General features: G+C 36.7%; 29 protein-coding genes and 3 non-coding genes across 81 annotated transcripts; 18 read left to right on the top strand and 14 right to left on the bottom strand.

Annotated features, from left to right (window-relative positions):
• The first annotated feature begins 4,073 nt into the window (after positions 1–4,073).
• On the top strand, positions 4,074–5,981 carry LOC116767921 (uncharacterized). Its single transcript, XM_032658464.2, has 3 exons — positions 4,074–4,232; positions 4,469–4,557; positions 4,644–5,981. The coding sequence occupies exons 2-3, from the start codon at positions 4,504–4,506 to the stop codon at positions 5,640–5,642; spliced, it is 1,053 nt and encodes a 350-aa protein (XP_032514355.1). The 5' UTR covers positions 4,074–4,232; positions 4,469–4,503; the 3' UTR covers positions 5,643–5,981.
• Positions 5,982–6,573: 592 nt separating this feature from the next.
• LOC116779836 (casein kinase II subunit beta) lies at positions 6,574–10,565 on the top strand. Of its 3 annotated transcripts, none has more exons than XM_032674333.2 (8): positions 6,574–6,714; positions 6,939–7,014; positions 7,085–7,187; positions 7,428–7,527; positions 8,192–8,283; positions 8,669–8,858; positions 9,194–9,291; positions 10,369–10,565. In XM_032674333.2, the coding sequence occupies exons 2-8, from the start codon at positions 6,943–6,945 to the stop codon at positions 10,398–10,400; spliced, it is 687 nt and encodes a 228-aa protein (XP_032530224.1). In that variant the 5' UTR covers positions 6,574–6,714; positions 6,939–6,942; the 3' UTR covers positions 10,401–10,565. The 3 variants fall into 3 exon arrangements, with proteins under 3 accessions (XP_032530224.1, XP_032530232.1, XP_061383065.1); XM_032674341.2 differs by having other exon boundaries at positions 6,636–6,704; XM_061527081.1 differs by lacking the exon at positions 6,574–6,714 and adding an exon at positions 6,757–6,834.
• Positions 10,312–11,824, bottom strand: LOC116779827 (uncharacterized). The gene is made up of 2 exons (XM_032674322.2): positions 11,665–11,824; positions 10,312–11,584 (listed from the first exon to the last, which is right to left on the bottom strand). The coding sequence occupies exons 1-2, from the start codon at positions 11,686–11,688 to the stop codon at positions 10,613–10,615; spliced, it is 996 nt and encodes a 331-aa protein (XP_032530213.2). The 5' UTR covers positions 11,689–11,824; the 3' UTR covers positions 10,312–10,612.
• A 631-nt stretch (positions 11,825–12,455) lies between these two features.
• On the top strand, positions 12,456–20,878 carry LOC116768885 (nonsense-mediated mRNA decay factor SMG7-like). The gene is made up of 18 exons (XM_032659758.2): positions 12,456–12,622; positions 12,860–12,959; positions 13,196–13,321; positions 13,435–13,553; positions 13,752–13,968; positions 14,344–14,471; positions 15,295–15,459; positions 15,777–15,870; positions 16,039–16,222; positions 16,447–16,581; positions 17,135–17,276; positions 17,353–17,496; positions 17,817–17,989; positions 18,294–18,379; positions 18,593–18,715; positions 18,815–20,089; positions 20,330–20,413; positions 20,492–20,878. The coding sequence occupies exons 1-18, from the start codon at positions 12,591–12,593 to the stop codon at positions 20,573–20,575; spliced, it is 3,411 nt and encodes a 1,136-aa protein (XP_032515649.2). The 5' UTR covers positions 12,456–12,590; the 3' UTR covers positions 20,576–20,878.
• An 864-nt stretch (positions 20,879–21,742) lies between these two features.
• LOC116768893 (multivesicular body subunit 12A) lies at positions 21,743–29,475 on the bottom strand. 2 transcript variants are annotated; one of them, XM_061527078.1, is made up of 7 exons: positions 29,220–29,475; positions 27,533–27,912; positions 23,479–23,695; positions 23,241–23,363; positions 23,079–23,135; positions 22,419–22,770; positions 21,743–22,337 (listed from the first exon to the last, which is right to left on the bottom strand). In XM_061527078.1, the coding sequence occupies exons 2-7, from the start codon at positions 27,741–27,743 to the stop codon at positions 22,251–22,253; spliced, it is 1,047 nt and encodes a 348-aa protein (XP_061383062.1). In that variant the 5' UTR covers positions 27,744–27,912; positions 29,220–29,475; the 3' UTR covers positions 21,743–22,250. The 2 variants fall into 2 exon arrangements, with proteins under 2 accessions (XP_061383062.1, XP_061383063.1); XM_061527079.1 differs by lacking the exon at positions 23,079–23,135 and having other exon boundaries at positions 29,220–29,474.
• Positions 29,476–29,791: 316 nt separating this feature from the next.
• Positions 29,792–32,197, bottom strand: LOC116767199 (uncharacterized). Its single transcript, XM_032657451.2, has 8 exons — positions 31,964–32,197; positions 31,462–31,791; positions 31,149–31,313; positions 30,980–31,068; positions 30,658–30,777; positions 30,473–30,574; positions 30,331–30,400; positions 29,792–30,256 (listed from the first exon to the last, which is right to left on the bottom strand). Exons 1-8 carry the CDS (start codon positions 32,084–32,086, stop codon positions 30,086–30,088), a joined length of 1,170 nt encoding a protein of 389 aa, XP_032513342.1. The 5' UTR covers positions 32,087–32,197; the 3' UTR covers positions 29,792–30,085.
• Positions 32,198–32,421: 224 nt separating this feature from the next.
• Positions 32,422–34,954, top strand: LOC116767273 (iron-sulfur protein NUBPL). The gene is made up of 5 exons (XM_032657559.2): positions 32,422–32,616; positions 32,709–32,880; positions 32,984–33,149; positions 33,534–33,718; positions 33,985–34,954. The coding sequence occupies exons 1-5, from the start codon at positions 32,557–32,559 to the stop codon at positions 34,353–34,355; spliced, it is 954 nt and encodes a 317-aa protein (XP_032513450.2). The 5' UTR covers positions 32,422–32,556; the 3' UTR covers positions 34,356–34,954.
• LOC116767358 (surfeit locus protein 4 homolog) lies at positions 34,595–40,514 on the bottom strand. The gene is made up of 6 exons (XM_032657680.2): positions 40,358–40,514; positions 39,521–39,682; positions 37,868–37,969; positions 36,924–37,154; positions 36,333–36,512; positions 34,595–35,744 (listed from the first exon to the last, which is right to left on the bottom strand). Exons 1-6 carry the CDS (start codon positions 40,406–40,408, stop codon positions 35,658–35,660), a joined length of 813 nt encoding a protein of 270 aa, XP_032513571.1. The 5' UTR covers positions 40,409–40,514; the 3' UTR covers positions 34,595–35,657.
• Positions 40,515–40,853: 339 nt separating this feature from the next.
• LOC116767443 (ubiquitin-like protein 5) lies at positions 40,854–41,832 on the top strand. 3 transcript variants are annotated; one of them, XM_032657800.2, is made up of 3 exons: positions 40,854–40,972; positions 41,096–41,315; positions 41,722–41,832. In XM_032657800.2, exons 2-3 carry the CDS (start codon positions 41,138–41,140, stop codon positions 41,763–41,765), a joined length of 222 nt encoding a protein of 73 aa, XP_032513691.1. In that variant the 5' UTR covers positions 40,854–40,972; positions 41,096–41,137; the 3' UTR covers positions 41,766–41,832. The 3 variants fall into 3 exon arrangements, with proteins under 3 accessions (XP_032513691.1, XP_032513771.1, XP_032513852.1); XM_032657880.2 differs by having other exon boundaries at positions 40,902–40,972; positions 41,135–41,315; XM_032657961.2 differs by having other exon boundaries at positions 40,951–41,054; positions 41,135–41,315.
• A 1,070-nt stretch (positions 41,833–42,902) lies between these two features.
• Positions 42,903–45,055, top strand: LOC116768049 (pre-mRNA-splicing factor 38B). 4 transcript variants are annotated; one of them, XM_032658676.2, is made up of 7 exons: positions 42,903–43,084; positions 43,153–43,281; positions 43,413–43,537; positions 43,738–43,873; positions 44,111–44,324; positions 44,396–44,435; positions 44,511–44,650. In XM_032658676.2, the coding sequence occupies exons 1-6, from the start codon at positions 43,069–43,071 to the stop codon at positions 44,409–44,411; spliced, it is 636 nt and encodes a 211-aa protein (XP_032514567.1). In that variant the 5' UTR covers positions 42,903–43,068; the 3' UTR covers positions 44,412–44,435; positions 44,511–44,650. The 4 variants fall into 4 exon arrangements, 3 of the variants coding, with proteins under 3 accessions (XP_032514567.1, XP_061383054.1, XP_032514560.2); XM_032658669.2 differs by lacking the exon at positions 44,396–44,435 and adding an exon at positions 44,762–45,055 and having other exon boundaries at positions 42,904–43,084; positions 44,511–44,687; XR_009753557.1 differs by having other exon boundaries at positions 44,111–44,435; positions 44,511–44,620.
• Positions 45,056–45,375: 320 nt separating this feature from the next.
• Positions 45,376–47,815, bottom strand: LOC116766261 (glycine--tRNA ligase). The gene has a single exon (XM_032656068.2). The coding sequence runs from the start codon at positions 47,721–47,723 to the stop codon at positions 45,522–45,524; it is 2,202 nt and encodes a 733-aa protein (XP_032511959.2). The 5' UTR covers positions 47,724–47,815; the 3' UTR covers positions 45,376–45,521.
• Positions 47,816–48,216: 401 nt separating this feature from the next.
• On the top strand, positions 48,217–52,859 carry LOC116779410 (homeobox protein extradenticle). Of its 12 annotated transcripts, none has more exons than XM_061527086.1 (8): positions 48,218–48,734; positions 48,809–48,967; positions 49,872–50,050; positions 50,138–50,238; positions 50,591–50,741; positions 50,948–51,044; positions 51,169–51,237; positions 51,401–52,859. In XM_061527086.1, exons 1-8 carry the CDS (start codon positions 48,476–48,478, stop codon positions 51,580–51,582), a joined length of 1,197 nt encoding a protein of 398 aa, XP_061383070.1. In that variant the 5' UTR covers positions 48,218–48,475; the 3' UTR covers positions 51,583–52,859. The 12 variants fall into 12 exon arrangements, with proteins under 12 accessions (XP_061383072.1, XP_061383070.1, XP_032529642.2 ...); XM_032673684.2 differs by lacking the exon at positions 50,591–50,741 and adding an exon at positions 50,409–50,559 and having other exon boundaries at positions 48,225–48,734; positions 51,404–52,859; XM_032673692.2 differs by lacking the exon at positions 50,591–50,741 and adding an exon at positions 50,409–50,559 and having other exon boundaries at positions 48,226–48,734; positions 48,809–48,961.
• A 241-nt stretch (positions 52,860–53,100) lies between these two features.
• On the top strand, positions 53,101–56,249 carry LOC116779466 (sulfiredoxin-1). Of its 4 annotated transcripts, none has more exons than XM_032673762.2 (3): positions 53,101–53,234; positions 53,724–53,854; positions 55,913–56,249. In XM_032673762.2, the coding sequence occupies exons 1-3, from the start codon at positions 53,183–53,185 to the stop codon at positions 56,120–56,122; spliced, it is 393 nt and encodes a 130-aa protein (XP_032529653.1). In that variant the 5' UTR covers positions 53,101–53,182; the 3' UTR covers positions 56,123–56,249. The 4 variants fall into 4 exon arrangements, with proteins under 4 accessions (XP_032529653.1, XP_061383038.1, XP_032529662.1 ...); XM_061527054.1 differs by having other exon boundaries at positions 53,145–53,234; positions 53,653–53,854; XM_032673771.2 differs by having other exon boundaries at positions 53,148–53,234; positions 53,710–53,854.
• Positions 56,242–69,855, bottom strand: LOC116779486 (protein vav). Of its 3 annotated transcripts, none has more exons than XM_061527051.1 (16): positions 69,479–69,855; positions 66,932–67,107; positions 66,701–66,760; positions 66,472–66,637; positions 64,564–64,734; positions 64,242–64,457; positions 63,984–64,103; positions 63,684–63,800; positions 63,441–63,611; positions 62,095–62,297; positions 61,896–62,013; positions 61,242–61,384; positions 60,781–60,906; positions 60,228–60,377; positions 59,928–60,096; positions 56,242–59,463 (listed from the first exon to the last, which is right to left on the bottom strand). In XM_061527051.1, exons 1-16 carry the CDS (start codon positions 69,695–69,697, stop codon positions 59,389–59,391), a joined length of 2,400 nt encoding a protein of 799 aa, XP_061383035.1. In that variant the 5' UTR covers positions 69,698–69,855; the 3' UTR covers positions 56,242–59,388. The 3 variants fall into 3 exon arrangements, with proteins under 3 accessions (XP_061383035.1, XP_061383036.1, XP_061383037.1); XM_061527052.1 differs by lacking the exon at positions 66,472–66,637 and adding an exon at positions 65,108–65,246; XM_061527053.1 differs by lacking the exon at positions 69,479–69,855 and adding an exon at positions 65,108–65,246 and having other exon boundaries at positions 66,932–67,067.
• A 351-nt stretch (positions 69,856–70,206) lies between these two features.
• LOC116772877 (spectrin alpha chain) lies at positions 70,207–89,062 on the top strand. Of its 4 annotated transcripts, XM_032665218.2 has the most exons (43): positions 70,207–70,346; positions 72,276–72,367; positions 73,642–73,815; positions 73,965–74,231; positions 74,338–74,526; positions 74,602–74,961; positions 75,050–75,217; positions 75,290–75,529; positions 75,605–75,793; positions 75,879–75,987; positions 76,101–76,280; positions 76,521–76,705; positions 76,820–76,972; positions 77,102–77,261; positions 77,409–77,614; positions 78,007–78,234; positions 78,322–78,456; positions 80,428–80,562; positions 80,911–81,036; positions 81,109–81,300; positions 81,389–81,578; positions 81,693–81,903; positions 82,156–82,273; positions 82,395–82,439; positions 83,126–83,274; positions 83,504–83,699; positions 83,863–84,008; positions 84,146–84,248; positions 84,359–84,508; positions 84,695–84,832; positions 84,906–85,023; positions 85,138–85,333; positions 85,407–85,724; positions 85,801–86,005; positions 86,149–86,580; positions 86,656–86,769; positions 86,856–87,003; positions 87,121–87,235; positions 87,384–87,407; positions 87,940–88,052; positions 88,193–88,513; positions 88,610–88,779; positions 88,876–89,062. In XM_032665218.2, exons 2-43 carry the CDS (start codon positions 72,293–72,295, stop codon positions 89,002–89,004), a joined length of 7,320 nt encoding a protein of 2,439 aa, XP_032521109.1. In that variant the 5' UTR covers positions 70,207–70,346; positions 72,276–72,292; the 3' UTR covers positions 89,005–89,062. The 4 variants fall into 4 exon arrangements, with proteins under 4 accessions (XP_032521109.1, XP_032521268.1, XP_032521191.1 ...); XM_032665377.2 differs by lacking the exon at positions 82,395–82,439; XM_032665300.2 differs by lacking the exon at positions 87,384–87,407.
• A 110-nt stretch (positions 89,063–89,172) lies between these two features.
• On the bottom strand, positions 89,173–93,067 carry LOC116773140 (dual specificity protein kinase Ttk-like). The gene is made up of 6 exons (XM_032665574.2): positions 92,076–93,067; positions 91,847–91,992; positions 91,255–91,415; positions 90,982–91,184; positions 90,333–90,480; positions 89,173–90,213 (listed from the first exon to the last, which is right to left on the bottom strand). The coding sequence occupies exons 1-6, from the start codon at positions 92,961–92,963 to the stop codon at positions 90,017–90,019; spliced, it is 1,743 nt and encodes a 580-aa protein (XP_032521465.2). The 5' UTR covers positions 92,964–93,067; the 3' UTR covers positions 89,173–90,016.
• Positions 93,068–94,605: 1,538 nt separating this feature from the next.
• On the bottom strand, positions 94,606–104,140 carry LOC116779389 (histone-lysine N-methyltransferase EHMT1). 2 transcript variants are annotated; one of them, XM_032673651.2, is made up of 19 exons: positions 102,938–104,140; positions 101,594–101,752; positions 101,249–101,332; positions 101,105–101,182; positions 100,826–100,956; positions 100,284–100,486; positions 99,905–100,107; positions 99,523–99,731; positions 98,817–98,987; positions 98,020–98,273; positions 97,463–97,623; positions 97,185–97,346; positions 96,985–97,048; positions 96,786–96,919; positions 96,578–96,719; positions 96,213–96,368; positions 95,845–96,078; positions 95,260–95,444; positions 94,606–94,823 (listed from the first exon to the last, which is right to left on the bottom strand). In XM_032673651.2, exons 1-19 carry the CDS (start codon positions 103,711–103,713, stop codon positions 94,715–94,717), a joined length of 3,615 nt encoding a protein of 1,204 aa, XP_032529542.2. In that variant the 5' UTR covers positions 103,714–104,140; the 3' UTR covers positions 94,606–94,714. The 2 variants fall into 2 exon arrangements, with proteins under 2 accessions (XP_032529542.2, XP_032529551.2); XM_032673660.2 differs by lacking the exon at positions 101,594–101,752 and having other exon boundaries at positions 102,938–104,139.
• A 606-nt stretch (positions 104,141–104,746) lies between these two features.
• LOC116766617 (delta-aminolevulinic acid dehydratase) lies at positions 104,747–108,369 on the top strand. Its single transcript, XM_061527123.1, has 8 exons — positions 104,747–105,215; positions 105,798–105,945; positions 106,097–106,316; positions 106,390–106,478; positions 106,777–106,920; positions 107,168–107,284; positions 107,462–107,555; positions 108,132–108,369. Exons 1-8 carry the CDS (start codon positions 105,088–105,090, stop codon positions 108,191–108,193), a joined length of 1,002 nt encoding a protein of 333 aa, XP_061383107.1. The 5' UTR covers positions 104,747–105,087; the 3' UTR covers positions 108,194–108,369.
• Positions 108,370–109,178: 809 nt separating this feature from the next.
• LOC116766574 (endoplasmic reticulum chaperone BiP) lies at positions 109,179–112,667 on the top strand. Its single transcript, XM_032656480.2, has 3 exons — positions 109,179–109,332; positions 109,876–110,019; positions 110,343–112,667. The coding sequence occupies exons 2-3, from the start codon at positions 109,889–109,891 to the stop codon at positions 112,189–112,191; spliced, it is 1,980 nt and encodes a 659-aa protein (XP_032512371.1). The 5' UTR covers positions 109,179–109,332; positions 109,876–109,888; the 3' UTR covers positions 112,192–112,667.
• On the bottom strand, positions 112,656–116,613 carry LOC116766600 (adenylate kinase 8-like). Of its 11 annotated transcripts, none has more exons than XR_009753552.1 (11): positions 116,466–116,613; positions 115,876–116,011; positions 115,725–115,810; positions 115,551–115,656; positions 115,066–115,250; positions 114,549–114,762; positions 114,298–114,422; positions 114,140–114,231; positions 113,486–113,611; positions 112,928–113,015; positions 112,656–112,793 (listed from the first exon to the last, which is right to left on the bottom strand). XR_009753552.1 is itself a non-coding variant. In XM_061527020.1 (11 exons), exons 1-11 carry the CDS (start codon positions 116,556–116,558, stop codon positions 112,678–112,680), a joined length of 1,404 nt encoding a protein of 467 aa, XP_061383004.1. In that variant the 5' UTR covers positions 116,559–116,613; the 3' UTR covers positions 112,656–112,677. The 11 variants fall into 11 exon arrangements, 6 of the variants coding, with proteins under 6 accessions (XP_061383004.1, XP_061383005.1, XP_061383002.1 ...); XR_009753553.1 differs by having other exon boundaries at positions 113,486–113,596; XM_061527020.1 differs by having other exon boundaries at positions 113,486–113,648.
• A 589-nt stretch (positions 116,614–117,202) lies between these two features.
• On the top strand, positions 117,203–122,893 carry LOC116766589 (folylpolyglutamate synthase, mitochondrial). Its single transcript, XM_032656505.2, has 8 exons — positions 117,203–117,337; positions 117,558–117,638; positions 117,805–117,912; positions 118,102–118,281; positions 118,375–118,511; positions 118,587–118,767; positions 118,986–119,344; positions 122,461–122,893. The coding sequence occupies exons 1-8, from the start codon at positions 117,254–117,256 to the stop codon at positions 122,828–122,830; spliced, it is 1,500 nt and encodes a 499-aa protein (XP_032512396.2). The 5' UTR covers positions 117,203–117,253; the 3' UTR covers positions 122,831–122,893.
• Positions 120,166–122,282, bottom strand: LOC116766583 (putative RNA polymerase II subunit B1 CTD phosphatase RPAP2). Its single transcript, XM_032656491.2, has one exon. The coding sequence runs from the start codon at positions 122,122–122,124 to the stop codon at positions 120,382–120,384; it is 1,743 nt and encodes a 580-aa protein (XP_032512382.2). The 5' UTR covers positions 122,125–122,282; the 3' UTR covers positions 120,166–120,381.
• Positions 122,894–123,246: 353 nt separating the features above from the next.
• Positions 123,247–131,277, top strand: LOC116766643 (uncharacterized). 2 transcript variants are annotated; one of them, XM_061527024.1, is made up of 7 exons: positions 123,247–123,552; positions 126,195–126,340; positions 126,665–126,771; positions 128,758–128,847; positions 128,996–129,123; positions 129,561–129,656; positions 130,503–131,277. In XM_061527024.1, exons 2-7 carry the CDS (start codon positions 126,203–126,205, stop codon positions 130,976–130,978), a joined length of 1,035 nt encoding a protein of 344 aa, XP_061383008.1. In that variant the 5' UTR covers positions 123,247–123,552; positions 126,195–126,202; the 3' UTR covers positions 130,979–131,277. The 2 variants fall into 2 exon arrangements, with proteins under 2 accessions (XP_061383008.1, XP_032512453.2); XM_032656562.2 differs by having other exon boundaries at positions 123,251–123,552; positions 126,686–126,771.
• Positions 131,278–131,317: 40 nt separating this feature from the next.
• LOC116765486 (nucleolar complex protein 4 homolog A) lies at positions 131,318–138,390 on the bottom strand. The gene is made up of 10 exons (XM_032654941.2): positions 138,233–138,390; positions 138,035–138,143; positions 137,594–137,796; positions 136,162–136,292; positions 135,858–135,994; positions 135,550–135,747; positions 134,193–134,364; positions 133,631–133,797; positions 133,311–133,492; positions 131,318–132,984 (listed from the first exon to the last, which is right to left on the bottom strand). Exons 1-10 carry the CDS (start codon positions 138,353–138,355, stop codon positions 132,865–132,867), a joined length of 1,542 nt encoding a protein of 513 aa, XP_032510832.1. The 5' UTR covers positions 138,356–138,390; the 3' UTR covers positions 131,318–132,864.
• Positions 138,391–138,629: 239 nt separating this feature from the next.
• Positions 138,630–146,620, top strand: LOC116765522 (116 kDa U5 small nuclear ribonucleoprotein component). Its single transcript, XM_032655001.2, has 16 exons — positions 138,630–138,914; positions 139,463–139,692; positions 139,793–140,044; positions 140,161–140,418; positions 140,591–140,826; positions 141,131–141,264; positions 141,557–141,743; positions 142,945–143,085; positions 143,428–143,640; positions 143,946–144,081; positions 144,477–144,675; positions 145,166–145,308; positions 145,554–145,690; positions 145,862–145,982; positions 146,070–146,262; positions 146,442–146,620. The coding sequence occupies exons 1-16, from the start codon at positions 138,724–138,726 to the stop codon at positions 146,593–146,595; spliced, it is 2,925 nt and encodes a 974-aa protein (XP_032510892.2). The 5' UTR covers positions 138,630–138,723; the 3' UTR covers positions 146,596–146,620.
• Positions 146,621–147,953: 1,333 nt separating this feature from the next.
• LOC116765237 (tRNA N(3)-methylcytidine methyltransferase METTL6) lies at positions 147,954–165,142 on the top strand. 10 transcript variants are annotated; one of them, XM_061527153.1, is made up of 16 exons: positions 147,954–148,809; positions 148,889–149,052; positions 149,271–149,322; positions 149,643–149,678; positions 149,954–149,998; positions 150,183–150,235; positions 150,426–150,494; positions 150,685–150,966; positions 151,151–151,214; positions 151,410–151,461; positions 151,653–151,704; positions 151,896–151,947; positions 152,139–152,190; positions 152,379–153,291; positions 153,469–159,619; positions 162,421–165,142. In XM_061527153.1, exons 1-3 carry the CDS (start codon positions 148,145–148,147, stop codon positions 149,291–149,293), a joined length of 852 nt encoding a protein of 283 aa, XP_061383137.1. In that variant the 5' UTR covers positions 147,954–148,144; the 3' UTR covers positions 149,294–149,322; positions 149,643–149,678; positions 149,954–149,998; positions 150,183–150,235; positions 150,426–150,494; positions 150,685–150,966; positions 151,151–151,214; positions 151,410–151,461; positions 151,653–151,704; positions 151,896–151,947; positions 152,139–152,190; positions 152,379–153,291; positions 153,469–159,619; positions 162,421–165,142. The 10 variants fall into 10 exon arrangements, with proteins under 10 accessions (XP_061383137.1, XP_061383133.1, XP_061383136.1 ...); XM_061527149.1 differs by lacking the exons at positions 153,469–159,619; positions 162,421–165,142 and having other exon boundaries at positions 149,271–149,314; positions 152,379–153,431; XM_061527152.1 differs by lacking the exons at positions 153,469–159,619; positions 162,421–165,142 and having other exon boundaries at positions 152,379–153,431.
• On the top strand, positions 149,811–149,891 carry LOC116770740 (small nucleolar RNA snR60/Z15/Z230/Z193/J17). The gene has a single exon (XR_004353555.1). It is a non-coding gene; the product is annotated as a small nucleolar RNA snR60/Z15/Z230/Z193/J17 (small nucleolar RNA).
• LOC116770734 (small nucleolar RNA snR60/Z15/Z230/Z193/J17) lies at positions 150,035–150,119 on the top strand. The gene has a single exon (XR_004353554.1). It is a non-coding gene; the product is annotated as a small nucleolar RNA snR60/Z15/Z230/Z193/J17 (small nucleolar RNA).
• On the top strand, positions 150,275–150,361 carry LOC116770726 (small nucleolar RNA snR60/Z15/Z230/Z193/J17). Its single transcript, XR_004353551.2, has one exon. It is a non-coding gene; the product is annotated as a small nucleolar RNA snR60/Z15/Z230/Z193/J17 (small nucleolar RNA).
• Positions 159,284–162,395, bottom strand: LOC133320110 (piggyBac transposable element-derived protein 2-like). 2 transcript variants are annotated; one of them, XM_061527147.1, is made up of 3 exons: positions 160,047–162,103; positions 159,624–159,643; positions 159,284–159,400 (listed from the first exon to the last, which is right to left on the bottom strand). In XM_061527147.1, exons 1-2 carry the CDS (start codon positions 162,013–162,015, stop codon positions 159,630–159,632), a joined length of 1,983 nt encoding a protein of 660 aa, XP_061383131.1. In that variant the 5' UTR covers positions 162,016–162,103; the 3' UTR covers positions 159,284–159,400; positions 159,624–159,629. The 2 variants fall into 2 exon arrangements, with proteins under 2 accessions (XP_061383131.1, XP_061383130.1); XM_061527146.1 differs by lacking the exons at positions 159,284–159,400; positions 159,624–159,643 and adding an exon at positions 162,215–162,395 and having other exon boundaries at positions 159,895–161,877.
• Positions 165,143–167,376: 2,234 nt separating the features above from the next.
• LOC133320112 (uncharacterized) lies at positions 167,377–168,366 on the bottom strand. Its single transcript, XM_061527159.1, has one exon. The coding sequence runs from the start codon at positions 168,049–168,051 to the stop codon at positions 167,455–167,457; it is 597 nt and encodes a 198-aa protein (XP_061383143.1). The 5' UTR covers positions 168,052–168,366; the 3' UTR covers positions 167,377–167,454.
• A 21,977-nt stretch (positions 168,367–190,343) lies between these two features.
• Positions 190,344–193,220, bottom strand: LOC116771966 (piggyBac transposable element-derived protein 3-like). Its single transcript, XM_061527055.1, has 2 exons — positions 192,638–193,220; positions 190,344–192,300 (listed from the first exon to the last, which is right to left on the bottom strand). The coding sequence occupies exons 1-2, from the start codon at positions 192,671–192,673 to the stop codon at positions 190,384–190,386; spliced, it is 1,953 nt and encodes a 650-aa protein (XP_061383039.1). The 5' UTR covers positions 192,674–193,220; the 3' UTR covers positions 190,344–190,383.
• Between the last annotated feature and the right edge of the window lie 52,689 nt (positions 193,221–245,909).

Below are 245,909 nucleotides of genomic sequence, written 5' to 3'. Positions count from 1 at the left end.
CAAAAAGAACCTTAAATATTGACAAAATTGACAGACACTTATTTAAATAACAAGCTTTTAGCAAACACATCTACTACATGGAAATTTCCGTATCAGTTAACAGAGTGAATTAGACAATTACTAAACAGAATACTATTTTTAAATGTTCCACTGCTGCCAACAGTTTTACATTCATAAAACTCATAAAGTCGTCCATACAAGTTATCGAGGTCATAACCGCATAAACGCGGGCGTTGTATTATCTTTCAAAACAGTAGTCGCTGTCGTAAAAAATATATTTTTTTAGTAATAATATTGGTAAAAGTTAAAATAACATCGTTTCATACTATTTACATTTTAAAAAATATTAACGTTTAGCTGAGAGTCGTATGTATTAATATTAATAACAAATTTTTACAAGTTACAATGTAACTAAATGTATCAAAGCGTGGTTTTGTTTTTTGAAACAACGATTCAAGCAACATTTTAAGCCAGCTCGTAAATATTGTAGTTATTGCAAATTAAAAATTCTTTAAAATAAAGCGAGTGAGGGAAATAAAAACGATTTATACATTTCAGATTAACTATAAGGAAATGCTTATTATAAAAGAAAAAAATGTAGAGTAGAAAAATCCAAGTATTGATTAAATTTTTTAATAATGTATATGAATACTGTATACTGAATACGTAAACAATAAAAACTGAGAACAATATGAATGTCACTCACTTTTCAAAACATGCAATTACACTGGAAAACTTGCACGATCGAGAGGGAATCAAACTCTTCCAGATATTTATTTTCGATTGTTTTACCCGCATTTTACTGAAACCACTAACGGCAACAAACATTTTTTAATAAATTCTTAACAACACAAGCGATTTATAGAACTTGGAGTCCAGCGCCACATTTATAAGTCAACGGACGAAAAACAGGAACATTATTTTGCTTTTAATGCAATGCTCAAGATCTATTTTACACAAAGTCTCATCGTTTTTCTTGAATGTCTTAGACGTCACAAGTTGTTACACCCTGCTAGTTTAAAGACACTATCTTATGAGACGAAACCTCTCAGCATTCCATGGATTCACCGTGCGTGTGCCGGGTCCATCGCGTTGCAGGGAGAAGAGCTTTAGTAGTGCCTGGGACTTGCGCCCCAGGTGTAGGTTTAAGGGGCCCCTATCTCAGGCGCGTTAAACGCTCACCTCCACTGTCCAAGTTCCTCTCTCTACCTAACCACATTTGAAACGAACCTACTAGGGCTACCTTCGACTACTTCGTTATTTCTTTTTATTCAAGAGCGTAAGAACTACCAAAAGATTAATCGCTTCATGTATGATTTCTAAAATCCTATAATAATGACGCGAGTATTGATCGCTACCCAGGAGTACCCAACATCCCAACAGAGAGTGCTTAGCAGTTCCAACTGCCTCCTCGCAGATGTAGCAAGTTTTTTCGTTACCTTTACCCCATCTTACTAAAGTACTCTGATCTGGGAGAGTCATCTGGACCGCATCGAGATAAAAAATTTGCAGTGCTGGCGACCAATCATAAATTAAAGTGCGCCATTTTAGTGCTAGTGCTGAGCTCATCGTATCGATCTTATATTTAAAATTCTCGTCTTGCCGAATAAAAGTCTTTAATATATCAGTATCTTTGGCCTTCCTACTCTGTTACTTTGTGCCCCTATCATAAACTGTTTATGGAATCGAGGTCTTGATTTAAACTCTAGTACATCTTTGTCTTTTGGGAGCCATGTGACGAGTTCATCATGGGATATTCCCAGGATATGTCGCTTGGAAACTCTTAGATGTTTATAGAGCTCCGACGGCCTTTTTGGATTCATCCCAAAATCAATGGGATCCCTGAATAACTCTGAGGAATCAGCCGATATCTCGAGTCCGAGCCACAACTTCAACACCTTATGACGTCCTTGCATCTAACTTCGACAAAAGGGTTTTATTAAAATCATAGATGAGGAAAGGCCAATTTAAACGTGAAGTTAGGTAATTGTAGTAGATCCAAGCTTTCCTTACGTTATTGATCTGTTGGATATCTTCCTTGTTAAGATCGTTTAAAAAGCTATCTACAATTCCTTCTAAGAATGGAGTACGACCTATGTTATCTATCTCACGACCGAGAATTTTAAAATAAGCATTTTCCGTAACCGAAGCAACACATTGACCGCCTAACGATAATCCCGGATCGTATGAGGTATATTTTGTATTTCGCCTACCGAGACACAGACAGTGACATTTATTTGCTTTTGTCCTCAATCCATCCGTCCACTCACAGAATTTATACACTTCATCCAATAGAACTTGACAGTGTTTGGGGTTATGTGTCAGTACAGATCGTCAGAGAAGACTAAGATGTATTCTGTGTGTTTGTTAATTATTGAACTAGAACCGATACTCTAATTTTTCTCGTTGCTTATCTACTAGAATTCTAATTAAAATATTAAATATTATTCGAGACAAACAACAGCCCTGAAATAGTCCTACATTGTTACTCAAAGTTTTTGAAACGCCTTCTTTAGTTAGTATAGAAAACTTTAATTTTTAGTAATATGACGCGATCGTACTAGTTGATCATCATCATGATCAACTAGTGTTGGAAAGTTATACCATTTTAGCGCGATAAGCATTAATTCATCTTGTATCAACCCGAACGCATTCTTTAAGTCTATCCAACAAACGGTAATTTGTCTTTTTTTATGTAAAAGCTGGCAAACGAGCAGACGGCCTACTTAATGGGCAGTAGCCACCGTCGCCCATGGACATCCGCAAAATAGTTGCGGATGCGTTGCCAACCTTAGTTGTCGAGGAAAAGGGAGGTGTTGGGAATAAGGAATGACAGGAAAAGGTGGTAGCAGGGAAAGGGCAATTGGCTCTCTCACTCATCGGACGAAACGCAGTCATTAATGACTACTCCAAGCCGATTTTCTGTGAGAGGGTGGTACTTCCCCGGTCGAGCCAGCCTATGTTTGAGCTGTAGTTATTTGACCACAGCTAGGCTCTCTCTTTAGCCTCTCTAGTCTCTTAAGCATCTCGCATTTTCTAGCATCTTTTAAGCTCTCTGACAATAAAGGTTGTGCTCTTGGCATCCAGAAATCCTAGGTAAAACACCCTTTTGGTGGTTTGGCCTAAAATACGAGTTGTTAAGCATGAATCGCGTCATTTTCATTTGCAGAACCGAGAAAAAGATTAGATATGGTTATTGTTAAGGCTGTCGGCCTAATATCTTTCGGATCCGGAACTCAAATTTTTTTTGGGAATGAGGACATATGTAATGTATATTTATAAGATTTTTATGTATTACAAATCACTATCCAGTGGCTTGAAAAGTAAAAGATTTTTAGGACTTTTATTGATGTCGAAACGCGATCGCTTTTAAACACTTACGCTACATTAGAATCATCGTGAAAATTTAAGTGAGTTCGATGTATCCTTTAAAAATATTTCTAAAAAGGAGTTAACATCCCTCTTTTAGCTCTAACAGATAGATTTATCAAATGTCCTTTTAACGTTATATATCGTAGAATGCCACGTAAACGTTTACTTTAACTTTAAGATGTCCAAGCAGTTCTAAAGATCTCTTAATTACTTTTTATTTGGGCAGTAACTTATATCCAATTCAATTTAATCAAATTATAAAAATAATCCTCGGCCGTGGCAACAAAATTAGATAACACAGCAAAATTGGATAATCTTTTTCCAGAAATATGCCCTTATAAACCCCAACCCCTTAATATTATAGTATTTTTATTTAATAGACTATATTATCCTGATTTATTAGATAGTAGCAAATTATTTTTTATTTATGAAGCAACATCTCAAGTCTATAATTTTATAGCAATGTTTATTAATGTAACATCTTTATTAAAATAAAGAATAAAAATACAGCTTCAAGAAAAAACACTTCAAATTTAATTCGTGTGTTGTCATAACTTTACTGAAACCAAAAATATTTGTTTTGTTTATTTACTTTAACTTTTCAAAAAACATTTGTGGTAATCGGAATTGTAAATTAATTACTACAAGAACCCAAAGCCTATATTTCAAAATCCTAGATCCTATATGGAAACATCTGTAAAATTTTCGTCTAGATTTTAATGTCAGTATTGATAGTGATAATTGTATTTTGTAGTTTTAGTATTTAAGAAATTTGTCAATTTGCCTAAATAGCCAATTAATTTACCCGTTCTTCTCTCATACCATGCAAAATCTATAAATTTTGTGGAAGCTGAAATTTCGTAAGTTTCACATATATAGTAATTTTTAAGCCGGTTTTTTATTTATAGTACTTCGTTATAACGTATATATATTTTGTTCTGTACTTTCACATCAATATTTAAGATATATAAATAAGTATATTTCATTCCGGATCCAGAATAAACATGACGCAATAATATACTGATTCATCATTTCATGAGTAATAAATTTCAACAATTTTCATATAATAACAATATATTATAACGATTATCCACAGGAAAAATAGTGGCCAGCGTGTGTAGATCTGGCATCATGAATACTGATGTATCTACATCTCATGATAGGAACTTCAATGATCCAATTCCGGTATGATAAATAAGTTCATTATGTTTTATTATTGTGATGCTATAATATGCTATAGTCTTATTGTAATATATTCAATCTCATTACAGTTTCAATATGATTCTATTTCCCCACTCAATGAATGTCAAACAAAAGAAGCTAAAAGATTATGCATTTTTGATATGGCTTACAAAAGTAACGGCCAGAAGTATGACATAGGAGGAACTTTCGCAGGTGATACGCCGGAGCTTCATTTCTATTACACAATCACCACCAAGTTATACCACTGCTATATTATAAATCTCTTTGTATTTTACCGTTCTGTGGGGGCATTTGTACTTGGTATCAGTAATAGTACTAAGTTTAGCACTCAAGATATAAATACCTCAGATGCTAGTGACTACATATTCTTACCTCAAGAACTGAAATGGAAAACATTTCGATCTATCGTCCCCAATGAGAGCCATCACATAAAATCCTACTGCTTTTCTAGAAATGATCTTGAAATCATTGCCGATAAGGGTTTATGCATTCCTATTGCAATAGATACAAATCCACTATGTCTTTTGGATATTGGAGCTGTCCAGCTGATAAAATCAAACCACAATTTGTCTGAGTTGCTCCAGAAAGATAAAAATTTTACAATGATAAGCATAAGTGGAAGAAAATACGAAATAAATAAGATTGTGCTACTGGCCCATAGTCCTGTGTTAAGAGAAATTGTTAGGAATACAAATTCTAATACATTGATGCTTGATATTGACGACAGCAAGATGGAGATTCTATTGGAATATCTGTATACGGGCACCATCCATGACATCGTGCCACAGAAACATGACTCCATATTTGGTGTAGCCGAACAATTCCAACTAGATAACCTTAAGATACTCCAGAACGTGATCTGTGAGCAGATGAATATTAATAATGCTATTGATTTGCTTGTATTATCAGAAAAACATAACCTGTTCAACCTCAGGAGGGAGGTGTTTACATTTATAAAAGAAAATCCAGCGGTTCTGGACAGTGAATCCTGGAAGAACTTGAAAGATTTAGATCTCACTAAGAAAATATTCAAAGAACTGGCATTGAGTCAAAAAATGCAAATGTAAACTAAACTAAGTCTTTTTTATGTAAATGTAACTATTTTTATTTTGTTATCTTGTTTTCTGTTTACTTTTGTGATACTATTTTATAAATTTTGTAATGGCATAGCCACATATTCTAAATTAATTTTAAGAGCATATATTTGTTGTTATGCCAATCATACTATTAAGTCACTTTTGTAACTGAGTTATTATTCCTTAGGGAAATGTTGAATTCACTGATGTTCTTATAAATATAAAATGAGAAAATCATTCAACATTTTTCTTCTATATATATCTCAACTCAATATGCATAACATTTACATTAAGATATTATATACCCAAATAAAACAAAAAAAAAACTTTTATAATCACTTTTATTTTTTAATAAATCCTGTCACATATACCTTCATATCGATATATATAGAGCTGCGATAAAAAAAAACTAAGAGTCTTGTTATTCTGTCCGCTAATCGGCATAAAAATATGTAAGCAATATAAAAAGAGATTATGTATTACAATATAAGTGTAGATGTATTACTCAGTGTAGGTAGATCACATTCAATATATTATTGTTGATTATGTTATGTGACTCATGCTTTCCAACAAAATAATGTTAAAGAAAAATATTTATATATATTTTCCTAACCATTATTTAAGGTTGTTATTTAATTAGTGAAGAATTTGATAAAATTGTTTGCTTACTTAGATATATAAATTTTAGAAATTTTATTTTATTTATGTACTTGTAAATAAGAAATACCAATAATGTAACAGTTTAATAATATCCCTTCTGTGGTTTTGATAACTGAGTATGAAGATAATCTACATAAAAAATAATAATTAATAGTATGAAATTAAATTTGTAAGATGTTTCAATTAATAATTTAAAAAAATATATACTTGAAATACAGTGTTAGCTAAAAAAAAATTAATAAATTTTATTAAAAAACACTGGATAGAAAACAAAATTTTTACACTTTCGCGCTCTTTCAACCATAGACAATTTATATTCACATTCACAACAAATTGGTTTTTTCTCCCCTCATCCCGAGGTAGATATCGTCCCGTCAAGCGTGGCTAATCAAGGTACGAAAAGGTGAGGTTTCTAATTATTTTATTCTCGTATTTACCACGACCTTTTCTTGTCTTTTCCAAAAAAATAAATTGATACAGTTTTATTACACGGAAATTTATAACAATAATGTGGAAAACATAGGCGAGTGCTTTTAAAATAAGACCGACAGTTTCTGCTTGGCGTTGGATAGTTTATGTCAAATAATTCTTGAAAGTTGTAATATTACTCAGCCTTTAATGTTTTAGAAAAATGAGCAGTTCGGAGGAGGTATCATGGATTTCATGGTTCTGTGGTTTACGGGGGAACGAGTATTTCTGCGAGGTTTGTAATGGAAATAATATTATAAATAGTATTTGCTTATTACTTGTGATATTGATCCAATGTGTTTTAGGTGGATGAAGATTACATAAATGATAAATTTAACTTGACGGGTTTAAATGAGCAAGTCCCACACTACAGACAAGCACTTGATATGGTCCTAGACTTAGAGCCTGGTAAGTTGTAATGAACTAATACATTGGTATATAACTTCTACAAAATGCTTTATCATAAGGTTTTGTGATGAGAGTCACTTACTTATATGTTTGCCGAACTTATTTTAAACAAATATTAATTAAATCACCACAACATTAAAAGGTATATATTCTGTAACAAACCTATTTACTTCAATGATTCACTGCTTGTTTGCTGTTTCTCCTCAAAATAACAATAGTATAACTATATTTTTTTTGTAGATGATGACCTCGACGACAATCCAAACCAATCAGACTTAGTAGAGCAAGCCGCGGAAGTGCTCTATGGCTTAATTCATGCTCGGTATATTTTAACAAACAGGTGAGCTTTCATGATTACTTCACAGTAAATTTATATCCGTAAAATGACAATGCCAAATTAATTTAGAATTTATTAACTTAATATGCTACAATTTAATGATAATATTTAGATGTTAGCATGTACTTAGGTGCGAAATAGGTTACTTGTGATACACCAAAAACTTAAGAGTATGGTTTAAAGTTACATAAACACTTGTAATTAATTTCATACTGTCAATAATGACTGTATCACTAACTCACTTTAATCAGGAGACGGTATATTAAGAACATTCTGGAGGTTGCTCTCTAAGCACATTGCTGTACTGATTACAACAGTTAAAATATTGAATTATATATTTGTTTGTCAATTTATTAGGTATTGTTTTATGTTAAGTTGTTATATTTCTAGTTTTTCATTATATCTATTTTTTTTAAATAATTGATAAATAGTTTATCGGATTAAATCTATGTAGTGACTGCTTTGTGTATGTATAAATAAATGACATTAATTGCTTGATGTAATAATCGGCTTGTTAGAACTCCCTCCTGGTTAAGATTTGTGACTTTTCATTCCATAATAATTAATAATTACTGTGTGTTTCTTTGATTATAAAATCATTATTTGTATATATGTGTATGGAAATATTAATTTTTTATGTTTCAACATCAAATGTTTGTGTTGACAGAGGTATTGGACAGATGGTCGAGAAGTTCCAAAGCGGTGACTTTGGTCATTGCCCGCGTGTTTACTGCGAGTGTCAAGCCACACTTCCGATAGGTATGTCTGGTTGGCTAAAACAGTGCTTGAAATTTATACTTTAGTTGATATATTTCATGTTCAAAAGAAAATATGTTTTCTAACTTTTAAACTAAAATATCCCAATGTTATATTAATCATAAACGATTTCCTCTGTACATGATTGCTTTATATTAAAAGCTTGAAGGTTACATACTAGTGTACACGTCATTAATTCCTAAACAGCATATGTCATCTGTTGTACTAAGAATACCAAGGGATTAAAATAAAACGATTATATTTATAGAGCCTTAACAAAAATTCACAAATTTATATGCCATATAAAAAAATCTCAACTGTGGTTCAATTTTCTTAACTAACCAAAATTTTGTTGTTTTTATAATATAAACGTTCAATACAATAACAGGTCTCTCTGATGTTCCGGGCGAGGCGATGGTGAAGCTCTACTGTCCTCGCTGTATGGACGTGTACACGCCCAAGTCCTCGCGCCACCACCACACGGACGGAGCCTTCTTCGGCACCGGTTTCCCTCACATGTTGTTCATGGTGCACCCGGAGACCAGGCCCAAGCGCCCCGCATCACAGTTTGTGCCTAGGTAGTTATTATGACTTAATACTAACGAAGGACACAAATACTATACGTTCAAGGAATAAATTTGTCACTACTTGGATAATATGCTCTTATAACAAAAATTATTGCTTTTTCCCCCATTGACATAATCTATAGAGATATTTCCCAACCGAGTAACAATATCCTAAGTCTACCATATATTGTAATCTTGTTTTGTGTTCCGAGTATGTCTTTCCTTTAAATAATTTCTAGATATATGAATATAACAACATTAATTTTCATTGAAAGTAATTCATGACCACAGATATAATATAATAATGTTAACATATCAACAATATGAAGTAAGAACCTGTGTTCCAGATTGTACGGATTCAAGATCCATCCAATGGCTTACCAGCTCCAACAGCAGGCCGCGGTGAACTTCAAAGCTCCGCTCCGCTTGGTGTCGTTCAATAACGGTAAACGTTAGGAGCGAGCCAGCGACACTCTTTGGTACAGATTCCTCCGGCGAGATGCTGTTGAATCTAATGCGTCCTTTGTAAATCATTTGGCAACCAATCGGCTCGGAGAATCTGTATCAAACAATCACCTTAAGGACTTTGCATTCTTGGTGTGGCGGGATATAAGTTTTATAAACGGTCGCTGACAGTTGAATTGTTAACATTGAAGGGTGTCAACGCGTCCCATATACATCTATTGAGTTCTCACATAACACATTTCCCATCGCTAACCTGTAGCTGTCACCTGGACGAGGCCACGCCCCGTGGCCAGTATCCGACGTAGATTATATATCATTTGCTATTCCTATTGTCACTTAGACTAGTTGAACGTTGTATGGATCAGTTCGTTTGATGTATCTGTTAAAGTTTACATAGAAAAATGTTTAATGGCGACCTTTAATGAGCCAGCATAAGTTACATCTTATATTTATACAGTTAGAGTAAAAATAGGGTCTTGTAAGTTTTTATTTTTATATCCGATTTATAGCAATTTGATCGTTTTACAGTAGCGCGTTTGTTCCGATGAGATACCTTTGGTTATTGTATGGATACCAGTAATTACAAATAAATATTATGACAACTTTTGGCCTTTTTCTTGCTTATCCTGCATGTGAACCACTTATCTTTTCCTTTTGCTGTACGCGATGAGGTGTTGTTTTAAGTTATCGATGTTACATTACTATGAAGGATATCAGATGAGCTGTTTGTTAGCGCTAGTATTAGAGACAGTTGAATAAACTTCAGTAGTTTTGTGTTCACGTCAACTTATACCTATTCCTGTACTGTTAATCGCATCAGAGTAACATGTAATGTTTGCTACACAACACGGCTAACTCATTCCTATGACAGTTTAACATCACATTGTTTGTACAAAGTATTAAAAGCACAGTATTAACTGCTTGTTGAAAAAAATGTTTAGTCATGTTAAAAACTATAAAAACGACTAGTGTATAAAGGCTGGTGTACATTAAAAGTACCTTGTATATTTTAAATGTATTTATTTATTAAATAAATGTAATGTTTTGTTTGCTGCAGAGACGAAGACATCGAGTAACATTCCAAAATGATTGTAGACCATCTCCACCTCCAGCTCATCGTGAGAAGAACTCCACAGCTTGCGACCCGAGCATGCCCATATATATTATTTATCTAGAGTTAAACATAATCCTTACTATTTAAATAAATGTTGTGTTTTAAATTCAATAAAGTTTATTTTTACGTTTTCTGTACAACATTTTTTTTTTCTTTTAAACATATGACTGTTTCCTCAGAGTAACATTCATATCAAAAGGAATTCGCAGATCTCTTTGACTAGTTCTACATTGTTCAATTCATCCAAGACGTCGGAGTTAACCAATATTTTATTCATTTTGATATATTTCATTGCGGCCAGTTTGACTGCTTCCGAGTTGTGCAGATCTGCCAAGGATAGAGTTTCAATAACATTATCATCATTGATCTGAAATATTAATGCACTCTCTGCTAATTCTTTCAACCCTTGTAGATCGTATTGATTGCACAGTATGAAGATATTAAAGAAGTTGCATTCCAACAAATTCTCTATTGTTCCGGTGTACATAAATTCAATGATATCCTTAAGGTCATCTTTATTAATATCGACCATCTTAACATAGCCATTCAGGCTCTCGGCGGTTTCATCTTTCAACATAGCCCTAAAAACTTCACTATTCGCACAAAGTAGGCTTCGATGTACATTAAATTTGTATCCATCTGCCGATTCAATGATAAAATCAGAGCCAACTGGATCATGCAACAGATATTTATAGTTGTGGTTTTCTTTCATAGTCTCAGCGAGTGCACTGAGAGGCTTATCTGTACTAAATGAAACTGGTATATACAATTTCTTTCCTTTCAATATATCAACATCGACTTCGGTAAAACTATAAGTTGTGACATATCCTTGCGTGTTAATGCCATTAAATGGGAATTTTTCAAGTTTAGATGGTAAGAATGCTGCATTTTGCTTTGGTGCACAAATTATGTCACTAGTGCAGCTAACAGAGACAATAAATGAACAAGTCTGGCGCTTGGTAACGTATAAATGAAAAAGGAATAGCTTTCCTACAATTTCAGTTTTGTATACAAACCAAAAATCCGGGACGTCATTAATATATGTTCCTCCCACATCATAACAGTTAGGTCTGTAAAATTTCTGATATAGTTCTTCTATGCAAAGGTACTTGGCTTCATGTGTCTGACAAATTTTGTGTCCAAATATTATTTCTTTGTCCTTAAAAAAAAGAAAAAGTAGTTGTTATGTTACGCTACATAGAAAAATTATTTTAAATTATCACATTATTTATTATTTACCGCCAATTTGAAGAATTTCCTCATTTTTACCTCGAAGTATTAACTATGTATTGGTAAGACATTCAATACCTGCTCTGTATTGATTTTCGTTTAGTGCACTTGCAATCCTGTTTAAAATTAACAAGTGCATTTGTCAATTATTATGACACTGAACTAAGAAGATGAATCACTTTGATAAATAATGATGAAATAATTCTTCAAATTTAAAATAAGCCTAAATAAAAATATTTGAACAGCCACTATATATTAATATTAGTTAATTAACTATATTTTCGTCCTAAATATCCACTATATGTAGACAAAATGTATCGTGTAGTCATAGCTCAATAAGCCCATCAGTAAAATATGTAAATTGTTTCCCTTTACATAGTATCATTTATATTTTTTTCAGATTATAAAAATATTAATTTTTTTCAAATAAATATATTACTTTGTCATATACATGATTTTGCGTTCAGCACAATCATTGTATAAATCATTAAAGTACATTTATAATTTCAAAAAGTAAACTAATAATGATGGAATGGACTTAAAAACTATGTGAGTATACATAGTTTTTATGCTTATAACTGTCCGCTAATGGATAGCAGTATATACTTATAAATTCATATTTAATTTAAAAGTGTTCCATTCTAATAAACACCTTTTGTATGAAAATCTTATTAAAATTAAATAAATTTTAATTTAAAGGTTTATTAAAATTATTACATATAATTAAATTTTTATTTATATCGATAATGAGAATTTACTTCTTGTGTGACGTTGATGATAACACGACAATTAATATTTGACGTTTGACAAGTATTTCATTTGACTGTATGGATATCGCTAATGTTTAGATTTTTTTTATAATTTCTTTATTTTAGTCGGTTTCCTGTTTTGTACTGATGATATGACAATAATTGAGGCTATACGCCTCTATAAAAATGGTTTTAAATGCCGCTGTGCAGTTATTAAGGTAAGTAAGAAATATTTTTCTCGTACTATCTGTCATTTTTATTTTATAATAATTAACTTTGCAGTCACCAATTTCATTATTTCCGCGAGTTATTTTAGGTTGGAATGAAATTTTCTGACTTATGTTGTTTTTTTTTAAACTTCGCAATTATCCATAACATATTGAAGTAATATTATTATGAATCCTATTTTAATGATTTTACACTAATTTTCGTATTGTATACTTCTATATTTACAGAGAGGCAGAGGAATTGAAACAGAAGATTTTAAAATTCAATAGTTGCATTTCTATGCTTCAGGATAGAAGTTTATGGGTAACACAGCAACAGTTACAGAAGGTGTGTCAAATTTACTTTCAAAATATTATTGTAAACCGTTATGGTTGCTATATTTATGCTATATGCTATAGTCTTAAAATTTATATTCTAAATATTATATTCACATATAAATAAATAGGTATTAAAACTAAGTGTATGTTTGTACTTTGAATGGCATAATATTGTATTTTGATTATGTTGTGGAAAAAAAAATGAATGAAAGTATGAAAAATTAACTCATTCATTCTTGCCTGCAGGTGTACCAGAAAGTTTTGGTACTGGATCTTGATTATGCTCTAGAGAAGAAAGTGGAACAAGATCTATGGAATGTTGGGTTCAAGCAGCAGATTGAGGCTTTGCAGGCCATTTCCAAAGATAGAAAGGTGCTTTATATATAGATATTTACTACAGAGGAAGACATATTCATGATAGATTAAAATTACCATAATTACCATAAACATTTTCTTATGTAGATTTATTATTTTTCTTTGTGCAGAGTGTCCTCAGAAGTGAAGCTCAAGGTATGCTGTCATGGGTGCTGCAGGCTGCCGCCGGGTTCTACCTATGCCTCTTGCATCAAATCTGCACAACATTTAAACTAGATCTACCATTTAGGTGACTTTTTCATTTGATGATAGTCTGCTTTAAAACACAATTGTCAAGAACTTTGTTACTATTAATATTTATTCCTATTATTTTTGTTTAATATTTAAATTCTAGTTTATTGTATAAGAGTGCGTACAAGTGTGTGTGCATTCAGAAAATCGATAAAATTCTTAATTGTGATTTAAATACATAATATTCACGTTGTAGACGTAGGGCGTCCCTTCTTGGCTCGGTTGAAGGGTGGGAGGCCGGTGGGTGTCCAGAACCCGTTCGAGCCGGTGCTGGAGCTGCCCGGTATGCATGCCAGCACTGTCTCGTACACCTCGGGGACCTCGCCCGTTACAGACACCAGCTGAAAGTCGCACACACCTTTTACAGGCATGCCCTAGCGGTGTCTGTGCATTCAGGGCAGCCATACAATCAGGTGATGATCGCTGACATTATTGTTAGATATCTTTATTGGTATATTGAATACTGTTATGTATTAGTTATATTTGCTCGGTATTGTTAAAATAATAATATGATGTCAAGTGTAATGTAGGTAGATTAGTTTATTTGTATTTGTCCCTGTCAGTCAGTTTGCTAGTTAGCACAATACAGACATGACGAATTTAATATAGTTTCATTGAATACTACAAATACAGAACAACTTTATTATAAAATCAATCATTTAAGTGTCCTCTTTACCTGACCTGATTATTTAGTATTTGGATATAGAAAAGATTTAAACAACATATTTATTAACAGTCAATGATTTATTGTTTTTTTTTTATTATTATTCTTGTATAATCTGTTTCAGTTGGCGCTGGTCGCTTGGCGTCGTGGCCGCCGTCTGGCCGCCCTCTACTGGCACGTCCGGTCGCTGCTGGTCCGAGCACCCTTCCCTCCCGCCCCCGCGAACCTCACCCGGACCCTGGCGGCCGCGGGGTAAATAGAAACCAATCTATTTAATAATATTCACCTGCCTTCATATTCCAGATAATTTCTGTAATTGCTTTACCCAATTTAAGGAAACTTTGACTCTCTGATAGATACCCGATGTAGTAACTAATAACAAGTAACTGAGGCAACTTTTATTTGTGAATTTTACATTTATATTTATTGAAATAAACAATGATGAAGAACATAACGATATAGGTTAAAATTGAATAGCTATTTACCAATTTTCTACTACCATCTACTAAGGCCATATTCATTAATTAGGCTATGGACGCTCCTTGAGAGTAATAGTTGAGTTTAGTCCACACCAGTAAATTTTTCCCTAACAAAATATCGATAAGCTCCTTACATTTGCATCGGGTACTTGAACAGTCTGAAACAAATCTTGATATTTATAAAATATATTTGTTCCATATAATATGTGGATCAAAGTAAATGTATTTCTTATAGGTTTTCTCCAACAAGTGGTCAGTGGTCGCTTCGCATACTCCATTAAATGCTACTAATATTATAAATGCGGATATTTTTTAGTCTTTCACACAGAATATTGAACGGATTCCAATTTAATTTAACAGTAATGCAGCTGAGACAATAAGATTTGGCCTCAAATTTATTACATTATGTCTGGTCATATTTTGTATGACGTCACGTGACACAGACTATAGATGTCACCGTCAGTTTTATTCGTTGCTTAAAAACAATAATTGACGGTTAAAACAGTAGCAAATGTAGTTAATTTATTAAATCTACAAAAGGTCTACATATATAATGTTTTTTTTTTTATTAGAGACACTGTGCAAAAATGTTTCAGTCGTGACGTCAAGGAGACGCCGCTGCCCGTGCTGCCGGGGCTGTCCGGTGTGGAGGGGCACGCCACCAGCGCACCTTCAAAGGCAACTGTAACTGAAAAACTCGACTCGCACTCCTATGTGAATGAACTAGTACGAGCACTCCACTACCTGCACAGCTTGGAACAGTAAGTCAACAGTTAAGCTGTTCTTTAATAAACGTTCTCATATGAGATCACGCTTCCAACTTCCAACACATATATGTTTAATGTTTTATATACATATATCAGGTGTCTTCAAAAATTTTTGGGATATATTTACTAGTGTCTTTGTAATAGAGTATCAAACACTTGCGTGTCGACTGAACAGCCACTGATACAATGCCAATATTTCATATAACAGAATTTGAAAAAACTAATGTTCTATACAACGACTGACTTCATATGTTCCTTGACGTAATGTCGAGGTTATCGATACAAAATGTTAATTGGTATGTCTCCCTCAGCCTCGACACGGCCGAAGAGCTGGTTGGGAAGCTGAACTCGTCCCTGACACACCTCGTGGCCACTGACAGCTTCGATTCCATGACTCTGGTTAAGGTGAGCAAGAGACACCTACGTCACACATGAAACTTGGCAGATTATATATAAATAATTTGTATTGTACGTCATACGAAAATAATTGATTATTAAGTATTGAAAAAAATGGAGGTGAATAATTTTATTTAAAAACTTATAAACCAAAAAATATAATGTCTGTATCGCTAGATGGCGTGCGTCACAATCTGGCTGGTTCACTCCAGTACGGAGGACCTTTCGGTGGAGCCGTCGTCCATGAGCGAGTCGGAAGGTCGGGCCGCAGTGCTGGCGTGCTCGCTGGCCGCTCACAGCGTGCTGGCACTGCTGCTGGCAGCACACACTGGGGACACGCCCAACAAGGGCTTGCCGGCATGTACGTTACACAGATTTTTACCTCTGTTGTAGACCAGATGTTTTGTATATTTTTATACTAATGTAAGGAACGAGATCCATTTATTGTTGACAACTCCTTGTCACTGTTTATTTAATAGCAACCTATTTAAGAAATTCTTAGACCAGAGATTGCTATAAGAATCCATCAGAGTGTCTTAAAGCTTGACCTTGGTCCCTATTTAATATGTATGTATTTGTTCCCAGTGCGTGTGTGGCTTCAGTGGTCGTGGTGTCGGCCCGCGGCGCTCCGGTCGCATGCTTGGGGCTCCAGACCTCACATGTGGGCAGCGCTCGCACACGCACTCAACAACATGGGAGACGCCCTCGAAGACCCCGCCTGTGAGGATACTGACATATTCAATTGTTATTGTTTGTTTTTTTATATGCATTTCATATAAAAATTATACTGGTTTTAAAGTTCAGCATTACTTCTATTAATGTCTTACGAAGTGGCCGAAGCCAGTATTTATAGTTTTCAAATACAAGTTGATACTTCAATGTTGCCATTACGATATTACAATAGGTCAGTATTACGATTGTTTGTACTCAGTCATTTAATAATTGTAAGGATTATAGTACACTATAATTAGTACGGCACAGATGGAGACACTGGTAACATTAGTATCCGATCAATGATTGTGCTAAAATGGGGTTTGTCTTTTGTATAAAACTCAGTAAAATCTCAGAATATACTGGTTTTGGTAATAGCTCTCCGATCCAAGAGCTCTAGAGACGATATATAACCTCCTTAGCTTACAAAATAACTTGTGGTCAAAGTGGTCCCTACATTTTGTATGAACAAGTTGTAAACGTACACACCCCCTTATACAGACACACACATAAGGTAATGATGGATTGAATAAGATCTCATGAAACCTGGTTTTATATGTAGATGAGACCCTCCCTCTGCCGGAGGATGAAGAGTTACACGGCTTCTTACCGCTGGAGGAGGCTTTGAAGGGACTCAAGTTTCCAAACCACTGCGGCTGGGACTCCAACAAACTGCCTCAAGAGGAACCCGAAGAAGACACGGCGTATGAGAGAGACAGACGATATGTTTACTTTAGGTTCAAAATAGTGTAAGCGATTGATGGGGTTTATTACTATCAGGTCCAGTGTATCAGCGTCGTGGGGGTCGTCGTACCTGGCGCTGGTCAGCGACACCGAGCTGCAGGCCCGCGTGAGGACGGCGCGGCTGAGACGACTCGGGGAGAAACTGGCGGAGCAGCACCCGGGACTACTCACCTGCGATACGTGAGTTGTCATGGACCATATTAGTAGCGAGGGGACGCGCACGGATGCTTAGGACTTGATCCGTTTGTAATCAAATGTGACGGCTATTGAAGTGAAACTTCTTAATAGGACTTCCAACAAGGTTGCGTTGAACATTCAACGCTCCCGGGGAGGGGGAGTAGACAAAGATGGAGCGAGAGTAAATGGGTCGATGGTGAATTGTAAGCAATGTTTATAAAGATTGTCTTAAAGAAATAATATGAGTTCAATTAAAATTGTAAATGTAAATTACAAGTCAATGTAACTTTGTTATTTATGACTCGGTATATTTTAATTTTCAGTGACGAAGACGGAGTGATGACATTTTCCACGAGCGAGTCTAGTAAGGAGCAGCTGTCCTTGGTGTTGGCGACCCTGACCCCGCCCTCCGCCCCGCCCACAGAGCCTAAGACCCCACCTCCGGCACCCCCACCACCACCACTCATCATATCAGAGGCTGACTTTCGAGAGAAAGGTAAAACTTAACAATCTCGTTAATTTATCACCCACTTTTATTATAAATACAGAATCTAGGGCTTGAATTACGGATACTTGTTTTTAAAACATGTGAAAAATACTGAAAGCAAGATATCAGAAATCAGAATAACTAAGGGTTTGATAAGAAAGTTGATTATTTAATATAATAGTTCCTAAAATGTTTTCTATTCTCTCTGGAAAGGCGGCCGACATCCGCACGACGCCCGGTGCCATGTTTAACTATGCGGACAAAATTATTATAATCGAAGTGTATGTTCATATTAAGAAAATATTATCCACAGTACGAGAAAAACGCGCTGGCATTCTCAAGCCGCAGGGGTCGCTGGAGCGCGCGAGGGAGGAGAGACGAGCCGCGCCCGCCGCTGAGGTGACTTGTGACGTGTTGCGAGATAAATAATATCATCATAGAGAAGAAATTCACGCATTAAGAGAAATACAAGACTAAAAAATAGAGAGAAAACAATACACAAGACAGGAATAACCTGCTTACATATAATAATTGGAAATATCTCATAGTTATTAATCGTTTAACGCGTTTATGGAATTATTGAGTTGTATAAAAATCGTACGCATTCTATAGGATCAGGACGGCGAGGAGTGTGAGGAGGGAAGTAAGAACGAGGACAAGAAGGAGGCTCGCAAACCACGAGTCAACATCGCCATGGCGGCCATCATGAGGAAACAGGAGGAGAGCAACAAACAGGTGCGGCACACCTACAGGGTTACAGCAACAATTGGAGCATGTGCTGCAGCTACGTTATAAATATGGAAGAAATATATTTTGAAACCATTTTTTTTTTAGGTTAAATTTGTAACTCCACCCCCCACGCCGGAGACCACAGATGAAGCGAGCGAGAGTTCGTCGAAGGACGAGAAAACCAAAGTCATTCAACCGAAGGCCATTAAATCATTAGCAAATTTACCGGTGGGAAGAAAAACGGGGGGAATTCTCTCGTTGAAAGATAAGTCGGCCGGATATCCGCATCTCCAGAATACGGAAACGGAAACGAAGAAACCGGAACAGGAGAAGATGAACGAAGAGAAGTCTGCCCAAAACAGTTCCGTCTCGCAGAGTTACCATCAACGCGATCAAGGTACCAACTGGCCGACGATGCCGGCGCCCTACGGTGACAATAATAAGATGAACTTCCAAAAGAATTACGGAATACAAAACAGCGGGATAAGTTACAACCCCAACTACCAACCTCCCCCCAACACTCAGGGGATACGACTACCTGTTGTCAACCCCAAGGAGATCGACGTCAGGACGGCGGCGCTTCAGAAACAGAACTCTCGCCAGGAAATATTCCAGGAGGCCAACAAATTCAATCACGGATACCAAATATCGGGGGACAAAAAGAATTTCCTCAACGACCTGCCGCCGAGATTCGCGAATCAGTACCGCTACTGGCAGAGTCCGCAGGAAAACCAGTTCAACGACAACAAGTTCCGGGACGACAGCAACAAACTCACCGCGCCCTTCACGGCACAACCTCCGAGACAAAATTGGCCGAACCAGAGTGAAAACTTCCAACAGGGGATTCCCTGGTGGAAACCTGATACCCGCACCAATTTCAATCAGCCTAACTTCTCCACCACACCCATGAATGTACCAAACTTCTATTCTCAAATGTCCGGGAACGTGCCTAATATTTATCCAAATTTACAATACAGCCAGATGCAAGGACAGAATATTGGCCAAAACATGCCAACCGTGGGCCAGAATTTGGCAAATATAGGACGAAATAAACAGGATAGTTTGGCGCCGTCGTTCGGTCAGTCGGCCGTCGGTCAGCCGCAGCTCCAGACCCTGGCGAGCATGGTGTCGTCTCCCGGCTACGGCTCGGCCTTGAACAGCTTCACCCCCTACCCGGCGGCCGTCAGCTACGACTCTTCCTTGTATCCTCAGTTCAACAAACTCGGCTACCAGCCCCTGCAGCTGAACAAACAGAACTTCCAAGGGAAGGAGTCGGAGCCCGGAGTCAGCTTCGGCAGCAACGTGCTGGACGTACAGCATATGAATTATAACGAACCGTTCGTCGCCGACGGAGCCAACGACGCCTCGGAAGACGCGGCGGTGAGTCAGAGACCCCTCGAAGTGTCTCACTATTACTGATAAATACATAAATTAAACCTAAGGTTCCACAGTAGAAATTCTCAATAAATCAAAATTTTGACACATATAATTTAATTTTGGTAGATCATAGCCTGGGGGAGCATAAAGTACAAAATAACCACCAGCAGAGTGTGTGACTGACTGACTGACTGACCACAGCTGTCTCAAGCTCTAGCCTAATATAAGTGTCGTATGTATCAGGGCGCTCAGTCGGAGGCCGGCGTCTCCAACACATACTCGCTGTTCCGACAAGACGCGCACGCCTGGCCGCCCTCCACACATCAGGTACTTTATATTCGTTAAACGAGTTCTCAAGCTTGTATCCAAACAATCTACTAACTGTGCCCTTCCCCCGGCCTCCAGTCGCTGTGGTCGGGGCCGGGCGGGTCTCCGCTGGAGCGTCTCCTCGAGCAACAGAAGCAGATGAAGCCGCCGTCGACGCACTGATCGCCGCCTCGCTCCGAGTGCGTCATAAAATCCTCTGTGCTATTGTATTATATTTCCGTGACGTCACGGACCCTGCGCATTAATTTAATTGATGTCCGCGACTGTCCGAGATCACAAACTTTCTACTCAACCAAACATTAATGGTCGCTCGTCAGACGCTAGGTTCGGAGTCCAAGCCGCCTGCCGACGATTCTTCCCGATGTATCTGTTAAGTACAACTCTTGTTTGTATATAGTGAGCGTGGCCGAGCGCTCGCGGCTTGCGATCTTCGCTCGAAATTCGTAATTAAAGTTTTAATAAATGTTGGTTTGTTTTCTCGTTCGCTTTCCTTCAAATTAAAATAAAACTACACAAGAATGTCAATAATTTATTTCTTGGTTATTCTCAAAACGGAGTCAGTACATGGTCTAGTGGTAAAGGCGTGTTCACTGGCGTTATTGCATTAAAATAATATTTACACAAGTCGTAATAACTATTATTAAAAATGAGTCCCGACAATAATTACATTTGCCTTTAATATCATTTTCGTCGACATAATAAAAAGGGTTTTAAAAAAAGCCCCGCGAAATAAAAACGTCTTCTTCAAATAAAAATAATAAATTATTCCGAGGGCATCGCGGGTGTGTGCCACAGTTATAAAAGTTACAACTAAACATACTCAGTAGGTCGACAAGGACTCGACGATAGAACCACTGGTGATATTAATACTATCCTAGCGATAAAATAATATTTTGCCTAGTTACATACAGTAGAAGGTACATTCAGATTAACAAAACGATAAAAATACGTATAACATGTCGATAAGGTACGGCGACGAACAGCACGCGTCGAGCGGGCGTAAACAGGCGAGATCTGTGTTACAGTGTGGAAAAAAATATCGGAACGAAGCGGGCGGCGAACAGAGAACGAACAACGTATAAATACTAATTCACTAACAACCGTGTTATTAATTGGCCGCTTATGTTGACTAGGCACGCAACCTGCGCACGCGCATCGGTAACGGGTCATTCGCTTGTACAAAACTATATTGGCACTATGGAAGTCGGCAACACCGCTAACGAGCGGGTGACGCGTCGCCAGGACACGTCTCACAGAGAACGGAACGTATCCGCACTGTTCCTTATTAAAAATAATAAACAAAACGTGTCTTAACTGCATCGTTCATGGCAAGCACTCTTAATTGTAGATACTTTATTGGGCCTCCGCTGCGGCCCACGAGCGAATCGCGGTCGTTGAACGTACTACTTAATATTACATAATTAATCTCAGCCCGTGAGTTGCATGTACCGCTCCCCCTCCGCACTCCCCCACCTCTCTCCGTCTCTCTGTATATACCCTTGTTCCCTTCATTGTACATCAGTCTTAGTCCGCGCCCCGTCATCACAACTCCTCCACGATATGTTCCCGAACCTTTCTATATTAACATTAACTATTAGCGGGCTGTCGCTCCAGCCGTCCCCGCGTTACGCTATCAGTGTATAGACTATTCGATCACGAACCATATAGTACTTGTATATTAAAATAATAAAAACAGAACCTAAAACAACTTTGTGCCGCGAGCGGCAGTCTCCGACGACGAGTCGTTTGTGCATCGTAGTCCTGACAGTGGGTTTATATATATTGCGTAATGATATAGACGCCGTAAGCGGCGAGTGGGGGGGAGCGCGTGACGTCATCACGTCTGTCGCTCCACCGTGAAGCTGTAAGAGTAGTCACGATCGAGCTCGAAGCGCGTCCTCTGCTTGATCTCCGGCAGCTGGTTCTGGATTCAACGAACATTCAGCGTGCGTTAATTAAGCTATAGCGATATGTAACAATAAATTAGTACTGTATTCATCCTCACCAAGGTATCGCTGGGCAAGCCGCGTAATTTGGGGTTCAGTACGAATGGAACGCCCTCCATGCCGTTGTAGCCGCCCAGGGTGTGATAGTTGGGGGTCTTGGGGAGAGGCGCGGGACCCTTTCTTCGGCCGGCGCCGGCTGGAGACGCGGGCGTAGGGCTTCCCTGAGGGACTGGGGACTTCGCCGAGGGCGGGCGAGGGGCCGGTCGGACAGGCTTCACGTTGTACGATGGACTTAACGCCTCGTAGTCGTGATCGGATGTGAACTCGTCCGAGGGAGACTTCAAATTCAAGTTATTGATGTCGGACACGAGGGGAGCCAGCTTGGGGGGTCGCTCGGGTGCAGCTCGCAGTCTGTCAACAACAAATAATAAATAAATCTAACCGAACTGTAAAGTAATCGTTTGAAGAGTTCAAACACAAAATAAAATTTGAAACACACACTTTAAGAATGTCTTTAACACAACTCAGCAAGCTCTCCAAAGCCCCGACCTGTCCCCTCCCTAACTCCAACACGTTTGAGCAATTAAAGCGAAGTGTCTTCCATGTTTGTTTATATGGGTAAGACCTTCATACAAAACGACCGAACAATTGTTTGTTAAAAGTCAATTAATTTTCAAAACCATGCTTTCCAAAAGATTGAATATAATTAGAGCCAGTACCCGGTGCAGCCGCGCCAGCGTTGTTTGAAATGTTCGTAAAATTTAACCGACAACGAACTGAAAAAGTGTTCATAATAAACTATTATTCAATATGTTTTGTTTGGGGAAGTTTTAAATGTGAAGTATGGCCAATGTACGTGTACGCTATGTTCCCAAGGTCACCTTCTGACTGCTTCTGGCGTCACATTAGACACGACGTTCTCGTAGTCAGCGGGCGCGTGTGTGGGGGAAACGTCCGCGCTGCCGCCGCTCACCTTGTAGCAGACCACTTTGCCGTTGATCTCACTGAAAAAGACAATCAACTAATTCAAAAATAACGACTTAACGTAGCAAGTTAGGAAAACTAAACACTAATATACTTTCACGATCATAAAAGTGTTCGTTGTGTATGTGTACACACCCAGCTAGCACGAATCCTCTCGGCGCACTTCTCATCTTGGAGCAGACGATGACGTCAGTGACGAGGGCGGCCGTGGCTGCGGGGGCGGCGGCCGGGGCTCGGGACACGTGCGTGCACAGCCGCCGCTTGCCGAGCCTCCCCGCCACGCTGTAACCCGCCGGTGTGGCCTCTCGCTCCCCCAGCACTAGCACCCCGTCCATCACGTACCCCGGAACTCCTGACACGATAAAAGATCCATATAAAATATACATTTTAATAATTATACAACAGACATATGTTAAGAGTCCACATTATAGGTATAACAATAATGGTATTCATTATTAAATAAAATTCCATCTATGTATCGCATGTCGCATTACACGCGACGAGCAGTGGGTTACATTTAAACGTGCATGGCAGAACAAGAGGCCAATATGGCGTCACTAATGGCTCGCGTCAGTTTAATATGTATTCATTATAAAATATATTCCATAATCTAACATTTTCATTTATTAAAATAATAAAATTCTTACGAAACTGAAAAAAAAATTCTTTCATCTAGATTTCATAAGAGCAAACCATACTTTCTTGAACAAGGACAAGATAAATTTGTCGCTTATAAGTCTTTTCAATCTTATTGTGGAATTAAATCACTCTACTGTTACAATATCCGAGACACCTGAAGGTCAGCACGGACGTAACAACAGATCCAATAAATATTTTGTTATTCTCAATATATAATAGATTGTTTTTATCTTGTATTTGTATAGCAACATTGAGCACGCATTCCACTTGCAAATAGTTATAACAAAGAGACTGTATACGGCCATCAGTTTCGATAACTAAGGAAATATATTATTTGGAAGAGAAAAAGCCTAAAAAATAAAAAGACAATACATTACTTAGTTTGAACATCGGATGTTCAGCTCTAAATCGACCATTAGCTAGTCCTCTTAGAACAGTTAGTCTCTGTTTATCACTAATTAGACACTGAACACAAATCTTTTGTCCGTGTGAAATCAACCGTGACATTTAATTTCCTTAACAAATCTATTTATTGCCATCAAACAAGTAACTGGTTGTAACGCTGATTTAATATTAAAAATTTGTGATGTAAAATAAAACATTCCTTGTTTATACTGAGCTGGTACGTCGTGTATTCGATCCTGAAAATCTTCTTTGAATAAAGTCTTATATTCTTTACGACAAAAAAGATGTTATATGATATAAAAAAATAAGCTCATCGCAGACATTTCCCTTCAAACACGATTAAATTAACATAGACGGCTCCCGACTCATTTGATCATTTTAAATTTATACTTCGAATGGTCGGGTTCGAGTTTTTATAACTTACAGCTCCCACTTCTATACTATTCTTTTAATGAGGACTTTCAGATCTTATTTCTTTCATCGGTCGTTGAAAAGGCTACATAGGTTCTAAACATACATTTTTAATTCTAGTTGAATCAATAAATTCAAATGTAATATAAAAAAAATCATATATAAAAGAGGCACAGATGATAAAAATATTACAGAAAATAACTATAATCTGTCTCAAGAACTAGAGTTTAAGCTCGCCTACTTGTGAATAAATCAAAGAACTTGGCGCTTGTTACGTCTATACGTTGTTCATAGCCATTAGCCATTAGCTTATTATAAATTATGTTTTTAAGACACGTGAATGTCCACATTTACCTTTGCCTCTATGATATGTCACATAGATAAATCGTATTTTAAAAGATCGACCGAGCTATTAGAAGTAATTTTATGTAGAGAGTAAAAAAAATTAGTAATATTTTCAAAATTTCTCTTCTTTTTTTATTATCTATTGATAACTAATAAGATATCGTAAAAATATACATTCTTTTCAACCAAATTCCTATTAACCCACTTCATAAAGGAGGTAATTTTTTTTTACATTATTTTAATAGATATAATATGCTCTCAGTTGTTTATACTAATTGTGTGTAATATCATTCTATTGGTATAACGTTATCAAGGGAGATTAATATTCTGTATTTTCTAGGAAAATCCTATTACAAAATATATATATGATTATTGTAAATGTATCGAAAGGAAAAATACTTTTATCGGTTAACAAGTATATTACGTTAAATATTTTTATTACGAGATCATATAATCTTAAAAATTATTGCTTAAACAAACGGCATAAACCACACCACAGCGGCAGGAGCGTATAACTAGTTTTAATACTTTACATTAAGAATAAGAAACAATAATAAAGTCTCCGTGCCGATGTAATTTGCCCTCCCTTTTAATAAAAGTTCCCGCCTCTGATTGCGTCATTCACTTTCGTTAAAAGACACATTAAGGAGCCCTGATCAAACAGCACACAGACATCCAGACAGATAAACTGGTCGAGTTAAAATAACAAGAGAATTATATAACACTACAAATGTGGGAACCTAATAATGCTTTTTACGAGATTACAGTCACAATAGGAGTCTAGACTCCAGGGCGATTGTTGAAGTAATGGATAATTACGTACAATATAATCCCAAGCTTGACAATGGTCTTAGTTTAAATTCATCACGTCAAAGTAATCTTATGTGACTAGCTTTTGCCCATTGTTCCGTCAGGGAGTAAGTTGATTATAGCTGTAGTTATCTTCTACATACCACTAACAGACTTAATTAAAACCTAATCAGAGAATCGGTCATTCAAGGTTAACGAACGGGCAAACAGGGTTACTTGGACATTTATAATATTAGTATGCTTTACCTGCTAGTACGATTTGCATCAACAAACTCTGTATCAAAGACGGTACAAAATAATCCTCCTATGCACACTGGAAAAGTCTTTGAAAACATTGTAATAAAATCGAGTTTTATATTTAAGTAACGTTTATATAAATTACCTATAAAATACAGTACATATACCGTAATAGTTCAATGTCTACGTATCGTGTTACGTGCACCCTCGGCGTGCACGTAACTCCGGAGTCCGGCATTATATTTCATGGGGTGATTTAGTTACCTAATTATTGTAATGGATATTTTAATGTCCATTTCCCACTAACATAATTATAATTATGACATTAATTAATTAAAAAAAATACGTTTTTTTCTCTATAAGAATTCATAGCAGATTTAATCGAGGTAGTTGTATAAACAAACAAATGGCCCACTCATAGCGACATTGTTGATTGTGTACTAACACTAAGATATAGTTATATGATGTTGTGAATAATTAAATTTATTGTACTTCTTAAAAACTCAAACAGGAAGAAAATAAGTTAAGTATAGATCCGCTTTTATGTATAATGACTACAAAAAAATTGCTCTTCACAAAAATCATTAACAAAGTAAGCTCAATTACTTTGTTTTAACTTGATAAAGGGAAGGAAACAATAACAGACGATTTTATTCGATAAAATTCCATGTATTTTTTACATGGTAAATAAGTATTCATTAGTTCAATGAAATATAAAAGACTGTCAATTTATTAGTCAGTCGTATGATGAATATTGTAGGGACCCGTGAGTCATTAGTGACACGTTTACAAACCGCCATAATTTTAAATCATAATATTATTATAATATTAGCACGTGTTGTGTGATAAAGTATAGTATTGATATACAAATTGTGGTCCGAATCTACTCTGAGAGTTATTATGAGGATGTGAGCGTCACAATGAAGACTTCCCGCGTGCTTAATACAGACAACAAATTGTTTGAGAGCATGTTGAAGTTAATGCGTTAATACGTCACAGATTATAGATTTTACGGTCGCGAGATATGAACACGGTTATCTTGGCTTAATTAATATTGTTGATATATCCTGATATAGAAACTAAATAACAAGTTATTGGATATTCAAAAACTTTCGTTTCCCGTTACTTATATTATTTACTATAGTGAGCAAATGTATATATAATATATAGCATATGGAAAAACATAAAACTAATAACGAATTTAAAAAAAAAAACGTGAATCATTGCATTGGATCTTCGACAGTTGAATAAAAATATTATTTCAACATATTTTTCTATTAACTTCATCACAACTCAGGCTGTAGGTATTAATTATTAGAGACGTGAAATTACGTAAACTAACCCTCTGATTTAGACAAGCAAATGTAATGGCTGGGTTTCTTGCCGAAGAGACCAGCCTGTCTAAGAAGACCCGCGTCAGCATCCTCGTCATAGGTCCGACTGACGGCCCAATAACCAGCAGGACACTTGGCTAGACTCTCCACGATCTGCAGAGACAGAAGAGGCCGCTCGTCCGGAAGTGCACCACCCAGCGACGTCAAAACCTTCGACATCTTCACTCACATAATCACTTAAGACTCTATCACTTTCACTGTTGTCACTCGTTGAAAGAAGCTCAGTAAGTGAACCGAAACATAAGTAGATTAAGACTAAGACCGCTCAAGCCATATGCTTGTTATGTCACAGAGCTTTTGTTTCAATAATTCCTTGATGCTAATTCTCCTGTAACAAACATTATTATTTGAACAGAATTACATATCTGGATATTGTTTGTAAAATTATTGTAAAAAAAAATATCATTAAACAACAGAAAAGGGTGGTAAAATTACATAGTATGTTATGACAGATTAGATTGGGGGTTCCAAAACTTATTTCCTCGGCTGCACACTTTGGGAATAAATTTTTATTTAGATCCTCAATTTTTTCACCTACTGAAATACCACTACAACTCATTACAGATAAATGAAATTACAAATCACCCCCACAGGCCTCTACACAATGTCCCCATTTCTTGAATCTCTTATCTCCCCTTTAGCCCCACAGCGCCCACAAGGAGGCATTATCAGTCTTTTTCTATGAAACATAATAACGCATTATGTTTATGGGAATATTATGTACAAGATAATATTTATGTATGGAATTTTCATATAGTAGTTAGTTAAAATGATACAAGTAAAGCCTCTTGTGATGTAAAGAGGCCCTCTGAACTTAAGGATGTCTCAAAAGTTACCTATTGTTGGTAACACTGTCTATACCCTGCTGGAAACTTATTACATTCTATATTTAATATGGTTTTTTAATTCATATTGTTAAAGAATAGTACAATATTGTATGTGTACAAATAAAACTCAAAAGATTTGCAGTTTTTTTTTTTATTTTACTTACATGTAATTCTAAATTGAGATTTATTTTTTAATAAAATAAGTGTATTGAAATCTAAAATGATTCTAATTGTAGTAGATATTGATTAATTATACAGTCGTAAATACTCTTGTTCCTTTTACAGAAAGTGGAACAAAAGGTATTTTTAGTGTAAGCAGTAACAGTTATGTCTATAAAGTGGGTTGTGCAATTAGCATCCACACAATAAGATTGGAATTCAAAAGTTTTGTATACCTGTTGCGAATATTCTAAGATTTTTAAATCAAGCAAATCTGTTTACAAATTTAAAAACTGTTATTTCAAAATAGCTTGTGTTGTACCCATATTTAAACTTGTTTTTAGTCCGTAACAGTTTTAGAAGTAAAAATAATAAATACGAAATGATTGGCAAAATATCGAGATAAATTCTTAAAAAATCATGGAGAATTGAACTTGAAGCTTATCTTTAAAGAAGAAATCTAGCAGCTAGGATAAAATTATAGTATTTGTTACGACACAAATGACCGACTTGGCAAAAGTCCATAGCGTTATGTACTTCACGATGTATCCCTACAGCCAGTGTTAATTAAAACAATTGTTGATCTTTAAATTTATCAAGAACATTGACCCCGTAATGCATTCACAATGAATGTTAAGATAAAACTTACCGTAGTCTGTAGTCATGACATCAAATACATAATAACAAAACACTCGTAGACAATAGTTTCATTACATTTTAATTGTCATGTGAATTATAAATAATCAGTATTAGTTTTCTTAATAGAAAATATTAACAGACTCTCTTATCAGCGGTAAAGGAGAAATAAATAAATTTTGACATAAAACGTATCGTCCACGGTTATAACAAATAATTACTAGATTGGCACATCTATTCACAAGTCAGAAGTACACTGACTACAGATTAAAAATGTAAGTCAAACAATTGTCGATTTTGATAAATGTTGCCATAACATAACCATTTTCAATTTAAAAAGTAAAGAAATTAAATATATAAAATACTTTGTTACATTACTATACAGAGGTTGAAATTAATTTTTGTGTATGAGGAATTTTATAAATCTAAGCACTTTTCATCTAGTTTAATATTCTCAAACAATCTCTTATTGTAATTAAAAAATAAATAGTAATTGTTAGATCCTTTTGAATGCTTCTTTTTTGTGTTTCCTGTATTAATTATGAACACAGGAAAAAAAATTAAAAGGCAAATTAAACAAAATAATATGTCATAACTTTTATTGTATCCAAGTACATAACATGTCTATAAACTACAAGGCATTTTTACAATTATCAAAATTAACTTTACAAGCTGTAAATCATAATAGTGATCATCGACAACCATCTATATTTTTGGCTAATCATAACATGAATTGCATAGCTTCGATGGAAATATTGTTAAATAAATATAAAAAGAAAAAAACTTTAATATCAATATGACTGGTTTTAAAATAACTGAACCGCATTAGCATCATAATATCACATGGTACCTAACATGGTATGTGTTGCAATTCTAAATTCATTCTAGTACTTTATAAAATGGTGTGCATTCATTTGTGTCAGATGAAGATAAGAAAGGTGTCAAATCTGATAGGTAATTTCTAGGGATTAGACCAATAAGAAGAGCAATTTTAGCTGCAATTGGAGCCTTCTCCTCATCATCTATTATCCTGTCCTGATCTGGCATCACCTAAAATTAATAAATTATCAATCAATTAATTATTGATAAGCAACATTCGAAATTTTTATAACGTAATTACTTGCCTTATCTGCCACATGCTTCTGGATAAGTCCATCTGTGCCAACATAGAAGGTTGAAAATCCATCATACCACCTTAAAAAATTAAGAAATTAATATTATTAATATACCATAACTTTTTGAGCAATCATATAAATAGTTACTTACATTTCTTGATCTTGAAAAACCTCTTTCAGGTTCCACAACTTGTACTTCCAGAACATAAAGAATACTTTGAGACCAGATATTCCCTTGATTCTCCATCTCATACTGAAATTGTTAGACGGTCAAATGATCACTATGTCATAGAAAATAAGGTTCAATAAAAATGTATGTATTGATGAAGTATTTACCGTACTGAAGAATCTTCTGGGTGTGCTGTTATTTTTAATACTTCAAAATTAACATATGCAAATTTTATATGAGCCACTGTGCGGAGGAGCGCCACTTGTTTCACATAGTGAAATAAACCTCTGGGAAGAAGAGTAAAGAAAATGATTTAGATGACAGGAACATAAACTCTAATACAAAAATTTTATTATATAACATAATTTAACTAGGTATATATATAAATTCAAAAACTCTACATCCACTGAATGTTTCTTACAATTTTTGTAAGCATTCATTAGCTAATTATAGTGTAAATTCATCTTTCCCTTTAATATATCTACTTACACTGTAGTCACCCCTCTGATGTTATTAACAAAAATAAGATTTGGATGGTAGATAGAATAGTCCAGGGGCTTGACAAACAGCTGTGGCATCTGAAAGTATATGACAAAACAAATAAAAACTCAACTCAAACTTTACAGTTGATGAGAAATAGAAGTGAAAATTTACTTACTGTTTTCGAAAGTGAATGAAAGACTTTCATCAATTGTTCTTCACTGGGCTTTCCATCAATAGTTTTCTCCTCTGTAGGAGGTGTCGCCTGAGACGCCACTGTTGGCCCACTACAGAATGCAATGGCATCCCTCTCAAAGTCCGATAAACATGTTGGCTCTATATCCTGTAATTAATGACAATTCAAACTATAAATAAACATATAAATTAATCTAAGAAAATATAATGGTGAGTTTATTTAAAATGCCACATTAAATATTTGTATACATCTGTATGTTTGATGCAATTATGACTATAATCAACTTGTTACTTACCGCATGACATTTGGAAAAATCAACATCATTCATGCTAATGGAAGGCCTCTCATTTAAGTTATACAATGTTCTCTGTTCAACATAATCATCACTGGTGAGGCCCAATGTCTTCATACCATCTGAGTAGTAGTTGAAATAATGTTCTATATTATCATTATTTTCCCTTCCATCTGTACTGTCTATGAAGGTTAGTTTTGACTTTTCGTTCGAGTTTCGAGTTAGGTAACTATTGACAATTGTAACCTCTTGGACGTGAATATCATCAATAAAGTTTTCCGACGAATATTTCGGTGCTAGTTGACAACTAGATATGCGTCTGCTACTGAGAAACTGAAAATGTTTGATTGATTAACGGAGATTAGTAATATTGCGAGAACCAATCGTAGGATATAACTATAATTGAAAATAATAATCATAACCTCTTAAAGTTATCCCCATAATGTTAAAATTTTAATAAACATAGCCGTAACGACATATTAATTCTAGTTGGGAGAATACTCACGTCTTCTAGAAATTGTGTTCGTTCGGGTATTTTTCGGGTTAGGCGATTTGAATGTTTCGTTGATGTTACGATGCCATTTATAGGCAAAATCTTATGTGAAAATGTGCGCAAACAAATGGCCATTTTTACACAAATACAAATTTCCTTCTATCAACAGAAACCAACATACAAATTCGAAATTTTTGCACTATTAGAACATATAATAATATCACTCACACCGCACATGACAGTTGCGTTTTGTTATCAATTATTATAATTTTTTTCGCATCAGCTTAGGCAGTTACACGTGAAAATATAAAAAGTAAGTCATATATTTCAATGTTATTAATATATCACTTTAGTTAAGATAATTTTTAATTTTATATATATCATAAAAAAGTACTCGTAGTCACTATAGTACCGCCTAAATCTAAGTAAAATATTGGTATCGTAGCAGTCTGTCACATTTGACAAATATCAGCTGTTATTGTATTTCAGGAAAGAAGATCATCGAAGTAGTTGTTTAATTATTAAGAGAATTAAGTGCACCAATTAGATCGATTTTATTACAAATTAAAGTATACTGAGTATTAAAAGCCGATTTTTAATATATCATGAATATTCAGCGTGTTATATCGAGAGTGCACGGTCTTTTTCTTTCACATTTTAATGTGGTTTGTGTATATTTTTTCTTAATGCCTATTATAATGATATTTAACGAATTTTTTTCTCACATATTGATTTTGTGTACATAAATCTTTTATAGAATCAACCCAGCTGCTTTGCACTTAGACATTACAGCAGTAAAAGTGATATTAATGAGCACAGAGCAAAAGTTATGGCCAAAGGACTACCAGAAAAAAAGCCTCTTCCAGGAGTTAAGAGTATAATTCTTGTGGCTTCTGGGAAGGGGGGAGTGGGAAAGACTACAACTGCTGGTATGCATAAAGAGATATTGTTTTGTCATACACAAATCAATGTTTCTTTTTGACGTCATATAGAAATGAAATAATTTATACAGAATCTGCAATCTATTTGTAGTGAATCTCGCATGTGCTATGAAAGTAATTGAGCCAGACAAAGAAATAGGTCTGTTGGATGCGGATGTATTTGGGCCATCAGTTCCGCTAATGATGAACATAACTGGAGAGCCCATGTTAAATGATGAGAACCTTATTGAACCACTGTTAAATTACGGTGTTAAATGGTATGTTCATTGATTTTTAATATATATGTTACAAAATTACTTCCAAAAAGTTAACAGATAAGTTTATTCTCTTCCCTTATTAAAGACACTAGATTTTTTTTATAAAATTGATGTTATGGATATAATAGAAAGGAAACATGTTTTTAATATAAATATAATATCTAATTACAATACATACTGTAATATATAATTATATATCTTTTGTCTTTTATATTTTGCAACCAACTCTATACAACTGTCATAACAACACAATGATCAGGAGAAATCTCATCTTGTTTGAACTCTTGTAGCCTTAAGAAGTCTATCACAGCTAAATAAGTAACGATATAAGGTAGGCTATGTATTACTATGAGAATTAAATCCAAAAATTTTGACTATTTAAAGCATGTCGATGGGGTTGCTAGTGTCTGGTGAAAACGCGGTGGTTTGGCGCGGGTTGATGGTGATGCAGGCGTTGGAGCGCCTCACTCGACACGTGGCGTGGGGTCCACTCGACTGTCTCGTGGTGGACACGCCGCCCGGAACCGGAGATACTCATCTATCGCTCGCCCAGAACCTCCCCATCGATGGTATGAAATTTATACTTCCACTGAATACAACAATATTAATATTGAAACCGATTTCTCATAACTAAATAATTCTACTAACTGTGATTTGAAATCATATAGTAAGAAAGTTTTTCACATTTTTTTGTTGTAATATCAAGTTCAATACGAAAGATTAAAACTAATTTTATAATTCTACATCAAAAATCTTTGGAAAGGTGTTATCGTTTTATTTTAGTAGTTAATAATATAAAATTCGCCTATATAATATTTTTTTTCTATTATTCCAGGTGCTTTGGTAGTCACTACTCCGCAATCTGCAGCGCTGCAGGTGACGAAGAGAGGCGTGAACATGTTCGAAAAACTTAAAATACCAATCGTCGGTCTGGTAGAAAACATGTCGCACGCCATGTGCAGCAAGTGCGGGACCAAAAATTTTGTGTTCGGAAACGAAACTAAGCAATCGGCGGATCAAATGGGACTTGAAATTATTGAGAGCTTTGAAGTTGACGCGAATATGTCTGAATGTATAAACAGCGGTAAACCGGCCATATACGCCCTAGCAGACAGCATACACGCAGAGAAATATAGACAGTTAGCAAATAAAGTTTTTAAATATATATCAGATAAGGATAAGGAAGCGAAAGCGACCAAACAGTAGTCTCACAGAAAACATCTACAAAGTAGTTTGTTGAATTTGTTTATTTTTAATATTTTACAATAAATGTTATATAAAAGATGTTGTCTGACTTAAAAATAACATAACATCATGGCAAACCTCACGTCCTCAAACAGACAAAAATAAGCTAGAGGAAAGTAAACGACAATATCAATGACATATAAAAAAATGTAATAAAGATCCGGATAACATCACTAGTGGATAATAGAAATAAATAAAAATACTATAAAAATATTTTATTATTATTATTCTTTTGTCTTTTAAAATATATTATTTTAAAGTAATAAAATTTTAAGGAAAGTCATATAAGAAATCACTCATTCGTCACGTGCTGTTATTGAATATATAAAAAAACGGTCCACATGATACCAATACCAACGGTCAGTCGACGAGTACAATCTGATACTGGCGTGTATGTACTATATATTTCATTGATTGGAATGGTCGCTTGAAGTCGATAAACATCTTTTTATCGGAAGAACGGATATTGTTAATTTAATAAATGTGATTCCATGTAGCAGGTTTGTATAGTATCTAATGACAAAGGACAAAGCAACAAACATGATATTTGAACTCCTAGAGCGGGTTTCAAAAAAGAATTTAAATTTCGAATTCCTCAAACAAAAAAAAAACATTCCAAGGAAATGAGGATTGTGTAAAGTGTCAACAGAGGGAAGTATTTTAAATAATGGTTGCATTGTCACGACAGTCATCCTTTTTGATAACTTTCACAGAATAATGTCATTCGATAAGTACATTGTTGGCATAATATTATGAAGACATTTACATCATACGTATATAACATGTGAATTTAAAAAAAAAACAGTGACTATAAAATACGCGTAAGTCATAAATTCTTAAGAAAGACTAGCAAAGTAACATGCTATAGAAGATATTATGAATTTAACATGCTGTAACCAAAAACCTTATTGCAACAATAAAAAAATAAAACATTTGTGCGAAGCTTCAACAAATTACAATTGAAATAGAAAAGTTGATCGACATAACTCTACTAGCTCAGTAGGTGCAAGAAATTCATTACAACAACAATATAGTATTTAATATTCAGCCACATTTTATGATTCCAATCACAATTATATTTTTTTTAACACATGATCACTGTTACTGTACAATGAGAAGGCACTTGACATACTGCCAACATGTCATACAGAGGGCTTTATTAAATCAGTTATGTATCCAATTAATGTTAAGAAGGTATCCAGTGTTCCGTTCAATCACCTAGCTACAACACATATAACACATCAGTAATGTCCACCTCTGGTGTTACCACCGTTTCTTGTGCTCGTCCATACTGACACCTCCTGGGCCCAGGTAGACTATCATCAGGAGACCTCCAATCACTGACAGTGTCTGAAACAATGACGTAAAGTTATGAATATCAAATACAGTACGAAGTTTGACCATATATGACCATACCATGAAGGTTTCAAGCTTATATAATAATGATAAAATTAATAAATTCTATTTTATAGAAAAAATATTTTTTAAATAAAGAATTGTATTTCAATATGTTTCTATTTGAATTTATAAATAAAGTAATGTCGTCTATTGTGATATATAAAGTTGATTCTAGACAGGCAAAATAAAAAAAATATTTACATAAATTAATTTAAATAATTGTGTACATTTAATTGCTATTTTGGGGATATTGGGATCTTAATTACTACATACATAATATATTGGAAATAATAACATTATTTTTAAATTCTCCAATGGAAGGAAAACCGAACGATGGTTCATATATATTTTGTGTTAAACCACATGTCAAAGAGCCTGTAAGATGGTATTGAAATAAGAAACGAGAACCTAAAACATTACAGGGAAAGATTCTATTCGTTTGAGTGTAATTTTGTTTCCTTTCCATGATGTATATATAAAACTCACTCACTTAATTATGATAAAATGATGTTTTAATACAGACTATTGATTATTAATTACCTGGAAGAAGTCATATTTGAGGAAGTCCCGGAGAGGTTTGTATGAAGGCACCGACCACCATGCGTTGTGGTAGAGATTGAGTACCGACAGCACCAACACTAGAAGTAATGCTGATAGCTTGGTTCGATAACCGACTGTTACCAGAATCATAAGAACTGAACCCAGCAGGTCTTGAACAATCTGAGGAATATGAGTCACTCTTAATAAATGTACCTTCATTTCTATTAAATTTCATTGCAATTTTATCAGAACTTATTACATGTTTTATTGATGATTTTATTGATGAATAATTAAAATGTCTCATGCATAATGTAGCAGATGTCAACACCCACACTAGTCTCATGAGAATATAATTAATTACGACAATATAACAAAATCATATTCAATGTTTACGCAAAAGCTTTAAGAATTAAACATTTTTTTATAAATAGTGCATCCCTTTATGTCAAGTTGATTAGATTAAAAAAAAAAATAGTCGAATTCAAATCAAGAAAAATTAATTACTAATTTGAGTTATTGAATTGAATGTCAAAAAATTAATCCTGGATTATTAAAAAAAATATATAAGATGAAGAGGTTAAAGCCACTAACCTGTAAGAATGACACCTCAAATCGCAGCAGCGTTATGAACATAAACGCCAAAAGTATCCTTCCAGCGAGTTGTAAATAAGTCTTGGGTTTATTCTCTCCCAAAGAAGGTACACCAGCGAACAGACTGCGACCCTCGGCCCGAGCCTCCGCCAGTACCAACAGCAGGGCTCCGATCAGGGCCAAGTTACGGAACAGGAATTGCATGTCCCATAGTATGCTGTACGCGAACGTCTGCAACGATTATTGGATAACATGACTCATCATAAAATTTAAAAAATAATAATTAATGAACTGGTTATAACCGGTTTTCATTTGATAACCAGCGTCAGTGTAACGTAATACGCGCGGTTTATGATAATTTTTGAAAAGCGAACAATGAAGCACGTCTTATAATCTTAATAAAATGATATTAAGAAATTAATTAAGTTATCGTTGCTACTGTTGAAGGAAATAACTTATAATCGATAAAATATTGATAAAACACGACATTATTGCATAACGTGATTAGTTACACACATGTATTTAACTTAAACAAGATAAGCAACTAAAGAAATAGATTGTTTATATTAATAAATTAAAATCGGTAGAACTCTGTTCTTCTGGCCTTAAAATACACATGAAACTATAGTAACCAAAAACTTTGTAAGCCCTTTCAATTATTTCTAATAATTACTCGTGTATAGTTAGTGCGCATTTGGCTATGAATATACAATGAGCACTTAATTAAACATGTGCGACCGAATTTGGGAAATATAGAAATAATTCAAGGATTGTGTGCCAAGTTTGAACAAAACATAACAATCAATTATGCCTTTATTATTGTTTAAGAGACGTACGGAATTTCTTTTTAACTTTCACTTCCGTTGAACGCTCTCCAACCTTCAAGAGGTTACTTAGAGTTGGTTACACACTCGAAGAGGACGGTTGAATTAAATAATAAATACCTGTAGAACGACAATGAAGAACAGAATCCCGCAAGCTATGTCCGCTTTCAGTCTTCCTAGCACCATGACACATCCGCCCAGCTGACCTACTAAGTTTACTATCTGAAAGAAATACACGATTATAATTAAACTAAGAGGCTTTTAACGTTAACTTTTCAATTTATATTTAGTGATTTTTATTTTATTTTCTTATGCACGGAATTCTGCAACTGAATTATATATTTATTCCGATTACAAAACGTATTTCATCTTAATTTTGTGACAATATTGTGTTGTTGATATAGTTCTTTAAACTCTTATATCCATTATCTAGAATGATATTGATGAAGAAAGAAATGGAGGCCTCGCACAAAAGACGTCCACTAATATAAAACGGATGTAACGTATCGCAATACAGTTACTATAATTAAGAAAATCGTAATATATTACGTACAAGAGAATTTTTGAGGCTTAAAGTTGGTTACTTCAAAATTCAATCCACATTTAAAACACAAAAAAAACCTGACAGACAGTGTTATTTACATAAAAAATATTTGCTCTTCCACTATACTTAATAACGTGAGTTTTTTGTTGATAACATTTTTAACACTAGTTTTAAGTCATTCACAGTAGAAAAACATCCATTCTGTTAGTATAATATGAACATATACGAAACTACATAAAATTATGTCGACGTTATCGTTTTACTATTGGTTGCAAAACAGCTATAAATACGCCATGTTTAAAAATATATAATAATTAAAAGTACATAATTTGATAAAATTCAAATATTCAATATTATAATATTAAGCATTATAGTGATGAAAAAAAAATATATATAAATTAATACCAGTAAAACAGGCATTTAAAAAAAATCATTTATAAAAAAAAATGTTTCTAATTTCTATGCTACAACTATCGCCGAGCGTTATGTGATCCACTTCATGAATAGAAAGGACAAGTGAAACTTTCACTTTACCAAGACCAAAATATCAAGAATTCTTATTAATTTTGTATGATAGATAAAACATATTTTGACTAATTTTTTTTTTATACAAATACGTAATTTTTTTTATACAGCCAAACTAACTCATTTACTTTTGAATTAACATTTTATGTTATCATTGAATATTAAATAGATATAGAAATACAATTAAATTGAAAATAGCAAAGTGAATTTTTTTTTTCATTATTAAGTATTCACAGTAATTAAAAACTTGTTAGTGGCCTCAAATGGTTTTCAATTATTCTAATGGAGCAGTTAGGATTGATAAGACCTTTTATATACAATATGATAAATACATGTTCACTGATAAATGACAGGTCAAGAAATTAAGTGTTTCAATGTGGTTGTAATAATTTATCACATAATTTGACACTGAATGAAGCCATAGACAACTTAAGCAGGTTTTAATGACAAGTGTCATATGTCATAATGAAAAAAATATTCAGCCAAGCTAAACTTTCACATTTCTATTTTAACACAAATATCCTAAATAAGAAACATATATTTTATAAGATACAAATAAACTTGTACATATATTGTTTATTAATTTATATTATATTTCAATCATAATTATGTACTCAAACTTTTAAAACCTAATTTTTAAGTTCAAACAAAGTATGGACAAAATTCATATATATATTTTCCTTATTTATTTTCATTAAACTTACCACAAAAACTGTTGCTAAGAATTTTCCACAGCCCCAAGACAAATCCATATAATCTCTCTGTTCCGACCATTGAAACCACATTCTCAGTCCATCCTCAAGAAATGTGGATATAAGACATAGTCTTGCTACTGTTGGTAATACATGCTTGCATTTTCTTATAACCTAATAACAGAATAAATTAATATTAAAACATTATACTATAAGTATGCTCATTAAGTATTTTTCTTTTTTACATAATGGAACTCATTATTAATTATTTTTTTTAGGAAATTAATGCAATTTCCTTAGTATATTGTATGATAAATATATAAACAATAATTATAATATTTGAATTGATTGAGTTATAAATGGGAATAAGGAAATTTTATATTATAAGTTTATGTTATCAAAATTATGATGCCTAATAAATTTGTGTAAAGAAATAATTGAACTTATAAACATTTTGTAGATGTAAATTATAGTTGAGTTATATAGTATATTCACATTAAATAAAAAAATAATACAATTGTAAAAAGATGACAGAGAAGTTCTAGATTATATTATTTCATAAGACAAATAATAAGTAAAATTACATGAATGTTAAAGTTTCATAGTAAAGTTTCCATGAAGAACTTGGGGTCACAACTATTTATTTTGTATAGTAAAATACTTTGAATTTATTTTTCCGTGATGATAATAATATCAACAATGAATCGGATAAAATTAAAAATACTTTTGGAAGCGCCAACGAGAATTACAAGTTCGGTGACGTGACAAAACCAGTGTAGTAAGTGCTTAAATAAACCTTTTTGACAAATTAATATATATAGAAACATTAATAAGGATATAATAATATACCTGATCTGCAACGTCTTCAGCCGTTGAGATATATTCATTAGGAATTTGCATTTTCTTACAAATCCCTTAACACTATCACTTATACAAAATTTCACTGTCGTCAGACTTACTGTCGGTCTTCGAGTGATGTGTAGACAGTTGGATCTACTTCCTGTTCAAGACTATTACTTAATTTTCACTACGTAACGATCATTGACAGTCCGACTTAATGAATTATTAAGTAATGTTACCTTATATATTTAATTAGAATTGTATATAAGAAAAACTTTAAACGACGTTATTTTAATAAAATTTAAAAAAAAGGAGTATATTTATTTAGCCTTTGACAAAGGCAATGTCAAATAAGAATTTGACATTAGCTTTTAAAAACATAAACCTACTTTATCGTTTCTTTCAAAATATTAGTAAAAAAAATATAATACTTTATAAAAACTAGAAAATGTGATTTAATAAATAATAAAAAAATCATTAATTTTTAAGCATTCCCGACAATTTCCTTTTTATATATAGTGTCACAACTTTAAACAATTTTTGTTTGTCAACAGTCAAAGTCAAAATCTCAGAATTCAGAACTCAAACTGACAACTCCATTCGGATTTCGCATGTCAAGACTCGGTCGGTATTAAGACCTCGCTATTTATTATTTTAAGTTTTAAAGATATTGATATTTACATTAACGAAAACTTTTCTTTGCTTAGTAATTAATGTTTATTAAATTGTTTTAATATTTTTTTACAGCATATTATACAAAAAGTAATTCAACCTATATATTTATAGAATATGCTAGAAGTAACTTGCAACGATCGTTTAGGAAAGAAAGTAAGGGTAAAATGCAACCCAGATGACACCGTGGGTGATCTAAAGAAGCTTATAGCAGCACAAACTGGTACACGATATGATAAGATCGTTTTAAAGAAATGGTACACAGTCTTCAAAGATCACATCAAGTTATCAGATTGTATCCTTTACAAAATAGACAAACTATATTTAAGAAACTTAGTTTTGTCGAAATTACAATTGATAGGTGTGTATATTGCGAAATTAATGAATATTTTAATTAAAAAACCGTGTCTGTCTTACAAAAGACAACCTTAAATACTTCCAATCCTTGTAATTATTTATCTCCATGACTAATATTTAAAACAATAAAATTATTTGCTCCTTTTTCAAAATTGTGATTACTTTGAATAACAAACAATAGTTAAGAAAAGCAAGTAAACTATAAATACATGTTTATTTTAATGTAGAAAATTTTTGTTGTTATAAATTTAATGTGTGCAAGTTTGAATTTATTTTCATAGTTCCCAAGAGAAAATAGTATTTTTTTCTATTTGTTCTCATACATTTCCTTAATATACACCCAGATGAGATTCACGACGGCATGAACTTGGAACTCTACTACCAGTGATTTACTGATTTTCTTTTTAAGTTATTGATAATGTATAATAAGAATAAATATATGTTGATAAACTACACTTCATCTTTTCATATCTTCATATTAATGTAGAATTTCTTGTTTATAAATTGGACCGGAATGTGCTTGAATATTTTTCCATCCAATGGTAATTGAAAACCAACTCACTATCTTAGAAAAAGCTTATATACTTTTGCCTTGAAGAAATGTAAATTTTTAGTGGAAGGAAACACAGACATATGTATGCATGAGGAAGCATATCCCTTCTCCTCGATATGAGGGACAAAAGCATTGACACCCACCATGCATCTAGTCATTCAAATATGTTAAAAAAAGGACTTAATTTATGCCACTCCTAAACATATTCGCTTTAGTCCTGTAGCCTATAGAATATTGAGAGACCGACTACTTCATGCCTGGTTAAGATGACTAGATTTGATATAAACAAGATGAGGACATTATAAGTGTTTCTAATCTTTCCACGGAAACCAAACCTGTGAAGTGATATATGGCAACACCTGCCCAAATATGAAAACAATTTTGAAAACACAAACTGACTTGCACTTTTTAATCTACCTTACTGATTTAGGATGAGACTGTTTCGCGTTTCTATTGCAAAGTCAGCTTTAAAAAAAAATTATGGTACTAATAGACAACTTACTTGAAAAACTTTAAAAAATACTGTTTGCAGAGCAATGGGATCTCTTTAAATTTTTAATTCATTCATGAAAGTTAAAATTAACGGCGAAATAAAGGCTTTATTTTAAACATTGAATACTGTGACATATATAAATAGGTTTTGATAATTTAAGTAAAATTATAATTTAATTAATTATTCAACCTATAGAATCTATAGATTGACAAATTAATTAAATTTTATTAGTAACATCTATAGTATAGATGGTACTAATAAAATAAATTCATAAAATTATAAAATTGCATATAATTATAAATACTTTCAAGTACTTTCATGATTTTCAACATTTGATCATATTATTGTTTCTGAGTCTTAACCTAACAGCTAAAAAATAAAAAATAAAAAATTAATAATTTTATGGCACTATTCAAATCGACAATAAATACTTTATCATATAAGTTTTAACTCACTGGCTGGAAATTGAAATGCCATACCTAGCAACATTATTCAAAATGTCGTTTGTGCACGTCATATATTTTGCATATACGAAAGCACGCTCTTCGTAATTTAATTGTAGGGGTAGCTGTTTTGGTGGCATATTTTAAGAATTGTTATTTGCGACTAGTTTAATTGATGCGATAAGTATTATATTAAGTAAAAATGAGTGAAATTGAAGGTATGACGTGACCCTAATTATGTCTGACGCTTTATGATACAAAATCTTAAAAAGATTCCGTATTACAGATTACAATCAACAGAAACCAGGAAAAACAAGCAAGCAGCATAACATATTACCAATATGGGGTAATGAGCAGACTATGAATCTGAATCCTTTAATATTAGCGAATATTCAAGGTTCTAGCTACTTCAAAGGTAGGTAAGCAAACAAAACATCGCACAGGAGTATAAAATATAACCGTTATCCTTAATTTCGTTTTTACTTTGATCATTACTTGCGGTTCCCTTTTAATAATTGTAATAGTAAAGTGTGCTATTGTCTCCAGTGCATCTGTTCAAGTTGAAAACATATCACGAGGTTGTTGACGAGATCTACTACCAGGTGAAACACCTCGAGCCTTGGGAGCGTGGAAGCCGGAAGACTGCCGGCCAGACGGGCATGTGTGGCGGCGTGAGTATGTTATTGACAGTGACTACTTAATATCTGCACTTACCACATACCATCTATAGTCATGTACATTAGAATTGTTACAATTTTTTAATTTTGTACATTTTCCGTGAATTAATAACATATTAATTTCGTTTATTGACTAAGTCTTGTCCAATTTAATGTATTCTATATAAGGCTTGTTTAATTTTTTTTACTTCTAGGTTAGAGGGGTAGGTGCAGGGGGCATTGTTTCTACAGCTTTCTGTCTTCTCTACAAGTTATATACACTGCGGCTAACTCGCAAGCAAGTCAATGGTCTTCTGCAGCACACAGATTCGCCATACATTAGAGCACTTGGTAGGTATGACTTTTGGCAATATGCTTATTTTAATAATTAAGTGCTATTATTTGTATTTATAGAGAAATTATTTGTATATGTTTGGCCAATGAAGAAGTTGCATTGTTAAAATAATACGATAACTGAATAAGCATTAAAAATTTTTTTTTTGCATCTTTTTTTACACAAGATTTATTTACTACCTATATTCATCTATTGTACATATAGTGAAAATGTACTACACCAACATTTTTCAGGTTTTATGTACATACGCTACACACAGCCTCCAGCTGACTTGTTTGACTGGTATGTCGACTACCTGGATGATGAAGAGGAGGTTGACCCCCGTGCTGGAGGTGGGGGCTCTACTACCATAGGCGCTCTTGTGAGACAAATGCTTATCAAGTTGGACTGGTTCAGCACCCTGTTCCCCAGGATACCTGTACCCATCCAAAAGCAGATAGAACAGAAGTACGTGCATTTCAATAGTTTGGTCATGAATTGCGTCTTGTCATAATCACTCAAATGATTGTATGTTCAAGGCTGCAGCTATGCTGATTGAAGAGTCTGGAGTTCTTCAATGTAATTGAGGCTATTTTGAGTAGAATTTTCGAATGTGTATGACGTTGTATTTAGTATAACAATATTATGATGCAGGTTAGCAGAGCATAATAGACAGAGCAATGCCAGCAAGCCCAGCAACTACCGGGGAGCTATAGGCAACGGTAATAATAGTAGTGCTAGTAGCGCCGGTAACTACAACACGGGCCGCACGGAGTCAGACCGCCGCGAGCACGACGACAGGGACAGGCGTGATTATGGAGAAGCTGAGAAGTAAATCTTTAATCTATGTAAATGGTTTTTAGTATACTCTACTTATTTTGTAATTTACTTATTTCCATTTTTAGATATTCAAAAGATAGACCAGTGAGACGCGACGACAGGGATCGGGAGCGTGAGAGAGACAGGGATCGTGAACGAGATCGCGATCGTGATAAGGAGAGGCGGGATCGTGATCGGGTTCGTGAACGTCACCGTGACCGATCACGTTCACGAGACCGTCGTGATCGGTCCCGCGAGCGACCACGTCACAGGTCACGCTCGAGAGATCGCCGCCACAGATAATGCAACATCTGTACCTCTAATTGTTTTACAATTTCTGTATTTGACAATTATTATTAATTAAAATAGTAATAATGTTATTTTGGTTTTATTCTAATGGACAAATTGTTTTATCTAGGTTAAGGGATAGCTTAATGTACAGAACACATATGTATATCGTTATTGATGTCCAGCATCTTATTGCTAAAAGATAAATTTTTTCATGAATTATTTATCGGAGAAACAATCCTGAATCAATGAAACAGGAACACACTTAAAATTCCTTTCTTCTCAACTCTTAGTCATAAGCGATAACCAATAAAGCAATAAATATATGAAAACAGCATCTTCCTTAAAACATAAAAATATATGTAAATTATTCTAAATGGTAAATTATTATTACTCAAGGAAAAAAGCAAAGCATGATATAATACTTTATTTTCCTCAATTCAAGCTTAAAGTTAAATAAAATAAATACGAGTTTCAATTAAGAGTGCTTTCATTTGCGTCAACGGAACAGTTGAGCTAACATAATCGTACTGTTTTCTGCTACGTCAATAATAAAATTTACGCAGCAGCGCCTTTAGCATTTTCTTGTTGTTCAAATTTGGGATATTTTTCTTCCACGTCTGACCATGAAATTTTATTGTTGGCAAGATCTCTCACAATATGTGATACATTGGCTAGTGGTAGGCGGACTTGTCCCATGCTATCTCTTTCTCTCAATGTAACGGTGTGAGGTTCCTTCATAGTGTCAAAGTCGACAGTAATCGCATAGGGTACACCTAACTCGTCAGTTCTAGCGTATCTCCTACCAATGGAACCAGATGAGTCATCAACTTTATGAGACACATCTACCGATGTAAGATCCTGAGATAATTCTCTAACAAATTGGGTGAATTCAGAATTACCACTTAGTGGTAGAACGGCACACTTCATTGGAGCCACTGAAGCTGGCAGCGAGAAGTATGTTCTTTGCTCATCTCCTTCCCTCATCTTGAAGTTATGTTCAAGGACGCTGTACAGAATTCTTCCAATACCAAAGGATGGTTCTATCACACTTGGAATAATTTCTTCAACATGAATAGTCTTTTGACTCTTCCTTACACTCACCAGGTTCGGGTTGAGTTTAAACTCACCAGCTGAAGTAGCAAGAGTGTACTCTCCATCAGTTTCCATTAAACTCTGTAATTCTTCAAGGGCTGCAGTATCCAAAGAGGCTAAGGCTTCATTTATTACTTTTGCATCTTTTTTAAATTCTTTTCCTATTGCAGCTTTATTAGCAACAGCCTCCACAACTTCAACTTGCTTGGGAGCTGGTAGTTTTTTCTCAGCAGCTAATCTTATACCGGTAGCTTTAGAGTGTTGAGTTAAGTCGTAAGCTGATCTATCTGCACAGCCTACACATTCCACCCAGCCGTAACTGGTCAAACATTCTGCGTCCCAACAGTCACAAGCATAATGTGCCATTTCATTGCCCATGTGCTGTCTAAACCTTAGTTTCTTTGGATCAATGCCAATGGCTAACATGTATAAATTAATTCTTGCCATGAAGTATCCCAAGCTCTCGTTATTTACAATGCCTTGAGACACTGCATCTCCAATGGTCATGATTTGAGCAGCCTTGCCTTGTTCTTGGCTATCTGCTGAGTATAATAACATTTGTATGTCTTTAACAGATTCAAACTTAGGGTGATCTTTTGAATCACAGAAATGTTCTATTTCACACATGGTGAATTCTCTTACTCTTAGAAGACCAGACCTCGGTGATATTTCATTCCTAAAGGAGTTGCCAATCTGTGCAGCAGCAAATGGTAATCTGCCTTGGTTAAATTCTAAAAGACGTTTAAAGTTTACAAAAATGCCTTGTGCTGTTTCAGGTCTCAGGAAGCCCTTTACTAAGCCAGAAGGTCCTATTTGAGTGTTAAACATAAGATTGAATTCGATAGGTGGAGTCAATTCATTGCCACTAACAGGTGACTTCATATCAAACCTCTTCATCAAGGCTGACATTTCATCGGCATTCATCCCATCAAGCTTAATGAGAATATCCTCTATTTCTGCCTTTAACTCTGATTTTGCATTCTTTTCACTCTTTATTTTTTCCAAGTGGGCTTTAATGAGGTGATCCAATCGGAAACATTCACCAGTTTTGACATCTTTAGTCATAAGGTCAGCAAACCTTTCTACATGCCCTGATGCTTTTAATACAGGCTCAGGTGTTAAGATAGAACAGTCTACTTCTAACATTTGTTCTTGTAAAATAAAGAACTTCCTCCATAATTGTATCATGTTACTTTTAAGAGCACAGCCCATTGGACCGAAATCAAATTGACCGGTGATCCCACCATAAATAGCAAATGACTGGTCATAAAAAAATCGACGCTTAATAAGATCTTCCATTTTCGCGCGATCAAACAGTTCTTCAGCGGGTGTTAAACTTAATTCTTTGTCTTCTAAAATTTTCTTTCTAGCCTTTAACTCAGCGACGGCTTTCTTAATGTCAATTTCCGGTGCTTTCTCCTGTTTTAATTTTCTTACCAGATCACCTTGTTCTTTCACGCTAGAGCGCAGTGGAGCCAGAATTTCTTCTATTTTTGGATCAGCCATTATAATATCGTATAGAGGAGAAGGAATTTTAATTTTTCGATGAAGTTTATTGCTACCCCAATGCGGATTATTGTGCGAAAATTTGATCTGTGTTAATATAGGTGTAAAATTTTTACTAAAGAGACTACCTTTATAAACTAAATTTAAGATGATTTTCATTTAAATAATCTAACCATAAGGTTTCTACTATGTATTCTGAATTAAACTTAAATCACTTGCTCGCGTGGAGATGATGAAACTTTGATGTCAGCATCTACTTGTCATATGTCATATTTTAACTAAGAATTTCTAAACGAAACTTTTTCTTTTAGGAAAACACTTGGGAGTAGATATTATATTTAATCTTTTTTACATACCATTTAAAAAAAATTGGAAAAGTAAAATTTCGAAAAAAACCTGAACTTAAAAAAAAACTAACTTACATATTAATTAATAGTATTATAAATTATTTCAAAAATTTTTAGTAAATATAATTAAAATAAATTTGTATTAATTCGAGGTTAACTGTGGATATTAATTATTAGGTATAATAATTTATGTTTCCTACGAACCATTAAAAAAATTATGTACCGCTCTAAAACTTATGCCTTATTTTTAGTTTACACTGGCAATATTATTTTCCATCTCCTTTTCTCCCTAAATCACAGGCCAAATTGAAACGAGATGAAGCGTGTGAGAAATATTTTAATTATTTGTTTTCTTTTGCAAATATTTTAGATCTTGACAGCACAAAGAAGGCGGCCATTTTATTGCTGGCTCAAGATCGGAGGGAGAAGCATAAGCTTCTCAAGTAGAGTTTAGAGTAGTTTTTGAATTATTTTTGTCTTATAAAGGCCTAATACAATAACGTACAAAACAGTATACGTCTTTAGTGTAATTTTTTTGTGAATTTTTGAATTGAGTGTTGGAAAATGGACGATCCGAATAGAATGATGGCGCACAGCGGTGGTCTCATGGGACCCCAAGGCTATGGTCTTCCTGGCGGCGATGGGGCGCCCGCCACTGGTGAAGGCGAAGCCCGAAAACAAGACATCGGGGAAATTTTACAACAAATCATGAATATTACCGATCAAAGTCTCGATGAGGCTCAAGCAAGAAAACATACACTGAATTGCCACAGAATGAAACCTGCACTTTTCTCTGTATTGTGTGAAATTAAAGAAAAAACAGGTACGGATAAGTGATATGTTAAATTCAAATTGATTTGTGTGATTTTGCCCTAAAGTATTTTATGATGTCCATAGTATTGTCTCTTCGCAACACGCAAGAGGAGGAGCCCCCAGATCCGCAACTTATGCGTTTAGACAACATGCTGATTGCTGAAGGGGTAGCGGGTCCAGAGAAAGGTGGCGGTGCTGGTGCTGCCGCCTCGGCATCAGCGGCCGCGGGAGAGTGGGGTGATTGTAATTTTGATTTTTTATTTTATATATTTATCGTATTGTAGTGGGTTATGTGTGGTTTTTAACATGTTAGCTAGTTTAAAAAATGGATTCAATGCTACCATGGTGATTTTAAATAACAAAAATTGATATACAGTTTTTTTAGAGCCTGCATTACCATAATTCAAGATGTTTTCTTTGTAATATGCATGTTCTTAACACTCCAAGTAATTTAATTTTTACGGCTGAAATCTGTCTTTCAAAACTATGCAGTACTTATAAGTATTAAAGTTTTGTCTGTCGGTTAAGTAATTGCATTTATTAAGTACAATCAAGCCCTCTGCTTCTATAAATATCTAAAAACTTTGCAGGAAATGCGTAAACAATTTCCACATTATTTAATTTGATATCATAAAAAAACATTTAGTAATCAACACACTCACTATCCATAACAAGGATTAATTCATGTCCGCTTAAAATTGTATGTATTATGTAAATGAGAATCATAATATTGTAATGAATCTGCCTTGTACTGGAAAGCCGCATTATTTATACATGTAGTTTATTCTTGAACATATCGTTTATAATTTTTATTGAATCAAAATTCGGCATGAATTTTGTGTGAGAAATATTGCCATCGATAATTCAACCTTACAAATAATTATTTGTATGGATCATGTTTTTAAGCTCGGTTTTGATTTGTTGTATTTTAGCTTTTATTATTATTTTGATATATATATATTTTTTTTTAAATATTTATGGGTCATTGGAATTATCTAACTATAAGGCCAGCATGTAATGGTTGCTTGCAGTAATGAAGAGTTATAAAACCTATGTAGTCGTAAAAATTTGCTTTATTTAATAGAAATGGCAATACATGGGGTTGGTTGTTGCATGTTATTTTTCTTTCCCTTTGCTGCAACTTAAGGCAGTGTGGCTCAAGCAGATAACGCGATCGAGCACTCGGACTACCGCGCGAAGCTGGCCCAGATCAGACAGATCTATCACCAGGAACTGGACAAGTACGAGAACGCCTGCAACGAGTTCACCACACACGTCATGAACCTGTTACGAGAGCAGAGCCGCACCAGACCCATCACGCCCAAGGTATGATTGATATCCAGATGTTACAGCTCTTTAAAGATACATAATCGGTCTATGAGTGGCTTCCTTATATCATGTACTGTGGAACAGGAAATAGAGCGCATGGTGCAGATCATACACAAGAAGTTCAGTTCCATTCAGATGCAGCTGAAGCAGTCCACCTGCGAGGCCGTCATGATCCTGCGTTCTCGGTATGTGCATAATAGTTGCGTGGACTCGTTTTACTTGCCTACAGTCCGGTATTATTTGCCATAAAATTAAATAAATAAACATGTAACATGGGTCGCCGCACTTAAAATTCTTTATAAAGTGTGCCCAGCTCAACCTCGGCCTCTAAACTGATAGTGTGACCCGCTTGCAGTTTCCTGGACGCTCGCAGAAAGCGGCGCAACTTCAGCAAGCAGGCGTCCGAGATCCTGAACGAGTACTTCTACTCGCACCTGTCCAACCCCTACCCCAGCGAGGAGGCCAAGGAGGAGCTGGCGCGCAAGTGCGGCATCACCGTCTCCCAGGTACGGCCACTCACCGGAACCCTGTCCACAGCTTCCTGGACTCTCGCCGCAAGCGGAGGAACTTCAGCAAGAGGGCGCTGGAGTTGCTCAACGACTACTTCTACTCGCACCTAGCCAACCCCTACCCCAGCGAGGAGGTCAAGGCCGAGCTGGCGCGGCTCTGCGGCATCACCGTGTCGCAGGTGTCGCGCGACCGACATTGTACTATGAGGCTCATTATAATGTTTACAACATCACTCATACATAATACAGTTGGTCTCGAAACTTTATTAAATCTGGCTATGAGAAGTGTCGACTAATAGTTAAGTTATATAACAGCAAACGTGTGTTCTCTTAACATTCGTTGAAATGACCTACCAAAGTACTAAAATGACTCTGTCGGCGGCAGGTGTCCAACTGGTTCGGCAATAAACGTATTCGCTACAAGAAGAACATCGGCAAGGCGCAGGAGGAGGCGAATCTGTACGCCGCCAAGAAAGCCGCTGGTGAGTGCACTTATACTGATACAGTTGTTAATATGATTTTGTTCATTGCAATAAGTTCTGCGCGAGTAGTGTCGGAAGTCGTGTACTATAGTGTCTGTAGTGACTAGCGTGTTTCCGCACACAGACCTCTCTTGGGCGGGCGCGGGCCGGCGCGATGCGCGCTCACCTTCGGCCGGACACGCCTCATACAACAGTAACCATTGCCCTTTATACATAGGCTTATATCACTTCCCGCTTCATTTAAACAAGAGACGTACCAAACAATTAACTAAATTGATATACACGTAACGACCAATAGTGACGTTGTCTGTTACGGACAGTAAGTAGCGCACGTAGTCTAATAAAGTTTGTTGCAGCAGCGGGGGCGTCACCGTACTCGATGGGCGCCGCGTCGGGGACGGCCACCCCCATGATGTCTCCGGCGCCCACGCAGGACTCCATGGGGTACGCCCTGCCGGCGGCCGGCTACGACCAGCCTCAACCACCATACGACACCTCCATGTCCTACGACCCCATGCATCAGGACCTGTCGCCTTAGGCGCCGCGGCCGAGCCGTTTCCTCGGACTCTCCGTCTCCGTACTACCGGCGCCGGCGGTCGTCTTAGATATAGAACCTTGTATACTACTTACTCTATGCGTCTACACGATTCCTACACATTTTCTATTTTGTGTTGTGACATGTGTGGTCCTCTGTATTAAAGTGAAGAGTATTTATTTCTATCGAAGCACTATTTTGTTACGATCTGTTATGGGGAGGGCAGCTAACGAAAGTATCTTTGGTCCGATGTTCTTATCGAAAGTTATTATTTTGGCAGTATTAATAACACACCACGTGACGGGATCTCGTCTCTTAGCGTTCACGGAATAACCTCCAAGCTATGGAGACTAAATATACGGTAGTTGTAAGTGAAGGTAGTGTAATTTTTATATGTAAGCATTTTATGTTATGCTGAATAGTGTTCGATGGATCGCGCCATACGCGGAGTGACGCTCGACCGGCCGCGGCACAAGCTCGCTGCTGGTAGACATGAAACTAAAACATGGAGCTGATGGTTTCTGTATGACGATGCTTTATATCGTTTATTTCTTGATAATGATAATATTATATATTTTAAATACATCACCGGGTGTGTGCGGCCGCGTTGAGTCGCTGTCCCATGGCGTGGAAGTGAAGTGTGCAATTTTAATATTTACTAGACTCTGGTCCGCAGTCAGCTGTTACTGAACAGCGAGTATCCAGTAGAGTAGCGTTTTAGTATTCGTCACCAGCCGAGGTTCGTCGGCCGTTGTGGATATTGAAACCATGTATATTATTATATTTTATGCGGTGCTAATGATGTTCGTAGCACAAGATTTTATTTTATCACGTATTTAGTTGATAAGTTAATGTTAGTTGTTTTATAATGATTTTTATTTTTTGTCCTTTTTAAATCAAATCCATTGCTCGTACCGTAATATTTTTGGCTCTACGTATTGATAGTTCCGCCGAGGAATAGTTCGGATATATTTTTTGTAGCGATAGGTTTGTGTTCTAAATCAATATATCTGAGACAGTATACGAAAAAAAAGAAATATAAATGAGAGTTAAACGAAATTCAGTGGGATATTTTATAAAACACGCCGCTGCTTTTAATGTCTTTTACAATATAATTGCAAAACTATTTATACGATTTTAATAATAGGTATTAATAAAATTCAATCTATGAATGTTGTAGTATTACGAAGAGAGTCGGCGGCGTGAACACATGTATACGAAGACGAGTTCAATGTTATTGCGACCATCAGATTAATTAAATTACATTTTTGTGTAGTTAATTTCCGACTTTTATTTTTCAATACCCCTCCCCCTCCTCCCCCCGTCCTCCCGTTAACTACCTATTAAGAATGACATTTTTTAAAATTAAAACAAAAAATTGTTTCTTTGCTTGCATTACCTTCAATATCAAATATGTACTTAATATTAAGATCAAATTTTAATTATAATTTTAGATGATTTCTTTTTTGAACTAAATCTTCCAAAATAAAGTATATAATTTGCTAAATAATCGGCAATCGGTTCATGAGTCACTACTCGGTATTTTATTGTCTTTAGTCAGTGTTAGTAAGGCAACCGTGTGTAGTCTACGTCTTGTTTGGTCATGCTGAGGAAATTCGCGGCAATAAAACAGTCGCTGTCCGTGACCAAGAGTTGTAAGTACACCTTGATCCTATTCTAGCAATATGTGTCTAACGCTCTATACAATTATTATAATTATAACTATTGGTCTAGTATTGCACAATAAATAATTCATAAGTAAATGAGAATATGTGTTGTATGTTTATTTTGTATGAAATTATTGACGATTAAAAGTATGTGATCAAACTTATTGTATATAACGGAGATTAAATATCTTGTCATCCACAAAGATTAGATTATTGATAACAATAATGTCTATTCTATAAACAATAACTTCAGTTAAGGTGGTAGGTATTGGAACAGGAGTAGGTGTTAAATATGACTCGGTCATTTTAAATTACTTGTTTACTAGAAAATTCATTACAGTTTAAAACAGTCCACAGTTTTAAAGGTTTTTTGTTATTCAAGTTGCTATTTTCCCTGATTTTGTAGGTTATGTGCGCCTCTATATATTAAATTCATTAACAACTATTGAAATATCGTTGATAGAAGCCTAATTTTAGTAAGAAGAATGACGAGTATCCACAGTGCCTACAAGGAGGAAACTTACGATGTTCCCATGTCAGTTATCATCAGACCTTTCATGCCAGAATTAGATGAGAATAAGGTGAAGTCTCTGATGAACACAATTCAGGTAATTCTTATACCTACTTTATTTACCTATATATTATTAAATTACAATTTATATACTTTAAACTATTAGATAGAACAAAACAGTTTATAGTTTCTTGCCTATAAGTTTATTAAGTAAATTATTACACAATTAAACAGGAAGCCTTCGAAATAGTAAATAGTGATATGATTATATCAATCAATTTTATTCAAATGGGCAAATTTAAAATTATATATTTTCAATATAAACAGTCTGAGACTGAATTCGTACAAATGACGTACCTTATAATGAATGTTTTATGTTTTTATTAACTTAACTATTTATTCAATGAGTATACAAAGTACAAACTTTAGAATTTAAAATACAGATTCTCGAATTATTTGATATGAAAAAATATATATGATTTATGGACTTCAGAGAAAAATAGATTGAAAAGAATTTTAATTAAAAAAAAAATGTATTTTCTGTAATATAATATATAATGTTTACTGAAACAGAGAATTTCTTTCATGTCAATGGAGGTTATATAATTTAATACCGCTATACACCTCCATAGGACTTGTAAAAGTCCCCGCACTAATCCTAGCCATCTCTTGACGTTCGTAAGTGGTTAAACAGACGCAGTAACGACATGTTAAACTAACGCTTTCTGACATCGACTAGTTATTTATTGTTCGAGCTAAAGTATTTTTAAGGATCAAAATATAAATATCCTCCTACAATACCTGCCACAAATAAAAAAACGTGATTTACAATGTAAATTACTTTTTCTCCAATAAAAGCCTACATATTAGTTATGTTAATATTTATAGAAACGTATCCATCATTATATCGGACTATAATTATAGATACTTATAAAAAAAACCCAGAAAAATATTGTGCGTCGTCGTCCAGACCAGACATATTTCTGTATTCGAGAATGTTAAAGGGCGTTGGTTAATAGAGTTTACGGTTTCTTGAGAGACCAACATCCCCGAAGGCCATGCCATCAAGGTAAATAAATATTTCGAGCTCACTAAGTATAAGTTCGTTGTAGATTTGTACGCAGTAGAAGTGGGAGCGAGAGATATAAGAGCCAGATCTCTCTGCAACCTATTAAAAGACTTGGGCCTGTCTAGAACTGACATACATTCATTCTTAAAATGTACTTCGAAGGCATCCTTACTAGGTTCGTTTCAAATTTAGTGAGGTAGAGAGAGAGAGAGAGAGAGAGAGAGTAGCTTGAACGCCGGAGATGAGCGTTTGGCGCGCGTTAGGTAGAGGCCTCTTAAACCTACTCCTGCGTCGCTAGTCCCACTGTCCCACTGTCGAAGCTCATCTCCCTGTGACGCGATAGATCCGGTACCCGCACGGTCAATCCGTGTAATGCTGAGAAGTTTCTTGATACTTTTAAATGTGTACATTTTTCGTTTAGTCAAAAAAAGTATATCTTACAGTTATCTCCTTATTCATTAATATATATTCTAACTTGGTTATCAGGAGATTTATACGCTCCCAAATATCTCGTATGTGCTTTATCAATGGCGCTCTTTCACTCCCCACTGTTTAATGTTCATACCGCAGGAGGTGACTAGCATTAGTGTGAGGACTGTTAGTTGTAACGAAAATGTCTTGTCAATAAGCTGTGCCCACGACTTCTTCCGCGAGGAATAAATATTTTTAATACTGTAATTTCTACAATAAACTAGTCTTAGTCACTCCTTATTACATCTGCTACCTTACAATGAAATTTCCGTAAAAATCAGCGCCATCAGCTTCATATGTTTACGTGTATATATTCAGTACGAAGCTGTTTTATTAATATTACAAAGAGACACTTTAATTTCGTTCATTTCCAAGCTCTTGCTTGGTGAGCGGTAACTATTTAAAACAGTGTCATTGAATTGGTAATATTTTTTATTTTGCTTTAAAATTTTATTTTTATAAAACAAAGAAAATGAATGAACGTAATATAATACAATAATTTACATGTATGTAATTTCATTCGTTTAAGTTCGTACATTTTCCGCGCCGTATGTTGGCTGCCAGAACGTTGAATGACATTATTTAAAAAAAATAAAACTAGAAAAATTATTTCAGAAAGAAGAAGAAAAAGGCAATGTACCCCCGATAGACATACTATGGATTAAAGGCAGGGAGGGTGGGGACTATTATTACAGCTTCGGAGGCTGCCATCGCTTCGCTGCCTATCAACGTTTACAGAGACTCACCATCCCAGCTAAGCTAGTACGCTCGACCGTCTCCGACTTGCAGGTCTACTTGGGCAGCAGTACTCCTGACCTCAAGTGAACGTCGTTTTAGGACGAATACTGTACATATCGTTATCGGTCAATATTGTCTACTATTTATTAAAATTTCTATTTGTATATAACGGCGGCTTGTCGATTTAATGATAAATAAAACGATCCTTCTCCGATTGTGTATTTATTCTGGAGACTTACCCAACTACAGAACAATGAGATATGCCATTTCTGTATAGTATATTTACAAACGTGAACATAAATTAATATCAAAATAGTTTCACCTAAAACGAGGTGCGTTCCCGCCACGTAAGAAGCGCAGAGAACACAAAACAACATTAGCACCAACAATTATGTCCGACTCCACACATCCCAACTGAATCATGAAACTCGCTTTAATATAATACATTAATATTAAGATTTACAAACAAACGGACACTGCGTTGTATTACGGTAACGATTTCAACGACATCCACAACTAGTGCGAATAAAAATAATGTTAAAACATACAGCTCGTTAGGGCTCGTGTCTGCGGAGATATCGTATTTAATGAATTCACAATAACAACAACGGTATACAATTATAAATTAATTCCCCATCATTGTGCTCGTTTCGTTAAGCTATACAATTATATATTTTTTTAAATTGCAAATAATACAGTACACATATCGGTTAAATTTCAAATCTATGAATATTAAAATAGACAAGACTACAATATATCTCCATATATTAACATATATTTTTATTTATTGTTTCTCGAACATCAGAGAAAAAACATTATAATACAACAGCGTTCTGCGACATCTTTATTCTGTAACACGTTACATTGATCGGAGTCGTGAGCTAGTTCAGTAATTCACAAAGTTTCGCTACAGTGAATAAAACGCCTATCTCTAACATTCCCATACATTAAAGATATTATTTAAAATGGAAGGAAACAACCATTGTTTTGTTGCTTTCAACTGTTGCGGTTGTAAATATAACTTTTTTTTCATTCACCTTATTATTATTGCCACAGTTTCAACAACCCTTCCAAGCATGTATTATAACAATGAAATCCCAACACTATTTCCCATCCATGATGGAAAACACGATAAATACCTTGCTTTGTATAGAAGTTTTTGGACTATTCCACAAGTCATCGTAACACCCTAATACCTTATTGGCTAATATTTTATATGACCTATTATTCTTTTCTAAACAGTATTCAATGTTATTTATCAGAAACGTGGACCTGCTCTTTAATCAGTTCAGCATGACAGAGAATAACTCGCTATTTATTCCTTATTTTCCTTGCTACTTTATAAGTATGTATATCTGCAATAAATATGGCTCTTATAACTCTTTATAAAACTTTTAAATATGAAACATATTTGAGACATCGTTTAAATAGTCTAACTAATCTTATTCACTATTAGTGATAAAATAATAGGTGGGTGAGATAACACAAAATCTGCTCGATGGATATTACTCAAGTACTGTCAATTGTCAAGTTTGAGCAAGTTATTTACAAAAAAAAAAAAATAAGTAAAAAAAGTTTCCATATGTGTCTTACAAGTGAAATGATAAACATTGAGTGATCTGATGGCGTGGTGAACACCTCCACATGAACAATAACACCCGCACAGACGCAGGGAGCTAATAAGAAAAATATATCAAACTTGTATTTGAACCCAACGTAAAGAGAATGATGTGTCTAGAATACATTAATGTTATAAAACGTCACAAAACTATGAACATTTATTATCAGTCCATGAAGCTGATGAGGAGATGAGCCCGCCACAACCACGACCGTGGGAGGGAACTTACACAACGCTGAATGTGATGTAGTCAAATTAAAAGCTAACAAGTGTTTGGAATGTGAAAGAACATGCTGTACAACGACACCGGTGGTAGTATACTCAAGAAAAACAAAATGGCCGTTACATCGCGGATGGCAGGACGTTGAATACGTTCAGAGATACCAATAAATAAATAAATTACAGACAAAGCAGAAGAAATCAATTTGGCACACGATCTCACTAAGGTTAGTTAAATATAAAAATATGTATATGTTTAGGTCAAAATATCCAAACGGGAACAGAGCTAAAAATATAGAACACAATTCATACAGGATTCTGTGAGACATAATTTTTTTTTATAACATTTTTTAATTAACATTTGAGCATATATTATGTTAATAATTTGTCAAATTTGCCACGTCACATAAATAATATTACACGTCACAACACTTATCTCTAGTCATGTAAATATCTCGTTCCAATGGAGACAATAATATTTTTTTATACATAAATAAATGTCATGAAATCTGAATATCATCGAGCACATTACACTGACCGTGAATGTTAACACAGAATCATTTATTACAATAAATCCTTCTTGCGCCGCATCGTGTCAGCAGGGACCCGGAGTGCAGGTACAGATTATATTAAAATATTTTTTTAAGTCACGTGTCATTAGATATGGTTCACCTTACACGGAGATCTAAATATTTTTGATAAAGATTCAGTAGCCACGAACATTTTCACTTTGTTTCAAATCTGGAAAGCGTGCGAGGAAGAGATACCGTTCATGTCACCGTACATCAGAAGGTACCTACCTACACCCTATCTAAGACTCCTAACACTAACCTACTCCACAAAAATAAATATACAATTCTTGAACATTAACAATATAATATTTTTATTTTTACATTTACTACATAATATTCGATATAGTCTACACGAGGGTCACAGGAGGTTTGGACACAACGTCAAATAGTAAAGCACGGAGACCTCTTTAAAGCAGTTATCAGCACAACAATTAACGTTTTATATTATATATATATGTGAATATAATATCAGTAGACAAATACACTTGTCCGCGCGTCCCCATACCGTCTCTATATATCGCGTCGGATCACAGTCGCACAATCTTGAGCCTTATCGCGCCACACCAGTGAGATTCCCAAGCAGCTTCCTGTGCAGCCCAATGTTCCAGCGACACCAATATATTGCTAACCTTCATACCTTAGTGAGTATTCGTTCACAGTGTCGACTGGTGCCATGGGTTCGGACAGACGAGACCTCTGCTGATGTGTAATCAATTCAGGAATTTTAACCAGTAAAATATAATCATCTGGTTCTCCATCCCCAGTGTGATGGTGTTTAGGTTTTTCTCTGTATGTATGTGTATTGTGATTCAGACGAGGTCTTCCATGGAGTCCGGCGAGAGGGGCTCCTCCGGCGGCCCGAGGGCGAGCGCTCGGGTCGCTCGGGCTCCGCGTGTGTCGTGTGACAGGTAGTGAAGCTCGCGCTCGGCGAGGCACAGCTGACATCAGTCTAACGCTCCGATACACTCGGGCTCCTCGCGGACGCACTCTTTGGGGAAGTAGCCCGAGCGGTGGTCACCCTGAGGAAATCCAACATCATATATGTATATACCATAATCAAATTTTCTGAGAAAAAAGGCGCCCCGATCGTTATTGAGAACTATTTTGGTTCCCGACAGACTCGTGAAGCGAACTCATCGAGCAGTTACTATGTAACGCGCGACAGCCGCTGTGTGTCCGCTGAGACAGACACAAACTAATGCCTGGGAGACTTACAGTTCGATACGCAAAAGAGAGTGTGAGAGTGAGGATTGACGTTATTTTTAGGTAGAATTACAATTCAAATAGAAAATGAACAATGAACGCGCCCACACGAGCGGGGGTCGAACCCGCAGCTACGAAACATCGCGATCTGTTGTTTACCGACTCAGTGTGGTTCCCGTCCCAAGGCTCCGGCCGGAAACCTGTCGAGTATTTGCTCTCAACACTACTTCAACAATAACATCCAGAGGAATGTATGTAGCGTCACTTTTAAGTGTATCACCTTATCCAGCGTGCGGCCTTTCCACCAGCCCCGGCCGTCGCCTTCCTTGCTGAGCACTAATACCTTCGCGCCGGGGCGGAGCGCCAACTGGGACGCCTCTAGCGGTCGGAAGTCGTGGATGACAGTCGCCACCACGCGGCGGAAGGGCCATCGCAAGTTCGAGTTTAATCTGATGACATGTTTATATGGACCATATAAGTCATTTATAAACGTCGCGTCCCGACGAACACCGACGAGGAAATATAGTCAAATTATTATATTGTAGGTCGTCTCTTAAACGCTCAGAGACGGTCCACTTACCCGACAAAGTTCTCCGACAAGCTCGTCTTCTCGTAGTAGGATATCAGCTCGACCACGCTCCTGAAGAACCTGGACTCGGACAGGTAGTAGTGAGGCACCGAGTCGATGGGCTTCAGACACACTCGCATGTGTTTCACCGTGTTGTCGGTTCTATAAGCAGGCACACCGTTATACATTCAGATACGAATTACGCGTAACATTGAAAGGAGTGGCAATAAACGCTCACAGTTGTTAAGAAATCAAGAAAAAAGAAAAACACCTAATTTCTATTAAAACTCCTTAGTGAGGCTAGGAACAGAATTTTAAATATACATCCTACCTGTGTTATAATTAATATAAAGGCTATAATGTTTTCTTCCATTCAGTGTAGTTCCTGTGGAAATACATCACAATAATTGTATGCAGTCTGTAGTCACGTGGCACAGACATAGATGGCGCTGACAGCTGTTACACGTGTCATTAATCATTTAGAGCTTAGACCTCTCAGCGCAATACCGGAGACGACACGGAAGAAGTCGCATATAATCATTATAAATATGTATCGTGTTCGTACTTGAGTGAGAGCGCGTACTGAGTGTCGTGGAGCGCGGCGCGCGGCCTCACCCGCAGCAGGAAGGTGCCGTCCACACGGCGCTCCAGGCGGGACGTGGCCGTCTCCCGGCTCATCTCGCCCACGTACCTACATACACGGACATGTGAGTCCTACCATTCTACTAGTACTATACAAACACGCGGCAGAGGAGAGACCTCGCCCAGGTGGATGACGTCACGGCAGGGAGTTGGATGATGACACTTATATTATTATTTCGCTGTTCAATTGTCTCTGACAGGAGGTCATGTTTGACATGGGGTCGTGAAAAACGTTTTTGTAAGAACAAATCGAAGGAACTTAGATATTAGCCAGTCGAAACATCACCAATGCAAGTCAGTATCAGCATCATTGCGCGCGTGTGTGTGTGTGTGTGCGTGCGTACGTGCGTGTGTGTGTGTGTGGGTGTGTGTGTATGTACATACCACATGTAGTAGTGCAGCGCGGTGTCCGGTTGTAGTGCGTGTGGTGGCAGAGGCGGCGCGGGGGCGCTCCCTCCCCCGCAGCGGCCCGACAGAGCGATACACTCCTTGTGGGCGCATGCTCCACACACGGAACACAGGTAGCCCTGCACACGGAGCGACAACTATCACTAACAGCACTTTTATCTACACGTCACGGTCAGTGTACGTCTTCTGACTTTGCATCCACAATACACACAAATATCACATATAATAATAACAAAAACTGTTAACGCTCCGTTTGTAGTGTGCTGAGGTCACCTCAGACTAAGCACACTGTCCACTGGCAGACCCTGGCCTTCTTTCATGTACCAAGAAAAACAAAGTGTCTGTGTGTAATATTAAAATAAACGCTTTTGACTAGAAAATGTAGATGTATTAATGTAGATTATAGATATGAATATTTTTATTAATTTGTCTGTCTGTTCCGGCCGATGATCCGATACAGCTATACCGATTTTGACGGATACATGATGTCATGAGGAGTAACTCGGATTACTTATATTTAAGAACATTTATTTCCTTTCGTTACACTCATAAAAAAACACCTTCAACTCTAGTTTAAATATATATACTTATACAAAGTAGTTTCTAGTTTACGCTGAATATAAACCCGACCTGAAATATCCTGCCCTTGAGGAACTTGGAGCAGTGATGACACGTGGCCGGCTTCTCGAAGGTGTGAAGAACGAACTTGTGGTTGGTCCGCCGACAGCCGGGCGGCTCCAGATTCTCTCTGTGAACACAGCGTAAGTATGAACGAACTACGACGATCCTGATGACGCAGTCGAAGGTGTCGGAGTGTTCGGTGACTAACATGGCGTCGTTGATGGCCTTCAGCCATTTCCGGCGACAGTCCTCCGTCTTGGCGTACAGCGTGTAGGTGGCGTCCTTGGTCCGCCTGACGAGGAAGAAGTGCGCGGTCCAGCGAGCGTCCGCCCTCAGCGAGCGCCGCGGCCCGCCCTCCTCCACACGGTACTCGGCCAGCTTGATGCCCTTCCGGTACGAGTACTGGTTCTCCTGAACGACACACCGCACTCATATAGTGCACTTTAAGAAACTTATCGATGGCATATCAATGGACGGGGACGTTGTTGAAATTTATTAAATAAGATTAGGTCTCTTTGATGTTCGGACTTTCACAAAGTACATCCATAATCAATGCAAAAAATATCTGTTACTCCAACTATATATATTTAGTGAAGAATAATCAATTTCTATATTTATTAATATCAGAACATTGGCTACATAAGTTTTGCAAACTACCCAAATCTATGTTTCACGAATTATTTACCATTATAAGGGCATGCGGCTAGTCTATAGCAGTCATACTAAATTACAGATAAGATATAAAAAACAGCACTAAGCAACTAGAATATAATTATTACTCATAACTTCAGAACGTAAAGGAATACAAAAAAACACTACGCTATAAATCTAATTCCATCGGCGATTTGTTATTTAAACAACCAATATGAGTTTGGCAGTTCAGCAGCTAACGAATACTCTATGGTCATGTAAATTCACATTTGCCGAAGTCTCTCCTTGGATGGGTGACCGGAGCGAGTGGGGGCGAGGAAAATAAACAAGTTATTTGTCCACGGAAACCACACTCCTTGGACGGGATAGCAGCCAGCGGTCGACAACTTGGAGGACCAAATTTTAATTCAAATCTCTCAACTCGTAGTTTGAAGTGTAAGTATGAAGATCAAAATGTAAGAACAAAGGAGGCGCTGTTAGTCGGTGAGTAAGTTTAAGGTATTAATAGCTCGAAGTCACACAGGCGTGTAGGTAGTTCTGTATACTTAGGAGTGAAACACGTGACAATATGGTATTACTTAAATGAATACTAGCATACCGCATTACTATCCGATCACTCGACGAGGCTACGGGCAGATCTTTATACGCCTAACATATTGAATGACTCAAACATAGACTGAACGCCCGCGAGGAGAGTATAACTCCAACCAGTAGCGACACGCACTACAACGCTAACCTCCTTAACATAAACCCACACAAGCGACAGCTCTATCGAGTAACTGTGACCACTACACTAGGGAAACTAGTTACTACACATCGACCACGGACACAAGCCAGCCAACCAGCCATCTCTAGTAGCCAGGCCGCGTAGGACGTGTGTGGACATACTGTGGTGTAGATCACCTTGACGGGCTTGCACAGCAGCATGTACTTGTCGAACACGAACACGTATCTCATCCTCATCTTCTGGTCCTCGTGAGCCTTCACCTTCAGCTCTCCGTCCAGCAGCAGGCGGCCGTAAGCTGCCAGCGACCCGCCCTCCGCGCCCGACCGGTCCCAGTCCACTATACTCTCCTGTGAGGTGACCGTCACTTTGAGTTTGTTTTATTATACAAGAGGCCGGGTGCCTGTGTGCGCGTGTCTGACCTGCAGCTTAGCCAGCAACACGAGCACCTCGCTGTCCCTCTTCACCTCGTTGATATACTGAGCCACGTCCACCATGGCTTCCTTGGCGCGCTCCAAGCCGCGGAACTCCTCGTGGTTCTGCAGATCATATGTTACCGTTTGTCATCGAAAGGCTTTTCATGAATTGATTGACACATAACAGATTGTATTATATTATACGATGATAGATCGATGTGCTGAGTGTAACGCAACGCTCTCGAACACAATCAGATTATATATCGCTTAGTATGTCCACAGTGTAGTAGTCGTGTGATTCCTCACCGGCTGGGTCTCGTGCACCAGCTTGTCTAGCAGCAGATGATACTTGAGCACACGCTGCATGGGAACCGACAGGATGTCGCGCAGCTGGATACGACCGTCACTGTGCTCCTTTTGACATTTCTGAAAAGTAGGGGGGAGGAGGGGGGATAAAATCGTAATATCAACTTAGAACACATTAAGGCTGTAGTTGATTTGTTAAGAAAGATCAATTAATTAAAAGAAAAACTCAAATTATTCATACAAAATATGACAACTCACCAGTAGCTGCTTACTGAATGTGGAATCCCTTGCATCGAGCGCTTTCAACGTGTCCTGGGCGTTTGTGAGATTTGAGCAATAGTCTCCATACAGCAGGAGTCGCTCCCGCCACGCCAGGAACACGTCCGCTAGTCGCGGCGCTCCGCTGCCAGGTACACAATTGTCGGTCGCGAGCCTTAGCTGGCGGAGTAGACCGTTGTGTATATCGTGCAACTCCTGGAAGAAGACCTCGAGCGTGTCACTTGACCAGCTTATAACCTTATAATGTTTGCTTCACTGACTAAAAACTCAATATATTCAAATGTGCGCGATGACCGCATACCTTGACACCGAAAAATATGACTTGCATATCCTGGGGCTTCAGATACGGCGTCAGCGGCCTCAAGAAGTATTTGATAATCTTACTGAGCACATCCACATAGTTACACTCAGTGTCGACCAGTTCCCGTATAACGTAATCTCTCTTCTCTAAGCTGTGCGACGACGTCGCTAGCTGGAACACGAGATTCAAATAGATCATCGGCTAACAGGACAATCGGACGATAACTATACATAGTGCAGACCATTCTAAGCCGGCTAACATTATAGACGACTAGCTACATAGCGGCAAAAAAATTAAATGGCATAGGAAGTAACGAGTGCATGAATTATTCAAACTACGCCCGACTTTTACTTGTACACTTAAAATTCCAAGTCCGCCATGAAATGGGACCATCCGTGGGGAGCCAGCTGCGGTACCATTGTCACAGTGATCGATTTATATACAAACTTATCCCAGTCGGACAGATCTACTATGGTGTTTCTATACGTGTGTGCACGTCTTCATCATTCATTACTTCCCATGTGATCTAAATAAAACGTCATACTGTAGCGAAAGCGATGTTGTGTTTGTCGGCGGGCGCGCCCCTTGCCCCTGTCACCACGCACAGGTCGTGGTAGATCTCCTCGTCGTGAAGGCGGGCGCAGTAGCTGGCGTACTCCCCCACCCCACGGCCCGTTCCGCCACTGCGCACGCGCATCCATTACAATCGGACGAACGGACATTATGACGTCACAATCATTATAATTGTGACGTATCGCAGTATTAAATACATCTCCGTATCCTTACCACGAGTTAGCATCGTTAAACTAAAAACGAACACTTTTAAGTTTTTCATTCATAAATCTTCGCTCGTGACGGTACAGTATTGACGCAGGTTTATGTACATGAAAAACTGGAAACTGTCCGTATTTATGTTTTCGTTGCACACTTGTGGTAGGAGTACCATGTTATTTCGTTCGTTCGATTCTATATTTAAGCCATTGTTATTATATCTACGGTGCGTGTCGGTGTTCCTGCGAGGCGTACTATGCTTGTTTAGGATCTTTCATCGACGCCAGCTGGTCACACCCCGGACGGATAGCGCCCCATTAGACGTACATACTCATAAACATAATAAGTAGCGGGGATGTGACGACAGATATGTTAAACGACGTCTTGAGTCGAAAGCCGGATGTTTTAATATCATAATACGCCTCGCATGAAAACAAAATTACGTGCTGGGTATACATTTAACATGAAGTAATTTACAGAATGGATTCTACGTGTTCCTTTTTTAAACTGTTACTTTTTTTTAGTATCTATTTAATGTAATTGATGTTTTATGAATCACATTATTAAAGGAGTTTGTATATTCAATTCTAATTCTACTCGCTTCAACGTAGTACGATTCAACTATTTTACTAATACTACAATAAAACACCGAGAATCAAAAAAAATTGTAAAGCCTATAACAACATGCCCGTGATAGCAATTTTTATATGAGTTATCGAAAAAAATTATGAAACCATCATTTAAAAGTATCTTTATCTGAATATCGTGTTACAATGTCAATTAAGAATGCACTTTATTATCGATAACGTCACTAAGAAATTGCAAATATATCGATACCGCATATCATATTCTAAGAAGTACTGAACGCACTGGCGCGGGCGCGGGCGTGTGCGTGTGCAATGTACTATACTGAATGTGTGAAATTGTATTGGATTAAAAAAAAAACAAGAAGTGTTTACATAACGCGGAACAGAAATAGAAAAACACGTTGTTTAGATCAAAGATATTTTTAAGAGATATTTCATGTTGGATATGAGACGATTTAAAATCCGCAGTTCGAATACGGGAGACGGTGAACAAAAAAAAACAGTTGCAAATGAAGCAGCAAAATGTTGATATCGTGTGTACTGAAGGAACCTCTGGCGTGTCCGAGGCGAACTTGACATAGCAGAGGTCTTCGTATATCTCCTCGACGCGATCCTCGCAGGCCACGCTCGGTATAGTGAACTGTATCCACGGTACCTCCCTCGTCTCCACCTCCTCCACCACCTCGTACGAGGGCGACTCGCACGGCATGTTCGCGCTGACGGCATTACGTTATCAACAACTTTGACACACGACACACCTCACTACAGTTAATACTTACACCGACTGAAGGTCCTTGTAGATGTCCTCCTCCGACTGAGTCCGTCTCGCTGAGAACGGCCTGTTGGTGAAACACGACTCGCTAAACTATACTATCCACAGTATCGAATTAAAACGAATATATGTAGCTAACAGATGGTCAATTTAAATTCAAAATCGTCGTTGGAGTTAAGATTAAGTAGAAGTTAGCGGATAATATTTTATTTTTGTATCCATAATTACGGTTACTTACTGAACATTTCTAGCCAAGGCTTTAGGACATTGACTGAGCTTGGCCAAGGTACATAACACCCTGTGAAAGTCAGAGAGGTCGAATAACATCGAAGGATCAAAGAGATCCGTCTCCCGAAGCTCAAACACTTCGTGGCATGTCCTCAGGAAGACTTTAATGTTTCTCATACATAGGAACTGCGAAAAAATATTATAGTTCAAGTAAAACTAGTGGCATTGTTTGCATCCAACGCCCCAAAACGAAGGAATTCCTAACTCGACACTAAGCTATATTTAGATAATCTTATAATAGTATTGATTTTTAGTTTCAAGCAATATTTAGAAGACCTTCACTGAAATTGAGAACCCGATACGGCTTGAATTCTGATAAGTGGTGCTTAGATTACGAAGTAATAATGCTTAGAAGAAAAACAGCATTCTTTTCTGTTCCATATAAAAAAATATTATTAATATAGAAAAAAATATTCATATAGTTTGTAACATATGATAATTTTATATAATTAAGATGAAATTTATGAGAAATAATTACATAATACATATTAAAAAGTAATTATATTTGTACGAATATGTATGTAATAAGAATAACGAGGTGATAATAAGAATGTGTCGTGTTCGGCTCCTTATAATACTAAGAATACAGGTTTCTTCTTCAGACGTGTTAAAATTTTGCAACGCTCGAAATGCCATGCCGGACTACGATGGTAAAATGTAATTATTAGTAATCACTGCCGCAATTTATATGATTTAATGACAGAGTAAAAAAAGATGGCGCAGAGAATACAAATAATGACAGCGAATAAGTCAAACGCTTTATAACTTTTTGTGAAAGATTCAACAACTATTTTCAATGTTTTGAATTTAAATGTCTTTTATTTCTTACAGGAGCTCGTATCTCGTAAAACTTAACAACATAACTACGTTTTGCATTGCGGATACACACGCGTTTAGAAGTCTACTTTCGCCTTTCCGAATTTAAGTATTAAAAATATGGTCGAAATATTCAAATTAATTATTAGTTTAAAAAAAAAAAACCTATAGATAAATTTATCTTATACAAAAATCTCTGACGTCATAACCCTGATATACAGCCAATGTGATCTGTCACATCAATTCAGATATCGATTATAGCTAATATTGATTGTAAAAAAATAATACTAATAAAAGATTTATTAGTAACCAAAGCATAAGTTATATCTCTTATACAAGATTTTGTATATGATTGTAATGTATACAATATTATTGTCAGATATTCAAAAAATAGCTTCATATTTTAATATGTCAAATCTGTGCTTCCGTTATATCACAGGATAGGTGCTTCATGCCCTTATACATATCACTAAACACAAAACAATTTGTTTTTCCTATCACTCATTTGATAAACCTATGTTATAACTCAAATATATTTTTACAATCGAAAAGAGACCTATTTTGTTTTTTGTAGTTACTCTATTGCTAAGATGTTTATTGACATTTATGTATTCAAATTAAGTATTACCTTTAATAGAATTTTAGTTTTTTATCAATAAATTTTGAATAACAAATTATTTTTCTATACTATATTATTCATATTATCTTTACTACCGATCAGTCCTAATTTTCATGTGCGAAATTAAATGTAATTTTCTATAGTTTTTACTTTTAATATTTTGCCATTAATTTCTTTCTGAATATAACTTGATTCGAATGAATGACTGTTATTGCAAATGAAAATTTGTCCTTGAATGGAAACTGGTCACCAAGAACATGAAATAAAACTCAATATAAACTTAAAGCAATAGAATAATTAATTTACAATATATATATGTATATATATATACAGTACCAATTCTATTATCACTGTGTATAAAACATATTACAACAAGACTATATATATATTTATATTTTGTGTCAATTCAATCATAAAGTGACTATTTGTGAGTTACATTCTATCATTTTAGACTTTTATAGAAGGGAAAGTGGTCTATGTATAAACCAGCACTACAAGTACCTAAATACAAAGATACCAGTACTACTTTTGGTGCTATTAAGTAACAAACACACATACATACAACCATATTTATAGTGCTAAACAAGATATCACAACTACAAACAGGAAGAAGATATACTGAAATTGATAATCACAAAACCAAATTAAAATATGTGACATGGTAACAGTTGTTATAGTCAATACTGGGATTTGAATATGTATTTTGCAGCCTTTCATTGGGCCTTTCATTGACAAAACATTTTCTATATGCATGCCATCAACAGCTCCCTCCACACATCCATGCATACATAATTAATATCACATTCACATCAATGACTATAACTGTAGCCGTTGATAGTAAATCTTATCAAAGAACATCCTCTTTCAAATTAAGGGCAATGAATGTTCAATATTATTTATCATTTAAAAAATATTACAACATTAGATATGTCAATGGATGTTTTCTTTAAACGCAATAATAGTTTGTTTTACTTTTTCTCAATTACAGAATACGTGTTTTTATTATACATTACATATTCAAATTATGTTAAATTCAAAGATACAATATGTGTCCTTAAATACCTGTGCCATCTGGGGTCGTTGATTAACATCTTTCATGTCGATACATCCCGGGTACAGCGTGTTTAACAAATTACAAAGCAGCACACCATCTCGTAAAGTATAAGCAAGATCATGGATAGTACTCGTCTCCCAATTTGCTTTATGATCAGGCCGTAACAAGCCACATCGAGTGAGCCAAGTTGCGCACTCGCGCCAAAGATCCTCTCCACCGGCCGCCATGATTCACGCTTACACTGTACTGCACATCGATAGTAGTCTTACTAAGCTCAGCTTTTTAATAATCAACAGAGCATTATTAACAAGGGTTAATTAATAATTGACATACAAATTGATACAACAAACAAGAACAGCCATACTTGAACAAGTATTTCATGACAACTGAGTACTAATGTTGACATTATAAAAAAAGCCTTAAATAGTTATTGATTGTTGCCAAAAAAAACTTTTTTTTGATCGTTTTATGAAATTTATATATATATATTACTTAAAAATTTCTTTGGGCAATGTCTATTTTCAAAGTCATTTATATATATTTATTTATTTATATCTGAATATTTAAAGTTATGTATTTAATCAAATATTTAAAAAATTAAATAGAGAATATGATAAAAAATTCTTGATCTTTTAAATAATAATATAAAGATATATCAGTGATATATAACAAAAATTTTGTTCAGTTTTAGTTGTTCAAAAATATCTTTGACATGGCAATGTTCGTAGTTTAATATGGCAGCACTGTAATCATTGTAGGTGGAAAGTGTATTAACGCGACCTGAATGTCGAACGAACGATCTTTCTAAGTGAAGATTTATGTGCTAGAAAAACAATTAAATTATTTTAAGTGCATTGATTAATTCTACAAATCCTGGTAAGCAATTCAAATTCTTATTTTTTTCCTTGTTTAATCCATTTACATTTTGTTAACAATCTTATATCTGACACGCCCATGTTTCGATTCTTGACTAACACTTTTATCAAATTATCCATGTACTTAGGAAGTCCATGTACTTTTTTATTTAAACATATTGAAAATTTGGGTGGATCAGAAACTAAGTTAGGATTTCTAATGAAAGTGTTCGTAAATATACATACACAGCTGGCTATGCGGCTTGCCGTTATCCTTAAGTTTATTTTGGAATATTACGTCATTGTATACCAGTAGTCAGTAGGAAGCATATTACTCGGATACTGGAACTCTAAAAGCCGGGTTCCGTTAAGCTGCCATCTTTGTAAACTGTAAAGTAGGTTACCGCTGCGGAATAATTTTCGTCCGTGACTACTTGACAGAATATTTTACATTGCGTTAAAAATGTCAATAGAAATACTGCAGTGTAGTCTCGATTATTGATTAGGCTCGGACATTCAATAGTCAGGGTAATTAGATTAACTTTCATTCTACAATAATCATCGAGAAATTTAGAAGGTAACAGTTAAATTTATAAAAGTTTTTATATACTAATACTAATCAATAATTTGTTTTTGAACATATTGAAAATATCTTTATTTGTTATACGCTTAAATGGAATCCAATCAGAAAGCACAAGATAATTTTATTATAATGTAACATATTATTGTTCAACATCACCTAATTGTCATATTAGATTATGGAATGATTATTAGACACTTAAAAAAAACAAATATTTAATCATTTTAATACTGACCATACTTTTTTAGGTGATTAAATAAACAAATTTACTTAAGAACATTTTTTTTTTTATAGACTATGGGAGTTTTCTATAGACAATTAACTGAATCATATGAATGGCATTCAAATTATCAGTTTCTTATCTTAGTGTTTATCTTTCCCATTTTTAAAAAAAGCATTTTTTTTGTCTGTTAATTTAAATTTTTCGGCTGAATATCAACATGGTAACAGAATTATGTGAATAATGAGGTTTTATGGTATGTGTATTGTGATGAGTCACAAGGCCATGTGATGTAATGCAATTATGTCAAGTGTATGACCTCAGGTTCTATATTAACGTAACCTGTTTTGCTTTATAATTAACCACTAATCATTTTTTTATATATATTTTTTAATATCATTTTTTTTTATAAACCCACTTATACAATTTTCATCAATTAAAAAAACTAATCTTAATTTCAGATTTAAGTGTGGTCTGTGGAAAGGATTTATGTTTGAGTGTTTATTGTAATTTTCAAAATATATGTCATTTTTATTCTTCAGTACTGTTACTATGTGCTTTTTAGATAACGTCAAGCAGGCTTACAATGAATATTTGTGTAAATTTTAACATTTGGTCTGTCCCATGGCTTTTATTATATTCAGCAGAATCCTGTATACTTAGGTACATAATATATTTTGTTAATTTTAGAAGGGGAAAGTTAGTTTTGCTGCATCTTTAGGAAGTAGTGTACTTCTTTTCGACTAAAGCTTTTTTGGGTCACTACATAAGTGTAAATGTTGCCTGATTGTATATACAGCCGAATATGCTATTAGTTGCTAGCCTAGTGTAAAGTAATTGGCTCTATTAATATACAAGGCCCCAAATGGATAGGAGGAAGAAGTGACTCCCACCTAGCATATTAAATTTAATAAGAGCACTTGTACCACTGACTACACGCTATCTCTAGGGAATGTGATCTCATATAAAATGCTATACATTGTTGTTTTGTATACCTTACATACCGCCTTGAGGTGTAGGAAGTAGTTTGATTAAATCCTTATAAAGAAAATATATAGCAAAAACAAACCTCTTATAAATTTTGATGTATTTTGTGTTTGTTTTTCTGTTCTAACTGAATTTAAAATTTTAAGTAATTCTTATTGTTTCAGACAATTAATTATCCATCATGGAGCAGATTCCACCCCCCAAGGAGGTGAAGATCTTGGAGACTGCAGAGGACATTCAAGAACGACGTGAACAGGTACTGAGCACATTGATGTTAATTCCCATAAATACACATTCCTCTTTTCCTAACTATTTTCTATACAATCACTTGAATACCGAGTTTAACTTATGAAATAAATTTTCAATACTATGAATAATAGTCGACAATGTTGTGCCGATCTTGCTTGGACTAATTAACAGAATGAGTGATGAGGCTATTGTATCATATTGTACTGTGTAATATCCCATCGTATATGATTGTCTGATATCACTCTCGCTTGGTTTCTATGTGTTTATTGTTCCTTTGTTTTAGTATTTGTGTATTTCTATACATTTGACATTTCTATTTTCTACCAAATTATTATTTACAGAAAAATAATTTATCAAAATTAAATGAATAAAATTTTTATAACTTATTAATTATTATAAGTTGCCATATATAGTATTGAAATCATAATTTTATATTTATTTCAAGTGTGTCCGATAGCAGAATTTAATTAACCTCAAATTAAATGACTTTTTAATTGCCTCTTATGATATTTTTTATTTAGTATGGATATTATTTATTACCTACATATGGAGATAAGACTTATCTAATTCATGTAGGTGTGATAAAATCAATCACTCGCGAGTTTTGAATGGTTTTATAGAATAAAAAATATAATTAGCAGTTTGAAACAAGTAAATTAAAGGTTCGTGAGATCTATTACTTTCAGCAGTTTTCATTTAAATGAAACTTATATTTTCGGATTCGTGCGCGTAAAAAATAATATAAAAACATTGATCGGGGTTGCTGCAAAAGTAATAGAAACGTCGGGAGTATGCGGTTTTTATAAATAATAAAATACGCGCAGTAATCCGAATACATTCGTTTCATTTAAATAAAAAGTTTCACAGTGTAGAATTATTTGCTTTCTATTACTCGAATGCATTTTATTTTTTACATAATCGCGTCAATATAGATTTTATACAAAACCTCACCCGCGGTCAGAAGTTGAATCCACCAACAAATGCATATTGTGAAAAATCTATGAAAACCGTCAACAAAATATGACACTGAATATCTTGCAGTTACAAGATAACATTAGCTAGTTTATTCCAAAGAAAAGATTACTTGAATTATAATTTAAAGAAGCTAATATATAAGCTGTATTAAAATTCCTATCTTCTGTTGTCATGAGGTTAAACCTCCATGACCACTTTATTTGTGGCTTCTATAGTTAATCTAAATACTCGTATGTGTACACATATGAACAAAACTAAATCATTATACGAGGTGTTTCCTGTTAACCTAAATATATTTTTCTAAAGGTTCTCAATCGCTATGAAGATTTCAAACAAGAAGCACGCGCTAAGCGTGAAAAGTTGGAAGACTCTCGTCGCTTCCAGTACTTCAAACGTGACGCCGACGAGTTGGAGTCCTGGATACAGGAGAAGCTGCAAGCTGCTAGTGATGAGAGCTACAAAGATCCTACTAACTTGCAAGTATGTAGATACCTTTTGTATACATTCTTTCTATAAATAACGCATTCCTGACCCATCAAATACCTGTTCTCTCCTCTTAGAGAACTTCACTGTAATCCCTTGGGAATGCCTCAGCAGGGATGATAATAATTTTTGATTTTTTTAACCAGGCTAAGATCCAAAAACATCAAGCTTTCGAGGCCGAAGTAGCAGCGCACTCTAACGCGATCGTAGTCCTCGACAACACTGGCAGTGAAATGATATCAGCTGGACACTTCGCTTCTGAGACTATTCGCAAGAGGCTGGATGAACTGCACCGTCTATGGGAGCTGCTGCTCTCCCGTCTCGCCGAAAAGGGCATGAAGTTGCAACAGGCCCTGGTGCTGGTGCAGTTCCTTCGTCACTGTGATGAAGTCATGTTCTGGATACATGACAAGGTTCGTATTCATTTCTTCTAAGTTTTTCTTTTTATTTTTTTTTATTTCTTCTAAGTTATATAAAATATATTTATAATATTAAAGAAGATATATTTTGTACATGTAGGAGACATTCGTGTGTGCCGATGAGTTCGGTTCGGACTTGGAGCACGTGGAAGTTCTGCAGCGCAAATTCGACGAGTTCCAGAAGGATATGGCGGCGCAGGAGTATCGCGTCACCGAGGTCAACCAGCTCGCTGAAAGGCTCGTGCTCGAAGGACATCCCGAGCGAGAGACTATTGTGAAGAGAAAGGATGTTAGTATTTACATGTGTTTGTTTGTTATGTATGTTAGATTCTCGTTATTAATTTTTTTTATTTTGTGCCCGCAGGAGCTGAACGAGGCCTGGCAGCGTCTTCGTCAGATGGCACTAATGCGTCAGGAGCGTCTATTTGGAGCGCACGAGATTCAGCGCTTCAACCGTGACGCAGACGAGACCATCGCCTGGATCTCAGAGAAGGATGTCGTTCTCGGATCTGATGATCATGGCCGTGACCTGGCTACCGTCCAAACCTTGCAGCGGAAACACGAGGGCGTAGAGCGCGATCTGGCAGCTCTGGAAGACAAGGTCACCACTTTGGACGGAGAAGCCGCCCGACTCGCCGCTATTCACGCCGACCACGCACCCGCCATACATGGCAAACGAGATGAAATCGCGAACGCCTGGCAAAGACTGGTTCAGAAGGCTCAGGTAAGGATGTCTAAACGTTTTAATAAAAATGATAACAAATTTATTTTAATTTGAGGCACCCATTACTATATAATGTCACGTCGTTTAGGAACGTCGTACCGAGCTCGAATCATCCTACGCACTCCATCGCTTCCTGGCCGACTACCGCGACTTGATTTCGTGGATGAGCGACATCCGCGCGCTTATTGCAGCTGATGACCTCGCGAAGGACGTTCCTGGGGCCGAGGCCTTGCTGGAGAGACATCAGGAGCACAAGGTACCACAAGTGAATACAATATAATGTATGGATTGATAATGAACAAATGTCTAACTATTTTTCTATTGAAAGGGTGAAATGGACGCGCGTGAAGACGTAATGAACGCTTGCGCGTCTAGTGGAGAGGCGCTGGTAGCCGCTGGACACCGCGGCTCAGCTGAAGTACGTACGGCACTGGAGGCCCTTCAACGTGATAGAGAAGCGCTGAACGCGCTGTGGGAACAGCGAAGAGTTCTGTACCTGCAGTGTATGGATCTGCAGCTTTTCTATAGAGACACGGAACAAGCTGACACCTGGATGCACAAACAGGAGGTGACTCATTCTTAAATCACCTAAACTGTATTAACTGGAGAGCTATGAGTAAACTAAACCTTTTTATTTGAACAGGCTTTCCTTGCTAACGAAGATGTTGGCGATTCTTTGGATTCAGTGGAGGCTCTGCTAAAGAAACATGAAGATTTTGAGAAGTCTCTCGCCGCCCAGGAAGAAAAGATCAAGGCCTTAGACGAATTCGCTACTAAACTCATTGAAGGTCAACACTATGCCGCCGACGACGTAGCCCAGAGGAGAGAGATGGTTCGTTATTTTGATGTGGTCGCTGCTTAGAAAGCACCTCGGCAACAAAATCTTTTCGGTACATAAATCATTTATTTTCAATTAGCTCCTTGAGCGTCGCGCCGCCTTGCTGGAGAAGTCGAGTCAGCGTCGCGCCTTACTCGAGGACGCCTATAAGTACCAGCAGTTCGAACGCGACTGTGACGAGACTAAAGGTGAGAGAACGACAACACTGGAAGTATTTTCGTTGCGCGTATTGAAAGTGTTAACCAATTGATATTCATTAATTTGAAAAACAATTTTGTAATTATTCTTCGCCTTCCACCAGGCTGGATCAACGAGAAGCTCAAGTTTGCCACCGATGATAATTATCTAGACCCCACCAACCTGAACGGTAAAGTGCAAAAACACCAAAACTTCGAACAGGAACTGTTGGCAAATAAACCTCGCGTGGACGAGATCAACGCTCTGGGGAGTAAGCTGCTCGAACAAGAACACTTCGCGAAACGTAAGTTGTTCATGAGTCGTTAATGATCACCGGCAACACTGACGCTGAACTAAGTGCACACACCAGGCCCAGGCCTTGACGGCGCTGCTCACTCACTGCTTCATTTTATTTCAAACTTCATTTCTTGCGATTAGCTTAATTTGATTAGTTTCTTTAATGAATCTTTTACTCATATCTTTAAAAGTAAAGACTTTTCTGTTTCCGTTCAATATTGTTTCTTCATTATTATTATCGATGCAGCTCAAATCGAGTCCCGTATGGAAGAACTAGGCGGCTTGTGGGAGAGACTTGTTCAGGCATCCGAGCTGAAGGGCAGCAAGCTGCAGGAGGCGGCCGCTCAGCAACAGTTTAACCGAGCAGCCGAGGATATTGAACTGTGGCTGTCCGAGGTCGAGGGACAGCTGCTTAGCGAGGATTACGGGAAGGTATGAGACACATATTAACCAAGAAAAAATATGATTGATATGCTCATGATAAGATATTCTTTGACAACATAATGAGACTTAAGAAACAATTGATAAAAATATTAACCGTTGCAGGATCTCACTAGTGTACAGAATCTGCAAAAGAAACATGCGCTGCTTGAAGCTGACGTCAGCTCTCACGCTGAGCGGATTGAGGCGCTGAGGGAACAGGCTGAGCAGTTCATTGAGAAGGGACACTTTGATGCTGACAACATCAAAGCTAAACGGGTTTGTTCCCTTTATGTTTCTTTATCTATGAACATTAAATTATACAACACAAAGAGATGTTTGTCTATTTACAATTCAATCAATAAGTAGCCCAACATATTTATATATTTTTTTCTGGAATCTATACAGGACGCCCTTGTAGCTCGATACGCAGCCCTTGACAAACCGATGGCCGTTCGTAAGCGGCGTCTTTTGGACTCTTTGCAAGCGCAGCAGCTCTTCAGAGATCTGGACGATGAAGCCGCCTGGATCCGTGAGAAGGAACCTATCATCGCCTCCACCAACAGAGGTGAAACTGAAATAATTATAATATATATATATAGAACTAAATATGTGAAGTGAATCTATAATGAATAGTTTTATTTAAATTTGTATCAGGAGAGAGTTCCCTGATTATATTCAAAGACATGTTACAATCACACTCAACCCGTCGCAGGTCGCGATCTGATCGGCGTTCAGAACCTGATGAAGAAACAGCAGGCGGTGATGGGGGAGATGGCGCAGCACGAGGCGCGAGTGGAGGCCGTGCGAGCCGCCGGCGCCGCGCTCAGGGACGCGGGACACTTCGCCGCCGCGGACATCGCCGCGAGGCTGCACTCACTCACCGCCACTTGGACACAGCTGCAGGAGAAGGCGCTGCAGGTGAGGAAACACACTTGCATCATTAAAATCTACCTCGGGTCGAACATGTCGTTCGCCGCAACTTGGTCTGCTCATTGTTTTTACAAAAAAAAATAATCTAAAATAACAGTAGCCTGGTATTCTCCTTGTTACATCAGTTATTTGCTTATGCAAGTCATATTGAAATCGGTCTAGCCATTTAAGAGATTAACTGAAACTTGTAAGAGCTGCTGTTTTCAAGTATACACCTTGTATCCATCTCTAAGCGTTGGGTAAAAACAGTTTGTTCGTAAACAGTAAACAGAGACATTTTTTATTTTCTTCGTATACATTACATTATTATATGTCATATTTGATTTTCGATAAACGTTTAGAAAATAGCAAAATACTACATAGTTTCTTATATTGATTAGCGCAAACAAGACCTGGAGGACTCTCTCCAAGCGCAGCAATACTTCGCGGATGCCAACGAGGCGGAGTCCTGGATGCGAGAAAAGGAACCCGTGGCCAACACCCAGGACTACGGCAAGGATGAAGACTCCTCCGAGGCACTGCTCAAGAAACACGAAGCGCTTCTGTCCGATCTCGAAGCCTTCGGAAACACCATCAAAGCCCTCAGGGAACAGGCGAACTCCTGTCGGGTATGACACCTTCACATCACAGTATATCTTTGCGTTGCCTGTCCTATATCAACGTCAGTTTGATTTCATGAACGCGTCCGTCAACAGCAACAGGAATCTCCCATAGTGGACGTGTCGGGCAAGGAGTGCGTCGTAGCTCTGTACGACTACGCCGAGAAGTCACCGCGCGAGGTGTCCATGAAGAGAGGCGACGTGCTGACGCTGCTGAACTCCAACAATAAGGTCGGCTCTAATCTGTAATAATGCCACGTCGCATTCCTTCCACGTAACTGTGGTCAGTATGCTTAGTCTGAGCTGGCATCCTCACACTACATACGGAGCGTTAACGGTTTCCGGTCATACGTCTTGTCAGGTTACACTATTAAGGTAGTTTATTGAACGGGAACCGGGAACCGCTTCGTGTGTGGTGTGACGATGTAGACCTGGCGGGTGCCCGCTGAGGGCGTTCAATATATCAAGCTATCGATTCTAACGGGCCGATTAAAGAACAATACTTCGATGTGAAGCGATGCTGCGTCGTCCTGAGAGTTTATAAATAATGAGTTTCAATAGTGCCCGGCTGCTTCATATTGTTATCTGATTCAATATTAAATAAAGATACGGTTTACATATCGGGTCAGTTCTTTCGAACTCAGTTTTTTTCCCTCGTGTTTATATTTTAATAATGTTGTATGGTGTGTAATGAAGTCGAGGCGTAAGTCTAAGATACGAGTTATTATCAACAAATATTAATGCTTATAACAATAATACGCTAGGAAGTTGTGTCCTTATCAACGGCGTGTTAAGAGATAACTGGTCGTAACATAATTTTTTACTACGATTGCATAAAACGTATTGAGAAACGATATTATAGTAGAACTGTATTTAGGAATGTACTTAATGTGATGAAGTTCGGTTTCCTTAGTCCGAGTTGATATCGGAGCACTACATACGGAAGGGTAGCAGCTATTCGTTCATGAATCTACTCTCGTTATAGTACTAGCGTAGGTTATTGAATGTGATACGGAGAACGCTTCGTGTGTGGTGAATGTGGTCACAAGGAATAATAATACGGTTGTCAATGCTCGGTGTCCGCAGCTCAGCAGACAGCAGTGACCAGTCAGTACCGTCGCGAGTCTGCTTCGGACCGGTCGTGTTACGTAAACGATGACGATTATCGCGACATACGAATTATGATTACGAAAAATATGCGCTTTTAATATCACTTGTCGTTATTGAAATGTAGCTTTTATTACAATGTATATAACAGGTGACGGACGGCTTGGAAACGACTTGTGTTACTGTCTAGTCTGATCAGCTGTATATAAATACAATATTTACATTACAATCTGTGATAGAGTAGTGATATCTCGTACACCGTAGTTATGATTGTCCTCAGCTGGTTGTGTGTTATATTACTGGAGGACGTCTTCGACTTTAACAGAAAAAAGCAAATTAAGGTTATAAAACTAAGTGTAAGGAATATTATGATGATTCAGTGTTAATGAAACGTAATATAAAGAGACATTCATGCTTAAAACATTCACTAGTTTCCATATATTTTTGTTTGTTCTACAGGTTTATAGTGTGTCATGCGTAATTTGAAATTCTTAAACGCTTTGACGAATCTCGGTTTTGTATAATGTGACTTTACAATGTGAGGAAGTGTAAACAACTCTGCATTTGCTGTAAAGAAATATTATAATATCCGAAATAAGTATTAATTTTTTTGAACGTTATCGGAAGTAACATATTTTTTAAGGTTTTATTAATATAAATTATATTCTATCCCACCGATTGTGTTGAATATTAAATGAAAATTATTGAAAATTTTATATTAAGGTGATCACAGTTTTAAATCACGAGCCAATACATTGTTTATCTCTTAAGTTTCTCATATCGATCCTTTAGTAGTCTTAACTACGTTCCGGCGCGTTACGTATTAATCAAACATCATACGATACTCACGAAACGTTTGTGGTCAAAAAACTATATAAGGAAATGACTGTATGACTTCTCACTAGTGGAACAATATATATATACATAAATATATGTTTATATGCATCGATATTATTATCACCATATCTCACGTGACGCGATGCTAATAAGGCATATTAAGAGATTAAATAACACACTGTATGAACAGATGTGAAACACTGCTTTAGCTTCGTTGTGATATTGTTTTCTTGTTGACCTTATATATTGTTTGTTCAGGACTGGTGGAAGGTCGAAGTGAACGACCGCCAGGGCTTCGTGCCAGCTGCTTATGTGAAGAAGATCGACGCCGGCCTGTCCTCCTCTCAACAGAATCTCGCCGATTCCAACTCCATCGCGGCCAGACAGAACCAGGTAGAGCCTTACACGGAGTAAAACAAACTCACCATATCTATGTGTAACTCTCGGTCAGGGTGAAACCATGAAGCTCAATGTTGAAGAAAGACATCTTCAACCGTATGACTTGAAATTCACTTTTATTATGGGAGACCATTGACGGTGAGGTGAGAGACTTCATGCTTGATCAGTCACGGCGAAATACTCCAAAATAAGGGAATAAATATTTTTTAGTAATTTCTATGTATAGGTATCAAATGAAAGAGCGCTGAGAATTTCTCAAATAGATGTCTATTTTAAAAAGCTTCTTACTTCTACATAGTATAAGTCCGCGTATTTATTAATATTACGTAATATTAATTACAGATCGAAGGCCAATACGACAATCTGCTAGCGCTCGCTCGCGAGCGTCAGAACAAACTCAACGAGACTGTGAAGGCTTACGTTCTCGTTAGAGAGGCGGCGGAACTAGCGACATGGATCAAGGACAAGGTTCGCAACTGATACACGTGTGGTGAGGTATTGAAACGAGACGTGTACTAAATATGATGACCATTATATTAGGAGATGCACGCGCAAGTTCAAGACGTCGGAGAGGACCTGGAGCAGGTGGAGGTGATGCAGAAGAAGTTCGACGACTTCCAGAACGACCTTCGAGCCAACGAGGTCCGCCTGGCTGAGATGAACGAGATCGCCGTGCAACTCATGACGGTCGGACAGACCGAGGCCGCCTTGAAGATCAAGACACAGATGCAGGTCAGATAACTAACTACACATCACATTCTTTAATTAACTGACGATTAATCAAAGTGTTGATGAATGTCTAATACTATATCCTTTGCAGGAGCTCAACTCTAAGTGGACGTCGCTACAACAGCTGACCTCGGAGCGAGCGGCCCAGCTGGGGTCCGCTCACGAGGTGCAGAGGTTCCATAGAGACGTGGACGAAACCAAGGACTGGATCGCCGAGAAGGAGGCCGCGCTCTCCACCGACGACCTGGGACGAGACCTGCGCTCTGTACAGACCCTGCAGCGTGAGTAGTGATCACGGTTCACGATTTTCATATACGTGTTGGTTCAAATATAACGGGAAAACAGCTATTTGTAATATCATGTGACCAGTTTCATCAGGATATTGAATACTTTAGGCAAGCACGAGGGACTCGAGAGAGATCTGGCGGCCCTCGGAGACAAAATCCGCCAGCTGGACGACACGGCCAACCGCCTCATGTCCACTCACGGAGACTCCGCCGACGCTACATACAGCAAGCAGCGAGAGATCAACGAAGCCTGGCACCAGCTGCAGGCTCGCGCCAACGCCAGGAAGGAGAAGCTACTCGACTCCTACGACCTGCAGAGGTATGTTATGATAATGTTTATGGCACATAGAAGTACGGAGAAGTTTTATAAAATTATCACAGTCATCTAGTACTGTTAAAATACTATCGGCCCAGGTAATAATACAAAAATGTCCTTACACATTTCGTTATATTAAATCTAAATAAATCAAAGTTTATGTAAGAAAATGTATATCTCTATGAACAGTTCAGTTATAATTTTAAACAATTTAATTAATTCTGTTTAACCCTGCCCCTGACACTTTGTTTCTAGATTCCTATCAGACTACCGTGACCTGATGGCGTGGATCAACTCCATGATGGCGCTGGTCAGCTCAGAGGAACTCGCCAACGACGTGACCGGCGCAGAAGCTCTGTTAGAGAGACATCAGGTACATAGCCCATTCGAACGCACTCTGTCAGTCCGTATATTCACAAAACTGTGGTAATCTTTACATTTATAAATAATATGTGGTTAACTATCGTGACGGTTAAGACAGGATATGTTTCTAGAACCAGCGCTTGGAGATAGACGCGCATTACGGCATACTGCCGCAGGTCAGATCAACGCATGTGTGCTCTAGCAATCGACACCTCTTGCAATACTATTTCTTGTCGCATCTCAATCTAAGCTCACTGTAACAGACAACTAATAGAACTACAGATAATATAATTGTAAACTTTAACGTTCTATTTTTAAAATTGGTTAAAAATTTAATCTGCTATATAATCATTCCTAAATATTTTTTGATATAGTGTTTGTAAAATTAATTTAATTTATGTTTCATTATTAAACTAGATTTTTTTAAATATTTCTAGGGAATAACGTCGAGACGCTATTATATTATGTGGTCGTTACTGTGACGTGGTGTTTTCAGTCCACTCGCGTACACGAATCGTGTTTATAAAATGATTTAACAAATTAAGTTTTCTATATTCTTCATTCAAATAATCATTCACATCTCTACTAAAATATCATTGGTATTGTATAATGTTGTTAGATTTAATATTAATGTTGGCTCTAATATGTCACTTGAAAATATTTAAAGCTTCAAAGGGGGCAAATATTTAATAAAATTCTCTTCGAGCTTCTGTGTGTTTTTCGTGTTGCAAACTTGAAAATCTAATTTATAAAAATAAATAATAATCAATGGGACCTAACATTTAGCTTAACTTTTGACGTTACCGTTTACAGTTTGCTAGGAGATGTGTTCCAGTGTCATATATAACGTATAATGTTGTAGGAACATCGCACGGAGATGGACGCCCGCGCCGGCACCTTCCAGGCGCTGGAACTGTTCGGCCAGCAGCTGCTGCAGGGCGGGCACTACGCCAGCGGAGACATCCAGGACAAACTGAACGCCATGGCCGATGCCCGGCAGGAGCTTGAGAAGTTATTATTTACTTCATCTTAACCTTCTTACTTATTCTTAGTGACTTCACGTGTAGTTAACGCAAATGTAATTTACATAAATGTTTTTTTTTTTTATTATATTCATATAACATTACTTAATACTTTGATAATTAATAGTAGGGCTACTTCGTGTCTCCAATAAAATGACTTCATATATTTTTGTTCATTATCGTCACGCTTCTATTAACTTAAACTTGATACATTTAAGAGCGTGGGTGGCTCGTCGTATGAAGCTGGACCAGAACCTCGAGCTGCAGCTGTTCTACCGCGACTGTGAGCAGGCGGAGGCCTGGATGGGGGCCAGGGAGGCGTTCCTGGCGCCCGCAGACGTTCCCGACGGAGGAGATAATGTTGAACAACTCATTAAGAAACACGAGGACTTCGACAAGGCCATCAATGCACATGTTAGTATGACGTATTCATGTCGAATATTTTAGTCACAATTCATTTAGTGAAAAAAACATACGGGCAAATACAAGTATGTGAAAATAAAACTAATAAGACGTGTATTAAAATAAAACATTACTCCATAGGCTTTAATTAGTATAACTTTTAATAATAATATAGGAGGAGAAGATTGCTCAAGTTCAGACACTGGCGGATCAGCTGATCGCGTCCGACCACTACGCCGCGGATCCCATTGACAAGAAACGAGCTCAGGTTCTGGACAGGTGGAGACACCTCAAGGAGGCGCTCATAGAGAAGCGGTCACGGTAAGAACGAACGAATCGAGACGTGGCTCCATTATTGTATTGATATATATTTTTCTTAACCAAAAAATTACTGATTGATATTTAAAATTTAAATGAAATTGCTGTATTCATTGTGATACTATTATTTTCCTGTACAGTTTGGGCGACGAACAGACCCTGCAGCAGTTCTCACGTGATGCGGATGAGATGGAAAACTGGATCGCCGAGAAGTTACAACTCGCTACCGAAGAGAGCTACAAGGTTCATACAGAGATTATTATCATTTGATTAGATCAGCCGCTGGCAAAGTCCATAGCCGGTGTCAGCGGTGTGATGGGGGAAGCATACTAATGATACATTGTATGTTGAAGGATCCGGCGAATATCCAGTCCAAGCACCAGAAGCACCAAGCGTTCGAGGCGGAGCTGGCGGCCAACGCGGAACGCATCCAATCTGTACTAGCTATGGGAGGAAATCTCGTGCAGCGAGGACAGTGCAGCGGAAGCGAAGACGCCGTGCAGGTAACAAAACCAGAGACAAATAATAAAAATAATAATTTAAAGAATTTATATGTGTAAGGTTTCCGAATAGTATTATTTAAATCAAATTCCAAATAGAAAACAATTTTTGTGCTATATATAGTGGTTGGAACTGATTCAATAGACAATTTTTATATAAGTTTGTTATTTTTGCAATATCTTATCCAGGCACGTTTGGCGTCCATCGCGGACCAATGGGAGTTCCTTACTCAGAAGACGACAGAAAAGTCTCTCAAGCTGAAGGAAGCCAACAAACAACGTACTTACATCGCCGCCGTCAAGGATCTCGACTTTTGGCTCGGAGAGGTAAAACTATTAAATGAGATTTCAATAAAAGTTAATAAGCAACTGTATTGTATGATATCAAAATTCAACACAGGTCGAGAGTCTGCTCACGTCTGAAGATTCAGGCAAGGACTTGGCATCGGTGCAGAACCTCATGAAAAAACATCAACTGGTCGAAGCTGACATTCAAGCTCACGAGGATAGAATTAGTGGTATGTAGTTTCATATTATACGTATTTGTTAATATTTGTTCTTTATAATGGATTTTTTTACTTCGTAGATATTTTATGACTTCAGAAACTTAGTTGTTATAATGTTTGCTTCAGATATGAACGCCCAGGCCGATGCCCTGGTGTCTTCAGGCCAGTTCGATAGCGCTGGTATAGGAGCTAGACGGTCGGCTATTAACGAGCGCTTCGAGAAAGTTCGAGGGCTGGCGGCTCATCGCCGGGCATTGCTACATGAGGCCAACACGCTCCATCAGTTCTTCAGGGACATCGCCGACGAGGAGTCGTGGATCAAGTCAGTTCACTTACTTTATTTCATCAATGTTCATGATAAATAAAATATAAATTAAATGATCTTTTTTATATAGAGAGAAAAAATTGCTGGTCGCGTCTGATGACTACGGCCGCGACCTGACGGGAGTGCAGAATCTGTTGAAAAAACACAAAAGATTGGAAGCGGAACTGGCGAGTCACGAACCAGCTGTACAAGCTGTGCAAAAGGCCGGCGAGAAGCTCAAGGACGTGAGCAATGTGGGAGTAGCGGAGATCGAGCAGCGGTTGAAGGCCTTGGAACAGGCCTGGGATGCCCTTCAGGCTCTGGCGGCCGAGCGCGGGGTCAAGTTACAACAGTCACTTGCATACCAGCAGTTCCTGGCTAAACTTGACGAAGAGGAAGCCTGGATTAGGTAATTAGAGATTGATTTAAAGTTAATAATAATTCACTTAATACGAAGGGTGAATATATAATAAAAATACTTTCAGTGAAAAGCAACAGCTCGTTATGGCCAGCGAGTGCGGAGACAGTATGGCCGCAGTACAAGGTCTGTTGAAGAAGCACGAGGCTCTGGAGGCCGAGCTGGCGGCGCGGGGAGTCCGCGTACGAGACCTCACTACTGAGGGCGAGGCACTTCTGGCGGCTGGCAATCTACACGCAGACGCCCTGGCACATAGACTGCATGCATTGCAGGTATGACTTAATATACCTACACTAGTTTTGATTCAATGTTGGATTTCAAAAATATTAGAATTTTATTTTTCTAATTTTTGTGGTTATCCTTCTATTAATGTTAAGTGGTGTGTCCAAATGATGATCTAATTTAATTTTGTCAGGCCAAGTTGGAGAAGCTGACGAGTCTGGCGGCACGTCGCAAGGCAGCTCTCGTTGACAACTCTGCCTACCTCCAGCTGTTGTGGAAGGCGGACGTGGTGGAGTCTTGGATCGCGGACAAGGAGACGCACGTTCGTTCGGATGAATTCGGTCGCGACCTCTCCACTGTCCAGACGCTGCTAACCAAACAGGACACGTTCGATGCTGGACTCGCGGCCTTCGAACACGAGGGAATCCAGAACATTACGTCCCTGAAGGAACAGCTTGTGGCGGCCGGACACGAGCAGAGCGCCGCCATCGTCAAGAGGCACGCGGACGTTATAGCGCGCTGGCAACGCCTGCTGGCCGCCGCAGCCGCCCGGAAACAACGCCTGCTGCAACTACAGGATCAGTTCCGCCAGATTGAGGAACTGTATCTGACATTCGCCAAGAAGGTTAATACACTTACATGTGAAGCTAATTAACTGTCGTCTCATAATCTATATCTTACACATTTCATTATTCGACAGGCTTCCGCATTCAATTCATGGTTCGAGAACGCCGAGGAGGACCTCACTGATCCGGTTCGTTGCAACTCTATCGAAGAAATACGGGCGTTGCGTGATGCCCACGCACAGTTTCAGGTACATAATACTTCATTAGTTTCAGAAACTGTCCTATGAAGTTCAGTTTTGTAGAACAATATTCTAACAATCTCGTTGGGTGGTAGGCGTCTCTTTCATCAGCTCAAAGCGATTTCGAGGCTCTAGCAGCTCTGGACGCTCAAATCAAGTCGTTCAACGTCGGCGCCAACCCGTACACCTGGTTCACTATGGAGGCGCTCGAAGAGACCTGGCGCAATCTGCGCAAGATAATAGGTAGAGATAAGATTTTGAGACATTTTTACCTCATTTTTATAACAACGTGGTCCCCTTTTCCTCAGTTGTCGAAGTCTCTGAAATAATAATAATAATAATTCTATTTTCTGTCATCAGCGGAACGCGACGTGGAGCTGACAAAGGAGGCTCAGCGTCAGGAAGAGAACGACAAACTCCGTAAGGAGTTCGCCAAACACGCGAACGCCTTCCATCAATGGCTGACGGAGACGCGGTGTGTATTATAAAGTTACTAGGACCAGGTTATCGCCAATAGAACAAAAAGTCGTCTTCGAAACTAATTCATGTTTTAATGAGAGTCAGAGACCCGACTAGTTAATGATTGACAACTGAACATTATGTAACATGCGCTTGGTGTGCAGGTACCGGCTGCTAGGCTGGGACGGGTAACGTAGCCGAATGATGCGTGTTGTACTAAACAAGTGTTGGCTGATTGGCTGAAAGCAAACAAAAATATCAATCATTGGCTATATTTTTTTTATTTATTTTTTTTGTCAATTTTGGTGTTTTGATGTTTAATAATGGAATTTAAGGAAAATGTACAGTTTGAATTTGCCGAATGTAAATATTGTCTTTTATCCACTAACACTTAGTTGTTGTTTTTACTTTCCAACGTGATCACTAATTTCAACATTATTCATACATCGTTCAACATTATATTATCATATTTTCATTTTCATATCTATAATATAATATATCTAAAAAAACCCTTGTTATAATTACGGTTAGACAACATTTTTTTTTTCTTAAAATCGTGTGTAGGTCATTATATAAATCATAAACATCGTCTCCATGTTTAAACCTCATGAACATCTGTCATCGTAAACACGCTCGTGTCGTTTTTACAGGAATGTTGTTATTAACAAGTCCTCTACACAGTTCAACAGAGTAGTGCTATAACTATTTATGTATGTGTAGTACATCCATGATGGAGGGAACCGGTTCCCTGGAGGCGCAGCTGGCGGCGCTGCGGCAGCGAGCGGGTGAGGTGCGTGCGAGGAGAGCCGACCTGCGGCGACTGGAGGAACTGGGTACGTGCGAGTTGCAGACACATTTCTATTGGTTGTGATATAACATTTTCTCTTAGTAGTTCTCTGAATTGGGATGGAAGGAGTTTGAGTAATACAAATAATGAGTGCACTGACTAACAGTTTCTTCTTTTGGGATTAAGGTGCCGCTTTGGAAGAACACCTGATCTTGGACAACCGTTACACGGAACACAGCACGGTGGGCTTAGCCCAACAATGGGACCAGCTGGACCAGCTGTCCATGCGTATGCAGCATAACCTGGAACAGCAGATACAGGCCAGGAATCACTCCGGAGTGAGCGAGGACGCCCTCAAGGAGTTCTCCATGATGTTCAAACACTTCGACAAGGAACGCTCCGGCCGCCTCAACCATCACGAATTCAAATCCTGTCTGCGGGCTCTCGGGTACGACCTGCCCATGGTGGAGGAGGGTCAGCCAGACCCGGAGTTCGAGGCTATCCTCAGTGAGTGTTGTAACATGATATTGTAAAATTAATTCTCGATATCTCTCATGTTAAACCGCATGAACAATGGCTACCGTTAATCTTAATCGTACACAGATGTGGTCGATCCCAACCGCGATGGCCAAGTGTCGCTGCAGGAGTACATGGCCTTCATGATCAGCAAGGAGACGGAGAACGTTCACTCTTCGGAGGAGATCGAGAACGCGTTCCGCGCCATCACCGCGCATCAGGACCGCGCCTACGTCACCAAGGACGAACTCTATGCGGTGCGCACACACTACACAATAAACATGTCACATGATTTTTACGTATCCAATACAATATTTGTCGACAATGAATGCTTACGTATACTCTATTTTTAGAACCTCACAAAGGAGATGGCGGACTACTGCGTGGCGCGCATGAAGCCGTTCGTGGATCCGAAGTCCGAGCGCCCCATACCGAACGCTCTCGACTACATCGACTTCACTCGCACGCTCTTCCAGAACTAAGCGCCTCGCCGCCGTGTTGCCGCTATTTGCTATAACTTATTAAACTCCACAACAAACATCCCTGTTTTTATTTGTCGACCTTCGCGAATGCGCCGCCGATGCTGCGTGTATTGCATCCAGTCGCTTTCAATTCCAAAACTATCAGACTGACGTTTTTCTACGCACTCGTGTTTTATTAGAAACTGTTTGCTGTTGTGCTACTTCCGAATGCACGGCCGGCGTTACGTTGGACGTTCAAGTGTAACGTGTCCTTGGATTTACCTAAACGTACATCTACGTGAAGCGTAGCCAAGTGTTTTTACCAACTGGTAAATGAGTTAATGCAATGGGTATGAATTCCTTTCCTCTGAATCAAGCAGAGGAATACGAAGCTCCCGGTCTTAACGGATTTCTAATAAAATACACATTTCACAGAGACCTAGTTTAATGTGGATATTGCATTTTATTTCATACATTTTGTGAGCTAATGATTATTTATCGTAAGCTTAACTTTACACTAACTGTTCGCTTAACATTATTCTGAGAGTCAATATAATAAATCTTATTGTATTTTTAAAAGCATTTTAATAAATATATTTATTCCCCAATCACAAGTCTTTCCTTTCATATATATTTTAACCCAAATCAATACATTTGTTACTAAAACATTATTTTTTACAGCATTATGAGGGAAATCATAGTTGTAATGTACTTAACATTTCAAACTCGTTCGTATTTAATGTATTTAAAAAAAGAGAATATTGACAAAATATGCGATCAGACTCGTTATTCCGACCCAGACGATGCACGAGATACATTATTATTTTTGTTCGAACCTTATTAACACTTCCCCAATGAATGTTAAGTTGTCGAGTCATAACACTTCCGGTAGGAACACATCGGTTTGTAATTTAATATTTACATTAGCCTAACGCTTCATCTATACAACTAGACCGTGCTAGTCTATATACAGGTCAAGGGGCGAGATTTACACTCCTCGGGTCCATTGAGTTTATTACACTGGTCAGTTGTGTCATATCTGAGCCCGCTGCAGCAGGGAGTACTCCTCGGGAGTCACGTGCTGTCTCAGGCGCTGGAGCAACGAGTCCGGCAGCGGAGCCTGCGCCGGTTGCAGGTGTCGGACGGACAGCAGCTCGCGCACGGACGGACGGGACCGCGCGTTGTACGTGAGACACCACTTCAGGGTAGAAATTAAAGACTGCGGCAGATCTGTTCAAGGACATCGTCTTTGTCAATCACATGTTACTGGGGTCTGCGCTTGATATGATGATTAATGCTTTCAGTTATCGTGGAGAAATTTTTATAATTTGTCATTAACTTGTACTAACGTTCTGCTGGCGGGTAGTCGATGCGGTGGTTGGGGTCGAGGATGGCGGTCAGCTTGGCGAGGTTAGGAATGTGACCGAACGGCGTGCGGCCATACACCATACTATACAAGATACACCCCAGCGACCACACGTCCGACCGGAAAGAGATCTAACAGACGAAATAGAATAATAAGTGAAAGCAACAGTTTATAAAAAAAAATATACTGCTTATGATTTGGAAATTAAAAGCTATAATGTGTTTGTACATTCAGCCTGACAGAACTAAAAATACTGTGCTTATTCGTTTAATTGCTTTTAACATAAAAGTAATGTTGATTTAAAAAATGATTCAAATTGAAATTATACAAAGATAAATCCGATCCATACGAGGAATGTCCGCATCTGTTACCTCCGGAGCGTCACAGCTATTAGACAGTACACATTTCTTTTTAAATTTTATTTCAGGAATGTATGTTGTAGCTTTTTTTTGCAGATTTTTAGAAATTGAATCCTCAACACGTATTACTGCATAAATAGATCATATCATTTATAAAAACTATAAGCAGAGTAAGTGTGTTAGTATGCGCATGTTCCTATTCTTGTTAAGTTGTAGACGTATACTATTAAAGTAGTATTACTTAAATATACTCTAATTCTTTGTGATTATTGCCTTAATATTTTCGCTGCCCCCGTACCCGCCGGCGCCGCCCATGAGTGCCTCGGGACTGATGTAGGAGTAGGTGCCGGCAGCCTGCGCGCGGACCACGCTCGTCGCGTCGCTGCTGATAGCGGACGCTATCCCAAAGTCGATCAACTTCAACCGCCCGCACACCAACAAAAAATTTGCGGGCTTCAGGTCCGCGTGAATTACTCCTGAAATGTTATTCGTATGAAGGTATATAGAATAAAAATATCGAATTAAATGAGTAAGGAGTTACAGTACCATGTTCATGTATATAATGTACAGCGTGAAGCATCTCCTCCCAGTAGTGTAGGACGAGCGCGGGCGGCAGACCGGAGCCGCGCGCGCGGAGGAACGACGAGAGATCCGTTTCACCAACCTCCAACACCATACGGAGGAACTGATTCTGTCGGTCGTACTCACTGAGAGGTCATGTACATATTTATTAATATATATAGCAGATAAGCAACAATACTAGAGACGGTGACATGAACGTAGGATTGCTATTACGGTTTGCTAACATAAAAAAAAAAACGAAAATATAGAGGGAACAGAATTTGAGCCAGATACCACTTAATTTACATATAAGCTCTCAAACCCTGACATGAGTCTGTGAATTAATTCAATTTGTTTAAACATTTTACTTATATATTTAATGCCAACCCCTGGCTCTAATACAGACATAGAGATTTATATTTAAAGCAACTGATTACTATTACTATATAACTATTTTGTGGAAGTGAAAGTTGTGACTCCTGTTCACATAAATAAATAACTGAGTCTATATTACCAAATTTTAAAACTTTATTTAAAAAAATGTTTTTTTTTTTTAAATAGAATAGAAATTACTCACTAATCATAGAGCCTGATGACTCTGTCCGAGTTCTGCAGCTCTCTCAGCAATCGGACCTCATTGATATAGCCCTGAGCTAACTCCTGATCTATAGCCAAGTGGACACATTTTACAGCATATTCACTGGATGTTCCTACTTCTAACACCTGTAACAATATATACATAAGAAAGATTATCATATATCATTTATTTTATGTCCAGAGGATCGTAGGGACTAGGGATGCATTACCTTATACACTTCACTGGACCCACCCGTGCCAAGTTTCTTAATAAACATATATTTTTTATCTTTTATGCACGTAGTTTTAAACAGTATTTTGGAATTATTTCCAATCACACCCTGTGGATATGATGGTGTGGCAGCATAGGAAGCAGGCATGGGTTTTCTGTTCAGAGGAGTTTCTGGTACCGGCACCATGACTACTGGAGCAGGAGCTGGCTTGGGAGGTGGAAGCGGGTCTTCCTTCTTCTGATTATGTCTGAACAACTCGCACCTCACTTTATCTCTGTTCTGAATCACCGTCTGTTGCGGCGTCTTCTTCTGGCTCTGTCTTGCCGAGCCTGGCGTGAATTTCCTTATACCAGCTTTGATTTTTGGCGTTGCTGTTTTTTGACAGGTATTAGACACTTTTGTTTTCACAGGAGTTTTTTTATGGGCTGAATTGGATTTATTATTCTGTATCTTTACGTTGGTATCCTGGGGCTTCAAAACAATGGGCTTTTTTACCTCGGATTCATTATATACGTTTTTATTCGTAAATTTTCGATCCTCATGCAATAGATTAAAATCTTTACCTGAGAATGTCTGATTCTTAACTTTATTTTGGGAATTACATTCTTTACTATCGTCATTTTTTGTTATTTTTCTTTCGGATGCAAAGGCTCGGAAGTTATTTTCTTTGTTCGCCGTAACTTGAGGAGTGGAAGATTTTATTGTAAATTGACATTTCTTAGGAGCAACGGATTCACTTATTGAATCATCGCTGTCGTCAGTAGTAAAACTTGAATCTGGAGTAACAGATTGATTCTGTAATGGCATCAAATTGGCCAGTAATGCCGACATAGGCATTGGCGCAAATTTGATACTATTTGATGTAGACTCAGTATTGTTATTCATGATCACAATATATGTTATACATTTGGAATAAAAATTCTACTAATTCATATGAAACTAACACCAAAACACACTTTAAAAAAACATTTATTTTGATTCTATGTGAACGTCGGTTGAAATATTTGAATTATGACAGTTGTTTACATCGTGATAAAAATGACAAGGTAAATGTTGCCAGGTAGTATACCGAAATTCCAGCAGTTTTACTTGTTATTTATATATTAAAAAAATTCATACAATCTGAACAAAAAAAAATATAAAATAATTGCTACCTTAACAGAAAGTTGTTTTATTCCTGGAAATCAGGGTATTGCAATTATTTTTACTCTTATTTCTATTTTTATTTAATAAAACTACTAATACCTGAAACTATAAAAAAAGAGTATTAAATTTTAGTTACGTACCTTAAAAACAGTACCGAGATTTTCTTCAAAATAAAAAAGTAATGCAAATATTGAAACAATTAAGTTAAGCTAATTTTTTTTTTAAATTATGTTCTCTTATGATAAAATTCCTTATTATCTATGTTATGAACGTTATTTGATCAACTTAAAAATTAAGGTTCGGTAAATTCAAACGATGCATCTGACCAATTGTCTAGTTTTATTTTTCTCAATTGTAGTAACTGTTATATATCAGAAAAAAAAATTGTACATACATTTCTTCGTCTTAGATTTAAATCAAATTAATTTGAAAACGTATTTCCTGAATCATCCAGGCGAGTAAAGTTTTAATATTTGGCTCTCCATGAGATCCGGCATCACTTCTCAATTCTCAAAATTCAACTTCCCTCTTCAAATATTTTTTTAAATATCAATATCATTTTAAGGAACTTTCGCGAACCTAACATAACTAGATTAACAAAGTAAAATTTGCTTCTCGTAGTTTAAAGAGTTGAGTGGTAAAGGTCCACGTACAGTTTTCTTTTGTTGTCCTCGTTCTGAAACTAGTTATTAAGCAGCTTAAAAATTTTAACTATTAAGTTTCCTATGGACATCATATTTTAAACAATCTGTTTACCTTGTATAATCTTAACCACAGTTCTGAGTATTGGATTAAACGACATTATCATAATAATTTTGTAGTCAATCAAGTTATGGACACAGATCAGACAGTTATTTAAAAGACACAAAAATACAATGGACGAATTGTATGAATCCTACTTATATTATAAAGGTGACAGTTTGTGTAAAAGTGTAGATGTATATTGTTTTTCACACAAAAACTACTAAACAGATTTTAATGAAACTTGTATTATGTATAGAGACAAGGTAAGAAGTGTAGATGTCGATACCATAGGTTACGGTATATCTATTATTTCAGCACACACTTCCCTGTGATAATCCGTTATAGTCACCAACTGCACGAAGTTGAAGACGCCGATGAAAGAAAAGAAGAGCTCTGACGAATGTTTTTCATTTAGGTACACAAACTCTGAGGCCGCCTCTCAGGTGATGTGCGAATGATGGAAAAAATATGTATTCGAGGCGTTGTATAAAACTCTCACGAAAAAATAATATTTCATTTTATTTTTAAGTTCTTTACAATGTAATGCTTAAACACATTACAACTCTTATTATGACGTATAATCTCTGACCGTCTTACAAGTTGTGAGCGATGTCTTCTCGAATAAACAACACCACAGTGATTTCTAAACGTTTAATGAGTAATCATTACTGTTAAGTTACATCTGTCTTAGGTTATATTCTATATAGTACAATGTCTCCTTAATAACATATTAACATTGAGTATTGCTATGTATCAGCCTCCTCCATCTTGGTCGGGTATCTGCAGTCGGGCGACTCGCACTCGCATTTCATCCATTTCGACTTCACTGACCAAAATTTGTCTCCGTAGTCGAAACTGCAACAAGAAACGATCACACGTGACAAATACTTGTGAGTATAAAAAATAAATAATGTAGATATGACGGGAACTCCCGCTGTATTATGTCGCTAGATTTTTTTTTAATATTTGTATGTCAGTTATTGAGTCAAAGAAGTGTTTCTACGGAAAATATTTTTAGTCCTTGTCAATCGTGTGATGTCCTCGTGACCTTGTGACCTCGCAGATCCAATAAACACGGACAAAAGCCTATGAATGACTTTGAGTTTTTGACTTTTTTCTATCACCATTTAGCATTTATGAAAATACCAAATGTTTAAACCATATATTTCAACCTAAATTCCTAAACGGATCTCAGAAATGATCGATTTTAATTCCGTCAATGGCTATGGATTCCTGGTTCCTAATGGATACTACCGCCGTGAGCGAGTGCAGCAGCAGTTTGTTTACGTACGTGAGCTCGTCGCCGGGCGCGAGGTCTCTGAGAGCGAAGAAGGCGACGTGCGGCAGGCGCAGATCGCGGCCCGAGGTGAACACCCTCACGGGCGCCGCGGACGGCCGGCAGCTGTGGTTCATGAACCGAGCCGCGCTACCGAAGCGACACGCGTCCACACACAGCAGCGTCTTGTCACTGCATTGCTGGAGAGGAACAAACATTAACTATCGTGTAACTTAGAATGAATAGTCACAGGAGCCGTTGCCGGTGATCTTCATACACCACGTGTGCTGCCCGGGGTCCGCCGCAGACTACACCGTGACAGCAGTTTACATTTAGTTCGTAAAATCTTGTCATCAATGGTACTGCAGTGACGAGGTTGTACATTAATTGAAATTCTGTTGTATGATATACAGTGAACGGAGCGGGCGCTTGTATGACGAGGAAACTGAATAATACTTGATGTCGAGATGTTCCGGAGGGTGGAGCTTTAAATTCTGCTCGTATTAATAAATTTTTAGTTCCATATTTTTATATATATATTTTTTAAATACACGTTAGGTTTTAAGTGTCCCTGTTTATGATCGGTAAATGCAATCCTACCTCCAGTAGGTCGGGCTTCAGGTCCAAGGCGAACATGTACTGATCGTCGGTCCGCGCGTCGGCTCGCTCACTGGTGACGAGTTCCCCCCGGTACAGGGCCACCAGCTCCCCCCGGCTCACCCTGGTCAGCACCCTCAGTCCCCAGCCGCGCGTCCTGGTCCTGAACACCTGCACCGGGGTGTTCAGCGACCCCGCGCTCTCCATCCGACCCACGACGCGGTTCGTACACCGTTTCTGTGTATTACCGAGGTATGATCAGCTATTATCACCAGCGCTCAGACGTCGGTACCCTTACAACAAGTTTGCAACGTCGCTCACACGGAGCGTTTTTAGGTTCTAATTCGTCGTAAGGACGGGTCGCGCCTCACCATGTTACAGCCGCACGTGTGGTTACACTCGAACATGACGGGCGGGTCGTGGTGGGGGAAGGCGGGCGGCAGGCGGCCGGCGCGGTACCAGCGCCGCACGGACAGCACGCAGCAGCCGCACTCGCCGTCGCACGACCCACCCGCACACTCGCAGCCCTGGACACGACACAACACACACACTGACACGGGTTCACAGAAACATTACAAATATATACTGTAACCATCTATACGTGTGTCTTAGGAAACTTCATCACGATCCGTCCTTTAGTTTTAAGGAGCCACCAACATACATCCATTCTCACAGACTTCGGTTTTATAATGTATTATATTTTTCACATATGTATGTACATATGTGTGAGTGTCACCTGCATGGTCTCTATGGTGTTGTCTATGGTGAGGTGTTCAGTGAGCACATGCTGTGACACGTACGTGAAGGCGGCGGGCGAGGCGTCGTCCACCTCGTTGACCACACTCACGGGGTACGGCTCGCGTCCGTTGGACAGGTCACTGGAGAACATACATGACTCATCAGACCCTAACAAGGGGCGTACTCCATAAGCTCGTAATGCGTACCTCGTAATGACCTTCACCCGTGTCATAGTGTCTTTGACGGCGAGAGTCATTTGCATGTTCATAGAGATGGCCTCGTGACACGGACCGCTGCACACCTCCACCGGAAGTTCTCCGGACGAGTTCTCTATATCCGTCTGCAATGTAAACAAAGTATGTAGAAACTTTCTACACATACAATTAATATTCACAGGACACTGACCCTGGCTCCGTGGGCGAGCAGCACGACCACACACGAGTAGTGACCCTCGCGAGCGGCGATGTGACTGCGATAACAGAAAATTGTTAAAATACAGAATACTCTACATATATCAATATGAAGTATAATTTGTATGTCGCAATGAAGAGGAGTAAGTATTACGTCAGTGATGCAACAGTGGGTAGGTGTTTAAATGCACTCACAGCGGTGTGTCAGTGTGAGCGTTAGGAGCGTTGGTGGCGTGCGGCGCGGCCCTCAGTATCATGGCGAGGCAGCGCGAGTCGCCCGCCAGTGTACACCAGTGTATGGGCTGGTTGCCTTCGTTGTCACAAGACGCGGCGTCCGCCCCGGCTGCCAGCAGTAACCTGAAATATATTAAGACAATATTTTTATTAAAAACATGTAGCAGTATATATACAAAGTAAAAACAATGAAAAGTAATTATTTTTCCCGTCATTTATAAAGGTGTTCCACAACGAACCTGACGACGGCGGCGTGTTTGTTCTCGGCGGCGCGCACGAGCGGCGTCCACCCGCCGTGGTCCCTGGCGTCGACCGCAGCGCCTGCCTCCAGTAACATAAGGCACACGGCCGCGCCGCCGTACTGACACGACATGTGCAGGCCCGACATGCCCTCCGGACCCTTCAGGGCACAGTCACGGACTCTCAGATATAGTAACTCAAATTTGTGTTATATATTTATTGAGCTCTACTTTATCACTAATTTAATAAAATGGCCATAAAAATAAGGAAAAAATTTATTAACAATGTCAGGCCACAGCTTCTAACGTTATAATTATAGTCTTTGTTTGTAAATATTTAGTGAACAAAACAATGGCAGACGGTCATCCTCAGATTAAGTTTCGACAAGGCGCTCATAATAGAAGCCATTTTTTCAAGTGTTCAAATTCAGATAGTAAGTATAGTATAATAAATATATCTACACGAGCAGGAATCGAACCTGCTGCCTCCGGGTGAATCCGGGCCAGATGAACTAGCAACAGTTCGCTAACAATGCTACGACGGGACTGCGCCGGACCTGTTTGTTGACGTCACAGCCAGCTGCTATTAAGTATTTGATAACACTAAGGAGCTCGTCGTCGGCCGGTCTGCTGGGGTCCTCGGGGACTTCTTGGCCGTCCTTGAGCTCGTGCTCGGCGTCTTCTTTGTCTTCGGTCTCCGTCTTTACCTTGTCTTCGTCATTTGCAACAACTTCATCTTCTTTCTTAACCGACACTTCCGCTTCGTTGCCTTCGAATTCCGTTTCCTCCGAATGTTCTTTGTCTAGTAGTGCTGTGGTACATCGGATAATTAATTTATCATAATCGTTTTGTGTCGTTAAGATGCAGTCCTTTAAAGAAAAAATTTAGACAGCACTAACTGTCATGGAATCTTTAAAGAGATGTAACATCAAAAATTATGATCCCTCTAGTATGAATTTATGAAATATGACAAAGTTTTGTAGCGGTCCATGCATCTACAATCATACTACACAATATAGTTGGTTGTAAAATATTATTAGCAGTGGAGGGATAATATTGAAAAATTAAGATGTGTCTGAACAGAAGTTTGATGAGCTTCAATTGTATTGCGCAATATGTATGTTTTGTACTGTGTAGGGTTGGTACTGCGCTATATTTTTTCAGTTCACTGTTTTGAGCGGTTGTGATCAGTTCAGTCACGTGAATGGTTTGCCAATCTTATTGCTAAATATTACTGAACGTTTTGATACAAAAAATTTATTCAGTATTATTGCACAATAAAAATATTGTGCAAAATATTGTAGATGTATGGACCGGGCCGCCTTTCAGAATAAAGCGGTGATGTGAGTGTAACCTTGAATGGCCCTCATGAGCGGTGTCCTGCAGGAGGAGTCGGCGGCGTCGAGGTCGGCCCCCCGCGCCCTGAGCACACTCAGCGGCGCCAGTCGGCCGCGGACCGCCGCCGCGTGCGCCAGGGTGCCGCCGGACGCCTCGGGCACACACTCGTTTATGTTATCACAACGCACTGGAAATATATTACGATCCGGTCATATAAGGCTAAGAGCTATCGCTCTGAAAACTGCTGCCTTTATCAACCACGGTGGTTCATACTTCATACCTATATAACAATTTCCAAACTCTTATTAATGAATGAGATCTAAGACTCACGGGTGTACATTTAAATGATACTAATATTTTCGGATTACTACGAGTATTTCATTGAATAGAGAGTGACACTCACGTCTCGCCTGCCCGTGGTCACGGTTGCTGTGAAGTAAACGAAACGTCAGGATGTAGTTTTAAAAATAATAAAATAACCCGTAGTAATCCGAAAATATAAGTTTCTTATTAACGAATCTCGCATTTTGCAAGTGCTGTTGGTTTAGGAATGGACATAATTCCATAAAAACCATGTACATTTCTTGTGAGATTTTTTTCCTCTCGGCTGAAATCATTTTCGTATTAATTGTTCCGTACGTCGCAACTTCGACGAGTTGTTAAAGGTAATGAAATTTTTTTTAATACATATAAATTATAAATATGTATGTAGTTTTAGTTACCTATCTTGGTCAGTACTTGTTCCGCGTCGTTTTCAGTCATGATTAAGTCGTATATATTCTGCGCCGTGCAGTGGTCGCGGTCTTCGTCGTCCGCCGCTTCTATGAGTTTCTTCACGTCGGGTATCAAAGGCAGTAAGTCGTCTGGGAACGTCGGCTCGGGGTCCAGTAGAGCGGGGTCGAGTGAAGAGAAGCCGAGGAACGCTGGGGTGCTGGAATTATTATATAGACGCTACATTTCCTTATTAAACAATTAGAAACTTATTGCAACGTAAATCAAGATGAGAAAATTAAAAGATGCTCGTGTATTCTCTCTAAGCACTTGCTAGGTAGTTGTCTCTCACGAGGACAGGTCCGTTTATGTCAGTATATCCTTGTAACCCACCACTGTTCCCTCTGGTCGGGCAGGAAGACTCTTTTGTTACTGCAGTGCATGTCGATCCTGACCCGCCCGTAGTCCGTGTTGAGAGGCTGCCACCTATGAGACAACACTCCGCAGTGAGGACAGCCCGCGCGCTGTCTCGCCTCGCCACCTATACCGCACTCCACGTGGAACAGGTGGTCCTTGGAGCACTGGTAGAAGATACCCTAGGAACAAATTAGTTTATATATAATTAATGTAAGGTTACACTATATGCATACATCAAACTGAACCATATGTTCTGGAGCAATGTTTGAAATTTTAGTATTCCTGAAACTTGTTAAATACCAATAAATATTATGTTACTGACTCGGAACTTCCTAATACCTGTTATTTGTCATACCTGTGTACAGAACAGGCCGCAGGTTGGACAGCACATGTGTTTGGCAAGCTGTGCGGCGTGCAGCTTACAGGCGAGGAAGTAGGGAGCCCTCAGACCCGGCCGGCGGAGGGCCAGCAGCTCGCCCCCGGGAGCCCGGGCCGCCCGGTGTGAGCACCCCACACGCACACCCTCCACCATCTCGATAGCCTGACAGAATACCGGCTCTGGGGACAAGTCATCGAGCTCTATATCTGCGTCAGGATGAGTCCATACAAAAAAAAACAATATTCATACCATAAGCCCACGAGCTGTAGGTAACGACTTAATTATAACCTACCTCTCACATTCCAACATCTAAAATCTGTACTGTATCAGCATCCATACTTCCCCACAAAAATCCCATTCATAATACAAGTATTTAGTGTGATTTTAATCTACTGGTAGATAGAAACAAGCTGATGGGCATGACTGTGGATTATCTCGAGCAAAAATACTCTAACAAAAGAATTCAAAAGCGGACGTCATAATATTGTTAACATATATAAGTATGTCAATATATATACCTGTAAGGTCTGCGGGCGCTGCGTACACGTTGCTAGTTTCCTCACAGAGACAGGTGGCGACGACGGTGGCCGCCTCTGATGGAGCAGCTGGTTCTGATTCCTCTTCCTCACCGCCTACAGCCTCACTTGCACTAAAGAGTATTATAAACTATTAGAGAAATTAAAATTTACTAGTGTCCTGATCTTTCTACAACCATCACCGAGCAGATTACTTGCAATACTCATTAAGTCATTTATTATATTAAGGATACTTGATATATATATGTTTAAGTTACATACATTTTTGTTTCCGGCTCATCTTCCGACGGAGGCTCTTCTGTATGTGTTCGAGTAGTTTTTCTCTTGGGTTCGAAGTCACTGTGAAAATATTCATATTAATAGAAGTATTTGTTTATTTCTTCTTTGTTATCGGAACTAATATACCTATCAATGATGTCGTCAAACTGATACGCGTCATAGTTGTAAAGACCGAGGTTGGCTTTACGAGACGAACGACGGAGAGGAGCACTGAAATATAACAAACAACATATAGAACAGGCCAATTAATACTTACGATACATCACATACGAAGCACAAATCATAAATATAACAATAAAATATAAGAAACAAAATAAAATAAACGTCTGCAAAAGAACACGTAATAATATTGACTTAATATCTGGAAGCGCCGTCCCAACGACATCTTCATAGGCGACATGTGATTGCTTTAATATAAGCATGTCATGAACTCGACGTAGCTGGGAAGGCGCCTCATCCCCGATAGCGTACGGTGAACAATTTCTTCGCGATCGTCTCCTCTTAGATGTATCGGGACAGAAGTCTTCATCGCTGGCACTCTCCTCATCAGCCTGCAGCAGTTGACTGATCACCTCTGTGTCGTCATCGATCTCCTCGTCTTCCCCGTCGTGTGCTGAACTTTCTGTTTTTCTAAAATCAAGTGGACAGCCATGATAGCCGGAAACTATTTAAATGTTAAGGCTGAATCTATTCAATACTAACAAGGCCATGTTCATTTTTATGGTAAAATTAAATATAAAGATATTTTTTCTTACATAATGCCATATCAAACCTGCTAATTGATAAAACACTCTGGAAGGTTACATATCTTATAGAATAAAGTAAACTATGAAGCAATTTCTCTATTTATTCAAACATTAATGGGCTTTTTATACAAAAAGCACTAATATCAAGTTCAGGAATGTACTTGTTCTTGAACTGTTTGCAGAAGTCCACAGCACAGTGGTTACTAATCTAAACATCTGGTGGTCAATAATGTATGAAGATCTACAAGACCTAGACTGGTTTAAGCTAATCTGCATGCATTGGAAAAACATCACCTTAAAATATCCCTAAAATGTTAAAAAAATTTTAGTTAAAAATATTAGTTACAGCAAATAAAATTGAAACACAAAAATATATAGACATTTAGAAGACTAATTTACATTTTATATTATTCTGTTAAGACAAATATCTATACATTATGTCTAGCATGCGGACGGTTGACAATATGCAAAATTTTGTGTAATGGCGTAATTTTAGATTTTTTTTTTAAATTCAGTTGAAAAAGATTTTTAATTGTTTCTCATCTGACAGATTAATTATATTTTGTCTGTGAACGGATTATTAAATGGTAGTGTTGCTGTTATTAGAATAGATTAAAAATATAATTTACTAACACATTTCCACATTTCTTATAAGTATGTTATTAACTGGTAACAATGCAGTTTAGTAAACTCGGTCCTTTTAAAAAATGCTATCTTTTTTGGTGCTTGTATTCTAACTATAAATAGCAAGTGTTGTTATTTGTTATAATTCTCATACAATTCTTCTTTGTAACTTATATTTAGAACTCCTGTATTATCTGTGGAGCTACAAATTTAAACTGAATATCATTGACTAAATTTAATTATATCTTAATTATATTTACAGAAATTCATTTAATTAACAATTGAAACCTTGTAAGAATTTGAGACTATTCCCTCCAACAGTACATGTTTCAGTTCCTTTTGGATTGTAGTGAAGTTTTTAAAAACAATCATATTTATACATCTTTAACTTTGGCTGTATAGAGCATACCTTTGTTTTACAATAGCTAACATCTAAGAACTTTACCTGTTCTCAGCTTCGCTGGAGTCCTCCTCTTTCGCTATCTTCAGCCCCAATGTTCCCATGTGCATTAACTTTTTATTTGAGTTATCACCGTCTTTACTTTCAAATGTACTATCTTCATGGATTTTACGTTTAGATGATCTTTTTTCTGTTACACTCTCAGAATTCCTGACTTGAGCTGATCTCCTTGTCCTCACACCTTCTTCTGTTGTTTTCTCAGTTGATATTCCAAGACGGGCATTATTTTGTGACTCTAAACCCATCCTCAGTTCCTCATTCGCCAATATCTTAGCAGTTGGTTTAATTCTGCGAGACAATCTTTGAGTTGGAACTGAGCTACTTTCATTGTAAGATTTCTCTTTTCTTGCTATTGCATTGGCTATGACATCAGAAAAATCTTTACTTCTACGCCTCGTTGAACGTTTGTGTGTCATACTTTCAATAGGCTCATCATCATCTGAATCTGCGTGACTTATATTGTCATCATCTGATTCCTTTACATAATTATAGTTTATAGTATTGCGTCGCCTGATTGAACGTCTAGGGGATATATCTTCATGTTTCTCCTCTGTGGATACAATCTTCATGTTGCTGCTCCTTGCACCTGACTTTTCTGAACGAAATGTAAGGACTATTCGTGGTTTCGGATCTTCTGCATCTGCCTCTTTATCGGGTTTTTTTACGACTTCAATTTTATCGACCCTCACAGTAAGGTTGTCAGGCGAAGCGTCGTTATCATCATCTTGCTTGGTGACGGTGTTTTCGCTGTCGGTAAGCATGTTTTCAAGGTCCAATTGTTAAAAATGGTACTGACACTTGTGATACACTTTGTATTTAATTTGGCTTATTGATCCCAACTCATCTATTCATTAGACGACATAAATTATAAACAAACACATATTATTCATTTTATTAACGTGTCTTCACACACTTATTTGTATACAAATCATTTTTATGAATATTTAAGAAATATATTCTTTACTATGTTAAAAACAATATCGAAGTATTTTAGACATAAACTAAGATATAAATGTACATTTTCTGTTGAGCTTTGGATAATTTTAGTACTTGCGATTTCTTAAATTACGAGTCGATATTAGTATTAAATTAATAAAAAACAAATCTAGAAACTACAAATAAAAAAGTGACACCAACATTCAACTATCAACATCGGTAAGTGGTCATTGGTCCAGTAACAGCATATAAGCACATACCTACTAACTATAGAATTATGTTGTGGTTAGTCCTATACACTGTTCCACAGAGTATATTTAGTTTAATGTAATGTATACAATACACAGTGTATGGAATTTAACTTATGGGAGTTTAAGAGGCGAAATCCACACTATCTTCTTATTCTATCGCAATGTAAATAAAAAACATTGAAGTTTTAGATATATTTTTGAATATTTTTTTTTATCCGAAATTGATCTATGTCTAACCGTAAAATAAATTTAAAGCCAAGTTAAAAAAAAAATACTTAATATTAACTTTTAAAATAATCAAAGTTCTAGATATTAAATTTTAACAAAATCACAATGTATATGGTTTCTATAGCGGTCACCTTTCATAAGAAAAAATCTAAAGGTAAAAATGCAGAGTATAGAGTTATGATTTATGACTGCATAGAATTCAATAACATGACAAAACAAAATACAAATGAATAAGATAATATTAATATTTAGTAATAAATTTAAATAATAAATTGCATCTATCTTTAAAGAGATATTAATATCTATGTATTATATGTTCTTTTTATTAAAAATGTTATGTAGAAATTTATATATTAAATAAAACTAATATCTTTTGTAATACATGAAACTACTACTAATTTAGACTATACATATAATATTATAGACCAGGCTGTAAGGTCTATATTCCTTTGCCTTAGACTCTTAGGGAAGAGTTTTAAAACAACTCTTAAAGGCTTAACCCAAGTTATCAAGTACTTATCCAGTACCTGTTTTTTATCAAGTGTCATAAAATATTCGCGTTAAATGTGAAAGCTTTTTAATAACTGCTGTCCTTGTTTAATGTTGCTATTTTTGACTTAAAGGCTAGGCGGCATTATATCTACTATAAAATCGTTGTTCAAAATCAAGAGGATTAATCGTAATTTTTTTGTTAAATTAGTATATAGATAATTATCCAATATGAACCCTTTATTTTTAAGTCCGGAACATGTCCTACAAGGAGGATATTTTAATGCAACTCTACGAAAGTTGCAAGAGCCCAATACTACAATTGAACCTCATAACTTGATGTATCCAATTTTTCTCTTGTAAGTTTTTAAATATTATTTTTTAAATGTGCGATAACCTCAGCAGTGATAACTAAGACATACAAAATTATAAAAGTATAAGTATTTTCACCATGTGTTCATTATGTTTACATTTGCATATATTTTCTTTGATTTTCATTGTACATTGTACTATTGCATACCATTATTAACTTTTTTTTGAATCAGTTTCAATTCTTCCTGATCTTTATTAGTCAGTAAGTGAAAATATACTTAAGGAGCAGTAAATTAGAGGAGATTTTAAATTAACATTGTAAAATATATCAAATAATTCATTTACAATAAAATTATGTAAAAATAAAAGGTTTAGTTTAGGTTTTTTTTTATAGACCACTGTGAAACTTTAGTGGATTTGTATTTATTTTATTTGGTTTGCATTTGTAGAGAGTTTATTGGTTGGTTGGTTGGTGAATTCATTGATTGTGGAAGTGAATGTCAAATAAGTTGGGCATCAAAAAGCTGATATCATTCATTTGCACTTTTTAAATATTTTTTCTCATAAATATTTATAACATTATTTCTGGAAAGAGCTAAGAATCCCCTAACAAATGTAAAATTTTCCAGAGAAAATGAAGATGCTATGCAATCTGTATCAAGTATGCCAAATGTTTATCGTTATGGAATAAACAAACTGATTCCAGCACTTGTGGAACTGGTGGAACAGGGTCTGAAATCCATCCTTATATTTGGTATCGTTGAAACACTACCCAAGGTATTTAAATAATAATATGATGTACTGGAAGTTGTTCAGAAAAGTAACATACAATATAATAAATAGTATTTTAAGCCACCAACCTTTTGTGACAGTCCCATATTTAATATTGAGCCATGTTACCAAACCACCAAATATATTCTAATTATAGGATGCAAGAGGCTCAAGTGCAGATTGTTCCGAGAATCCCGTAGTAAAGGCCTTGCCCAGGATTCTCGAAGCCTGCCCCAATCTGACAATAGCTTGCGATGTGTGCCTCTGTCCTTACACCTCACATGGTCATTGTGGCTTATTAACTGAGAATGGGGTTATCGACCATGCTGCCTCCGTGAAGAGAATTGCCGAGGTCGCTTTAGCATATGCAAAAGCTGGTATGTTTAGTTTTGCAGTGTATTCATAATTTTGATAAAAAATTATATATGAATATTTTATGCTACTTTTCAGGTGCTCATATTGTGGCACCTTCTGATATGATGGACAACAGAATTAAGGCCATCAAAGATGCTCTCGTAGAGAATAAACTTCAGAATCAGGTTAATACACATACAACAATTTTGTTTTCCATTTTCAATTTTATAAATTTTCTATCGGTCATTTATTTTTGATATTTAAAATATATATATTTTTAAGTGACGGTAACAAAGAATGATTTTTTAAAGACCCTTTTTTATATTACCAATATTTTGACTGAAGCATTATAAAAAAATTTAATTAAGAACCAAATAATTAATTTTTTTTTTTTACATTGTATACTTTACGGACTCCACTCGTGAGTTGCATTAACATACAATGTTAGTAGGATGTTATTGTAATAATTTTATATATGTCTAGGTGTCGGTGTTGTCCTACTCGTGCAAATTCGCGTCTTCCATGTACGGTCCGTTCCGTGACACTATGAAGAGTTCCCCGATGGCTGGTGACCGGAAGTGCTACCAGCTGCCCCCAGGAAGTGCTGGACTGGCGGCGCGGGCTGCGGTAATACATTCATTATGCCAGTGTTGTTGAATATTACATCAAACAGTTTTCACTCCACTCGTAATTACAACCATATGATAATACATAGTTTTTATTTATCATAAAAAGAGCGGTCGAATTTATTAATATAGGAATTTTCTTCGATTATACGTATTCTAAACTTTTTATTCATTCAAAATTAGGAGAGATATTAAAATTTTAAATAAGTTTGTTTTACGTTTGGACTATACGGGTAATTTGTAATTAGGCACGTGACGTCAGCGAGGGCGCCGACTTCCTGATGGTGAAGCCGGGTCTACCTTACCTGGACATAGTGCGTCAGACCAAGGACAAGTATCCGCATCATCCACTCTTCATTTATCAGGTCCGTCAAATGTAAAGAAGTAGAAATATCTCATATTCAATAATAACCTAACAAATTTAATGAGTAACGACCTTCTAAGAGACAGTTTTATTGCCATTGAACTTTAGTGTGTATTACAAGGGTTATAGAGTTTATAATACCTTGTCACCTTATATCATGTGTATTTGTAATGTTCAGGTATCCGGCGAGTACGCTATGATCTCGCGTAACGGGGACTCCTCGGAAGTGGAGAGCACTCTCATGGAAACACTCACGTGCATGCGGCGAGCTGGTGGGTGGCACACAATATTTGTTGCAAGGACTTATAAAAAAAGATTTTGTGTCGACTTAAACTCGGACAGATTCAAGTTTTTAACTTATAAACCTGCGAATCAACGTACATAACATATTATGTTATGAACCAACACGTTGCACGCCGCAAAACTCGTGTTAGGGATCTAATTCAGTGCCACTGATCTCGCACTCGTTATATTTATATATATCTTAAAGATAATCTATGGAATCAAATTTATAAATTAATTATATAAGGTGGCAACCGGAGGTTCCAGGAAAACTACGAAACATACTTATATGTATATTATAATAAAAAATTACATATTAAAACTTATAACCTATACCTAAGACTACATGATTGCCTCGATGTTAGGATAGCAATCCCATTCCATAGCTTGTGTGGTATCAGGAATCTTCTGCTTCACACGGCTTGGTGTTGGTTCCGCGGAGTCAGTGAGGTCACTCGTTATATGATATTTTATCCATACAACGATGTTGCCCCGGCGATGTTCATTTATTTTATAATATGTAGCGCGTACGTAACAAATTGACTAAAAATGTTTTATTTTTTCAGGTGCCGACTGTATCATCACGTACTTCGCGCCGCTCGTTTTAAACATACTGTGTAGAAAATAATTATAGTATAACGACAATGTGTCCACACTACTTTCTTAGGCCATAGTTTAGAATTATAGACTGACATGGTGACTGATCAATTAGAATTACTTACAATAAATTTTGGGGCTTCAATAAGTACATACTCTGTTGTTTATGTTGAAATAAAAATATATTATAAAAAAAAATCGACTTTATCTGACTTATCTCTTTTAAACTCCTTTAACACAGTAGTGCCATATGGTACAATTATAAATATAACACTTACATTTACTGTAAATGTAAACTTCAGCTAATAAAAATCATTAATTCTTGGTAATTATATAAATAAAAATCAAAAATAATATTTACTAAAGCTTTCAATGTCTCACGCTTGTGCTTTACGCAATATATTAATGGAGAGAAAAATGTATTTCTTGTCGATATTATCTTGAGAATTCTCTTGTTGATAAGAAATCGTGTACTTTAAATACTGTATTATGTAAAAAGAAATTTTTTATAAATGTAATGAAACTTGATTGAGCAACGAATCCAATTTAAGTTATATAAACAGAAGATTTGCACATGTTTGAATTTTCAGAATGTAATGTATTTTTTTCGTTTTTTGATAACATTTTTACTAGCTACTGTTTAATAATAAATTTTAAAAATATAAAAAAAAACATCATATTGTTGGTCTTAATTCTTAAAATTTCTGGTCTCATCAGAATTCGTATTAGCGTTTTTATCTAACTCTTGATATATTTATTACTTGCGTGGGTTTGCAACATTCAAATTTTAGGTTTTGCAACATTCAAATTTTACGCCAAATTGACACGTCTCTTTCCACATATTTCGAGTCTTTTCGAGTCTTCATCGAACAAGCAACCTCACCAGTATTAGACGTGGGCCAATCATATTGAGACAAATCGGTACACTTGGTCCAATAACGTTCATGTGTTTGGTACGTCATCTTCTGGCTCACCAATCGCGGGAGCCCACGATTCACACTAGCGCTAAATAATAGCGACGGCAGCGTGGAATAATTCAGTTTCTGTTGGAAATCAGAGAGTAAAGTATACATTTGTGTTCAGTGATACATTATAAAGTGTCCTAAGAAGTGTAATTTTACGTTTCTACGGCTTCAAGTTGATCCAGTTAATCTACAATTTTAAGTATAGGTAATTTATTTTATAATTCTTTTCCAAGAAAGTAAAAGTATTCTTTTCTTTTATGAACTTAAAATTAGACTGCAAATTACAATTCGGTTTATAACCAATTGCCATCTGCCAACCATCTTTATATCAAATTTAAGGTACTATAAATTTATTTTAAATCAAATCATTTACTAAATTTAGTTTTCTCTGAAGTATTCCAATACGATTTTCATTACTGATGTGGAACATTCTCGACGTCACCGCATAGAGGGCCGGCGCGATGGCCTATATTACATACCGTTAATGTATCCCGTTACTATAACACTTTCTATTGTAGAAAAACCCGTTGGTTTTTTTATACGTTCCGTTTCATTACCAAAGTTTCTCGTAGCCGGTAGCAGTGACGTGTACCTCAAATAGATTACGTGTCCTTGGTGAGATTATTGAACTCTGTTTTCAGCTTAAGCACTGGTTTGTTCTGAAATATATCAATATTATACTATTCTATATGTAGTTGCTACAAAGTTTTGTTTCTATTCATATAATCGTATAACCTTCTTGTTACAGAAAATAGAATTGCATGGTGAAAATGCGGTGGTGTATCTTAGCTCTGGCGTGTGTGCTCGCGGCGGTGTACGCCGACGAGAAGAAGGAGAAAGACAAAGACATCGGCACCGTCATCGGTATTGACTTGGGAACCACGTACTCATGGTGAGGACCTCTTATATATTAATATAAATGACATAAATAAATTTTCTCAATAAAATGTTAGATTTTTATATTTTATAACCTACGTGTAAAGCAGTACAAAATATATTCGTTCTTAATCTTCATTGGAACATTAATAATAAATAATATTCAACCTCGGCATATGGCAAAATTGTTTGTAGAATTTTCAGCAATCATTTATAATTATAATTTTACTTTAAATGCAAAAAAAACATTCAAAGTAGCACAATCCGTCGAGTTGCAATTGAAATGTTGAAAACTTGGTTTTAGACTTATTACTCATTCTATAATTTATTTGTCAACAGCGTGGGTGTGTATAAGAATGGACGTGTTGAAATCATTGCCAACGACCAGGGTAACCGTATCACGCCCTCATACGTAGCCTTCACAGCCGACGGAGAACGTCTTATTGGAGATGCTGCCAAAAATCAACTGACTACGAACCCCGAAAACACAGTCTTCGACGCCAAGCGTCTTATCGGTCGTGAATGGAGTGACAGCACTGTCCAGCACGATGTTAAATTCTTCCCCTTCAAGGTTGTCGAAAAGAACAGCAAACCTCATGTTTCCGTTATGACCTCTCAAGGTGATAAAATATTCGCCCCTGAAGAAATCTCCGCTATGGTACTCACCAAAATGAAGGAAACTGCTGAAGCTTACCTCGGTAAGAAGGTCACCCACGCCGTCGTTACCGTACCAGCTTACTTCAACGACGCCCAGCGTCAAGCCACCAAAGACGCCGGTGTCATCGCAGGACTTAACGTTATGAGAATCATCAATGAGCCTACGGCGGCAGCCATCGCTTACGGTCTTGACAAGAAAGAAGGTGAAAAGAACGTTTTGGTATTTGACTTGGGAGGTGGTACCTTCGACGTGTCTCTTCTTACCATCGACAACGGTGTATTCGAAGTAGTCGCTACAAATGGTGACACTCACTTGGGAGGTGAAGACTTTGACCAGAGAGTTATGGAGCACTTCATCAAACTGTACAAGAAGAAGAAGGGTAAGGACATCAGAAAGGACAACCGTGCTGTACAGAAACTGCGTCGTGAAGTCGAAAAGGCGAAGAGAGCTTTGTCTTCAAGCCACCAAGTCAAAATCGAAATTGAATCCTTCTTCGAAGGAGAAGACTTCTCTGAAACCCTTACCAGGGCTAAATTCGAGGAATTGAACATGGACCTATTCAGATCTACCCTTAAACCTGTTCAAAAGGTATTGGAAGACGCAGACATGAACAAGAAAGACGTCGATGAGATCGTGCTGGTCGGTGGATCTACTCGTATTCCTAAGGTTCAACAGCTGGTTAAAGAATTCTTCAACGGCAAGGAACCTTCCCGAGGTATCAACCCTGATGAAGCTGTCGCTTATGGTGCTGCCGTCCAAGCCGGAGTACTCAGCGGTGAACAGGACACTGACGCTATTGTTCTTCTGGACGTCAACCCTCTCACTATGGGTATCGAGACTGTCGGTGGAGTCATGACCAAGCTCATCCCTCGCAACACTGTCATCCCAACTAAGAAATCACAGATCTTCTCTACAGCCAGCGACAATCAGCACACAGTCACTATTCAAGTATATGAGGGTGAGCGTCCCATGACTAAAGATAACCACTTACTTGGAAAGTTCGACCTTACTGGTATTCCACCCGCGCCCAGAGGTATCCCCCAGATTGAAGTCACATTCGAAATTGACGCCAACGGTATCCTTCAAGTATCTGCCGAAGATAAGGGTACAGGAAACAGGGAAAAGATTGTCATCACCAACGACCAGAACAGACTGACACCTGAAGATATCGAGAGAATGATCAAGGACGCCGAGAAGTTCGCAGACGATGACAAGAAATTGAAGGAGAGAGTAGAGTCCAGGAACGAATTGGAGAGTTACGCCTACTCTATCAAGAACCAACTTCAGGACAAAGAGAAGCTAGGCTCCAAGCTTTCCGACGACGAGAAGAGCAAAATGGAAGAGGCCATCGACGCATCCATCAAATGGCTCGAAGACAACCAAGACGCTGACGCCGAGGACTACAAGAAGCAGAAGAAATCACTGGAAGATGTCGTTCAGCCGATCATCGCCAAGCTGTACCAAGGACAGGGCGGAGTCCCCCCACAGGGCGCCGGCGGCGAAGACGAAGAATTCAAAGATGAATTGTAACAGACTGAGTTGTAGCCAAATTTGATCTGAGTGTCAGATACAGATTAGGTACATCGTAAATGTGTGCTGTGTACATAACCTGTTAACAAATGGATACAAGTGTTTTAGATAGCGTTGTGTATATTTATTATGGATCGTGTGAGTGAGGCGTGCGGCGCTGGAGACTGCCAGACATCTAGGCGAGAAGGCCCGCCGCGTTCCTGTGTGTGTCGTTAGTGACTTAAATATATAAACTGATGCATTTTTTATTTGTATGGAGATAAATCGCGATGTAAGAATCTTCCTCGGTCGACGCGAGCCCTGCTAGTCTCAGGTCGCGCGGAGACCACCTCAATGAATGTCAAATACTGTACGAAGTTTTCTAGAGACTGCTGAATTGTTAGGTGTTAATTAGCACAGTAATTTATAATAATGTAGCTATAATATTTCGATGGTCGTACGCAGGAGTACATAAATAAAAACAGTTTCTATTATGACATGTTTATTTTATTTATCACAGATAACCAATTCGTCGGCTCTCACATTTTTCAATTGAGAACAATATTCTATATTAAACGTCGGGGCCGCCATGATCGCTGCCTGCACTTTAACCTGGACGTAATCTGAAAAAGTTTATTAATATTTATAATAGATACGAATGAAAACTGGACATTAAAATGGAAGGCTTGCACTTCCTAACTACTGATGATAACAAAAACACTCGTCTTAGTGGGGTGTTGTCTTTAAACATATTTACCCACAGATTTATTGCCATCTATTTCCACTGCAGTAATACCGGCCGCCGCTCTTAGTTCAGCCAAGTTCTCGGTGAAATAAGTTTCCAACTGTAAGTTTACATGAGGTACAAGAAACGTTAAGCCGGATAACTTTCTCAAGCTAATTCTAGATGAAGCATAGACAGTATGACCTTGATTGAAAGTATTTTTTTTTTAATATCAGCATGCATCCTTAATTTAATAATACAGATGTCAAGTTCATTCTTTATAAAAGTACAAGTTCTGTACAAAATTTGTGCATGAACATCTTGAAACTTTCCACCTTGATTTTATTATAAAATTCCATTATATATTGACATCGATTCCTTCCTGCACTTTTCCTATCATTTCCCATCCTCTTCACCCTCTTCCACAACAAAGGTCGGCAACACATCCTCAACATTCCTTATCATGCAGCTGTCCACGGCGACGGTGACTACTTTCCATCAAGGAGGCCGTCTGCTCGTTTGCCACCTTTGAAGGAGGCCGTCTGCTCGTTTGCCACCTTTGATATAAAAGAATATTCTTTCCGGCCTTACCTCTGCTTCTAAAGCTCTGAGTGGCACCCGCTGCTTCAGCACCCGCGGCCCCGAACCGAGCGCTGCCTCGCGGCCCGTGCACCAGTCCACTCCACGGCTTTCAGTGCGAGCCTTGCATACCGACCGCTCAGTGTTCAAGATTATAATACTGGTTAAAATATGGCTAATAATTTTTAATTAGACAAAAAATATAAATTACAGATGAGATATTGTTTACTGGACTTTTACATCATTAATTATTGGGAAATATTAAGATCAATATTCAACGGTTACGAAAATATCTAAAATATTTTAAGTAAAAACTTTTTACATTTTATGTCTTAAGTGTATTCTTAATTTAGCCAAATATGATTTATAAGATTATTTTAACTTATGGCGTTAGGAATGAGCATTAGTAAAAGCTCAAACAATCGATGTGTAGGCAGACCTCGTAGAGTTCTAAGGTTGCCGGCCTCATATACTAAAAAGTAAAACCTAGAAATACCAATGTTCGAAACGCAGTACAATTTCTTGTTAAAATTATAAAATGAAAGTCAATTTCGCAATTACTTTTACTTAGAGACCGTAACAGTTAATCTGACTCATTTAAAAGTATTAATATCAATATTTAAGGTAGCACAAATCAATAATTGATGACAAACAATGGTGTTTTACCGATTCGGCGGAGTCGGCATGTTGTCTAAATACTCGAAATCGACGCCATTAGAAGGATATCCGGTGAAAATCCAGCCGTGGTCTATGCAATCCTGCCACAAGTTTGAAACATAAGCTAAACTCATTTGACGGTTCACAAAACTACTCAAGTCCATTACCTTTTGTGCTATACGGCGTCTCACTACCTCAGCTTTCAATTGTACACTTGTGCCGTGCTTTCTAAGTTTTTCACCAATGTCGTCTTTTTTTACGAGGGCCTCATTAAATAAATCTTCAAAATTTACTAAGGAAAAATTTTATAAACAGACGTACTAGAATATGCTTAGAAACTTAAATAAATATTACATGGGTGCATATATCTTAGTGTCCTTGAAAATATAAACATATTTCTTATAAAAATATATCTTACAATACACCAGACCAAAATGTTTAGCGGCAGCCATTGCTTGTGTCTTCCTGCCCGAGCCGCGGGGCCCCATGAGTATGACGCGGTACACGCCGGGCGCTCCGGTCGCGTGGATGCCTTGCCCCGGTCCCTGCGCTCCGGCCGCGCTCGCCGCTATGGCGTTCACGCACTTCGTCACTATGTGTTCCATAACATCCTCTGATTCGATATGAACTTCCTTGGAATGTTAAATTGACCTCATTGATTACTGTGGTCAATTGTACTAAGAAAACCTGGTGTGTAGTGTATCTACTAAGAAGAAACGATTAAGATGAACAAATTGTGCTACGTTCGTCACAACCTATAAGGTATACCTTCTTGTTCCAATTATCAGGAAAATTAAAAACCTTAAAAAAGATGATAGGTGAAAAACATAATTAGAACTGGGTATCACATTAAGTATTTAACCTAACGGGTAGGTACTGGCAGCAATCGAACGAGGAAAATAAAAAATGAGTTATTTTAACATTTGCGAGTGAACCTTTAAGGTCGCTTTGTAAGCAAACTTTAAGCCTTCGAAGTCCTGTGTAAAAAAAGTCCTGGCTGGTGTTCGTGGGTCCTCAGCAACCGGAGCGGTCGGAGGTGGTGGCATCAGCACCAAGGTCACTGTGGGAAGCACGCCGTCCTGTTGCAGACATCGAGCTTCACGCACAGTACACGGATGATCTGTGTTAGATAAAAGTAGTTTGTAACTTCTTTGAAAATTCTAAATAAAAAAATTTCCATATTTTGATATGTTAGTTGTTTTAAAGCATGTTCACTAAAGAATGATGCCCTTATGAAGATCTGGACAGTTCAATATCTAAAATTTTGTTTCCAATTTTGTTTTAAGATTAGATATATATTAATTTCCTGAAGGAAAATCAATCTTGTCAGATAAATCAGAACCTTATTCAAGATATGTAAAATATTTTGTGGGCCATTTTGACAACGGTCATTTTAGTGATGGAAAGATGTACGGTGTACCAAACATCAGCCACCCTGCTTGGGTAACAGGGTCTTTCGTCGTCATCAATTTTGTTACTTTCGAAAGCAAGGATGGAGAAACACAGCCAGGCACGTAATCGTCGTGCTGAAACGTGACTATTTTAATATCGATTACAATCATCGATTAATTAAGTGACATTTAAATTATCGAACCTTCTCATAGCGATCCATCACGCAATTACGAGTTATTACGAAAAAACCAAGTTCTTTTATTAAATCTCTTGCTAATCTTCTAACATCTGTAAACTTAGAACGGATTAGACCAAAAAAATATCAAAATTTAATATTCTCAGCTACTTCTTACCAATATTCAAAGCTGGAGACACCAACAATATTACTCTATCGACGTCCTTGCTACAATGAAGATGGCGATTGAGAAATACTTTCATATGTTTCAAATGGTCTCTGGGCAAATTCACCACCAGATCCTGTACCATGTCCTGGTTGAAAAAAGGAAAAGCAACACGAGGCCTCAATAATGCAATAATTATAACTATGTGTATTTAAATTCATTAGTATATTGGTCAAATATAAGTAACCATGTTTCAAAAAGTATGACTGTAAAATGTTATCAATAATTAATGAATAAGACAGTTTACTCTGTCTAAAAAGTTGACGGTTTCTTTGTTATTTTATTGTAGAAAAGCCACAGAAGCGATTTTATCACAATTATTTGGTTAGTTAGCTTTAAAAATGGAATAAGTACGTAGGTTTATTTTTTTCATACATGTGCCTACATTTAAATCTCTAAATGAAGAGACACCTTCAATCATGCCAAAGAGTATTGAGTAAAGCAAATTTGATTTACGTTTGATAAAAGACACAACGGAACTAATACAATTATTAACATGATCTGGGTAAAGAAGATAATTAACATATGGTATTTAAATTAACCTTAAATATTTTATAAATCCTGTATTTCTCCAAGTAAGGAAGAAAAGTCTCTGGCATTTCCAAAGGCCTTTTGGTAGCATCCGTCTCAGTCATTTTGTAATATTATAATATAAAAAATTTAGAATAATTAACAGTTCGTTCAATGATTTCTATAAAACACATACGTAACAATTCCTGTCTAATCTTTAGGTTTTGTTTTTAATTCATATTCATAGCAAATTATCAACTGCCTTTACCAAAGTTAAATATATACGAAAAAAAAAGACAAACTGTGATTGTATATAATTTAATTTTATTGTGATTTACTATTTATTTTAATACATAATGACTAATAGGATATGTGGAACATATTCCGAAATATTGAAATATAATAAACAGTAGTTATAATTGACAGCAGAGCTAAATGCTTACCTACTTACTGTATAAATCAGATGATGTTGATTGTTGACATTTACAGTTTACAATATTAAAATTTAAGGGTTATGTTGGGTTTCCGACTTCAATGTAGTAATATGTACCTGCTGAATTATTTTGTGAAGTTGAAATATCCAGTTTAATTTGGTTGCTTATGTCGTAATAGGAGGTCAAATGTCAAGATGATTTAATGATATATTGTAGAGTAAACCGTAGCATTGTCGTCGCATCTCTTTACACATAAAACATAATGATACCATCACATATTATACCACTACGATTGAACGAGGTTATTTTTTGCCATAATTGCAAATTGGCCAATAGTGGAATCCGTCCTGTATAATTTAGTAGTGATTATATTCGCTAGTGCGTCAATGCTAAGCATTGGGATTGCTCGTGTTATAGTAGTAAATAGAGTATTCAATTTGAGGATGACTTCCACCAAGATGTCCTATGAGGTAAATTGAAATATAAGATATTACAAACCTAATACGATTTCAAGAAAATAATTGAAGAGTCTCAAGTCCTAAATCATTTTTTAAAAATATTTTAACATAATTATAACAATAATATATATATGTATATATAGTTATGTGATTTAACTATAAAGTTAATGAGCTTAATTTTATGCATTACTGTACTATATATATTTACTGAAATAAAAATGTATTTTTATAGGATGCTGTTCAGAAGTTAAACTTGCTTCAGTCTAATAAATCCACTATTGACCAAATTCGAAAAGGCCTTAGAAATGGTGAAGTATGTAGAATATAAATAAATATAGTAAAATATAAATATAATTAAATATATATTATAATTTTTTTTATTACTTATAATTAGTGAAATAATGTATTATTTGAAACTAAACTATTTATTGTTATTGACCTTCCTGCCCAAGAATAATCTCACATTATTTTAATTTCAGAAATGTAATAACCTAAAAGATATGGAAAACTATTTATCACGAACAGGAGTCACCATGTCTATGTTAGACACTCTGTCTGTCATACATGTGGCAGGCACCAAGGGCAAGGTATATTCTTATTTTAATATTTTTAGTATATTAAATTTGGAACATCATTATCCATTTAAAAAAGATTTTTTAATGTCTGTACAATTTATTGGTGCCAAACTAAAATGGGTTCCTTTAACTATAAAATACCGACTCCACAAATAGGTTGAATGTGACAATTAGTTTATACAATCACTTGTTTCTTCGAAGGGTTCAACTAGTGCCATGTGTGACTCTATACTACGTTCATATGGATTCCGTACTGGTTTTTACTCATCTCCACATCTTGTAGCTGTCAGGGAGAGAATACAACTTGAGGGACAAATACTTTCTAAAGAAAAATTTGCTTATTACTTTCACCAGGTGTATGGATCTCTCTCGGCTACACAGGTATTTTTTTTTTTTTTAAGATATTGCTAATCAACATGCCAGTATATATTCCTCTCTCTAAAAAAGGAAAATTAAAACTTCCAATTGTTTCAGGCTTTTGAAGGTGATATGCCCAAATATTTTAGTTTCTTAACAGTTTTGGCCTTCAATGTATTTCTGAAAGAGAAAGTAGATGTAGCTATTATTGAAGTGGGTATTGGTGGTGTAGTTGATTATACTAATGTTTTAAGGTACTATTATTTTTTACTGATAGATATAATAGCTATTTATAATAACTCTTAGCCCTATTAATGTGCACAATTCAGAAAGGTTCCAGTTGTGGGTATAACTCCATTGGGCTTGGATCATACATCAATACTAGGTAATACATTGCCCGAGATTGCAGCTGCAAAGGCTGGAATAATGAAACCTGGCTGTGAAGCATATACCGTCCACCAAGCCCCAGAGGCGATGGATGTCTTAGAAAAAGTTGCAAAAGACGTTAAGGTACACTCAATATAGCACACCTCAAATATAGTGACATGAATTGCTTTTGTTAAGATATTATTTCTCAAGTATTCATATTTCAACAGGTATTATTGCTTATAATTACAAAATTCAGTGTTAATTTTGCTTACAACAAAAAAATTTCTTTTTCTTTTTCATTCAAAATGAGAGCTTTGTTAATGACTTTTATTTATAAAAGATTTTTGTCATATCTCCAGTGTTCTCTAAATATAGTTCCTGAACTTAGTTCTTATAAATATGAAAACGGGCTCAAGCTCTCCATATATTTAGAAGCCTATGCAATGAATGCCTCTCTTGCCATACAACTTTCACATGCTTGGATACGAAGAACAAGGGGAAGCATAAAACCAATGGTGCCAAGGAATGGTACTTGCAAAATAGATGATCATATCTTGGTTGACGTCTTAACAAAAGAAACTGTAAAAGGTTTAAAAGAATTTAGATGGCCTGGCCGGTACCAGATTGTTAAGACAGATTATGCCGAGTTTTATTTGGATGGAGCACACACAAAGGAGTCAATGGATATCTGTGCAAAATGGTTCACAGATAGCAACAGGTGATAATTTTTTCTTTAATTTTAATAACTGCCAAGCTAAAAGGCGGTATATAAACTAAGACATTCCTCATATTAATTTATGAGAGCAACACAATTCAACAATTCATTAAGGAATGCCTAATAATTTAATGTCTGAATAAAATTACGTATCTAGTTTCCTATATTTCGAAAGTGTATATGAGGAAAAGATTGTGTTAAACTCGCATTGCAAGGAATAATGCTACGAAGACCAGCACTTAATAGTGAGTATTGTGACTGTCTTAGTGTTACTAAAACTGTAATTCACTGTTTATAAATATCTACTTAGGCAATCGGTTTAGTTGGAGAATCACAACTAACATACGGACGTAATGTACTCTACAAAAACAATAACAGTAGATGCTTGGGAGGTGACAAATTGTCTTTTCCAAATTCTCTTTTTTGCTTTCCTTCTCTGCAAATGTAGGTGTGTTAAATGAGGCAAAAAGGGCTGAGGTGACGTATCAATAACATGAAAGGGAAAAAATGTTTTTGATTGCATTATATGATAGTTTTAGAAAGAATAAATTAATCATAAATTAGAATTTTTTAAATATTATAGAATTAAAACAAGGGAACTCGCAGCCTTGTATTATTTACTTCGCTCGATGTTTTGGCGAAGTTGCAATTGCCTTGGTCATAACTCATAAGCCGGCTACAACCGTGCTATACCTTTATTCGTATAAGAAATGACCTTACCTACTAACAAATAAGACAGGTTATTGAGAATATTACTAAAGTTGTTATTATTATAAATATACTTATAAGACACATGTTCGAGGAGTTTAAAAATAAAACACAAGTTACACACTTTTTCTCTTACTGAAGTAAAAAAAGAATAATTTTATTGCTCATATTAGTGAATATATATGAATTGCAACTCTGAACAGTCAACATCTCATTATGAGTATCTAAAAAAAATAATCGCAGATCCGTTATTCAATCAAAATAATCCACTATATTCAGAACATATAAATAAAAAGATTTTTTAAGCATTAATTAACAAAGGCTAACACTAACTACATATTTTTTTCAATAGTCATTTGATTATCATTTACGTCGAGTAACCTATTTACATCGGTCAACCAAGAAATAAGCCTGTCTAAATAACCTCCGTCTTGATTATAGCTGAGTAACAAGAGCTGCATGTGTTTGAATGCCGTTTCATGCTCCAGTAAACCTTTCAATTGTTCGTCCCTTATAGATAACAATTTTATAAACACTAAAGCGATCAATGTCCACTGTATAGGTTTGAACATAATATTGTCTGCTTTCAATTTGAATGTATTTACAAGCAGTCGTATGTCAGAACTGATTGTTAGATTTAATAAGCCAAGTGATCGTAATAAATCTGGCAACACCTTGTTTAAATGCTGGCAAACAATTTTCCTTCGCAGTGCATTTTGTGAATTCTTATCAACTAGTGGTAATACAGTTGAGTTATCATTTTCATTGGATGCATCAACCTCCGTGGGCTCCTCTGGTTCCGGGATTTCAATTTCTCCTGCAAAGAAGGCTCTTACTTTTAACTGTATTTTCTTACTCTCTTCCTTCAGAATTGAATAATCTGGTAATGGTCTAGTTTCTTTATTTAATATCTGAGCATCTTGTCGTCTCGATTCTAATTCTAACAAGTTAAGTTTGCGGCACAATGCTTGGTACTGGTCGTATGTGTTTGAAGTGTAGAAAATGCTTTTGGAGTAATTGTTTAAGTAGTCTGTTATAAATTGTCCTTTGTTGGATAACATTTTCTTTACATTTTCTTCCCCATATATAAACAGCAGTGTGTCAATCGTACACCATTCCGCTAAACATTTTTCTACATTTATTGTTATGGCTGTGATTGAAGGCGGTTTCTTCTGATGTATAGTTCTAGTTACGCTGGTGGTTGGTTTCTCAGGTTCTTTGTCCTTACTTGAAGGTCTATTAATGAGTATAGGGTCAATCTGTTTCTCTGGTTTCTCCACTATATCACCAACAATATTTAATGGGTTTGTTGTTTTCTTATTAGGTTTCTTCCTCACATCAGGTTCCTGTGTGTATGACGGTTTAGAAGATTCTAAATGATTACTGGGTGTAGTATTTTCATCATTAGTATTGACTATGTTGCTTCCTATTACATCTTTACTATTGCTTAATAATTTAGATTCAATTTTATGGACATCAATCTTATTTGAATCTACAATATCAGATGCATGCTGAAAGCTGGATTTAGTGAATTGTGAAGTGGTGATAAAATCATCTTTATTTATTTCTATTTTTGCGGGTCCACCCAAGTCTACCTCTTGTCCCAAACCACCAATAGTATCTACAGGCAACAATTGAATAGTCGGTATTTCTTCATATTCCCTAAACCATAAAGGACTCGTCAACATTTGTTTTTTAACATGCATTGCCGATTTGTAACAGATGTTACTGCAGAAGCATTTCCTTGTTGTTATATCGTAAACTTTATTTGTTTTCAATGATATCCTGTATTTTTGTTTAGGAATGTCCTTCTCTAACAATGTTCTCTGACATAATGGATAACCACATAGTTGTAATATAGACCGTTCCTCAATCACATCATCGAAATGACTTTGGTTAATATCGAGTAAGCATTTTAAAAAATATTCCTCATTCACACACTTTTCAAGTAATTTTTCAACTATGTTTTGTGCTTTGGCGTTACACTCGCGTTTTTTAATGATAGCTTTTCGTATTTGTTCCTTGGACATTTCTTCGATTTTAGGTGGTCGCTTTGTACTTTTTTTAAATTCCATCTTTTAAAAAAATTAAATAAGTATGGGATAAATAGAATAAATTTAATGTGTTGTAAGCGGTAGCAATGTTATTGTGTCAATAATGACAACACTGTCAAATGACTAAAGACGTCAATTAGGTTATAATGTTGAGATAGCTAAGTTTACCACTGATATAAAATATTTTTTCATGTGAAAATAAGAATTATTGAAAACAAAATGTATTGAATTTCTTCTTCAATGTAATTCTAGAAAATTATTATTACAAATATTTATTTTTTCTTTGACTTATGTGTGATCAGTAGTTTGTGCTTCAGTTCATATTTTTAGATTTTAATGTTTTAATTTCTCATTCAGATCTTCTGCTCAAGCACTGATCTTCAGCGCAACTGGTGATCGTGATTCAAAAGTTTTATTAGAATCACTGAGAGATATAGATTTTCATATAGTATATTTTGTTATACCCAGTTCCTACAAAAAGTTGAGCAAAAATAATGACAATTTTTATATGATGGAACACAAAGATCTTCTAACGAGATGTAAGAGTCAAGCCTCTATATGGAAGACCATTAATGGAAACTCTATAGTGAATGTATATGAATGTGTCGCTGATGCATTAGAAAGTATAAAGAAAATTAAAGCCGACAGTTCCGTTCTTGTTACTGGTTCGTTACATTTAGTTGGAGCAACACTTTCAATAATTGATCCTAATCTTAATAAAGATTGATATTTGAGACTAAGTGTTTGTTATTATATATTGAGTATTGTCAATTAAAAATGTGATATTGTTTGTGTTTATTTATTTCTTCATGTGAACATATATTTATTGCAATATATTAGTATGATTAATATAATTCTAACTTCTTTTTTTTAGATCGAACAAACTATGTTTTTTTACATTTTAATAAATTTTACCCGTATAACTATTTATCAAAGGTTATGTTTATATTCTTCAATATAAAAGCATGAAGCGAGCAACATAAGAAAATTACACATGTTTGGTCGGAAGTTTTGTTGAATTTAAAAATATATTAATATTATTCTTAAAAAGAAAAAAACAAAAAGTTTGGATTCTAATTGACAGCCTTAACTTACAAAAAAAAAGAATATCCGTATGTCATTTTCTTCTTTAGACGGTTTGTCATTGTCAGTGTCACTTGTCATTAACATCGGCCTCTTTTTGTATAATTGTGATATATCTTAGCGATATAAATTACGGCTATTTAGAAACAAATACTTTCACTGTCGTTTGTGTCTGGGATTTAAAGCTTAAATTAAATTTTTCAGTTCAATTAACATTATATTAATTGTATTTCAATACAAAGTTTAAAGTGTATTTACTGTTGAATTAGATAATAGTACTTGATAAGAGTTTATCTTATAATATGTAGGGCGATGAAATTGTAAATAGAATGTATTGTGAATCGTGATAGAAATTGGTGGCCACAGGTGAGTTTCACTGAATTAATTATTATGATTTGATATTGCGTATTCATGTCAGTAAATGTTATTTTCCTGTTTCCATTTTCCCTTAAAAACATGAATTAATAGTAAAAAAGAGATTCACATTTCATACAACTTGTATACGAAAATATTATTTTATCTATAATATTTCGAAGGAGATGTGTTTGTAGTGTGTTTAATTCTATTAATAGTTTTTTTTTGTGGTAAGCAGTTTCATTATTTTCCTGATTATTATTGGCATGTCAAATTCTATTTGATTCATCTCCAACTGGCAGAAAGTTAATTTATGAAAGTAAAATTTTTATAATTTTTAATTAAGGAAGCAGTAGGCTATAAACATGTTAATAATGCTGTGATATTCACTTAAAATGTGGAACATGGAAGCTTAATATTCTTTAATTATAATTTGGGAAACATAATTATTATTTTTATATATATTTCTCTTACTTGAATGTTTTTGTATGGTTTTTTGCTTTTAATGTCCTGGATAAAAAAAAAACTAATGGCCATTTTTTTTCTACTATTTATTATATCTGGCTGGTTTATTTTGTAGGTGTTATTAAAATCAATATCAGAAAAATATAAAATGGTATCCAGCAATTACACATATTTTATTAATTTATCCAATTTAAAATATCAAATTCTATATAGAATATAAATGCAAAATTAACACATCCATGTTGATACTATAAAAATTCACATGTTTCCTTTGACATATTCTTTGGAAACATACAAAATTACGAATTTCGATGTATCCAAAGCAATAAATGGATAACATATAATAAAAAACAATCATACTAATTGATGATGAATTAAAATAGCTTCATATTTTTACAACAACACTTAAAATGTTTGAAATGTTCAATCATAATGGTAATAATCATAAATTACGTGAATAACGTTCTTTTCGACACTAGATCACTATGTATATTGGAGCTTTTTATGATTACAAAATAACTTTATTTAACAGTCTTCAAATGTCTGTTTTAAATAACATTAAATATTACCCAAAATATATAAGTAATAAATTTATGTGGCTAAACATTCGTCGTAATATTACAACACAATTTATTTCAAGTTGTCATTTCCATGTCGTATAATACATACAACTTATATTAGAGCATATTTGAGCGTCGGCGTCCAGACCAGACATGTTTCTGTATTCGCGAATTTTAAAGCGCGTTGTGTTAATAGAGCTTACGGTTTCTTGGGAAACCAACATCCCCCAAGACCATGCCATAAAAGCCAATAAGTTTTACGAACTCACTAGGAATAGGTTCGTCGTAGATTTGTACGCGGTAGAAGTGGGAGCGAGAGGTATAACAGCTAAATCTTTCTACAACCTACAAAAAGACTTGGGTTTGTCCAGAACAAATATTAATTCAGTTTTGGAACGTACTTTAAAGGTGGCCCTAGTAGGTTCTTTTCAAATTTAGTTGGATAGAGAGAAGTTTGGACGACAGAGGGGAGCGTTTAGATAGGGACCCTCTAAACCTACACCTGGGTGGTAAGTCGAAGACACTGTCAAAGGAGCTTTATGAGCTCCATGCAACACGGTGAATCCATGGAATGCTGAGAAGTTTCCTCTAAAATATAGAATGAAAAAATTATCTACACGAGCAGGATTCCAGCCGACACCTCCGGGATATCGCGTGCCAATTGCTTTACCAATTTGACTATCATGCCCTGACTAGATTTGCTGCATTTTTCCCACATATCCTCAACATTCCCATAGCGTTAAAATCTTACTCATACTTACAACCGAGTTATCGCGCCAATAACATTTGATAAATTAGTATTTAATACAGATAATTATTTGATTACATTAGTATTATAAATATTATATCAGTGACAAGTAAAAACACGAGATAGGGCAATACAATGTAAGCTATCTTTTTAAAACATTGCATTGAAATGTAAGGAGATATCAGGTCGCTCATTAAATAATCTGTATATATACAGATGATACAAATAGAGTATATTTTCCTTATTTTCAATGAAATATAGACGCTATTTCAAGTGATAAAATAAACTTGATACAATAGTATAGTTGTGAGAATCACTTTAGATTTAAAACTAATTTTATTCCAACTTATTGTGTTTTGTTAGTCTTTTTTTCTGTTCGTACGCAGTAATAACCAAATTTTTCCAGGGTTCGGCTCGATCAGGCTGTTTTATTTGTTACGTCAATATAAGAAGAATTTAAAATACTTATACTTTTACACATACATATGTATAACTAAATGGATCCTCCGTAACGATAATTGCGAGCCGTTTTCAGTGTACAAAAATATACTCTGTTATATGTATTGTTAACTCCTCTATAAATTCTACTAACATGAACCATTGTTCCTCAGTGTTTATATTAACAAGTCTAAACCTAGATATTTGGGTTCACTGATAAGATCTTTGTTCTCTTCGTCAGTCTAAGTCGATGTCCATCACCGACCACGTCACTCGTCATGTGGATCGTGCCGCTACTTCGCTCTAATCATATTAAAATTTATATCAAGAACTGCGAACATTAAGATATTTGTACAGACATATCTCACAGATAGTATAAATAGACCTGCTTGCTTCGCTATATTCTGTTTGATATGCTAGTAATTATAATATAATTATATCAGCTGAAGTCATGATGCATATGTGGATGTGGTTTGGCTATGACCTGGGCGACTTCCTGTTTTCTGGTCTGGTCGTCAACACGAGGTGGTCGTTCGCTCTCACCTGGATAGTGCTGTTTTTCGTGGCTCTGCTCTTCGAGGGATCGAAGGTGAGATGGTTTCGAAATATTAAAAATTGAGAACAAGAAAAGTTTTGATGAGAATCAGACAAGTTGGATAGTATTAAGAATGTCGTGATGCCACTGAAGATAATGTTATTTATAGTCAAGTATGCGACAGATGTCATTTACCGAACACAATTGGCATACGATTGAATTTACATATTAAAGATCACAATTAATATATGTTAAAACTTTTTCTACTTTAGGTATATATAATAAAAGCTCGTAATGAAAACTATGTAATTGAAAATATTATAGCAATTATGAATTGTAAGTTATGTATTCATTCTAATATTAATAATTTGAAGTAAGGTCTCTTTGATATCCGTACAGGTATATCTCGCTCGTGTTCAGCGCGAGGCACTTCGGAAATTGCGTCCTCACGGCTCTGACGAAAGACGGAACTTGTTATGTGAGCGGTGAGATAGACACGCTTTTATTAAAATAGAATTAAACCCTTAAAATGTACAATAATTTACAATAGAGGAGCCTCATACACAAACTTAATAATACCGTCGGAAACTTGTAGCTAAATACGATTTATTTACTAAATGCAAAAACCTTTTTATTCCCAAAATGACAAGGAACTGTTCTTGTGTTTGTAAAATTATTAATAGGTGTTAAGTCTTGATAATGTAAGTGTTGGAAGTTTTGTAGCAGCATTGTTCCGAATAAATCAGTCAATTTTTAATATGAACTCATTTGTATTATCTATTATGTCAGTGTAAACAAATAACTAGATAATAAAAGCACCTCTCATTATAAGTTAAAATTAAAATATAAGTACATAGTTTGAGTTTAATTACTCAGTGTTGAGACTGAAACGATTATCTCCGAACACATTTGGAATTTATTTTTCCGTATTCATGCTGCAGTTAAAATTATTCTGTGATTGAAATGGTCGTCGTAAAAATAAGATAAGGTTTACGTCTGAAGGTTCCTTCGCCTTCATTTGTAATACGACTGGACGCTGTACTGCTCATACGACTTCAAGGACGTCGTGTTTCAAATATCCTATTCATCGGTCGCAGTTTATGACTGATGACCTTCAAAATGACGACGTTCGTATTAACTATAAAAATTGATATAAAAGAAATCTATAATTAAAAAATCTGCACAAGACTAACGTTGTTGTTTATAAGGTTGTTGTTACCTGTGTATATACTGTTTAAAAAATATTGATATTTTCTATTTGAATGTCTGATATGTTTAAATTTATTTTTTATACTCAAAACTATTGTTTTTTTATTAACAATATATAACATTGCATAATAATAGAATTGAAAACTTCTCAAGAATAATAAAGTTCATTCAAATATTAAAGGCGGCAATTGATTGTAAAGGAGACGTGGGTTGGCCGATAGACGATCAATCTGACTAGTCTATGGGGAGGGAATCTCGGTGGATTTAAAAGGCACAAGATCAAGAAACGATTCAGATTTTGAGGAAGGTCTATACAGCTGTGGGCGAACACCTCGGCTGATGATGATCATATAAAATTAATCCGATATCTTGCCAACAACAACAGTCTGTCTGAGACAAAGTTGTTTGTAAATACAAAAATATAACAATAAGTTGCTTGTTTGGAATGTGATTGATTGATATGGGGCTTAAAATGTTATGTCCGGATTATGATAGATTACACCGCATTACTCAGGAAAGTTGTTCATGTCGGAGGTAATTACTGTGTTGACCTTACGGTTGGGATACGATTGTAAGCATAGACCTTGATGGCTAGTGAACGGTTATAGCCCAACGCGTAGTGAAATATTTGGCAAGCCATGAGAAATATACTTGTAAGTCGTGGTGGCCTGGAGGTTAAAAGGCCCGCCTCTCATACGTGAATACGTGAGGGCGCGGGTATTTAGACATGACTGAAAGACGGTCTCACCGAGCAGTGGCGGAATAACCAAAAGCCCAGCCGGGAAACTGGCTGGAAGAGGGTACAGAAGGCCTTGGGGTGTAAATAGCGCCAAAAAGTGCTGGTGCAGCAAGCTAGGGGAATCCACTGCAACTATCTTCCCAAGAATGTTTATCATATATACGGATCACTGATACGTGATGACCACGACGAGTCTGCAGACTCTTGCGACGACGATGGTGATCATGATGAGAAATATACTTATGCACTTATACAGAGGAAGGTAGAATCTGAAAAATTAAGACTGAACTATTTAGTTTTAGATTAATGTGAGAAGGAAGAAGATCTAAAATTTAAAAGCGATGTTCAATCTAGGATAATTATTTCTAATTGTTTTTTTTTAAATATAAAAATAGTTAAATCATATCAACGTTCATAGAAAATATATGTTTATTTTTCCAAAACTAAACCAGCGTTTATTTATTACATATCTGTCTTTACAATAACTTATATTATATTCTATAAAAGATTTTTTTTGTCACAGCGATCGAGAGCAAGCGAATGCCATGGAAGCGACGACCAGTCGCAACACAAGCTCGGGGCAAGTCAGCAAGTGGGACACATTTAAGATAAGGCAAGTATGTTGAAACAGAACAGAAAAAATATGAAGAAAATTTAAATGACATAGCTCCGGCATAGACACTTAATCAGTTGAGGTCAAAGCTGGTGGTTTAAAATGAATGCACATTTTTTAATAATTATAATGGCACCAATATATTTAGGACCCTGGTGAACGGTCATCAGACCCTGGTGTTCGTCGTCCATAACGTGGTGGGGTACCTGCTGATGTTGGCCGTCATGATCTACAACGTTCACCTCATGCTGGCCGTGGTCTTCGGCATGATGTTGGGTTAGACTTGCGCACTGGAACCTCTATGCTTGAATTAGGATTCGAATTATTTACATACAATTCAAAATGTATCATCACGAGACGGGTTCGAACCGAGAGCTCGGGGATATCACAGCTCAGCTGTCCTAACAAATGAGCTATCGTGCTCTAGCAAGAGATCGTGTATTAAGTCATTGTTATTGTTTGTAATAGTAGTTTTAATGCACACTTTCTTTAATTATAATGATTTGATTCTCATTTTAAGTATTTCTTCACACTAATAATAAAGCCATGTGTGATATGACTGACAACTTAATATTTCTTTATTTATGTGGTCTTTTAAATCAGAATCTTTAAGAAGTTATCAATTGCATGACGTGTACGGACGGTTCTCATTAAAAAAATATATATGTAAGCTTTAATTTTAATATATTCGTAAATTATCCCACTTCCTTCAGGTTACTTCCTGTTCGGGACCAAGTTAACTCGCCTCCAGATGCAATGCTTCAGCACCAAGCGCGTCGTCATCTGTACGCCGGAATGCGACGACACTGGTTCGTATAGTATAGCAACAGATGCGCTATATGTCGCTGGTCTCATTCTAAATCATTTCAATGTTATCGAATGCCTGTAGTACGTTGGGTAGGTTAATGTTAGGTAGGTGAAGATTCCCTACTATCCCCTCCCCAGACCGCTGCAACACGGAGAAGTGCAGCTGGGAGGTGTGCGAGGGCAAGCTCTGCAAGGAAATGGACGCGCTAGAACTCCAACAGGCAGACACCGCGTACACACGAAAGTACACGCCCAGTACCATGTTATATGTAGGAAGTCGGTCGCTGTAGTGTCGCTTTGTTTTCATTTCGTTTCCATCACAACTTTTTCTTTTATTTTTCCTCAAAATACGTTTCTCTAGAATGCTTCTCGTATTGCACCTGTGTGTCATATTTAGTTTCGATTGATTTTGTCCAAACACAGTATTAGATGTTCATGATTTCCACTACGCTGTACGTAGACCTGCTACCTTTAAATCGTTTGTCAAGAGCGTTCTAGACTCACGTGTTCTTAGTTCTTTTAGGTAATTAAATGAGTACATAATATAGATGTAGCTGTAAAAAAATAAGCTGTTCGGTCTGAATCATGTTAGTTCCATTAGAATATAGAAATTCCTATGAATTTGCTTGGATATAACTTTTCTGGGATTACAATGAATTATTGAGTTTTGTAATCAGATTTTTTTTAAATAAATTTGGCAATTTAATTTGAATATAAAATGTTAGCCTCTCGATTTTTAACCAACCTGTTTTTGAGTATATATAACAAAATAGTCATTTGCTTTTTTGCATTTCCTTTAAAACTTAATTAATTTTGTTTTATTAATACCGTACTAATTATTTTTTCAGCTGAAAACTCAACGCCTCCGCTACTAAACACTTCCATGGATTCCCAGTCGTCTGACATATTTGTTTGTCAAACTCGTACCTGTATACAGCCCTCTCACTACTTTCCCGCCAATACCCAAGATGGCGGCGAACACAGCAACGCCAGCTGTTACTATGGCGCCAAACGATGTCCGTCTAAGGTTGCCAAGTTTAAAAAGATGCAGTCCGGTGTCCATTGTCATCACGACAGCGAAAAGGAAGACAGTCCTGGGGTCGAGGATGCGCAACTTCTTCATAGTGAGCGGCGCGGCTGTTGCAAGAAATTGGAACCTCCTCCAGAAGAACAATGCTGCAAATCTAGTCAAAACACGACAGTCGTCATCCACGAAGAGAGCCATTCGGAGGACGCCGACACCCAAAGCAGAGAGAACAGTCCTCAGATCTCGTGCTGTCACTCCAAGTCGACGCGGGACAGCCAAGAACAGATAGTCACGTGATGTTTACTAAACCGGTCACCGAGAGGCTTATAGTTATATAAAATTCGTTTGACGGATTATAGTTTTGTATTTTTTTAATAAGAATATTCAAAGTGTTCGTTACCGAAAATTGAATTTGACGTGATCCAAGTACGGTATTTATAGAGTAGAGCAATAATTAGTGGCATCCGTTGTATGAAGCTCGTGGATTTTATTGGACTTGTTGGAATGAGTCTGTTGCGGTGCGGAAAGCCGTTGTAGACGAGTGAGAGTGTTTGAAATAATTCATATGGAGCTTTAATAAATACGTAACAGAGTTCCTCGTTGATGTTTTGCATGACATTAATTAAAAACATAATATTTACTCATATTTTATTCATAATAGAACATTTACACGAATAATAAAATAATATCTTAATCCTAACTTAAAACTATGTTTTGTTTCAAATAATCACATGATACGGGGCGCGGCCACGACTGGCGGGGCGCTAACGATTAACGAGATTCTGTTACAAATCATATAGGGGCCAAGTTTTTAACATAAGAAATGGAATTTAACAGTCTTATAGGTTCTGCGTAAAGTTAGGCGATACGGTCGCACCGCGCCCGAGACTGCGAGGTCGCGAAAAAAATATTAAAAAATAATAAAGTTATCAATGGCGGCAGCGAAAAAACTGAAGTAGCACGTGACTTAAAGTAAGCCAACACCGCGAGGAAGAGTTGAACGGGAAGTGATTAATATGACACGTGGGAAATATACACAGTTACATACTTTGTGCAACTTGAACATTAAATGCAATAATTTATTGGAACTTTAGAACTGGAAGGGAATTCGATAACACGAGTCTTATAGAGAGAGGACACTCAAATATAAAGAAAGTATACCGCTTGCTGTATCCTCGACAACCTGAACAATTAAATACAAATGTATTTAAAAAACGAACCGTTTAAAAAGTTATATTGCACCACTTCAGTTACTGGCAAAATGTTAAACTTAACTAAAAATACGTTTTACATATATCACAATGTCGAATTGTGGATAAGAACAATAATAATGTATACACCATGTATATGAGCCACAGTAACAAATATAAAAACATACAGAATGATTTCAATAAAATTACTATCACAAATTATTGAAATTATCTGCGGCAAAAAACTTCAATACCTTATTTAGCTCCCACAATCAAAAAATAACCAATTTAACAAGTTTATGGCAATTATGAAACATTAAAATCATTTTTTTCCGATTTTAACAACAAAAATGTAAGAAAATGAAGAATATATACACACATAGCTACTACAAGTGCAAAATATTTTATACTTATTAAATAAATTATAAATAATATATTATACTACCGGGACTGGGATATTGACGGTGAGGTCACTGCTTCAAGCGAGCCGAGGTCTAGGGACACACTATTTTACAGGATCTAGATTTACTTTATTTGGTCATTTATTTTTTTGCTCCATCAAATCCTTTGACTGATCTTTTGATTAGGGCAATGTCAAAAAAGAATTATATATCTTTACTTAAACTATAGATACCTCTTGGACTCTTCCGACAGCTTTGTTTGTGGGTCCGTACCTTCTGTACACTACATATGGAGCATTTCCTGTTTTTCTCGACAGTCGAGCACTATCCAGTTGAAATAAAAAAAAACAAATGAACATTTATAACGATCCAAGGAGGTTGATTAATGATAAACTGGAAATGTTCATACTGGATGCCGACACACAACACATAGCAGATAGAGTAATTATAATGCCAACACATAGCAATTATGATGCCGACACATAGTAGATCCATCTAACATTATCTGTGGAACATTTCAAGAGATATCCAAGTTCTTCCTTCAGCTGTTAGTCAAGTGCAAGTGTTCTGACGTCTTAGTCTACTCTTCCGTTCAGGCCATTATCTCCCAGTACTGCGCGAGTCTCTCCCCGGACGGCAGCGACATACTCTGAGGACGTATGAAGTTCACTTCTATCGTCTTGAACCTCTTCTTTAGTTCCGCATCGAACATCTGGAAAGTTGAACGACATTTTACACTTACAATTTGGAGCCTTCTGTGCAAGTTCTCTTCTATGACTTTCATTATCTAATCAGTATATAAGGAACAGCAAAATTTAACTGTTTTATGTTATTCCAATAGTTATATTTAGTTTGAATGTCATTGCTACTAAATAAATTTTTTTGCTATACAGCAACTTTGTACTAAAGATATTAGAAGCTTTAAACTTTATAAACGGGTCATCGACTTTCAATATTGCATTAAAAATAAACCAGAATTTTAAATGCAGTAAGTATCCACTTTCTGTATAGAAGTTTCACTGAGAATACTCAGTATACCTCTTCTCCAGCATGATCGATGTCGATGGGGGCTCGCCTGTCAGGGTCAGTGACCTGTCTGGCGACGGTGGCCAGCGTGGGCTGCCAGTGCCGCGTCAAGGCTCGCACCTCCCACAGAGACGAACCCAGGGCTCTGGACCGCGACGCGGAAGACTCCTCCATCACGTAGGGGTCGTTAGACACTGAGTTATGAGAAAAGGAATTCACAATCAATTCTACAACGATCTTACAAAACAACAGGAAGTAAGGACGAGTGTACAGAGTGTTTTAGTTTATATATACCACAGAGCTAAATCTGTTCCACTTGTATTGAAACTTACTGACAGCGGGCGTGTCCTCGCAACAAATCATTCGTTTCAGTGCAGTATGTCTCAGTAGAAGGTTCCCCACCAGTTGCAACAGTCCCATGGCGTCTTCGGGAGACGCCACCAACGCCAGGCGAGACAGACGCTTAGCGAAGGCTGCCACCAGACTCTCGGGCAGGTGACTGGAAATTATAAAGAGCTGTAGGATGGAATTCAAATACATCAATATATATACTGAACTCCTGCTGGTCCTGGCAGCTTCACAACTTGAGGGCGTCTCTGTATCTTTCTTTCGAACTTCATTGAATGTTTTTGTATTGACAAGAATCATGTTTGACAGTCGCCTGGTGACTGCCAGTCACATAAACATAGCGCTGACCATCACTACCCTTCACAAAGCCCGCACAATTGTAAGGTAGCATTATATTTTATTTAATTCTTTTGAATTAGGTCGGACTCGGGGACTCGAAACTAATTTATTATTTAGAAATATATCGTAAACATGTCAAGAGCACGTCTCTTAGGTATATCAGTAAACACATGAGGGATTCATTGGTATTGGGTAGTTTGATATTACGTGGAACTGAGGAATATATCAGCGAGGTGGATGAGGCGTTTCTTGTATCTGGTGGCGAACATCTCCGGCTCGAACATGGCGTACAGGCGGTCGTACATGTCCGGGTAGTCGATGTTGTGGTGACGGACCAGCTCCAGCATGCCCTGCAGAGCCAACATGCTGATAGGACCACCTGTCCACAACACACACAATATTATATACGAGGATATCTGGTTTTTTTTTTCGCTTGTATAGAACGAGTTTGTACCTAGTTGAATAACTTTATTTACAAACTATAACCCAGCCGCCGAGTTTGCGTCTGACACCTGTCGGTTCGTCATGAACAGAGGCGCGGTATGAACAACGTTAATGACATTTATAATTCACAATAATGTATTTAGTTTTTAAAGAAATTATATGTCAAATACGATGTCAATAGAACTGGTCATTATTTATTACTGTGTCAAAAATACAAAATAAATAAAAAGTGACGCGCTCCGACTTTCAGATCTGTTATGTGTATATTATAAATTAAGTAATCGTTAATAATTCTATCCCAAGACTAATACGTTTGTTTTAATTCGAATAACTTATAGTTTTTTAAAGTTATCACTCGATAATGATGTGATTAGAGGATATTTAAAATGTTGATCAAAGGCACAAAGACTCCTTGACAGGCTATAGTAAAAGTCACTTAAATAAAACTGAGATTTCCGGATGTACGACGCGTTTTTTTTTTTTTAACTACATAATCCCGACATTACGGTTACTTTGCAGCAATCTCCACGTCTTCGCGAGAGATGGACTGTGGTTTGTCACATGTAGTGGCCTAATTTGTTCATTGTGTGTTCACATCGTGCTGACTTTGACTACACAAGTGCGTGAAGACAGGTACATACATCCCGAGATTAATCCGCGAGGTTATGGAAATTAAAAAAAATCCCAGTATCAATAAAGAAGATGGTTGGAATCTATCCAACACCGGGGACCCCCTCGAAGAAATTATAAAATCCCATGTCCGTGACCACACCGCAGGACCTCGTGGCAAAACCAATCAAGACCAACTGACAGACATTCACATCTCGTCTGCCCGTGATCACGGTTGCTGCAAAGTAACCGAAACGCGTAATATAGCCGAAAATCTTAGATGTATTTTAAGTAACTTAATTTATTTATGAAAATATTAGAAATGGCATAAAAAATGACAAAATAGAATATCTTCACTGCCCATGGAGATTGACAGGCGTTATTAATACCAACAACAAGTCCCGCGGTCATCACCAAGCGATCTTTAATTAAAATAAACATTTGTGTCTCATTTATTCCAATCCGAATAGGACGCTATTTAGATTACTGAACCGGTTGTACCAATACTCACCCGCGTCCAGGCTGTCACAGAGCATGTCGGTGGCCAGGTGAGGTTTGTTGAGTAGCGGCATCAGTTTCTCAACGAGAAGCACTAGGGCGCGGCGATGAGACCGAGGGGACTCACACAAGGGCCACTGACAGGAGAAACCCCAGCAACGGTTGGCATAACGACGACACACGGATGTGTTGTATGGGAAAGACGGCTTGCCTGGAGATCCAGGAGTGTTGTGAGACATTATAAGCGAGATATATCCATACCAACGGCACCAGCATAGAAATATTTACAATACCATAATACCATCACTCTTTAAATCCTACCTTCATTAGCGCACAGTACTTTGAAATCTTCTTCACCGATCTTATCTTTTGTCTTCCTCACTTCTGCTGGTATTTCCGATGCCAACAACTTGTCGAACAACTCTAGATAATTTTGCATGTACGTCTGAGATGGAGATCTGTTAACGAAAGTAACATTTATTAACCAACATTGTCAGTCGTCTTCAAGTGAGTTGTGTGCACTGGACATTATATCATTCTGTAATTTATGTTGATTTGTACAAGGCCATACTGACAGTTACTTAAACTGCAAAACAAATGACTATAATGCAAAAATGAAACGTACTTATGACAAGCCAGTGTCGACAGTACTTTAAGGCCATGTTGCTGCACGTCTCTGTACTCTGTGAACTCCTGGAAGCGAGCTATTGGTGCTGACATGGAAATTTCAGAATCCAGGAGTACCAAAAATATATTCTGCAAAAAATATATAATATAAGTATACATGTTGACCACTACAACATATTTGGGTTTGAGCTTACACTAAATTAGTTCAAAAAGATCAAAGGATACCATCCTAAGAAAGCTCCCTAGTCTATTTCCATCTAAGTTAAAGTTTATTTTAATAAAATTAAGCAAAATCCCTAACAATTCTTTTTTATTCCCATAGAAATGAATTTAAAAGATTTTTATAATCTGTTGTCCTTCATATACTGCCAGTGTTTATTTCTCATATACACAATTGCACACTTCGTTGCTTAAACAATATGAACAGAAAAAACAACTTTGAATAAATACAAAAAAAATATATGCATATGTTATGAGATAATTTTACCAAATTTTGTATGTATTTATAACTAGTTTTTGGTGTTAATGTAGGTCACATCCGCGACTGAGGTGTTATCTGACTTCACATTAATTCAAAAATGTTTTACAGTTAAGCCATTAAGAATTGACAGTGGAAGGTCAGAGTTAGTTTCATACATGTCTAAGACACATATTACACTTATTTTAAATAAAAGTACTATTTTTACTTTGAAGACTATATCAGTAACATATTAAATCTAACAATTAATAGTTATTGATTGTCTATAGAAATATATTCATGAAACATCCAAGGCAAGAATATTAACAGTGTTTATAGTTGTGTAAAGTTAATATTGTTATAGAAAAAATGTTATATGAACACAGAACAAAAACTATTCAGTTAATGACAATTTAAATAATGTAAGGTAGAAAATTTCGCAATTTTTTTCATAAAGCTATTATATGATAAACAACCAATCACTTCTAGGTTTTTAAATATGTGAACACAAAAAACTTTATCAGATTATTTCCTAAACAATTGTTGCCATAGCATATATATATAATCTATATTCCAACACATACATACAACCAATACAGATATTAATTATTCACACACAACCTATTTATTACAAGTACATTAACTATAATGCCAATATCATCAGCTGACTGACATGTCATGTTTTTTACACACTTCTATACAAAGTTTGTCACATGATAAAAAAATTAATATACTAGTTTTGATAAATATTTTCAATGATTAGTTTCTGCCTGTGGTATCAGAAAAATCATAACAAAATTCAATTAAATTAATTTCCTATTTCTTACATTAATGCAGGTCGCAAGAGCACTGATTTGGGAAATAGTATCATTTTTTATTTGGTTTTCACAATTTTGAGACGTCAATTTAAAACCGACACATCCTTATAAATTTATTTCTAATATTTCTAATACAACTTACTATAGCCACATACCTTCAATCTAACAGAGGGGAAGAAGTAACCACTGGTGTGTTCTAAAGGATATTTTCCCTCAGCTTGCATCAATTTGCAAGATGTGACTAGGGCCTGAAGGCGAGAGCTGGTGCGTCCGCGTCGAATACATTCCAATACACGGGAGAGAGCGGTCTCATAACACTCGTTGAGCCATCTTGTATATTCTGCCTCAGGACTACGGTCTGAGAAATAATTAAATCAGTGAGTACAAGTTGTGTGAAACATGCTCTTTTTCTCTAGTATAAATAATGCAGTTTTAAGCGATTGCCGATTAGTACTTGTTCAGATTATACGAGTAGATACACAGATTGTCAAAGGACACTTCATAACTGGAACACTGCTTTCATTAACTACGTTAATATGTACTTACTCCACCAAATCAATAATTAATTTTGTAGAATGTTTTACCGCTCAACTCACCTATTGGTTTTAAGGGTTCAATATGTTGTACTAAATCACCTCGTTTTAATAGCTCCGTAAAGATCACTTCAATTGTTAAAAGCAACGGGGTGTAATTTTCCGTTTCAGCCTGTAATATGATGAAGAATATTTAGAGACGTAACCTAAGACGTAGTTCATATAAACGCCCGTTACACTAAAGTTCTTGATTTCCCTTACCTCAAACATTTGAAGAATGTCGGCTAGATTATTGGCATTTTTTCTAGAGTTAAGAAACTCATTTGCTTTATTTCGCAACTGTGCAGAAATCATTTTAGATAAATTTTGTTGCACAGCAGCCATTTTTGTATTTGAAAAGACTTTGCTGACAGATAACAACAAGTCAAGTTCATGAAACAGATGAAACATAGAATAGACACATTCATCATATTATGTGCTATAATTTCTGGGCTCTGTTTATAAACAAATTATATAAATATATGTATTTCAAAATTTCTGAAAGTTTCATATCTTTAAATATAATTAAAAAGAACTACATTTCCATATAATTATAAAAAACCTATTTGCTAATCATTCTACTTTGAACGCAGACGTTTTTAATATCTAGCATTTAAAAAATGAGGTTATCTGTCAAACGCCGTAAGTGGAAGCGGCATTTGTTTTGGTAACAGAGAACATTTGTTTTTACTTTATATACCTTGGTAATTAAAATGGACGGGGATCTTTATGACGAATTCGGTAACTACATCGGCCCCGATTTAGAATCCGACTCTGATGATGAACAGAGTGTGTATGGCCAGGATAACCGCGATGGTGATGAAGATGCTATGGAGGAAGACGAGGACGCTGACGCTGAGCCCGAAGTAGCTCCGATGTCGGTTGTATTGCATGAGGACAAGAGGTTTGTTTTATTTTCTGACACGTTATGTAAATATACGATATATTAAATTTATTTTTATCTATCTGAATCTTCAAAACGTTAAAGTTTAGAACAGTGTTTGGGTTCTGGATAGTAAAAGCTTTTATTAATTGTCTGCCTCTAAAAAGTAAGTAAAATTGGTGAGTCCCATTGACCTAGTCATTATATGCCATATCAAGCATTACACATAATCTAATTGACTTTGAAATGGTGTATAAATAGCAGTTATTATTTCCATTTTTCAAACATGCATATTATACTGTTATCGAACAATAAACCTATTTATTTTAAATCCAAAGATGCTATCTTAGAGTGTAAATGTTTGCCAAGTATTTTTAGTAACATAAATGATAAAATATTGGAGGATGGATTGATGTCTCAAAATTAACTTTGCATTAATAAACGACATACACATGTAAACCATTATTGTAATATAGAATATACAGCAGAATAACATGTACAAAAATACACTTTTCCTATAGTTGTTTTATCCCATAGATAATAAAATTTAATTCTGTTGTTAATTTTAGATATTATCCACAAGCCGTTGAAGTTTATGGTCCAGATGTGGAGACGGTGGTACAAGAAGAGGATACACAGGCCCTGGACAAACCACTTGTAGAGCCGGTTAAACACAAGAAGTTTCAAGTTCAAGAGCAACATTTGCCGGAGACCACTTATGACATGGAGTATTTAGCGGACATGCTAGACAACACCAACCTCATGAGAAATGTTACTTTGATGGGACATTTACACAATGGTGTGTTCAATATAAGGATTTGTATATAGAAATTCAAAGCTCTAAGCTTTTTATAGACAGATGCCTAGTCAAATATTTCATAATTACATTATTTTTTTAGGTAAAACATCTTTTGTGGATTGCCTTATCCGTCAAACACATCCCGGTACCATCAACAATGAGACAACAATCCCCATGAGGTATACGGACACGCTGTTTGTTGAACAGGAGAGGGGAGTTTCCATCAAATCAATGCCTGTCACACTACTCCTCAAGGATATCAAGGGAAAATCACATTTACTTAACATTATGGATACTCCGGGACATGTGAACTTCAGCGATGAAGTCACCGCTGCATTGAGGATATCTGATGGTATTTTTTTTTATGAAATATTAGTGTAGTCAAATACTATGTACTAATAACAATAATATGTTATAATTATAATGTTTTTAATGATGACATTAAGACGTGAAAATTTCCAATAACAGGTGCGGTGTTATTTGTGGACGCGGCAGAGGGTATAATGTTGAATACCGAGCGGTTGTTACGGCACGCCGTCCAAGAACGAGTGCCGCTGACGCTGTGCATTAACAAGATAGACCGCCTGATACTGGAGTTGAAGCTGCCTCCCGCGGACGCGTACTACAAGCTGAGGCACATCATAGACGAACTGAACACGATGCTTGAGACCAACCAGCCTCAGGACAACGCTGATGAGCCGCCCATTGTGTTTTCACCCTTACTAGGTGTTTATCTTAACATATTTAAGTGTTAACGCTACAGATATGTCATTTGAAGGCTTAAAGATTTATTACATACTTCTAATCGTATGGGTTGCATCCCTCGGGTGATGTTATTGTTTCACTCCTCCGTAACCTCTGTCAAGTGTTGTATAGAACATTTCTTCTCATGTTCCAGGCAACGTTTGCTTCGCGTCGTCGCTGTACGACGTGTGTTTCACATTGGAGTCGTTCGCTGCTATGTACGCGCGGTCTCACGACGGCTTGCGGGCCGGCGACATGTCTCGCTGGCTGTGGGGCGACATGTACTTCAATAATAAGACGCGGCGCTTCACTAAGAAACAGCCGCACGCCTCAGCTCAGAGGAGCTTCGTGGAGTTCATACTGGAACCGCTGTATAAGATATTCGCTCAGGTGTATTAGAGATTTTATTTAAATTGTTTTTTCGTTTTGTGCATTTATGGAGAATGTTTTCTTTCAACCCGTTCGAACTAACAATTGGATGTGGCATGTAAAACAGTATATTTGTAAAAGTATTCTTTGAAGTGTTTATTTTTCATATTTTTAATCTTTTGCTCACTCAAACTCAACACACACACACAAACTCAAAAAAAATATGTCACTCATATACACCATATAGATGGATTCGGTATTTGTTTGATGAATGTTATATAAAATGCAAGTTTTAATAACTTTGCTGTGAATGTTTGTCTGGTAGGTGGTGGGTGATGTAGACGACACCCTGCTCACAGTACTGGCCGAGCTGGGCATCAAGCTTACCAAGCAGGAAGCTAAACTCAACGTGAGACCGCTCTTGAGACTGGTCTGCAGCCGATTCTTTGGTGATTTTTGGTGAGAATTATACATACGCAATAATATTATTAAAAATTATTATATGATCCTTATAAATCTTATAAAAATATCCTACCTTATTATTTTCTCATGTTATAAATGATAAATGCTGCTAACATTGACAACAGTAAACATAAAGACATATAAAATTAGTCAGACTTCACTCATGTTTAAAAATAATTCATTAAAAGAAAACCTATTTACTCTTAAAAATATACATATCGGCTATAACAGTATTGCCCTAACAAAAAATAATAATAATAATATTCAAAGATAATTGTATTATTTCCAGCGGTTTCGTGGACATGTTGGTCCGGCACGTGCCCTCCCCGCTGGACGCCGCTCCCCGCAAGGTGCAGCACTGCTACCGCGGCGCCAGCGGCCCGCTCTACGACGACATGATGACCTGCGACCAGTCCGGCAGACTCGTAGCTCACACCACCAAGATGTACCCTACAGACGACTGCACATTCTTCCTTGTCAGTGTAGAATGATCTGTATATATTATATCTATTTATTTACTACACACAATACATTACACAAAGCTGTGAGTGTGGAACGATATTTATATATTTAACTTTATACAACACTATATAGTTTTCGTTAATGATTATACTAAACGAAAGTATAGGCTGACAGTCAAAATGCGGTCTTATTGCCGAAAGAATATTTCTTCCACACAAGCTTAGTTTAGGGAGTAGCAAGAAGATAACTATGGCAATAAAAAAAGAAAATTTAAGTATCAAAGGTGTTGTTTACAATAATAGTAGATTAATTCAAACAATGACTTGTATCGATAAGGGCGCATTTTCATTGGTCGATAAGGCCCGCATTCGGGGTGCGGGAGATTTCTGTAACGCATGCCATAGGGCCCGCAAAGAGTTTATCGTTTTCACTGGTCGTCAGAGCCCGCATACGGGGTGCGGGTGATTTCTATAACGCATGCGAATTCCGTTATTCCGGAATGCGGATATCACCCGCACACGTTTAATCGACCGAGTTATCGACCAGTGGATTTCATTGGTTGTTAGCTCGCATGCGGGTACTCCCCGCAATCGGGCTAACAACCGACTTATCGACCAATGAAAATGCGCCTTAAAGAAAATAAATAACCAATGAGATCCCTTCCATACACAAACAGAGGAGGCAGAAACTATTAGAGCACTATACATTTTTAATGCTAAAGCGGTCGTGTCCTGAAAGTGGTTGAAAAATGTGTTGTATGAAGCTCATTGTATATCATATTATTCGTTGTACATTCCTCTCGGTGTACCTCATATGATGTATGGTTTTATCGTATTAATTTATTGACATCAATATTGCCTGTTTTAATGCAGAATGAATGTTTCCTAAGAGTTATCATCGAACAAACTACTATGATGCCATCTCATACTACAAATGCTTACTAACAGTGATCTTTAGTTGATAGTGATAAAAGATTCATTTTAACTTCATCACCAGAATCATTAATCAGGTAGCGGTCGAAAAGTTATTTAAATCGAAAAAAATATTCTTTAAAATATAGGTATAACGTAATGTGCTCTGATCATATGTGTTGCCAGTTTCAATAACTAAATGTTATCCTTCTGTTAATCACACCAGAGAGATTTTTTTTTTATGCATCCCTATAATATATAGTCGTCAGCACAAGAACATGTTTCAAATGTATGTATTCCACAGGTGCTGGCTCGCATAATGTCCGGCACACTGTATGCGGGACAGACTGTGCGTGTGCTGGGGGAGAACTACTCCTCGCAGGATGAAGAGGACTCGAGGATCATGAATGTTGGTCGTCTATGGATCTATGAAGCCAGATACAAGGTATACATTATAAGATTCTGTGAGGCGTATTTTTTAAATCAATGTACGAAAGTATAACTGGAAGCTCAGAGGAAATTTAATTATTTTTAACTCTCAGCAGCTGATGGTGATATTTCTTTACTAGTTCTTTGATTGAATATCTTGGTTTCACTAAGATGTCCCAGGATAAGAGTCGATGGGCTTTTACTAGAATAAAACTATGCCTGTAGCTTTATTGAGTTGACTATTTAAAAAAAGGAAATGGGGCCTGTTGAACATTTTTACAAGAATATCAACACACGATTGTATGTATTAATTATTAAAACAGCTACCTTTGATAATTCTTATACCTAACATTTATAGGTGGAACTAAACAGAGTTCCGGCTGGTTGCTGGGCTCTCATAGAAGGTATAGACCAGCCTATAGTGAAGACTTGCACTGTGGTCTCCGCTGATGAGGAAGAGGAGCTTCACACCTTCAAGCCGTTGAGATTCAACACACAAGCCGTTGTCAAGATAGCTGTTGAGCCAGTCAACCCATCCGAGCTGCCTAAAATGTTGGACGGGCTTAGAAAGGTTATTATCTTATTAAATTCCTGGTTTATTTGTTTTTCAACTGTTAAGGGAAGGTTAACCGTAGAGTTTATTTCCTTAAAGTGGTTAAGTTATCACGAATATTTTTTTCGTACTAGAGATAAATATAAAAATATCGGCTCAAAAAAAAAAGTTAACTTTAAAAATTGAATATGTAAGAATTATTTGTGTCTGCATTAAATATTTTAAAATATAATCTACTTGCTTAGTATTAATAAATTTGTAAATCCTATTTTAAATCATTTGCACATCTCTTATAAGCTGTCTATGTTTATTCCTTTCTCCAGGTGAACAAGTCTTATCCGGTGTTGTCAACTCGTGTGGAGGAAAGCGGAGAACACGTTGTGCTGGGGACAGGGGAGTTGTATCTAGACTGTGTGATGCATGACCTTAGAGATATGTACTCGGAGATTGATATTAAAGGTACATATTATACGTATTGAGTAACTCAAGACATTTATAAGTTATAACTTGTAGGAGAACTATATATAGAAACTGTACTTTTAGTGTCTAAACTGCTTGAGAAAATATAATTTAGTTATCTTGTATGAGTACAATAAGTAAACCGTTACGGATCATAACCCCACAATGAACAACTGCTTCAATAAAAGAAGAGCTGAACATTGGAAAAGTGACTATAATTCGTGTACATAGTTCCCAATGTTATATAACATCACTATAGTAATCAAAACTGCCACGTCTGTACCACAAGTAGTGCAGCAAATTTAGGTCAGATGTTAACAATTTGGGACAAACTAAATAATATGAGACAAAAATAAAAACTATTATTTTATGCTATACAATGTGATGTTACACAGTTGCAGATCCAGTAGTTTCCTTTTGTGAGACGGTGGTAGAGACTTCATCTCTCAAGTGTTTTGCGGAGACTCCCAACAAGAGGAACAAGCTGACCATGATCGCTGAACCTCTAGAGAGAGGACTCGCTGAAGATATTGAGGCGGGAGCTGTTTGTGTTACCTGGGACAGAAGGAGACTGGGAGAGTTCTTCCAGACCAAGTTAGTGAAAGACATTTATTACTTAGTAACTAGCTCTACTTTATCCTTGAAAAGTTATTTTTTATAATCTATTTTAAATAGAATTTATAAAAATTCAAGCATACATCTAGCCTGAATTACTCCCCAACACATCAGCTGTCCTCCCGTGAAATTTCTGTTAATATCGAAAAAAACAGACAGACAGACAAATAAAATTGTAAAAATGATGTGTAACATACTTACAACCATATGATATAAGTAAAAAGAATTTACTTTACCATTGTAAATGATCACACGAACTTTATGTATCTGTTCTATAGATGTATGACTTGTAAAATACAGAAGATGGTCTAGAAGATAAAAAGTTGCTCTCAGAACATATTATGCAAGATTATTAATAGTGGAAAAGTTTAAGAAATTCTTTAACTTCAAAAAGAACTTCGTAAAATTGAACTGAAAAGGTCTTTGATAGTATTGGCCGTTATCATATCAATACAAAATAATTTTACAGATACGACTGGGATCTGTTGGCGGCTCGGTCCATCTGGGCGTTCGGTCCAGACGCCGCGGGTCCTAATATACTGGTCGACGACACGCTGCCCTCTGAGGTCGACAAACATCTGCTGGCCTCTGTCAAGGACAGTATTGTGCAAGGTGGGAACTAATATGAAAACACAATTAATGAAAACTACAGAAATAAAACGTTATTGCAAAATGAAAAAGATTTATTGACAGAGGCTTCAGGGGTTGTTTGTGTTATTAAATTTAATATAAAATCATTATTACCTCCAGTATACCTTTGAGATGACAATGTTCCACACTTATTCATTGAAAGAGAATAATTTACACTGGCGACTTTATTATGTCATATTATAATTATTACTTATTAATTACTACAGGCTTCCAGTGGGGCACTCGCGAGGGTCCTCTGTGCGAGGAACCCATCAGGAACGTGAAGTTTAAGATCCTGGACGCCGTGATCGCCAACGAGCCGCTCCATCGCGGCGGCGGGCAGATCATCCCCACCGCTAGACGGGTACACATCACCGATAAACCCTGTACTGAGTATTGGACCAGATTAAAGTAGACACGGCATTGTTTGTGTGTATGAGCTGTTTTAAATACGCCTATGGCTGTGTCAGCATCTGGTCCAATAATCTACATCTGTCAAGTTCAGATTAATATTGGCCGTTGCGTGTGTTGTAAGGTGGCGTATTCTGCGTTCCTCATGGCGACTCCCCGCCTGATGGAGCCCTACCTGTTCGTGGAGGTGCAGGCGCCCGCCGACTGCGTGTCCGCCGTCTACACCGTGCTCGCTAAGAGGAGAGGTAACGTAGAAACAATCCAAACCATGTTTGTCGTTCTGACACCCCACCAGCAGACTTATCACTTCTTCAATGTACTGTGATCACCAGGTCACGTGACCCAGGACGCCCCCGTCCCAGGATCGCCTCTGTACACGATCAAGGCCTTCGTCCCCGCGATCGACTCGTTCGGCTTCGAGACGGACCTGAGGACGCACACGCAGGGCCAGGCCTTCTGCCTGCAGGTGTTCCATCACTGGCAGATCGTGCCCGGCGATCCTCTGGATAAGAGCATCGTTATCAGGTAGAAAATAGTATAATCCGAATTAATATATTTCTGCTAATATTGAATCAAAATTTCATAAACCGGAGTAAGTTTAATCTGCAACCTATGAAATATTGCCTTCCAGTCGCTTTTCTTTGCCTATCTCGGTTATTTATTTTATTCATGTTAAACAAGATTGCTTATTAAATGTATTGCAGACCTCTAGAACCTCAGCCGGCGACACACCTCGCCCGTGAGTTCATGATAAAGACGAGGAGACGGAAGGGTCTCAGCGAGGACGTGTCCATCAATAAATTCTTCGACGACCCCATGTTGTTGGAGCTAGCGAGACAAGATGTACAATTCAATTAATATTAAATATAGCTATTCTAGTGTATTGTGGTTTTTTAATTTATCATTACAATAAAATACTGACTACCTTTTATTTATTTATTTAATTTTTTTATATGATACGTGACATTTTTCAAAATTTATTTTTTCCAATCATATCTTAGTCCGTGAAGTATAATGACTACAGCTGAAATTTATATACATAAAAGTTAGTAGGAACTGTTAATAATGTTATTTCAAACTATTTATGAGCCATGTACATAATCTTCATCAACAAACAAAACAAAACAAAAAAAAGACAGTCCTTTTATATATTGTATATCAAACTATTTGTTTAATTTCATGACCATATTGTGATATTCGAATGGGTAAAACTTCCATCTGCATATTGAAACAAATTTTAATAACTAATACCTACAAAGGACTCGTATCCAGAGCCGTAAAGATTTAAAAAAAAAATTAATCATTACAGCAATTTACTATGTTAGTTCTAGAGGTGGGCGATTATGAGATATCGGCATAATCGATTTATTTTGGTTTACTAATGTTGATAATCGATTATGGAATTAGCAAGTAATGTGTTTTCATACTCGAATGATATTAGTAACAAGAACTACTAATCGTGTTTTATGTAGTCTTTGATCTCAAAATGAGTGTTGTTAATTGTTATACTATATTAATACATTTACATTACGACCCATATAAGGTTCAAATATATATATTTATATATATATATATATATTAGATTTTATTACATAAATATTAAGTAAATATTGTTTCATTAAAAAAGTATATTCATTTGTGTTCCTATCTACGGCAAACCCAAACACTAAATCAACAAATAAAACAATTTGAATATTACTAGTGTTATTATAATTACACTTTATTGCAGTAGAATTTGCTTGTATTAAAAAAATAAAATAGTCAGATACAACATTATACAAGACACACTATAGTCTGGTCAACATGTACCTTTTAAGTCAAATCTTTTTAAAAGTCTCGAAAAAATATGGTTGAGCGCTCAATCCAGTCGGGATCGCATGTAGAAAGTTTTTGAAAAAATTCAAGACCCGCTCGAAAAAATTGCAAAAGTTATAAACAAATAACTAAAAAAAAAAGTGGTTTAGCTTTTTGGGTATGTCTCGAAAAATATTTGAGATATTTTATTTACGTATGGCGTGGTGTCGCAAGCGACGTCCATGCGAGCAGAAACCGCATCGTATTGCCATTTGTCCTTGTCCTCCCTCTACGCGGCTGTGCTGTGATCGACTTTCGACTTGTGACTAACTGTTATAATCGACATATCTCGAGACATTTTCATAATCGAATGATTTCGTTAGTATCTGTCATTAGTTAGTTCTATTATGTAGATGTACTCTGTGGTTCCTCTGTTTCGAATCTCACTGCAAACGCTTTTCATTAGTCATTTCATTTGCTATTTCCTTGTGATAAGTCGTCAATTTCAAGGTTTTACTGATATACATTTAAAATATATCATTATAATTGACAAATAATATGTATTTAAATCGAAGGTGTTTAATTTGTTGAATAACATTTATTTTCACCCAAGATGGAAGCGGATGAAAATCCGGACGGACTTCCTTATCAGGGGGTAAAGATATTGTCGGAAGAAGAGAAGCAACGGTTAGAAGCTCAAAACTCTAGAATGATCACTGAAGCAAGAGCAGCATGGTTAGAAAGAGAAGCCAAAAGACATTGGGACATATTTTACAAACGTAATGAAACAAAATTTTTCAAAGACCGGCATTGGACAACACGTGAGTTTCAAGAACTTATAAATTTTGATGTAGATCAGAAGATTGTGTATTTGGAAATGGGTTGTGGAGTTGGCAATATGGTTTTTCCTTTGATAGAAGAAGGATTTTCAAACTTCTACTTCTACGCGTGTGATTTTTCACCACGTGCTGTCGAATTTGTCAAATCTAACAAACTTTACGATGAAAATAAAATAAAAGCGTTCTGCGCTGATCTAACTACGGACGATCTCTATAACAACGTGGAAAAGGAGAGCGTAGATATTTGCAGTTTAATATTCGTGTTATCTGCCATCCACCCGGCTTGTTGGTCGCAAGTAGCCAAGTTAGCTTACAACGTACTGAAACCCGGCGGAGTCCTTTTATTTCGTGACTATGGCAGATATGACATGGCGCAGCTACGGTTCAAACCCGGACACAAGATATCCGAGAACTTTTACATGAGACAGGATGGCACGAGGTACGTGAGTTGATTTTGATCGTAATATCTATATGAAAATAGTTTGTTAAGAAGTTGATAAAATTGTCATTTGTTTTAGGAGTTATTTTTTCACCGATGATGAACTGGCCCATTTGTTTGTCGGAGCTGGATTTGAAATCCACATGAATGATTACGTTCAGCGTCGCACCGTCAACTTCAAAGAAGGTATTGATGTACCGCGTATATTTGTACAAGGGAAATATAAGAAGCCAGTAGCTGATGGTAAGCCGTAAGAACAAGTTATTCTTTTGTTCAGCAATTCTAGTGATGACTTGTAATTTTATTTCAATATTATTATTCTATATAAATCTAAATGATGTTAAAATATTAACCCTTGAGAACCATGAGAGGCATGTAATATTAGCTCTATCTGAACTGTCTAGTATATTTCAAGTAATGAATTGTTTATTGTCCCGTATTAATCTAAGATTTTGTTTCAGGTATTGTGGAAAAGGCATCCTGAATTTCCAAAACCATAACAGTGGTAAGAGAGTAAGTTGTACTAAGTTAAATAATTAATTTTTATTACACTATAATGATGAAATAGCAGTGCAGCTGACCCACAATTGGTATTTTAATTAGTAGGGACTACTCTTTTAATTTTAAATTTAAAGTATTTTTGAAAGTAATGGTTGGTTTTAATGCTAAGTGTAATTTTTATCATTGTTCATGCTTGATAGGTCTAGCGTAGGGAACTGGTTGTGGGGACTGATGCATACATATTTGCTTAAAAAGCACTCTGAAATTACCAATGACTACCATTTATTTTAAATATAATTTTATATCTATAAATATAAATTTTCTGCTTTTAGATCTTGGACTGGAGCGTTTTGAAACTGTATATGAAGGTGAGCTTCGTGGTATAAACCACTTTACTACTTGCAAAACACAATATAAGGAATATAACTATCCATTTTGTCTCCCAGTGCCGCTATCACAGCTGCGGGACTGACCACAACATACATTTAAAAACAAACCTAATCTAAGTGATGATCCCATAGTTCATCTGATTATTCTGATGTACCTCTAGCCATGTCTTTCGCTCCTATCTGATTTTATAAATCCCTACCATATAATATTTTCATTAACGGACACAGCATTTTAATAATTTTTCGTGTTTCAGATATTTGTCACATTAGTGTGTGGGAGATGCCTTGACTTTTCCCAGGTGAGCTACATTAAATTTTTCATATGTTTTAAAGTTATTTTGTCTCATGATGATCCCATAGTTCATCTGATCACTCTGATGTACATAATGCATTGTCTTTCGCTCCTATCTGATTTAACTCGACCGTCTCAAATACAGTTATCTTAATAAAAACAGTGAAATATAACAATATAATTTCTTTTAGATATCAATTTGCTGGCACATATTGAAGTCTGAGAGCTGCTAGCAATAGCTTAGGTGAGATAGATTTAAATTATTTTTGTACATTTTTATTATAATATGTTTTTAATGATGATCCCATAGTTCATCTGATGTTTTTGATGTACATAATGCATTGTCTTTCGCTCCTATCTGAATTATTATATTAAACAAAATACATGCATCTTATTAAACCATAACTAAAATTAACCGGACTTTATTTTTACAGAATTCAACAATAATATCCGAGAAGAAATATATATTGTTGACAAGACTGCTAAGAGATTTGCCATATAAGGTAAAATATACTCTATTTAGATATTAGTTTTATGCTTTATTCAGAGAATTGCAATTCATGTGATGATCTTAGATAGGGACATCTTAGTTCATGATGCTGTTAACATAACTATCCACACTGATTCCGTCAACATTTTATTTATAATTGTTTGTTGTCATATTTTGTTCCTAACATTATATTTATATTTCAGGCACATTCATCATACCAGCTTCCCTGGACTAGTGATCCAAGGTAAAATTTAACACTCTAGTTAAATGTAAATATTGATAGTGTATGATGAGAAATTTAATTTGTATGATGATCTTAGATAGGGACATCTGATTATGATGCTGTTAACATAACTATCCACACTGAACGCTACTTCACCAGTTACTGTTATATGTTCAATGTATTTCACATGTTTGATATTCATGTAAACTTTTCAGATCGACGAGTGCTTCAATGATGGAGAAGAGAAGCTATAGATTGAAAGGTATACATTGTTATTTTACTCAACTGAACTGAAAGTATTGTTTGTATGAAAATTTTAATGATGACTGTTTAATTCTGATACTCTTGAAGAACAAAACATAACGAGTTCCGCTGTCTGATTGTTTGTTGATAATAATGAATACATTATACATTGAATGTCATTTAATTGATTTATTTTTTTATAGATGTCCACATTCATCCTAGTGTGTAATGGCTTTTTCTCAGTCTACAATTTCTACATGCCACATGGTAAGTTTTCCAACTGTGTAATTTGTGATACTTATAGTTTTGTATTTCAAATGATGACCGACCTATCAGGTCTCCCTCGTCAGAGAGAACCCTAACCACCCTGTTGATAACATAACGCGTCTGATTCTACCTTTATAAGTATTGACTCAGATATTAAATTGCCGATGTGTCAATTTATTTAATTATTTCTTTCAGATACGGCTGCTTGGCGATGCTCCCACTCTGTTAAAGCTGCCTTCAATACAAAGTAAGTCATTACATGTAAAATGCAGCAAAGCTTCCTAAACATAACAATGATGATCGACCTATCAGGTCTCCCTCGTCAGAGAGAACCCTAACTACCCTGTTGATAACATAACGCGTCTGATTCAACCTTTATAAGTATTGACTCAGATATTAAATTGCCGATGTGTCAATTTATTTAATTATTTCTTTCAGATACGGCTGCTTGGCGATGCTCCCACTCTGTTAAAGCTGCCTTCAATACAAAGTAAGTCATTACATGTAAAATGCAGCAAAGCTTCCTAAACATAACAATGATGATCGACCTATCAGGTCTCCCTCGTCAGAGAGAACCCTAACTACCCTGTTGATAACATAACGCGTCTGATTCAACCTTTATAAGTATTGACTCAGATATTAAATTGCCGATGTGTCAATTTATTTAATTATTTCTTTCAGATACGGCTGCTTGGCGATGCTCCCACTCTGTTAAAGCTGCCTTCAATACAAAGTAAGTCATTACATGTAAAATGCAGCAAAGCTTCCTAAACATAACAATGATGATCGACCTATCAGGTCTCCCTCGTCAGAGAGAACCCTAACTACCCTGTTGATAACATAACGCGTCTGATTCAACCTTTATAAGTATTGACTCAGATATTAAATTGCCGATGTGTCAATTTATTTCATTATTTCTTTCAGATACGGCTGCTTGGCGATGCTCCCACTCTGTTAAAGCTGCCTTCAATACAAAGTAAGTCATTACATGTAAAATGCAGCGAAGCTTCCTAAACATAACAATGATGACCGACCTATCAGGTCTCCCTCGTCAGAGAGAACCCTAACCACCCTGTTGATAACATAACGCGTCTGATTCAGAAATAAATGATTATATATAATAAGGCCTTAGAGTTAGGCTACTTAAATATTTTATCTTTACAGGAATTGGTCCAGGTGTGAACACTTCGTTCGTTAAATAGATACGTGACACAAAACAAAAGATACTAATTGTAATGAAGCAAGTGAAGGTCGCTAACAGACTGGTTTTATTTCAAAAAGTATGCATAGACATACATTTGTAGCAAGGAGTATATAGTCACTACGTTACACATTGTACCATAAATATACAGTAGAGCCTCTATAAGTCGAACATCAAGGGGGACGCCAAAAAATTCGAGTTATAAAGTTTTCAACTTATGGAGGATTTCGACTTGGGAAGATTTTGATTCGACATAAAGAGTTTGGGGTTTATGCCATAAAGGTTATGGATATGGATGCGGATAGTGGATTTTTTGTATATCGGTCCCGGTTTCGGATACGGATAAGAAATTATTCCAAATTATCCGGTAGTTTCGGTTACGGATATTGGAATTCTAAGGAATTTCAAAAGTAACATACAAATAGATAATCAAATGGTTTTATTTATAAATAGGTCGTCATTTGGCAGGTACTTCAATCTGCCTATAAGTCTCTACTTAAATAGAATTGTTATAATTAATTATTATACTTACTTAATTATTAAATTCGTATTAAAGAGAGAATATTTGGAAATCACATTGCACATATTTATTTACTCTAATTTAAGTATGTATAACGTTTCTTTTATTATTTATTAGGTATACTTAGTTATTTACTTAACTTTCATTTAGTCTAAATCATGGTTTTAATAATCAAAACGGAGCAAAGGTTAATTATACTTAACAAAAAGTAACTTCCCAGGCTTATCCCCAGAAAGTCGGTTTCTTAAGGGATCATCGTAAATAAACCCAGCAGCACTGAACAGCTGCTCACTGGTACACTATCAGGAGGCGGAGAGAGATACTGTCTTACTGAAGCACTTAAGCTGCTGTACTTGGTATGCATTTTCCACCACAAAAGTGGACTTTCAATGACTGTCAACCTCTTCTCTCTATTGTAATCATTTAGTAATGTTTTTTAACCCTTAGCCACCTAACGTGTAAATAAATGGAATGTTTTACGTTTATTTTTGGATCACACGTTGAGCAAGTTTTTTGTGTTTCTAATTTTTCAGAGCTGTCAGCCGTAGAAGTTCTTGGTTCTTCATCTATTTTGAGTCCCGGCGAATAGCTTTCTGAAGTTTCCTTTGCAATCCAAATTGGTTCACTTGGCGTCTTAAATGGGGTTCGATAAGATCTTTACAAGTTGTTTCATGAAATTCAGTCTGGGCACCTTCCTCTGAGACTGGTTTAACCATTATAGCATGATTTTTCCTTTTTAAATACAATAAATTGAAACAAGTAGTTACTTAAATATAGATTAAGGGAATAATAAAGAAAAATTTTTTTTTTTCCAAAAAGTATATTTTTATAAAAAAAGCTTACTGATGTAGATCTACATCAGTATGTATTAATAATCTTGCTTATATACTATTTCTATTTTACGACTGTCTTCGAATTAGGCTTACTGTAGTGAATGAAAATCTTTGAAACAGTTATTGCTCTGATTTAGACACAACGGTAACATTACATTTGGTACACGACCATTGCGTGGTGCCCTTACAATTGGGCATCTTGCACCTTAATCGATTGGCAAATACAGGCCCATGTTCAAATCCACCTACGCGCACATCTTTTGACGGAAGCGGATGTTGCGGACCTTTTGGCTTTTTTATTTGTAGCTCGCGTTCTAGAGAGGAAGTACTGGGTCGTCCTCTTTTACTTCCACCAGACATACCTATATTGCACAGTGTGTCAACCAAACAATTGCGAAACTCCTCAAGATTAGGCAGTTGCTTTTTTGACACACCTTTAGCAATCAGATTGGTTTTCAGAAGGACCCATGAGTTTATTGTCGTGAGGTCCAGTAGGTGATAAAACAACCGTAGGTACCATTTCCGGCTCTTTACTCGAATCCGATAGCGTCCTAAGAAACTGTCCATCAGGTCGACCCCGCCCATATGCATATTGTACTCTTGCACAATTTTGGGATAAGGAATGTCAATTTTTTGTTTAGCCCTCTTATCGTATCTTGATACTTTGCTTAACAGGCTCGGCGCCAACGTAAGTTGATAATAGAGTGACTACTTTATTGTCTTTCCATGCAGTGGCTGAAAAGTCTACTCCATCTGAATGAGAAACGCGTTCCTCATATGTACCTCTCGGAACAGAAGTTTTCATTAGTTACTTTTTGTCAGGGAGTCGACAATTCGGTAGCCTATTTTGCGGAATAGTTCCGACACATTGTATACCCTGTTTATTCAAGTAATGTACCAAAGGCAGGGATGTGTAAAAATTATCGAAAAATACAATATGATTTTTTATCCTTGGTATAGCTCTCGCCAAACGTATAACGACGTTATTTGTTATTCCGAGATCAGTCTCATCGGCTGGTTTGTCTTTGTTTTCTCCTTGTCCAGAATAGACCTCAAATCTGTAAGCATATCTCATGAGATTACAGAGAACATAAAGCTTGTAACCTCACTTGTGAGGCTTATTTGGTAAATATTGCTTTAGAAAATGTGCAATTTTCGTTGAACACATCTGTTCATCTATAGACAGTCGTTGGTCTATTGCAACTGATGAAAATGTCGTATTTAGCTGTTCTATCACAGGCCGAATCTTATGGAGGCGATCGTGTTCGGAGTGGTCCCGCGGAAGATGTTCATTGTTATCGTTGAAATGCAAGTAGCTCCTAATCATATCACACCGATTTACCGGCATTACGCTCTTTACAGGATCGTACCCAAACTTGGAATGCCAGTATGAGCGTACACTAGGGAAATGCTCCTCTGACAACGTCAAGGGGCTGTAGACGGTGGGATGAATGCTGAGGAATGGTTAGCATTATGACATGGTTCTCTTTTGCTAATTCCCAAGCTTCGAGAGTAGCATGACTGTTATGATTGTCCAATATTAGCAATACGGGTGTTTCAGCAGAAGGCTTGGTGTGTTTGATAAAATGACGAAGCCATAAAACGAATATCTTTTCGTTAGTCCAGCTACTGTGTGAACATGTGTAAACGGCTCCCACTGGTCCATCTTTTTCCAGCTGTGGTGAGTGACGTTGACGAGGAAATATGAAAAGCGGAGGAACGAACGATCCAGACGCACTTACAGCACATATAACAGTGACCGTCTTACCTCTTTCCCATGACCCGACGCGTTTTTGTCCTTTGAGGGCTATAATTTTTTCGGTCTCTTGGACGGTCGTTATACCAGTCTCGTCTACATTGTAAATCATTTGAGGCTCGAAGTTATGTTGCTCCATTAATTTCTCCAAGTTATTGAAAAAAAGCGTTGTTGATGCTTCAGGTGGAATGATTTTATTTGAAATTTACACAGATATATATACAAAAGTGACAATTATTAATAACCAATAATCAATATTTACAGAAATTCGTCTCCAATAAAAAGTTTCACATTATAACCAATGAAATTGGATTATAATGTGAGTTACAATTTAATTACCGGTTTACCAATCTGAAGGGCTATAACAAGAATAAAATTCTTTAAGAAAATTATGTACAAATCAAAACATTGGCTTTTCTACCAATAGCGAGTGAGTATGTAAGAACAATAATTATTTCTTACGAATTGTACGAGAGGTGAGGGGCGCACCGTCGCCGCGGGGGGCACCATATAAATACGCGCCTATCTGTGTCCATACAAAACCCGGCCTATGTGCTCCTACGTTTTAGTAACCGCGCGCCTTCGGCTCGTGACGGTCATATGCTTGATGTTTTGTATGGACGCTGCGTGTGGTAGGTAATGTAGGTCCCACAGCGTTATCTCCAGTCTTATTAAATCCAAGGATTCGGTTGATACTGATGGCTTCAGGCTTTCTAATACTCAAATCTGGATGACGCTGAAAAAATCCAGCAAGCCAATCTTTTCCTGCAGTTTGATTGACTTGGTTGAACCGTTTTTCAATACCTAGTTGCTTAGCTACACTGTAACATACTTTGCGAAACTGTTCTCTTAAAACCATAAAATTTGCTTGACATAGTCCGAAGGTAGTTAGCCAGTATTTCTTCTTGGGCAACATTAAATGCAGTACGTCTTCCCAGCTTAGGCGAGTTTTTGTAGCTACTGTCTACGGCTTTCGCTAAATTGTATCGCTTCTTGAGAGTGGTGTAAGTAATACCAGTTTGTTGCGATACTTTGTACACCGAAATTCCTCTTTTAAACGAATAGCACTAACGGTTAGAGCGCTTCAGGCGAAGTTTGTCGATTATTCGAGTAAGTAGCTGAGTACCTACGAACGCGCAAATGTGTCTGCATCCCGTTCAAACGCCATAGCTCTCATTGCCCCACCGCTCTCAATACCCCGCGGTCCCCTAAATGTATGATTTTGGTTTCACTTTAAAAAAAAATATGTTTGTGTAATAGACATGTATTACTGTCTAGGATAAATGAGTAATAAAATCTAGACATGGATTTACTATACCTTTTTATTTGCAATAATGTGGGTGTTGTATATAATTAAGATTTTGCAAGTATTGGTAAAATAAGAGTGGATATTCTTTTTGAAATGTATTTATTTATTCTTCATTATGATATTTATAAAAACAATTACTTTTTTTCGTATTACATAAAGATACACGACATATTTGGCACATTTTGAATGTAAAGCCTGAACATTTTGGGAATTTGCACCTCTGCTGCTTATCCAGCCAAACTGCCCTATGACATGTCTGATCCAATCTGACGTCTTTCAAAGGAATTGCTTGAGCTGGTCCTCGGAATTTCTTCATTACAAGTTCTCTTAGTATTGTACTGCCACTAGGTCGACTACGTTTAGCGTCATTTGCAGGTAGACCCAATTTGCAGAGGGTTTCAGCAAGTTCTAGTCTGAATGTACCCAAATTGAGAAGTTGATCATTTCCTTTTATATTATTTACCTTCTTGAACATAACACATGAATTTATAACTGCGAGGTCCAGGAAATGATAAAATAAGTGCATGGTCCACTTGCAGCTCTTCCTTGTGATGTGATAACGACCTATAAATGAATCTAATAAGTCCGCGCCTCTCATGTGGGCCTTGTACTCCTTGATGACTTTGGGACAAGGAATAGCAACTCTCTCTTTCTTCGATTTATAAAAGCGTGTGACTGTGGTTGCTGGTTCTGCTCCTACGTAAGTGGAAAGAAGGTTAACCCATAATTTGGCAAAGTATGAAATGCTATAAAACCTGAATTTTGTCATCAGAAATGTTATTTATACACATAAAACGACTATAGAAAAATTTGAAAAAATCTGAAAAACTTAGTTTTCCTGAAAACTCGTGTATGCCACAATATACACTGCCGGCCAAAAGTTTGAGACCACCTACATAAAAGTTGGAAATTGATGTAAAACCCAAAATAAAAAGCTGAACATGAAAGGATTTGTTGAAATATTTATTAGGTATGGCAAAAGCGATGAAATATAAACAAAAAATATTAAACACTTCGACAATTTAACTTAAAATATATATGACAAGCTAAACAGATTTTTCATCAAAAACCCTCCCTTGCATTGAATCGCTTTGTTGACAAGTCTTGGCATGCGGGCAATCAATTTGTCGATTGTTTCTTGTGAAATATTGTTCCAGTTTTCTTGCAAAACTCTCCACAAATCCTCTTGTGAGCTGGGACAACAACTACGCACGTTTCTGTCCAGCTCTTCCCACAAAAGTTCTATAGGGTTAAGGTCGGGGCTCTGAGGGGGCCACACCATGTTTTTTAACACTCCTTCTGCTTCTTTTTTATCTAAATAACCCCGGCACAATTTGGAGCTGTGTTTAGGGTCGTTGTCTTGTTGGAAAATAAAGCCATCTCCAACTAGCCGAAGTCCCGATGGTACAGCATTACACTCTAATATTTGTTTGTACTGCTCTTTTTTCATAATTCCTTCGACTCGTACCAAATCTCCAGTTCCACAGCTCGAGAAACAACCCCGAACCATAATTGAACCACCGCCATGCTTCACTGTGGGCAGGATACAGTCTGGCATCATCTTTTCCTTGGCACTCCGCCGAACAAAAACACGTGTTTTGCTCCCAAGCACTTCAAATTTGGACTCATCTGTCCATAGAACTCTTTTGAAGTTTTCTTCACTCCAGTTTCGATGGGTAAGGGCCCACTGCATTCTCTTGTTTTTGTTTTGTGGCTTTAAGGGGGGAGCCTGCTTTAGAAGCTTCAAAAAATCGATTTTTTCGAGGATTTTCTTGGCAAGGAAAGAAATATTTGATTGAAACGAAACTTTCGGGTTTTATTGTTATATATTTCAAGAGTCTTCTCTAATTTTTTCATCAAAATATATGTCATATTATGCGTGGTACAAGCATTTCGCCGAGGCGCCTCGAGTATGCAGGTGTCGTGCGGCGGGAAAGATGCAGGTCGCAATTTTCATCTGAAACTAAAAAACCAAAAAAATTTTTAATTTTCAATAGTATAGCTTCTAGTTAAACCAAGAAAATTAAAAAAAAAAGTGAAAAATTCAATTATTTTTCGCAAATTAAAAAAAAAATTCATTTTTTTGGAAAAAAAAATTCACTTTAGATTGTTTAAAAAAATGGTTAATCATTACTTTTTCAAGTTTTTTTTGGTTCAACTAGAAGAGAATTTTATCCCAAACACAACCAATTTTGTCTCGTTTCGATAGGACGTTTAGTTTTTTTTCTATCTTTCCCGCCAACTCGGAAAAATCGTAAAAATGAAAAACCGAGAAATCGCCCGTCAAAGTTTTCGTATATAAAAAATCTTAATTTTTTTGAACTTACCGCAATAATATGCTAATCAGCGATTCCTGGTCCATAGAATGGCCCTTGAGACTTCAAAAAACTGGTTTTCGCCCAGATGTTCGAGTCTGCGGGCTGTTCTGGCCTCTTTACTTTCCAATGAATCGCGCCTGTTTTGTCGGTTGACACGCTCATTGTCAGCTCCCTTGGCGAAATTGTTGCATTGCTGTCCAATTTTTTAATCTAGTAACTGCATGGTTTTCAATACTGCACTGTAGCCTTCATTGAACATTCCTCCAGCGATGTAAGCAGCAATCTCGACGATTTTAATGCCTGAGTTAAGGTGTTTAGGTACGATGCGCCACACAGTGGAATTGAACGACTCGTTCGCATTTTGTGTGTGTCCACCTAAACATCTCGTTAGCAGATCGTCCTTAGATAAATCCTCGTAAATAGGACGAATTTGCTTCTCGACATGTTCGTCAATTACACGTGGTGGATGTTTAACCCTTTACTTGGCAAGAACTAAAAATATGAAAAAAAAGGAAATTATTGATAAATTTTGTTTAATTTATGAATGGACAACTTGAGAAAAATAAAAATAAAAATCTAGGTATCCTAGGTTTCGAGAAAACTTAAGTACATCACAATGTACACTGCCAATTTTACAGAAATATTATAAATAAATTGTTTGTACATTTTGGTGTACACTACCAAGGACATAATGAATTACATTATTCAGGTTATTATAAATTTATTTCAAAAAAAGGAGGAAATATTTAAATTATTCTTTATTATTTTAGGTGAAAATTACGAAAGCAATTACGTTTTATTTTTCCCACAACAAAACACAAATGTACGTTACATTTTATACAGTAGACAGATGTTCTTCCACTCTTACAATATTTGCAACGCATTGTTTCATTACCTGCTTCTGGAAGATGACCTGTGTTATCAAATCTGACGCTATCAGTTGGTCGGACTGAGACTGGTTTATGGATTTTCAGATTCTCGCCTATATCGTCTGTAACGTTTTGGTTTGTTCCTATTCTATTAGACTTAGACAACCCATCAAACAATTCAAATCTGAAATCTTTCAATGAAGTCTTCTTCCCATCTCTTCTATGTAGGAGCCAAGCGTTATTTATACACATATCAACAAGTTGTGAAAATATTCCCAAGTACCAACGGTGACTTTTGAAGGGAGTTCTATATAACGATATCAACATATCTGCTAAATCGACCCCTCCCATATGTTTGTTGTAATGTTTGACCACTTGAGGACATTCTACATCTACTTTCTTTTTCTCATCCTTATCGTATCGTTTGATTGTTTCTAAGGGGTACGAGTCTATGTAGGTGCTAATAAGTGTAACCACTTTATTGTCGTTCCACTTTACGACTGCCAACTTATTCTTATTGCAAACCACCTGGGCGCTAGAACCGCGTTTCTTCTTTTTTAATTGTTTGTCAGTTGGCAATAACTCTTGACAGCCTCTGAGACGATTAGTCCTTATTGTTCCTAGACTAAGGATCCCGTATTCTTCCCGCAGAATATATGTTAGTTCAGGCGACATAAAAAAGTTATCAGCATACACAATGGCCGGCTTTTTCTTTATAGTTTGACACAATGCAAGCACTACCATACCTCCTAAACCAATTGTAGCTTCTTTCTCTGAAAAAGTCAGTCCACGAAAGGTATCGTCGCCACCATACAGAATAAAATCGTAGATGATACCCGAAACACCCGCACGGACAAAATTCTTAAACCCCCATTTCTTAGGTTTCATTTTTATGTACTGCTTTCGTTTACCTGCTTTACGACCTTTATAAGGTATCATCATCTCGTCAATGGAATATTTTCCTTCTTCTTCAATTTTCAGAAAATTTTTGCGTATTTTCTCCATTAGGGGGCGAATCTTGAAATAACGGTCTGAATCTTGCAAAGTATTATCAACAAAATGAATATATCGACGTATTTGTTGATACTTTTTGAGAGGCATAAGATCAGCAATGAGAGGGTATCTTGTTTTTCTTGCCCAATAGTCAGTATAAGCTGGCATCTGTACTATACCCATCATGATTTGAATGGCCAGGAAGCTTTTAATCTCATCTTCTGTCAGCTGAATAGATCGACCTAGTTGTTCAACTGCATATAAATTTGTATTATAAACAATGTCAGTAATTAAGTCAGGAGAAAAAAAGAAATAAAAATAATCCAGTACTGTCTCTATTTGTGTTTGATGGAGATTGTATAAGTTTTCTTCAAGAGATACATTGTGACGAAATACTGCTTTTAACCATTGATAATTTAGGGCGAATTTCTGAACCTTTACTTTTTTGGTCACTACAGTCTTTGTTGTCTTTTTACGCTTGGACCTGGTAAGTAGTAACTGCTGTCCGCTGGTGCTAGGCTGGGGAGATGATAGTTCAACAGAAGGAGATGGCAAAGATTGGATGGAGTTCAATGTGGGTATAACATTGTAGTTACTTGTATTCGGCGATGGAAAAACTTCATCAAATGTTGGTGTGAGTGGTAAAGTAATGAGTATATCATGCTGTTCGTTTTTGGAGTCAGTTGAAGTATCAAGCAAATTAAGGGCTTCTAGTGATGATGCTATTGAAGGTGGATCAGAGGTATCTGGTGAAGGCGGTATATAAGCATTTGCTTCCTCATCAGATGTGGAACTATCGTCAGAGCATGCGTTTTGAGCGGGTACCAAAGCCAAGATCTTATGGGCGCGAGTTAGTTGTAAGTTCTGCAGGCGGAAAAAGAAAAAAAAAAGTTCAAAGCAGACAGTTTTTATGAGAAGGTAAAAAAATAAATAAACAAAAACTGCCGATTCGTTGAAAAACAAAAACTGTGTAAACTTAGCAATGTACAGCGTGGTTACCATAGTTCATTTTTAGTATTTTAGTGCGTTATTGGCAACGTGCAGTGCAGTGTACATACATTTGTTTCAACCAAAATCGGCCATAAAAATTGACACAGTAACGCATAAAACTTTTTGAGTAATACATAGTTTTTAGATCAAATAACACACCATTTTTTATTAGTTTTTGAGCTAAAAAGTAATTTATAACGCAAAAACTTACCCGGGTCCCGCCAACACTTTGTTGTTTCGAAGCCATTTTGAATTTGACATGTGTTGTTCAGTGTTGCAACAACGAAAATATTTTTCTACTAATTCTAAATTATTTAGTAATATTTTTAATAAAAACAAAACAAAAAAGTATTATTATTTAACCAGTAAATTTTTTTTGAAATGTATGTACAGTCTAATGTACCTTACCAAGTTAAGGGTTAAAAGCAGCCAGGGTGTTTGTCGCTTCAGCTTTGCGCCACTCACACCAGCTTTCGACGCCTTCCGGGCATTTACCGTGGCGAGGTAATTTATCTGTAGAGCAATAATGATCAAGTGTCGCCATTATTGCATTTCTCATATCTTCTACAGAATTCAAGTTTCTTCGAATCGCCAGACCGTAATAAATTGTTAATTTTTTTATCATAGCCTCGGTGAGCCGTTTCTTTCCACCGAGCTGCTCATCTTTTCTCTTGGTGCGGAGACGAGTACCCATGCGCTTTTGTACATGTCCCACGCACTCGTTTTTGGTCACTGTGCACTCGTCGCCGTATGGATCACTGTTTAGGATGCCAAGAAATGTTTTGGTATCGCCGTCGCCAATGTAATTACTATACATTACTCCAAATTTCTCGATGGACCTTGAGAACATTTCCACAATCGAATCAACTTCCATTTTCCCGGCCGAACCTGCGTGATTTGAAGAACAATTTTCTTTATGGCTTTCATACCAATTTTCAAACTCGTCGTCGTCCAATGTATTTTTCTTGATGGCACAGGTATGACAATATCCGCTTTTAACGTCAAGGTCGACCACTTTGCCACCGAAATACCCAATAAGTGTAGTTACACCGTACAATGAAGTATATCCACGTTTTTTCCACGATCCATCGCCCGAAACTTTCCAACGGTCAGCTGGTCTTTCATTTTGTATGTTGAGTTCTTTTTCCTCATCGACGGTTTTTTTGCAGACGCTCTCAAACATTGTTTTCGACGCTGTATACAGGTGTTTCACGATTTGGTCATACGTCGATTTTGCTAAGCCCTGAGACATATCCATAAGGCCACAAAAAATGTTAATGCCTTCTCGTGCGACACCCAAAAGTCTCATGACGAACACAATTCTTCTGTTGATTTCGTAGCCGGTGTGAATGAACGGTCCGGATTGAATTTCTCGTTTACCGCATTTTCACGACAAAATGATTTTGAATCCTACACCCCGATGGCCGCTTTCGGCAAACGTAATTCTCTGCTTACACGAATTGCAAATAACTAACTCAGAAATAGCTAAAAACACAGAGACAAACTCGATTATCCGATAGCAATGAGACGGATAAATTATAACATCGTCCGTAGTTGCTGACGCCAATTTTTTTTCACTACGGCTAGTATTAGCCTTTCCATCGTCCGATGACGGAACATTAAGAAACTGATTGCCCTGGAATTTGCGCTTCCGGGGCTTTCCAGTCCGTTCACTTGAAGATTTGGTCAATTTAGGATAGCTCTGCATGTTTTCGAGATGTTCACGTGCCGAAAAACAAATCAAAACTGAATTTAAATGCTAAATATAGCTTTGCTCAAGCCAACGTAGCCAGCTAATATATATCCCTTCTTTGCATGATTTTTTACTTTAAAAAAAAAAAAATCATGTGTTTGTAATTCAGTTCATACATTACAGGAAAAATAAATAAAAAAATATTTGTCTATTTTTATAGCTTTTTTTGTTGAAAAAACGATATGATGGATTTTTCCATCATCATGCAAAACAGCCTTATCACGTTCATACATTAATTATTTATTAGAGCATACACATTTTATATTTATTTACACTATTACTCCCGATGAAAACGTAGGAAACAGTTGTTGTTTTTATTTAAGCACAAGTTTAAGTTACACTTGCTACAACGTATCGTGGAATAGCCCTTACAGTGTGGGTATTTACATCTAAGAGAGGTAGAAACTAGTGGCAAATGATCACACCCATCTCTTCTGATGTCTTTTGGGGGAGGAACAGTAGCTGGGCCTCTTTTTCTCTTGAGGTCCAATTGATGTTCAAGCGAACTGGTGCTTGGACGACCTTTTCTCACCTCTGTGTCTTCTCCTATAGTGCATAGAACTTGAGCCAACTCAATCCGAAACTGACCCAAGGAAAGAATATTATTTTTTGTTACACCTCGTTTGTTTGCATTTTTTTTATATATTATCCAAGCATTAATAACTGTGAAGTCCAGTAAATGAAAGAATATTCTTAGGTACCATTTTTTGGACCTTATAGTTATATGATATCTTCCCAGAAAACTATCCATTAGATCCAACCCCCCCCCCCCCCATATGTTTATTATACTCTTGTACAATATGTGGACATGAAATTGGTACTTTCTCTTTTTTGGTTTTATCATACCTTGTAACAGTAGATATTGGTAACGATCCCACATATGTAGATAAAAGTGTAACCACTTTATTGTCCTTCCAGGCCACACAAGCCATGTCGATACCATCATATGAAGAAACCCTTTCTTCATAGCTGCCTCTTGCTACTGATTTTTTCATAAACTCCTTTTTTTCCGGCAATTTCGACTTTGGGATACGATTTTGCTGTACTGTACCTACAGAATGAATACCATTTTTTGCTAAATAATGAACCAAAGGCAATGAAGTATAGAAGTTGTCAAAGTAAACTATGTGGTTAAGCAACCTTGGTACTCCTCTAACTATCCGAATGACAACATTTCCTGTGGCTCCAATATCAGGCTCTCCATCTAATCGCCCCGTATTTTCTTGGCCTGAATAGATCTCAAATTTGTGAGCAAATCCAGATAAATCGCAGAGGACATAGAGCTTGAACCCCCATTTATGGGGTTTATTTGGCAGGTACTGCTTTAGAAAATGTGCCACTTTAGTAGCACACATCTGTTCGTCTACCGAGAGCCTCTGTTCCATTGGTATGTTCGAAAACTTCTCATTTAGATGTTCAATGGCCGTATTTTGAACAATCTATCATGATCAAGATGGCCTACAGGTTTGTGATTGTCATTGTTTTGGAAATGCAATGATAGTTTAATTTTTTCAAACTTATTTACAGGCATTACAGATGAAATGAGACTATATCCAAATGTTGGAGACCAATAGGATCTAGTACTTGGAAACCTTTGAACAGACATGTATAACAATATACCGAAAAACTTTTTCATGTCAGATACTTTATATATGACTGAATGATTAGGGTCTTTTTGAGTACTATAAAGATTGGTTTGATCCACGATTTTCTGAATAAAGTCTTCATCAAAGAAGTACATGAAACACTGATATGGAGTTTCAAGTTCAGCAATATGAGATGGATATTGGGAGTTTCCCAAGAAAACAACTTTATCCTCATCAAAGTTGAAAAATGTTTTCTTCCATATCAGTTTCCTTTTGTCCAATAAATTAGGCATATTACCACTGGGAATAGGGTCCGGGTCTTCTTGCACTTCCATGGGTTCTTGAACTTGGGGTGGATCGTTCCCAATATCTTCCTCATCCTCTTCATTGTCACTTCCTTGTAATACATCTTCAAGTTCTTCTCTGATAAAAAAAGGTTCCTGTAATTGCTCTTCATCCGAATCTTCCACATCCTGTCCATCTTCTGATAACCATCCATCTTCCAGTAGCGCTAAGTAATGTTCTATCTCTTTATCCTTCAACGTATCCTGCAATGATAACAAATAACAATAATTTTAAAAGAAACTTCATTTCCATAGTACCAATATAGGTGTTATTGCATACTGATGTAAATTTACATCATATAAAAATGGTACAATTTTAAATACAATATCGATGATTGCAACAAAAGTTGTTAATAAAAAAGTAAAACTAACCTTTTTTCTATTCATTTTCAGCTTTTTTCACCACTTTTTGTTGAATCTTCTATTCAAAAAACTTTTTCAAATAGCACACTACAACAAAGTTTTGACAGGCAAGTAAATTCAAGACTTTTTGACATAAATCACTTGACGTTTGCTTTTTTTTTTATTCGGCAAGTTCCGTTTCGTTCAGAAATTGTTACCAATTTGATTCAATTACAAAAAGACTGTCTGTGTGGAGTCCTATAATGTTATTTTTCCTTTTAAATGGTATGATGGAAATTTCCATCACGATGCAAAGAAGGGATATAGTTATAATACATTCTTTTATCCCTACCATAGCTCCACAATGGGCTTCTACGAATAGTCAGAAGTGTCTCGAAGAACTGTTGGTCCCTTTGGATTCTTAGAATGGTTACAATGGGTACAATACATACAATAGATCGAGGGGCGGAGCGCGGGCACTTCGAGCGATCCGGCCGCTCGTATAACTGTTTGACGCTTGCTCACTATTTCTTCTGTAACTCCGAAAATAATTTGAATTTGCTTTTGAAATTTTATGGGCACATTCTTGGATAGTTTGGGAAGACATTTATGCAAAAAAAAATCGATTTTTTGAAGCCTTTAAAGCAGGCTCCCCCCTTAAGAGAGGTTTTCGGACGGCTACGCGACCAAATAAATTAGCGTCTCTTAGTCTTCTTTTCACTGTGGTCAATGACACAGGTGTAGACCGGGATTTGTTCACTTCAGCGCGGATTTCTGGTGCTGTCAGGCGTCTATTTCGCTTGCTTGTTACCACGATGAACTTATCCTCGCTAGAAGTTCTAGCTCTCTCGGCCTTCCCGACCGCGATCTGTCTTGATTACTGCCAGTCTCCTTGTATCGGGTTATTGTGTTATGAACACAAGTCTTCGACAACTTGAGCTGGGTAGCAATCGCACGTTCAGATTTGCCTTCGTTGTGTAAAGCAACGATGACAGCACGAAACTAGTATTATTCGCATTTACTACGCGGATTTTATTATTTAAAAACTACATAATCCCGACGTTTCGGTTACTTTGCAGCAACCGTGATCACAGGTAGACGAGGTGTGAGGCTTCTGCAAGTACGCTAGTGAATAAATATGCAGTTATTGTTATTGTTAAAAAGGGAAAAGAAGTCGTGAAAGTCATGGACATTTCCATGTGAATTATGAAGAATATCGAAATCATCCAGAATGGTTTGAAGATGAATATTTAATGCCAATTCCTATTATCGATGAACTGTTAAGTGTACTATCAAGACACTTATCAAAACAAGATACTAATATGAGGAAAAGTATCGGGGTATGTGAAAGATTAGCAGTAACACTACATTAAGTTTAAAGCAGATTTATTTTACTTACACGCTTACATCAAATTAAATTTAAAGTTTACATTCCATCAAAGTGTTCTAACATTTGAGCAATATCGTCCTCGCTTGTTGGTGTAGATGTACGAGAATATGAGTCTAGAAATGTATGTGATGATGGTGTGTATTTCTTAATTACGGCCATAATCTCAGTTCGGGCATCAATTAAACAGTCTTTTTTTATTTTGTCCATAAGTGGTAGCAACGAACGGAAAAATGCCTCATTTCCACGCTCGTCGCGATACTGTGGTTGAACATTATTTCTTTGTATATCTATACTCTCGCGCATAACATTCGATATCTCTTTATTCGATTCCAGAAACATTTGGACTAATGTTTTCTTTTTATTAGACGTGGATGGTTCCGTAACACTAGGGTTGGTATTAACCGAACTGTCGTCATCATCAAGAACATCTTGACTGTCCTCATTGATCATGTATGACGATGTTGAAGCGTGTTCTGTGTGTTTCTTTAAAAAAAGTAATGCATCATAATGAACATACTTTCGTCGTTTTGAGGCAGCTTGACCGGATTTTGGACATTGCTGCAACTTTAACTCTTTACGAAATTGATCCCTTAAAGATTTCCATTTTGTTATAAACTTTTCAATGTCAAACATTGTACTTTTGTTCAAAAAGCTTCTCGAAACGTCCTTGTATAACGAGAGGCAACGCTGAAATGACGCTGCGTTTGACAGCGCGCCCGCTGCGCGCTCGTCGTGAGAGCGCGGTGGGCCCGCTGCTAGTCGCGGCCGGCTAGCAATGATGTAGTGACGTTTCGCGCGCTCGTTGTCACTCGTCGCATCGCGGCGATAATATCGCCGTGTGGAGACGGTTCCATAGAGAATGTATAGAAATACGTGGCACGACGATAATATCGCCGCGATTCTCTCGCTCGTGGAGTCAGCGCCTAAGCGATTAGCCTTGCGACTTGTTAATTGTCATTGCGAACGCAAGGCGAACTGGAAATTGCAATCGTTTGAAGTCAAACGGAAGATCAGTCGGAATCATTGGTTTTCGAGGAATACATACATTTTCACCTGCGTACTTTCCGTTAATAATGGTTGCCTCAATCAAATTCGGCATAAGTCTTTTTACCGCAAGTCGAGTACCGTTGCAAAGTCGCGGTGGATTCAAATTACGCAATATCATAATAACTGTACCAACTTTGAGTTGCAAGTTATGTGGTGGAAAACCTGGTAACTCCAGAGAGTTCAAAAACTCCGTTGGATAATGTACATCATCGGGATTTGTTATGGAATCAACGGATTTGTATGTCACCAAATCGCCATCGATTTTTGATTGAATGGTGAAATTCAGTGCGTGTACATCATTATTCTTTGCGGCAAGAATTGCTCGTTGACTTAACCAAGCATAATTCTGATAATTCTCACTAATGTTTGGGAAAACATTTTCAATAAGAGCTAGTTGAGAGTCTACAAATCGGCAAAAGTCGTTGGTAAGAGTAAATAATCCAGATGTCGCATCAACTGGGACTTTTCCATTTCCAACAGCTAACAATTGTTTTGAAAATTGTGCAGCACTTTGATCATTTTGAAGTTGAACTCTCATATTAGTGGTTAGCGATAATGTTTTTACGTTATTCCATAAAGGTGACGCCTTTAGGCAAGCATTCAATTCATCTGCAGGAGTTCCACGGGGAATTACTGGCAACGTCTGCCTGAAATCGCCTGCCAACAATATCATCAAGCCGCCAAAAATGTTGTTATTTCGCCGAAGATCCTACAGTGTGAAGTTAAGTGCTTCAAGTGATTTCTTAAGTGCCATTGTGCACTCATCCCAAACAATGAGAGCTTGCATTGCGTCAACAATTTTCCCATTGCACTGGATCGGAAAATATTGCATGTTGGAGTCTCAATTGTGTTTAAATTGAATGGCAACTTAAGCGCAGAATGTGCAGTACGACCGCCATTTAGAAGAGTTGCCGCAATTCCAGATGATGTTAACGCCAAAGCTATGTCACCTGTTGATCGAATAGTGGCCAAAATCAATGAAATGTTTTCCCTGTTCCTCCAGATGCGTCCAGGAAGAATAGACCACCAGTATTATTGTCCACCGTTTGTATTAATGTTTCGTATACTGGTTTTTGCTGTTCATTCAGCAACGGCACATTATTTTGAACGAATTCCTGCAATGTATCAACATTGTATTGCAGCTCTCGATTTAATTCTTGGTTGAATGCATCGTGTATCGATCGATTTGGTGCAATCATTCCTACTTCAATCAGTAGCTTGTTTGCAATAGTCAAGCATTGATCCTCAATCAGAATCAATCATTCATTGTAGATTTCATCGGTTATTTGCATGTCAGGATTATTCGTTTGAATGCGCAAGCGATGCAAGATATCTTCACATATGTCGTCTTTGTATTTGTTCCATAACTGAATTGGTTGTAAAGGAAAACATGTGGTGATGATAATTGCGATCAGCGTTCGTATTTGGTACGCATTTGATGAAACAACTGAATCCGCAAGTGTTAAATCCCTATGAGAATCGTTCTCTAGCAAACCCAATAGTTGACATGCTTCTCGATATGTTTGGCATTGGTGGCCATTCACAGTTTTCCAATGCGCAAATGATTTTGGTCCACGTACATTTACCAACAGCAGTCGCAAATAAAAACATTCATCATTTCTAGGATGAACAGTATAGATGCGACCTAGTGCATCAGTGGAAAACACCTGTGGCCAATCTGGAACTGGGGTTTCTTGTTTGCGACGTTGGAATTTCTTTGTTGATTGATTCCAAGTGTAATACTTGGGCATTTCAACGTACATCAGCGTCGCTGCGAATGGATCTGCTTCACACATTGCAAAGAAGCTAGTCAATGTTGTCGATGGTGGTCTCTCAGCTCGTTGTGCTTCTTTAGCCTCAGTGAAGTAAACTCTTTGGCCATTTTCCAAATGCACTGCTAAATGTACAACTGTGGGATATCTTTCATGAATTAGAAATGAAAATAATCGCCACAGTGCTTCATTAGTACTGACGTATCTGCCCATTTGGAAGTTGCTGATTTCGTCATTCGCATTTTCCGACGCAATACCAAACAGCCATGTCGCTGCCTTTTGTGACGTACTTGCACAAATATTTGATTGATTTGGCCGAATGACAACTCTCAACGTTTACATGTGTTTCGAAAATTCGTGATAGTAGCGGGCAATGTGGTACAATGAATTAATTTCCGATCTCAATTTCTTGATTTTGAACTTTAACTTTGATAGTTCGACCATTATCTTCTTTTGAACGCCGACGATAAACTGGATATCCATCGTTCTCTGTAACTGTTTCAGCAACTAACGGTCGCGGATATCGTTTTGTGCACTTTCCATCAGTCATGCAAGGCGATAATGGATTTAATGCACCGCACGGTCCATGCACCATCTGTGTCGTCACAATGTCGTGTAGATGGGGATCAGTGACTGGATCAGGAATTTCAGCTGATATGATGTCATCCACTTCATTTGAATGTAATTTGTTCAGCAACCAAATTAGGATATGAGCATGCGGTAGTCCACGCTTCTGCCATTCCACCGAGTACATATAACAACGTGTGTCACCAAAAACTCGATACTTAGTAAGCACATCCATCATGACCTTGAGGTATAAGGACGAGGGAAATGAAACGCCCGAATGTTGATATAAGACTACTTTATTAACGTTACTGGTGTGGGTTTTATATTATGATGGCACTAAACATGTGTATATCTAGATAGATACCACACCTTCCCTCTCAAAGAAAAAAAGAATTGCATATATTTCTTTTTTTTTTTTATGTTAAAACAGTATTTAAATCATCATATTATTGACATAGGTACAAAATTAAAGAAATCATAATAAAAACTTAAGACTATTATTATAATTACAAAAAAAATGAACTACAATGTGTATACATATCATATTATAATTTTTTACGTATATTTTAAGGGTAATACAATTTCGTTCGATTTTTGTGAATCACATAATTTTTTCCATCTTTCAATATTTCAACATTTGGTGAACAATCCTTAATAACTAAATATGGACCGGAATAAATTGCGCTGAGTTTGTTGCCTGTTTCTTCTTTAACTAATATCAAATCATTGATTTTAAAAGTTATAGGGTTCATTTTAGTATCATATTTTGATTTTCGAACAATTTTACTATTTATAAGATTTTCTCTTGCTTCTTTTTGTGAGGTTTGTAGGCGATATTTTAATTCTAATGGATAATCATCGTAATTATAGAGGGGTTCTACGGTTTTTGTTAAGTTACTAGGTAAAGTACATTTTTTTGCCATAAACTAACTCGAATGGGGTATATTTTGTTTCACGGTGAACGGAAGTATTATACGAGAAACACCAAAAGGGTAGCCAGGAACTCCAAGACTCGGAGTGGTTGTCAGTCTGTATGCGTAAAAATGCTCCTAAACTCTTATGGGAATTTTCTAAAGCGCCGATGCTCTCATGATGGTATGCTGTGGAATTTAATTTTTTAATTTTTAATAAACTACATACCTCTTTCATTACTGTAGACATAAACTCGGTACCTCGATCTGTGGCTATTTCCTTGGGTATTCCATGTCGAAGAATGAAGTTATTTACGAATGCCTGTGCAACTTCAACTGAACTCTTAGAAACTAACGGATATGCTTCTACGTATTTAGATAACTCACATTGGAGTGTTAATATATATGAATAATTATTACTATCTCTATCTAAAGGTCCTACAATATCTAAGAAAATTTTTTCGAAGGGAGATTGAGCTGTAGAAGTTACAGTCATAGGCTCCCTAACGGGTATAGAATACTTTTGTTTCTGGCATTTGTCACAGCGTCTCACAAATGCTGTTATATCTCGTTCGATACCTGGCCAAAAGTAATATTTTTTAATGTTATTCAACATCCTCTTAATACCCGCGTGGCCACTAGTGGGGAGGAGATGAAAATCATTTAATATTACTCTTTGGTCGTCTTTGTTGTCAATTCTTTCAATTTCATTTAACACAATAATTCTTGGACCGGGCCAATTTTCAATACTATTAATTTCATTTATTACTTGCTCTATAAATTTATTTTTTTCTTTACATTTCATGAAGTATACTTCGTTAATATTTATTTTTTTACAAAAATCAGACAGCTCCCTCACAAATTCGCCTCGCGATAATTGTGATCGAATAGCTGGATTTATATAAATTGTCATTTTCTTTAAAACGTATATAAAAGTTCTAGATTCGCATGCGATTTCATTGTCCTTTCGTAATTTTTGTAAATTACTTTTGTTGATAAATCTTAATTCTATCGATATCTTCGGTTTGTTGTGTATCTCTACGACTCTTGGGTGATCAAGCCAATCGTCAGTATTCACACTATCACACAAAGAATCATTGTTCATCCCTGACATACTATGCTCCTCTTCCATCCTTTTCTTCTGAGCTCTAGTCAACACATTCAAACTACACTCACTCATATCTTTTAAGTCTTTCGATGTAATACGTATTCTAGATAAAGCATCTGCGGCGGAATTTTCACTTCCTCTTACATACTCTACTATATAATCGTATTCTTCGAGAGCAAGTCTAAATTTCAATAACCTACTCGAAGGATCTTTCATGTTAAAAAGATAAATGAGAGGTTTGTGGTCCGTATAAATTTTGAAAGAACGTCCGTATAAATAAGGCCGGAAGTGTTTAACAGCCCATACAATCGCTAATAATTCTTTTTCGATTGTTGGGTAGTTTTTCTCCGCTCCATTTAAAGTTCGGCTAGCATATGCTATAGGTTTACCATTTTTATTGGACAGTACGGCTCCTATAGCGTAACCTGATGCATCCGTTTGAACTACAAATTGGTTACTTTCAGAAAAATCTGGGTATTGCAGTAACGGAGGTGACATCATATCTTGCTTTAATGAATTAAATGAATGTTGACACTCGTCACTCCAATGAAATTGTACATTTTTACGGCATAATTTATTTAAATAAAAAGCTTTCTCTGCAAAATTTCGAATAAATTTACGATAAAAGTTCGCGAATGCTACAAAGCGTTTTACCTCGCCTGTATTAGTAGGAATAGGATAATTTTGTAAGACTTTGATTTTATCAGGATCCGGTAAAACACCATCTCCAGATACAACATGACCCAAATACAGTAATTCCTTTTTTAAAATGTACACTTATCGGGGTTTAGCTTTAAATTAACTTGTTTTAATCGTTCAAATACTTCCGTTAAATTTTTATTGTGATCTGCTAAATTTCTACCAAAAATTATGATGTCATCAAGGTAAATAAAACATTTTTCAAATGTTAAGCCTGCCATAGCCATATTCATCATTCTAGAGAAAGAGCTGGGACTGGTTTTAAGACCCATTGGCATTCTGGTCATCTGGTATTGACCAGAACAGAATGCTGTATACCTACGGCTATTTGGATCTAATTCTACATTATAGAAACCTTGATTTAAGTCTAAATGTGTATAATATATACAACCTGAAAGAGAGTCGAGTATTTCTGTAATATTCGGCAAAGGAAACTTATCATCAACTATGGAATTATTTAATTTACGATAATCGATTACTAATCTCCATTTTTTATCGTTCCTTTCCGATTTTTTAGGCACTAGTAGAATGGGACTTGACCATTCGCTCTTACAAGGTTCAATTATTCCTTGATTTAACATTTTATCTAATTGCCTTTTTATTTCTACTTTTTGAGAATGGGGTAATCTGTATGGTTTTACATAAACTGGATCTACATTGGGTTTTAATGTAATTGTATGTTTATAGATATCAGTCACAGTCAAGCTGTCTCCGGGTAAATAAAAGATATCACAGTATTTCGCACATATGTTTTCGATTGATACCTGTTCTTCCCCCTTAAGATATTCGTGTAATTTTAAAACAGAAAATAATTTTTTTACGCGTTCCGAATTCTTATTCGATTTTCCAAACATACATATATTATACTCACTCGTACTATAAATGTTAGGGCTTACGTCACTCAAACAAAAATCTCTGTCGGTTGTATTTATTATTCGAATCGGTATTTTCCCTCTAATTGGACTTACTAACATACTGGCTAAGTAAACACCTTCCGATAACTCTTTCGAACATACCACACAATCATCTTTCATATCAGTATTTATAAAATGTATAGATTCCGATCGCGACGGAATATACAAAACCTCATTATTAATATTACTAAAAGTAGGTAAATAAATTCGATCATTATTTGAATTAATCAATGAAAAATAATTGTTTTCATAATCAATTACCGCCGCATACTTTTTGCAAAAGTCATCGCCAATTATAGCAGAAACTTTAGTAGGTAGAGTATCAAATACAAAGAATTTATGTTTAAAAGATCCTTGGGGCACTTCCAAATTAAGAAAGACATATCCAATTGCTTCAACACTACCTCCAATTCCGCTAAACTCACATTTCTCTTTATGGAATGGAATGTTATAATTATAAACAAGTTTCGATTCTAGCGCAGAAATTGATGCGCCGGTGTCAATTAAACAATGTGATGCAAAACAATTGTTAAAAGTAAATTGAACTAAACGCGAATGATTGTTACATGAAAATATATGACCTTTACTCACGAAAAAACTGATTATTATTATCAACAGATGGGGTGGGTTGGGACTGTGAATTATTTCGATCGATGATGTTTACATAACTTTGATTTTGCCCAGCGTTTAAGCTATTGTTTTTATTTTTCATACCTCTATTCTGGTACGGGCGGGAATTACCACGCCATGATCTACCTCGTTGTGTGCCACGCCACGTTGGTTGTTGGCCTCTGCGCATACCACCGCCGTGCTGTGGATGGGCACGGTACCCTCGATATTGATTACCTCGGTAATTATAACGTCCCCTGGAATTTCGAAAACAGGAAACTTTTTTATTTATGCTCATTAAATTGGAATTAGAAGTGGATGGCAACTCCTCATCTAATGCAGATTGAATAGCGTCTTTTAAAGATGTAAAGTTACGTGCTGTAATAATAGTCCCGGTTCTATGATTTCGCAGTCCATCAGCAAATCGTTTGATTGCTTGCTTTTCATTTAAGGGCTTAAGCACCTTATAAGTCTCTGGGTCGTTATCTGCCTGTGAAATAGTTAAGTCAACAAACATTTCAGTGATTTGCTTACCGTATTCTTCGATGGTCAACTCATTCTGCTTAAAATTCAGCAATCGTGTTTGGATGGCCGTAGCAGATTTTTTCGGCAAAAGCTCTTTTTTCATATCATGAATTAAGTCTGAAATACTAGAATAGCTTGGATGTAATTTAAGTTTTGCTGATTGCGATAAACGATTTTTTAACACAAAATTTATTAATTGGGGCTTAGAATCGGCAGTAAGGGTGGTTTCATAATATTCAACGGAATCTATTAATTGTTTAGTTACAGATAAGTCGTCATTCATAACCGGTAACAAACTCAGAGCAACCTTAAAATCAAATTTTTCCATGTTTATAGTTTCTATAGTCTGACCTGAATTACTAATAAATTCTTTCGAATCGGATGACGTTGAAGAGTATCTAACAATATCTTTATACAATGAAAGAAATTGCTGTGAGTAATCGACAATCAATTCACTATCGCTAGCACTAACATTACCACAATTTACTTCTTCTTGCAAATAAGAATTTAATGTTAAATATTGGCTATACAAACTATTTGCTTCGCTTAACTTAACAATGTAAATGTTACCCTTTCTACGCTCAGGACCAATTTTCCTTAAGTATTCTTTAATAAATTTTAACTCTTGGCACAATATTTTTAAATCATCTGCCATATCAAAATATAAAAATTATACATATTACTAAAATTCATTATTACTAATTACGTATTTTGAAGTTATACAAAAATAATATGAATACCTTAACACTAATTATCTAGTTATTACAATATATCGCTACATAATATGTATTATTATAATTATATAAAACTATCAAAGTCCGTCTCTACGTTGCATCCCTTATATAGGCATGTTCTGCATTCCGGAGTCACGTTACTCGCGCACTGTTTGGACAAATCACAAGCTTTTCTTTCTTGAATATTAACAATTTTTAGACGCGGCTCCAATCTAAAATCACTTCAATTTATGTTTCTTGTTCAGCAACAGCTGGAGAACCGTGTAGGGTAGCCCGTTGACGTCTGATCGATCCACGAAGTACATATTGATATATACCCTGCTGGACCCAGCGATGATGCATTTTTCGGTATACTCTCCATACAACGTAGATGATAAACAGACTCATCAACAGTAATATTATAAGTAAAAGAATGTTTGTGGTGGACGCATGGAATTTCAATTCTTTTATATATGCATTATTTTCGGCAGCTGCAGAATTTTGGTTTATAAAAATGTCCTCCTTTTCTACTTTCGAATTACACTTATTTTAAACTACAGTGACCATTATTAACTTTTGAACTTTGGCGAGTTTGAATGTACACGTGTCGGTAATTTAAATTAAAGGATCTCGCGTTACCGATGCGCAAATGCGCTGGCAGGGTCGCCATATAAGGACGAGGGAAATGAAACGCCCGAATGTTGATATAAGACTACTTTATTAACGTTACTGGTGTGGGTTTTATATTATGATGGCACTAAACATGTGTATATCTAGATAGATACCACAGAGGTTTTGCTGAAATACTCTGGCGATTATGTCATGGCGATCTTGCGGTTTTTGGCCCTGTTCCAACTCACGTTCAATTTTCGTCCACTTCGGATTGCATGTGAACGTAATAAATAAATCGGGAGTTCCATAATTTCGCACGTATGTCATAGCGTCTTGAGCGTATTCATGCATGTGGCGTGGGCTTCCGATATAAGATGATGGGAGAATCGTCAGACGTCCAATACTCTGAACATCACCATCTGAATGAATAGCATCACGCAAGGGTATATAGTCCTCAGATCGTAGCTTTGCCTAATTGAATCGGATGAACGCTAAACGTTCTGTCTCGACATTGACATACATGTCGACAGCGAATTGCTGGAATAGCCGACGGCACTTCAGAATGACATTCTCCTCATGTGTACGAATATTCATACGATACGCATAGTAATTCATTGTGCTTAGATTTTTATTCGTTGATACGCCTGAAAATGCAAAATTAAATGAATTGTTAATGGAAACCAATAATAGCAATAATTAGTGAGTGAATATTGTACTTGTAATTGGATCGACCATCTTCAACGTGATGTCGTATCCGTCTTGCCCTTGCCAATAATTGATTGGATATTGTAACGCATCGTACAAACGATGTGTCTCGTTTACACGATGCATGATATTGCTTCTTCGCTGAACGACAATGTCTCGCGATTTAGTTGGGTCGCCAACAATAATTGCAGCAACATCATTAACGGTGGGTGCATTGAATCTTCGCACATGTTCACCTGTTGGGGTACAATCCGCTCTTATGACAAATTTGTGCGTATCCGATGGCCTTCGTTCCAATGCTGTTTTGAACATTTTAACCACAGCGTTATTAGCGTGAAAAAATGCTTGCAACTGTTCAATAATTCGTCTCTTTAACTGTTGTGTTCCCTGTATATTGCACCGCACATTCAGCTGATCAACCATCGACGAAATGAAATATAAAGGGTGTCCCAAAATTAACGCAAGATTTGAATTAAATAGAAAACGCCGTTTTTAGTCTTTTGATAGTTATATTTTTATTGACTCATAAAGTACATAGGATAGGGTTATGTATGGAATAACACATCGGACAAATGACCTCCACGGCTTTGCATGCACATGCGCACTCTTGTCGAAATTTTCCATGACCATTCTGCATAAATGTGGCTGAATTTCGTTGATGCAGCGTTGAATCTCTTCCTTTAATGCACGGGTGGTTGTGGGCTTGTTGACATAGACTTGTGATTTTAAATAACCCCATAAAAAGAAGTCTAATGGTGTTAAATCACACGATCTAGGAGGCCAATTTTGATCACCGAAACGAGAACGTACACGACCTGGAAATGTCTCATGCAGTAATTGAATTGTTTCACGGGCTGTATGACATGTGGCACCGTCTTGTTGAAACCACATATTGGACACATCAATATCATCCAATTTTGGCAGAAAGAACTGTGTAATCATGTCGCGATATCGACCACCAGTTACAGTCACTGCTTGACCAGCATCATTTTCAAAAAAATATGGCCAAATTATGCCTCCAGCCGAAAATCCACACCATACAGTCACGCGTTGTGGATGCATTTGTTTTTCGACAATCACATGTGGGTTCTCCGAACCCCAAATGCGACAATTTTGGCGATTGACAAAGCCATCAAGATGAAAATGTGCTTCATCGCTTAGGATGATTTTGCTCGAAAAATCAGGGTCCATTAGTTGATGTTCAATAATCCATTCAACGAACTCTCTTCTCTGTGCATGGTCATTAGGCTTCAATTGTTGTGTTAATTGAATTTTGTAAGCATGAAGACACAGATCTTTGGTGAGTATACGCTGTATAGCCCAGTCATATTAGGGATTTCACCTCGGAATGAAAGATAATAAGCTGCAAATTGGTATGAACCTTTGTTTTGTCATTCTAAATGTTGTCTCAAAAGTCACAATCGTTATCGTGTCCGCGTCTCAAGATATTCAAGGTCAAAGGTCACAAAAATCGGTTTTTCGCGAATATCTGGCTTCCTATCGGTTAAATGAGATTTGCATTTATTATAAAAGTTGTAGGCTATAAAATTCCCTACAACTTTTGTATAAACTTTTTTTTCATACGACCAACCGTTTTGAAGGTAGAGCGCGAAGAGTGCACATCGTATAGTCATATACGGCCTAATGCAAGGTCAAGCGTGAGTTATGGTTATCAGTACGTTATAAAGTCAATTATTTACTTGGAAATTATAAATATTAAACAATGCCTATTATTTATGTACTAACTATTAATTATTTATATTTAATTAAAGTAAGTAACTTGATTATTTATATATAACTAGCTATGCCCGCGACTTCGTCCGCGTGAAATAGTTATTTTCGGCATCATATTTATTTTTGCAAAAAACCTACTCGGTTTTATAAATAATTTTCTGTTATTATTTTAGACAATTTAGTTTATTTATTTATTTTAAGTTTTTAAATAACATAATTATTTAAAGTACTTCTGTGTAAATAATATTTTTAGTTTTATTTTCTTGTGGCAGAAGAACATATTGGTTTTCTCCGCAACCTGATCTTGACAACGCGACATATAGTTGGCCGTGTGAAAAGCAGTCTTGGCGTAAATCAATTCCTACGTGTTTAAATGTTTGCCCCTGTGATTTATTAATTGTAACGGCGAAAGATAGCTTTACGGGAAATTGAATTCTTTTAAAATTAAAAGGTAAATCATTTGGTATCATTGGGATGCGAGGTATAAGCACTGTTTGACCAACTGCTGGACCAGTCAAAACTATAGCAACGATCACGTTATTGCAAGAAATTTGATTTGAAGTCGGGTCCCGTTACATAAATTTGGTGGTTTAAGATTTCTGAGTAAAATTATTGGGGCACCTATTTTTAACTTGAGGGAATATGGGGGAAGACCACTGCGGTTCAAAGAATTAAGAAATTCCTGTGGGTAATGGACCGCATCTTCCTGATCCATTACATTATCAATAGATGTGTAGGTAACTATGTCTCCTGGAAGTTTACTTAAAATTAAATCATTAATTTCGTCTACGCTACTGTTTCTCGCCGCCAATATTGCCCTTTGACACATCCATTGATGATCTTTATTTTCTATTTCGCTGATGTCGGGGTAAACTTTCGAAATTAAGTCCTCAATGTTACTCACTCTTTCTCCTAAATCACGATCAATTTCAATTCAAAATGAGGTACTTTCCCGTCTCCTATTAAAAGTAACTTTGAAGGAAAAATTATATTACCTCCACCCAAATGTGCTCTCATATTTGTAGTTAATTTTAGGATGTTTACAAACTTCCATAATGGGGAACTTTTAAGGCAAGACTTTACAATGTCTGCTCTAGTTCCTCTTACTATTACTGGTAAAGTTTGTCGAAAGTCCCCAGCAAACATGACAGTAATCCCACCCATGATTTTATCACAGCTTCTAATATCTCTAAGAGTCCTATCTAGAGCCTCTACATGAGCTCTATGGATCATGGTACATTCGTCCCAGATCATTAAACTGACATCTTGTAAAACTTTTCCCAAAGGGCCATTTTTACGTATAGAGCACACGCTATCTTTTTGTAAAGAAACAGTTAGGGGCAGTTTAAAAGTGGAATGAGCTGTGCGTCCACCTGCTAATAAAGTTGCAGCGATACCTGACGACGCTACTGCCAAAGCTAGCATTCCCTGAGACCTTACTTTTGCTAATATAAGATTAGTAATAAAGGTCTTGCCGGTTCCACCGGGAGCATCCAAAAAAAATACTTTTCCTTCACTAAGACGAACACTTTGCATAACACAATAATACGCGGTCACCTGGTCATTAACTAATTTTGGTTCATTTTGAGTAATATAATCATTCAATTCATTTAGATCATATGGTTTTCGCAATGCTACTTCTAACGGATCCAGATGATTAAGTGAATTAATCCTTTTTGATACAGGAAGCCCAAAATCAGTTAGTGATTTATCGCAAATCTCATGAATTTTATCTTCAATCATGATTAGTCCATCATTGTATATATCATCATTATATGCTAATGTCATATCTTGATTCTCATTACGCATTCTGTTTAGTATATCTTCACATAAAGCATTACGAAATTTATTCCATAATGCTAAAGGGTCAGATGGTTGGCAAAATATAAGGATGATGGTAAATAATTCTCTTAATTTTGTGGCTGGCTCGGACATTACAGCATCTGACATTGTATTCTGCCAATGTTCATCTCCCTCCAGTAAACCTAATTCCTTGCAAGCGCCTTGATAAGTTTGGCAAATAACACCATTCACGGTCCTTAGATGTTCAAATGACATTGGACCGCGAACATGTTGCAGTAACATTCTTAAATAAAAACATTCAGTTTGAGTCGGATGAATGTTGTAGACACGGCCTAAAGTTGTGTCTTTTTTTACACCGGGATATCCTTCAACATCTTGCCCACGTTTTCTTCTAGAAAATGAATTTCTTTCCCATACGTAATACTGGGGTACTTCGTGATATAAAAGGGTTTTTGCAAAATCGTCCCTCTTGCAAAGGTCAAAGAACGCTGTAAGTGTCGTTGATGAAGGATTATTAACACGATCTTGAAGGTTTGCATTATTATCAAAATAAACTCTTTGTCCATTTTCCAAATGAACTGCTAAATGAACTACTGCCGGAAAACGTTCATGAATAGGAAATTGGAAAATTCTCCAGATCGCTTCCGAAGAACTTATATAGCGGCCATTTAGATATGTTTCTACTTCATTGTTATTACTTTGAAGCGAAAATGTGGCTTGGTCAGAGCCTTTATGAATATACTTACAGATGTACTTAATAGCTTTGACCGATTGACAAAACTCTACGTTAATGTGTGCATTGAAAATTCGTGATAGAACTGGATTATAGGGAACAACCCACCTATTATCCACGCTCATTTCTGTACCCTTGACACGAATTATTGCTGTGTTTCCACCATTATCTGGAGACCTGCGCCTGTAGGTTGGGTAACCATCATCCCCGGTTTGTGTTTCAGAAATAAAATTCCTAGGGTACTTTTTAGAACAAATGTTTTCTTTCATACATGGTGACGCAGGGTTATGAAATCCGCAAGGACCATGTATCATATTTTTTATGACAATATTATGAAGAATTGGATCTTGTCGTTTGTCAGGTATTTCAGCCGATATTATTGCATCTATAGAATCTGGTTGTACTTTGATAGCCAGCCACAATAAAACGTGGGCGTGTGGTAAACCTCTTTTTTGCCATTCTACGCTGTAAACAAAGGCTCTTGAAGGCCCAAAAATATTTTTCTTCGTCAGAAGGAGTATCATATTTTTGAGTTTTAAATGAAATACTCTAGAAACCAAATCATGTCTGTCGTAAGAATGCTGATCGGGTAATAACTCAATTTTTATTTCCGGCCATTCGGAGTTACATGTAAATGTAATGAAGAGATCTGGTTTTCCAAATTTCCTGACAAATGTCATGGCATCTTGACTTTTTTCGTTCATGTATCTGGGGGATCCTGTAAATGACGACGGCAGTATAACATGCTGGCCAACATTAGAAGCGTCTATATTCGCATCATTAACCACGGCATCTCTTAAATGAATGTACTCTTCTGCTCTCAATTTTTTTTGATTTCTTTTTATGAAGTCTAGCCTCTCAGAAATCATTTTAGCCGCCATATCAACACAATACTGGTTGAATAATCCCTTGAAATAATGTATGCTGTTAAAGTCATTTATTCTCAACATGAGTCTAAATGCATAGAATTGCATACATGATACAGTTTTAGACTTAGCAGCAGTATTCTGCTGTGGAATATTTATACAGTATCCGTCATTACCAAAGGGAAACAGTAAAGGATACTGAAGTGGGTCATAAGATCTATGAAGTTCAGAAACTCGTTGAAGTCCACCATCTCTCGCCGTCAACACAATATCTCGGGGACCTTTGTCTTCATCTATCAAAAGAACAGCTACTTCATCTACTATTGGCGCATTATATCGACCTCGATGCTCATTAGGAGGTTTCACATCAGCATGAATAATAAGTTTGAAGTCATTCGGTGGTCTATTTTCAAGATTGTATTTGAAACTTTGAATATACGTATTATGATCGTGAAGATATGTTTGGAGAGCGTCGATAAGATCGATTTGCAAGCTTGGATTTAAATTTGAGCGTAAGGATACCTGATCTGCATGTGAAACAAAATATATTTGCAAAAATTCGGGCTGTGCCCCTTCAGCTGGAAGTAAGTTACCGATTAAGTGATAAACTTGCCCTTGGACTTTAAAAGTGGGCATAAAGTTTCCCTCACGAATCTCTTTGGCACCAAATGAAGTCATCTGAAATAGTGTATTATATTGCCTTGAGTGATTTAAGAAATGCTTTGATGATGGATGTGAGCCTGATATCAGTTCTTTTAAAACTGTAGTTGGTTCCGGAATTATTGGTATATTTACTTTGCCACCACTACAACACAGTCCAGGAGTTTCAGTCGCCCATTTTTTTGCTTGGCATAAGTTGCATATTTTATTCATTCTGCCAATATCAATATCATTTAGCTCAGTATAGTCAAGTGTACAATCATAAGCAAACGCAGCATTTAATAAATTATGTTGCCTGCGAGTTCTATTTCTTGCTGATCGTGCATTTTCTGTGCTAATCGATGGGATCTTTCAGTGCTCGATTCCCGATCGCGGTTAGCCAAAGTGCGGGAATTCTGTGAGGCTAAACGTTGAAAACGTTCAGCGCTTGATTCCCGTTGTCGGTTTGCCAAAGTTCGAGAACTCTGTGAGGCTAAACGTTGAGAACGTTCAGCGCTTGATTCCCGTTGTCGGTTTGCCAAAGTTCGAGAACTCTGTGAAGCTAAACGTTGAGAACGTTCAGCGCTTGATTCCCGTTGTCGGTTTGCCAAAGTTCGAGAACTCTGTGAGGCTAAACGTTGAGAACGTTCAGCGCTTGATTCCCGTTGTCGGTTTGCCAAAGTTCGAGAACTCTGTGAAGCTAAACGTTGAGAACGTTCAGCGCTTGATTCCCGTTGTCGGTTTGCCGAAGTTCGGAAATTTTGTGAGGCTAGACGCTGCGACCGTTCAATAATCGATTCATTAGCACGGTTTTGTTCACTGATTTCTCGTTGAGTAGCCAACCTATGCATATTTTCATCCTCTGTTTCATTGCTGCGCAAAACTCGCAGCCGCTTTGCAGTAGCAGTCTGCCGAGAAAGCTGAGATCTTTTTCTAGGTATTATAATGACGAAAAAAGAACCTAAGATATGAAAAATTAAACAAACCGTAACTCGTAATCAAGAAAAAAATAAACGTATGGTAAATAATTAGGAACCTAATTATTTTTACCTGTATTTGGTACTTACGTAAATCGGATAAAATATATGTCAAAAGAATAACCGTTAAACGATAAATGTATGCTTAAACTAAAACCTAACCTAATAAGAATATTTATGTGGATAACACCTATTTTCAAGTATTATATACAACAAAACAAAAAAGTTATAATATTGCTAAAATATTAGAAACAATACTATCCTTATAACAAAAATATTTACTATAAAGAAAACTATGACACCTACTTACTACATCAAAATTAAAAAAATGTTGATAATTGTGAAATTATTAGAAGCAAAATATTATCCTTAAAACAAAATGAAATAGTATTTAAAAAGTATTATTACACGACGATATTATTCCGCAAAAACAAATAACGCTGCATACAACCGTTCAGAAGGGAGCCGACCGCGCGTCTGAGCCGCGCGGCATGGTACCTCGTAGAGCTACACCCCCCCCGCTCCCTCCGCGTCGCTCGCAAGCAACGACGCCTCTCCTATGTTTTGCACTTCATGCGGCGCGCGGGTGAACTTTATATCGGTGTTATTTTAAAATTGTAATATCTTCTAAGATATTCATTGAAATTAAGTGATGTCAAAGACAATTTTGTTCAAAGTTAAATAATCTTAATCAACAACACATTTATTTGGATAAAGATTTGTATTATTACGTTGATACAATAATGCATTAATTTCGACCAAATTTTATTACTATAAAAACGGTTCTAGTGTGTTAATCTTAAAAGATAGATATATACTGTCGTGGACATTTTTTTAGATCATTTCAAGAGGAATAATTCTTTCATACATATATTTTTGGTATCTTGAATCGTTTTCGCAACGCATGCAACGAAAGCCCTCAAGAATGAATAATTTACCCCGTTTTTTCCACATTTTCCATTATTTCTTCGCTCCTAATAGTGGCAGCGTGATGTTATATAGCCTAAAGCCTTCGTCGATAAATGGTCTATCCAACACAAGAAAAAAATTCAATTCTAACCAGTAGTTCCTGAGATTAGCGCGTTCAAACAAACAAACAAACAAACAAACAAACAAACTCTTCAGCTTTATAATAATAGTATAGATTATTCATATTTAACTATTTAAGTATAAAATATTATTAATTCTGGATTATATATTTTAGTTTTATTTTAAGTTAAAATGATAGTAAGAGTATATATTTTACACATATTTTTATTTATTATTAAATACGGCATAATATACATTTATCAAAATGTGAGTTCAAATATCAAAAGTATCTTTGTTGATTTTAATTGTAATGAAATTGGAAATGGAAGCTAATTATCTTCTTCTTGTCCGTCGTCTTCTTCTTCTTGTCGCTCAAAAAAATGTTCGATTCATTGTCATCATCCTCATTATCTGTCATGTTCATCTCCAAACCTTCCAGAATATCGGGATCATATGTATTTTCTTCATCGGGATTACTTGGATACAGTGAAGCGTTGAGGCAAGCTTGTCCGTTGCACTGGCCGCAAGCTAAAGAACATTGTAGCCCTGATTTTCTGCATCCACAGCGGGAACCACAACCATTTTTGCAATTGCAAAATATTACGTTTAGTAGTTCGGCTGGTGCTGGAGGTAATAACGTTCGTATGGGCTCCAGGATTTCATTTTCAAGCATCCAGCCCCATTCTTGAGGTTCTAAGTCCTTCCCTAACCACGTTTGAATCTGGTAGTAGACACGTTTTATGTGTTGATGAGCTGCTACACTTGTTGGTGGAAGTGTTGACAGTTGTACAGGTTTATTTAGTTTTGTAAATTTGATGAATTGCGTGTAGCGGAAATGATCAATGTTGTCCTCAGATTTTGGAGCATTATAAAATGCCAACAAGATGCGCACTCCATTTTCTAATAATGTTTGTTTTGGGCAGTTTTCTTGTTGAAATACTTCCACCAGTTTATCTAAATCAAGAATTTTTTCCAATGCTCTAGTAACAGTTTTTTTTCCTTTTTTAAATAGCGCAGAAGTCGTGTCACAGCCACTGAATGCGTGTAAAAATAAAATGTGCTTTTTAGTACGAGGATATTGGTCAAAACTTTTAGTAGAATATATTTGTGTTTTGACATTGCCTTTGCCAACTTTTTTCAAAAAAAATTCCTGATGATGTGACTGAGTACGTCCAATTAAAATAACGAGCAAATCGATATCTTCTCCTATGATGACAGCAGTCTTTTGATGTTCTGATAAGGCAATAGCTGTGTCAATGATGAGAACATCAGCATCATCTCTGGCTTGTTTTGTTGTGATATTAACAGTTTTAAATTTTTCAACAAGCATGTCGATAATTTTTTTTTTATTAGACCGATTTGATAAAAATTTTTCTTGACTGATTGGCACAACCATTGTTTCGTCAAAACAAACTTCATATGATTTTGAAAGTGCAGCAGTTCTTCTTTGTTGTTCCAGTGCTTTAATATTTTTACTATAGTCCGAATATCCGTCAAATACAACAACAATTGCTGAGCCATAATGTGTTTGTAAATATTTAATGTACTTATTTAAAATAATAGAGAAAGTATCGTCTTTGCTCCATACGACGCGATGCAGAAGAAATCCACCATCGATGATGTATGTTACATTATTTTCATCAAGATCGATAACGACAGGCATCATATTGTCATATAATGTTGCTTTCGTGGTTTTTCTCATGCCATTACTATCAAATAAAGATGTCGGATACGGGCTTAGTTCATACTGAAGATATTCTTGTAAATTACTTTCAAATTTTTTGCTTACAGTTATTCTCTGGAAAAGTAACATTGGATCTATAGAAACTTTACAATCATTAATTTTGACAGATTTGTTAATGGCTGAAAGCGGTAAAACCTTATCGACGCGTTTTAACTTTATTTCGTTGAAGTTCAAACCAGTTATCTTTACCATAGATTGCAATCCGATTTCATGGGCTCGGTGACAATTAATTTGGTCATTTCCAACGATTCCTGAAGCTAAGGATACCAACTGATTCGTATTTGGAAAGGGATTATGAAGCGTAAACCAACCAACCAGTTCATTTACATCAGTATCATCCCTTTTTATTCGTGAATCTCTAGCATCAACATGTTGGTCCACAGAATCGAAAGAAATGTTACAAAACCGTTCAATTTCTTCACAAATTGTATTCGTGGCATACATAGCATATACCCATTTACATAGAACACTTTCTTGTGTACTTTGGCCTCGAGATACTCCTCCTTCTGTCTTCATAGATTTCATCAGACTTTTCTCGATTACCATGTCTGTCCATGTACCAGAATTGAATTTTTCTGTTCGTTTTACAGTAAAGAATCCTTTTTTAAAGTTCTCAAAAGCCTGTTGATCCATCGTCTCCTCAAGTTTTAACATATCTTGAAGATACAAATGAGCTGATTTCGCATATAGGAAATGACCACCAGCATGAAAATAGGGCAGCATTTTACGCACTGCATCCAAATGTTCTTGAAAAAGTCCCAGCCTTTCAGCGCGAATGAAATCTAGGGCTATTGATACCATTTCAAAATATTGCACCCATAACTGTGCCGTGGGACCTCGAGCTTTTAATTCTTTTAGTTTATGCTGAAATTGATCAATTAACGAGTTGGAGCTGCTCGTACATCCTTCAACATCTTCGTAGGAAACATCGCGACTAGTTATCTGTTCAATTAACTCATCTAACACACAATTTTCAATTTTTATCTCTTCAAAAATCTTTATTGATAATGCAAGTCGTAATAATATATGGCCTCTGATACTTCTTGCATAAGCGTGACCATTCAACATTTTGTCGACCGAATTTGTAGCATATATTTTACTTAAAGCTTCCTTGAGACCACTACCGTCCATTACATGTCCTATGCATCCAAGAAAAGACAAGAGCATATGAAATCCTCCAAGTTTGACAACTGTTTTAGACAAGTCTGAGTTTGCATCTGACGCAGCAACCATTTCACGTGCTTTTGAGTACAGGGGCTGATCAAATGTAATCATGCACGTTTTTTGTTGATGTGACTTGGCAATATTTATAGCACTATGTAAAGTTGTATAAATTGTGTCTAAATTACTGGCAGGATGATCAATGAAAGGTAGAAATATAACCTGAGAAGTTGAAAAATTTTGATTATTTTTCGTAAGTTGTTGAAGATAGCCATTCCACCCTGGCAACGGTGAAAGATTCTTCCATTTTCCGTATAACCACAACAAATCAACTGCATTAAATTTTTTTTCAATCAGTACTTGATCATCATGTAGATTTTGGACTTGAATCTTGCTGTACCCAGGTACAACTGGCTTTTCATATGCTAAAAGAGATACATGTGATATTGCTGCTAACTCTTTTGCACTCGGTTTAGTTGTACATTTTTTTATGCGATCATCATAAATTACAGCATCTTTCGGAGTAATTATTTTTATCATTCCCATAACGTGAAGAGTATTATTACCGTCAAGAGTACTGACATTAATATCTGCATTGTCTCCAACATATTGTACCAACGCACCAGACTCTGATGGTAAAATACGAGGTTGTGGATGGTAAACTGATGAAACTTCATACTGTATGGTATTACTATATGATGCAGCAAATCCTAAAGATGATAAAACATCCAACAATTTTTTAGACCCATATCTTCTGTGAAGAAATACGGAAAGGCCCAACAGTAGCTGTGATGAAAATGAACGTTCTCGTATCGAAGCCATTATTGCGTGGCTAATAGATGTGCATTTCGTTTTTAAATGATCTACGTGTCCTTTTCTATTTTTTAATATCATTTCTTCCAAAAAATGTGATAATGTTTTTGGTATTTCTTCATTAATACAATCTAGCATTTTATTCGGAGGTGGATACGTTTTTGTTTCAACTACAGATGATCTGATGTCTTCCCTAATAATAGCCGCAGCAGCTTCTACAATCCGTAGACGTTCTTCTACAGGAGTACTTTTTTTATTTTCGTACCAAGCTTTTGATAATACGTTAAGCTGTGTATCACGGAAAGATATAATTGTAAATGATCCAATTTTTTTTGTGATTATTATATCAGTTAAATACTTTTGTTGTAATTTTGTAATAATTGTCTTATCGTCAGGTATGTATTCCGTAGGGACATCTTTAAGTTCTTTCAAAGTAAATTGAGAATCTTCATTATTTTCTATATAACAAAAAATCTCCTTTATTGCTTGAGTGACTTGATCATCTTGGCGAGGCATTTTATCTGCAGATGGTACTCGGGTTAAAAAGTTGGTATAGCAAATAGTATGATACTTTGCTTCAGCAGCGATCAAATCATACTCGTAATATATACGTTCCTTTACTAATTCTCCTAAGGAATCGTTTCGTTCTTCTGCTCTCTTAATTACGTTGTCTTTGAATGCAAGAGTAACTTACATTACTTATTGTCCGTCTATACTTTAATTTTTTTTTCTTTTCTGCTATTTCATCAGCTTCTTGGCCACAAAATAAGCATAACTTTCCAAAATCAAAGACTTCATTTCGTTTTTTACGAGGTGCACTTGACGTTGAAGGTTCGCTCTCATCTGTGCGTCGTTTTGATGCAATAATAACATTTTTACTCGTGTACACTTTTCGACACTCGGAATGCACATTTACAGAACTTAAAGTATTTAACCCTTAATTTGGCAGAATTTTTTTTTACATAAACCGATTTTTTTTATCGAAATCGGGTTTAAGACCTTTTAAGGCATTACAAAAAAATACGAAAAAATATCTTTACGTTTCAGTTTTCCTGAAAACTCATGTATGACACAGCATACATTGCCAAGTGAATAGAAAACCAAGGGATCAAAGTCGTGTATGCTGGGATATACATTGCCAAGTGCAGTGACTAATGAAATACCGACGGAAGTGAGTCCTAAAACTTATGAAATTTCGACGGGAGTTTATCCAGGAGCAGGAATAGCAAAAAAAATACAAAAGATAATAATAGTATAAACGTTTATTGAACTGAAATGACTAATTTACGCCTTTACATGGTAATCTAATTGACAGTTTCTGGGATTCTTCCCTGTTACGAAACATAGCCGCACTTTGCATTTCATGCACAATACAGTGGTAAGCTTCTGACATAGCTTGCACCTGCCTTGAGTGGTCATTATCATAAAATGACCAATGGCATCGTATCGTAACGATTCCACTGGGTTAGCTGATGGCACACCTTTTCTGGCTTTGTCATTTTTATCAGCACGACCAAATTTTTTCAGGCCTTCGTATATTTCGTACCTAAAATCTTTTAGAGGTATATATTGCTTGCTTGATTGAGCTTGATCCCGCCTATATAAAAGCCAGGCATTATTTATGCATATGTCAAGTATTTGAACAAAAATACCTATGTACCAACGCCTACTTTTAAATGGTGTTTTATAGAGAGATATAAGCATGTCGGCTAAGTCGACTCCCCCCATATGTTTATTATACTCCTTGACTATTTGGGGACAGTCGACATCGATTTTGCTTTTTGTCTCCTTACAGTATCTTTTCATTTTTTCGACAGGTTCTACGCCTACATATGAACTAATTAGGGTAACAGGTTTGTTATCGTTCCATCTCACTACCGATAATCTATTTTTGTTGCACACTACTTGTGAATAACTTCCTCTAGGCTTCTTTTTCATCTCTTTCTCTGAAGGCAACACTTTTTCTGCTCCTCTAAGTCTATTGTTTCTTATAGTCCCCAAACCAAATATACCGTATTCTTCGCGTAGAATGTAAAACAGCTCAGGGCAGGAAAAAAAATTGTCACAGAAAACAAAAGCCGGTTTGAATTTTATGCTTTGACATAAAGCGATTACAATTCGTCCTCCGAAACCTATAGAAGCTTCCTTATCTGAAAACGTGTAAAATCTGAATGTATCTTCGCCACCATAAAGAAGAAAATCATATACCATGCCTGAGACTCCGGCGCGGACATAATTTTTGAAACCCCACTTGTTGGGTTTGTCCTTCATATATTGACGGCGTTTTCCAGCTTTGGTTCCTTTATACGGAATCATCATCTCGTCTATACTAAACTTCCGTTCATTTTCCTGTGCTAGACAATTTTGTCTTACTTTCTGCACAAATGGCCTCACTTTGTAATATCGGTCGGAATCCTGTATATTATTGTCAACGAAGTGCAAATTGCGACGTATTTGTTGATATCGTTTTAGTGTCATCAAATCTGCTACTAAGTTATACCTGTATCGTAAACTCCAAAAGTCCGTATATGCTGGCATATTCACGACCCCCATTATAATATGTATGGCTAGAAAATCGCGAAGCTCATCTTCCGTCAAACCAAGTGAACGTCCAGTGTTTCCTATTGAGTAAGAATTTGTTTGCTCTACGATATCTGTTAGAATGTCTGGCGAAAAAAATTTATAAAAATAATCCATCGCTGATATATCCGGAACATCTGTATAATTGGAGTCTTCTTCTATAATAGCTCTGTGTCGAAAAACGGCTTTTTTCCACTGATAGTTCAAAGTAAATTTTTTCATTAGTCTCGGTCTTTTCAGGACAGGAACGGTGGGCTGACGACGTCGGGATCTGGTTTTTGGATTTGGTGGATTTACTGGAGTAAGAGGAGTTGTTGGGAGTGACGGAATATCACTCAGCACCGGTACTTTATTGCAATTTGGTTCTAAAGACGGACTTGAATATACTGTTTGAAAAATAGGCGTAAGTGGAACATTGTCGCTGTTGTAATGTTCGTCATCATCTACAATGTTTAGTCTTTCCAAGGAAGAATGAATAGAAGGTGCTGGAGAAGAAAATGAAGAAAGCGGGGTGCGTACACGAAATTCCTCTTCGACATCTGAGCGCTCGCTATCGTCAGAGGGTGCATTTTCAGCAGGCACAAGAGCTAATATTCTACCACCTCGAGTTAGTAGCGTTTGCTGGCAACAAAGAAACAAAAAAACATGCTTCAACCAAAAATAAAAAGCAATCCCAAATCACAAATACATGCGGTATCTTGCAAATTACAAATAAAGCATTTCATTACAAACTTGGCAATGTATGCTGTGTCATACAGATAAAACGAAGGGTCTTTCATTACGAATTTGGCAATGTATGCCACAGCATACATCAGTTTACCGACCAAAATAAACTCAAAACACAAAGTCACCATACACAAAAACATATCAAATCCATTCAATTATACTGTTATGCATAAAATATAGTTCATAAAAACACCACAAACCATGTCAAACCAAGTTAAAATAATATAAATACCTTAGTCAACACAGATGAGCTACGCCGGGCCGCCATTTTCGAGACCGAATGTCAAAATAAGTGTTGCCAGAGACGTGTTTTATTTTTCCTTATAAAAATAATTAGTATTGCAATGAATTAAAATGATTTGTGACACAGACATTTTTATTATACTATGTCAAATATTTTTACAAAGTTAATGTATGCCAGTACATACACTGCCAATTTAAGGGTTAAATAATCTATATTTCCATCATTTCTTTCAATACTTGCAGTTTTTAAAGTTTGTAAACCACGTACGACATTCACAGAAACACCTTCTGAAAGTTTCTTATCACATATAAAACACAAATCAGCCATAGCTCTTAAAACCGTACGTCCGTAGTTGCAACGGTACAATTTAAAACTAACGAATAATCTTGACTCATACAAAGTGGAGAGAGTGGCCTTGAATACTATAGAACATCTGTCCCGGCAATGAATAGAAAAGGGCATAGGGTAGGGACAAGTATTTCCAGGTATATAAGTATTGAGAAATTTACGCGTTTTAAAGAAAAGATATATAATGTCGTGTTAACTTAAAATAAAACTAAAATATATAATCCAGAATTAACCCTCTAATGCATGAATTTTCTATCGTATTGAAAATTTCAGCTAATTTTAGATTCATATTTAGAACAACAAATATGAAGAAGAAAACTGATTTTGTTATCAGGTGCGGCTGTTATAGGTAAAAAACAATCATCCGCCTCTAGGCGGACGCATGCAGTGAGTAGTATTAAAAAACTTTTCCTTTATTATACATTGAGTGAGACTTTCTGTATTTTACAATTACTATTTGTTATGAAAATCATAAAAGCATGTCTTTGTTGTTGAACTGCACAAAGATAGATTGCATTTAGTGCAGTATGCTTGAGTTTCCGATTTACATTTAGGGTATTTGCACTGCTTCTTGCCAGACCGATCCCTAAAAACGCACCAGTGGCCAATTTGGTCATAACGAATATCATCGGTTGGCAGATAGGCTCGTTTCGCTGTTGGTATCTTTGGTGGCGGTGTCGTATTGGATGGTCGGCCAACGCTTCGTTTTACTGGAATAGTGCCGCACACGCAGAGTGATTCTGCGACTTGTGTTCTGAACGTTGGCAACTCAATTTTATCTGCATGGGGATGCAACCGATGATAAAGTATATAAGCATTCACCATTGCCACGTCGACCATATGATAAAAAATTCGGTTGGTCCATTTCCGGGTTTTCATACGAATATGATAACGGCCTAATAAGCCATCCATCAAATCGACACCCCCCATATGCCGATTATATTCTTTGATGATTTGTGGACAGTCAATGTCATAGTGGGTTTTCTTTTTTCTATCCCAACGTGTTACTTTTGAAATCTGTTTGTTTATGTTTTTAGACGCAAATGGTTTTACTCCAACGTAGGTAGACAATAGGCGCACAGTTTTCGTATCATTCCATAGCACAGAGGATATATCAATACCATATGCAGTACCTACAAACTCTTCTGAGTAACCACGATCAACCTTTTTCTGTTGCAAAATTGCATCGCTAGACAATTTACAGTTGGGTACTCTGTTTACTCGCACAGTTCCCAAACTGTAAATTCCTCTACTTCGGAGATACGTAAGCAGGCCAAGGGACGTGTAGAAATTATCGAAGTATAGGATGTGATTTACGAAATTTGGTATTTGTTTTGACAAGCGAACTACAACATTTGACGCAGCCCCAAGATCTGGCATACCATCAAAAATCACGTTATCTCCGGCACCAGTGTATACTTCGAAAGAGTACGAAAATCCGGAAGTATCACAAAGACAAAAAAATTTGAAGCCCCACTTATGTGGCTTATTGGGCATATATTGGCGCAAATGGGATCCCGTCATTTTTGTGGCACACATTTGTTCATCTACGCACAGCCTAGAAGGCATGGGCACTGATAGAAATCTTTCATTGAAATGTTTTACCAAGGGACGAACTTTATAAAGACGGTCATATCCTGGGTCACCTCGTGTAACTACTGCTGCATTGTCGTTATAATGGAGGTACCGGCGTATTGCTTCAAATCGCAAAACGGGCATTGTTTGGCGAATTGCCTCAAAGGAATTATTTCCCCAATATGATCGCACATTTGGATAGCGATAAACCGACATATACAATAGAATGCCAACAAATTTTCGCAAATCAACGGATTGGACACTGAAGTTTGTTCTTATGTTCTTTTGCCTTGCATACAAATTTGATTGTTCAACAAGATGGTCAAACAGGGCGTCGTTCATAAAGTAACGGAAACATTTATAAGGTGTGTCCAATCTGGTAATCGTCTCCGGTAATTCTTTTTGACCTCTAAAAACCACTTCATTTACATGAAGGTGAAGATTCTTTTTTTTCCAAACAATAGATTTGAATTGTGGAGAATCATTTTTCATGTCTGCAACATCATCCACTACACCGAGAGCTTGAACAACGGGACCGTCTTCTTCTTCTGTTGGCTCCGGGGTACGAGGACGTTTGCGGCGTCGATAGGGTTTCGCGGATTCCTGTACAGCAATTTCTTCTGTGTGGTCAGGCATAAGCGAAATTATTTCTTCATTTTGATCAAGTTGCTCTGGAACAATCGGACAAATTGTTGACACTGCACTGCCCGATTCTGTTGTATTAGTAGGTATTTCCGTTTTCTGAGATTCGTCAGTGAGTGGTTCCAATTCATCTTCAGTATGCATGAAATCAAGATTTGGGGCGCCTTGATCGCTATCAACGTCGTCATCGTTGTCATCGTCTGTCCCTTCATCATCAGTAGGAATATTATCTAGCAATTGCCAGATCTCCTCTTCACCCATTTCAGATAATTTTATGAAATCTTTACGCATTTGGTTTGCCATATCTGAAAATATATACTTTATCTACCGCATACCAACACAAGTCAAAAATATTGTAGCTCGTCGAAAGAAATTTTTATTTTGAGTCACATGCATAAGTCCGCCTAAAGACGGGGTCCTCAAATGGGCCCAAAGAAGGACACCAAATTTGATTCGACTCCACTCAAATGAAGAAATGTATAATAAAGGTATCTAGTCACTCACCAATAATTTTTTCTGCTTCAACCGAAGTTCCACAAACGTATAATTATTACACAAAGATTGGACATTCACGCAGAACAATTTATGCATGTAACCTCACCACTTGTCCGCAAACATGTGACTGAATCCGCTCGACCACGTTTCATGGCATGATCCCCTCCATACCAACAAAATTCACGTATACCTATTAGTAACCTCTAGGCGGTGTTATGCAGATTGGCAAGTAAATTTACATACAGAGCAAGTTACAAGAGTGTGGTTTTATGTCCGCCTCAAGGCGGTTGAATGCATTAGAGGGTTAATAATATTTTATACTTAAATAGTTAAATATGAATAATTATATATAAATAATCAAGTTACTTACTTTAATTAAATATAAATAATTAATAGTTAGTACATAAATAATAGGCATTGTTTAATATTTATAATTTCCAAGTAAATAATTGACTTTATAACGTACTGATAACCATAACTCACGCTTGACCTTGCATTAGGCCGTATATGACTGTACGATGTGCACTCTTCGCGCTCTACCTTCAAAACGGTTGGTCGTATGAAAAAAAAGTTTAAACAAAAGTTGTAGGGAATTTTATAGCCTACAACTTTTATAATAAATGCAATCTCATTTAACCGATAGGAAGCCAGATATTCGCGAAAAACCGATTTTTGTGACCTTTGACCTTGAATATCTTGAGACGCGGACACGATAACGATTGTGACTTTTGAGACAACATTTAGAATGACAAAACAAAGGTTCATACCAATTTGCAGCTTATTATCTTTCATTCCGAGGTTGACCCCTTTTTTTACCTAATATGACTGGGCTGGTCAAATTGCTTTTTTTTCAGGGTTGCCAACACTTCACTGCAGAAATGACGGCAAATTCAAATCTTGCGTTAAATTGGGACACCCTTTATTTGCAGAAATTGATGCGGTTCATCTGGTGTTGGCACCATTGAACCATGCAAATGATATATTTGTCCTTGTATCTGTAATTGTAAACAATCATTTGTTAAAGAATATGGTGTAACTTTTGATCGAGTGTGTTGTATCTTTTAACTTGCAAGTCGGCATGAAGCCGCCTTCTCGAATGATATTAGCTCCAAAGGAAGTCATGCGAAAGCAGTTATTGTATTCAAGGATGTGTTGAAGAAAATGGCTGGAATCGGGATCACTTCCATCGAACAATGGTTTCAGTGGCTGTGGTGGTGTAAGTAATGGCTCTAGTTTGACTTTTCCACTTGCGCAGCACAATCCAGCCGTTTCTCTTTTGAACTTTAACGCATTGCAATATCGGCATACAGTTGTCATTGGTCCAATATTTAAATTTTCATCATCACTGTAGTTCGCAGTGGGATCATATTGGAATGCCAAGCGATTGTATGATGCCAATGATCTTCGTGTGCTCACGCGTTGTCTCAATCGGGCATTTTCTCTTATTATATTTTGTCTTTCTTCGCTTAAGTTCTGTGAATACACTTGTTGCTGACTTGCATGTCTTGTGCGGCGGCCGATGTTCGCACGTCGTCCTCTAGGCATTTTTAACTATGGGCAGAGTGGTGAATTTAACCTCAAATGCACGATCCACATAATTTACACAGTTCAACTTACCACCTTAACCCTTAAACTCTACCCATTCTGAGAGAAACACTATTACTACCCAGGGGTTTTAAAGACCCCAATAATTTTTATTCATAATTTTGACATAAAAAAACCAATTTAATAACTAGTATTATTTATTGAAATAGTTATAAAAATGTACACAAAATTAAATAATCATTTTTTTTTGACGACACATTCATGGCACATAGCTTCAGTGTGTTCACCACATATAAATTCAAAAATTTGTGCCAAAGCATGTGCCACAGGTGATCTTTGTTTTTCGATCCTTACCCCTTGGACATACGGCACATCTTTTTTTTGCCAAGGGAGCAGGGATTGGTTGATCGTTTTTTTTGTAAGATACCTCCCAGGAGTACTTGGAGATTCGTTGGCAAAGATGGCCATGTAAATCGCTCTTCCATTTGAGGCGTGATAAGATCTATAGCAAGTTTTTTCAGGAAAAGACGTCTTTTTATATTTTTGTTTGTGGCCATTTTCATCAGAACATAAGAGTTAACACCCACTATATTCATGAGGCCAAAAAAAAACGCCATTGGCCATCTTTTTGTTCTTCTTGATACGCTGTACTTGTGACACAACTGGTCCATCAAATCGACGCCACCTTTAGTCTTATTATAAAATTCTACCATCTCCGGTAACTTATTTTTTGCATCAGGATCTGCTGTTACATGCCTAGTAGACAACATTGTTACAATTTTTTTCTGTTTGGATTTTGGTGGGCAGTAAGACAAAAGAGTGAGTTCTTCTGAAAACGCAAACTTTGCTGTGTTACGATCGCGATCTTTTAGCTCAACAAAAGAAGGTGGAATTTCTCTTTTGTTTTTACGTAGGGTAGGGTGGGGCGGGGCTAGTTGAGCAATTTTTCACTTGAACGGATATAGCTCCTCAATGATAAGTCTCAATGAGTTCTTAAGCGGCTTGATGGATTCGTAATTTATCTCTTATCAAAAGTGTCCATAGTAATTCTTTTGTAAGATGTCGAATTTAAGAGCTACAGCCATTGATATGCAGGAAGTCAAGTATGCTCAATGTACCCCACTGGTGAGGTAAGTTGAGCAAGGGTATGGGGCAAATTGAGCACTAAGAATGTCTAACCAAAACATGGGTTCAATGTTGACTAGAGATGAAGTAAAATATGTGTTTGACAATCAGCTCTTTATTTATCGTCTTTTAGTGACAGAACAACAACACTTAAAGTAATTTTGAACAATTAAACAAAACTAGATTCAACAAAACATTAACGTATCTTAAGATTAACTTCGGCATTAGATTCAGTCTTTCTATTTAAAATCATGTTTATATTATTATTCTTATAGTATATATCTTTAAAAAATATTAATTAGATCTTTGGAACTTGTGTTTACAGTTTAGTACCTTATTTGGAAAGCGTGAATAACTAGACGCAGCAGGAATCAAGTCTGTTTAATTGAGTATCTATTACAACACTGAATAATAAAATTATGTGACATAGTATTTATAGTAGGCACAGCATATCCCCCTTTAATTTAAATAATTGTACACAATAAAATTTAAAATTATTTTATGACAAAAGAAATTAATAATATTTATCACACTAAAAAATTAGTCAGACATAAGTTTACATTAATTGTTTTTGTAATTTAATACTTGACTGTAATTAAAATATTGTTTTACAATGCAATAATAAAAATATAATATAATGTTTGTATAAAGTAACGTAAAATCTGAACAAAAATTTAAAAATTCACAAAATTTTTAAAATACACTCAATAACATTTTACTTATCGCTATCACTTCACTTCACACAATCACTTGTCGAGGAGGTGAACTGCTGTTTAAGCTTTGTTCCCCTCGATGAACTGCTATATTCGCCAGTCCTACATCCTGTAGCTCTCTTCACATATAGTGCGCGTAATTTTCTTTGCACTTCCTCCACATCATGTACGCTATTCCTGCCAGGATACATGTGATGATAAAGAGTAGATATATTTCATATCTAATCAGTGAAGCTTGATTCGATTCTTCTGTTGCTACTGCGGAAGAGGCGGCACTATTTCCTGCCCCATTTTGAGCTATGATGATGTGCTCTTCTGTATTTTTACTTTGTGTTTTCCCCATTATTATATATTTTGTAGAGATGCTTTATTTTTTTAAGAAGATGTAGTCACAAGGCGAAGCGAACTGTTGGTTTAATAACGCGACCGAATCTCGATACTTTAAGATTGTTGTTTATAGTTTCGCTTGCCCTATTTGGAGGGTTCTCGTGTTTCTTTGCTAAAAGTGCGAACGCAGGTTTTAAGCGATCTATACTAACTACTTTCTCTGTATCTCCTTGCATGATTTTAAAATATTTTTCTTCTTTACTTATTACTTTAAACGGACCGGAATATGGATGTGTTAAAGGTTTTGAAACTTTATCACAGCGCACGAATACGTGTGTACAATCTTTAAGTTCTGGATGAACGAATATTTTGCCTTGATGGATTTCTTTTTTCGGAACAGATGCAATATTCGCTATTTTTCCTCTGAGTGATTGAAGAAAACTTTCGTTGTCTGAGGTTTCCTGCTGTATTGGCTGAAAGAAATCCCCAGGTAATCTTATGGCTTCTCCGTAAACCATTTCGGCTGCACTTATTTGCGTATTGTCTCTCAAACTCACTCGTAGGCCTAGTAATACAGATGGTAATTCGGAAACCCACTGATCTGTATTGCCTCTACACATTAGAGATGTTTTTAACGAGCGATGCCAACGTTCTATAAGTCCATTGGATTGTGGATGATAAGCAGTGGTTCTAAGCTTATTAATACCCATTCTTTTAGCTAATTGTCTAAATAAATTAGACTCAAATTGGCGTCCTTGATCTGTTGTTAACTTTAACGGACATCCAAATCTCGCAATCCATCCGGAATAAATAATATCAGCTATGGTGTCGGCCGAAATGTCCTTTATAGGGTAACATTCTGGCCAACCCGTCTTTCTATCCATCATTGTGACAATATAACGATAACCGTTGCAGTATGTTAATGGTCCTACTATATCCATATGTAAATGTTCAAATCTATCGCTATTGACAAAATGTCCAAACGGTGATATAGTATGTCTATGTATTTTTGATTTTTGACATTTTAGACATGCCTTTGTCCAATTGTTAATATCTTTATTCATTCCCTTCCAGAAGTATCGATCTTGCATCATCTTTCGCGATGCGCGCGTGCCGGGGGACTGACTTCATGTAACGCGTTGAAAGCTGATGTTCGAAATCGTTCGGGCAAATATACACGTACTCTATTCCTAGATACTTCGCAATATATGGACTTGTTGCAATTGGGCAACGTAATTTGTTTGAAATTTAGGTTTTTAAAATTCATAAGATTTTTTAATTCGTCATCCTTGCGTTGCAGGTTAGCTAAATCCTCGTAATCGATAGGTGACGGCAACTCTATTGCTGATATTTGCGAGAGGGTGTCGGCAACAATGTTTTGCATTCCACTAATATGTTTTATGTTAGTACAAAACTGCATTATAAAATCCATATAATAAAACAACGCTATTTAGTGCAGAACAGAACTAACGTTTTTATTTAAAGTAGTTTTGACGTTAACTAAACCATCACAGATGGCAGCACAAGTTCACAGATAACATTTTAGATATTACTTTTCTACACCCCCACTATATCTAACAATGTTATATTGATAAAAATCAGTATAATGAACAATTATTAACTTTAACATATGTGCTGAACCCCCAACTTATCCAATAAATAATAATGCTTATTAGAGCACAAGCTCTTTGTAAGTAAGTCAGCTGGCATCTCAGCTGATGGTAAATATTTAACATTCACAATATTATTATTTACACATTCTCTAGAAAAATGATAACGTATGTCAATGTGTTTGCTTCTCTTATGAAAGATTGGATTTTGAGTTAACTTTAATGCACTCTGGTTATCATTATATAATTCAATAGTGTACTTCTTATTAGTTATTTCAAACTGTAAATTTCTTAAATAAAGAGATTCCTTACATGCTTCAGTTAAAGCCATGTACTCGGCTTCACTGCTTGATAAAGCCACGGTCTTCTGTTTCTTTGTCTCCCAAGAAATTACACAACCTGACAAAGTGAAACAGAAACCCGTGTAGGATCTTCTATCAATAGTGTTCCCACCCCAATCAGCATCTACAAATCCTTCAATGACAGAGTTCCCATCTGCAGAAAATTTTAAACCATAATGTTTGGTCAATTTTAAATATCGCAATATGCGTTTTACATATGAACAATGCTGTTTGGTATAGGAATTATTAAATTGACTTAAAAAGCTAACTGCAAATGCAATGTCTGGCCTTGTAAGAACCGCTAAATACATTAAAGAACCTATCATTTGTTGATAAGGAAACAATAACTTATCTACATTATTCTCATCTTTAGATGCATGTAACTTAGTCTCCATTGGAGTTTGAACAGTTTTACATTGACTCATTTTGAATTTAAGTAACAGCTGATCAATATAATCTTCCTGACTTATTGATATTGTTTTCTCACATTTATTTACTTTTACATTTACTCCAAGACATTTCTTGATTTCACCTAAATCTTTAATTTTAAAATTGTCAGATAAAACATCTTTTAAGTGCTTAGTAGCTATAATATCATTTGAAAAAATGAAGAAATCGTCGACATACAGAGTAACAATAGTTTTTAACTTATCCTGTGTTTTCAAAAACATACAAGGTTCTATCTTAGATTTAACAAAGCCAATTTTTAAAAGACATTCCTCTACTCTCTTGTACCATACTCTTGAAGACTGTTTTAAACCATACATAGATTTCTTTAATTTAAGAACTTGACCTTTCTCTACTTTCTCAGAAAAACCTTCAGGTATTTGTATATAAATGTCTTCTTCAAGAATTCCATACAAGAAAGCAGTTGTCACATCAAGATGTGTTATATCAAGATTAAGTTGAACAGACAGAGCAAATAAAAGCCGCAATGTGGTATGCCTCACTACAGGTGAGAAAGTGTCAGTATAGTCCACACCTTGAACTTGTGAAAAACCTTTCGCCACTAAACGCGCACGAAACCGAATGTTATTATCACAATCATATTTTTTACGTAACACCCACTTGCACTTTACAACTCTAACATCTTGAGGAGGATTGCTAATCTCCCATGCATCATTCTCTTTGAAACTTTGTAACTCTTCAGCCATAGCTATTTTCCACTGTTCTTTTTCAGGTCCGGCTAAGGCATCCTGAAGAGACAATCCTGTCACATCATCATATGTGCTCTCACCAGCACAAAAATTTGAACATTTGAACCTGTCTGGTTGCTTCCTCTCTCGTGTAGGTCTTTGAGGTCTAATCTGCGGGATATCTTCAGCTTCAGAATCACTAGGTTTATATGTCTCATCAACCACATCCAGAAATGTGTCCTCTGAGCTATCTGTGTGGTCAGATTCCGAGTTTGGTTCATCTATATTAACTTCTTCTTCCCCCACTGAATCAAAACTCTGAGAGGAAACTTCCATCTGACATTCAGATTTTGATTCCTGCTCTATTATAACCACATCTCTACTAGTCAATATTTTCTTTGTTTCTGGGTTATACAGCCTGTATCCCTTTATGTTTTCTGGATATCCAAGGAGAATGCATTTTTCTGACTTCTTGTCCCATTTCTTGCGCTTCTCTTTAGCTACATGGACCATTGCAGTACTACCGAAGATTCTGATATGGCTTATGTCGGGCTGACAGCCAGTCCATATCTCATACGGTGTCTTATTACCCAATGCTGCAGCCACGCTTCGATTCTGTAGATATACTGCCGTGTTAGTAGCCTCACCCCAGAATTCTTTCCCTAGGTTGGCATCAAAGAGTAAGCATCTTGCCTTTTCAACAATAGTACGATTGAATCGCTCACATAATCCATTTTGCTGCGGTGTGTATAGATTACTTTTTTGGTGTATTATGCCAGCACCTTTTAAATAATTGTCAAACTCTTTATTACAGTATTCTAATCCATTATCACTCCTTAATACTTTGATTGTCTTCTTAGTTTGATTTTCCACCTGGGCTTTGAATTCTTTGAAACACCTCAAAGCCTCATTCTTGTGTTTTAGAAAATAAACAAACACCATTCGACTACAATCATCGACAAACAACAAGAAGTATTTGGATCCTCCTATGGATATATTTTCCATAGGCCCACAGATATCTGTATGGACTATATCTAATAGGTCACTGCTTCTCTGATTGATACTCTTGAAAGGTAACCGACACTGTTTGCCTTCGCAACATGTATCACATGAAGATTTACCAATATCCACTTTTTCATCAAAAGACATACCCTGTACTGCAGTCTTCATCTGATTCAGGTAGTCTTTATTAATGTGTCCTAATCTGCGATGCCATGTAACACCTGATACAACTGATGCAGCCAAATGTTCCTGGTTTTGTAAGTTTACTTTGTACACTCCATTTTCTAGTAATGCTGTTGCTACTAACTTATTATTTTTGTTATATACCGAGCAACTACTATCAGAAAAAGATACCTTGTTTCCTTTGCTTATGAGTTGGCTGACTGATAGCAAGTTAGTCGCCAGACTTGGAACACAATAAACGTCTTCAACCATAATTTCGTAATCAATATCACCAGTTGTAGTTATAATTTTCACATCGCCAGAACACAAAACTGACAACTTTTCACTGTTCGCAACGATAATTTCCTGTTTCTGATCATACGACGCATTCATAACCAAACTTTCATTTGCCGTAAGGTGTACACTGGCTCCAGAGTCAATATACCATGCATTTTTACTGAAATTCCCGCTCAGGAACACAGCACTAAACGCATTAGACTGCATTCGGGGTTTTTCCTTGAAGTTCGACGCGTTATTTTCGTTATTAGTACATTGATTTCTATAATGGCCTTTTTGTTTACATCTGTAACATGTCACGTTTGACTTTGACGTATCGGCAGTGCTACCAACATTGACATTTTTTCTTGACGCCATTTTATTTTTCTTGTACTTAGAATTCGAACGAGCTGCGAACGCGCCGCCAACTTCATCACGTTCCTCTATGGTTGACTCCATGTCTAACAATTTCGATTTGATAGAATCAGCCGTTATGCTAATGCCTGAATGCTCAATTGCCATGATCATCGGTGAAAATCGATCCGGCAATCCTGCTAATAACAATGAGCCTGTCCACTGGTCATTTATTTCAAAACCCGTGCCACTTAATTTTTGAGCCGTGTCAATAATTTGAGTCACGTAGGACGTCATTGAACTGCAGTTTTCCAATCTTATCGAAATTAGATTCCGTAACAGATTTATCCTTCTTGAAAAACCGTTGTCATCGAATAACTGTTGTAGTTTATCCCAGAGTTCTTTCGTTGTTCTTACACTTTTCACATGTACAAACAAAGACGGGTCGATTGTCATAATCAATTTTGCTCGAGTTTTCTCGTCGTCTGCAGCTCCTACTACAGCTCCTTCTGGCTTTACACAATGTTTCATGCCTTCAAGGATTAGGAAATTCTCTGCCGCGAAGCTCCACTCGCTGTAATTTTCCCGCCCGCGTAATTTGGGTACATTTACCAAGTAGTTTGCCGCCATCGTAATTCTGAATAAAATACTTTTATTTCACGAATGTCCAGCCAATCTACACAACACAGTGTAAACGCGTGTCGAAACAGTCTTTTTAACACTCGTACCGTGACGAAATACTTGTTAAAACACTACTTTTCATTAATTTTCTGGGCCCATAACCTATAATAAAACAACGCTATTTAGTGCAGAACAGAACTAACGTTTTTATTTAAAGTAGTTTTGACGTTAACTAAACCATCACAGATGGCAGCACAAGTTCACAGATAACATTTTAGATATTACTTTTCTACAATCCAAGTGTCGAATTCGCCTTGGCGTGTCATTCTTACTAATTTTATTACTTGCTAATGAATAAACTATAGGCTTATGATCTGTATATATAGTTAGCGGTCTGCCTTCGATTAGAGGTCGAAAGTGTTTAATGGCCATATATATCGCTAACAATTCTCTGTCGTAAGTGCTGTAACGTTGTTGAGCTTCACTTAATTTATTTGAAAAAAATCCTAAAGGTCTCCATGAATTATTTTCTTTTTGTTGTAATTCCGCGCCTGCGCAAGTATTCGAGCAATCTGTCATTAGGGCTATCGGACAGTCCGTTCCTGGGAAGGACAATGTAACAGCGTTTTTAATACCTTGTTTACACAGTTCAAACGCTTCGATAGATTCTTCTGTCCACGGAATTAAACTTTTACCTTTTTTCTTAGCGTTATGTAGAAATATCTTTAATTTTGCGTGAATTTCGGCGGCTTTAGGAAGATGACGTCTATAAAAGTTTATCATTCCGAGAAAACGACGTAATTCTTCGACTGTTTTTGGTCTTGGAAATTCCGATATAACCTTAACTTGCTCTTCTAACGGTTTCAGTCCTTCTTTTGATACCTGAAATCCCAGAAAACTTAACTCAGGTTTTCCAAACTCGCATTTAGCCAAATTAATGGTTATACCATACTTATAAGACGATCTAGTACTTGTCAAAGGGGGTGTCTATGTTCCGATATTGAGGATGACGCAATAATGATGTCGTCAATATAGATAAATATAAAGTTTAGGTCCCGTAATACTTCATTATTTAAAAATCTTTGAAAAGTTTGGGCAGCATTTCTTAACCCAAAGGTCATTCTCGTGAACTCGTATAGTCCAAAGGGTGTTGTTATGGCAGTTTTTGGTATATCCTGTTCATTAATTCCTATATTGTGGTAAGCTCTTTGCATGTCTATCGTCGAAAATATAACCTTGCCATGTAAAAGGTACGTACAGTCCTGGATACGGGGTATAGGGTATCGATCTGGTTTTGTTATATCATTTAATTGTCTATAATCACCACAGGGTCTTATTTCTCCGTTCTTTTTTGTAACTACATGTAATGGACTCGCCCAATTACTTTTTGATGGTCTACAAATGCCCATTTCTTGCATTTTCTGAAACTCGGCCTTAACCTTATTGTACTTGTCCGGTGGTAGAGGTCTCGGGCGCGCGTAAACAGCTGAACCCGTAGTTTCTACGTAGTGTACCACAGAATGCGATAGAGTTTCCTTGAAGGTTCGGTAACATTGGGAAATTCACATAAAATGTTACTGTATTCGTTTTTACAATTTATTGTTTTAACTGAAAGAAAATTTTGTAAAGTTATGGATCCAATAGCTTGTAAACTAGTCACTGAATCAATGAGTTTTCTTTTACTTACATCTACTAACAGCTTATAATGGCTTAAAAAATCAGCCCCTAAGATAGGTTGCTTAACGTCCGCAAATACAAAAGTCCAACGATATGAACGACGTAGACTAAAGTCTAAATTTAAAGTTTTTTCACCATACGTTTTAATTTCGGTGCCATTTGCGGCGTAAAGTTTGTACTCCTCACACCCACTATTGTAAAATTTTCGACTGTTTGCTGGTAAAACCGATATATTTGCTCCTGTGTCGACTAAAAATTTTAAGCCACTATTGTTATCTTTAATACAAAGGCGGTGGACTGGGGTTATGGTGCATATCTCCACCTGCGATTGCACCACATTTAGTTTTCCTTATTTTGTAACGTTTTCCAAGCACACGGCTCTATACATTTTCTTGCTCTGTGACGAAATCTAAAATGATAAAAACATAACCATTCCGGGTTGTTTTGCATCGTATTACGAATACGAGACGCCGATCGAGATCGCGATCGATGACCTCTGTATTTTTCACATCTATTCCTTTGTTTCTCGATGTTACGAATTTTTAGACTTAATTTCGCTAATTCCGCAATAATGAAAGCGGTGTCACTGCTGGTGCTGGCGTTGGTGCTGGAGCTTGACATGGCTTGAATTTCGGCAACTTGCAAGGGTCGTGTAGTTTCCATAACCTTGTCGGCAATGGCAGCTAAATTTTCAAGATCCCTCACTTCACTGACTGCTAGAATACCTCGAACTGATGGAGGAAGATGACCTTGCCAACTTTTTACGCAATGTCTCGTCCGAAATTTTTTCACGTGCTAGGTCTCTCATTCACCGTAGAAGCTGAGAAGGTTTTTGGTCTCCAAGTTCCATTTCACTCAGTAGTTTTTGGAACTGCCTAATTTCCGATTCTTCATAAACCTTTAATAACACCGGTCTACAATGATTTTGGTGCCGCTAAAAGTAAAACTGATTTCAAGTACATTCGGTACCCTGATAAAAACGTGATACTTACTTTTTTAATGCTACGTATAGTTTTCGAGATTTCATTTATTAAAAAACAAAAGAACATTTAATTAAAAACAGTTAAATACATTTAATTGCACATTTTATTTCACAGGTTAGAAGCTTCTCTTCTTAGATTTTTTCCGATGGATGTCTTCAGGACATTCCCGTGTAATACTCCAACAGTAATCTGCCATCATATGCTCATCCCAGCGACCTTGGTATCTATCTTCCATCACCTTTAAATGATGATGAAAACGTTCTCCTTGTTCTTCGCTATACGCTCCAAGATTTTCAGGAAATTTGTCTAAATGATTGTCCAGATAGTGTACTTTTATGCTCATATTACATCCAAGATTTTTAAAGCTAATTAAGAGGTTTTGAACTAACTCTTTGTAATTTTCGGCCTTCTGATTTCCTAAGAAATTTTTTACAACAGCAACAAAAGATTTCCAAGCCTCTGCTTCTAAATTATTCATTGAAAGTATGAAATTGTTAACTTTCATTAACAGTCTTATCTGTGGGCCATCAAAAATACCAGCTTTTAGTTTTTCATTACTTAAACCAGGAAACTTTCTTGAAAGATATACAAAACACGGACTAGTTTGGATAAACATATTGCTTCATAAGTCCCAATTTGATGTGCAATGGAGGCAAAATAATCTTATCACTAGAAACTAGAGGCGGGTTTATAATATTTTGTTTGCCAACCGTCATGTTATCTCTCAAAGGCCAATCTTTCTTGATCCAGTGGTCTTTTTTTGCTCTGCTGTCCCATAAACATATGAAGCACGGAAATTTAGTGTACCCACTTTGTTGGCCTAATAGAAAGTTGACCATTTTTAAATCGACACATATAACCCATTGGTGCTCCGAGTACTTAAGTTTTTTCAAAACAAGATCCACATTTTGATACTCCTCTTTTAATTTCGTTGAATGAGCAATAGGCACAGCTGCATGATTGTTACCAATATCTAGTAAAACACATTTTAAACTTCGCTTACAGCTGTCCATAAACAATCTCCATTCTTCAGCTTTGTACTCTGAGAGCCCCAATTTCATTAGAAGGCCACCAATGTTATTACAAAAAACTATATCATCTTCTGAGCTAAAAAATGGAAGAAATTCTTTTTCACGATCACGATAAAATGTTATTTTTGTACCTTGAGATAACAAATTTCTTTCTTTGAGTCTAGATGCCAGTAGCTCAGAGCGCTTTTTCGAAAGGTCAAGGTCTCTAATCAAATCACTTAAAGCATCTTGAGAAAAAAATGAAGGCGCTGTTGACACTTTAAAATCACTGTCACGTTCATCAGAAAAAACTTCCATCATCTCGGTGTCCGACAAATCTGATAGATCTGAAAGATCTTGACTCATAGGAGATGGTACGTCATCTGAACACAGTCGAGGTCTCTTAGCAGACGGTAAATCAGGATATGTCATTTTTCTTTTGTTTATACCATGTAATTCTACAACACAAAAATAACAGTCATCAATGTGATTTTTCGGTTCTGTCCAAATCATCGGCACATTAAACTTTAAATGATTACGTTTACCGTTTGCCCACTGTCTTAAATGTTCACTACACAACTTGCACACAATGTTTGGAACCCACGGCTTGTTCAGAGCCTTCATCTCTATTTTAAAGTAATCAATATATGTCTTCTTCACTGAATCAGTTATAGGTTTTCTAAACTTTTTCACAACATTCACCACAAATGTAACAAAATGTATTTGGATTATTTACACAACACCTTCTTGACGACGGCATATCAATATTATAGGGTTTTCCAATAGGGACGCTTGAACTTTGACAGCTGATTGCGGCCATGTTGTTTGAGTGACAGCTGTCAAATGCAGTGTGTTATATTCATTCCGTCCTCCCAAACCACCATGGCAGGTTACAGTGTCGAGCAGCACGTGCAAATCATAAAATTGTTTTATGAAAATGGGTCTTCAGTTCGAGCAACGTTCCGCGCACTTCGCTCGTTTTACGGTCGCGATGATCGTCCTGCCGAGTCGACTATCCGTCGATTGGTGGACAAATTCGAGTCAACCGGGTCAGTTAACAATCAGCCGGTTCCCGTGCGTCAACGTAACGCGAGATCTGCCGAGAATATCGCCGCTGTGCGCGACAGTGTCCTCGAAAACCCGCGGCAGTCAATTCCGCGTCGCGCACAGGAACTCGGCCTTTCGCAGACGACAACTTGGCGAATTTTGCGTTGTGACTTGAGCCTGCACCCGTACAAGATCCAGCTGACCCAAGAGCTCAAGGTTAATGACTTTGTTCTTTCGATTATTGTATTATGGGTTCTGGCAACAGAAGTTGGTGCGTATTGCTGAGATGAATGAAATTCATTTGAAATATCGAATCCTGAACTTGATGTTGAAGGACGACTTCGCTGCACAACTGAAGCTAACTCCACATTTTCCAAATGCTTTATTTCTGCATCAGTAACAATACGTAAAACATCGCGTTTTAATTCAGTTTGTAATTTTGGTGATAACGTCTTCGCTGTTGCCGCCATTGCCTGAAAAAATATCTCCATAGGATGTTGTTCCTTCTTTTGGTTTTCAATATATTTTTTTAATATTTCTGCTGTCGTTTCCGTATGCTGTGCTTCCGATGACATGTATGATCGCTGACGAACATGTTTAGCTGGTCTAGAATCTGATGCATGTGATGAAAACGACATTTGAGATACAGGCGATTGTGCTTCAGGAAAAGGAACGGTTAATGCTGTTTCGGGAGGTTGTGTATTTTCGATATGCTGCGCATCTTCGGAAAGCTGTGTATCTTCGGAAGAAGAGTCTAAATTTGAGAGTTGAGGTCTATCTTGAAAAAACTTTTGCAGCAATTCAAGTTCCTTTTCAAATTTAATTGGTCGCTTCTTTTTGGAAGCGTCACCGCTTTTGTACGCCCTGTTTTTTAAGGCTTTTCTATAATTGTTACGAAGGCAGCTCCACGCCTTCTGGCATTCTGCATCTGTAACAAGAATTAAGTATTTCAAAAAGGATATTCAATTATCGCTTAAGTAGAGCACGGCGTATTGTAGAAAATGCTTTCGGAATGTTACAAGAAAGATTTGAATTTGGCTTGCGGTTTTTCTTAATTTTTGAGGATTTGGACTCAAAGCACTCTAATATTTTATCACGGTTTTTCCACATCGTAGATATTGTTGAATGCGAAACTTTGTATTCTTTGCACAAATCAGCATTGTTTGCACCATTTTTCAATTTTGAAATGATTTCCACCTTTTCTTTAACAGTAAACGTGCGTCTAGGAGCCATACTTATTCAAAAGTTTATTATACACAGTTGCTACTCTGAATACCAATTTGTAACTGAATCATTTAAACTCGCAAACTCACACGCTTACCTACCTAATTAACTAGCTAATATTTATAAACAAAAAGTAAAGATTGCTGACCATCTGTATGGATGTAAACAAAAGATAAGAAAGCTCTTTTGTGTCTCTGGCGGCCGACTCCGGTCGCAATATCTGCTTGGGATTTACAAGAATTTATTACAAACTATTCAATAAAAACAGTCGCTACACCCGAACTCGACGTTACATCCAAAGTCGCTATAACCATATGTTTGTACATACTAAAGTATGCTTTAATTCAAGGGACTGAGATTTAACGTCGCTATAGACAAATGGTCGCTACAACCAAGGTCGTAATAAATAAAATCCACTGTATAAGTATATTATGTGAAAAAAAAAGTATGCTAAAAATTAAAATTTCTTCCTTCTAGCTTTTACACTTGCGAACTCCGAAATTACGTCTTCAAAATTTTTACTTTGTGTTGCTTCATGTTCTATCGTTAAAATATCAAGATTATTTAATCTGGTTTCAGTCATTGTAGACCGCAAGTAATTTTTAAGTAATTTTAATTTGCTGAAACTTCTTTCACATGAAGCAACTGATGCACAAATGTTATAAATAACTTTATTGTGACCGTTAGATTCGGAAGAGATTCTGTAAAATCCCATTCCACAATGAATTTCAAATAGTCCAGTGTCACCCAATTAGAGACAGTAATATTAGCCGCTTTTAAATATCTTCATAATCTTGGTATTTCTAAAAGTTGTTCTGTTTCTGATACTTCATCGTAAAGGTTAGTAAATTTTGATATAGCAAATTTTAACTGTTCAGTGTCTGCCGAAAGCAAGGTCTTCGACTGCACAACCTCAAACAATGAAGTTACGTCTTTAATGGACTTTACTCTTGTTTCGAGTTCAATATTGAATCTGTCAAGACATTCTAACATGTCCTTTTGAAGTTCCGCTCTAAGAGTAGGGGAAAAAGGGGTAATGAGAGTCACTTAAGCAAAAAATTAAATAAAACACAAAATTTTTGTATAAACTTTATGAAAATCAACACTTAAGATATCATTATTATTAAACTATCAGTCTCATTTACTAGCAATCAAACTTTTTAAAAAAATCAACTTTGACCACAATTGTCCGCACATAAGGGTAATTATAGTCACTATGCGGACAATGGCAGTCAGACCACCCGGTAACAATTATCACATACATATCCACGTGGTGATTCCCACCCAATGCAGTCTCGGTGTGTCCACAATCCGCAAGAGGTGCACCTGTACCATACTTCTTTTAAATTCTTCATCTGAATAACGAGTAATTACATTATCGTAATCAATAATACGTGGTCTAAGTTTTCGTTTTTCACGATTATATTTGTAATAAGAGAAACAATTGCCAAGTTGTTGCTCTGTAAAGAGAAATTTATTTTACAGAAAACGTGTCACAAATCATCTACCATACACTTTTTAATAAACTTACATATTTTAAAGAAATACAATGTAAATACTAACCTGTAAAGAGAAACAACATTAAATGCTATTGCTTCAAACAATCTTATTTATTTATAGTTTCTTATTAGTTAACTTATTAGTAAGTAATTAATTAAGTGCAATCTCCATATTAGACAATCCAGCAAAAAACCTCCCTTTGCCGTCACCACAGATAATATATGGAGAATGCGCGGTAAATTTAAATGACGAACCAAAGAGTTTCATTTACATCTCCCCTCCCCCCCCTTATAATTACAGATAATTAGTTTTTTATTGGTATAATTTTGGTAATGTGGAAATAGTTTGATTCAATTTTTTTGTAACCTGTATCTATCTTATAAATTGAGTTTGATAATTTTTCTAATATTTTATATGGTCCAATTTTTATTTCATCTAGTTTTTTTCTATTTAACCGGTTTCCATTTTCTACATATACTAAATCACCTACTTTTAACTGACAACTTTTCCTGTTTTTATCAAATTTTTGTTTATTGTAGTTGTGAGATTTAATAGTTCTCTCAAAAGCTATTTTTCTGTCTTGTAATAAATTACTTTGTAACTTTTTTTCTGTTAATTCATCTGGTATGATATTAATAGCTTTTCCTTCTAGTAAATATACTGGAGAGAATCCTGTAACTGTGTGTTCAGTCTCATTATATTTCTGGATACATTCATGAGCTATAGTCGTCCAAGCCATTTTATCTTTCTTTTCATTAATTTTACATCTAATTTTGTTAACTATTGTTTGATTTAAACGTTCATTTAAACCGTTGGAGAAAGGTGCATTTACTGCGGTAAAGATAATTGGTATATTTTCTTTTATTAAAAACCTTTAAATTCTTTTGAGTTTATGCCTGGGTATTGATCAGACAGAATCATTCCAATTTTATTTTCAGGGATAACTTTTTTTACAAGCTTTATAAAGTCATTTGCATTTTGTGTTTTAGACGTTAAAATGTAAGCATATCTGGTTAAATGGTCCACTAAAATATGTAAATATGTTTTTGTAGAGCGAGATCCACCAAATCCACCAATAGTATCTATAGAGACTATTTCGAAAGGGTAGGGTGGCAGGGCCTAGATGAGACATTAATCCAAATTTAAATTTAGTTCTAGTTTTATTTTTTAAACATATTTCACAATTATCACAAATATTTTTTATATTGTTTATTAAATTTTTTGCTGTATAAAATGGTTTGATTTTATTTTCTATTTGTTTCACCCCTATATGACAGTATTCATAATGTATATTTTTAATTAATTTTTTACTAAATTCTTCAGTGAGTATAATTTTTTCTTTTTTTCCTATTCTTTTAAAGTATACTTTATTTTTTAATAATAGTTTTGTTTTATTAAGTTTTATGTTTTCATTTTCCTCTTGATCTTTTTGAATCTCTTCTAGTTTAAGAAAATTTGTTATTTTTAAGACTTCATCTTGGTTCACATGTGGTTCTAACACAGGGTTTCTACTTAAACTATCTGCTTCTACATTGTCCCTTCCTGGTGAATATATAACTTCAAAATTAAATTGTGATAAGTAATATGCGAGATCTCCTAACTCTTCGTCGGTTCTTGCTTTAATATTTAGTTTTTCTAGAGGTTTATGATCAGAAAACACTTTAAATTTTTTTCCTATGAGCCAATGTTGCCAATATTTGACTGATTCTTTTATTGCTAAACATTCTAAGTAGATAGCTTTTTTCCGTTTTTGACTATCATTTAATTTTCTAGAAAAATATGCACATGGCTTCTCTTCTCCATTTTTTTTGTGGTTGTTTTAATATAGCTCCAATACCTTGAATACTGGCATCTGTATAAATATGTATAGGTAAATCTGGATCGAAGATCTCTAATATAGGTCTTAAACAAAGCATATTCTTTATTTTATCAAAAGATTCTTGACAAATTTTCGTCCAAGTAAAATTTTGGTCTTTTCTTAACAAATTGTGTAAAGGTTCTAATATGATTGATATATTTGGTATGTATTTTCCATAAAAGTTAATTTTACCTAGAAACTGACGAATATTTTTTTTATTTTTTGGAGTTGGAAAATCTTTTATTGCTATTAAATTATCTTTAAGCGGCGTAATTGCATTATTTTTTATTATGTGGCCTAAATATTTAACAGAATCCTGTGCAAAATTGCATTTAGAGAATTTTAATCTAAAGCCCTCTTTTGAGATTGCTTCCAGTAACAGAGATAAATGTTTCATGTGTTCCGTGAATGTCCGAGAAAAAATTAAAATATCATCGATGAAATTTACTGTAAAATCTGATAATTTGTGTTTCCTAATTATGCTACTTAATATTCTTTGAAAAATTGCAGGGGAATTTTTTAAACCAAATGGTAAACAGGTCCATTGAAAATGATTTTCTTGAGTAACAAATGCAGTTTTTTCCCTATCTTCTACTTTTAATGGAATTGACCAAAATGCAGAATTTATGTCTAATATTGAAAAAAATTTACAATTCCTCGTTTTTATCATTAAATCCTCTATAAGTGGGAATGGTTGCGATTGAGGAACTACTATTTTTTTCAAATCACGAAAATCTATGCATAGTCTAGATTTTCTCCCCTCTTCTTTTTTATAGGCTAGTGTTACAGGGGCTGCAAAGGGACTATATGATTCTTCAATTAGTTTATTTTTTAATAATTGTGAAACTTGTAGTTCTATTTCTTTTTTATCCTCAAAATTACATCTGTATGGTCTTTTGCTACAATATGTATCTACAAGTAAATCTATATGTGCCTCATAGCCCTTCACTTTACCTACATCATATTTATCTTTCGCAAATAACGATTTATACTTGTTAATTAATTCATCTATTTCTGATTGTTGTTGAATTTCTAAATGATCTACTGAAATGTTGAAGTTTGTAATTTCTATGTGTTCGTTAAAATTGATCTCACATTTATCATTAATTACTAAATTATCTTCCCCTATGTTTTTCCTATCATTATTTTCATTAATTAAATATTGCATGTTTTGAATTTTATTACCTGTGAAGCCAGGAATGTTTTCATTGCTTATTTTTTCCTCATTGTTTAAGAATTGTTTTATCTCCAAGTTTTCATTTTGAATTAGTTGAAAAGATCTTATGCAATCTAACCCAATTAAAAAATCGTAATCAAAATTTTGTTTGTCTACCACAAAAACATTTATGTATTTCTCTAGCTGAAAAATCTTAATTTTTAATGTTACTATTCCTATAGACTTTTTTACACCATTAATCGTTTTTAAATTTGCCTGATTATTATAGTTATTATGGATATGATAATTTTTTAAGGATAATAATCTGGAATTAATTAAACTTACATTTGATCCTGAATCATAAACTCCCAATGTTTCTAAGGAATCATTTATTAAAATTTTAATTTTGATTAATGGTGGAATTATTAGTTTTTTGGATCTACTTCATTTAAACTTATTTCCAATTCAGAATTATTAACACTTTTAATCAACTCTTTTTTATATTGATTATCATTTTTATTCCTGAACCAACATACAGACTCTGAATGATATCGAATTCCTTTCTTTTCTTTTTCACAGATTTTGCACGGTTTTTCCTTAAAAGATTTTTCTTTAATTTTATTTTCAACATGTGCTTCCCTATTTTCAATTTTTTTTTTTATTTAGATGTTCTAACCCACGAATACTATTAAATAACTGTTCAGTTTCCTTTATATCACTTCTATCAATTTCATCAGCTATAAAATTAGGTAACCCAGTTACAATTAAATTAATTAAAGTGGTTTTATCTATTAACTTACTTGTCTCTAATAAAAGCCTCTCTTTCTTTAAAGCATATTCTAGTAGCGATCCCTGCCTATACTTAAATAAAAAAGCATATCTTACCGGCGTCCAGCCTTTGTTCATATATGTTTCACAAAAATTCTTTTTCCAAATACACCATTCAGAATTCAATGTATACTTTATAAGCATGGAACTATACCAATCTTGACAAGAATCATCTAAAAATAACCTTAACCCTTGAATTTTGTGAATATCATCACTTATACCCACACGAGCACATTCAGTTTCGAAGATGATCATCCATTGTGTTGCATTTGACGTTTTTTGTGTAAATTTATCGATTACAAACATTTCAGATAATTTCTTTAAATTGAACAGTTTAGGCTCCTTCTCCGATTCAGCAAAATTAGCCAACATTCTTGAAAGAGCTTCTGTTGTCGTGTCCGTAGAAGTCTGCTTTTGTGAAATATATGTAACTTCTTCCAGTAAATAACCTTTAAATTGCATATTTCCATCTTCATCCATGTAGGCATCATGTAACTCCGGTGTAACAGAAATCCATACTTGTCGTTTTTCATGTCTTCTTTGCAGTGTAGTTCTTACTTTTTGAAAAATTTTCGTCTGTGTTAACACATCGTGTAGTTTCACTGATTGTAATTGCTCCGGAATCAAAAAGGTATTTCTATCTGCATCCATAATTGAGGTTATGCACATTATGTTTGTTTTTGGATCTTCACCCGGTTTTATAACAACCTCGAATTTTAACTTTTCCATTGTTTACAACAGCTATAATTAATGTTGTTTTGTAATAAGAGAAACAATTGCCAAGTTGTTGCTCTGTAAAGAGAAATTTATTTTACAGAAAACGTGTCACAAATCATCTACCATACACTTTTTAATAAACTTAACATATTTTAAAGAAATACAATGTAAATACTAACCTGTAAAGAGAAACAACATTAAATGCTATTGCTTCAAACAATCTTATTTATTTATAGTTTCTTATTAGTTAACTTATTAGTAAGTAATTAATTAAGTGCAATCTCCATATTAGACAATCCAGCAAAAAACCTCCCTTTGCCGTCACCACAGATAATATATGGAGAATGCGCGGTAAATTTAAATGACGAACCAAAGAGTTTCATTTACATATATACGTATCATTATTCGATAAGAACGGCAACACTATCAAAAAATATCAGTCTCTTAATGCTACACAAACACAAACAAACTTGATGGTTTACCCACTCGAGAGCATGCCACGTATAATTGTCCGTGTGAAAAACATGGCGTGCTTAAATCTAAGCCACAAACCGACATCGTTTGGCCTTGGGATTTATTGATGGTCATGGCAAATGCCAATCGAATTGGAAACTGAACACGTTTTAATTGAATTGGCACATCCGTAGGTATTATAGGAATCCGTGGTATTAATATGTTTTCACCTCGGAACTTTCCATTTAAAATGGTAGCTTCGATGACGTTCTTCATTAATTTTCGAATGACCAATCGCGTACCGTTGCACAGCCGTGGCGGGTTCAAATTGCGAAGCATGATAATCGGAGATCCAACCTTTAATTGTAAATTATGCGGTGGCACACCTGGCAAATCCAGTGAGTTCAAAAACTGTGTCGGAAAATTTACAGTTTCGCTCGCATCGCAAACTGTGTCAATAGATTTATATGATTCCAAGTTCCCTGGCAATAACTGTTGTATCTTCAGATTCAAATTGTCAACGTCTACATTTTTTGCCGCTAAAATTGCTCTTTCTGCAAGCCACTCATGATTTAACTACTGTGTGTGTACATCGGGAAATTTTTTTCAATGAGAGTGTCTTGCGAGTCAACGATTTTGCAAAAATCTGTCGGTAATTTTACGCATCCAGTCTCATCTATAGTTACTTTTCCATCACCGATATCTAGGAGTTGTTTTGAGAATGTTTCAGCGGATGGATCTTGAAACATTTGAACGCGCATATTTACTTTCAGCTGTACTTTTTCAACATTACGCCACAGTGTAGATGATTTTAAGCAAGCATTAATCTCATCAGCGTATGTTGAACGTGGAATGACGGGAAGTGTTTGCCTGAAATCACCTGAAAGGACTAACAGAGTGCCGCCAAATAGTTTGTCGTTGTTTTTGATATCTTTTAACGTCCTGTTCAACGTCTCAAGTGAATGTTTGTGCGCCATAGTACATTCATCCCAGATGATAATTTTACATTGTTTCAGCACGGTGGCCATGGACGATTGTTTTTTTTATGTTGCACACTCCATCAGGGTTATTTTGAATATTTAATGGCAGCTTAAATACTGAATGAGCTGTTCTGCCTCCATCCACTAAAGTTGCAGCAATGCCTGACGATGCAACGGCCAATGCGATGCCATTATTCGATCGTATTTCAGCAAGAATTAGCGAAATAAGGAATGTTTTTCCAGTTCCACCTGGTGCATCCAAAAAGAAGAATCCACCTTGTCCTGCTGAAACTGCGAGCATAATGCGGTCGTAAATGATTTTTTGTTCCTCATTCATTAATGGGACATTGCGAGTAACAATCGCCGCCATTTCTACAGTGTTGTACTGCATTTCACGATTCATTTCCGTGTTCATGAAATCAGATACAGCTCGATCTGGCGAATTCATGCCGAAATGACTGAGTGATAAATTAGCAATTATAATGCAGAGATCTTCAATAGCAATCAATGCTTCATTGTACATAGCGTCGCTGAACGTAATCGTTACATCGTTGCATCGTGTACGATGTTGATGCAATATATCATCAGTCATTGAATCTTTGTGATTATCCCACAATATCTGTGCTCGAGCTGGAAAACATGTAGTTAACACTATAGCGAATAGTAGACGAATTTGTATTGCTGTACAATTCAATGCTGCTTCAGCAAGCATACATTCCCACTGGTTGTCGTCTTGCAGCAAGCCGAGTACAAGGCACGCATCTTTATACGTTGAATACTGTTGCCCATTCACTTTCCGTATATCTTGAAATGACAATGGGCCAGTAACATTAACCAACAACAATCGAAGATAAAAGCATTCAGTTTGCTTTGGATTGACTGTAAATACTCGCCCCAAAGCGTTTGATTTAAATAAATTGGGACATGCATCAACTGGGGAGCCTTGCTTGCGGGGCATCCATTTTTTTGTTTGAGCCCTTGTGAAATAGCATGGTACTTGTGAATAGAGTAACGTTCGTGCAAAGGCACCAAAATCTTCCGCACGATTACACAATTCGAAAAATTCAGTGAGTGTAGTTTTAGGTGGATTTACAGCACGATCAATTGCTGTCTTGTTCGTGAAAAATACACGCTGGCCGTTTTCGAGATGGACGGCTAACTGAACAACTGCTGGATCCCGTTCATGAATCGGGAAACCAAAGATACGCCAAGCAGCTTCATTGGAGCTGATGTACCGACCAATTTGATAAAGTGTTATTTCATCGTTTTTATTCACTGGTTGAGCATTCACGTTAGTATTTTCCACTCTAAACACAGCCATATCACTGCCTTTATGGACATACTTGCAAATGTATTTGATGCTCTTCACAGAACTGCAGAACTCAACATTAATATGAGCATTGTATGTCTTGCTCAACAGAGGTGAATATGGTACCACCCAACGATTATCAATGTCAATGTCTGTGTTGTTGATGTTTTTAATAAATGATCGTCCGCCATTATCGGAACTTCTTCGACGATATATTGGATATCCGTCGACATTTGTGATCGTATCGTTCGTGAAATCTTTAGGGAAATTTTTAGTGCATTTTCCATTTGCCATGCAAGGCGATGTACGATTAAGAGTACCGCATGGACCATGAATCATGTTCGCTGTAACAATATCAAACAGCAGTTGGTCAGTAGACGGATCTGGAAGTTCTGCAGAAATGATACTATCGATTTCTTCAGGACGGATTTTATCGATTAACCAAACCAAAATGTGAGCATGAGGTAATCCTCGCTTTTGCCACTCAACTGAATACAGCCAGCAACGGGTGCGGCCGAATACATGTAATTTAGTAATGAAACTTATTAAAGACTTCAACTTTTGTTTGAACACACGTGCTGTAACGTCATGACGATGGATTGAATTTTGGCCAGGCAATAGCAAAGATTCAATCTCTGGCCATTTTGGATTACATGTAAACGTGATAAATAAACACGGTCGTCCATATTCGCGCACGAAAGTCAGAGCATCCTGTATATATTCTTGCATATGACGTGGACTTCCCACATACGATGATGGTAGAATGACAGAGTTACCAATTTCGGCAGCGTCAGCGTTGTTGTTAATAGCGTCCCGCAAGTGAATGTACTCTTCCGCACGCAGCTTGAGTTGATTATATCGTAAGTATCGTAGTCGTTCGCCTTTTATCTTGGCGTACATGTCGACCATGAATTGTTGACAAAGCTCGCGACATCGTAGAATGACGTTGTCCCGGCCGCGTCGAATCATCAATCGGTACGCATAATAATCTTTCGAGCTAACGTTCTTGTTTGTTTCGGCTCCTGTAATAATATATTTTTAAATATTAGATTAAATCAATTACGATAAATAATTTAATTTTTTTTTAAATTAGTAATAAAGTTTAAAATGAATGAAGTACCTGATACGGGATCGCGTTGTTTGATATTTATGCAGTATCCGTCTTGTCCCTTCCAGAACATTAGCGGATATTGGAGAGCATCATATGAACGATGTGTATCAGCAATGAACTGAAGATTATTACTCCTTCTACGAACCAAAATTTCTCGTGCGCCTGTACAATCGCCAACCATGATTCCCGCAACGTCGTCAACAGCAGGTGCATTAAATCTACGAATATGCTCTCCAGCTGGTGTTTTATCAGGATTAACGACAATAGCGTGGTTATCGTTTTGTAATTTATGCATGTGTGATTTGAATATTTTCAACAATTCATTGTGCTCATTCAGTAAAGCGTCCAGTTCGCTCACGATGCGTTTGGCAAAAAATGAATCAAGGTTGTTATAGTCACATCGTGCATTCACACGATTGGCAAGTGTGCTTCCGGAATCCTCGCCGCCCATAAAGTAGATTTGTAAAAATTTATGTGCTTCGTTTGGCATTGGCAGTAATGAGCCTATTTTATGATAAACTTGGCCTCTAATTTTAAATGTAGAATTGTATTGTTGACCAAGTGAATTAGTATTTCGAACTATTTCTGTTGCTCCGAACGATGTCATTTGAAAGCATGAATTGAATGTTCGAATGGACTTCAAGAACACGTTAGAATCTGGATCCGTGCCGATAAGTAAACCGTTCAATGGTTCCGGTTGTGTTTCAATGTCGGGTAGTTGAACTTTTCCTGACGCGCAACACATCCCAGCTGGCTCGTTTTTAAATTTAAGAGCATGACAATTTGAACATTCTTTGTCCATAGCACCAATCACCACTTTTGTATGGGCATAATATTCCACATCAGGATCATACTGGAATGCTAGCCGCAGGAATGAATCATATGTAAATGCTCGGTGTACCTGTTGGCGTTGCTGGTTGTTTGTTCTGCGTCTATTGGCTGTGAATCGGCGTGAATGTCGTTGTTGTAATCTTATCACTTCATTGCGTTCAGCTCGTGTATCTTCAGATTGTTCTTGACGCAATTGCGCCATGCTCACACGTGCATCAGTATTTTCTTGCTGGATTTCTTCTTCAGTTCTTTCGGATCTTAAATTTCTCTTGCTTCTGGTTTCACTTGTATTACGGCTCAAATTAGCCCCTTTGCGTTTTCGTGGCATTGTTCGCTGTACAAAATACACATAATTAGAACTAACAAAATGACTTTAGAGTGAAAAACATCGTAATTATATTGTTATTAACAACAATTTGAGTATAAAAAAAAATATACTTACAACAACACAAAAGTCGTTGTTGGTAGGAGCCCCTGACACGCGTTGAGTATTTTTAGGTTATAATTAATAATAACAGATATTATTAATCTTATCTTATATTATTAATTTACTATTAATTAATTAATTGTATGATTAATTTAAGACAGTTATTATTAGTATTAATTTATAATTAATAATAAGAGTTACACTGACATAAAAAAATAACAATTCTAAACGTCACTACTAAGTTTGATACATAAACACTGATAAATTAATTAAAAGATTAGAATTCTAGCAAACGTGTTTTATTGAGAGTTACACCAGAGACAAGAGAGTGTATATGTCGCAGTAGTGATGTGTGTCACAAAAATGTTGTGCCAATCGGTAAAGAAGGGTATGATTTTAATATTACAACACTCTTACCAAGTTACAGCCCTTCTTTTAAAATAAGAAATACAACAATTCAATAATAGGCACAAAACATCTCTAATTACACAATATGTCTTATGTAAATGTGATGAACAAATCTGCTGTACCATAATGACGAACATACGACATGGCATCTTGAGCATATTCGTGCATATGCCGAGGGCTTCCGATGTATGTTGCTGGAAAAATAGTCATCCGACCGACATTCTGTGCATTTCCATCAGTATTAATCGCATCTCGAAGGTGAATATACTCTTCAGATCGGAGTTTGGTTTGATTCAACCTGATGAATGTTATTCTCTCCGTTTCAATTTTAACATACATGTCAACAACATATTTGTGATATAATCGCCGACATTTCAATATGTGATTTTCTTCATTTTCCCGAATCATTAGGCGGTATGAATAATAGTTCAATGAACTGACTTTTTGTTGGTTTCAGAACCTGTAAATGGATTTTGTTTTAATAACATTCAAATATAAAATTAAAATACATAATATAATGACTGAGATATTATCGCCATAGCTAAACTAATATTTTAGTTACCTGTAATGGGATTTATCATTTTTATTGAGAAATCGTAGCCATCTTCACCTTGCCAAAATATAATGGGATATTGCAGTGCATCGCATGAGCGTGTGTTTCCTTTATACGTTGTAATTGATCATTCCGACGATGTAAAACAATATCACGGGATTCCAAGTTTTCTCCAACTACAACGATAGCAACTTCATCAATAGTTGGTGCATTAAAACGTCTTGTATGTTGACCTGCAGGTGTTTTATCAGCTCTGATTACAATTTTGTGATTATCGGATGGCATCAGATCCAGGGCAGTTTTAAACAATATAATTAATTGATTGTGTTGATGAAATAAAGTTTGTAATTGTTCTACAATAGACCTCTTTACTAAATTGTTATGTGCACAACGCAGATCAATTTCTTGTGGTGAATTGCCCATAAAATAAATTTGCAGGAATTTGTTGTCGCTATCTGACACTGGTAACAGCGAACCTGCTTTGTGATATATTTGCCCTTGTATCTGTAAATAATAAAAAAATATTATGGTGTGGTATAAATTAATGGATTGTCAGTGATCAAACTTAAATAATATTTGATCTTAAAAAGTATATATTTAGTTTTAACTAATATCTATCAAATATAAAATATAATAAAAGTGTCACTGAAACTTGTAGGAGGTTTTGGAAATAAGGCACTGATATTAGTACTTAAGTTACTGTATTGAAAAATAATAATTGTACAAGAAGTTAATTACGAAACATATCAGTCATTTTGTCATTGCACACGTTAGAGAGAAGTGGCGCCGTGAAGCGGCAATAATTGGAACTACTCCGATTGCGTTCCAATTCTACCTATATTTCTTACAAAACTGAATCACCATATAATATGATGACTAAGTGATATATAAGTGATTAAGAAATTGAAGATTAGTGACACATCTTAACTTTTGTGACAGAAAATTTTGTTCGCTAAAATAATTATGAGTAACTGCTTATAATACATACCTTGAAAGTTGGCATAAAATTTTCCCGAACTACATTTGTTGCCCCAAATGAAGTCATTTGAAAGCAATTGTTATATTGTTGGATATGTGTCAAAAAGTGTATAGAATCTGTTCCTATTCCTGAAACCAATGAGTACAATGGTTCTGGTGGTGGATCCAATGGTATCAATTTCACTTTAACATTTGCGCAACACAATCCATTGGCTTCGTTTTTGTATTTTAATGCCTTACAGTGTGAACAAACCGAGTTCATAGAACCAATAACAACACATCGGTAGTTACTGTAGTCAATTGACACATCGTAACTGAAAGCAGCTCGATTCAAACTTGCGCGATTATTAGTTGAATGTCGCGCTCGCCCTTCACGCGTTTGTGATATCCGAATTCTTTCACGTTCATTTCTGTCGTCACGTTCTTGTGTAGTACGGTTAGATCGGTAATTAGCTTGGTTTGTAGCATTTCTGGTTCTTCTACCTAAATTGCTTCGTCTTATAGGAGGCATATCAAATATAAATTATTTTTTCACTAATCACGAACTAAACAAACACTAACTAAGTAAACACTCTGCACAAAACACGATATACGAATTTGTTTCGTGTATCAGTTGACAAAAGCAAACTCAGTAGATTAGGTCACAGACAACTTTTTTTTTTTAAATTTGATATGACTTGAAGTCAAATCCTTTTAAGCCGTACGAATTGTAATTTGGATATTATATAAAAATAATAAAACACTGTTGGTAACGCGATTTTTGTTTGACTGATGTAATGACGTGGAAACTGATGCATTTTATCTCGCGTGCCGAAACTAATACAAAAGAAACGCGAGTTTCGTAACGCGACATTAAACTCCTCCAACTATGTATTCTGTGCTCCAACGCACACACGCACATTGTTTTTGATAGATATGATCTTTGACGTTAGGAACACACCTACATTGCTTAGACAACAGTGAGTGCTTGTAATTTAATATGAACTTTATACCATAGCAATAAAGCTCAAATTGACTACGTTTTAGTTACAAATCATTTGTATAGGAAAAAGAAAAGGGCTATTTTTAGGGTTTTTCCAGCAATAATTCTAATTTTTCTCGCCGTAAAAACCATCCTTGAACTTCAACGAACATTTTAAAAAAAGATTTGGCCAAATTGGTCGAGGCGTTGTTGAGTTATGCGCTTACCAACACATTTTGCGATTCATTTTTATATTATAGATTTATTCCAGTTAAGCTTGCTTATTATCGACTCTAATGTGGCTATAAATAGTATAGGTGACAGTGGGTCACCCTGTCTCACGCCTCTCTTTATAGGAAACCAAGAACCTGCTGTCTCTAGTTTAACTCTACTTTTGCTCTTCCTGTATATGCTTTTGACAACTCTTATATACTCATTTTCCACATTCTGTGTTGCTAGAGTTTCCCAGATATAGTTGTGTGACACCGAATCGAATGCTTTTTTGTAATCGATGTAAGCCAAGTACAATGGTCTACTTCTCTCTTGATATTTCTCGATGATAAGTTCGAGTGTGTGGATGTGGTCGATGGTGGAGAAGCCTTTTCTGAATCTTGCCATGTTCTATACTGATATTCAAATGCGTTCATAAATATTTATTTCATCCGTTCAAATTATCACTGCGTCCGACGACAGCAAAATATTAAAAGACTAAAATATCGTAGCGAATTTAGGAATTTTATTGCTAGTTCTTGAATTGAATTGAATCGGTCCGATTCGAGGGGTTCATGCATCGATTCATCGAATCGATGTAGCATTCCAAATCGATCTAAAAAATCGATTATTTTACTGTAAATAATCGATTTCAGATCGACATGCCTAGAACAATGTCTCTTTTTTCGAAATCGTGTCCAACAAAGAGAACTGCAACTTCTTTTGCCTGAGGAGCATTAAAACGGCCCTTATGTTCTCCAGCCGGTTTTCTGTCAGCATTAATTATTACTTTGAAGTCTTTTTGATCTTTAGGAATTGAATCTATTGCAGCCTTAAAATCCTGAAGACATTTGTTATGCTGATGTAACAACTTCTGCAGTTGATGAACTAATTCTGGATAAACGCCAGGATAAATTCCACAACGGATGTCTCTTTCATGACATTCATCACCAACAAAGTATATTTGAAGAAAAGAAAGCTTTTGATTAGGTTCAGACATCAAGTGATATTCTGTGATAAACCTGCCCTTGAACTTTGAAAGTTGGCATAAAATTTCCTTCTCTTACCTCTTTGGCTCCAAAAGATGTCATTTGGAAACATCCATTATACTTAAGGGTATTTTTCAAAAAATGTTCTGATAGTGGATCCTGATGAGTCAATAGGCTGTGTAAAGGTTCAGGATAGAGGCCAAGCTTAGAAAGTTGGACTTTACCACTACTGCAGCACATTCCTTGAGTCTCATCAATCCATTTCAGAGCATGACACCATTGGCAAGGAGAACGTTGACCAAGATTGACAATTTTATCATTCGAATAATTTATTCTACTATCGTACTTGAAACCGGACAAATGTTTAGAAGTCCAGAACAATAATTTAGATTTTGATCTCTTTTTATCATATTTGGCAGAAGCTGCTCGATTGACGTGTGGATTTTTTTCCTTGTAAGCCTTGTGAATTTTTTTCACTACATCAGGATGAGTTTGACGATACGTTTGGGTGGTTTGTTTTAAGATTTCAGGATGACTTTCATTATATTTTCTAGCGGCCTCTCTATGAACTTCTCTATGATTTTTTGTATATTTTGAAGCAGCTTTTCTCAGTTGTTTAGCTCTGATTGCTCTAGAAAATCTTTTTCTTCGTTTTGTTCCACTTTTTGATCGTATTGATATTTCAGTTACAAAAGCAGATCCATAACTACTCAAGAAAGTTGTGTCAGAAGTTAATTGAGAGGAAGACAAATTTGTTACATCTTCGGTCTATGTTTCAAGATTTTGATGAAGATTGTTAGATGGTTGAGTAATATCAATACTTATTGGTTCAAATAATGGAACTAAAACGTCATAATGACCGTTGTTGTGGTTTCCAGGAAACCTGAGTCTTTTAATTCCATCTGATGCTTCACCAAATGTAGCCCTGAGACAGCCATCTTGATATACTTGAAACTGATATGGAAACAATTCTGCCGCCGCTTTAACTTCACAAAGAGATCCTTGTGTATAAGGCTTCGACATGTCCTCGAAGTACAAACGTTTAGTACCATAAGGCTCACCAGATTCTTGCTGAGTAAAATATTTGAACCTCTGCCAGTTGTTGGATACATGATGCACGATCTGATTTCTAATAAGAGCACTTTTTGACATAGTGCCATACAATAAATACGACATTGAAGAAAAAAGACACGCACCATCACCGAGAATATGTAAAACTTTTAGAGTAATCTCAGAATCCGTTAGTGAATAATTATTATAAAATGTAAATAAACAAAATTTTATTTGAACTTAGGTTGATATGGTGACGGAAATTAATTGAAAAAATAGTTTAAAAAATTAAATTATCATCATAACAATAAATAAATGATAATTAAATATATCAATTAGCAATGTTTTGACAAATCCAATCAAAAAAAAAAAAATGTTTAATCAACTTTAGAAAATAAATAGATGTTTTTAAATTTAATGAAGAATCTCGTTATTATTACTGAATGGAGATCAAATAAATATTCCAATGATTACTTCATAAATTAAATTATTTAAAATTATGATGATAAATTAAATGGGGAAAATAACAAAGTATATTGAATTATATATCTTGTAACAGAAAAACGATTAAATAAAAACTCACCAAGACTGCAAGAATATTAAAAAGAAGAAATCACTTTTGGTTTGATTTCACTCACTTTGAACATCCATAAAATTAATTCTTAATTGAGAAGCATTTCACTAAATTATCATCAACACTACATTAACTAAAATTCTATTATAATTAAAGAATCACCTTATTAACAAAAAAAAAAAAAAAAAAATTATACATTATTTAACTTCACTCAATTAAGCTCACTTAAATCCGGTCTAATAGATTTTATTAAATCAAGAAGATCAGTTTTTTTAAATATTTATCGTGATAGCTGTCTGACAATATTTTTAATTTGCCACAAAAAAAAAAGTGTCAAAACAAATGTCATCCTAAAATATAAGCATACTGAAGTTATGTATTTACAAATAATGAACCTATTTCAATTTAATAACTAAAATAATATATTTTTAAACTAAAAAATTAATATTATTTACAAAGAATATTCATTAAATTCATTAAATTTTATTATTGATTTTAATACTCATAAGAGACTTTTATTTATTATGTATTGGCACCAGATGTACAGCTTGTCTAACAAACTCTGATACATCTTTCGCTTAAATCTACTTTTCTTACACTAATTTTATATAATATTATTTTATTTTAGTACATAAGTATTCCAACTTGATAGTTACCTATATTCCAATCTATAACGCTAGTAAATACTTTCGTGGACTTTGGGTCGTATTCTTAGTTTCAGCTTATCGCATATAGCAGATTCTTTTCAAATTTGGAGCTTATAGGAGCTACAGCTCGGAAATTTAAAAAGTTAATTGTTAACACCCACCCCCGCAACCCCCTGTGGGGAGAGATATCTTAAATTTGAAGTCGATAGGAGCTATAGGTTAAAAATGGGAATTTTCCATTGTCAACGCCCCCGCAACCCCCCTTGTGGGTGGAATTTCGTAAAATCCGTTCTTAGCTGACCTCTACTCGGCGAAAGGAATATTCCTACCATTTCAAGTCGCAACGCCTTATGGTTCCAGAGATATCGTGATGAGTCAATATACAGGTGGGAAATCTCTTATATGTATATAGATTGGTATAGTTTAAGTAATTTTAATTCTCAAAACAGATTGCACAAATAAAATATACTCCTGGATTTTCAACAAAACCCTCATGCATCCAATGGAAACATTTTGTGCATCTTATTCACTCCTCTCCCTTTGTATCTTGAGAAAATCTTTTTTGACATACTGGGCATTCAGCGTCGGCATCGTCACTATCTTCTTCGTCAGTAGAAACTAAAACTAGGTCTTCATCAGATGTGTCCTCGTCAGAAGATTGACTCTTACGTCGCTTCTTGGTTTGCTTTTTGTTGCTTCCTGACGTTTTCTTCTTTAAATTTCTAACCGTTGTCTTTCTTGCTTTTCTTTCGCCTTTTCCCTTTTTTTTCTTTTCTGCGTCTATTATTTCTTGTTTATGCGGTGGAGCCGTAACTACCATAGCTTTGCCTCGCCTAGTTGATATTGAAGGTTGCTCAACAACTGGAAAAGGCTGTATGTCAGCTGGAACTACAAGCTGACATACAGCCAGTGAATCAGTGAAAATATTTTCATTTAGTTGAAATATTCCTGTTTCTCGGAAGCCATTTACAGCCTTATCAATTTTACATGCTTTTAAATAAGCTTTCCCAAATATTTCTCCAAGTTGAAAGTGAGTAACGATCCGTCCTGGATGATTAGTTAACCAATTTTCTATTTCTTGGGCATAAAAAGTTTTTAAAGGAAACATAAATGAAACGTCCAAAGGCTGCATATGATCAGTTGAATGAGGAGGCAGGCAGATTATGGACACGCCATTGTCACGTCCAAATTTATTGTGTGTGTGGCTGTAGTGACCATCCAACACCACCAAAACGGGGTCTTCCTTTGATGGTTTTACTATGGTGACGAAATGTCTCAGCCATTTTGTGAATAACTCAGGCTGGATCCATCCCGAAGGATGACATCCACCTATGGTACCTGGAGGTGCTCCATCAAGTAGTTCAGCTTTCATATTTTTCCTTGGAAACACCATAAACTCTTAATTTGGCACAGATAAAAATATTCAAAATATATGACAATTTTGTGGTTTCAGGAGTATGTCATAAAGTGCTGGAAAAAGAAAAAAAAATCTATAATAGCCCACTGCTGGGAAAACTGGTGTCCGTCACAGCGTACCTTGTCAATTACTGTGAAATTAATGGTCAGATTTATATGTTCTCTAAGGTGGACACTGCCAAACTACGGAAAATAAAAACCACAGTTATTTTTAATAGTAATAAATACTAAAGAAAAATACAGAAATAAACATTTTAGAACTAATTGATACCGAAGTACAGTTTATTTTGTATGAAAATTTAAAAAACAATTTCTGGGGGATTTTCCTGTCACGAAACATAATCTTGTGTTGCATTTTATGCAATACACGACAATTTTCTTTTGGCAGAACCTGCAGCATCCTTCTTCCATGGTCGAAGGGAAATGTCCTATATTGTCGTATTTTAATGGACTCAAATGGCGGGGTGCATGCGTTTTCTTTACTTTGACGGATTCAGTCTGTTTTCTTGTAGCCGACCTGTTTGCCTTGCACAATAAGTCATAAATATCATATCTAAATGCTTTCAAAGGTTTTTTAGATTTCACGTTGCCGGAATGCTTTTGGCGGTACCATAGCCAAGCATTATTTATACAAATACGAGTATCAATTATCTGTGCAAATATCGCTAAATACCATCTCCTGCTTTTGAAAGGTGTTTTGTAAAGTGATATTAGCATATCAGAAAGATCAACACCTCCCATGTCTATTGTATTGACGCACAATCTGTGGACATTGGACATCGATTTTGGCTTTTGCGTCTTTGGAATATCGGCGTATTTTTTCCATAGGCTCACTTGCTACACAGGAACTAATAAATGTGACAGTCTTATTATCATTCCAACGAACAACAGCTAAACGGTTTTTATCACATATAGCTTCTACAAAATGTCCTCGAGGTTTCTTTTTCATGGCTTTTTCAGTAGGTAAAACTTTTTCTGCTCCTCGAAGGAGATTGCCTCGAATAGTGCCTAAGGCACAAACACCATAGTTTTCTCGGAGAATAAATAGCAACTCTGGTGAAGAAAAAAAGTTATCGCAAAACACGAAAGATGGTTTTTGACAAATACTTTGACATAATGCTATAACCACCTGAGCACCAAAACCTAGAGACAATTCTTCTTCAGTAAACTTATGGTTGCAAAAAGTATCGTCACCACAAAATCATAAATTATTCCGGAAACTCCGGCCCTTACATCATTTTTAAATCCCCATTTGTTAGGTTTATCTTTCATGTATTGTTTTCTTTTACCGGCCTTAGTCCCTTTATATGCTATCATCATTTCATCTATACTAAACTTTGTCTCCTTTTTCTGTTGTTTCAGACAATTTTGTCGTAAATGCTCTATGACTGGACGAACTTTAAAATATTTGTCTCCATCGTCCATTGTATTGTCAATAAAATGTAAATGTCTTCGTATCAGCTGATATCTTTTCAAAGACATTATATCTGCGACATTACCATATCTAAATTATTTCTGACCAATAATCAAGATATTAAGGCATTACAATAATACCCATAAGTATATAGATGGCTAAAAAATCGCTAAATTCTTCGTCTGTTAGTTGAATTGACTTGCCGGTTTGTTGAACTGAATATAAGTTTGTCTGCTCTACGATACTAGTAAATATATGTTGAGAAAAAAAAAGGTGAATGAAACTCAAAGGTGAATCATCTTCTGGCAGGTCTATGTTATCATCCTCCTCACTCTCTTCTATTGTCTCTTGGTGACGGAATTGAGCTACTCTCCAATTGTAAGTCAGCTGAAGTTTTTTGTTTTTTTTTTGGTCTTTTGGATTTGACTGTGGGTGGTTTCCTAGATCTTGTTTTTCGGGGTGCTAATAAAGAAGCTATTGGTGTTATAGGGGTTTCAGGCAATGAAGGAATAGCAGATAGGGATGGAACATTTTCATAAATGGACTCGTCAATTTCACGCACGATAGAATCTGGTATAATACCAGCATCTTCAGAGTGTAATTCTTCATCGTCGAATGTATCTATTGTTATGTTAGCAAGGGAAGATGCAATAGATGGTGCAGGAGAAGTCAGAGGGGTGGAAGAATTAGTACGTGCATCATGCAATTCAGTTTCCGAATCTGATATTTCGCTAGTATCGGAAGGTGCATGTTCATTCGGCACTACAGCAATAATTTTACTTGCGCGATGAGGCTGTTGGCAAAGAAAAAAAAACAAACTCAGAACCATAACCAAACAAGCAGAAGCACACACATTTTGGCGTTGTCCGCATACATAGTAATAAAGTATTACTTTTCTATACAATTAGCAATGTCCGTTGTGACGGACAAATCATTTTAGTAACAAATAAATACAAAAAAATGTAAGTTGCGTCGTAGGTGATGAAGCAACAGTTTCAACAATTTCATTATCAGTCAAATTGCTAGTGGTGATAAGCTGACTGTCAATATTGACATATGTTTCCCAATCCGGAACATTTGTTCCGCTTGACGATGTTGTCAGCTGTGCCAATGGTATGTCCAACTCATCGTCAGAACCCAGCGTGTAGAAAACACTTTTTGATCGTTTCCGGAGTCACTCGAGCCCATGCCGTAGTTATCATCTCAATAGCATTTAAAAGATTAACGGAAAATGAGCCTGCCGCTTTTTCAATGTCGTTCATCATTTTCTGTACTAAAATCTTCCGATAATGACTTTTGAGAGTTTTAATTATCCCTTGATCAATAGGTTGAATCACTGATGTTGTGTTTGGTGGTAAAAATGCCAGTTTTATGTTGGTCAAATTTTCAATTTTAGGATGAGCTGGGCAATTGTCATTAAATAAAATGATCTTCTTTTTGTTATTTCTTAACTGGGAGTCCCATTTTCGTAGATTTTTTTAGAAAATATCTGAAGTCATATAGGCCTTTCTATTTGTTTCGTAATCAACCGGTAAAAATTTAAAATTTTTGAAACACCTGGGCTTTTTCGCCTTGCCTATGACCAATAATTTTCTTTTTTCCCCTGCCATGCTTGATGCAACAAGCACGGTGATTCTATCTTTTGATAATTTTCCACCTACGCACTTTTCTCCTTTAAATTTCAATGTTTTTTCAGGCGTTAGGTTAAAAAACAAACCTGTCTCGTCTGCGTTCCATATTTGGCTATCAGTGTAACCTTCAGTCAATTTTGGGAAAACTGTTTTTAGCCAGTTGTCACAGTCACTATGCGATACGCTTGCGGCCTCTCCACAAACTTTGCCTACTACAATATCGTGCCGTTGACGAAACCGGTATATCCAGCTTTCCGAACACTTAAAATCTATTTTTCCAAACAGTCTGGCAAAATGATTAGCCTTTTCTTGCAGCAGAGGACCGCTCACAGGTATGTTTTGGCTTACTAGAAGAGCTTTTTCAACATCTTGATGCGTCGGCTTGCGGTTTTTCTTAATTTTTAAGGATTTGGACTCAAAGCACTCTAATATTTTATCACGGTTTTTCCACATCGTAGATATTGTTGAATGCGAAACTTTGTATTCTTTGCACAAATCAGCATTAATTGCACCATTTTTCAATTTTGAAATGATTTCTACCTTTTCTTTAACAGTAAACGTGCGTCTAGGAGCCATACTTATTCAAAAGTTTATTATACACAGTTGCTACTTTGAATACCAATTTGTAACTGAATCATTTAAACTCGCAAACGTACACGCTTACCTTACTTACTTACTTACGCGGGAGTAGCGAACGATAAGTCCACTATGGACTCACCCTGCGGTCGTACGCACGTAACGGCATTGCCCCGGTTGAGAAGTGACAGGCCGAACGCTGTGGCCCACTCCTCTACCACCTCTCCGCGAGAGTCCGTGACGCGCGACTGCCACGCCGTACTGTGGGCATTGAAGTCGCCGAGAACAATGACTTGCCTCGGCGACGCACGTCTCACTTCCGCCCCTACCTCGTCGAGAAGTTTTTCGACCTCAGCGATGGGCTTCCTCGGGGCGAGATAGACGCCCACCAGTACGAGATCGCCCCACCGAGCAGCGACATACCCTTCCCCCCTACCGACAACGGCAAGAGGAGAGGAGCGCACACCCGATGAGACGACCACCGCCACGGACCGATCCGTATCCGTCACCCAATTCGGACGATCGGGGACGAAGTACGGCTCACAGAGCACTGCCGCCTCGATGGACCACTCCGCCATGGCCTGCAGGCAAAGATCCTGCGGACCAGGGGAGTCATTCAGGTTCGCCTGAAGAAAGTTGATGGACGTGCAGGCCATTACACGTCCATTGAAAGCACCTCAGGCACGGCAGATTTTTTGGGAGGGACGGAGGATTTGGAGGGCCCCTTGCCCTTGCGACTCTTGGGTGGGTGGCATTGCTTGCCCCCCACCATATGGTTGGCGGCTACTCCCGCCTCCGTACACACTGGACACCGCGGATCCGACGTACACGTCATTAAAGCAGCGCATTGGGCGCGGCTCCAACGGCTGCACACGTGCCGAGCTCCAACCGACCAAAAGGCGGCCGGCTTCGGCAAGGCACTTCGCAGCCGCAACCGGGCATCGCACCCATGCAGCTCCCATACTGAAAACTCCGCGGAAACGAAATGGGCCCACTCGCACTTGCTCAGATGAGCACTTGCCCTGGCATGCGACAGCGGCGAGGACGTCCTCTTTCGTAACGGAGTCGTCCAGCCCGGAGACTCGCAACTCTGCGCACTTCACAGGCCGGGCGACTTTGCCCTCGGGGACCAGCTCCCGGAGTTTCAGTGCTAGGAGGTCAGCTTTAGCCTCACCTGCACCCTCCGGGAGCTCAAACATCCGGGCCCCGGTTACCGTCCGTTTGCAGACGAGACCCATCGGCAAACCCAGTTCTGCCAGGTTGAGTCCCGCCCGCGCCGTCTTTAGAACGTCCTCGTACGTCTTACAGGAGTCTTGCGGCAAAGTCAAGACCACCGCCGGCGTCTTGGACTCCTGAAGTGTCCGCTTCCGCTTTCGCCCTCCTCTCTTCCTTTTGTTCTGCCCCGTTTGAGGCTGCGCAGCTTTGGGCCTGGGTGCGGTCCGTCCGTTGCTCTGTCTCGTTTTGGGAGCGGCAACCGGACCAGTACTAGCACTAGCGCGCGGGGCCTTCTTCCTTTTGACAACCTCCGTCCATTGATCAGACATGGACGGAGGCGGTGGAGGCAAAAATCTCGGGGCTGCTTTAGCCGCAGGCTTCTGCTTCTGGGCCGTCTTCTTTTTTGTGGCCGTTTGCTGTACACGGCGTTCAGGCTCTGCCACAGCCCCTGACGCTGGAACTGGGCCCTTGTCAGAGGCTAAGGGCGGCCGAAGGCGTCGCTCCGGCAGGAGCCGATCTTCAATGCTCTGGAGCTTCGCGTCCATTAAGCTTCCGATGTCTAGCATCATCTTGGCGCGAAGTTCCTCCAACACCTGAGCTCTTTGGTGTTGATGAGGGACAGTGGCCAGCTGGTCCATGTCAGCGCGAAGTTGCGCCTGACCCTCCCTCAACGCCTGCATCTCGAGTTGGAGCAGGGAATTCTTTTCCCGCTCCTCCTTCAATTGCGCACGGAGAAGCTCATTCTCCTCGGTCGCACTTCTCTTTAGGAGAACCTCCGTTGCGCTTCTGAGCAGTTCGGTAGAAGCTTTGAGGGCCCAAATGCAGCCGCCCTTCAGGTTCCCTGACTTCCGGGCGACTTCCAGTATGGCTTCGAGCGCCTTGTCCACCTCGTTGCCTAGGAATGAGGCCGGCAGTGTCTTAAGGGCGGGTATAGCAACCTCCACCCTACGTACCGACCTCGTCACCTCCTCTTCGGAATCCAGCAGAAACTCTTCGCGCCTCTGCCGATTCAGTTCCTCCTTGGCCTTGGCGAGACCGACGTATGTACATCCCCGTTGTTGGGGGCCGTCCTCGCCCGCGCTTGTTCGAGCCAGTGGCCGCCACTTTGGGGCTTCTGCCCGATGAGCTACCCTCTGAAGAACGTCTGAGGGGACGCTTACGGATGGGGATGGGACTCTCGTGCTCAGAGCACGTCTCCATCGACTCCAAATCCGTTTCAGAGCCTCCTTGACCACTCGTCGAGCGAGCACTGCGTGCCACGCTCCTCGCGCTAGCCTCACTCCTGGTTACGGAAGACTGACGCACATCAGACCGCGTCTTCGTCCTCGTACCCACCACACTTCGCTCTAACCTCACAACTAAAACCTTATCGCTTGCTAAATCTTGTCCGTTTGGAGAGCCATGTTCCGTGCCCACTGCACCTCGTCTTAGGAGGTCCTTTGAAGAAAGACCCCCTTGGCGTTTGTTGCCCCCTCCAGAATACGCGGGGCAGACCGGAGTGCCGGTGAGGGATTCCCCAGGCTCATCAAGGCTGGGACCCTCCTGGGGTAGTTGTTTTTTGCAAGACGCCATCATAGTTGTGGCCCTTTAAGGTAGAGCCGAACCTAGTGCCCTCGGGACGAGCCACCCGCTCGCCATCCATCCCAAGGACGGGCACCACACTCCGGGGATTAGGGGCCGTAAAAGCCTGCCCATCCACATACATACATCACGCATTAGAAAAAAAACATATAAAAGAAAGATAGTGAAGAAAAGACGGTGAAAGATACAATATATATAATAAATAAAACAAGAGAAGAGTAAACTATATAAAGAAGGAAGGACAGAGAAAGACCGGTGTTCAGCCGTCTGAGCACCTCACCCCGTGTAAGGGCGGGGCGGCGCACCCAGACGTTGCCCAGGGGCACCAACGTGGAGGAACCGGTATCGCCCCCTATTTACGAATGCCTGTGCAACTTCAATTGAACTCTTAGAAACTAACGGATATGCTTCTACGTATTTAGATAACTCACATCTATATCTAAAGGTCCTACAATATCTAAGAAAATTTTTTCGAAGGGAGATTGAGCTGTAGAAGTTACAGTCATAGGCTCCCTAACGGGTATAGAATACTTTTGTTTCTGGCATTTGTCTCATCGTCTCACAAATGCTGTTATATCTCGTTCGATACCTGGCTAAAAGTAATATTTTTTAATGTTATTCAACATCCTCTTAATACCCGCGTGGCCACTAGTGGGGAGGAGATGAAAATCATTTAATATTACTCTTTGGTCGTCTTTGTTGTCAATTCTTTCAATTTCATTTAACACAATAATTCTTGGACCGGGCCAATTTTCAATACTATTAATTTCATTTATTACTTGCTCTATAAATTTTATTTTTCTTTACATTTCATGAAGTATACTTCGTTAATATTTATTTTTTTACAAAAATCAGACAGCTCCCTCACAAATTCGCTTCGCGATAATTGTGATCGAGTAGCTGGATTTATATAAATTGTCATTTTCTTTAAAACGTATATAAAAGTTCTAGATTCTCATGCGATTTCATTGTCCCTTCGTAATTTTTGTAAATTACTTTTGTTGATAAATCTTAATTCTATCGATATCTTCGGTTTGTTGTGTATCTTTACGACTCTTCGGTGATCAAGCCAATCGTCAGTATTCACACTATCACACAAAGAATCATTGTTCATCCCTGACATACTATGCTCCTCTTCTTCTGAGCTCTAGTCAACACATTCAAACTACACTCAATCATATCTTTTAAGTCTTTCGATGTAATACGTATTCTAGATAAAGCATCTGCGGCAGAATTTTCACTTCCTGCTACATACTCTACTATATAATCGTATTCTTCGAGAGCAAGTCTAAATTTCAATAACCTACTCGAAGGATCTTTCATGTTAAAAAGATAAATGAGAGGTTTGTGGTCCGTATAAATTTTGAAAGAACGTCCGTATAAATAAGGCCGGAAGTGTTTAACGGCCCATACAATCGCTAATAATTCTTTTTCGATTGTTGGGTGGTTTTTCTCCGCTCTATTTATTTAATTCATTAAAGTTCGGCTAGCATATGCTATAGGTTTACCATTTTTATTGGACAGTACGGCTCCTATAGCGTAACCCGATGCATCCGTTTGAACAACAAATTGGTTACTTTCAGAAAAATCTGGGTATTGCAGTAACGGAGGTGACATCATATCTTGCTTTAATGAATTAAATAAATGTTGACACTCGTCACTCCAATGAAATTGTACATTTTTACGGCATAATTTATTTAAATAAAAAGCTTTCTCTGCAAAATTTCGAATAAATTTACGATAAAAGTTCGCGAATGCTACAAAGCGTTTTACCTCGTCTGTATTAGTAGGAATAGAATAATTTTGTAAGACTTTGATTTTATCAGGATCCGGTAAAACACCATCTCCAGATACAACATGACCCAAATACAGTAATTCCTTTTTTAAAAATGTACACTTATCGGGGTTTAGCTTTAAATTAACTTGTTTTAATCGTTCAAATACTTCCGTTAAATTTTTATTGTGATCTGCTAAATTTCTACCAAAAATTATGATGTCATCAAGGTAAATAAAACATTTTTCAAATGTTAAGCCTGCCATAGCCATATTCATCATTCTAGAGAAAGAGCTGGGACTGGTTTTAAGACCCATTGGCATTGTGGTCATCTGGTATTGACCAGAACAGAATGCTGTATACCTACGGCTATTTGGATCTAATTCTACATTATAGAAACCTTGATTTAAGTCTAAATGTGTATAATATATACAACCTGAAAGAGAGTCGAGTATTTCTGTAATATTTGGCAAAGGAAACTTATCATCAACTATGGAATTATTTAATTTACGATAATCGATTACTAATCTCCATTTTTTATCGTTACTTTCCGATTTTTTAAGTACTAGTAGACTGGGACTTGACCATTCACTCTTACAAGGTTCAATAATTCCTTGATTTAACATTTTATCTAATTGCCTTTTTATTTTTACTTTTTGAGAATGGGGTAATCTGTATGGTTTTACATAGACTGGATCTACATTGGGTTTTAATGTAATTGTATGTTTATAGATATCAGTCACAGTCAAGCTGTCTCCGGGTAAATAAAAGATTTCGCACATATGTTTTCGATTGATACCTGTTCTTCCCCCTTTAGATATTCGTGTAATTTTAAAATAGAAAATAATTTTTTTACGCGTTCCGAATTCTTATTCGATTTTCCAAACATACATATATTATATTCACTCGCACTATAAATGTTAGGGCTTACGTCACTCAAACAAAAATCTCTGTCGGTTGTATTTATTATTCGAATCGGTATTTTCCCTCTAATTGGACTTACTAACATACTGGCTAAGTAAACACCTTCCGATAACTCTTTCGAACATACCACACAATCATCTTTCATATCAGTATTTATAAAATGTATAGATTCCGATCGCGACGGAATATACAAAACCTTATTATTAATATTACTAAAAGTAGGTAAATAAATTCGATCATTATTTGAATTAATCAATGAAAAATAATTGTTTTCATAATCAATTATCGCCGCATACTTTTTGCAAAAGTCATCGCCAATTATAGCAGAAACTTTAGTAGGTAGAGTATCAAATACAAAGAATTTATGTTTAAAAGATCTTTGGGGCACTTCCAAATTAAGAAAGACATATCCAATTGCTTCAACACTACCTCCAATTCCGCTAAACTCACATTTCTCTTTATGGAATGGAATGTTATAATTATAAACAAGTTTCGATTCTAGCGCAGAAATTGATGCGCCGGTGTCAATTAAACAATGTGAAGCACAATAATTGTTAAAAGTAAATTAAACTAAACGCGAATGATTATTACATGAAAATATATGACCTTTACTCACGAAAAACTGATTATTATTATCAACAGATGGGGTGGGTTGGGACTGTGAATTATTTCGATCGATGATGTTTACATAACTTTGATTTTGCCCAACGTTTAAGCTATTGTTTTTATTTTTCATACCTCTATTCTGGTACGGGCGGGAATTACCACGCCATGATCTACCTCGCTGTGTGCCACGCCACGTTGTTTGTTGGCCTCTGCTCATACCACCGCCGTGCTGTGGGTGGGCACGGTACCCTCGATATTGATTACCTTGGTAATTATAACGTCCCCTGGAATTTAAAAACAGGAAACTTTTTTATTTATGGTCATTAAATTGGAATTAGAAGTGGATAGCAACTCCTCATCTAATGCAGATTGAATAGCGTCTTTTAAAGATGTAAAGTATGATACATATGTAAAGATGTAATAATAGTCCCGGTTCTACGATTTCGCAGTCCATCAGCAAATCGTTTGATTCCTTGCTTTTCATTTAAGGGCTTAAGCACCTTATAAGTCTCTGGGTCGTTATCTGCCTGTGAAATAGTTAAGTCAACAAACATTTCAGTGATTTGCTTACCGTATTCTTCGATGGTCAACTCATTCTGCTTAAAATTCAGCAATCGTGTTTGGATGGCCGTAGCAGATTTTCTCGGCAAAAGCTCTTTTTTCATATCATGTATTAAGTCTGAAATACTAGAATAGCTTGGATGTAATTTAAGTTTTGCTGATTGCGATAAACGATTTTTTAACACAAAATTTATTAATTGGGGCTTAGAATCGGCAGTAAGGGTGGCTTCATAATATTCAACGGAATCTATTAATTGTTTAGTTACAGATAAGTCGTCATTCATAACCGGTAACAAACTCAGAGCAACTTTAAAATCAAATTTTTCCATGTTTATAGTTTCTATAGTCTGACCTGAATTACTAATAAATTCTTTCGAATCGGATGACGTTGAAGAGTATCTAACAATATCTTTATACAATGAAAGAAATTGCTGTGAATAATCGACAAACAATTCACTATCGCTAGCAATAATATTACCACAATTTACTTCTTTTTGCAAATAAGAATTTAATGTTAAATATTGGCTATACAAACTATTTGTTTCGCTTAACTTAACAATGTAAATGTTACCCTTTCTACGCTCAGGACCAATTTTCCTTAAGTATTCTTTAATCAATTTTAACTCTTGGCACAATATTTTTAAATCATCTGCCATATCAAAATATAAAAATTATACATATTACTAAAATTCATTATTACTAATTACGTATTTTGAAGTTATACAAAAATAATATGAATACTTTAACACTAATTATCTAGTTATTACAAATATATCGCTACATAATATGTATTATTATTATATAAAACTATCAAAGTCCGTCTCTACGTTGCATCCCTTATATAGGCATGTTCTGCATTCTGGAGTCACGTTACTCGCGCACTGTTTGGACAAATCACAAATTTTTCTTTCTTGAATATTAACAATTTTTAGACGCGGCTCCAATCCAAAATCACTTCAATTTATGTTTCTTGTTCAGCAACAGCTGGAGAACCGTGTAGGGTAGCCCGTTGACGTCTGAACAATCCACGAAGTACATATTGATGTATACCCTGCTGGACCCAGCGATGATGCATTTTTCAGTATACTCTCCATACAACGTAGATGATAAACAGACTCATCAACAGTAATATTATAAGTAAAAGAATGTTTGTGGTGGACGCATGGAATTTCAATTCTTTTATATATGCATTATTTTCGGCAGCTACAGAATTTTGGTTTATAAAAATGTCCTCCTTTTCTACTTTCGAATTACACATTTTTTAAACTACAGTGACCATTATTAACTTTGAACTTTGGCGAGTTTGAATTTACATGTTGAATTTACACATTTTAATTTAAATTAAAGGATCTCGCGTTACCGATGCGCATACTGCGCTGGCAGGGTCGCCATATAAGGACGAGAGAAATGAAACGCTCGAATGTTGATATAAGACTGCTTTATTAACGTTACTGGTGTGGGTTTTAAATTATGATGGCACTAAACAGGTGTATATCTAGATAGATACCACAGTCGAGAATAAACTTCGTTTTTTCTTTTCTACCTTTTTTAACATCAGTAAAGGTTTCGTCTTGTTTATTTTTCCTTCTTTTGTTACCTTTCACTTTTTTACTATTTATTTTCTCTTGATTATATTCTTCAAATAAATCTTTTGTGACTGTAATACCTCGATAATTAATTGCTTTTCGTCTAACAGTTGGTGTGCATGTATGAACTTTAGTAGGTGTAGGCAGAAGATCATAAAAGTCATTTCTTTTCAACCGACTGAGTGGTAAATCATCAGATTCATCTGAACTAAAGCTAATTCCATAAACTGTGCGATAATAGCTGCGTTGTACGATTACCTCTGACTCTATTTTGTACAAAATTTAAACTAAAGAATAATAAAACTGAAAATAATAAAAAATAAAATTTATGTACACTTTGCAGCAACTGGATGGTCAGGCTGTCCTTCGACAAAGGCCTCCCCTAATTATTTCCAGATGTCCCTGTCCCGAGCTAACTTTCTCCATCCCTTTGGTAGGTCATCTTCCCATCTTCTTATTTGACGGCCTTGTTGTCTTTTCCCATTTCTAGGATACCATTCTATTACATCCCTTGTCAATTTGTCTTTATTTGTTCTAATGATATATCCAGTCCAACTCCATTTTAATCCCTTTATTTTTTGTATGACATCATTTACTTTGGTTTTTTTTTCCTGATTTTTGTAAGGTTCCACCTATCTTTTAGTTTAATATTTAACATCTCATTCTCTCCATACTGTGTTGACAAACGCTTAGTTTTTTATTGTTTTTAGTTGTAGCTGGCCATGTTTGGTATCCATATGTAAGACAGGGAAGAATAGTTGAGTTAAATAATTTACTGTTCACTGCTATAGGGATTGATTTATTCTTGGTTATTTCTTTGAGAGACCAATAACGTTACCATGTGTTACTGATTCTTCTGTCAATTTGTAATGTAGTTTTCGATGTTGTCGATTTTGTTTTCAAGGTCTGTCAGAGCACTCTGTGTAAGGGACAGAACCCTGCTCGCTACGATAAATTTCCTGGATTTTTTGTGGTTACACTTAATATTTGCTCTGACCATTCTCTAATCGGTATTAAAGTTGAGTTTATTTATCACACTAACATCGTTGAAAAACTGTTTTTGATTTGTCAAGATAAAGTCTATCTCATTCTTATCCTCCATCTCCTCTTTCTTGATTTTCTCTTTTTATAAAAACTATTCATTATCTTGAGATTGTAAGTCTAGGAAAAGTTCACAAGTCGTTGTCCATTGTCATTTCGATCTCCACTGCTGTAATTTCCCAAAACAAACTCATCCTTGTTGGATTTACTGCCTATTTGAGCATTAAAATCCCCGACCAAGAGGATATGTTTATTTGCGCTTTGCATTGCTCTTGTTAGATCGTTGTAAAATTTATCTTTTTCTGTTTTCGAATCTTTTTCACCTGGCGCATGCACTTGTATAATCGAAGATAGCTGTTTTAAGCCTGGAAGTTGAATGTTTAGAATTGCTGTTCTCTCTGTTATTCCTTCGAAACTAATAATGTTGTTTTTGAGATATTTTTTCACAATGAATTCAATGCCGTAGATGCTTTGTTTTTCTCCGAAATGGTAAAAATATAGTCGTTATATTCCCGTATCTCTCCTCCTGATCTGAGCCCAATGATATCCCATTTTATAGCTTTGATAGCATGTTCTAATTCCTCTAATCTAAAATCTTTCAATAAAGTTCTGACGTTCAATGTTGCCACGTATAGGTTATTATTTCTTTTTTGGTTTAATTTTTTGTCACATATTTTGTTGCTAATTTTGTAGGGTGATATTACTCTAGGGGGTGATGGTCTTACAACTCCACGGGGACCGGCCGGGTTGGGGTTGGTCTGTTTCCGGTTGCTGGATGGTAGTTGCTATTTAGTTAGGTTTGGTTAGTTTAGTGAAAGAGAGTTAGATCTCAGTCTCATCAAGTCAAATGCATTTTTCCGGTTTTCTTTAGATGTTGATGTATTAATCACTAACTTTTTTGCGTGATTCTGGTTATCTAGTGAGGTCAACTGATCTCTCTTCCTCTTTTCTTTGCTTGGATAGCCTTCATTAACAATCAATTGATCATATTTTAGGTACGCGGGATTTCCTTTTGCACGTTCTTCTGCAAGTTTTGGCTTCAATTCTCTTCTCTTTTCTAGTACATTTTAAGGAAAATCTTCGGTTGCATAGATCTGTTTCAAATGACGTTTAGTTTTCAATACTTCGATTCTTTTTCAATAATTTGCAAAAGTGATCACTACTGGATGTATCTTCTTTTCCGTCTTGATTCCTATACGGTGGATCTTTGATACGTCACACTGTTCTATGCTTATTTTTGAATCAGCCCGAATAATATTTTGAACAGTTTGTAGCAATCCCAGTGACGATTTCTCATTCTCCTCCAAATCAAAAACCAATATATTATTTTTCTTTTGATCTTTCTCCAAAGGGTGTTGAATGCGTTGGAGATGTCCAAGGACACCGCCAACATCACCCCACCCCTCGACACGGCATCATTTGCGAGTTACCTCAGCTTCGAGATGGCATCGATCGTAGACCGGCCATCCTGAAAACCATACTGGCATTGGGCCTGGTCGGGTCCGTTGCTGCGTAAGTGGGCGACGACACGGGTAGCTAGAGTACGCTCGAAGAGCTTCCCCGCGTCGTCTAGCAGCACTATGGGACGGTATGCCGACGGCGAGTCTGCAGGTCGACTTTCTTTTTGGAGGAGAACGAGTCGCCCTTCTTTCCAACACGATGGAGAGCACTCCGATCTCAGACACTCGTTGAGGATCTCCACGAACCACTTGGCCAACTCGCCCAGGGCCAGGGACAGGACACGTCCGGGGACGCCGTCCAGCCCGGGGGCGGTTTTCTTGGCTTTGAGCGACCGCAGGGACTCATCGAGTTCCTCTTGAGAGACGGGCGGACTAAATTCCACCCGGTCCGGCCCGCGTGAAGTGCCAGCCTCCGCTAGCATCGAGTGCGCCGTCTCCGCAGGGAATAAGGCAGTCACGACGCTTCGCAGGAGCTCCGGCTCTAGACTCTCCGTGACCGGGGCCGTCTGGGCCCGGATCTTATTCCGGGCACCGAGATTCGGACGCCCCCACGGGTCATTGTCCAGACGCGCAAGCAACTCCTCGCGAGCCGACTCCTTCGACCTGCAGATAGCGAGCTGAAGCCCGCTCTTCGCCCCGTTGAAGGCGTCACGAAGCCGACTTTCGACGGCTTCGTTACGAGGGTGCCGCCTCCGTTGTCGGGTATACTGGCGTCTCGCCACCGCGCAAGCCGCACGCAGCTGCGCGATCTCTGACGTCCACCAGTACACCTGGCGTCTGGGGGAGCGTTGCGCGACGCGAGGCATCGCAGCATCGCAAATCCGCCACAGGCTGTGGCGAAATTTGCGCGCCTCCCCATCCACCGAAACGGGCTGCTCCACTCGCATCGTCCAAGCTTGGACGATCGACGCCTCCACCGCCATGTCCCTGTCGAGCTCGGTCAGGGACCACCGTGGGAACGCCGAAGCGTTCCCGACGGGTCGGCGGCGGAACGAAGAGCCATCCTGTGGGGCCAACTCGAACCTGATGATGAAATGGTCCGACAGCGTCTCAACCTCATCCAGGACTCGTCAGTCACGTACACGCGTTGCAACCGCAGGAGCAGCGAACGAAAGGTCCACTATGGATTCGCCCTGCGGTCGTACGCACGTGACTGCTCTGCCCCGGTTGAGGAGGGATAGGCCAACCGCTGCAGCCCACTCCTCCACCACCTCCCCGCGAGGGTCCGTAGCGGGCGATTGCCACACCGTACTGTGGGCATTAAAGTCACCGAGGACAATTGCTTGTCTCGGCGACGGACGTCTAACCTCAGCCCCGACCTCGTCGAGAAGTCTTTCGATCTCCACGACGGGCTTCCTCGGAGCGAGGTAGACGCCCACAAGTATGAAGTCGCTCCACTGAGCCACGACATCCCCTTCTCCCCTTCTGATGACAGAGAGAGGAGAAGAGGAGCGCGCACCCGGTGAGATGACTACCGCCACAGACTGCTCCGCATCACATACCCAATTCGAGCGATCGGGCACGTAATACGGCTCGCAGAGAACTGCCACATCGATGGACCACTCCACCATGGACTGCAAGCAAAGGTCTTGCGGTCCAGGGGAATGGTTCAGGTTCGCCTGGAGGAACCTTATGGTTGTGCAAGCCATTACACTTCCATAGGCACCTCCAGCGCGGCAGATTTAGAGGGCGGGGGGGCCAAGGATTTTCCGGGCCCCTTAC

This window comes from Danaus plexippus (assembly GCF_018135715.1).
Source record: "Danaus plexippus chromosome 3 unlocalized genomic scaffold, MEX_DaPlex mxdp_34, whole genome shotgun sequence".
Taxonomy (NCBI): domain Eukaryota; kingdom Metazoa; phylum Arthropoda; class Insecta; order Lepidoptera; family Nymphalidae; genus Danaus; species Danaus plexippus.
This window is presented reverse-complemented; position numbering and strand designations above follow the sequence as displayed.

Bases quoted from the DNA above. Each gene is read 5' to 3' on its own strand.
- LOC116767921 (XM_032658464.2), top strand. From the start codon at position 4,504: ATGAATACTGATGTATCTACATCTCATGATAGGAACTTCAATGATCCA. The intron at 4,558-4,643 runs GTATGATAAATA...ATCTCATTACAG, and splicing joins ACTTCAATGATCCAATTCCG to TTTCAATATGATTCTATTTC.
- LOC116779836 (XM_032674333.2), top strand. From the start codon at position 6,943: ATGAGCAGTTCGGAGGAGGTATCATGGATTTCATGGTTCTGTGGTTTA. The intron at 7,528-8,191 runs GTGAGCTTTCAT...TTGTGTTGACAG, and splicing joins CGGTATATTTTAACAAACAG to AGGTATTGGACAGATGGTCG. The intron at 8,859-9,193 runs GTAGTTATTATG...CCTGTGTTCCAG, and splicing joins GCATCACAGTTTGTGCCTAG to ATTGTACGGATTCAAGATCC.
- LOC116779827 (XM_032674322.2), bottom strand. From the start codon at position 11,688: ATGAGGAAATTCTTCAAATTGGCG. The intron at 11,585-11,664 runs GTAAATAATAAA...CTTTTTTTTAAG, and splicing joins GGAAATTCTTCAAATTGGCG to GACAAAGAAATAATATTTGG.
- LOC116768885 (XM_032659758.2), top strand. From the start codon at position 12,591: ATGGTTTTAAATGCCGCTGTGCAGTTATTAAG. The intron at 16,223-16,446 runs GTACGTTACACA...ATTTGTTCCCAG, and splicing joins CAACAAGGGCTTGCCGGCAT to TGCGTGTGTGGCTTCAGTGG. The intron at 20,090-20,329 runs GTGAGTCAGAGA...CGTATGTATCAG, and splicing joins ACGCCTCGGAAGACGCGGCG to GGCGCTCAGTCGGAGGCCGG.
- LOC116768893 (XM_061527078.1), bottom strand. From the start codon at position 27,743: ATGTCGAAGGTTTTGACGTCGCTGGGTGGTGCACTTCCGGACGAGCGG. The intron at 23,364-23,478 runs GTGTGTACACAT...TGTCTTTTTCAG, and splicing joins AGAGGATTCGTGCTAGCTGG to TGAGATCAACGGCAAAGTGG. The intron at 23,136-23,240 runs GTGACCTTGGGA...ACACTTTTTCAG, and splicing joins ACGCCAGAAGCAGTCAGAAG to TTCGTTGTCGGTTAAATTTT.
- LOC116767199 (XM_032657451.2), bottom strand. From the start codon at position 32,086: ATGGCCATTTGTTTGCGCACATTTTCACATAAGATTTTGCCTATAAAT. The intron at 31,314-31,461 runs GTAAGTAACAAG...CATTAATTACAG, and splicing joins ATTTTTCCAAATGTCATGCG to GATATAGAGCCAACATGTTT. The intron at 30,575-30,657 runs GTAAATACTTCA...TAACAATTTCAG, and splicing joins CCAGAAGATTCTTCAGTACG to TATGAGATGGAGAATCAAGG.
- LOC116767273 (XM_032657559.2), top strand. From the start codon at position 32,557: ATGAATATTCAGCGTGTTATATCGAGAGTGCACGGTCTTTTTCTTTCA. The intron at 32,617-32,708 runs GTTTGTGTATAT...AATCTTTTATAG, and splicing joins TTCTTTCACATTTTAATGTG to AATCAACCCAGCTGCTTTGC. The intron at 33,719-33,984 runs GTATGAAATTTA...CTATTATTCCAG, and splicing joins CCAGAACCTCCCCATCGATG to GTGCTTTGGTAGTCACTACT.
- LOC116767358 (XM_032657680.2), bottom strand. From the start codon at position 40,408: ATGCAAATTCCTAATGAATATATCTCAACGGCTGAAGACGTTGCAGAT. The intron at 36,513-36,923 runs GTTAGTGGCTTT...CATATTCCTCAG, and splicing joins TTGAGGTGTCATTCTTACAG to ATTGTTCAAGACCTGCTGGG. The intron at 35,745-36,332 runs GTAATTAATAAT...TCATTGTTTCAG, and splicing joins TCAAATATGACTTCTTCCAG to ACACTGTCAGTGATTGGAGG.
- LOC116767443 (XM_032657800.2), top strand. From the start codon at position 41,138: ATGCTAGAAGTAACTTGCAACGATCGTTTAGGAAAGAAAGTAAGGGTA. The intron at 41,316-41,721 runs GTATCCTTTACA...ATATACACCCAG, and splicing joins TCACATCAAGTTATCAGATT to ATGAGATTCACGACGGCATG.
- LOC116768049 (XM_032658669.2), top strand. The intron at 43,282-43,412 runs GTAGGTAAGCAA...TATTGTCTCCAG, and splicing joins AGGTTCTAGCTACTTCAAAG to TGCATCTGTTCAAGTTGAAA. The intron at 43,874-44,110 runs GTAGGTATGACT...AACATTTTTCAG, and splicing joins GCCATACATTAGAGCACTTG to GTTTTATGTACATACGCTAC.
- LOC116766261 (XM_032656068.2), bottom strand. From the start codon at position 47,723: ATGAAAATCATCTTAAATTTAGTTTATAAAGGTAGTCTCTTTAGTAAA.
- LOC116779410 (XM_061527086.1), top strand. From the start codon at position 48,476: ATGGACGATCCGAATAGAATGATGGCGCACAGCGGTGGTCTCATGGGA. The intron at 51,045-51,168 runs GTGAGTGCACTT...TTCCGCACACAG, and splicing joins CGCCGCCAAGAAAGCCGCTG to ACCTCTCTTGGGCGGGCGCG. The intron at 51,238-51,400 runs GTAACCATTGCC...AGTTTGTTGCAG, and splicing joins CGGACACGCCTCATACAACA to CAGCGGGGGCGTCACCGTAC.
- LOC116779466 (XM_032673762.2), top strand. From the start codon at position 53,183: ATGCTGAGGAAATTCGCGGCAATAAAACAGTCGCTGTCCGTGACCAAG. The intron at 53,235-53,723 runs GTAAGTACACCT...GCCTAATTTTAG, and splicing joins GCTGTCCGTGACCAAGAGTT to TAAGAAGAATGACGAGTATC. The intron at 53,855-55,912 runs GTAATTCTTATA...AAATTATTTCAG, and splicing joins CTCTGATGAACACAATTCAG to AAAGAAGAAGAAAAAGGCAA.
- LOC116779486 (XM_061527051.1), bottom strand. From the start codon at position 69,697: ATGGCGGCCGGTGGAGAGGATCTTTGGCGCGAGTGCGCAACTTGGCTC. The intron at 66,638-66,700 runs GTAAGTATTAAC...TAATGCCGTCAG, and splicing joins TACAAGGACCTTCAGTCGGT to CGCGAACATGCCGTGCGAGT. The intron at 63,801-63,983 runs GTGAGGAATCAC...TATGATCTGCAG, and splicing joins TGGTGCACGAGACCCAGCCG to AACCACGAGGAGTTCCGCGG.
- LOC116772877 (XM_032665218.2), top strand. From the start codon at position 72,293: ATGGAGCAGATTCCACCCCCCAAGGAGGTGAAGATCTTGGAGACTGCA. The intron at 72,368-73,641 runs GTACTGAGCACA...ATTTTTCTAAAG, and splicing joins TTCAAGAACGACGTGAACAG to GTTCTCAATCGCTATGAAGA. The intron at 86,581-86,655 runs GTTAATACACTT...ATTATTCGACAG, and splicing joins ATCTGACATTCGCCAAGAAG to GCTTCCGCATTCAATTCATG.
- LOC116773140 (XM_032665574.2), bottom strand. From the start codon at position 92,963: ATGAATAACAATACTGAGTCTACATCAAATAGTATCAAATTTGCGCCA. The intron at 91,185-91,254 runs GTACTGTAACTC...ATAACATTTCAG, and splicing joins ACATTATATACATGAACATG to GAGTAATTCACGCGGACCTG. The intron at 90,214-90,332 runs GTTAGTACAAGT...GTCCTTGAACAG, and splicing joins CGACTACCCGCCAGCAGAAC to ATCTGCCGCAGTCTTTAATT.
- LOC116779389 (XM_032673651.2), bottom strand. From the start codon at position 103,713: ATGCTTACCGACAGCGAAAACACCGTCACCAAGCAAGATGATGATAAC. The intron at 98,274-98,816 runs GTTACACTCACA...GATGTACCACAG, and splicing joins GCTCATGAGGGCCATTCAAG to CACTACTAGACAAAGAACAT. The intron at 96,369-96,577 runs GTGACACTCACA...TGTCGTGTCCAG, and splicing joins ACACCATAGAGACCATGCAG to GGCTGCGAGTGTGCGGGTGG.
- LOC116766617 (XM_061527123.1), top strand. From the start codon at position 105,088: ATGAACCCTTTATTTTTAAGTCCGGAACATGTCCTACAAGGAGGATAT. The intron at 106,317-106,389 runs GTATGTTTAGTT...GCTACTTTTCAG, and splicing joins TTTAGCATATGCAAAAGCTG to GTGCTCATATTGTGGCACCT. The intron at 107,556-108,131 runs GTGGGTGGCACA...TTATTTTTTCAG, and splicing joins CACGTGCATGCGGCGAGCTG to GTGCCGACTGTATCATCACG.
- LOC116766574 (XM_032656480.2), top strand. From the start codon at position 109,889: ATGGTGAAAATGCGGTGGTGTATCTTAGCTCTGGCGTGTGTGCTCGCG. The intron at 110,020-110,342 runs GTGAGGACCTCT...ATTTGTCAACAG, and splicing joins TTGGGAACCACGTACTCATG to CGTGGGTGTGTATAAGAATG.
- LOC116766600 (XM_061527018.1), bottom strand. From the start codon at position 116,558: ATGACTGAGACGGATGCTACCAAAAGGCCTTTGGAAATGCCAGAGACT. The intron at 115,657-115,724 runs GTTCGATAATTT...GTCACGTTTCAG, and splicing joins TGATGGATCGCTATGAGAAG to CACGACGATTACGTGCCTGG. The intron at 115,251-115,550 runs GTACACCGTACA...TATCTAACACAG, and splicing joins AGCAGGGTGGCTGATGTTTG to ATCATCCGTGTACTGTGCGT.
- LOC116766589 (XM_032656505.2), top strand. From the start codon at position 117,254: ATGCTAAGCATTGGGATTGCTCGTGTTATAGTAGTAAATAGAGTATTC. The intron at 118,282-118,374 runs GTATTTTTTTTT...CAATTGTTTCAG, and splicing joins GATCTCTCTCGGCTACACAG to GCTTTTGAAGGTGATATGCC. The intron at 118,768-118,985 runs GTACACTCAATA...TCATATCTCCAG, and splicing joins AAGTTGCAAAAGACGTTAAG to TGTTCTCTAAATATAGTTCC.
- LOC116766583 (XM_032656491.2), bottom strand. From the start codon at position 122,124: ATGGAATTTAAAAAAAGTACAAAGCGACCACCTAAAATCGAAGAAATG.
- LOC116766643 (XM_061527024.1), top strand. From the start codon at position 126,203: ATGATGCATATGTGGATGTGGTTTGGCTATGACCTGGGCGACTTCCTG. The intron at 126,772-128,757 runs GTGAGATAGACA...TTTTTGTCACAG, and splicing joins CGGAACTTGTTATGTGAGCG to CGATCGAGAGCAAGCGAATG. The intron at 129,657-130,502 runs GTTCGTATAGTA...TTATTTTTTCAG, and splicing joins GCCGGAATGCGACGACACTG to CTGAAAACTCAACGCCTCCG.
- LOC116765486 (XM_032654941.2), bottom strand. From the start codon at position 138,355: ATGGCTGCTGTGCAACAAAATTTATCTAAAATGATTTCTGCACAGTTG. The intron at 138,144-138,232 runs GTAAGGGAAATC...ATCATATTACAG, and splicing joins ACATTCTTCAAATGTTTGAG to GCTGAAACGGAAAATTACAC. The intron at 132,985-133,310 runs GTATACTGAGTA...TCAACTTTCCAG, and splicing joins TCGATCATGCTGGAGAAGAG to ATGTTCGATGCGGAACTAAA.
- LOC116765522 (XM_032655001.2), top strand. From the start codon at position 138,724: ATGGACGGGGATCTTTATGACGAATTCGGTAACTACATCGGCCCCGAT. The intron at 138,915-139,462 runs GTTTGTTTTATT...TGTTAATTTTAG, and splicing joins GTATTGCATGAGGACAAGAG to ATATTATCCACAAGCCGTTG. The intron at 140,827-141,130 runs GTGTATTAGAGA...TTTGTCTGGTAG, and splicing joins TGTATAAGATATTCGCTCAG to GTGGTGGGTGATGTAGACGA.
- LOC116765237 (XM_061527153.1), top strand. From the start codon at position 148,145: ATGGAAGCGGATGAAAATCCGGACGGACTTCCTTATCAGGGGGTAAAG. The intron at 148,810-148,888 runs GTACGTGAGTTG...CATTTGTTTTAG, and splicing joins ATGAGACAGGATGGCACGAG to GAGTTATTTTTTCACCGATG. The intron at 149,053-149,270 runs GTAAGCCGTAAG...ATTTTGTTTCAG, and splicing joins TAAGAAGCCAGTAGCTGATG to GTATTGTGGAAAAGGCATCC.
- LOC133320110 (XM_061527146.1), bottom strand. From the start codon at position 162,250: ATGGCTTCGAAACAACAAAGTGTTGGCGGGACCCGG. The intron at 161,878-162,214 runs GTAAGTTTTTGC...TTCCGCCTGCAG, and splicing joins AAAGTGTTGGCGGGACCCGG to AACTTACAACTAACTCGCGC.
- LOC133320112 (XM_061527159.1), bottom strand. From the start codon at position 168,051: ATGTTTGACATTGAAAAGTTTATAACAAAATGGAAATCTTTAAGGGAT.
- LOC116771966 (XM_061527055.1), bottom strand. From the start codon at position 192,673: ATGGCGGCCCGGCGTAGCTCATCTGTGTTGACTAAG. The intron at 192,301-192,637 runs GTATTTATATTA...CTTTGTTGCCAG, and splicing joins GCTCATCTGTGTTGACTAAG to CAAACGCTACTAACTCGAGG.